At 44.2% G+C, this 288,358-nt stretch overlaps 2 protein-coding genes and 1 long non-coding RNA gene across 4 annotated transcripts; 2 read left to right on the top strand and 1 right to left on the bottom strand.

Moving 5' to 3' along the window:
- Positions 1-106,510: 106,510 nt before the first annotated feature.
- Positions 106,511-122,145, bottom strand: LOC139598953 (uncharacterized). The gene is made up of 3 exons (XR_011682091.1): positions 121,761-122,145; positions 119,713-119,913; positions 106,511-106,615 (listed from the first exon to the last, which is right to left on the bottom strand). It is a non-coding gene; the product is annotated as an uncharacterized lncRNA (long non-coding RNA).
- Positions 110,533-118,715, top strand: LOC139598938 (uncharacterized). Its single transcript, XM_071445868.1, has 3 exons — positions 110,533-110,749; positions 111,692-114,748; positions 118,179-118,715. The coding sequence occupies exons 1-2, from the start codon at positions 110,533-110,535 to the stop codon at positions 113,773-113,775; spliced, it is 2,301 nt and encodes a 766-aa protein (XP_071301969.1). The 3' UTR covers positions 113,776-114,748; positions 118,179-118,715.
- Positions 122,146-122,247: 102 nt separating the features above from the next.
- On the top strand, positions 122,248-229,216 carry LOC139598952 (spindlin-Z-like). 2 transcript variants are annotated; one of them, XM_071445880.1, is made up of 7 exons: positions 122,248-122,582; positions 185,536-185,675; positions 187,707-187,932; positions 209,724-209,772; positions 222,745-222,998; positions 224,007-224,240; positions 225,500-229,216. In XM_071445880.1, exons 3-7 carry the CDS (start codon positions 187,881-187,883, stop codon positions 225,697-225,699), a joined length of 789 nt encoding a protein of 262 aa, XP_071301981.1. In that variant the 5' UTR covers positions 122,248-122,582; positions 185,536-185,675; positions 187,707-187,880; the 3' UTR covers positions 225,700-229,216. The 2 variants fall into 2 exon arrangements, with proteins under 2 accessions (XP_071301981.1, XP_071301980.1); XM_071445879.1 differs by lacking the exon at positions 185,536-185,675.
- Positions 229,217-288,358: the final 59,142 nt, after the last annotated feature.

The following is a 288,358-nucleotide window of genomic DNA, read 5'->3' as shown; positions in this document are numbered from 1 at the left end:
CTCCCAGTATGAGGGGTCAAACCCTGGAATGAGCTGTCCAAAGACAGAATTGATTTTTTGGAGATTTAAAAAATTTGGCTGGACGACACTTTTAGCAACCTCATCTAACTTTGAGGTTAGCCCTGCTTTGGGCAGGTAATTTGTCTCATGACCTCCTGTCGTGGTTGGACACTGGCCAAACACCAGGTACCCTGCCACAGCTGGGCAGAGGAGAGAGAAAAATTTAATGTCGTCTTCATGAGCTGAGATAAGCACTGGGAGAAAACACTCCAAGGGCAAAATAGGCTCAACTTAGAAGTACAAAGTAAATTTATTACTAACAAAATTCGTGGCCCCCCTGCCACCAAAAACCAGGCCATGCAAAACCAACACACCTCCAGAGGTCGCTTCTAACCTACCTTTTTTCTGTGATCCTGGTAAAGAAATCACAGTTCTGTAATGTCTTTGTTCTTTTTCAGGGCTGAAGAGTCTTCATTGTGAAGCCAAATTTGAGTTTTCTTAAATAACTATTGACAAATGCAGATATAAACATACGAGACAAAAATACTATTTTCTTATAAATCAAGAAATATCAGGGAAAGTTCACTGAATCTTTTTCTATTAAAAGACAAAGTGATAATTTCAAAAAGGAGTAAAGAGGTGGGTGTTTTGACTTAACCCCTTCTCCCTTTGGATCAGATTATAGGGTTTAACACTGCTCCTATTCCAGCATGGATTTATCCACAAGCCATAGTCCTTTTCAGGGGTGTACTTATACTGGGTGTGAATTCATTCATGGGCCGCAGTTCCTTTGAGATGTACCTACTCTGGTGTGTATTTATTCACAGGTCACAGTCCCTTCAACTAGTTAACAGTGGCATCCATGCCCAGCTAGCCCAGTCAGTAGAGCATGAGACTGAATCTCAGGGTCATGAGTTAGAGCCCCATGTTGAGCACCAAAGCTGTCTGTGCTTCCACCTCTGAGACAATTGATTCCAGGTATATTGGACATCCCTCCATGTGAAAACAAACCATGGCCTGTACTCTGCTGACAAAGACATCCAGAAAAACGGATTGGCAATATCATTTGTTGTAGTAAACTCCATAGATTTAGGAAAAGCACCATGGAGGATATGAACAATAGGAATGCTGAAACAGCAAAAGAAAATTCCTGTTTTCCTGTCCTCCACCCCTTAACCTACTTCTGTAACCCTATAAGGCAATGTCATGTTAACCCCTTACCCATTGGTCAAGCTTGGATCCTTTCCAACCCTATAAAAGAAGCATACTGTACCCCATTAGGGGAGAAAAAAGAAGAGCAGAGACCCTTCATGGACCTCCCCAAATAAAGCCATCTCCGTGGAACAGCCTGCGCCTTCTCCTTCTCTCTCTCCGTCTGCTGCAGCCTCCAGCCCAGGGCACCACTACCTAGCAAGCAAAGCTGAAATCCTAAGAGCTTGCAATCACTATAGAGCTGATAATCACCATGCTTGCTAGATGGTAGCCCTGCGGCCTTGGCATGAGCGAGCTAGCCTCGGGCACCCGGTCCCTACCCAGGGACTGAGCTCCTGAGCCCTAGTGCTCTGCTTTATAATAACGCCAAATAAGAGGCTTTATTAAAGTGGCGTCCCAATGACAACGGACTCCCCCAGAGGCGATATCTGTCTGTTGAGCAACGAAGCCCCCCCGGGGTTTTCTGTGATTGCCTGTTCAGGAAGCCGCTCCTTCTGTGAAGGGACTTTTTGTTTTAGAAAATCCTTTCCCCAGGAGGGTCAGTTCGACACTCAAAACTTACATCTGAATGAGAGAAAGTTCCGAGAAGAACTGACATCAGCAGACCCCTTCCACAGATCTTGGACCCCAGGAACTGTAAGTATTAGCTAATATTGCACGCATAACTTCGGGGCTCCAAAACTTTTTTTTTTCTGGTTTTTTTCTTTTTTTTTCACGTTTTTTCTGCTGGAAGGGCTAACCATTAACATGGGTACAATTTTTAGTACATTAAAACTAAGTAAAACCGAGAGAGAGATATATTTAACTATTTTAGAAATCTTATCTGCTAACAACTTCTCCTTTTCTAAAGGCAAGCTCTCAAAAACTAACCTTAAAAAATTTGTAACTTGGATTATTTTGCAATATCCTGATACTGATAAGAAAGCAGTCATTGAAAATTCGTTTTGGGATATGATCGGGAACACAATATATATCTCCCAAACAAACCAGGATTTCTCTGTAACTAACTATTTGCCTTTATTCCATATAATAACTAAAACCGCTGAAAGATTTAACAGAGAAAAGATTTTGCAGTCGGCAACAGACACTTCCTCTTCAAATACTAAAAAGATTGATAAGAACTCAGAGGAAGGTCATTTGCATATCTCACACCACCCCTTTGGTCCTAAAGTCCCTCTCGCCTCCATTACTCCTAAAGCAGAGGTTACGCTGCCCACCGCGGTTCCCCCTCCCACATCCTCCACCCCTGCGGGACCTGCGCTGCCCAACTCCATGAATCCTATCTTATCTATAATTCCACACATCCCCCCTACCCCCAGCTCGGCTTCCTCCTTGCTTCCGGTCCCGGGGGTCCCTTTTCCTGCCTCTGCCGCCCCCTCCACCCCTGCGTCGGCTCTGCCCCCCTCCGCTGCGTACCCCCCCACCCCCACGCTGTTGTCCCCCACTATCCCTCCCGTCGCCGTGCCCCCCGCCCCCGCTCCCCTCGCCCCGGCTCCGACCGGCCCGGCCCCTCCCGAGGGGTCCCCGAGCCTCACCCCCGCCGCTCCGGAGCCCGTGTCCATCCCCGCCCCCTCCCCCTGCTCCCTGCCTGCCACAGCAGGGGGACCTCACACACGCGCAGTGCCACCAACCCACCCCGTAACCGCGGCACCCCAGACTGGTACCACTGCCTGCCTCCCCTCACTACCCCCATGCCCGCACCCCCACCCCGCCCAGCCCCCCTGCCCCCATCACGCATCCTCCCAACCTCCCACCCACCCTCAATGCCACCCGAACGGAATTCCAGAGACTTCCCACGGTGCTACCCCCCCCACCCAGTCCTGTGCGTGCTGTGCTGCCATCCCAGCTCCAGTGGTGCCTCCCCCTAGCCAGGTCATGCCATGTCTCCCCCTCCAGCCACTGAAACCTTTGAAAAACGCTTCTAAACGAAAAAAGCGTAAGTCACGGATAGCAACCCCGGCCCAGTCCTCCTCAGAGGACCAAAGCTCTTGCAGTGAATCTGATTCTGATACGATCCACATGGATCCATGGGCTCTTATTAAAATAGAAGCGACAAAGGCTGGAGATTGGGAGCTGGCACAGAAAATTAATGCTTTCCCAGTAGAATATAAGCAAGGACGGAATGGTGGCGAATCCACTATAAAGACGTGGAAAGCTAACTCCAATAAGGAACTAGTGCAATTAAGAAATATAGCCAAAGAACATGGGCGAAGCTCACATATTTTTAGAAGTTTCTTAGAAGCAATGTTCTCAGCACGTTTTACTTCCCCACGATGTAAAAAATATTTCACACTGCCTGCTGTCCCCAGCAGAATATTTGTTATGGGACAGGCATTGGAAAAGACATTTAAAAACATTATCAGATTCATATTCTGCAGATGCTAATAAGACAAATTTTACGGTAGTCCAACTAGCTGGTGAAGGTGACTTACAGAAACCAGCAGACCAATTGAAAACCTTGAATAAAGAGGCACTGCAGGACATCGCTCTCGCAGCAAAAACCTCTTTACTTCTCGTGCATGATGAGTCAATGCCAACAATGCATTTTTCTACTATTAAACAAGGGACAGAGGAAAGTTTTATCAAATTTGTGGACAGATTTAGAGATGCTCTGGAGAAACAGATAGAGAGCACAGAGGCAAAGAAGGAACTCTTATGTAAACTTGCCTTGTGTAACTCTAATGAAAAATGCAAAGCCATTTTGAGGTCTCTACCCATGGATACAGACCCCACCATAGAGCAGATGCTGGAATGCTGTACACGTCACATGTCCACGGAAAATACAGTGGCCCAAGCAGTTGCCAAAGGTATTGCTGAAGGAGTTTCTGGTGCATATGCAGTAATAGCTTCTAAAGACCAAGCTAAATGCTATCACTGTGGGGTTCTTGGACATTATATAAAGGACTGCCCAGAGAGATCACACCCCCGATACCACCGTAACAATTACCAAAGACCCCAGAATCAGCAGCGCTACCAGCAGCGTCCGGGAAACTCCTTGCGCAGCCCGGTCGAGCCCCGGGCGCTGACAACAAATCAAAGGCCACCCAGACCCGACCCCGCACCATCCCAGGACGTTCCGGACCACAAGAAGAGGATCCAACCCACGGGGCAACCCAGATGGGAACCCACCATCAACTGGTAACTGCTTTGTCCATTGACTTTAATAATTAGAATGTTCACCGTGTTCCCACAGGCAAATATGGGCCAAAAGGTGGTCCTTTGCACATTTTAATTATAGGAGACTCTCTTAATAGCCCAAAGGAGATCTTCATTGTTCCAGAAGTGCTGACAGTGCAGCCAGGACAAGAGATTCTCGTCCAGGTATACTGCATGGACTCACCATTTTTCTTTCAAAGGGAACCCCAATAGCACAAGCCTTTTTACTCCCAAAGGATCACAGGGAACAGATTCCTCTCAACCCTACAGCTATGTGGGCACAAGTCGTGGGACCATCCAAGCCTACCATCGAGTGTGGCCTCACCTGCAAAGGCGAGAAGACCCACCTACCAGGGATGCTGGACACTGGTGCTGATGTGACCATCATCGCCCGCTCAGAATGGCCAGCACACTGGGATCTACAACCTGTTGCAGGCATGATTTCAGGGATTGGCGGAGCTACAGTGTCCATGAGAAGCAAGAAAAACATGCTCGTGGAAGGGCCTGAAGGCAAGCTGGCAACCATTCGTCCATTTGTGGTAAGGGCCCCCATCACCCTTTGGGGCAGAGACGTTCTATCCCAGTGGGGAGCTTCCCTATGTATTCCCACTCAGGATTTCTAATTGGGGCCACTGAGCTAAGCGCGCTGCCAGAAACACCTCGTCTCACCTGGAAAAGTCACAAGCCACTCTGGATTGAACAGTGGCCCCTTAATAAAGCCAAACTGCGCGCCCTAAACACCCTCGTGGAAGAACAGCTCGCAAAAGGCCACATAGTGGAGTCCAACAGCCCTTGGAACTCTCCAGTCTTCGTTCTACCAAAGCCTGGGACAAACAGGTGGAGGCTTCTCCACGACCTTCGTAGAATCAATGAGGTCATCGACAACATGGGCCCTCTCCAGCCTGGCCTGCCCTCCCCATCAATGCTGCCTAGAGACTGGACACTTGCTATCATAGACATTAAGGACTGTTTCTTCAGCATTCCTCTGCACCCTGAGGACGCTCCACGGTTTGCTTTTTCCGTTCCCTCTCTTAACAAGGAGGCCCCGCTCAAAAGATATCATTGGCGTTATCTTCCTCAAGGACTAAAAATCTCGCCGACTATTTGCCAGTGGTACGTGGCTCACATCCTGTCTCCCGTTCGGAAATCATTCCCCGATGCTATCATCCATCACTAAATGGATGACATCCTGGTGTGTGCTTCAGACAAAGCTTACTTGGACAATACAGTTAAAAAGACTATTGAAACCATAGAAGAGGCAGGAATGGAGATTCGTGAGGACAAAATCCAGTACACCAAGCCATGGACTTACCTGGGAGTCCAGATCTGGGAAAGAACCATTGTACCTCAGCAGCTCACCATAAATGACGACCCAAAAACCCTCAGGGACTTACACAGCCTTTGTGGATCCATCAACTGGGTACGTCCACTGCTAGGAATTACAACAGAGGACCTTGCTCCCTTGTTCAACCTTCTTCGCGGACCTAAGGACCTGGACTCTCCCTGCACTCTCACAGAAGAAGCCAGAGGTGCCATCACCAAAGTCCAGGAAGCCCTGTCTTCATTCAAAGCCCATCGCTTCGAGCCCAGCCTGCCTTTCCAGTTCATCATCCTGGGAAAAGCACCTCGATTCCATGGACTGATTTTCCAATGGGACTCTCAGCTTCAAGACCCTTTGTTGATACTGGAATGGGTCTTTACAAATAGCCAGCCTACAAAGACACTTACCACCTACCAGGAGGTCATAGCGCATTTAATATTTATTAACTTTATTAACTTGTGGCATACTATGTTGCTGCCTTTGACTCCCCTTCATAATGGAATTCTAGCATGTTCACTATCGCAGCACTTAATAACTGCATGACTTTGTTAAGACCACAATACTATAGTTTTAGACTTTTCCCTCTGTCAGACTTCCATGCTGGCCATATGGGACTATCAGAGGCTGCATGAGTCTTACTGATTACTCCCTGGCTCTTCAGTTGAGGAACCAACTTATGGATGGTAACCAGGGGAACTTAGTGACTCTAGTGTATCGTCCATCATAATGAAAGCATTTGGCACCTGCTGTTCTTCAACACACAGCAAACCCACCACAGAGGGATCCACTGAGAAACTGGATAAGGTAGACAGCTGTTTAGTCTTCTCTGCATCCACAGAAGCTACACCAAAACTCTATCAGTACCCTTTTGGATTCTGAAAATAACCTCCTGTGACGGAGTCTGCCAAGGACACACAGGGCCTCTGGGTCAGTCACAATAGGATGCTTCTGCCACTTCTTCCTTGTCAGACTCATGGCAGCCTCCAACACAAACAACTGCTGGGATCTCCTGTTGCTCCAGAAATTCAGATGGGTTCTGCACCACTTGTACCCTGATGGCATTAGAGTACACTCTGCACCGGTGTCCACCTGAGCTTTATACTCTCATGGGTCTGATTTGCCAGGCCATTGAATCCACATAGTCTTGTGTCATGGTTTAACCCCAGCTGGCAACTAAGTACCACACAGCTGCTCACTCACTCTGTACCCACACAGCTCTCCATTACTCAGTGGGGAGGTTTCTTGGAGATGGTTTGTATTCCATAGTCATTCTTGTGCCCGAAATTGTCATTGCCCCCCCCCCCCCCCCCAGGTCAGGGGATATTGCAATGGGTAAAGGGCAGCCCGGGATGCTGCAGGGGGTTGGGGTTGGGGCTGGGGGGGGGCAGCCCTTTCCTTCCAGTGGGGGTGATTGACACTGCAGCTAGAGTGCCCCTGTGGCCATGGGGGAGCCATGGCAGCCCCTTTGCCTCACCAAGAGCCAACAGTGCCCCCTGTATCCACGGAGGAGTCACTGCACCCCCTCTGCCTTGACACAAGCCAACAGTGCCTCCTGCCGGCTGTTTTCCTACCTACACCAAAAAGGGAAAGTGCTTGACAGGAAGGAAGAAGGCTGTATTGGGTTTTTCTGTTTTTTTATTGCTGTTATTGTTGATTGCTTGTGCTTACATATATATATATATTATTTTCTAGTAAAGAACTGTTATTAATTTTCCTATGTCTGTGCCTGAAAGCCCTGTAATTTCAAAGTTATAATAATTTGGAGGGAGAGGGGTCATCTTTTCCATTCCAGGAAGGTTCCCACCTTCCTTGGCAGACACTTGTCCTTTTAAATTGGGACAGGAGGACTAATCCAAGAAAAAGTAAACTCTGTGGGTTGAGATAAGAACAGTTTAATAACTGAAACAAAACAAAATATAATCATAATGAAAAAGAGAGAGAGGGAGAAATGAAACTCAAGAGAAGGAAATTATGCACAGTTCAATTGCTCATTACCTGCTGACCTATGCCCAGCCAGTCCCCAAGCAGCCAGTGGTTGCTCCCTGGGGCAGTTGATTCCAAGTGTACTGGACACTCCTCCAAGTGAAAGTGAACTGTGGCCTGCACTCTGCTGCCAAAGGCATTGAGAAAAATACATTAGCAATATTATTTGTGGCATACTACTTGGCTGTCTTTGACTCCAGTTCATATTGTAATTCTAGCATGTCTGGTACAGCATCACTCAGTGGCGGTGTCACTTCATTCAGGCCATGATAATCTACTGTTAGTCTCTGTTATCCATTAGATTTACACACTGGCCATATGGAGCTATTAAAGGATGAGTGGATCCTGCTGATCACTCCTTGGCTCTGCAGTTGACAGATTAGTTTATGGAGGGAATCACGGACTCTTGGTTCGATATTGCTGCCAGTGCACTGTTGTGGTAGCGATTGGTATGTGTTCTTCAACTTTCAGCAACCCCACAACAGAAGGGTCCTCTGAGACACCAGGCAAGGTAGACAGCTGCCTAATTTCCTAAATCTCCAAGGCAGCTATGCCAAAAGCCCACTGGTACCTCCAGTATTCTGCCTCTGGCCCAGTCCCAATAGGGTCCCTTTGTCACTTGTTCCCAGTCAGGCTGATTTCAGCCTCTAATATAGACAACTTTTGGGATCCCCCTGTGACTCCAGAAACACAAATGAGTTTAATCCCTAAAATCATAGAATCATTAATGTCGAAAGAAACCTTTAGGACCATCAAGTCCAACTGTCCACCCAGCACTACCGTTTTGCGGAGATAAACAAAACTCCACAACATTTGTGAAAGTTGTAAAGCTGGTATGTTTATTACGGTGCTGGAAGCATGTGGGAATCATTCCCCTAAAATGACATGTGTACCTCTCTGAACTCCAGATCTCCTTTTATCTCCCTCTCAAATACATATGCATCCAATTTCACAATAGGTTCATACATATTCATTACACTGATTTTGAGTGACACTTGCCACTAATTCTTCAGAAAGAACTCCTGGGTCAGGTTGCCCTGCTCTGTCTGCCCCCCTCCTCCCCCTTATCTCTTGTCCTTGGGCTGAAGCAGTCCTTCCAAGCACAGGCCCTTCGAGAGAACAGGCAGTCAGACTAAATAGCAAGCTACAGACTTAACTCAAAGATGTACATTTCACCTAAATCAAAATGGATTTCTACCCTAGAAAATTTCTACTCTGTCCTACTACGACTGTAGCCCTTAAACCACGAAACCACATCACCCAGCTCCAGATCCAGACACCTTTTAAACACCTCCAGGGATGGTGACTACACCACCTCCATGGGCAACCTATTCCAATGCCTGACCACACTAACAATGAAAAGGTTTTTTCTAATATCTAATCTCAATCTCCCCTGTCTCAGTTTAAGGCCATTTCTTCTTGTCCTCTCACTGCAGGCATGGTAGAAGAGACCAGCCCCCACCTCACTACAACCTCCTTTCAGGCAGTTATAGAGAGCGATGAGGTCCCTCCCAAATGTCCTTTTCTCGAGACTAAATAAACCCAGCTCTCTCAGTTGTTCCACATAAGGGCTTGATGCCATTAGAGTACACTGTGCACTGGTATCTATTAAAGCCTTATTGTCTTTTGGGTCCAGTGTGCCAGGCCATCAAATTCTCACAGTCCACTAAACCCGGTTGTCCTTCTCTTCCACCTGGCTGGAGGCAGGGCCCCTCTAATATTGGTCATAGGAATTTCCACTTCTTATAGAAATTGATTGGAATTTCTTTTCCATAGGATCAGGAGTAAAATCAGTCTTTCCACTCTGCCTGAGAAACTGCCCACTGTAGAGTGGAGCAGCAACTTTCCTGGAAGAACCCCCATTTGTGAATGTTTTTACCTGCAATTCATGTACCCATGCCTCTAGGGTTGAGGTAGGTTTTCCATCCCACTTCCTCATGTCCTCTCTGTGGTCTCACAGGTAAAATCACAGGGTACCCCATGGTGTATATCTTCTATATAATCTCTTGAGCAAAAGAACATCTACTATTAATAGCTGAGGTGCAGGTCCATATGTTGCCAGAATGACTTTTGCTTTGATATATTCTCTATATTCTTTACACATATATTCTAGCTCTATTGTTGTATAGTTATATAGTTCCTAGCTAGTCCCAGTACTTTTCCCTACCCTGATAGGTAGAAAGAGAAAACCCATTCCAGAGGCTCCAAGCCCCAGGGGATACAAGGCACCTATCTTATATTGGTTCTTCCTGGGAACCAAGGTTGAAGCCATCTCTTCAAGACATATTTTCATAAACAAAGTTTAGTTCCTATCTGAGGCGTGAAGATTTAGAAAAGGGTTGAACCGGGGAGGAATTACCTCACCACTTGTGCTCCTAAATGGTAATTTTTGTCAATTATGCTAATTTGCTAAATTGTAAAACTATTCACCCAATATGGGGTGGGGGTGGGAATTTAGGCATTTAGGCATTTTCCATATCTGCCCCTTGGAGGCTTCCAATAAAGACCAGCCTTAAATTACCTCCTATAGTAGTATTATCTTGAAAGTGTGTTGTTTTATTTCTAAGTTCTTTAAGGCCTCACATACAGCTGGGGAGTGGGACCTATCCTCTTTTTGCTGCTGGGACTCTTGGAACAGTTTTTTACACCTTTCAGGCAGGTTTTCCACAGCTGAGATGAAGGAGGAAGAGATAAGTGCTTTTGTATTTATGGAGCTGGTGAACCACTGCATCCACTGCAGATGTTTTCCCAACCTCATAAGAGTTCCTCTCCAGACCCTTCACTATCCTCATGGGCCTCCTTTGGATGCTCTCTAATAGCTTAATGTCTTTCTTATATTGTGGCACCCAAAACTGCACACAGGACTCAAGGTGAGGCCTCACCAGTGCAGAGTAGAGCAGGATAACCACCTCTTTTGACTGGCTGGCAATGCTATGCCTGATGCACCCCAGGACACTGTTGGCTCTCCTGGCTGCCAGGGCACACTGCTGACTCATATTCAGCTTGCCATTGACCAAGACCTCCAGGTTCCTTTCTGCAGCACTGCTCTCCAGCTGTTTGTTCCCTAGTCTATATACACAACCTGAGTTGCCCTGTCCTAGGTGCAGAACCCAGCACTTGCCCTTGTTCAACTACATACGGTTGGTGAGTGCCCATCTCTCTAATTTGTTGAGGTGCCTCTACAGGGCATCACTGCCCTCAAGGGAATCGACAGCCCCTCCTAATTTTGTGTCACCTGCAAACTTACTTAGTATTGGTTGCGGTTAGTGTTTGTTACCCCAGTTTTCAGTTTCGTAATCTGGGTTCTCTGATAGTGGTTCCTTGAATACCCTCCCTATGTTCCAAGTTGGTTTCTCCCTAAGTTGTATCCACCCCTGATGTAAACCATTCCCCTTTTCCCTGAGCTACAATGCCAGAGCTGGCTACAATTTTCACACTGACATTGTACCCAACCTGAGTGTCTCGTTCCAGGGTGCTTTAAGCAGGGTATGTGATCAGGAATAAATCTGGGATATGTCTCAGCAGAGAGGGCTAATGTTTGTTCTTTCTGCATGTCACAGGCAAAAGCGAAAACCCTAGGCTCATCTATGGACCCGGTGTTTGTTAATTTGTATATACCCGATCCCCCTGATTGGGGAGGTAGCAAACCACCGCCCCTGAGTTTGGAAAACTTCTGGCCTTTGGGAATACATAGGAATCGATAAAGCCCGCGGGGAGCTCCTTCCCAGTCTGGATTGATGTGTGGTTGCTCATGGTTTACTTGTCATATTGAGCTTGTGGGTTCCATTTTAAAGTCATTTTAAGTCCTTCTGTGGAAGTGATGATCCTCTAGTCACAGGGTTCTCTTACTGGTCCTTTTATCCTGTTAGCATGAGTCCATCCTTGTTCTGCTGTTAGTACAGCTGATTCGGTGGTTAGCAGCACCTGAAAGGGACCTTCCCAGTCAGGAGTTAAAGGTTGGTCTTTCCATGATTTAACCATTACCTAGTCCCCAGGATTAACACTATGAATTTTGAAATCTAGGGTAGCAGTCTGAGGGATTCTTCCCTTTTCCTGGAGTTCCTCTAAAGTTTGTGCTATGGACAGGACATATTTCTTGACACTGTCCTCCCCTTCTTCCTAAGTGGCCATACTATTAGGTGAAGTCAAAAAGGGTAGACCAAACATTTCATATGGTGAAACTTTTAAATCGCATCTAGGCTGTGTTCTAATTCTTAGCAAGGCTAGGGGTAGGCACTTGATCCATGACAATTGGGTTTCAATCATAAGCTTTCTTAGAGTTCTCTTGAGAGTTTGATTCATCCTTTCAACCTGCCCCGAACTCTGTGGATGCCATGGAGTGTGCAATTCCCACTTTATACCCAAAGCTTGGACTACTTGCTGTAGTATTTTCGAGGTAAAATGTGTCCCCCTATCTGAGTCAATGTGATTTGCTATTCCATACTGAGGAATTATTAGTTCTAGAAGAGTTTTGCATACCACATTGGCAGTAGCTTTAACTACTGGCACCGCCTCTACCCAATGAGTTAAATGATCTACTATCACCAACAAAAATTTCCACCATTGCACATGGGGGAGTTCAGTGAAATCTACTTGAATGCTTTGGAAAGGTCATAAGGCTAATTCTCACCTGTCGGGTTCGGCTGTCTGTCTCTGCCCCGACACGGGTAGAGTGGTTCTTGGGTGGCACGCGATTCAAAGGACGAGTCTGGACTCTTCAGCTTTTCGGTCTTCAGATTGTTTATTATTTCTTATCTACAAAATTTTCTGTCTGCCCAACAGAGGTCTTATCTGCAAGAAGTCACAGGCACTCTCTGACCACCCACGGGGTGGTCATGTCTTTTTATACTAAAATCTACGTACACAATATTTACCTTTATTTCCCAATACTTTTCACCCATGTTAGCAAGTGTACCTTCACCATAAACCAATCCCCAAGTGCCAACATCATCACGGGAGATGGAGGACAAGAAGAAGAAAGAAGAAGGAAGAGACACGCCCTGATCCCTCCATCTTGTCTCCATAACCCCCCTGTACCAAAAACCTTAAAGTCTATATTTCACCCTCTAAATGTGTCCCTCTTACACCCTTCACTCTAAAGTAATTCTCATGTCCTCAAACTCTTGTTACTTCTGTGGATGGGTCAAAATCAAGCCACCAAGCACTCTTGGCAACATTCCAGGATTTTCGAGACCCCCCCCCCCCCCAAGGGTTCTCCTGGCATCTCTGGACATCGGGAACGATGTGCTGAGATTCCACACTCGCCCTCCTTGTTGGGCTTTCCTCATGACTTTTTTCTTTACCTTCTGGCATATCGCACATTTCTCAGTTGTTTGGCTATTCCATAAATTCCTATGCAGCCCCAGTTTCTCAAGAACTGATCACTCAACGCTTGGGTACCCCAGTGAGTTTTACCATGCATGCTTTCTGATATTTTCCTGGCCAATGGTTTATTTAAATTCTGCCTCCAATCAGATAACACCCACTTCCCTTCACTGTTCTTTTTTGCTCCTATTCTAAGGAGATCCTATTCTTTGGTTTAACTGAATACTGGTACATTCTGAATTTCTCCAGTAGGGGTCGGTATCATCATCACTTCCCCAGACTCAGCTGCATTTTTAGCTTCTAAGTTTGCTGAGTTATTCCCTCTTATTTCTGAGGTGGTCCCTTTCTGATGTCCCCGAATATGCACAACAGCAATTGCGTCTGGCAACTGTAAGGCTTCTAAAACATCTGAGATGAGTCTTTCATGAATTAGTTATTTCCCTTTTGAATTTAACAGTCCTCTTTCTTCACAGATTTTCTCAAACGTATGCACCACCCTGAAGGCATACTTGGAGTCAGTATATACAGTCTCCCTCCCTTGTGTCAAAATCTCAAGGGCTTGTTTCAAGGTTTACAGTTCACATGCTTGAGCTGACCAACTGGGGGGTAGCCTTCTCTTTTCTATGGTCATTAATCCTTCAGCTACTGTAGAGTATCCTGATGGTCGCTTCCCCTGAATCACCCTCGAGGATCCATCGATGTATAATTGTTTCCCCCGCTGCAGGGGTTGGTCTGTCAAATCCTCTCTCACTTTAGTTTGGTCGTTTATAACTTCTAAGTAATCATGCACTAGTTCTTCTACTGGTTCCCCATACAAAAACTGGGCAGGATCGAGGTGCTTATCTGTAATTAGTTCTAGGTCATCTTTATCTATCAAAATTGCTTCATATTTTAGCATTCGAGAATCAGTGAACCACTTTTCAGCTTTCTGGTTCAGAATATTTCTAACTGCATGTGGGATGTGCACTTTTAATTTCCCCCAGAAGTCAATTTTCTACTTTCTTCTACTAATAGGACAGTGTAGGCTACTGTCTGGATACAGGTTGGCCACCCTCTGCTAACAGGGTCTAACAACTTTGACAGATAAACCACTGGTCTCTTGGACCCCCCACATTCTTTGGCTAGGACTCCATGGGCTACCCCATTTTCCACATCTACAAATAGGTAAAAAGGCTTATCTAATGCAGGAAGACTTCAAGCAGGGGCCCTAATTAACTTCTGTTTTAAACTTTCAAATCTCTGCTCATCTCCTTTTTCCCATGTAATCTCTTCCTTTACCAGTTTTTCATACAGGAATTTAACAGCATGAGTGTATTCTTCAATCCATATTCTACAATATCCTAACAACCCCAATAATTTTCTGATTTCCTTTTTAGTTTTTGGTTGGGGGAGTGAGGTTATTCTTGCAATCCTTTCAGGATTTAATCACCGGCTCTCCTGGCTTATTATATGCCCTAAGCATTTACTTCACTCTCTATAAATTGGAACTTTTCTTTTGATACCCAAAGCCCCTGGTTCCCTAAAAAGTTTAGTAATGATATGGTGGATTCTTGGACCTTTTCTTCATCCTCCCCTGAGATAAGTAAGTCATCAACATATTGGATAACTTTTACCTCTGGTGTTATGTGGAAACATTGCAGTATTTCTAAGGCTTGTACAAATAAATTAGGGGATTCAGTAAATCCTTGGGGCAATCTAGTCCATCTGAATTTTTTCTTTGTCCCGGTATGGGGATCTTCCTATTTGAAAGTAAATATATCTCTGCTTTCCTCTGCGAGGGGACAGGACTAAAAGGCATCTTTGAGATACACTACACTGAACTATTGGTGTGATGGAGGAATTCTGCTTAACAGTGTATAGGGATTTGGTGCTACTGGATATCAATCTATAGTTCTTTTGTTTACTTCTCTCAGGTCTTGGATGAGCCTGTATGTTCCGTTTGATTTTTTTACTGGTAATATGGGGGTATTTTGGGGACACATGCAAGGCTCTAAAGTTCCATCTTTGATTAATTCGTGAATTACAGTTTTCAACCCTTTTCTCCCTTCAAGAGAGAGTGGATATTGCCGTACCCGAATTAGGCAGTCTTTTTTGGTTATTTCAATTACTATAGGGGTTATGTTTAAATTACCCCTATTTCCAGGTTTGGCTCAAACTGCTTCTTCAATTTGCTTTTCATACTCCTCTTTTAACCTGAGGAGTTTAACTACCATTTTATCCCCCTCTGGAAGGATCCCAATGCCTAACTGTAGTTGCAACTCCCTTCCTAGCAGATTACATCCTGCCCCTGGTACAAATAAAACATCTCCCTATCTTGTTGGTTCCTTCAAATACCAGATGTTTTATGTCTGACACTCTAAATCCTTCCCCTTTTGCCTCTACTACTTGAATTGTATCTTGGCTTTTCTCAAACCCTGTTGGGATTTTACACACACATGTCCTCTCTGCCCCTGTATCTACTAAGAACTCAAATTCCTCCTCCTGGGGGCCTACTTTTAAAGTTATCAAGGGCTCCTGTTGGTATTTTGCCCCCAGAAGATAGAACCCCTGACCCCCCTATTTGTCCATTTCTTGAACCTCCTTGAAAACTTTCAGATCCTTTTCTCTCTGTGGGCAGTTTTGTCTTAAGTGTCCAATTTTCTTGCAAAAATGGCAGATTGGGCCCCAATTATTAAATTCCCCTTCTTCCCTTGTAGGGCATCTCTCCCAGGGAGCTCCGTTCCCCTTAATTTCCTCCCAGCCCCCCTGCTGTGGCCTGACTGGGGCCTCACCTCCCTATAGGAGTGACTGTTTGCTCGGTGATTTCTTTCAGCAATAGCAGCTTCCATTACCTTAGCCTTTGCCTTTGCTTTTTCTTAATCTCTTTCTACATATACCTTTTGGGCTTGTTTTAGCAGGTCATTCAACCCTCTGTCTTGCCAATCCTCTAATCTTTCTAGCTTCTTTCTCATATCAGGCCAGGCATGGGTGACAAAGGTCACTTTTAACAGTGTTTGTCTAGCCTCCGAATGAGTATCCATTCCTGAGTACTGCCTCATATTCCTTTTTAACATCTCCAGCCATTCAGTTGGGGTTTCATCCTTTTTTTGTTGCTCTGCAAACACTTTGTGGGAGTTCTGATTACGGGGAGCTGCTTCCCTAATTCCCCTGATAATCAATGCTCTGTACTCTTCCATGTTCTGCCTTCCCCTGGGGTCATTATGGTCCCACATTGGGTGCTGTAGTGGCATTTTATCCTCCCCAGGGGGTCCATTTACATGTGCCCTCTCCCATATTTGCATACCAGCAGCTCAAATCATCTTTCTTCAAACATAAACAGAAAGTTTATTACAGATTGCATTTCTTCACAAGTATAAATATTAGGCCCTAAAAGCTAGTCTACTTGTTCTGCTAACCCAATAGGGTCTTCAAGTGGACCTCTCAATTCCTTTTTCAATGCTCTTACTTCGGAGGAATTGAGTGGGACAGTGACAAACCCAATTCCCCCTTGTGCCCCTCCCAATGGAACTTACCAGAGGGAGTATAGTGATGCTGCTTGATCTTCCCTTTTTAATTCCTCCTGCTGAGCAGCCCTTCCCTGGGTATTCTGACTAGGTCCTTCAGGGGGCTGAGGGGGTGCATTAGGTGCTGGTGGATATGGGGGGGAGGGAGACAGTCTAAGGGGTCCCACTTTTTGTCTTCTATTTTAAACACCTTCAATTCTCCCAGAGTGTTTACCTTCCCCCAGCAAGCAGCATAATCCTTTACTTCTTGGCTGACTGCTTTCTTGTCATTTACGTATTTAAGGTTTGGCATATTTCCCTTTCAAAAGACCCATGTAGGGGCCAGAATAAATTGTTTGATCTTATCTCTTCTTTAGTCTACTCAATCATACAATAATGTATCATTTTTATCTTATTTTTATTCTTTGTGTCAGGGTTCTGCTCCCACTGTGCCAACGTTATACTAAGGGGACTGTGGGGAGGTATATCCATTGGTGCTTTCTTTTTGCTTGCTTTGTGTCCCATTCTTATACATTTGTCCCAGCACCTCTTGCATCACCCTGGTGGCCTTTCTTCTTTCTTAGCTTCCAAGCAAATCTAACTACACACTTGTTACAAGTTTTTTCCCAATTTTTCTCAGATATAGTCTAAATCCTGGGAACTAAATACCATCTTCCACACATTACTTTAATGATCTCTGCCTGTTGTGACTCAGCTTCTGCTTCCCTCCAGGCTTCTCCTATCCTTGGGCTACCTACTTCTTCATGTCCTACAGAAATTAAAAAATTTATTGCTTTAAATCTGGTTCTCAATTCTACCCTACAGCACTCCCGACATCAGGCACTCCTGCGAGACACAGTACAATACCACCTCTTATGACAGGTTTTACACTCACACAAGACCCAAGGCTCACACCCAGGTCCACAACTCAAACACAAAATTGCACTCATACAAGCGATACAAAAATTTTATTTTAAAACAATAGAAGCACTCTGCCTTTCTCCAGCCAGTCACACAAAACGAGGGACATACATATACATCTCACACACATTTACACCATAATAAAGTATTCTTCCTGTTGAGTTAGGTTCTGATATTCCTGTACCAATGCTTAGTAGTTACACAATGCCCTTTTCCTAAAAATCGCCTTAAACCCTTTTAAGAGTCCCCTAACTTAAAACTTTTTCCAGCTACTGGAATACTTATAAAAACCCCAACACATAAGCAAACCTCAAAGGTCCTGCTACAAGGTTCTTAAAAGCCCCGTTGTCAAGCAGACCTAACCAGTTTCTCAGATCTCTCAGGGAGTGTTTCTCTACTTAGCAGCTAAACACCCCTGATCAGCCAAACCAGTCATGCCTCAAGGATATACTGGGGGCTAGGCCCTGCCCCTCATTTTTGCAGGCTCTATGTCAACCTTTTAACCATCCTAATCCTCAGTATAACCAATATTCCTATAGGCCGTCAGACATGGGTCGAGTGCAGAACTACATCGGAATTAGGATTTCTGCAGTCGCAATTACAGGCAATTCCTCTCCTCTTCAATCCCTTAATCCCCATTTTAACCCCAAAGTGGCTAAAGTTTCCCTTATTCTGGGTTCTCACTCAGCCTCCGGCATTTGCTTTGTCTTGTCACCGGCCGGGCCCCTCGCAGGGAGATGGAAACGAGGTTAGAAAGACTCCGCACTCACATTGCAGATCGGGGGCTGCCCCGTCCGCATCTCACGCACATGCAAACACACTCCCAGATTTTTCGCAACCCCCTTTTACAATATACTCACCCATCTAGGTTCTTTGTTGGGAAAAATGCATATTATATGATTGGCTCTTTGCAAACATTAAAATGAATACTATATGTGTTATGTTGGAAAGTTATGCTGTAATAATCTTTTTTAAGTAGTGTTGTATTAATCTTTTTAAGTAGTGTGGTAAATATAGTTTTTAGGCTATAACGTAATATTGAAATAGAAACTATGTGATGTAAGATACTTTTTGTAACTAGCTCACGGAATGGATAAGATAATAAAGAAATTCTTTGCATAGAGATAACAGCAACAAGACGCCAAAATATTAAGAGAAGAAATATTGCCTCCTTATTGGGAAAAAACAGACTTCTCCCAGACTTTGAGGAGCCAAAAACATTGATTTACAAGATGAGGGGGGGAAGTTGACAATAAACAGAAAAATTCCTAGTTTGAAAGGAATGTTTGAATCATGTATGTGATATATGAATATACAATAGACTATTGCTTTTAAGGGTTAATCCTTTGTTAGCAAAGTGTGCTTTTGTGGCAGAGCAAATTATTTGCTTTTTATTGTCTTTTATTGTCCTACCTTTGCTTGTCCAAATTCTTATTGCCCTAATTTGTATTAGTATTTTTAGTACTATTTTATTACTATTAAACTTCTAAAATTTAAACACGAGTGGCGTTTCTCATGAATGGTGCTGTGACTTGGATATAATACCTCGCTGCTGAAGCCTCAGAGGATTCCGAGTGAGGAAGGCGTGCCCTGCCAAGTTTGGCAGCCTCACTCTGTTTTTTCTGGTGTGATTGGCAGACGCAGGTTCCTACCTGGTGGACAAGAAGAGAAAATAAAACAAAGAAAAAGGGAAAAGGCTCCCTAAAACCACAGTAATTGGCCCCCTAAGACTAAGTGTACACGAAGATCTGGAAAGGAAAAAGAATTGTAAGTACTTTTTCGGAGGGGCAGGTATGGGGGGGATGAATGTGTGTGTGACTGAGAGGCGGGCTGGTTATTCCAGACCTGCCAAGTGTGTGAGGGGTCTCCCACACTGCGTTTCTGTCTTTTCACGAGAAAAATGGCCAGTAAAGAGACAAAGCGAGAGAGAAAAGGAGTGAGAGAATCCCCCCGGAGAAACTGGGACTGGGTCTCAGGGAAGAGGTGGGACCCCTTGGAGAGAGGGAGCCGAGGGTTTTCCTGGCACAATCAACTGGGAAAGGGAGATAAAGAAAAAAAAAAAAGTGGAGGAGGCCCCTAAAATTCTGCTGGGTTGAGGGATAAAAATGCCCAAGAGCATCCAGGATTAAACCTGCTGGGTTGAGGGATTAATATGCCCAAGAGCATCCAGGGTTAAGCAAAATTCTGCCAGATTGAGGATATGCCCAAGAGCATCCAGGACTGGCTAATAACATCTGAGATTGTAACAAGTAATTTGAAAGTAAAAGGTACCTTCTGGCTGTCTTGTTGTCTTTGAGAGTGAGTGAGAAATAAAAAGTGAGTAAATGTAGATGAATGAAAGTATATGTAATGTAGATTGTTTATTTTAAGCTTCAGTCCTTGGAGGGAGGTGTATTGTATTGAATTGTATTGTAAGTAAAAGGGGGTTTTTTTGCGTGTGTAGTGGGAAGAAGGTGGTATTCAGTTTGCTAGAGAAAGTGGGAAACAAAGGCAGGGGACAAATAGATAAGATCTTGAAAAATGGGACAGAAAACCAGTAAGTTGGGTACAGGAAAGAAAAAAGGGAGTAAAAGGGTACCAGCAGAGATACCCCAAGATAGCCCTTTGGGAGTTATGTTAGCTAACAGGGATACAAATCCTTGTACAAGGAGAAAGGACAAGGTAAAGATGATCCAATTTCGTATGATAGAATGGGCAAAAAAGGAAATAAGTTCTGACCACATTTATTGGCCTAGATACAGCTCTTTTGAAGTTTGGATTTGTCAGGCTCTGAATTTATTTGTAAATTCAAAAGGACCGTTGAATCCAGAAGAAAGAGAATATGCCGCATACTGGACGGGAGATGGTAGGAGAATAAAAATCTTTAAAATATCAGAAGCCCCAGAGACAAAGCAAGAAAAGAAAAAAGGGGAAAAAAAGGGCTGGGAACAAGAGGAAAAAAAGAAAGAAAAAGATTGGGATCCTTTGCAAGTGTTGCCTCCTCCGTTCTTGCTTGCACCCCCGCCATTCTCAGATGAGCCACTACCCTGGTCCCTGTCCTGGCTCCGGTCTTGCCATTCGTCCTTGCACCGCCGGTCCCCATCCCCATCCCGGCTCCAGTCTCGCAGCTCGATTCGGCCCCTGTGCCAGCTCCGGCACGGCCAGTGAATTTGTCTGCCCCGGTCCCAGTTGCCTGGCCTGCAGTAGCTCCGCTGGCCGTGACAAGGGTCCCTCCTGCTGCGTGGTCTGTGGTCGCTGCGCCAGCCATGCCGGGGTTCCCATTTGTTCCAGCTGTCACATCCCCAACCACTTCTCCTGTGGGTGTCCCCACTGCCCCATCCCCAGCTGCTTTGCCCATGCCAACTGCACTGGGCACCACCACTGCTGCCGCCCTCACCCAGCCTTTTTTGTCTATGTCCGTAGCTTCCCACCCAGCCGCCATGTGTGGGCCATCCACGCTCCGGTTTGGTTCCCACCGGAAGACCCCCCTCCTTTGGCAGTTCCGGCAGCAGACCCCGCCTATGGCCTCCCCTTGGAGGACCAAGTCTCAGTGCAAATCCCTCCCCTCACCCCCCTTCCTCCAACACTTCCATCCATCCCTGCTCTGGGCACCGTTCCCTGGGTAACAACAGCTCCTGCTGTTCAGGAAAACTTTCTCCCTGAAGAAGATGCTCCTTATCGAAACACAAGAAGCTCAGTTAAAAGACAGCCCTCCCCTGATCTTTCCACAAAACATGGGAGAAAGGTCATAGAGGATAAAGAACAAAAAGAGTGGGATGAAGAGATTGGTTTATTCCCACTAAGAGAGGTTCCAATAGGAGGGGGTGGAGCGGGGTTTGTAATGCCCCTTTAACTTCTTCTGAAGTCAGAATCTTTAAAAAGGAAATAAAAGGAATTTTGGAAGATCCCATAGGCACAGCTGAGCAATTAGACTAATTCTTGGGTCCAAACATTTATACTTGGGAAGAGATGCAAACTATAATGAAAATACTTTTTTCTCAGGAAGAAAGGCAAATGATCAGGGCAGTTGGAATAAAAATTTGGCAAAGGGAAAACCAGAAGGGCCCCCCAGGAGATCAGAAAATGCCAACAGCACCTCCTGATTGGAGTCAAAATTATGAGGAGGGGAGGAAACACATGAATGATTATCATAATTTGATAATCAAGGGAATAAAAGAGGCAGCACCCCGAGGGCAAAATGCTAAAAAGGCTTTTGAGAGACAGCAGGGGAAAGAAGAAACCCCAACTGAATGGTTAGACAGACTTAGGAGAAATATGAAACAATATTCCAGAATAGACCCTGAGACTATTGTGGGACAAACTATGTTAAGAATTAATTTTGTCACTAATGCCTGGCCAGATATTAGAAAAAAAACCTAGAAAAAATTGAGAATTGGCATAATAGATTGTTAGATGATTTATTAAAGGAGGCTCAAAAGATTTATGTCTGGAGAGATGAAGAAAAAGCTAAACTGAAAGCAAAAATTATGGTAACCACTATGCGAGAAAGTAATTTCCAGAGGAATATAAAACACCCAGGCACCACTCCTAGACATGAAGGTCGTAGAGATAGGGGAAAGGAAAATTACAGAACCCCAGTACAAACCAAATCTCAGGAGCATTCTAGAAATGTCTGGTTTTACTATGGGGTCGAAGGATATTATAGAAGAAATTGCCCTAATCAAATAAAAGATCTGAAAATCTTCTGAGAGATGGGGACAGAGGAGGAATAGGGAAGTCATAGGCTCTATTTTCTCGGGGACAAATACCATATGGAGCCTGTGATAACTTTAAAAGTGGGTCCCCAAGAAGAAGAATTAGAATTTGTTGTAGACACAGGGGCAGAAAGAACCTGCCAGTAAATATTCCAAAAGGTTATAGTGTAAGCAAAGACACTGTAAAAGTAACAGGAGCAAAAGGAGAGAGTTTCACAGATCCTGTCATTAAAGATGTGGTAATTGAGGGAGAAACTAGAATTTGGATGGGGGATGTCTTATTAGTCCCTGGGGCAGGTAGCAACTTATTAAGAAGAGACTTAGAGGTGAAACTTGGAATAGGGGGTATACCAGAAGAAGGGAAAATGACAGCTAGAGTTTTAAAACTTGGCCAAGAGGATGAGGAAAAAATTAACAAGGAAGTTTGGGCTGGGGAAGGAAATCGGGGAGGATTAGATATTGATCCCATAAGGGTCACAATTGAGAGGGAAGATTGTCCCATATGTGTACGTCAGTATCCTATATCATTAGAAGGATGGGAAGGTTTGAAACCAGTAATAGAAGGACTGACAAAGGATCAGACATTAGAACCTTGTATGTCTCCTTATTGTGACTGTGGTCACAAGGGTTTTCAGGATGAAGAAGAGACGAGAATGTTGACTCTATGATCAGAAGGCTTGATTTATTATTTTATGATATATGTTACATTAAGACTATACTAAAAAGCAATAGAAAGGAAAAGGTTTCTTCAGAAGCTTGCTAAGCTAAGAATAGAAAAGAATGAAAAACAAAGATCTGTGTCTCAGACAGAGAGCAAGAGCCAGCTCTGCCATGAGTGGTCAGTAAATCTAAACATTCACAGGAGACCAATCACAGGTCTACTTGTTGCATTCTACAGCAGCAGATAACCATTGTTTACTTTTGGTTGCTGAAACTGCAGCTTCTCACAAGAAAAATCCTAAGAAAGGATTTTTCATGAAAGATGTCTGCGACACCTTATAATACTCCTATTCTCCCAGTAAAGAAGCCCGATGGGAACTATAGATCAGTACAAGATTTACAGGAGGTTAACAAAAGAACTCGGACCGGCTACCCAGTGGTACCAAATCCTTACAGTCTTCTAAGTAAGGTGCCACCCCAGCATCAGTGGTTTAGTGTAGTGGATCTTAAAGATGCTTTTTGGGCTTGTCCACTAGCCAAGGAGAGCCAAAATATCTTTGCATTTGAATAGGAGGATCCAAAAACTGGGAGAAAGCAGCAACTAAGATGGACAAAGTTACCACAGGGGTTTACTGAATCACCAAACTTATTTGGGCAAGCTTTAGAAACAATACTGCAAGCTTTCCCCACTCCTCCTGGAATACAAATTATCTAATATGTGGATGATCTTTTATTATCTGGGGAGGCTGAAGTTGAGGTTAGAGAGGCTACTATAAAACTTTTGAATTTTCTCGGGAAAAAAGGATTAAGGGTATCAAAAGGGAAACTGCATTTTTTAGAACCAGAGGTAAAATATCTTGGACACAATAATTAAGGGTAGCCGGAAGCTCAACCCCGAGAGAATTGCAGGAATTTTATCTCTTCCCTCACCCTTTTCAAAGAGGGAAATCAGAAAACTACTCGGATTATTGGGATATTGAAGATTATGGATAGACAGGTACACACAGGCAGTAAAATTTTTGTATGGAAAATTGACAGAGGGAGATGATATAAAGTGGACCAAGGAAAATGATGTTAAATTACAAGAGTTGAAGTTAAAACTGGCCTCAGTACCAGCTTTAAGCTTACCCTCGTTAGAAAAACCCTTTCATCTGTATGTAAATGTGGAAAATGGGGTAGCTCATGGAGTTCTGGTTCAGGAGTGGGGAGGCGTAAGAAGACCAGTAGCTTACTTATCAAAGATGTTGGATCCAGTGAGCCACAGCTGGCCAGTATGTGTTCAAGCTATAGCAGCTACTGCAATCCTGGCAAAAGAAAGTTGTAAGCTTACTTTTGGAAGTAAACCAATTGTGTGTACACCTCCATGCAGTTTGAAATGTGCTAAAACAGAAGGTTGAAAAATGGTTGACAGACTCTAGAATGTTAAAATATGAAGCAATCCTGATAGACAGTGATGACTTGACACTAGAAGTAAGCAGAAGTTTAAATCCAGCTCAATTCTTATATGGAGAACCAGTAAGTAACCTAATATAAGCCTAATATATAATTGTTTAGAAATTATCCAATACCAAACTAAAGTTCAGGAAGATCTTGAAGAACAAGCCCTTTCAGAAGAGGAAACAATCTATGTGGATGGTTCCTCCAGATGTCTACAAGGAAAAAGAATGTCAGGGTATGCAGTAGTTGATGGAAAAAACATGCAAACTATTGAAAAAAGAAAATTACCTTCAAACTGGTAAGCTCAAACTTGTGAATTATATGCTCTAAAAAGAGCACTGGAATATTTAGCACACAAGAAAGGGACTATATATACTGATTCAAGGTATGCCTTTGGAGTAGTACATACCTTTGGAAAAATTTGGGAAGAAAGGGGATTACTTAATTCAAGAGGAAAGGAATTAATACATGAGGGACTCATTTCAGAGGTTTTAGAGGCATTAAAATTACCTGAAGAGATAGCTATAGTACATATTAAGAGACACCAAAAGGGACTGACCCTGGAAATAAGAGGAAATAATTTGGCAGATCAAGAAGCTAAAGATGCAGCAGAAAATGGGGCAGAAAGGGTTATGTTAATTTTAACCCTAAATAAGGAAAAATTGGAAATTCCAAAGTTTAGTGAAGCCAAGAAAAAAGAATTAAGCAAGAAAGGAGGAGAGCAAGATGAACCTAGGAAATGGAAACTTCCTGATGGAAGACAATTACTTAATAAACCACTTACTAGGGAATATTAGAAGACATGCATCAGAAACCCACTGGGGTACCCAGGCTTTGTTTGATCATTTTTTAAGGAACTATGGGTGTATTGGGATTTTTGGATTAGCAAAGCAAGTAACTGAAAGATGTATAATTTGCCAAAAGATAAATAAAAAGGTGATGTGAAAAACAACATTAGGAGGTCGTGAGTTAGCTCTTTGACCATTTCAAAGTATCCAAGTAGATTTTACTGAACTTCCTCAAGTACAAAGATGGAAGTATTTATTAGCAATGACAGACCATCTAACTCATTGAGTGGAAGAAGTTCCCACTGTCAAGGCCACAGCCAATGTGGTATGCAAAACCCTTTTGGAACAGATTATTCCCTAGATATGGAATGGTTAATAGGATAGACTCGGACAGAGGAACGCATTTTACGTCAAAAGGGTTACAACAAATAAGCCTTGGAGATAAAATGGGAGTTACACACCCCATGGCATCCACAGAGTTCGGGCCAGGTAGAGAGGATGAACCAGACTTTAAAGAGAACTTTGATTAATTAATAGTTGAAACCCGAATGTCATGAGTACAATGCCTACCTTTAGCCTTACTGAGGACACGAACATAACCCAGGTCAGACATGGTAGTGTCACCTTATGAGATGATGTTTGGGTTACCTTTTCTGACCACCCAACATGAAAATGCTACCTATGAAGTAGGGGAAATGAGTGTTAAAGGATATGAAAACACCATTGGAAAAACTCTTGAAAACTTGTGGTTAAAAGGGATATTCCCTCAAACCACACCTTTAGACTTTAAAATCCATAATATTCATCCAGGGGAGTGGGTGCTAGTAAAAACCTGGAAAGAACAATCTTTAACTCCACAACGGGAAGGTCTTTTTCAGGTATTGCTGATGACCGAGGCTGCGATCCTGACCAGTGAACGAGGGTGGATCCATGCCAGCAGAATCAAAGGACCAGTAGAAGAACCTAAGGAGTGGATGATAACATCTGAACTGGCTGATACCAAATTGACTCTTAAATGGGGACTGGGTGGTAATGAACTGGGAAGACCCAAATGAGCTAAGAAATGAACAAAGAATCACACCTAACTGGGAAATAAGACCGAGCTTATATCAGTGGTTTCAAGTACCTCCTAGACAAGTTCTGAGATGCCTCTGATACCCTCCTTGGGGAGGAATACTTCCACTCCAAACAAAAGGATCAGAAATGTTTCAGACAGAGAGCTCTTGTATTCTGGCCTTAGCCTGTGATTTATACAAGGAGGAGGAGGAGTTACAACTTCCATCAGCGCCATATCAAATATCCTGTTTGATTCACCCAAATACCAGGCATGCTAGCTGGGTTAAATGTAAATGTTTAAATTGAGGGAAAAATTGGTATTGTAGTTCACACAATCAACACCCTCGTTGTAGGAAGTGTCTAGTGCCAAATCTATCCTCTATCCAGGTAGAACTCAAAACAACTGAAATAATACCTTTGTTTTGTGGATGGGAATTATTGGTGCCTGTTGGATGGGAGATACCTGAGGAACAGTGGGAAACCACAGTTAAGGGGTGTCAAAAACTATTTGCTTGGAAATTATCTAAGAGAAAGTGACGAGGAAATAGAGGGCAAGACCAGATTGGCCTCTGTATTCGCCACCAAGATCATATACACCTGCTGTGGGTTGCAACCCCACAGGCATGGGAGGTGGGTGTATAAGCCATACTGGACCTCTGTTATTCCTTTTTCTGTCACTCATTTGTTGTCTTTTTCCTTTTGGGTTACCAACAAAGTCATGACACAGGTGTTATCAAAAGCTGTACATGGAAAGAAACCGAGGATTCTTTTTTATTACTCTCATTTGTGTCAACAGTCACTGTGATAACCCATCCAAATTAAGCAATTGCACTCACAATGGGAAAAAAAATACTGGATTGTGGAGAACTTAGGAACAAGCGGCAACAGGATGGGAAGTCAATGCCCAAAAGGGGAGAGATGGATTTGTTTCACATACGCTATTGGGAATAAAGCACAAGATTTGGAAAAAGAGCAATTGATAAACAAAAAGGCTAAGCCAGTACAATCACCTAAACCTGTGCCAATTTCACTTGACGATTTGTATATGAAACTTGAACAGCAATTAGAAAGAGAAATAGATATCTTAAGAATGGGTAAAAATCAGTTTGTGGAATTGGGGGAAAGAATAAGTAGGGAACTTAACCAACTGTTGGGTTTGGGTTTGCGGAGGGGCTTTGATGTCAGAAGAATGGCCATGGAAAGGCAGCAGCTTAGGCCCAATTGAGCTCCTTAAGTGGAACCAAACAAGTATAAGTAGAGAAAACTGACCAGAAGGGTGGATTTTAAGTTCAATAGTGATAGGGGAAGAACGTCTCTGGTGCACTGGGGAAAAAGTTTCGTCATTAAGTAGGAAAAACTCCCTGTAAAAGATATAAGGCTAGTAAAGGGACTTCTATATGGTGGATCACAGAGGAACCAACCCTGTACTGGACCCAGGAAAAAACAAAAAAGGAAATTTTAAGTATAATAATAAAATTAGACTTTTTCAATGTAATGATACAGGCAAGAATCCTTACTTTCGCATCCCAGAAATCTCCAAATTTTGTGAGAGCATAGATCAACAAAAAAATTATTACTGGAAAGCTCCAGATGACTTATTTTGGATATGTAGAAAAAGAGCACACCCAAAACTCCCCTCTCGGTGGAAAGGGAGCTGTACTCTGGGAATCATACAGCCAGGATTTTTTCTTTTACCTGGACCTGATGGAGATCAATTAGGGATACCAGTTTATGAGGACCTAAAGAGAAATAAAAGAGATTTAGATTGGAGGATTCCAAAAATGGGGAGATGAGGAATGGCCCCTTGAACGCATATTGGAAACATATGGGCCAGCTACCAGGGCACAAGATGGGAGTTGGGGATATCAGACCCCAATTTATATGCTAAATCATATTATAAGACTCCAAGCTGATGTAGAGATAATAACAAACAGAACTGGTCAGGCAATGGAATTAACATCAAGGCAACAAACCCAAACAAGAGCGGCCGTGTATCAGAATAGGTTGGCTTTAGACTATCTATTAGCTGAAGAATGGGGTGTCTGTGGGAAAGTCTGTACATCAGATTGTTGTTTAAAAATAGATGACAATGGGGATGCTGTCCTGGATATAGTCAATGATATCAGAAAAATTGCCCATGTGCCTGTTCAAAGGTGGGAATCAATGCTAAATACTAGCTGGTGGGATAATGTATTGGGAATAGAATGGTGGAAGAAGTTAGGCTTCTTCCTTTTATGTGCTATAGCTGGTCTAATATTTCTTCCTTATTTGATCCCCTGTTTCATTCAGCTCATCACCAGTGTAGTCCAAGGCATGCAAGTAGTGACAATGCCCATGGTGCAAAAGTTGACTACATCTAGAATGGCACAAAGGATTATGGTGTTAAAGAAACAAAATAATATAGAAGACCCTTTCAAAGATGCAAGATTGATTTTTGAATAAAATGAGCGAATAATGAAGGCTAGAAAACAAGGAAATATTGCTCAAGCCAAATGATTTATAAAAAGAAAGAGGCAAGATTGTGAAAAATGCATATTATATGATCAGCTCTTCACAAACATTAAACTGAATACTATATGTGTTATGTTGGAAAGTTATGCTGTATTAATATTTTTTAAGTAGTGCTGTATTAATCTTTTTAAGTAGTGAGGTAAATATAGGTTTTAGGTGCTCTAGGGTGATGTTATGATGCTTGTATCCCCAATCGTCTGTTCTGTTTATGCTGGATATTATATTCTGTGCCTTCAAGACCGGCTCTGAGAGCAAAGGCGGGGAGAAGAAGAAGAAGCATGGAGTTTTGTTATCAGTTGCACTCTCCCCCACAGTCTGCTGGAACACAGAGCTCCACTGTTATTGTCTGAGCACGGACAGGGCAGAACACAGCACTCCGTTGTTTTTTAGTTAGTTTAGCTAGCTGAGGAAGTCCAAGTTTTCCCTGGACTGTTTTTCTTTCCTTTTTTTTTTTTTTTTTTGGAAACTTTTGAACCTGCTCTGGACTGGGACCCAGGAAAACACCAAGGGCTTGCACTTTGTGGCCATCGGGGCCTACTCTGGGCAGTGGCCTTTCCCAGCCCCAGAGGGACTGATAACAGAGCGACCACCCACAGGAGAGACTTTCTGAATTTGTCATTTCTTCAGAGAGGCGAAAGAGTTTTGTCATCCAGTATTGTTCATTTTTTGTGCTAGGGAGTGCTTTGCCTGATAAATAAACAGGTTTTTTCCACTTGTCTCTGAGGAAATTTTTCCGAACCAGTTGGAGGGAGGGGCCGTGTGAAGTGGCTTTCTGGGGAGGCCCCTTTTGGAAGTTTTCTCCCAAATTTGCCCTAAACTAGGACATTAGGCTATAACATAATAATAAAATAGAAACTATGTGATGTAAGATACTTTTTGTAACTAGCTCAAGGAATGGATAAGATAATCAAGAAATTCTTCACATAGAGATAATAGCAAGAAGACACCAAAATCCCAAAAGTATTATTGCCTCCTTATTGGGAAAAACCAGACTTCGAGGAGCCAAAACACTGATTTAAAAGATGAGGGGGGAAGTTGACAATAAACAGAAAAATTCCTAGTTTGAAAGGAATGTTTGAATCATGCATATATGAATATACAATAGGCTATTGCTTTTAAAGGTTAATCCTTTGTTAGCAAAGCATGCTTATGTGGCAGAACAAAAGCACCCAGATGTCCATAATTCTTTGCTTTTTATTGTCTTTTATTGTCCTGACTTTTTCCAAATTCTTATTGCCCTAATTTGTATTACTATTTTTAGTACTATTTTATTACTATTAAACTTCTAAAATTTTGACACAAGTGAATGGCGTTTTTCACATTTGTGCACTGGTTTATTAGTTGCCATGGTTTCTTAGGGAGTTTTTGCTCCCCTTTCTCTTTTTGTCCTTTTTATCCTACCAACCTAGAGTTAACCTGTGCTCTCTTGTGGCAGCAGGAAAAGCTTGGGCGGGCCGTTGTAATTTTAAGCGAGACGCCTCACGCCCAGGACCCCTGGAGCCATGGAGGCTTGAGGTATATATGGGTTGAACCTCCAAATTGTGAAGAACAGAATTCACCACTTAGAGATTAAAAAAAAAAAAAATTAAAAAAAAAAATATATATATATATGTTGCAGTGTGATGTAATAGCCTGTTTCAGTCATCCCGGTTCTTTCCCCAGGTGTGCCAATACCCTCTCCCTTCCCCTCCCTTGCCCCCTTGCTGAGAGCTGTCCGTCAATCTTGGCATTCCAGCAAGGGTGTAGTGTGATTGGCAAAGTTCAAAAGATGCCTCTCAGCCCTGGGGACATTGGGCCCTCCAGGTGTCATTTGTCCCCTGAGACTTCCCCCCCCCTTACCTTGTTGGTGGGACCTCTACCCCTTCCCTCCCCCTCTCCCTGGGGTTAAAAGACACTGCAACCACGTGGTTCGTGGTTCTGTTGGAGCTGCTGCTGGATTCAGAGGCCTGTGTGCCTGGAATAAAGTTCTGGATCGAAACCCTCCGGCAGAACCGGACTCCTTTCCTTCACCTCACCTAAAGCCTTTCCGCCAGAGGTAAACCTGAGTTCCTGCATGCCTGGACTTGTCCGAAGCGCCCAGCTGCATCATCCAGCCAGCCAAAGGTGTCTCTGAGGTGAAATCACCTCAGCTGCTGCCTCTGGTCAAGCAGCAAGAGCCAGACGAGCCCAGGCACGTTCCATCCGGCAATATTGGTATTTAATTCATATATATATATATATATATATATATAATATAAAAAAAAGGACAATATTTCCTGCACTGGTGTGCTCCTGGCCAACAACCAAAGAACACACCAGTGTACACAGACAATATGTTACCTTTATACTGTTACATGCTGAGATACATGCACATTCATGTGTTTCATGCATTATTCAAATGTTCTTGCAAACTCTTTGATGCTTTGGGAACTCCTTTGTTTGACCTCACACTCCAGCTTATCTGCATGACATCCTGTGTGTCAGGTCAATATATTTTATTTCTTCTTGTGTCTCCATCCTGCTGTTTCACATCCTCTGATAAGGATTTAGTATATCCTCCTTAAATTTAACATGGTATTCTCTAATTGTCCTCCAGGGCTTTGGTTTGTGTCATGGTTATCCTATCACTTGGACAGGTGGGTCAGTGGATGACCTTACACTGTTTTTAGGTACACAAAAGCCTTTTCTTTTTTTTTATGTCTTATGTTTTGCTAAGGTCTATAACACAGTACATTCATCACACTATTATTTCCATAAGTGACACATAGATATTATATTCATTACAGTACTATTTCTATGAGCAACACAGCGCATACTCAAGCTGATAGATTATATTGTTGCCGTCATATTTTCTGAAAAATCTCTTTACCCAGGATTTTCTCCTGGGAAGCTGAGAAGCCTTAGAGAAAAAGGGAAACAGTAATTATCTCATTTGCTTCTCCTGTGTTGTGCTCACATGTGGAATGTGTTTGGAGATTGTTTATCCAGCTGGTGATTGTTTCATTGGTTTCATGTGAATTGTTTTGACTTATTGGCCAATCACTGCCAAGCTGTGTTGGGGCTCTGGAAGGAGTAATGAGTTTTCATTATTATCTTTTTAGCCTTCTGTAAGTATCCTTTCTGTATTCTTTAGTATAGTTTAGTTTAGTATGCTTTAATATAATACAATATCATAAAATAATAAATTAGCCTTCTAAGAACATGGATTCAGATTCATCATTCCTTCCTGCCATGGGGCACCCCGCAAATACAATATTATATTGTATTAACAAGCAGCTAAAAAGAGTTATAATTGATACTATTTCTAAATACTTATAATCACTAACAACGTGCATAGGCTAATACATAAATGCAAAAACCAATATTATCTAGACATTTTTCACACTGCCAAGTGTGTACGCCCTGCTCTACATCCTGTGATAATCCTGGTGTTCCCAGACTGAACAATAGCTAAACAGTTTAAAATAAACAACTTCTGACCTCAGCTTATCAGTCTGGAGCTTGTTGTGCCCCCTTTATTTCGCTTGGCCAGAGGGAGCTGGTGAAATGAGGGATGGGAACAATGGTTCTGCCCAGAAAATAAAAACTTTAATAACAAAAATAACAAATGTGGAAACCACAAAGTACATAAGTACATCAGGCAAGATCCAAAGACCCGTTGGCATGGCAAACGCAGCCAGGTATAGGGGTATCTGAGGGCAAAGGTCCAGTCATGAATGCAAACTCAGAACATGACCTTATTTGTACCGCCCCCCGCCTTCAGTCTCTCTGTCTCTCTGGACCTAGCTTACAGCTACAGGACCCATTTCTGAGCAGGAAAAAAACAGATGATGGGGATACTGGAGCATTCAGTCACCCCAGGACACAGGCCTAACTTACTTAGATATCCTAGGTAATTAAACATCTAAGAAAGCAGGATTTCTCCCAAATTTGCTATAGCGTATGTGCACAGAGATAAAGACTTAGTGCAAGCAAGGTACCTGTGAAAAATTTCCCTTTAAGGTAAGTAAAATACTCTGTATGCCTTTGTATCTCCCCAACAGGTGAAGGGTTGGGCCTTGAGGAGTGAGAGTATCAGCCCAGGATTTGTTGTCATTTCGTGATCCTCTGAGTACAGCAAACTTGAGTTTGCTGGCTCTGAGAGGCATCCCACTCAGAAGGAGGTTGCTGGTTGCAGCCCCCTGCAGTCCAGAAGAGCTAAAAGGGCGTCATTTTGGACCGCTGTTTATAGGGTTGCAAAAGAGTGAGCTTTAGTCATAACAATGTTTCATCCTGGCCACAGTTTGGGTCAGCACTTTCTTTGAAAGTGTGAGAACAGGGATATTATGCCATTCAGGCAAGAAAAAGAGTTTCCAAGGCTGTTCATAAAGAAAACAGGACATCAGCAGTTCCTGGGAGCAGGCAGTTTCTGATAAGCTCAAGAAGAGCTCAGCCCAGGTGCTGAGGCATTTCTCAGATCACAGAGAGCCCTGGGAAAGATGATGGGGGGGGGGGGGGGGGGGGGGCAGGGCGAGGAAATGCACCACAACAGGTGGGCACCTGGAGTCCAGAGTCCAGCCAAGGTTAACCAACTGTTGTCCCTAAAACAAGATTCTTTTTGATTTGCAGAAAAAAACTCCACAACTTGTAAAAGTTGTAAAGCCGGTATGATTTATTTCAGTGCTGGACGCATGCTCCCCAAGGACATGCACACCCCCGAAAATTCCCAAGTCTATTTTATCCCCTAATCTGTTGCATATGCATAAAAGACATATGCATATGTATTAGACTGTCTTATCAATTTTATGAACCTGCTATGAGCAGTTCTTCAGTCACGTAGTTTTAATGTGGTGTTTGTAACCCAGATTCAGTTTTTCAGTCTGCTTCAGCCCCAAGGATGGCGGAGGAGTGGGGAGGTGGGGGGGGGCCTCTTCTTATCTCTCTTCAGCTTGGATGCATGCATTCCTTTCTAAGTAGGCTTGAAACTCCTTTATTCTCTCTGCAGGCTTTTTTGTGAGCACACAAATTAACAGACTAAACAAGCAGACTCCAGCTAAATCCAAAATTGGTTTCTACCCTGAGTTAAGTTTCCAACCCCCTGTCTCACTTTTACCCAGTGTGCAAGAGACAACAAACACACTGATTTGAGACATTTGATTTTATTACCATTCTGCAAAATAGGGTGCGAGGCATCTAACACAACTGGCATGCCCTCTAGGAAACAAGCAGTCTTTTATACAAAAAGGTAGCAAAGAAAGAATGATACAGAAAGAGGTGATTGGTCAGTCATGCTTATATAAAAAGATTCTTAATGCACATGTGGAGGTCTTGGACCAGTTCATGGTTTCTTCTAATTCATTAACTGTCTAAAAAGTAAAAAAACCTTTTTTTAACTGTAAGAGGGCAGTTTAGACTAGATATTAGGAAGAAATTCTTTACTGTGAGGGTGGTGAGGCACTAGAACAGGTTGCCCAGAGAAGCTGTGCATGCCCCATCATTGGGAAGTGTTCAAGGTGAGAAAAATCTCAATCACTTGTTTTAAAATTTAAAAAAGTTTAATCGTAATAAAATGGTTATAAAAATAGTAATACAAATTAGAGCAATAAGAATTTGGACAGCCAGAGTTAGGACAATAAAGGACAATAAAAGCAAAGAATTACGGACATTCGGATGCTTTCCTCTTGAAACCATGGCTCGATAACAAAGGATTAACTCTTAAAAGCAATGTTTTGTGGAGATAAACAAAACTCCACAACTTTTGTGAAAGTTGTAAAGCCGGTATGTTTATTACAGTGCTGGATGCAGGTGGGAATCGTTCTCCTAAAATGACATGCGTACTTCTGAGAAATCCAGGTCCTTTTTTATCCCCCTCTCAAATACATATCCATACAATTTCACAATAGGTTCATACATACTCATTTTTTCGAATTTCGCGTGATATTTGCCACTAGTTCTTCTTAATTAGAAAGAATTCCTAGGTCAGGTTGACCTGCTCTCACAGCAGTCTCTATCTCTCTCTATCACCTTCCGTCTCCCCCCTCTTATCTCTGTCCTTCACTGAAGCACTTTCTCTGAGCTTAGGCTTTTGCAGACTACACAGCAAGCTACATTCTTAAAGATGCAAATTCCACCTAAATCAAAATGGATTTCTACCCTGGAAAATTTCTACTCTGCCTCATTCCCCCTTTCCTAAAAGGAAGAAGTAAATTCTTCATGCAAATTCTTATGACAATAAGCGTACTTTAGTGCTTTACTATGTACGTTTGATAAGGAGGTTAACACAGCTACTCCCTGTAGTATTCTCTAATTCTAAATTAGCAATATAATGGATAACCTTAAAGTTATTCTTACTAATATTAACAAAACTACAATGGGGTGACATACCTTATTAAAGATTCCATTTGCAGTTGGTGACTACTCAAAGATCACATCTTACCAGTGATGATCTGCATTTTGTTTTATTCTTTGCAGAATTCTGGTTATTTCTTTTGTATCATGTTGGACAGTAATTAGGGTTTTCTCTCTGCTTTCTTGGGTTTGTTCTTCAAGATCTTCAGTAGGTCTTGGTGCTTAATTAATTGTTTTACCGATGTAAGGTCCATCCCAATAGGAGTAGGTGATAGTCTGTGATACATTGTGTAACTGATTTTAATCAACTGGTGGGATGTCACTGGGGCTAAGTACGAAAAATCACACCCGATAATTTTAATAAAATTACAAATACAAAAATTAGAATGATTTCTGCTAGACAAAATAACATCGTTGTTATCAATTTTTACAGCAGCACAAGCAGTTCTCAAGCACACACAACCTTGACCAGTATATACGAGCACAGTTTTCTGATCAGTGACTGGATGAATTTCGAAGTGGCAAATACTCTGTTCAGTGTCTAGACACACATCTTGGGCATATAATAGTATTGCTTTCACAAATGAATCTTAGTTGTTCTTTAGTAATGCAGGATTCTATGTTTACTGTTTGCCACTTTTCATTCACTTTTCGTGCTCACACTCTATGTTCTGAAGGGTAGAGCACTGTTTTTTCATGATTTAATCTTAGTGCAATGATGGGATGGATAACGTAAACAGTGGCATTACGTATGGTAAGCACAAAGGCAGTGCCCACATTAGAAGCAGGATCATAGGTGAAATTTACCATAGTCCACTAGGATTGAAACTTCTTTTCAAAATCAATTGCATTATTCTAGACAACTTTCTGAATTTCAGCTGGAAAATTACCTTCACCCCTTTCCCATATGATCAGAGCTGCTGTTGCTTGCATCTATAACTGTGCTTGTATACAACTGAAAGCTAAAGACACATTATCTTGAACTGTACTAAGCACTTTTTTTATTAAATTGTGGTCTTGGTCCCTGGCCTTTTCTCACTTTGGCAGCACTTTTGAAATCTGCCCCTGGCTAGTTCTTAATGCTAATAGAGATGACTGTAAAGGCTGCTTCAATTTTGCTAGGCTACCTGCTGCAGTCACTAGCTTATTCATCAGTATTTCTGAATCAATTCTATTTAAAACTCTCAATCTTTTCTTTAATATCTCAGATCTTTTTTTATACTGCTCTTGAGGTATACCTATTTTTGTAACTATGTTGTCTAGCTCTCAAAGGATGTTCTTAGGAAAGAGGAGCAGGCTGGTTGGATTTTTGAGATGTTAATTTGCATTAGGAACTCATCGCATTTCCACAGTTCTCGTTCCTGCCACTCCTGCTCTTTATATACTTGATCTTCATGAATTACTACAGTGGATAGGTTTAGATCTTTTATCTCAGAAAGTTCTCCCATGGATCTAGTATACTGATTAAAAGCCTGTGACCAAGGCCATTCAGCATTGCTTTGAATAGAGGTATTCTCTAATTCTAAGACTCTAGTTATAATTATATACAAAACAATTCTGTAAATGAAATTACAAACTACTCCTGGCCGCAATATACTCATTTTGCTTGAGTAAGTTTTAGTCTCAGTTCATTGCCTCTTGGTGTCACTCTCCAAGGGGCTTCTGGGGCCTTCTTCACTCAAGAGTGATGGATCCAGGCATTTTGCTCTTTGATCTTGATTGCGGTGAAGGTGGTGAGAAGCACTTGCAGTGGTCCCTCTCACTGGTTCTAAAGTCTTTTCTGCAAGAGGCTTAACATATACATAATCTTCAGACTGTATATTATGTACTGGTCTTTCTTGCTCTTTGCTCCTTTCCAGCCACGTGTTTCTCAATTTCTCTGAGCTGTTTGCTTAAAGCCACCATGTAGGTGGCCAGTGTTACCTCCCCAATGTGGGTGGACATTGCCTTTTCTATTTTATATGGTCTTCAAAAAAGCATTTCAAAATGACTCAGCTTTTCTTTAGCCCGAGGTTTAGTTCGAATTTGCAATAGTGCCAGTGGAAGAGCTTGGGGCCAGGGTAGATTAACTTCCTGCTCAAGTCTTACAATCTGCTGCTTAATCAAATGATTCATTTTCTCTACCTGGCTGCTTGATTGGGGGTGGTATGGAGTGTGAAGTTCCCAATCTATGCTCAGGTGGCTACTAATTTGTTGCACTATTTTGGAAATGAAATGTGATCCTCTATTTGAGGATATTGTGGCTGGAACTCCGAAGCATGGTATTATTTCTCGTAATAATACTCTGGTCACCTCTCAAGCTTTGACAGTTCTGGTGGGGAATGCTTCTGGCCACCCTGAAAATGTATCTGTCAATACAAATAAATACAGATACCCCCCTTTCCTTGGGAGTTCTGAAAAGTCAATTTGCCACTGCTGTCCAGGCCCATGGCCTCTCCCAATCTGACCGAGTTTCGGCCTGGGGGTATTTTTGGGGTTAGTCTGGAGGCAAGGATCTCACTGTCGGTTTACCTGAGTAATAGTGGCATATAAATTCTTAGCAATGATTCTTTCAATCAGATATGTGTTCTAGAAAGCCTGTGGAAACTACTACTTCAAAGTCAACACTTCATTTCGATGCACTCTGTATCACTGGCAGCCTTGGTCATTCTGGGAAAGGAGCTACACTTTATAAAAGTTTTTAAGTAGTTAGGCCCCAGTGTATTTTCTAGTACTCCTCCTTCACTAGTGATAGTTGCTTGGAGAAGTAAGCAACTGCCCTCTGGTATGGACCCAAGTCTTGAGCGAGTATTCCCAGGGCAATTCCCTGTCTTTCATGGGAAAATAGAAAGAATGGTTTACTTACATCTGGAAGTCTCAAAGCTGGAGCTGACATGAGGGCACTCTTTAGCTGGCGAAAGGCCCGTGTGGCTTCTTTTGTCTACTGGAGATCTCTGTTTCCATTGGCAATAAGAGCATAGAGGGGTCTGACGAGCAGTCCATAATTATAAACCTACAGCTGGCACCACCCTGTCATGCTTAAGAAGGTTCAGAGTTCCTTTATTGTCTGGGATTTCAGGGTTTGGCATATGGCTTCTTTGCGAGCCTGCCCTAAAGTCCCTTGTCCAGCACTCACCTCGTACCCTAGGTAGATTACTTTCTGTTTCACTACCTGTGCCTTTTTCTTTGATACTCTGTATTCTTGGAGTCTTAGGAAATTTGAAAGGCTTACCGTCCAAGCCACACATGCTTCCCTCCTCCAAGTGGTTACTAGAAGATCATCCACGTACTGCAATAGCCTTCCTTCTTCCTGTGGAGCATCCCAGGACTCTGGGTCTTTGCAAGTTGTTCCCCAAACAGAGTGGGGGAATTTTGAAGCCTTGAGGCACATGGACAATGTGAGCTGGGTTTTGCACCACTTTTAGGACTTTCCATTTGAATGCAGAAATTTTTTGTCTGGCTTCGTGGATAGGGAGGCAAAAGAAGGCATCTCTCAGGTCTAAAACAGTAAACCAGGTTAGCTCAGGTGTTAAACAAGTTAGTAAAGTATATGGATTTGCTACCACGGGGTATAAATTCTTTGTTATCTTATTGACAGCACTCAATCTAGTACTATCAATTATTCACCTGATTTCTTCCCTATCTTCTTTTTGAGGGGCTACTGCTTAATTCTCACTGGTTGTGTACCTTCCTTAAGCTTGATTACTATGGGGGGGGGGCATTTTTCACCCTCCTTGGTACAGCAGAGGCCCATACCCCCAAAAATACTTATTTACTTATTCTACTATCTCTTTCCTAATGTCTTTCTTAATTTCAATGGCTGTTAATGTTAAGCCTAACATCTTTATATCATTTGCCTCCAGAGTAACCTCCCCATTTGAGAATGTTTAGCGAATTGGGCATATACAAAAGCTTCTAAGTACACATGTTACTTTAAAAGTTTACAAAAGTATGCCTTCTCAGACTGGCCAGTTGTTCTCCACACTACAATATAAACATTCTCCACAGGTACTAAAGCTTTATTTAAAACTGAATATATGGCCCCTGTATCAACTAAAATTCCACCCTTTTTTTTTCTTCTGGTCTCACTGCCTCTCGCAGAGGGGTCTGTTACCTCCTAGTTCTGGATGAAATCAGACTGCTAGGAGGGGGATGGGTGAGAATGGGTATACCTTCAGAGCCTGAGTCCTCTTCCCTTTTGGGGAGGTCTTCCTTATCCTTCTTTTCTTACTTTAGGAGGAGCCTTTAACAAATCATATGTACTCATTTTGCGAATTGTAATCGCTTTGCGTTTCAGCATGATAATCTTTGTCTGATTTCATACATTGGTATCTTATGCTGCATGCTGAACAACACGTTTGATTTGCCTTCTCTTTGCTTTGTTTTTTTTTTTTTTCTCAAGAGCTACACCAGTAGGTCAGAGGGAGCTCTGAACCCACAGTTACTCTGCCATTCTGGGTGATTTTTTAAAGCAAAAAACACATCAGCATACGGGACCTTATCCCATTTACCTTCCCATTTTAAAACAGCATTAACTGCAATAAGGTATTATAAATCTTTTTATTTTCTGAGCCGCCCCTACTGGCAGCCTTCTCCCAGTGAACCCCTCCCAAAAAGGGCTAGTTCAGGAACCTCTTTACTCTGATTAGTTCTCATTATCTCCTTCTCTTTATACTATCTTGTTTCCACCCAAGCCTCGCAGTGTCTTTTCTCAGTTTTTCATCACACACAGACCTCCAGGTGGCAGGTATCAGATGTGATTCTCTACACATAAGCTTTAGGATCTCAGGTTCTGAATTGGCTTGATCAGGAACCTTTAATTTACACTTAAGACACAGAACAGTAATACTAGCGCCTCTCACAAACTCTGCATTGCACATAAGGTGACAGCCTCTCAATGCACTAAAAACTCCCAGGAATTGCCTGCAGGCTATTCCGTTTATCACTTCGGGGTTTATCACTTAACCTCTATGGCGGGTTGTTCTCAGTCCAAACTTACTATATTACCCACTGAAGTTCCATAAACTCATTCATCTCTTCTATCTAAACTCTGTTTTACAAAATGTCAGTCTTTTCTAGTTCTCTTCTTGCACAATCTAATTAAAGCATTGTTTCTACTGACACTCACTTTACTGCCTTGCAAAAGGCTGTGCTTGTTACAGCAAAAACTCTGATATGCCCACAAACACAGACACACACACACACCCCTTATCTCAAATTGACTAGAGCCAGGGCTTGAATTGCTGTGGGGAATTCTTGGAATTCCTTTAATTTGCTTTACCACAGTTAAACATAAATCACCATACCATAGTTCTTCTGTGTAAAATGCTACACTTGTTAACAAAATCCTAAAATCTCCACAAACACCACTATACAATCTGAGAATTAAATTACTACAATGCGGGGGAAGAACCACACAAACTCACTGGGAAAGGGCATATCTCTCAAAGTGCCCACTTTTCTCAACACAACACAGCATACAATAATTCAGCATTTACCCACATCAGCTTTCTCTGGACACAATCAAAATAACAGCACACAGTAAAATTCCAGAGATCAAGTCCAAACTACCAGGGCAAAGGAACTCCCTGAGCTCGTACTCACGGTTAAAATGTGCCAAATCTACACAAATCACCACCTTTAAACACAATAAATATCCTCACTGATGTTTCTCCAGTTGTTCTACTTCTCTGCAGGGCACTCCCTGCCCCCACAGCCTGCCTCAGCCAGCACCTCAAGCCTCACCCAGCCACTTCAAACACGGGTAGAACTCACCCCCCGCATCATGGATGAACTCACTTGTTTGCTCTCTCTTTCATATGCCACACACTCGCAAGATTACAAACACATTAACATTAACCATACAATGATACAGTGTCCGGACACCACACACACACACGCACACACACACATACAGGTTCACTCGACCCACCCCCAGGGTTGCTAGCGGTCCGCTTTATCAGACAGTGAACCCCTGTCTCTAGTCCAGCCACTCTACTGACTGCAAGCACAGGCTGAGCACTCAGACCTTTCTGAGTGACTTATTCAGCCGTCCTATCTCTCTTTTTCCCTGGGGGCCCCTCAATACATACCATATCCTCCGCACACCAGCAGGTCCTTGTCTGTCTCCACAGGAGGCAAGCCGAGAGGAGCGGAGCTCCTCCAGGAAAATCCCGGGGCACGCCTTGCAGGTCCGTCTATTCTCTCCTGCCCCTGCGGGGACAGAGACGGTCCCATCTGGGGTGCCAGAATGTTTTGCGGAGATGAACAAAACTCCACAACTTTTGTGAAATTTGTAAAACCGGTATGTTTATTACAGCGCTGGATGCAGGTGGGAATCGTTCTCCTAAAATGAAATGCGTACTTCTGGGAAATTCAGGTCCTTTTTTATCCCCCTCTCAAATACATATCCATACAATTTCACAATAGGTTCATACATATTCATTTTTACGAATTTCACGTGATATTTGCCACTAGTTCTTCTTTATTGGAAAGAATTCCTAGGTCAGGTTGACCTGCTCCCACAGCAGTCTCTCTATCTCTCACTTTCTGTCTCCCCCTCTTATCTCTGTCCTTCACTGAAGCAGTTTCTCTGAGCTTAGGCTTTTGCAGCCAGACTACACAGCAAGATACATTCTTAAAGATGTAAATTCCACCTAAATCAAAATGGATTTCTACCCTGGAAAATTTCTACTCTGCCTCAGCAATAGCCTGTTATGTCTCAGTCTCTCTGCAGTCCTCTCAAGCCCCTGGGCCAGTCCCGAGTCGGCAGAGACTGGGGGGTGCAGCCCCAACACGGCCGACAGCGGGGAGACACTCTCTGTGCCCCGAGGGTGCTGAGGGCACTCAGGCTGGTTGCCTTTGCTGCAGCAGAGACGGCAGAGACATCGGTAGAAGAGAAGGGGCCGACTCCCAGCAGGGGTGAATCCAAGGTTTTATTAAGGAGTCCCGAAGGAGCTCCTGCACCTCAGGGGGTCTCCTGCCAAGAGCCCCGGGGGATGTCCGGAGGTCACATTTAAAGGGAGGAGGAAACCAAAAGTAGATAACATTGTACCATCCAATAGGTATCTCTGGGGGATGGGTGCTGGGGGAATAGACATACAAAACAGCATATGGGGCAGGGTTTGGGGGGCTGACCCCTAGCCTCTGGCTAATCACTCGATGACTTGGACCGAAACTTCTGGATGGGGGGATGGGATGCTGAGTGATTGACAGAGAGCCAGGGTGGGGGTTTTGGGGATGATCTCATCCTGGGAAAGGGATTACACAGGTAAAGGGAGGGGGGGGGTACAGTCTGGGATAAACCATTTGGGAAAAATATGGGGATACAAAACAAACTACTTCAAAGTATTACAAAATATAAAAACACACTACAACATCTCCCTCTTTTCGTTTAAATAAAAAAAGGAAGAGGCACCTAAACATTAAATTTCAGCTCGGAGTGATATCAAGCATCAGCAAACCAAGGCTGTTTTGTAAATTCTGCAGAGGTTTCTGTCTCTTCCTCAGAGGAGGTAGGAACAGTCACCTGATTGATCTCTAAAGGGGAAATAGCTTTCGATATCAGTTTGGTCACAATGCTCTTGATGATCCCAAAACTGATCAAAATAACAAGAAGAACAAGCAAAACTAAAAATACAGATTTCAATATGGATCTGACCCAGCCCGAGAGTCCCCATCCTTGAAAAAGTCCATCCATCCAGTCCGCTGTTTCTTGCTTGATGTCTTGGACCATTTGTTGCATCTTTCCGATGATTTTGTGGACATTTTCAGCCTTGGATGACAGATTCAGGCAACAGAGACCTTCAAACTCCTCACAACGATGATTATGTAGCAAGAGAAGAAAATCAATTGCAGCCCAATTTTGTAGGGTGGCTTGACTTGTTGTTTCATCGTCTGCCAGGAGGTCTGAAAGTGCAGCTGATGTAATATTGGCCTGTTTAGCAACCCAACACTCTAGATGTGATAATTCACCTAGAGCTTTAGCTGCAGACACCCATGGCAAAAACACGGTGATCGCAACCCCTTTTGGTTTGGACCAATGTACAATTTCAGAATCGCAATTTGGGTCCAGATTCCTTAAATCTCTCTTTTTGCGGGCCGAATCGCGGGTGCTGGTTTTGGTTCGCCAATCCATGATTTGGGTTTTGTTGGGTGTAAACAGGCTCAGCTTTCCAATGGTGCATGGACCTCCGATTAGACGAGAGGGGATGCCTGCCCATGCCCTGTCACCGCAAATGAGGAAAAACCCCTTAGGAAGGGCACGGGGCTTATTATCGGGGTAGAAGGCATTCCTACTTGGGAAATTTTCTTACACCAAATTTTTGCTGTATAATTCACTTTAAACTGTTTGACTTCATGGTACAAATCTACTTGATCTTTTGGTGTAAACGTAAACTGAACACAATAGAATGCCTTGGCAGAACCAAGGAGTTCAAATTCTTGGGGTTCTTTTTCTGCTACTGCTTGTCTATCAATTAATTTTGCCCAAGGGGATAACGGATTATATACTGGAAGAAGGGGAGCAGCTAACGTTGGCGGAAATTCATCATCTTTAGATGGGATCCCCACAAGGCAAGTGGACATCGGGTCAGACACAGAAGAGGCTGACAAACAAATGTGGTCTTGGTTGAGGACTCTGGCGAGGGTGGTCCACACATTTGCCTGAGGCTGAGAAACGATCCACATCTGACTTGGATGGACGGCTGTCAACAGAAGCAACGGAAGGATAGGGCTCATTCTGATGACACCAGGGCTGAGTTCAGATCAAAGGAAAACACTAAAACTGAAAATAAAAAATGTTAGGGATAAGGTCCAGGTAACAACAATCTAACTTTAAAGAGTCTGACGGCGCTTCCTCCTCCAGCAGGCACTGGCTACCTGTGTTGCAGCTTTGTCCTTTGACACCTTAGGAATGTACGGTCTCACCCACCTGGAGGGGATCCATCTCAAGCCTGAGGGAGTGGATACGCACGCATATCCCCTACCCCAGACTACGAGCTCATGGGGCCCCTCTATTTTCCAAGTTTCCGGGTCCTTTATGAGGACTGGTGGACGGACTTTTAGTTTGTGCTGACTGTTCTCGTTAAAATGTCTTATAATAGGTGGGTTAAGGTTTTCATAGGTACAGTTCAAAAAATTCAGTGTGAACAGCGCTTTGGACAGCTGGATTTGAGGGGTCTCCGTTTTCATAACTTCACGTTGTCGGTGAAGAACCTTTTTTAGGTTCTGATGGGCTCTCTCCACCACAGCTTGGCCTGTCAGGGAATAGGGGATGCCTGTTTTGTGTTCTATTCCCCATTGCTGCAGGAAGCTCCGAAGGTCTTTGGACTTGTACGCTGGGCCATTGTCTGTTTTGATGAACTTAGGGATTCCTAATGTGGAAAAGGCTTGCATGAAATGCTTCTTTACCTCACTGGCTTTCTCCCTTGTGTGGGCAGAAGCATAGATGGCACCAGAAAAGGTATCCACGGAGACGTGGACATATTTAAATTTGCCAAGTGATGGGATGTGGGTTACATCTGTCTGCCACACTTCGCAGCTCTGCAAGCCCCTAGGGTTTGCTCCTGCACTTAAGGTAGGTAGTGACTGATTTTGACAAGAAGGGCACGTGGCTACGATGGCTTGGGCTTGTTTGTGCTTCAGGTGGAATTGCCGAACTAAGGCAGGTGCATTCTGATGAAAAAATTGATGACTGATCTTTGCTTGTTGGAATACATCTGGGAGCGGGGCCATCTTGGCTGTTGCTGCAAGGGCATCAGCTCTCCGGTTACCTTCTGCAATGAACCCCGGCAGGTCTGTGTGTGACCTAACATGCATCACATAAAAGGGTTGTTCTCGGCAAGAGATAATTCTTACTAACTTAGAAAGTAATTCATATAAAGGAATGTTGGAAACTTCTTGCAACACAGCATTCTCTGCCCTAGACACTACACCTGCAACATAAGCTGAATCAGTAACTACATTTAAAGGCTCGGGAAACTTCTCAAAAGCTCTGACTACAGCAGCCAACTCAGCAATTTGGGGTGATCCTTCCACCTTGGCAATATCTGCTTCCCACTGTTGAGTTTGGGGATCTTTCCAAGTTACCACTGACTTGTGAGACGCACCAGACGCGTCAGTAAAGACTGTCAGTGCTTTTAGAGGTGTCCTGCTCTGAATACTTGTCAGTGATAATGAAAACTGAACATCTGAATTGAAAATTTTGTGGGCCGGTCGGTGGATCAAAATTTGGCCTGTGTAGCTATCTAGCGCTAATTGCAAGGCTTCATTCTCTTGATAAAATTGCTCTAGCATTGCTTGAGACAGATGGCCTGATTTCAGGTTTAAGGAAATGTAAATGCAGTCAAAGTCACACCCTGCCAATTCTCTGATCCGAATCCTTGCTTTCCGGATCAGTTCTGCCATCAGCTCCTGTGGCATTGTCATCCTTTTTGACCTGTTGTGACTGAGAAAGACCCACTCTATAATTAAGAGGGGATCTTTCTTGACCTGGTCACCTTTCCTTGCCTGGACAGTTTCCCACTGAAAAATCATCCCATGGAGGTGTGGCAACTTGCCTAAAATGATAAATTTGAAGGGGAGACCCTGCTGGCACCTGTGGGCCTGTCTAGTAGACATTATTTCCTGAACTTTCTCCAGTGCGGTTCTCGCTTCCTGGGTGAGGGTCCTAGGAGCACTAAGGTCATCTCCCCCTTTCAACAAATTGAAAAGGGGGGCTAGGTCTTCGGTGGAAATTCCTAGCCAAGGTCTCACCCAATTTAAGGATCCACAAAGTTGATGGAGATCCGCTAAGGTTTTGATATCATGTTTGATAGTTAATTTTTGCGGCACAATGGTCCGCTTTCCAATTTCAAGGCCCAGGTACTTCCAAGGTGGCATCTTTTGAATCTTTTCTTCTTGGAGCTCGAACCCTGCAGCAACCAATGCATTGATTGTCAGGTCAAGTGTGTGAGTAAGCATGTCGTCAGTTGGGGCACACACCAGGATGTCATCCATGTAGTGCAGGATGATGGAATCTCCTGCAGCTTCACGGACTGGAGACAACAAGGAAGAAACATAACTCTGGCAAATCACAGGACTCACTTTGAGACCCTGTGGTAAAACTGTCCAGTGGTATCTCTTCATTGGGGCCTCCAGGTTAATGGTGGGAACCGAAAAGGCAAAACGCGGAGCATCGTCAGGATGTAGGGGAATTTGAAAAAAACAATCTTTGATGTCAATTACAGCTAAAGACCAGTTTTGTGGAAGCATGCTTGGTGAGGGCATCCCTGGTTGTAGAGAGCCCATGTCCTCAATAACGTTGTTGATTTGACGGAGGTCATGGAGAAGCCGCCACTTGTCTTTGTTTGGTTTTTTAATGACAAAGACAGGCGAATTCCATGGCGACGAGGTCTCCACAATGTGACCTTTCTTTAACTGCTCTTGTACAAGCTCTTCAAGCGCCTTTAATTTGGTTTTATTGAGCGGCCACTGAACTACCCGTATTGGAGTATCAGTTTTCCAAATCAATTTTTGGGCATGGCGCACTTCAGCGACCGCTCCCCGAAAAACCTGCGGGTTTTCGGGGATGTCAATTGTGGTTCCCCATTGAACCATTAAATCTCTGCCCCAGAGGGGCTCTGTGTAGTCTAAAACAAACGGGCGAATGGAAGCTACTTTGCCATTAGGTCCTTCAATTTGAACAACGTTTTTTGACTGTCTTGCCAATTGAATGCCCCCTACACCTTGCACTTGTCCTGCTACGTTTTGCAATTCCCAGTGTGATGGCCACTCTTTAGATGGAATGATCGTAACATCTGCTCCGGTATCTAAAAGTCCTTGTATAGATTTGTACTCACCACTGCGGTGCAACCCACATGATAGCTTGGGTTTTTCTTTTCCCAATACCTGAGTCCAGCAGACATTGGGATGGAGTTTACCTCTGAGGGTGTCTGCTTGCTCCTGGTCCCATGGAGGCTCAGGCACTGGGATGGCTTGGGCTATTATTTGGCCCTTGGGCAAATACACGGGTGGGTGAGTACAATGGAGCCAAATGACAAATTGTTTCGGGTCTGATGATATGAGACCCGGGGGAATACTAATTTCTTGGGGTGTGTGTTTTGTGTCCCCAAGGACGACATACTTACTGTGACGTTTCTGGCAAAGCTGTGTCCAAGTACCTGGCTGTTCAGGGTTAACAGATATGAAATGCCAGTTAGTGTCCTTGAGATGGAGAGGCTCTGTCAACGCCAACCTGTAAGGGTTGTGGGGAGAATCGGTAGTTAGAATTGGTCTGGGATTGTCCCAATCAAATGAATGTTCTGTTTTGTTCAAAGCCAGTGCCTCGCTTGGCACAAATACATCTTTTACACTAGATTTCTTTTCCCTCCCCTGTACTTGAATTGAGCCCACCCTATTTTTGTCATAGCGCTGGGGAAAGGAGCGCTCTTTACTCAGTTTTTTGAGAGGTGGTCCTTTGGGGAATTCTGGTTTTTACGCTTATTGTATTTAAAATCTAAAAACTGCTTTTTCAGAGGGCAGTCAGGCATCCAATGCCCTAACTTCCCACAAAGATGACAAGGTCTATTAGAGTTGGAGATTCTCTCTTGTGGCATCGTGACGTGCTGAAGCTGGCTGGTGAATGGTGGATCAGGGGCGTCCACTGCAGCAATCCTTCTCTGTGGTTTTGGTCTCTCGTCCTGGTCAGCAAGGGTGATGGTAACTTTCTTCTCACACACTTCAAGCATTGCCTGCAGCGTAGGCGTTGGATCAAGAGGCAGGCTCAGGATGGCAGCTTTACACTTCTCATTGGCATTTTCTTTAGCAATCTCGGTGAGGATTTCCATCCTGGCTCCTTCGTTCTGAACTTGCAATTCAACAGCTTTTCTCAACCTTTCCACAAAACTCAAAAAGGACTCAGATGGAGATTGTGTTATTTTCAAATAATTCTCAATCGGAACAGCCGGACGGAGCCCAAAGAAAGCTTTCTCAACTGCTCTAGCACATTCTCTGAAAGCCCTTGTGGGAATGCCCTCTGCCTGACTTGCTCCATCCTCCCAACCTCCTTGTCCACAGAGATGGTCGAGAGATATCGTGTTACCATAAACATCACGAACAGTAGCTTCATCAGCCCACAGAGCTGGTAAAATTGCTCTCAATCCTTTTTTCCATGCTTCATCCCACAAGAGATATTCAGATGAGGATAACAGGCAGGAAAAAAGGTGTTTGATATCAGCAGGGGTTAAAATATTAGCGAATAATGTAGCTTTAAGGAGTCCTCTAAAATATTCACTTGACCTCCCAAAATCTTTTTGGGCTTTGGCCAGTTCTTTGACAGAATCAACAGAAAGGGGGCTATAATTAGGCTGGAACCCCCCGTTTAAATCTGAGATATATGACACAGGGGCTGCAGAAAGGAGCAGTGATGTTTCCGGCTTCTGGCTGCCGAGCTCAGCATCTCTGGTTACACTGACTTGGGAGCCGGAGGGCGGGCAAAGCTCTGAGGGGGCGGGGGGGGCCGCGGCGGGCGGGCAGAGCTCTGAGGGGACGGAGGGGGGCGGGGCCGGAGCAGGAGGGGGGGCCGGGGCGGGAGGAGGGGGCGGGGGGAGGGTGCAGGGAGGGCGGGTTTCGGGGGCGGGGTGTTCCGAGCAGAATGGGTTGTTGGGAGAGCGAAAAGGATTGTGGGAAGAAGAAGGAACAGGCACGGCCATGTGGCATCCTCCATTATGGTCCGGGGAAATTACCTGATGCGGATCGGGGGTACAAAGGCGGGCACTAAGGTTGTGGGACAGGGTATTACAACTTGGGGAAGCAGGGGAAGGGGTAGGGTCCCGGGGAGTTTGTCTAGAACTGTCCGGGTTGGAGACAGGGAGCTTCTGAGGGGAGCTAGGGAGTGTAACTTTCTTCAGAATGTCTTGTGCCGGGGCTGGGGGTGAGGAAAGAGGGTTGGGAGAGGGAGAACCTAACTTGGAGGGGGGTGGATCGGGTTTCTGGGAAACCGAGGTGTTGAAACTGTTCCCAGATGGCTGTTCCTGCATCTTTGAATTAGATTTTACAACATTTCTTATCTGCAGGGCTAAAAAAGCAAATTTTGTCAGAGAGGTGTCTCCTGATTTCCCTGCTTTCAATAACTCATTACCAATTTTGTCCCAAAAAGCCAAATCACTAATATTTTCAGTTGATACATCGGGAAAATGAAGAAAAAGCCATCTAACAAATTGTTTAACATCTGTTTTTGAAAATCGGATTTTTTCACTCTTAAGAATGTTCAAAAGATGATAGTAGACACTTTTGTGAGATACAGAAAGCCTAGCACCCATTTTGGCTATGATTTTAAATTTTGTATCTCAAATTTCACCAACCCAGGTGGGGGGGGGAGGAAAAAAAGCCTGCGGCTGGCAGCCTGCCAAAGATAGAGAGAAAAAAACCTCGGCCCTCCGTGGCGGGCCTGAAAACAAAAGGCAGGGAAACACCCCCCTCCCAAAGAGGGGAGAAACAAGAGAAAGGTAAAACTTACCAATCCAGCTGTAGGACAGGGAAACGGAAGATCCTGGGATGGTGCCTCTACCTGAAACTGACTTTTGAGGGTACTTCAAAAGCTACCAGTTTCCTCCACAGGAGAGCAATTCACTAAAACGGAGTGTGTTCTTCTGAGGTAGCTTGCCGGCCAGAGGCTTTATGAACAGCCTGAAAGAATGTCCGAGCCATGTCTGTGAGCTCTGGGGGTGGTCTCAGAGCCGCACGTTGGTGGCCAAGCTGTCTCAGTCTCTCTGCAGTCCTCTCAAGCCCCTGGGCCAGTCCCGAGTCGGCAGAGACTGGGGGGTGCAGCCCCAACATGGCCGACAGCGGGGAGACACTCTCTGTGCCCCGAGGGTGCTGAGGGCACTCAGGCTGGTTGCCTTTGCTGCAGCAGAGACGGCAGAGACATCGGTAGAAGAGAAGGGGCCGACTCCCAGCAGGGGTGAATCCAAGGTTTTATTAAGGAGTCCCGAAGGAGCTCCTGCACCTCAGGGGGCTTCCTGCCGAGAGCCCCGGGGGATGTCCGGAGGTCACATTTAAAGGGAGGAGGAAACCAAAAGTAGATAACATTGTACCATCCAATAGGTATCTCTGGGGGATGGGTGCTGGGGGAATAGACATACAAAACAGCATATGGGGCAGGGTTTGGGGGGCTGACCCCTAGCCTCTGGCTAATCACTCGATGACTTGGACCGAAACTTCTGGATGGGGGGATGGGATGCTGAGTGATTGACAGAGAGCCAGGGTGGGGGTTTTGGGGATGATCTCATCCCGGGAAAGGGATAACACAAGTAAAGGGAGGGGGGGGTACAGTCTGGGATAAACCATTTGGGAAAAATATGGGGATACAAAACAAACTACTTCAAAGTATTACAAAATATAAAAACACACTACAACACTGTTACATATTCATATATCTCATACATGATTCAAAAATTCTTTTCAAACAAAGGCTGTTTTCTGGTTATTGTCAACTTCCCCCCCTCATCTTCTAAATCAGTCATCTCGGTCCCCACCAAGTCTGGTCCTTCCCAATAAGGAGGCAATAATTCTTTTCTTGAGGATTTTGGTGTCTTGTTGCTGTTATCTCTGTGCAAAGAATTTCTTGAGCTAGTTAGAAAAAGTATCCTACATCGCATAGTTTCTAGTTTAATATTATGTTATAGCCTAAAACTATATTTAACACACTGCCCACTTAACAGAAGACAACTGCCATACAAATGGCAAATAGAATACATCTTGCCTTGCAATCTGGGACAATATGTCTTCAGAAGAAAAACATGTTTTCGAACTTATGTCTAAACTTTTAGAGAAGCATGGCAAATCAGGTGCTTCTCATTCTCCTAAGCTGATTTTACGCTGGGTGGAATCACACGTTAAAGGGTTAAACGCCAGCACGGCTTTCACAGCAGAACTATGGTATGAAATAGGAGTGAGGCTCTGGGATTGGGCGAGGAGAGGTGATAAGATTGTGGCTGTTCTTTTACCTCTCTGGAGAGCTATTTTAGAAACTCTTAAAGCTCAGGAGGGTGCCAGGAAAGAATCACTTCCCACTGCCCCCTCAGGAACAGGCAAGGACTCTGCAGAAAAGCTTTTAACATCTCCCATGCCCCCCTTCTGCAAAAGCACAAGTTTCTAACATGCCGATATGAGCCCCTGAAATCCAATTTACTGCCTCTAATGGGGATTCAGAATTTGAGGACTATACCTTTGATCCTTGACCTCTTGAGAATTAGCTTGATTTATATCTCCCTAATCCACATAACAATTAGCAGTGGCTCTGGCAGCAGGCACGGCTGTGACAAAGAAGTTACTCATCATGAAGCTTGTGATATTATTCTTTTAATGTTAGCAATAGAGAATGCAAGCAGTGACTGTCAAAAGGTTCTTAGGCCACTTAAAAATCCCACAATTATAGGAATGGTTGAAGCTTGTAATTGTACCAGAACGGTTGAACACAAGTTTGAAACTATGGCTGCTGCTTTTGCTGCATTTAAGGTGGCCCCTTCTCCTGCGGGAAAGACTTGTGGAAAACCAGGCCACCTTAAAAGAGACTGCCATGCTTCAAAAGGAGCAAAGCCAAAAAACTGCTTGGACTTTGTCTGAGATGCTGCAAAGGACAGCACTACGCTAACCAGTGTTGCTAAAAATATGATATTGATGGCAAACCAATCTCGGGAAACTTGAATCAGAGCACAGCATGGCGATGAGGTCAGACACAAATTCTTCAGCTGAACTCTGCAGCAGGAGTACTGCTGCCTTACAGCCAGCCACCAGCCGCAGTGCTGGGGTGGACCTGGCAACTGGCTGTGCAGTAACTATTTCAGATTCCTCTGTCCATCTGATACCCATGGGGATAAATGGACCTTTAGGGGAGGGGCAGAGTTCATTGCTTTTGGGGTGTTCAGCCACCTTAATGGGATTGTTTGTGCTCCCCAGGAGTAACATATGCAGACTTCTTAGGAGAAATCAAAATAATGGTCTGGACTCCCTTCCCCCCATGTACTGTACCCCAGGGTTCTAAAATTGCTCAGTTAATATTTTTTACAATGCCAATATCTACTAACGCAGAGCAAAAACAGAGGGGGAGGAGGGTTTTGGGTCTACTGGAGAACCTCAAATTTTCTGGACTCAGCAGCTAACTGTTCAGTGTCCCAGTTGCAAATGCAAACTGTCATGGCAAGGGCAGCATGTCACACTCACAGGCATTATTGATAGAGGAGCTGATGTCACAGTAATTTCACAAGCCAAGTGGCCCCCCAGATGGCCACTTACTGCAGTTTCCCAAAGCACTCACTGGTATTGGGGGAAGCAGTACTAGCTTTCAAAGCAAGGATTTTATCCACATTGCAGGTCCTGAAGGACACACTGCTACTATTAAGCCTTTTGTTTTACAAATTCCCATGATATTATGGAGCTGTGACATGCTCTCACAGATAGGAGTGACAATTGGGACCAATTTTTCATAGGGGTCACTGATTTGCACACTACCCTGAAACTGACCTGGAAAACTAATGAACTGGTATGCATAGATCAGTGTCCCCTGCAAGCTGAAAAAATGTGCAGCTTACAAGTATTAGTAAGACTAAGCAAAGTTAAATTTAAGTCTTATTCAATTTAAGTTCTGTTATTTTAAGTTCTGTTAAGTGCTAGTAAGGTCAATTCAGTTTCAGTAATGTTAACTTTAAGTTCTCTTAGGTGTACTTTCTGTTATATTTAGGTGACATTAAGTTTCAGTGAAATAAATTTTAAGTTCTGTTAAAATATGCTTGTTTCAATTATAAAATGCAATTATGTTGTTATAGAGATGAGTCGTGAAGTTTGCATGAAGCTGACTTCTGTTAAAATCTGCTCATTTACAAGATACAGTTATTTTATTATTGTCATGGTTTGACACTGGTGCAATGCCAGTGCCCCCATGAAAATACATTCTCCCTGGTGTCTGCTGAGGGATGTGACCAGGAATAGAGCAAAGCAGGCTCCAACTTAGGAATAAAGAAGAGAAAACTTTATTAACCTACAACTATATGTAAAAAGAAACACACAGAAAGAATGAAAACCTTCCAAAAACATTTCCTCCTCCCCCCCACCAAATTTCCAATACATCCATCCCTCAGATCACCAACTCTCAGTCCATCACCACCCTTTAGATAATCAGTTCTCAGTTCATCAAGGAGTGAGGAGTCCCTTTTGTACCATAGGCTTCCCCTGGAAACACAGTTGAGACCTCTTGTGTTTCCGTGTCACACGTGGCACTGCCCGGAGATCATTTGCCATCTTGACATCTTCCTTCCATGCCCAGTGCTCTCACCACTGCGCATGGACCAGAGCTGCTTCTAGGGTCTTCCTTTTAAGGGTGCTTTGTCCAGGTCCAAAAAAGAGCACAGTCTCTCACTTTCGGGACACCTGTCCCCATGAAATTTCACCCCCTAGGGCCGAGGGGTCTCGAGAACAGAGATCTTCTCCTCCACTGAAGATTGAGGGCACTAACCACCCTCCTCACCCGTTTTCTCTGTTCGCTCTGTTCATGCACTCCTTCACATAACATCACTGCACTGTCTTGGCTCCAAGTCATTGCCTTCCCCTAAATGCAGTCTCTGTGTCACAGGAAAAAAAATGGTTCTGTCCATGGCTATACAAGAAAAGTCCAGCCAAAGGCCACTCCATCACCTCCGCCCACCTAAGATTCTTCTCCACTTCTCTCGTGGCCCATTTCCTCTTATCTCATCTCTATCTCTCTTCTCATTCAGCTCCAGGAGGATCAGCATTTGTAAGGTTTCCATCATCCAAGAAAAGGGTTAAAAATCTCCATCTCTGCCTGTCCAGGACTCCCATGGCTGCCCTGCCGGACACCTTCTCGGCCGCAACCCCCCTTCTCCTTCTCAGCCGGCCTGATATCAAATTTCAAGGTGGCACATATCAAATTTCAAGGTGGCACAGGCACAGGCACCGTCTTTTCCTCTCTCTCTCTCTCCTGGGGGGGGGGGGGGGGGGGGGGCTGGCTGCCCGATGACTCTCCAATGTTCCTCCGCCCTTCCATCCTGCAAGGGCCTCTTCACCTCCCCTCTCTGTCCAAGGCCCCGGCCTACCTCACCTGGCCGCATGGCTTCCCCTCCCCCGCCCAGCTGCAGCAGCTGGGCAGGGGAGAGGTCTGAACCTCTGAACCTTTCCCTGACCAGAACCAAGAGAAAGTTTTCCTGGGAGTTCTCTGCTTTTAACCCCCTGTGTTCTCAGAGGCGTATCCATGTCCTCAGTGGCCACACCAGGTGCCAATATTCAAATCTGAGCACCTATTGGTTTGACCACAGCATCCCAAAAAACTCACTTCCTCTCAAACCACGAAAATTATAGAGATAAGATAAAACCAACTAACAGGATTATAATGAAACACTGGTAAACACCTATTTAAAGATATAAGAAGATACAGTTTGTTAGATCCTTGATTCCATCAGGGATTCTATGCATGTAAATACTTTGCACTGGTTAATTAACATAATTATTTAAAACAACTTCTGCTGCTTTATCTTCCATAGGTAGCACAGAAGAATGACTTACAATTCCAAATTATGGCTGAGCTTTGTAGCTTGTCATGGTTTGACGCTGGCGCAATGTGGAGAGCTTTGTGGATAATTGGCTAGCTGAGAAAGGCCACTTTGATATGATACCGTTGGATAAGTTTCAAGGAGACAAGCTGGGGATTAAGTAGTCAGTGTCCAATCACTGACAAGGGTCATGGTGACCTTGCTGCAACATGAAGATGGGGGAGAGAATCTTTTGCCAGAAAAATGAAGATAGCCTTGGTAGAATAGCCACAGGAATGTAAACGTAGAAACAAAATAATCATTAGAGCATAGAAGTAGGTGTGGTTGATTCATGTGTGTTTTAACCAATAATGAGCTCAGCTTTGTAATATGTATAAGCTTCATTAACACCAATATAAATATGTGTGAGCGATCAATAAACTTTGGGATTTGCTGTTCATTCATATTGAGTGCTGTTCTTCCTCCGCCGACCCGACAAATGGTGACCCGAGACGTGATAGCCGGTAGCCATGGTGGATCGGTGTAAGGAGTTCGGGTCCTACTGCAGCAAGGACGGCGAAAGTACTGCTGAAAAAGGGAAGGTGCCGCGCCCTGGGTGAACTCATCGGAGACCCCAGCCGATACGTGCTGCCGAGACCTTGAAGGGCTGCAAAAAGCGCTCTGTTATTTTTAAAATGGATAAACAAAGGCAAGCAGCATATGATTTATTTCCTTGCTTTTTACAAAAGCGTCAGATTAAGGGTATAGATTTGCAGAAAGAGCTTCCTGGGTTGTTAGCTTATGGGTATGAACAGGGACTTTTTCAAAATCCTCACACAGTACATGAGTTAACAGAGTGGCGCAAATTTGGGGATAAGTTATGGCAGGCAGTCATAGATGATGATAAAACTGCAAAAAAGTTGGGAAAGTTGTGGCGAGTTGTGCATGAGGAGTTGTTGCAATATCAGGCAGAGGAAAAGGCTTCTCAGCAAGCTAGTGTGGCGCATGAAAAGAACAAGAGTTATGGGGACTGGTTTAATTGCCCGTTACCCCCTGCCACGTCCACAGTCAATCTGCCACCAACATCGGCTCCTGCTTCAGGCAGCAGCCCCTCCCCCCCCCCCACGTGTGCTGTAACAGCACCCTCCGCACCGCCTGTGTCAAACCCTACATCTCCTCCTCCTAGTAATGTGCCCATCCCTCGGTCAGAAAATGACCTAGCGGGGGCCATTGCACCGGAGCGAAGGAAGGCATGGGCAGCGGTAGCAAAAGAAATCATGGATACGGGGGATGAGGAGGCTATAAAAGCTGCTATGGATGTTGCCTGTCCGGTGATTTATTCTCCTGTGGCAGGGGGAGGGTTTCAAGCAACAATAACTGCTTTGGATTGGAAGTTGCTATCACAGTTACGGTTTACAGTTAGTCAATTTGGGGTAACCGGTGAGCCCACAAAACAAATGCTGGATTATATCTGGGGGACTCAGGTTTTGCTGCCGGCTGATTGCAGAGGAATAGCGAAGCTTATCTTCACTCAGCATCAGCAGCTTTTGTTTAACGCACACTGGCAATCACTCTGTCAAGAATGTGTGGCAGTAATGCAGCAGCCAGGTGACCCGTTACACGGAATTACCTTAGATGAGTTAATGGGTCTCGGGCCTTTTCTTCGGATGGAGGCACAAGCGTTAATTGGTCCTGATAAGTGTCGGGAGGCTATGTGTCTGGTACGGTTGGCTATAGACAGGATAAAAGAACTGGGAGGAATTCCTTCTTACATGGGAATAAAGCAAGGTAGAGATGAGTCGTTTGGAGCTTTTATAGATAAGGTGGCCAACGCTATTGAACGGGCAGGAGTCCCTGAGTTCATGAAAGGCACCTTGCTAAAGCAATGTGCTCTCCAGAACAGTAATCAGGCTACTAAGAATGTGTTAAATACCCTGGGAGCTAATTGGTCTATAGAGGAAGCTTTAGAACGATTGGCAAATGTGCCCGTAGGCACTCAAGCAATGTTAGTAGATGCTATTAAGGAGTTAGGAGCAGGATTACAAAAACAGGCAGAAACATCACAAAGTCAGGTGTTAGCCGCACTCGCCCCGCTCCAGGCAGCGACAATAAATACTCCACGGGCTCCATCTGCTGGCCGATTCAAATGCTACCGGTGTGGAGGTATAGGGCACACGCAACAGGCTTGTCCAGCAGTCAGCGTCTTGTGCCAAAATTGTCGCATGGATACCCACAACACCGGAGCCTGCAAGCGCCGTCCGGGAAACGGGAGAGCCAGCATGTCCACCAGCCGCCGCGCTCAGACACAAGTAGCAGCTGTCACCGCTTCAGCTCAGCTTCCCTTCAGCCAGCCACCACTGGGAGCCTCGGATTGGATGTGGCAGCCGCAACAACAGTAACCCTGATGACCACCCAACCGGAAAAAGTTCAAACTGGAATAAAGGGACCACTCATTATTGATAGATTACCTATGGGAGCTTTACTTTTGGGTCGTTCCTCAGCTACCATGATGGGATTATTTGTTTTACCTGGAGTAATAGACACTGATTTTATGGGGGAAATTTGTGTTATGGTGCATACTCTTTTTCCACCTATGCAAATCGAAAAAGGACAAAGAATAGCTCAATTGATTCCTTTGGAACAGTTGGCTAAAACTTTACCCCCTCGTCAAACACAGTCGAGAGGAGAGCGTGGATTTGGTTCCACTGGAGGACTTACTCTTTTAACAATGTACCTGAATGAGTGACCAAAGCGCACTGTAATACTGGATTATCAGGGTGAAGGGCAAACCTTGGAAGGACTTTTGGATACTGGCGCAGACTCCAGCATTGTTAGTCCGGACTTTTGGCCCCACAACTGGCCATTACAGTCAACCACAGTGCCACTTACTGGAGTTGGAGGTCTAACACTTGCAAAAAAATCACCCATGCTATCTGTGACTATTGATGGCAAAACTGTGTGGAGTGTTTTCTCAATTGTACCTTTGCCTCCTACTGTACAGTGCCTCATTGGTCGGGACATTTTGGCTCAAATAGGGGTGGTACTGACAAATGAGCACCCTTTAGGCTAATGGCCATTGCATGGACTTTCCCAATCCCATTAACCTGGACCACGGACGTTCCAGTATGGGTTAAGCAGTGGCCATTAAAAAGGGAGAGTCTGGAACAAGTTCACATACTGGTACGTGAACAATATAAACAAGGACATTTACAGTTGTCAACAAGCCCATGGAATACCCCTATCTTTGTTGTCAAAAAGAAGTCAGGGAAGTATCGCTTGATACATGATTTGCGGGCTGTAAACAAACAAATGGAGCCTATGGGAGCCTTACAACCAGGATTACCTAACCCGGCTATGTTGCCAAGGGACTGGCCACTTTTGATTATTGATCTGAAGGACTGCTTTTTTACTATTGCTTTACACCCTCGAGACACTCGGAGATTTGCATTTACTCTGCCAGCCCTAAACAGGGAAGAGCCGGACAAAAGATTTGAATGGGTTTCTCTTCCCCAGGGCATGCGCAACAGCACCACCTTGTGTCAACTGTATGTTGACAATGCTTTACAACCCTTACGGCGTGCCTGGCCTGAAACAATCATCTATCATTATATGGATGATATTTTGTTTGTGTAGCCACAACTTTTTACAGGTCAACAAATTCAAGCAATATATGATGCCTTGAAGCTTTATGGACTGACTGTAGCTCCTGAGAAAATTCAATTATCTGCACCTTGGAAATATCTGGGGTGGATACTTACTGATCAAATTGTTACCCCTCAGAAATTGCAATTAAACATTAAATTACATACGTTGCATGATGTTCAAAAGTTACTTGGTGACCTGCAATGGCTGCGCCCGATTGTTGGTATCCCTAATGAACTGTTAGATGAACTTCGACCTTTGCTAAAGGGAACTGATCCGGCACAGCCTGTTCATGTAACCTCTGAACAGGTTGAGACACTGCAACAGATACTGGACTGTGTCACACAAGGCAGCGTTCGGAGACGCGATCCTGATCTTCCCATACAGCTGACAGTTTGGTGTGGACCTAAGTTTTTACTGGGTGCGCTTACTCAGCAAAACAGAAAAACGGGGGAGATATGGGCCTTGGAATGGATATCTCCTCCATTTCAACAGCATAAAACCCTTCTTCAAAAAATTGAAATTTTGGCTAACTTGCTCAAAAAGGGTCGTGAACGGGCATTACAGATTACAGGAAAGGAACCTGATCAGATACAGATACCAATGAAGAAGGATACATTGACCTGGTACCTAACAAACAGTATGGAATTACAAGAGGCTCTATTGGGAGCCAGTAGTGTGATTGCCACTGATGATATTCTCAATGTACCGTTGAATTGGGTAGGGCAGTGGGTTTGGATTCAATGCCCAAAAAGATCACAGAAGCCCCTGTTGGATGCTATAACAGTTTATACGGATGCAGGAAGAAAATCCAAAACTGCTGCAGTAACCTGGCAGGAAGAGGGACAATGGCACCATCAAATACTCCAGGCTTCCGAGTTGGATACTTTACAAACGATGGAGTTATTGGCTGTTGTATGGGCTATGATGCATTTCTCTGGACCTCTCAACATTGTAACAGATTCTTTGTATGTTGCAGGAGTGTGTGAACGAATAGAGGATGCCTCTATAAAAGAGGTTCAAAACAGGAGGTTGCATGAGCTGTTCATACAGTTGCAGAGAGCAATTAAGCTAAGAAAGCATTCTTTTTGTGTTATCCATATCAGAAGTCACAAATGGGATATTGGTCTGGGAGAGGGTAACATGCGAGCAGATAAGCTAGTCTCAATCACACAAGCAACTCCAATTCCCAAGCAAACTATAGCCAGAGAGGCACACTCCACGTCCACCAAAATGCAAAAGGCCTCCATAGAGAATTTCAGATATCTATGGAGGAGGCACGGGCAATAGTCAAAGCCTGTCCTATATGTAGTCATCATAATGGAGGCTGTGGACTAGGTCTGGGAGTTAACCCAAGAGGGCTGAGCACAAATGAGACCTGGCAAATGGATGTCACACATGTTGCTGAGTTTGGGAGGTTGAAGTACGTGCATGTTACCATAGACACTTATAGTCATTTTATATGGGCCACAGCACAAACTGGTGAGAAAGCAGGGCAGGTAGAGAGACATCTCAGCAGTTGTTTTGCAGTAATGGGAGTGCCACAGCGCATCAAGACAGATAATGGGCCTGCTTACTGTAGCAAAAGAATAAAGCAATTCATGCAAATGTGGGGGATAGAACACATGACAGGCATCCCCAATTCTCCTACAGGGCAAGCGATCGTAGAGAGAGCAAATGGTACCTTGAAAAGATATCTGAGTAAATACACAGATATCAGAGAGCCACAAGAAAGATTGCTGAAGTGTTTATTTGTTTTGAACCACTTGTGTGTTTTCGGGGGAAATAAAGTTCCTGCTGTGATTTGTCATTATGTACAGGAAAAGGATGGTGTGAAGCAAGATGTATGGGTAAGATACAGGGATCCTAAGACAGGACAATGGCAAGGTCCTGCTAAGGTGTTATATTGGGGTCGCGGGTATCTTTGTGTTTCTACCCCTACAGGATCTCTGTGGGTACCTGCTAAGTGGACCCGAGCAGCTGTGTTAGATGGAACACCTCATTCAACTGAGCGAAGAGGATCGTCTGCGAGTGGAGACGAGGCTGTTGGTCATCCTTCGACCGATACTTCTTGAACTGAAAGGACAGTGTAGTTTTGCCATCGATCAAGCAGTTGATCGGTGCAAATCTGTTGATAATATATTAAGCTTGCATTTAGTGCTTTCTGATTTTGAATTTGAAGGGCCTAAGAATTTAGCTTGTATTAGCTGTCAAGATAGACATTATGCTGTTTGGATACTGCTGTTTTGTGGAGGTTGTCAAGAAACTAAGTGGGTACATCAATCCCAATTACCTGAATTGTGGTGTAGGAGCTGTGGTTTCTATTGGCAATTAGACTCCTGGCAGAGAGAACTTAAATCATTTACAGGGCTACCTGGCCGCCAAGGGTTACAGTTGTACGAATCACCAGAACAGAAAATCCTAGCATGGTTTAGGTGGGAAATTCAGCATTTAATTAAACGTGCTTTAGGGCAATCTAAGTCACACGTTTTACAATCTAAGTGTGGTAGGGGTGTTCCCCTGTCACAGTCAAGTGTGATAGGTCCTATTTCAGAAGATCAGGATCCCAACCAAGTGTGGAGGGATTGTTTGAGGGACCTAAAGAAGCTAAATCTGGGAAAAAAGAGATATTCTTAAAGGTTTGTGACAAGCATGTTTGTTTCTGAAATGTCTGGATGGTTCAAAGTAATGCCTGGAAAGATCAGGGTGATGTGGAGACTTTATGCTATTATTTTATTAATTTTTGCTCTTTTTGTGAACAGTGCAGACCATCAAGCATGGGCCCCACTTCAACCCAAGACTAACATATGGGTCACCCTGGGAAAGTTAACTAAACAGGAGGCTATTTGCCTGTCTTTGTTGTTGTGGTGTGTTTTATGTTTGTTCAGTTTTCCCCCCATTGTTCTCTCAGAAGGTCCTGCCCTGTTACCAGTTTGTGTCAATCCCCAAACCCCTCCCCAGTTGTCTTGGTTACCAAATGTATCTTTCTTGTTCCCCACCCCTGGCAGCCTGCCTGTCACTCGACACCCCTGCCTCTTTTTCTAGAGAGTTCGGGCCACGGTGTCGAGTGATTGGGTTAGGGGCCAGGGTCCCTCCCGCAACTGTGTTTGATGGGTTCTCCGATCATGCCAATCCTTAATGTATCCCTCTCTGATTTGCTATCTTTCACCCCTCCCACCCTCTGTAAAACCGAGGCTTTCCCTGCCTCGGGGCCCTCAGCTCCTTCTACCTGAACCTGCACGTTTCCCTACCAATAAAACCGCCCCCCCGAAGAAACTGAGGGTCGCCTCTTCATTTCATCCTGCGACTTCGGAGCTCTCTACTGCGGCCACACGTCCGCAAGGCTTGATATCGCCTTAGGCACAAGGCCCTGACTCCGGGTTGGGGAAGTGCCTTACTGGCTGGAGGTTGGCTGGACACTTATCTAGCCTGGGCGTTTCACTTTTCACCGGCCACCGCTCCACTTTGTCTTCTCCTGGCAATCCATTTACAACCTGTTTGGTTGGATTACCGGCAGATCCCTGGCTGTGCCCTTCACATGTACCAACTTGTAAGGTCAGCAATGCTAGGATGAGTGTGGATAATTGGGATCAAAGGGTTTCTCACTTTCCTATAGCACCGCAGGAACCCCAAGAGTTGGAGCTGTTAGGGTCAGTGATGGCAGATGCATGTATTCATTTTAACTATAGAAGCCAGCTGTCAGTCAAAAACCATTCTAATGTTGTAACTTCCAGCATGGCTGTCTACCGTAATGCATCGGCCTGGTGCAATTATACAACAAAGAGAGTGTCAGTCTCATCAAATGACCCTATTCAATCGCCAGCAGGATACTTCCTGATATGCGGAGACCGTGCTTGGGCCGGTATCCCATCAATGCTGCACGGGGGACCATGTACACTTGGACGGCTATCTCTACTTACACCCAACATGTCCATGATACTTAACATGAGCCGCCGCCATCGTAGAAGCAAACGAATGGCTCATGCATTTGCAGCAGACTGCCGGGATGATGTAAAGTTTTGGTCCCCAGTGGCCATAGTTGCAGCATCTTTCTTAACTCCAGGGTTATCAGCAGCAGGTGCTCATGCTATTTTAAATAGGTTAGGGTGTTGGCTTGCTAAACAAACAAATGCAACTTCTTTGGCAATTTCTAGTCTTTTGCTTGATGTTGATTCTATTCACCATGCGACACTTCAAAATAGAGCTGCAATTGATTTTCTCTTACTTGCACAAGGCCATGGTTGTGAAGAATTTGAGGGCACGTGTTGCATGAATCTTTCTGATCATGCACAGTCTGTTCACTCACAGCTCTCTGAGTTGCGGAGGTTAACTGGGAACTTACAGGTAGAATCAGGCCTTGGTATTGATGGATGGCTCAAATCTTTAAGCTTAGGATCATGGTTACGCTCTATTGTTAAGGTTGGCATTATAGTAGCCATTGTAGCTTTGTTGTTAGTATTCATTTTACCGTGTTTTTGTATATGCTTACAGAATATGGTGCAAAAGATGATATCTACCACATTCAATCAGACCATGCTTGTTCAACAGAAAAATGGGGGAAATGTGGAGAGCTTTGTGGATAATTGGCTAGCTGAGAAAGGCCACTTTGATATGATACCGTTGGATAAGTTTCAAGGAGACAAGCTGGGGATTAAGTAGTCAGTGTCCAATCACTGACAAGGGTCATGGTGACCTTGCTGCAACATGAAGATGGGGGATGTGGGATCTCAGCACATCGTTCCCGATGTCCAGAGATGCCAGGAGAACCCTTGGGGGGTCTCGAAAATCCTGGAATGTTGCCAAGAGTGTTTGGTGGCTTGATTTTGATCCATCCACAGAAGTAACAAGAGTTTGAGGACAAGAGAATCACTTTAGAGTAAAAGGTGTAAAAGGGACTCATTTAGAGGGTGAAATATAAACTTTAAGGTTTTTGGTACAGGGGGGTTATGGAGACAAGATGGAGGGATCAGGGCGTGTCTTGTCCTTCTTCTTTCTTCTTCTTGTCCTCCATCTCCTGTGATGATGTTGGCACTTGGGGATTGGTTTCTGGTGAAGGTGCACTTGCTAACATGGGTGAAAAGCATTGGGAAATAAAGGTAAATATTGTGTACGTAGATTTTAGTATAAAAAGACATGACCGCCCCGTGGGTGGTCAGAGAGTGCCTGTGACTGCTTGCAGATCAGACCTCTGTTGGGCAGACAGAAAATTTTGTAGATAAGAAATAATAAACAACCTGAAGATCGAAAAGCTGAAGAGTCCAGACTCGTCCTTTGAATCGCGTGCCACCCAAGAACCACTCTACCCGTGTCGGGGCAGAGACAGACAGCCGAACCCGACAGGGGGAGAGAATCTTTTGCCAGAAAAATGAAGATAGCCTTGGTAGAATAGCCACAGGAATGTAAACGTAGAAACAAAATAATCATTAGAGCATAGAAGTAGGTGTGGTTGATTCATGTGTGTTTTAACCAATAATGAGCTCAGCTTTGTAATATGTATAAGCTTCATTAACACCAATATAAATATGTGTGAGCGATCAATAAACTTTGGGATTTGCTGTTCATTCATATTGAGTGCTGTTCTTCCTCCGCCGACCCGACAGCGCAATGCCACTGCACCCATGAAAATATATTTTCCTCAAATAAGTGCTGTGAGATGTGACCAGAAACAGAGCAGAGCAGGTTCAAGCTTAGAAATAAAGAAAAAAATTTATTAACTTACAACTATAATAAAAGGAACACACAGAATTCAAAATTAAAACCTTTCAAAACATTCCTCCTCCCCCCACCCCATTTCTACCAAAACACAGTGAGACAAAACCTTGGATTCTCAATCAAGTTACCACCCCTCAGATAATCAATTCTCATTTCATCAAGGGAGAGAGGAGCCTCTCTTGAACCACAGTCTTCCCCAGGAAACAGTTGGAAACTCTTGTGTTTCCATGTGACACATGGCATCACTGGGAGAAAATCTGCCATCATGACATCTTCCTCCCATGTACAGTGCTCTCACCACCATTCATAGACCAAAACTGCGTATAGGGTTCCCTTTTAAGGATGCTTTGCCAAGTACCAAAGAACAACCATCTCTCATCTGGGAACAACAGTCCCCCCCCCATTTTCACTTCCCCTGGGGCCGAGGGTCTCGAGAACAGAGATCTTCTTCTCTGAAGACAGAGGGCACCACCACACCCTCCTCATCTTTCTCTGTTCACTTCACTTCACTCCTGTACTGGCAGTCACTGCAGTAGGTCACTATCTTGGCTCAAGGCATTGCCTCCCCCTAAATGCAGTCTCTGTGTTACAGGAAAAATTGGTTCAGTCTATGGCTATACAAGAAAAGTCCAGCCAAAGGCCACTCCATCATCTTCTCCCACCTAGGATTCTTCCCCATCTTCTTCTGACATCCTTCACTTGCTCAGACCTTCACTACACTTGACCATTTCCTTCTATTTCATGTCTGTCTTCTCGTTCAAATCAAGGAGGATTAATGTTCTGCAAAGTTTTCATTGTCCAAGAAAAGGGTTAAAATCTCAGGCTCTGCTTGCCCAGGACTCCCACAGTGGCCAGGCACCTTCTCATTGCACCCCCTCTATAGGATTCAACGTGACCCCTGTGGCAGGGATAAATGACGAGGAGGACTCCATTGATATCAGAAGGCTAATTAATTACTTTATTATACTATATTATTCTATACTATATTACATTACATCTAAACTGAATCTGCCAAGCACTCAACTGCACCGCATCTTGTGACTGTCTGCTGACCGACAGTCTGGACACGCGCTTGGCCCTGATAGGCCAAGGAAATAAAACACCATCACTGTTGGTAAACAATCTCCATTTTGCTTTCTACTTTGGCACAACACAGGAGCAGAGGAGCAGCAAATGAGATAAGAATTGTTTTAAAAATTCTTTTCACTGCTTGTCTCACTGCTTCTCTCAGGTTCAGAGAATGTGAATCCCACACCCCCCCTTCTCCTTCTTGGCAGTGCTGCCAGCACATGATATCAAATTTCAAGGTGGCACAGGCACAGGCTCTCTCTCTCCCTCCCCCTCTCTACCGGGGATGGGGGGGGCGGGGGCCTGCCTGATGCCACTCTTTGTTCCTCCACCCCTCCGTCTTGTAGGGGCTCCGGCCTACCTCAACCCAGACCAGGTAGTTTCCCCTCCCCCACCAAACCCACGGCTGGGCAGGGGAGGTATGACCTTGTGACAGTGCTCACAGGGGTTCATGGATGAGGCAAGAGACGAGAATGTTGACTCCATGTTCAGAAGACTTGATTTATTATTTTATGATTATATATATTACATTATAACTACTAAAAAGAAATAGAAGGAAAGGTTTTGTCTCTCAGAAGGCTAGCTAAGAATAGAATAGAAAAGAATGATAACAAAGGCAGCTGGCTCGGACAGAGAGTCCAAGCTATCTGGTCTGTGGTTGGCCATTAATTGTAAACATTCAAAATGGCCCAATCACAGACACACCTGATGCATTCCACAGCAGCAGATAACCACTGTTTACATTTTGTTTCTGAGGCCTCAGCTTCTCAGAAGAGAGAAAATCCTAAGAAAAGATTTTCACAAAAAGATGTCTGCAACATGTCACCTTTTTTTATTTAGTTAAATTAAAAAGAAAAGTGTTTGTAATTTTCTCTGCTGGGCTCATGCAGAGGAAAGAACAAACACTTGACAGGTTATCTTTTGCCAATCAAAACCTCAATCAAGTGCTGGTGTGGAATGTAGAACATAAAATTCTATCATATCACTAAAATAATCCTACAATATAAGAAAATGCAAAAACAATGCAAAGAAGATTCAAGTCCAAACAGCTGAGTTTCAGGAAAAGTCTATGGACTGAAGATCTTCCTCTTTGACATATCCGAAAGTCCCTTTTGATCCTGAAACAGGCTTGCTACAGAAAAATCCATCAATAGTTATCAAAAGTCCATTGACAGTCATCTGACAATTTCAAACAATTTTGAGAAAACTTCTGGAATGTCTTGGCCACAGCCCTTTATTGAACAACTTGGGCTGAAGGTAATTTTTGGCCCTTCAATGAACCCAACAGCTGGCCAGGCAGTGGCCCTGGCCCAAGCAACCAAGCCAAACGGCCCAGGCCCAGCCCGCCAGGCGGGCTCTGCATTGTCACAGCCCAGCACCACACTGCGAATGCAACGGCAGAACAAGTGACCAAATGCTTCCTCCCCCCAAAACCACCAACACATGCCGGCAGTGAGGGAATAGAAGCTGTCCTGAGAACCTTCATCTTGGGTCTGGGGATGTTTTTTCCTCACAGCAGACAAGCGATGATCGTTTCCCGCTGTGCCCTCTGCCTCTGCAATGCAAATGCAAAAGGTGTTCCTCCCATCTGCCTCCCGGTACCACCCCCACTGGGCTGGGGACCAAAGGCAGAACGTTCAGGACCCACCTCCCCCTCGCCGCTGGGGCGGGAGAGGGGCGGCAGAGAGATTCGCACCCCCCAAGGGGATACAACTGACCAAACATCCCCCAACCCGCCAAGAACGCTGAGCTTGAAAGCAGGCAGCCGGGCTCCACCCGCACTCAGCTGTCGGGCCATGCCTCCTCCACGGAAGGAGAGGAGGCTGCTGGAGCCGCTGCCGCGAGGGCAAACAGCCCGGGACGGTCCGAGCTCGAACATGCCGCTGATTCCAGGGCAGCCTCTGACGCAGACACGGAGGACGGAGTCCCCGAAGGCGGCAGAACTTCCGGGGTGGGCAGCGGGGGCAGCAGGGGTGCACGGGAAAACGCCGCCGTTGTGTCGCTCAGCTCCGGGAGAAGCAGTGCAGGCGCGAGCTCTGCCCCTGCGGGAGGGGCTGGCGGGGACAGCACGGGGTCGCCAGCATCTTCTGCCCCTGGCTCTGGGGTCGGCCACGGAAGCGCAGTCGCAGAATGCGGCGAAGTCCGCGCGGAAGGCAGCGGGGGGGGTGGCGGCGGCGGCACCAGGTCGCTGTTCTCAGCTGCAAGTGCATCGCCTAGCAACACAAGCGCAGCCGCGGGAAGTGGCGGGAGCGGCGCTGGGTCGCTGTTGCCTAGCAACACCGGCGTAGCCACAGGAAACAGTGTTTCTGAGATCGTAGGCACGGGCACAGAACCTGGCAGAGCCGCGGGCGGGGCTGCGCAGAGAGGCAGCCGCGGGGAGGGTTGGATTGCCCCCGCTGGCTCGGGAGGCGGCCCCGCGGGCCCGGGAGGCGGGACCTTGGGCACCGATGCCACCCCCAGGTCTGAGCGGGGCAGGGTCCAAGAGGCCAGCCGGGGCGGGGCCTGCAGGGCTGCCAGGAGGGGTGCCGCCCACTCAAAATCCCCCAGAGAGCAACGGGGGGGGGGGGGGGGGGGGAAATAAAGCGGGTCCGTCTGAGCATGCTCCGAAAACGCAGGAAAAAAAACTTCTTTGGCTGCAGGCAAAATCTCCCCCCCACTGCGATTCAGGGGGGCAATCAGCAATACACTGAAAGGAAGCGGCTCCCTGTTTCAAAACCCAGAAGAGCGCCCTAAATGATGGGTAAATCCAGGGGTACCCCAATGCACGGTCTCAAACGGCTTGGAAAATGGATTCCATGCATTCCCATACGAACATATCAAGGGCATAGAGCACATTCGTAAAAAACCCAAAGATCTTTGCCCATCGAAAAAACTCATAGAAATGTCTCTCCACCATAGAAATTCTGTCCTCTTCACCCCATTTTTGCCAGAGGGCAATATGTTTCTCCTCTGAGGGGGAGAAAGGAACCTCTACCTCGGTGGCCAGCCCCCACCACTTTTGCAGCCATAATCTGCAAAGGCCAGCATCTTCAGGAAGGGAAAAGCTAACAGTACCTTGTGACAGTGTCCAGCACTCTCTGGCCAGCTGCTTGGTGCTGCTGAGCTTTCCGGACATCTTCCTGGAGGCTTTTCAAAAGGTTTTCTTTGTAGTCAGCCTTGGCTGTGAACTCTGTCCAAATCAGGATCTTCAGTTCTTTAGCTCCTGGCTAGAATCCACTTCTGTGGTCACTTGTGAGGTGACCATCAGCGCCACACACTCGGGGTTTACCCAAATGTAGCAATGCTCCTCTGGGGGTCTCACCAAGTGATGATTTCCTCTTCAGTCACTCGGGGTCACCAACTGTGAGTGTTCACAGGGGTTCTTGGATGAGGCAAGAGACGAGAATGTTGACTCCATGTTCAGAAGACTTGATTTATTATTTTATGATTATATATATTACATTATAACTGTACTAAAAAGAAATAGAAGGAAAGGTTTTGTCTCTCAGAAGGCTAGCTAAGAATAGAATAGAAAAGAATGATAACAAAGGCAGCTGGCTCGGACAGAGAGTCCAAGCTATCTGGTCTGTGGTTGGCCATTAATTGTAAACATTCAAAATGACCTGATGCATTCCACAGCAGCAGATAACCACTGTTTACATTTTGTTTCTGAGGCCTCAGCTTCTCAGAAGAGAGAAAATCCTTAGAAAAGATTTTCACAAAAAGATGTCTGCGACATGACCTCTTTCACCGACAGGAACCAAGAGAGTGTTCCCCTGGGAGTTCTCTGCTTTTAAACCCCCTGTGTTCTCAGAGGTGTATCCATGTCTCCAGTGGCCACATCAGGTGCCAGTATTTAAATCTGACCACTGATTGGTTTGACTACAACTTCCCAATAAACTCACTTCCGTGTCAACCCAGGACAAAGCTATTTTGTGCTTACTTTTTTACTTTTATTTGCTTTAATGCTATATATGCATAAATATCTAGAAAAATATTATCTTGACTTCTTAAGACAGTTACTGCTGATGTATTTATTTCATAACGCAAATTCACTGACCTTTTATAACAGGCATTATCCATAAGATATTATTTAAGGTTACACATATGCATTACTTTAGATATTTGCGGTTTGTTCATGGTACCATTGATTATTTAGCTAAAGATTAATTACAAAGCCAGCTGCTTTACAAACTTTAGTATATCTTTGTGTAGCTATCTGCAAGACGTATCATTTTAAGAAACTTTCCTAAATGTTATTACTAACAGACCTGTCTATAAAATATGTTAGGGAGACCCTTCCAATTAAAGCCTGGGCTCTGGCCAAGCCCAAGCCCACTTCAAGGGCAAAACAGGCTTAACTTAGAAGTACAAATTAAATTTATTACTAACAAAATCATAGGAGGATAATGAGAAGCAAAAGAAGCCCTTAAAACACCTTTTCCCCCTATCCCCTCCCTCCTTCCCACAGGGAGTGCAGGGAGACAGGGCATGGGGGTTTTGGTCAGTTCATCACCGAGATTTTCTTCCACTGCTCTGGGAAAGGAGTCCTTCCCCTGTGAGACTGTGGAGTTCCTCCCATGGGACACAGCTCTCCATGAATTTCCCCAGTGTGGGTCCACTCTCATGAGCAGCAGCCCTATCACAACTGCTGCAACGTGAGTCCCTCCCAAGGGCAGACAGTCGTCCCAAAACTGCTGTGACATGGGTCACTCTTCCATGGGATGCAGTCCTCCAAAGACAGGCTGCTTTAGCCTGGAAGCAAGGGCCCTCTCTCTCCACTGTACCTCCCACTGGATCACAGCCTCCCCCAGGTATTTACCCACTCCGTCATGGGCACCTCCCCCATGGGCTGCAGGTGGATCTCTGCATCCTCCACAGACCCATGGGCTTCAGGGGGACAACTTGCTTCACCATGGTCTTCACCACAGCTTGCAGAGAAATCTTAGCTCTGATGTCTGAAGCACCTACTCCCTCTCCTTCTCCACTGATCTTGGTGTCTCCATGTTGTTTTCCTTCACATGTTCTCACCTCCTCCTCTTCTCTGACTAGGAGCAAGACCCGTGACTTTGGTTTGATTTTCTTCTTAAATATGTCATCACAGAGGCATTACCAACCTCTTTTATTGGCCCAGTTTTGGCCAGCAGCATGTCCATCTTCAAAGCTGTCAGAGATTGGCTCTGCTGGACATGGTAGAAGCTTCTAGGAGCTTTTCACAGGAGCCATTTTTGTGCCCCCCCTGCTACCAGAAGCCAGGGTGTGGAAAACCAATACAGAAGGCACTAAAACTTTCCCATATTGACCAAATCTTGAGGATTAAAATCTTGACCTAAATGTTACATATTTTAGAGCAAATCCACCAACTCTCTAGTATTAATTGTCCAATTTTGAAAACCTTTTTTACTGAGTTAAATTCATCTAGCCTAAAAAACTGGAGGCTGAACTCATCCAATCTCTTAAATCTCAGTTAGTTTTAAGATTTTGCTCGAATTGAAGTACTGACTCTTTCTTTTAAATATATTTGTCAATCTTTTTTCCAATTCTAAATAAGGTTGATTTGTTACAAGCCTGTTCCTAGAAATTAAATATGTTTTCCAGAAGTCACTGGTAGCAGAAGGAAGTAGTATCTGATACAGCTTACTTTTAATTTAGTTGTAATTGGAGCATTTATCTTAGAAGATTTGCTTTATTCACTACTTCCAGTAGTGTGCATGAATTCACTTAAAGAAGGCAAATTTTCCTGAAATAGTTACACAGTTGACTAGTAGATCATTGTAGGTCTCTTCTGTCAGGAAAGTTAATCCACAAACACCAGAGGTTTATGCCCAAAAAGGGGACAGAGGAGCCCTGTAACTTTATTCAAATAAAGGGAGAGGTCAATGGCATTTCCCATGGGGACTCTCAAACTGTTAGAGGATGCAGCCTCCTTTTATCCTAATTTCCCAGCCACATTTCCCTCTCTCCTTCCCCCTTGGCTGAGGTACTTGAGAGGTACAGACTTTCTGAATCAACTAATACATCCCCTTTCTAATGTGTACTCCCCCCCTTTTTATTTTTCCTTGTGTCACTGTTCTTTTTCTCTAAATCTAGAGATTTAGCACAGTCTTGAGTGGGTAACAGTCTGTGTCAATTAGTGGAATTCCTATGGAATTTATGGTTCCCCCCATTGCTTCATTCACCTTTCTGTATCTGGCCTTATCTACCATCAGGCCCACAGTTTGTTTGTAAAGACACCTCCTTCTCATTCCATTCAATCCCTCCTTATTTTTTCAATAATTTTCTTTGAAAACCCTTATTATCGATGCCTTAACTTTCTGTTCTTGGGTCCTTTTTGGTTTTGAAATTATTTGCAGCAACATCATTTTCTGTCCTTTTGTAGCTGATTCTGGATCAGTAAGCATAGCTACTGTTTGCACCCCCTTGATCACATGTTGAATAAGTTGCACTAAGCAAGGGATCAAAGTCTATCTTTGACACCTCTATCTTTGCAGCCTGATCTACCTGCTTGTTATTTTGGTGCTCCTCATTAGCCCTACTCTTGGGGACATGGGCATCTACATGGTGGACTTTCACATATAGCTTCTCTACCCGGGCAGCAACGTCTTTCTGTTCTTCAGTAGCCCATACTGGTTTTCCCCTACACTGCTAATTAGCCTTTTTCCACTTTTCCAGCTATCCCCACAAAGCATTGGCTACCATCCATGAATCAATGCAGAGGTAGAGCTTTGGCCACTTCTATCATTCAGCAATGTCCAGGGCCAGTTGAATCACTTTCAGTTCAGTGAGTTGGCTTGATCCACTTTCCCCTTCAGTAGCTTCTGTGACCTGTTGTGTTAGGCTTCATACAGCTGCTTTCCACTTTCATTTCATCCCTACAATGCGACAAAAACCATCAGTAAAAAGAGCGTAGCGTGTTTCTTCTGCTGGCAGCTGGTTGTATGGTGGAGCTTCTTCAGCATATGTCACTCTTGTTCCTCTTCATCTGTGAGACCAAAGTTTTCACCTTCAGACCAATTTATAATTATCTCTAAAATCCAAGGGCGATTCAGTTTTCCAATACGGGCGTGCTGTGCAATGAGGGCAATCCACTTGCTCCATGTGGCATTGGTGGTGTGGTGGGTAAAGGGAACCTTTCCTTTGAATATCTACCCCATCACTGGTAGCCAGGGCACCAGGAGGAGTTGTGCTTTAGTGCCAATTACCTCTGAGGTAGCTTGGGCTCCTTTATAAGTTGCTAAGATTTATTTTTCTGTTTGAATGTAGTTGGCTTCAGACCGTCTGTAGCTTTGACTCCAGAATCCTAGTGATCAGCCTGGAGTTTCACCAGGCACTTTCTGATAAAGGCTCCAGCACAGCCCATGGCTCCCAGTTGTGGAGTAGAGCACGTTCTTCACATCTGATCTTGTTCTGAGTGGGCCAAGGGTAGCTGCATGAGCGATCTCCTGCTTAATCTGGGCAAAGGCTTTCTGCTGTTCAGGGCCCCATTGGAAAGTGCACTTCTTGCGGGTGACCAAATAGAGAGGGCTCACAATCTGGCTGTACTCAGGAATATACATGTTCCAAAAGCTTATGGCACATAGGAAAGCTTGTGTTTCCTTCTTGTTGGTTGGTGGAGACATTGCTGTGATCTTATTCATGACATCAGTGGGAATCTGATGCCGTCCATCTTGCTGCTTTACTTCCAGGAATTTGATCTCTCAAGCAGGTCCCTTAAGTTTGCTCTTGATGGTGAAACCAGATTTCAGGAGAATCTGGATTATTTTCTCTCCTTTCTCAAACACTTCTGCTGCTGTGTTTCCCCACACAATGATATCATCGATGTACTGCAGATGTTCTGGAGCCTCACCATTTTCTAGTGCAGCCTGGATCAGTCCATGGTCGATGGTAGGACTGTTGGTTCCAGGTGTACTGCATGCCCTTCCAAGTGAAGCGAAATTGAGGCCTGCATTCTGCTATCAAAGGAATGGAGAAAAATGCATTGGCAATGTCAATAGTGGCATGCTGCTTCGCTACCTTGGACTCCAGCTCGTACTGGAGCTCCAACATGTCCGGCACAGCAGCACTCAATGGTTGAGTCACTTCATTTAAGGCATGATAGTCCACAGTCAATTTCCATTCTCCTTCAGATTTGTGCACAGCCCAAATGGGACTGTTGAGGAGTGTGTGGGTTTTCCTGACCACCCCGTGGCTTTCCAACTCACGGATCATCTTGTGATTGGGAATCACAGCATCTTGAGTTGTTCTGTACTATCTGTGGTGCACTGTCAAAGTGGCAATTGGTACTTTTTGCTCTTTCCCTTTCAGAAGGCCTACTGCAGATGGGTTTTCTAATAGTCTAGGCAAGGTGTTCAATTGCTTAATGCTTAATGCCCTCTGTCTCTATAGCAGCTATCCCAAATGCCCACCTGAGTCCTTTTGGGTCTTTGAAATACCCACTTCGGAGGAAGTCTATGCCCAAAATGCATGGGGCCTCTGGACCAGTCACAATAGGGTGTTTCTTCCACTCATTTCCAGTCAGGCTCACATCAGCTTTCACTAAGGTGAAATCCTGTGATCCTCCTGTCACACCAGCAATAGAAACAGATTCTGCCCCTACAAGTCTCAATGGGATTAGTGTGCACTGAGCACCAGTGTTGACTAAGGCCTCATATTTTTGTGGTTCTGATGTTCCAGACCAACGAATCCACACAGCCCAAAAAACACGGTTTTCCCTAGCCTCTACCTGGCTAGAGGCAGGGCTCCTCTAAGCCTGGTTATCCTTCCTTCCCGGGGTGTACGTCGTAGAGTTTCCTTCAGTGGGATCAGAAATGTCATCACCACCATACCTGGAAGTTCGGCTTTGGGCAACTGGTGCTTCTTCCTTTTTGGTGGAACTTCCTCTCTGAGTCCTGCTCTCCTTTAATTTACACACCCTTTGCGCCAGAGCAGCAGTGGGTCTTCCATCCCATCTCATGCTTCTCCCACAATCACACAGGAAGAACTGTGACAGTGTTCACAGGGGTCTTAGGATGAGAGAAGAGACGAGGATCTGATTCCATGTTTCAGAAAGCTTGATTTATTATTTTATGATATATATTATATTAAAACTAAAAAAATAGAAGAAAGGACTTCATCAGAAGGCTGGCTAAGAATAGAAAAAGAAGGAATGAATAACAAAGGCTTGTGGCTCGGACTCTCTCTCCGAGCTAGCTGACTGTGATTGGCCATTAATTAGAAACAACCACATGAGACCAATCACACATGCACCTGTTGCATTCCACAGCAGCAGATAATCATTGTTTACATTTTGTTCCTGAGGCCTCTCAGCTTCTCAGGAGAAAAAATCCTAAGGAAAGGATTTTTCAGAAAATATCATGGCTACAAAGAACCACAGCTCACCTTGTGGGGTGTACATTCTCTCCCTGTCTGGGGAATGTCTGTGTTTGGTTCCAGAACCTTTGATCTGTACTGCCAAGATTTGGAGAAGGTCATCCATAATGTCTTCTTTGAGTTTCTTGTGATTCTCCTCTATCTTATCTTCTAATTTTTGCAGATGTGTTTCCACAGCTGCAATTCTTGCATGTGTTGGGCCATGCACGGTATCTGCATATGCTCAGAGCTTCTTCGCCATATCAAGCATGGCCTCATTTCTTTCATCCCACTTCATCATTGCTAAAGCAGAAGCGTATTCTTGTGGCCCAAGTAGTACAATTTTCACCACATTACGGGTGTACATGCTACCAAGTCTGGATTCTTAGGCATTGCTGGGTCTTCTGAGAAAACAATCTGCCACCACCATTTCTCTCAAGCGTTGAATCCCTTGTTCTATGGTCTTCCACTGGGTTTGCTGCATGTAGAGAACCTCTGCACACAGATATCTTTGTCCCACACTTCCCAAGATCTGTGCTCAGAGACTGTGTGGGTCAGCCCCCCCTTACCATTCCCTGCTCAATGACCAGATCATGTGACAGGGATTCCAAATGCCTCACTTCAGTACCGTCCAGAATTGTAGCTTCGCCTGCAGCGTCCCAAAGACAAACTAACCAACTAATTTTAGATTCATCAGGTCGTTGGGTGTAATCCTTCCTTAGGCCACAAAGGTCCTTCAGGGAAAAGGACTCAATAGTGACTTCTGATTTTGAAACAGTTGCTGGAGCTGGCTTTGAGGGTCCTTCCCCTGGATCATCATCGTCCACTGGCCGATTGGTTTTGGTTTTGTGCTTCTTTCCCACGGTAACGACTGCCAGTGGCTTAGGCTCACTGTCTGGTTTAGCTGCTGGCTTAGGTTTACAGTCTGGTTTAGCTGCAACTTGAATGAGTGGGGTATCTGCTGCAACAGGGATACATGTCCTGGGGTGACTTTATGATGCTGGTATCCCCATTGTCTTTTTGCTCAGAAATGGGTCCTGTAGTTTTAAGCTAGGCCCAGAGAGACAGAGAGGGCAAAGAGGGGGGAGAAGTAGTGCGCAGATTGTCTGCAGAAGCTTCACTTTACTCCCCTGGAATTCCTGTCTCGTGGACTGTGCTGCCTAGCCCCGACAGAATGAGAGAGATACGGCTCTCAGTGCTTTTGGAGTTCTCGGCTTTTGCAGAGAGAGAGACGGAGTTTTTCTTTGCTTTTATTCACTGGTTTTCCTCATTAGCTACAAGAAAGGTTTTCCCTGGACTGTGCCTTCTTCTTCTGAGACTGTTCAGCTACTCTCCAGTCCAGGACATCAGGAGAATCACCATGGGGCCCCCAAGCTGCATGCCGGGCCTGGCATGCTGGGCCTGAGCCCCAGAGCAACTGAAAGACTGAGCCACGCCCACAGAAAGACTTTCTGAATTTGCCATCTCTTCAGAACAGCGAGAGGTTTTATTGTTTAATATTATTAATTTTCCATGCTTGTCAATACTTTGCTTGTTAAATAAACAGGTTTTTTCCACTTCTCTCCAAGGAGACTTTTCTCCCGAATCGGTGAGGGGACAGGCTGCTGAATTTTGCCCTATAGGGAAACATCCCTTTGGAGGTTTCCTCCTAAAATTTGTCCCAAACCAGGACAATGGTAAAAAGATGAGAGTTGCTACAGCACATAAGAGGGAAAAAAGTATTTGTTTAACCCATAGTCTGCCAGGTAACCACTAAAACATGTACCATTCCCATCCTTTCCACATTTAGACTGGTATATGAGCTAACTTTCTTATTCCCTTTTTATTTGTTTCACTACTTTTCCATTGTCACCTATTTGTCAACAGCACTTTGAGTAATTTAATTTTCTACACACTCCCCCTTCTTCTGCTAATAGATAATCTAATACCATCCAATGCTGAAATTTTGCATTGCTCATCTGAGTGGATTGGTCAGCAAGAAGGTCAAAGAGCTGTAGCTGTGTTCCAGATTGCAAGGGAAGATGTATTCTATCACCACCTGTATGGCAGTTGTCTTTTGTCAAGTGGGCAGTTTTCCTTATCTCTTCCACAGTCACTCCTCCCTTGGGAGGGGATATCTGCTGATAACAGGCTATTGAATGTCACTGCATGATGGATAAGAACTATAGCATCCCATTGTGACATGCTCCACCCAGAAGGAGGAGCCAAGCATTGCTACCCAGATATAATCTGGAGATTCTGGAATACCAGCACAGCTTTTCCACTGGATTTCCCAGAGGAACAGCAGCTGCCTCTTCTTCCACTGGATTGTCAGAGGAAGACTACACCCTTTTTCTACAGGATCCCTGCTCCAGCAGAACCACACCTGATACTTCAGGAGGACTGCAGCCACATTTCCAATTAGACTGCTACCAACACCCTGACCAACAGGGTGTCAGGTTGTGTTCTGACTCTGTCAGTGTTGTTCTAGTGTACTGCATTGTTTATGTTATCCTTTTATTTTCTTCCCTATTAAAGAACTGTTATTCCCTGCTCCCATATTTTTTGCCTGAGAGCCCCTTAATTTAAAATTCATACTAATTTGGAGGGGTGGGGAGGGTTTACATTCTCCATTTCAGGGGAGGCTCCTGCCTTCCTTAGCAGACACCTGTCTTTCCAAACTGAGACAAGCTGCCTGGCTGGTTATTATTTCAAAGACAGCTTGTAACCTAATTATCCAATATAAATGTGTTGGGAAGGATGAAAGTTTGACAAGAAAGTCTCACAGATATGTATGTTTGGCAGAAAGATTTTTGAATGTAGAACCTGAGAATGAAATGGAGATGGAAGCAAGTTTTGATATAGAAGAAAAGAATTGCTGAGCCAGTCTTAGTAGATAACTAAGAAGGCAAAGGGTATGTTAGTTAGAAGGGGTTTTTATGACTTAGAGCAAAGGATAAACCCACCTCACACAAGATGTTTTTACCAAGCAGAAAGATAGCATAGGCAAACAAGTCTGCTGATGTTGCAAGTAGAAAAAAGGTCTCAGAAATTTCCACTGCAAGAAAACTGAAAAACAACTCTCTTAAACTGTAACATACTAACTTTTAGTGATTGGAGAATAGTAACATGAATATGGTAATTATAGTAGTATGATAGGCTATAGGTAAAAAATATGGTATAGATTGGTTCTTCTGTATTAAGATGCTCAACAAAGAAAAGTATATAATGCATTTTAACCAAAGCTAAAGGGTCTCCAGGCTTGCCTGCAGCTGGAGCTGACAGCTGTAGGCACAGGCTCTGTCGCCCACGACCCTGGACTGCTGTAACGTCTTGGATGCAATAAACTGAATTTTGAAGAGCTGCCTGAAGTCTCACATCCCTCATTATGGCTCTTACATAAATGGGTTCTCTGGAACTTGATATTAAATCATTTGGATTCCAGGTGGGTGGTCCATAATGTATGATTTGCTTAGGTGGCCATTTTTCTGTTCCCCACTTTTGGGTGCTCCCTCCAGCCGAGGATGCATCAACTGACCTCTTTTCTCTAATTAGATAATCATATACATTGATTCCTAACGGATTTCCCTGAACTTGTGGTAGCAAAGAAGAACAATGGTTTAATATACCCTACATAACATATTCCTGACCAGTTTGGAGGTAACCTGCGATAGGCATGTTGGCCACCCATGCATGGCCTGTTGTCAGATCCTCCTGGCCTTCTGCTGACCCAACAATTGCTAAGGTTAAAGGTTTTTGCTACTTCTCCTAGGACTAAAAAAACAATTCTCCCACCTCTGGCCCAAACCTAACTGACAATATAAAGGTAAGATTATTATGAAAAACATTCTAATGGTGTAACCTGATTTCCTAATCTAATTCTCATGTTGTCTTCCGCACCACCTGTGGCGAGTGAAGGTGCAGAAACAACTAAACATAAAGAAAACAATGACAGAGAGGATTAGCCCCCAATGACTGGAGATCCAAAAGGAGAGATGCCCATACAGGCTATTTCAGCAGACAGTCTGTGGGTAGGCACATGGGGCTTCCCCCGTTGTCGACACACTGGTTACTGCTCTGGTCCACTACTGCAGAGTGTCAGTCGTGACCTCCCATCCTTCTCCAGCTGAGATGTCCAAGTTTCTGGGGCCTTAGAGACCTTGACCAGAGTGTGATGGGTCCACCATTGTTCAGCTGTCTTGATGGCTATTTCTGTGGTCAGTAACACTTGGAAAGGTCCATGCCACTTTGCCACTAGTGGTGCCTTTTTTTGCCCCTTAACTAGGACCCAATCTCCTGGTTGGATGTTATGAACAGCAAAGTCTAAAGGCAGGGTCTGTGCCAACTGAGCTTCCTGCCAAAGAGGTTTCACAAGAGAGAGTATCCTGGCCACATATTGTTTTAAATACCCATCACTTATTTCCACTGCCCTACTAGGTTGAGAATTCTAAGGGTAAGGAATTCCAAACATCAATTCAAAGGGAGATAACTGAATATCTCCTCTGGGTCTGGCCCTTATTCTTGCCAAAGCCAATGGCAAAAGCCATACCCATGGCATCTTAGTTTCTATCACAAGCTTCAAAAGGTGTTTCTTTATTTCTCCATTCATTCTTTCAACTCAGCCTGAGCTCTGGGGGTGCCAGGGGGTATGGAGGTTCCATTGTATTCCTAAAGCAGTCATAACCCCTTGAAGAATTTTTCCTGTAAAATGAGTTCCCCTATCTGAGTCTATTGCTTCCACAATCCCATATCTTGGAATTATTTGTTCCAAAAACACTTTAATAATTGATCCTCTAGTTGCTGAAACAGTTGGAAATGCTTCTGGCCATCCTGTTAACTGACATACTATTATCAGAAGATATCTAAACCTTGCCACTTGGGGCATTTTGGTAAAATCCACCTCGCATCTTTGGAAGGTACCTACAGCCCAAGGCCTCCCTCCCCTGGCAGTTTTCTTTGTAGCCCTGTTACTGGTTTTAGCACAAATCAAACAACTGTCAATAGCTTGCTTTGCTAAAATAAAAAGACCCACAGTAACATACATTTTGAGGAAGGCTTCTGCCAGTCCTTGAGAGCCCTAATGGCTCCCTTCATGGAGTTGTTTTAATACCTGTAAGGCCAGAGCTTTTGGTATCCACTGCATACCATCCCTTGTAAACCAATTATCCCCTCTGTCTTTCTGTCTTAGTTTAGGGCAAATTTGGGAGAAAACTTCTAAAGGGGTTCTTCTAGAAAGTAGATTTAATCAGCTCCTCTCTTAATTGGTTTGGAAAAATATTTCCTTGGAGAAATGTGGAGGCCTTTGAGCCTATTAGGGGAACTTCTAGGATATTGCCCTGGAAGAATTTACTGCAGGTTAAAAGGATACCTCAATGGTTAGGGTGAGACAAAAGGGGCTTCTCCCATGGTGCTCTGCAGTGTTATGTTAATCTGCCCTTTCCCCATACGTCATTGCCATTTGCCCTGACCTTGTACTGCCCTTGTGCCCACAGATGATTGGCCCCTGACTCCATACATAACCCAGGACCCTGCACTGTTTGTCTTTGTCCCTGGACTCCATCAGTGTGACTCTATAATAAACCTCGCTGGAACTCTATACAGAGACCCTTTCAGTCTTTCTTTGCTGACCTATCTGTGGTGTGAGTGTGGATTGAGTGACTGTACTTGCCTGAGAGGCTTTCTTAGAAGAGACTTTTGGGAAGTAGCAGCAAAACACCATCAATTTTACCACACTGCTAAAGAGAAAAGTGGAAAAAATTTGTTATTTGTTTATTTAATAGGCAAAGCATTTACCAGCACAAAAAAAAAAAAAAAAAAGAACAATATTAAACAATAAAACATTTTGCTGATCCAAAAGAGATGACAAACTCAGAAAGTCCCTTTCGTGAGCTGTAGTTTGGCTCACTAAGTCTGTTATCAGTCCCTCTGGCAGTGGAAACACTGTGGCCCAGGCCAGGCCCCGGTGGGCTATAGGTGTGAGCTGCCAGTGCTCTTCTGGGTGTTCAGTCTAGAGCAGGTTTAAACAGTTCTAAGAGAAAAGAAAAACTACAGTCTAGGGAACTTTTCTGCCTCAGCTAGCTGAAAACTAACTAAAAGCAAAGGAGAGCTCTGTCCCACTGTCTGTCTGTGCTGCAGACAACACAGTTGAAATGTGGACGAGTGAGTGCAGTTTCTGAAACCAAACTCTACATTTCTTGTCTCCCCCCTACACTCTCAAAACTAGTTTTAATTGAGCAAAACATATTTCTGGGCTAAACAGATGAATGGGGACACAAGCATCATAAAGTCACCCTAGGACATTCCACCCCTTATATCTATATCATTAGCTTACTACCATAACTAATATATATTCTAACTCTACTAATACATATATTATACATATATATATATAGTGTGTGTATATGTATATATATAGAAAATGGCAGTACCATTCAGCAAATAGTGATATTTACACATGGTTCTCACTCAACAATCAGATCTTTCTGTGGTACATATTGTGTTCTTTCATCTTTTTGCATTATTCACCATGTGTAATTTAATCTCTGAGCAAAGATAACCCTATGGACGGGTTTGTCTGTATTCAAGGTAGAATTGATCTAAATTGTCTTCCTTAACAAATTTCTGACATGTATTATTGGGACTTTGTTTACTGTATGTAGGGGCTTAGATTGGGTAGGACCTGCTTGGTTGGTGGAACTTTGGGTGTTAACTAACCAGGTGGCCTTTGCTAGATGTTGCTCTTAATTTTTGAAAGATCCCCTACCCAATGCTTTCAAGGTGATTCTTAATAGTCTATTGTACTTTTCTACTTTGCTTGTAGTTGGTGCATGATAGGGTGTCGCTATAGAGTCCCACATGGCGCAAAGCACTAGGGCTCCATCAGAAGGCTGTTTAGACTTATTTATTGAAGCAACATGTTGCTTTTATAGTTTTACAAGATGTTTACATTTGCTTAACGAACACATATGTGACAGTGGTCACGGGGGTCTTATGTTGAAGGAAGAGACGAGGACTTGACTCCATATTTCAGAAGGCTTCATTTATTATTTTATGATATATATTACATTAAAACTATACTAAAAGAATAGAAGAAAAGGTTTCATCTCAGAAGGCTAGCTAAGCTAAGAATAGAAAAGAATGAATAACAAAGGTTTGTGGCTCGGACAGAGAGAGAGCCAGCTGAGCCATGATTGGCCATTAATTACAAACAAGCACATGAGACCAATCACAGATGCACCTGTTGCATTCCACAGTGGCAGATAACCATTATTTACATTTTGTCCCTGAGGCCTCACAGCTTCTCAGGAAGAAAAAAATCCCAAGAAAAGGATTTTCATAAAAAGATGTCTGCGACACACATACTCTGCCCATTGGTCATAAAGAAGAAAAAATGCTTTCAATAGGTGAAAGGAGCCACACCACTGTGTAAGCAAACCAAAGTCCAGATCTTTAGCTTACACTTTTTTCTTTCTCTTTCTTCACGTTGTCATAGTGATAGCCTTGGTAAATTCCTTGAGCGAGATATGAGGCTTTCCTAATCTTCAAGAAGCCTTCGCTGGCTCACAAGAACAGCACAGAAATGTCTTTCCCACAGTAGGGGATATGGCACGCCCACTCAATGCTATGTTCTTTAGCTTAGATGTTGATAAGGCTGTTCTTGAAATGAATTTTATTGTCTGGCTCAGTCCTCTCAGGGGTACCATGCCTCTAAAGGACTTGCTTTTCAAGACTTGAGATGGTGTTATGGGCTGTAGCGTGAGGCATAGGGTAGGTCTCCAGCCGTCCAGTGGTGGCTTCTACTATTGTGAGCACATAGCACTTACTTTGGCATGTCTGGGACAGTGTGATATAGTCAATCTGCTAGGCTTCCCTATATTAATATTTGGACTACCGTCCAGCATACCATAGGGGCTTTACTGGCTTGGTTTGCTTGATAATAGTAAACATCTCCCAATCATGGATAACTTGAGAAATATTGTCTATGATTAAATATACTCCTTGGTTTTGTGCCTACTTATAGGTAGCATTTCTACTCTGATGACTTGAGGCATTATGGGCCTATCAAGCTAGGAACAACTTTCCTTTGTGTTGCTAATCTAAGCCTATTTTTGACACTTCTATCTTTGTAGCTTGATCTACTTGCTGATTGTTTTGGTGCTCCTCATTAGATCTACTCTTGCAGACATGGGCATCTACATGGCAGACTTTTATAGGCAGTTTTTTTACCTTGGTAGCGATGGTTTTTACTCTTCAGCAGCTCAAATTGTTTTTCTTCTATGCTGCTAATTAGCTTTTTTCTACTTCTCCAGCCATCCCCACAGAGCATTGGCTACTACCTTTGAATCAGTGTAGAGATAGAGCTATAGCAACTTCTCTCTTTTAGCAATGTCTAGGGCTAGGTTGAATGGCTTTGAGTTCAGTGAGATGGCTTGATCGATCTTCTCTTTCAGTAGCTTTTGTGACTTGTCATGTTGGGCTCTATATGGTTGTTTTCTACTTTTGTTTTATTATTACAATGCGGCAAGAACTATCAGTAAAAAGACAAGAACTATTAGTAAAAAGAGCGTAACGTGTTTCTTCTGTTGGTAGCTGGTTGTATGATGGAGCTTCTTTAGTACATGTTACTTCTTGTTCTTTTTTGTTAGCAAGACTAAAGTTTTTACTTTTAGGCTAATTTGTAATTATCTCTAAAATCTTAGGGCGATTCACTTTTCTAATATGGGCACGCTGTGTGATGAGGGCAATTAATTTGCTCTATGTGGCTGTCATGGTTTTGACATGGGAGGAATTTAGGGAAGTGATGTAAAAATTTTTGTGTAACTAACAGTCTGTTGAACCACTGAGAAGCTAGACACACCTCTGTGAAAGACACATGTTAAAGATGAAAGAAACCCAGCAACTTCTTCTTTCTTTCCCGGCCAGCAAGAAGGTAACAACCCCGGGCCCGCTGGGTCCTGTCCTGGCCAGGCCCGGGAAGCCTGCCGGGCCCTGTCCCAGGCTGGGCCGGGCAGGCTCTGCCACAGGGGGGACCGGGCCCCTCTCCGGAGGCTCTGGGGGTCTCTGAACCCCATTGCGGCCGGGCTGGGCCCCAGCAGTTTCTGGGCGGGAAGGGGGGGAGACTGCAGAGCCCTGGTTGGAGCAGGGCTGGCTGCAGCTGGTAAGATCTTACCATCAAGTCCCCTCCCCCCAGCGTGGCTGAGACCAGAGGCAGCCCTGTCGCCATGCAGAGTGGCCCTGCGGCTGGAATTGAATGCAAAGAAAACAAAAAACCAACCATGAAGCTGATCCTTACACAGCCCTAGCCGCAGCTCCAGGCACAAGTTACCGGCGCGGGTCAGGCGACCATTTGAAGGACCCAGGTAACATTAACTCTTTCAGTACTTCAATCCTCCCTTGAGTAAGAGAAAAGAACAAGATACAAACATGTAAAGGAACAACATGAAAACATCATGATCAGTGAGAAAGAAGTTAAATCCCACATGGGAAGGATGAGGAGATACCTTGATTTTAGAGCTGAAATCCTCTTATAAATTATGGAGAAAAGACTCTTTTCCCTATAACACATGAAACTATGGGGAGATGAAGAGTTCAATTGATATCGAGCAAAGGCCTCCATGCTAAAGTAAACAGATATTAAAGTAGCTGTAATCCCATGAGAAGTTTGAACAGAAAGAGAGTAGTCCTGTGCCCCTAGAAGAAGATCTCTGTTCACAGAAATGAAGATGATTTTAGAAATGGATAATGAGAACTTTTACCTTTGACCAACTCATCTTTAAACCAATACACCATAAGTTAACATAACCCATAAACAAACTATGGGAAGGCTTGTAGAAAATAGGAGGGGCTTCACAATAGCAGATTTTCCCTGTGCCGCTGCTATTCGTAACCAAATTGAGAACCACAAGAGAACTGTTTTTTCTCCTCTGGAGAAGTCTCCATAGCATTAACAAGAGAGACTTCTCTCCCTAAGTGAACTGAAGAAAGACTATTTTAAAAGTGATAAACTAACTGGAAATTTTAGGTTTTGTTTCTTTACATTATCAGTAGAAAATAAAAGGTTGTGGGGAGAGAAGTGTTAGGAAAGGTTTGTCTTGATTCTTACAACTTTTTTTTCTTTTAGTTACTGTTAATAAAATTTTCTTTATACACTTTTAAAGTTTTGAGCCTACTTTACCTTTCTCCTAATCCTATCTCACAACAGGAAGTGAGTACATTGGTGATTGGCCAACACCAAAACATACCACAATCTTTGGTACATTAAGTCGAGAAATATTAAAATTGGAAAAACCTTAAATTAGCAAACCAAAACCACTATACAAAATTTTTGTTTCTACCCTGTTTCAAACTTAAACCAGCACAGTGACATTGGTGGCATGGTGGGTAGAGGGAATATTTGCTTTGAACATCCACCCTAGCACTGGTAGTCAGGGTGCCAGGAGGAGTTGTGTTTTAGTGTCTATTACTTTTGAGGTGGCTTGGACTTCTTTATAGGCTGCTATTTTTTTTTTTTTTGGTTGGAGTGTAGATAGCCTCAGACTTTCTGTAGCTTTGACTTTAAAATCTTAGTGGTCTGTTGTTGAGGGTTTCTTGAAGGACAATGGACATATGTCGCTGTCGAGGCGGTCACGACATAAAGCAGAGACCACAAGCAGTCTCAGTTGGCAACTCTTTATTATTGAACATGGTTGACTTTTATACACTTTCCAATTGTTTATGCTTCTTCTACCATTACTATTGGCCACAATAAGTCAACATAATACTATTGGTGAGAAGTTATAGTGACTTCAACTAACTTTCTAAAAATGCTTCGTCCAGCTGCAAGGTTCTCTTATCTTTCTTCTCTTGGTCTCCTTGGTTACAGCCTTGGAGAGAGCTCCTTATCAGCTTCTTCTTACTTCTCAGCTTCTTCTCGCTCCTTTAGCTAACAGGCCTGCTGTTAGCCCCTCCCACAATTCCCCCTTTTTGTTTTTGAACTGTAAATACAGCTGCTATGGATTTTTGCAGGGCCCTTTGCAAAAATCCTAGCAGAGAGGGGACACACAAAACCACAATCACAACCATCAACAAAATTCCCATTCTTAATACAATTGTTACTGTCCTTCATCCATCTTTAAGTACTGATATATGGTCTTAGCCAGTGTCATCCTCACCTTCTGCTTCAGCTGTGGAACCATCCATCCTGTCCTTTCCTGCACGTTCTAGGTAAGGTTTAACACAGCGAGCAGGGACCCATCGAGGACCATTATCTGTCAAAACGCAAGCATAACCCCTCCCCCAGGTTATTAGTTCCACTGGGCCAGACCACATACCAGTAATTAAATCCTTGACCCATACCTTAACATTTCTACGGAAATCTGGTTGCTTAGAATTCAAAGAAGAAAAGTGTTAAAAGATTGGAGATAACTGTGAGTCAGGTAGGGGACACAAAAGTTTAACACATAAACAACTTTATCTAATCTCACTTGAGGTGAGTCCTGTTGCATTCCCCCTTTTTGTTTTTGAACTTGACGTTTAAGAAGTCCATGAGGTCTTTCAATAATTTCTTGGCCCATGGGGACATGTGGAATGCCTGTTGAATGCTCAATGCCCCAAGCACGAAAGAATGCTTGCATTTTCTGCGAAGCATATGCTGGGCCGTTATCTGTTTTTACGTGACATGGAACACCTAGGGTAGAAAAAGCATGATAAAAATTACTAATAGCATCACGAGTTTTTTCTCCTGGGAATGCTGAAGCAACCATTGCATGAGAAAAAGTATCAATTGTAACATGAACATACTTAAAGTGACCAAATTCTGGCATTTTAGTAACATCAGTTTGCCATTCTTCTAACGCAGAAAGACCCCTAGGGTTGGTACCATAATACTGAGTGACATGAGTCATGTGACAGTCAGGACAAGAAGAAAGGATTGATTTTGCTTCACCAGAAGACAATTTGAATTGCTGCTGTAAAGCTTGAGCACTCTGATGAAAAAATTGATGAGATAAAATTGCCTGCTGCAACACATTCGGTACAGTTTTGATTGCAGCAGCAGCTACTAAAGAATCTACATAGGCATTGCCTTCAACAAAAAATCCTGGTAATGATGTATGGCTGTGAATGTGCATGATGAAGTAAGGATATTTTCGAGCGCCAGTAACTGTCCATAACTTCACTGACATGTTAAACAATGGCTTCTCTTGAATATTATATAACACTGCTTGATCTAAATGCTTAACCAAATTGGCAACATAAAGGGAATCGGTAACTATATTTACAAAACCAGGAAACAAAGTAAAAGCCAAAAGAACAGCAGAAAGTTCAACCAATTGAGGAGATCCCTGCTGAGTCATTGTCTCATATTCCCAGTGATCATCCTTTCTCCAAGCCACAGCTGCTTTTCCGGTTTTCCCGGATCCATCTGTAAGAACCGTTATACCTTCCACTGGAACAGGAGAACAAATTTCTTTCCCTTCAAAAGGAATCTCTTTAGTCAGTGTTAGAACAGGATGAGAAGGCAAATGGTATGTGATTTGGCCTGTAAAACAAGATAAGGCAGATTGAAATTCATGATTATTTTGAAAGCACCATTCAAAATACCACTGTTGTACAGGTATCACAATGGTCACAGGGTCGTGTCCCAAAATCTCATGACAACGCCTGCGGCCCTTGATGATAATATCTGCAAAAATCTCATAAAGTCCTGGAGCTGTTTTCCGAGATCTGAAAGATAAAAATATCCATTCCAGAATATGCAGTTGACCTTCCCAATTATCATTCCATTGACACAGTATCCCACATGGTAATTCATGGTCCTTCAAAATAAACAATTGAACACCAACAGAGATATCTATCCTGTTAACAATTCTGTGTGCTAGGGCTAATTCAACTTCTTCTAGGGTCTTTTTTGCTGCTGAGGTCAATTGCCTCCTATCAGTAGAGGAGGTGATGCCTGACAGCAAATCAAACAATGGCTGCATCTGATGATTAGTTATACCTAAATATGATCAAATCCAACCTATCAAACCAACCAATTTCTGTACATCAGTAGCAGTTTTAACATCAATGTCTAACTTTACAGGTTGAGGCATAACTTGAGTGTTGGTCACCAACATACCTAGATATTTCCAAGGCATGTGTTCCTGCACTTTCTCTGGAGCAATGATCAGGCCAAAAGCCTTCAAATTTGTCACAGCACATTGTTTAAGAGCTGATAACTGTTGTTTGTTGTCAGATGCCAACAAGATATCATCCATGTAATGATAACAGTAACCATTTTTAAATTGCTCCCACACTTTTGACAAGGCCTGTGCCACAAACCATTGACAAATAGTCGGTGAATTTTTCATGCCTTGGGGAAGTACCTTCCATTGATATCTTTTATTTGGTTCAGCATGATTTATAGAAGGCACAGTGAAAGCGAATTTTTCTTTGTCCTGCTCAGCCAATGGAATAGTGAAGAAACAATCTTTCAGATCAATGACAACTATTTGCCATTCCTGTGGAATCATTGTAGGTGGAGGAAGGCCTGGTTGTAAAGCTCCCATTGTTGCCATTACAGCATTTATCTGCCGTAAATCATGTAAAAGTCTCCATTTTCCCGATTTCTTTTTTATTACAAAAACAGGGGTATTCCAGGGACTGAATGATTCCTCAATATGTCCTGCTTGCAATTGTTCTGTGACTAATTCTTGCAGGGCAGTAAGCTTTTCAGTAGTAAGGGGCCACTGGCGAACCCAGACAGGCTTATCTGTCAACCATGTCAGGGCCACAACTGTATGTTCATTGCCCTGCATCACAGTGGCCCCCGTTAAAAATTCGTAGTAATTTTGGCACCCCATTGAGATAAGCAATCTCGTCCCCACAAACTCTGAGGAGCATCGGCAACATAGGGTCTGATGTTAGCTTGTTGGCCATCAGGATGTTTCACATTAATTACAATGGCTGACAGGCCACCTGTTGTAGCACCACCCAACCCCAGGAATCCAAAACTTGCACAAGTGAGAGGCCACGATTGAGGCCAGCAAAGTCGCGAGAGTATTGTGACATCTGCTCCAGTGTCAATCAAACCTGTTACTGATATAGTTCCTGGATGACATCCACTGGCAGTGAGGATGCATGTCTTTTCTGGATGGCTCTCCGTTACTTTCTCAGTCCAGAACACTTGAGGTACTCCTGTCGATCCAAAACTTCCTTTGCCACTACTTCGGTCCACTGTGTTTGGAACAGAACTCACAAAAGGTACAATTTGAGCAATGCAAGTTACTTTCTGAATAGTGACAGGAGGGTCATCAATGGATACCATGGCATGAATCTGTCCTAAATAATCAGCATTAATAAGCCCTAGATGCACATGAATACCTCTAAGTGTAGTACTTGATCTCCCTATCAAAAACTCATTCAATCACCATCCTATTGGACCATAGGCATCGAGGGGCACTTTACATATTTCTTTTGTCAAAATGGTTACTGTGCCAGCGGTGGGTATATCAATCCCTGCGGACCTGCTTGTTGCCCCTGAGTATTGTTCACAAATGGGTAGCTTTGCAGTGCTGGGAAGGCCCACATTTGCTGTTGTGGTGGTTGTTGTCGGGGTATTTGTTTCCCCACGCGCGCCTTCGTGCTCCTCTTTGGGTTTCCCGGTGATAGCTGACCATTTGCATGATATTTACTCCTGCATTGTTTAGCATAGTGCCCAGGTTTAGCACAGCGATTGCATACAACATCGCTGCTTGCACTTGGCTTAAATGTTGTTTTCCGGACAGTACACTGTGACCTTACGTGCCCTTGTTGTCCACAATTATAGCATTTTGCTGAAGGTCTTAGCACTGCAGCAAGAGCTGCCATTTTATGCTCTACTGAACCAACTTTCGAGCAAGCAGTAACCATTTCAGACAAGGTGGGTTCCCCAGGTAAAGTGTCAATAATCTTTCTGCAGTCTGGGTTTGCATTTTCTTTAGCCAATTGTATACACAATTTGTCTCGCAAAGTTTCATCATCTACCTGTTTCTCAATAGCTGCAGCAAGTTTTTCTGCAAATTGCAAAAATGGTTCTCTCATCCCTTGCTGTATAGTGACATATTTCTGTCTTGGAGCTGCCATTTCCATTGTTTTAGTTAAGGCACTCATGCCAATTTGCTGAGCTTGCGCCAAAATCGAAGGATACCACCTTGCCTGTAAATCTGGATTGGCAAAAGGCCCAGTACCCAGTAGGGCATCAACACCCACAGCAGGACGAGGGTGGTGTTGAGGCAACTGCATATTTGTTAAAGCGGTGCGCTCAGCCACTCTCCTCCAAGTGTTTGAACTACACTGTATTGCACTGGCTGGAATAGAATTGTAGCGAGATGCATGATGTCATAAGGTGCAAGCAGATCTGCATTAATTACACGTATTAATTGCATTACCTCTGAGGAATTAATACCATACTGAGCCACTTTCGATTGGAGATCTTGCACAACCCTCTAGGCAAAGACATGATGACTGTCACCCTGCCCTGTTCCAGGAGCTGCTTTAAAAACTGGAAAAGCCATAGGGTTATCACAAGCAACATTTGCATTGGCACTGTTCTCCTGAGGTACTCTTGGAGCACCTAACCTTTCTATGATGTCCCAATTCTTTTCTTCAACTGCTTTGCTCCTAACATAATTCCCAAAACTCCTGAGGGTGTCGAGGAAGCACAGTTACTTGACATGGAGGCAAAGTCCATGGGGCAGCAAGGCTAGAGCTCTTAGGAGGTAAAGGGACCAGAGCTCCTTGCCCCAACTCAAGTGTTACTGCAGGCGACTCATCACTTGATTTGCTGTTGCTGTCACTGTCAGATAACGGAGGATACAACCTTGCAGGTTGTTCAAGCCGCTCAGAGGGGAGCAGGGGGGCAGACGGCTGGACTAGAGTGGAGGGAAGCGGGGGGCCAGATGGCTGGGTTTGTCTCTCTGATAAAGACATTTCAGCTAACTGGCGTAGTGGTGTAGTATATACAGGCACCATTGCGAGCTGCTGTGCAGGTGTGAGATAAAGAGGTTTAAGGGTCTGATAAGAGGATGCTATGGAAGGTTGCCCAGAAGTTTTGGCAGGTTGCCAGGTAACTTACATGGCACCCAGACTTTCTTCCCCATCAGAGGCCCCCTCTGCCTCATCCTCCCCATCAGGTTCTGTTATCAGCCCCAATTCTTCATCCACATCCCGCTCTGCTTGTTCTCGCTCTGTTTTCCATTCCTTTAATGCCTCAAAGAGCGATTCCCAAGTAACTGCTAGATTGACAACTGTTTTATCTCCCGCTCGGATGACTTCCCACAGTCTGTCCCTGACTTTTTTCCATGCCTTAACACTAAATGCTGTGTCGGGATCAGTGCCAAAATCCTGTGATTTAGCCCACAGCAGTATATTTCGAAGTGCATAGTCTGATGTTTTAATCCCCTTATTTCTTAACAAAACTTTCCATGTAGTCAGAACATTTTCTTCCTCTTTAGATAAATTATGTCCCATTATTACTAGTTGGTGGCTCACCTACTTCCAGGTGTCTTGATAGGAGGAAATCAGGTCCAGACCTCCCTGCGACTTCCACCTGCCACTCTCAGCTGCACCAACGCCGCCTCCCCCACTACATCCCAGTGGGTCACGGTTGCCAGTTGCTAGGACCCCATATGGGCCCCCACCGACTATGTTCTTATCACGTCGGCAATCACCAGATGTCGCTGTCGAGGCGGTCACAACACAAAGCAGAGACCACAAGCAGTCTCAGTTGGCAACTCTTTATTATTGAACATGGTTGACTTTTATACACTTTCCAATTGTTTATGCTTCTTCTACCTTTACTATTGGCCACAATAAGTCAACATAATACTATTGGTGAGAAGTTATAGTGACTTCAACTAACTTTCTAAAAATGCTTCGTCCAGCTGCAAGGTTCTCTTATCTTTCTTCTCTTGGTCTCCTTGGTTACAGCCTTGGAGAGAGCTCCTTATCAGCTTCTTCTTACTTCTCAGCTTCTTCTCGCTCCTTTAGCTAACAGGCCTGCTGTTAGCCCGTTCCACAGACATATGCACAATCCAGCCCTCACAGAAATTGAGTAGAAGGTCACAATGCCCTTGATGACACAAAAGAGGAAGAGCACACTCAGCAGTAGACAACTCCAGGATGTAAGGCAGGATGTAAAGGCGGAACGAGAAACCACAGCGAGATGCATGAAGAAGAAAAACTAACTAATCAACTGAAAGCTTAATACGCATGCACAGAAGGGCTTAACCAATCATGTATTAGCTTGAGGTGTGTCAACAGTAGAATGCAGTATAAATCTAGCTTACTTTTTGCAATAAATCAGCTTCACTTGATCACATTGATCATGGCGTGATGTCCCATTCTTGATCCTCTGCAGTCTATGGATACTGACAGCCTGGTCAGAGAGAGAAACAGATAAACTTTCCCAGGAATTGTTCTGGGGAGTTTTGAGAAGGCTGAGAGAAGGAATTAAAACAATCTTGCAGCTGGTGTTTTGAACAGGTGTTTTCTCATAAGATGTTTACCAAAGGGTGTTTCCTTAATTAGCCAATCATGTGAAGGGTGTTGATTAAGAACCAATCAGGTTCTGGGTGAACGATGTTGGTTATAAATATTGTGAGATTGTAATAAAGGAGCCTTTTGCCTCTGAAAATGTATGGAGTCAAGTGTCGCCTTTCTTCCCGTTCCTGACTCAATGGTGACAGTGGTCGGCTTCAAGTCTTCCTAGGCACCTGCCAAAGGCTTTAGGACAGACCATGGCTCCCAGCTGTAGAGTAGAGCACGATCTTTATATTTGGTTTTGTCTTGATTGGGCTAAGGGCTATCGTATGAGTCATCTCCTGCTTGATTTGGGTAAAGGCTTGTTGTTCAGGGCTCTATTGGAAAGTGTTCTTTTTGTGGGTGACTGTGGATGTGACAGCCTGGCCAGAGAGCAAAAAAACTAGATAAGTTTTCCCAGAATCGGCTTGTGAGACTTTACGGAGTTGCAGAGAAACAATGATAGCTTGTTATTATAAACAACCTGCAGGTGGTGTTTTCCTACTCTCTGTTTTCCTGGTTTTCTCAAAGATTGTTTATAAGAAAGGTGTTTTTGTTAATTAGCCAATCAGGTGAAATGTATTGATTACTTGACCAATCTGGTTTGTCTCTATCGGAACAGTGTATAAAAGAGAGATTTTCGAAGTAAAGCAGGATGCTGTGCAAACCAGCCTTCTGGTGAGTCTGTGTCATTTCTTACTCAACAGCGACAGGTGAGTAGGTAGAGATGGCTTACAATTTGGCTGTACTTAAGAATATACATTCTCAAAAAGCCGATGGTGCTTAGGAAAGCTTGTGTTTCTTTTTTGTTGGTTGGTGGAGACATTGTTATGATCTTGTTGATGACATTGGTGGGAATCTGACACTGTCAGTCTTGCCACTTTACTCCCAGGAATTGGTTTTCTCAATAGGTTACTTAATTTTGTTCTTCTTGATGGCAAAATCTGCTTCTTGGAGAATTTGGATGATTTTCTCTCTTTTCTTAAACACTTCTGTTGTCATGTTCTCCTACACAATCATGTCATCAATGTATTGTAGATGTTTTTGAGCTTCACTCTTTTTTAGTGTAGCCTGAATCAGTCTATGGCAGATGGTGGGACTGTGCTTCTACTTTTGGGGCAATTGGTTTTAGGTGTACTGCATTCCTCTCTATGTTAAGGCAAACTGAGGCTTGCATTCTGTTGCTAAAGAATGGAGAAAAATGCATCGGCAATGTTAATAGTGGCATACCACTTTGCTGCCTTGGATTCTAGCTTGTATTGGAGTTCTAGCATGTTTGGCACAGCAGCGCTCAGTGGTGGAGTCATTTCATTCAAGGCACAATAGTCTATAGTCAATCTCTATTCTCCTTCAGATTTGCGCATAGGCTAAATGGGGCTGTTGAAAGGTGAGTGGGTTTTGTTGACTACCCTTTGGCTCTCTAGCTCATGGATCATTTTGTGGATGGGGATTATGGCATTTCGAGTTCTTCTGTACTGTTGGCAGTGCATTGTTGAGGTGGCAATTGGTATTCGTTGGTCTTCTACCTTTAGGAGTCTTATTGTAGATGGGTTTTCTGATAGTCTAGGCAAGGTGTTTAATTTCTTGATGCCTTCTGTCTCTATAGCTGCTATCTTAAATGCCCACTTGAGTCCCTTTGGGTCTTTGAAATATCTACTTTGGAGGAAGTCTATGCCCAAAATGCATGGGGCCTCTGGGCCAGTCACAATAGGGTGTTTCTTCCACTCATTTCTAGTCAGGCTCACATCAGCTTCTACCTAAGTAAAATCTTTGTGATCTCCTTGTCACGCCAGCAATAGAAACAGATTCTGCCCCCACATGTCTCAATGGGATTAATGTGCACTGCGCACTAGTGTTGACTAAAGCTTCATATTTTTGGGGTTCTGATTTGCTAGGTTAACGAATCTACATAGTATAAAAAACACAGTTTTCCCTAGCTTCTATTTGGTTAGAGGCAGGGATCCTCTAAGCTTGGTTATCTTTTTTTCCCTGGACATATGTCTTGGAGGTTCCTTCAAGGGGATCGGACGTGTTGTCATCTGTTGTAGTGTGTTTTTATACTTTGTCATACTTTGTAATAGTTTTGTTTTTGTATCCCTATATGTTTCCCAAATGGTTTATCCCAGATTGTACCCCCCTCCCTTTACCTGTGTATTCCCTTTCCCTTGCTGAGATCATCCCCAAATCACCACCCTGGCTCTCTGTCAATCACTCAGCATCCCATCCCCTCCATCTAGAAGCTTTGGTCCAGGATGTCGAGTGATTAGCCAGAGGCTAGGGGTCAGTCCCCTAAGCCTTGCCCCATGCGCTGTCCTAAATGTCTATCCCCCAGTATCCATCCCTTAGGGTCACTTATTGGTTAGTAAAATGTTACATACTTTTGGTTTCTACCTCCCTTTAAATGTAACCTTGGCACATCTCCCGGGGCTCTCAGCAGGAGGCCCCCTGAGGTGTAGGGGCTCCTTCGGGACTCCTAGAATAAAACCTTGGATTGACCCCTGCTAAGAGTCGGCCCTGTATCATCTACTAATGTCTCTAGTGTCTCCTGCTGCAAAGGCGACTAGCCTAGCTGCCCTCAGTACCCTCGGGGTGCGAGAGAGTGTCTCCCCGCTGTCGGCTGTGTCGGGGCTGCCCCCCCGCTGTCTGCAGACTCGGGGCTGGCCGGGGTTCCTGAGAGGCTCCCAGAGAGACAAAGACAACTTGACTGCCCTCTGAAAAAGCAGTTTTTAGATTTTAAATACAATAAGCTTAAAGATCAGAATTCCCCAAAAGAGAACCTTCCAAAAAACTAAATAAAGAGGGCTCCTTTTTTCAGCACTATGACAAAAATAGGGTGGATCTGATTCTGGCATAGGGGGGACAAAAAAACAAGTTTAGGAGATGTGCAGATACTGGCATTGGACAAGACAGAACATTCATTTAACTGTGACAATCCCAGACCAATTCTCCCCATAACTCTTACAGATTGGCATTGACAGAGCCTCTCCATCTCAAGGACACTAACTGGCATTTCATAACTGTTAAACCTGAACAGCCAGGTACTTGGACACAGCTTTGCCAGAAACATCATAGTAAGTATGTCGTCCTTGGGGACACAAAACACACACCCCAGGAAATTAACATTCCTCCAGGTCTCATATCATCAGACCCGAAGCAGTTTGTCATTTGGCTCCACTGTACTCACCCACCCGTGTACCTGCCCAAAGGCCAAATAATAGCACAAGCCATCCCAGTGCCTGAGCCTCCATGGGACCAGGAGCAGGCAGAAACCCTCAGAAATGAACTCCATCCCAATGTCTGCTGGACTCAGGTACTGGGAAGAGAAAAACCCAAGATATCATGTGGGTTGCACCGAGGTGGGGAGTACAAATCTATGCAAGGACTTCTAGATACTGGACCAGATGTTACGATCATTCCATCCAAGGAGTGGCCGTCACATTGGGAATTCCAAACCGTGGCAGGACATGTGCAAGGTGTAGGGGGCATCCAATTAGCAAGACAATCAAAAATCGTCATCCAAATTGAGGGACTGAATGGCAAAGTGGCTTCTGTATGCCCATTTGTTTTAGACTACACAGAGCCCCTCTGGGGCAGAGATTTGATGGTTCAGTGGGGAACCACAATTGACATCCCAGAAACCCCACAGGTTTTTCGGGCGGCGGCCACTGAAGAGCACTCTATCCAAAAACTGGTTTGGAAAACTGATACTCCAGTGTGGGTAGAACAGTGGCCACTCAAGAAAGGAAAATTAAAGGCACTTGAAGAGCTCGTAGAGGAGCAGTTAAAAAAAGGTCACATCATGGAGACCACGTCACCGTGGAACTCTCCTGTCTTTTTCATAAAAAAACCCAACAAAGACAAGTGGCAGCTCCTCCATGACCTCCGTCAAATCAACAACGTTATTGAGGACATGGGCTCTCTACAACCAGGGATGCCCTCACCGACCATGCTTCCACATAATTGTTTTTTAGCTGTGATTAACATCAAAGACTGTTTTTTTCAAATTCCCCTGCATCCTGACGATGCCCTGCGTTTTGCCTTTTCGGTTCCCACCATTAACCGAGAAGCCCCAATGAAGAGATACCACTGGAAAGTACTCCCACAAGGTCTCAAAGTGAGTCCTGTGATTTGCCAGAGGTATGTCTCTTCCTTGCTGTCCCCAGTCCGTGAAGCTGCAGGAGATTCCATCATCCTGCACTACATGGATGACATCCTGGTGTGTGCCCCAACCGATGACATGCTTACTCACACACTTGACCTGACAATCAATGCATTGGTTGCTGCAGGGTTCGAGCTCCAGGAAGAAAAGATTCAAAAGATGCCACCTTGGAAGTACCTGGGTCACGAAATAAGAAAGCGGACCGTTGTGCCGCAAAAATTAGCTATCAAAAACAACATCAAAACCTTAGCAGATCTCCATCAACTGTGTGGGTCTTTAAACTGGGCAAGACCTTGGCTAGGCATTTCCACTGAGGATCTAGCCCCCCTTTTCAATTTGTTGAAAGGGGGAGATGACCTTAATTCTCCTAGGACCCTCACCCAGGAAGCAAGAACTGCACTGGAGAAAGTTCAGGAGACAATGTCTGCCAGGCAGGCCCACAGGTGCCAGCAGGGCCTGCCCTTCAAGTTCATCATCTTGGGTAAGTTGCCACACCTCCATGGGGTGATCTTCCAGTGGGAAACTGCCCAGGCAGGGAAAGATGACCAGGACAAGAAGGACCCACTCTTAATCATAGAATGTGTCTTCCTCAGTCACAACAGGTCCAAAAGGATGACAAGGCTACAGGAGCTGATGGCAGAACTGATCCGGAAAGCAAGGATTTGGATCAGGGAATTGGTAGGGTGTGACTTTGACTGCATCCACATCTCCTTAAATTTAAATCAGGCCAAATATTTCAAGCAATGTTAGAACAATTGCTTCAAGAGAATGAGAGAATGAAGCCCTGCAATTTGCACTAGACAGCTACACGGGCCAAATTTTGATCCAGCGACTGGCCCACAAAATTTTTAATTTGGACGTTCAGTTTTCTTTATCATTGACAAGTATTCAGAGCAGTGACTTGGAAAGATCCTCTAACTCAGCAGTGGGAGGCAGATATTGCCAAGGTGGAAGGATCACCCCAAATTGCTGAGTTGGTCACTGTCGTCAGAGCCTTTGAGAGCTTCTCCAAGCCTTTTAATTTAGTTACTGATTCAGCTTACATAGCAGGTGTAGTGTCCAGGGCAGAGAATGTGGTATTGCAAGAAGTTTCCAACATTCCTTTATATGAATTGCTTTCAAAATTAGTAAAAATAATTTCCCACCGGGAACAACCCTTCTATGTGATGCATGTCAGGTCACACACAGACCTGCCAGGGTTCATTGCAGAAGGTAATCGTAGGGCTGATGCCCTTGCAGCACCAGCTGAGATGGTCCCGCTCCCAGATGTATTCCAACAAGCAAAGATCAGTCACCAGCTTTTCCATCAAAATGGACCCGGCTTGGTTTGGCAATTCCACCTGACATGCGAACAAGCTCAGGTCATCATAGCCACATGCCCTTCTTGACAACACCATTCACTACCCTCTCTAAGTACAGGGGCAAACCCTAGGGCTTTGCAGAGCTGCGAGGTGTGGCAGACAGATGTAACCCACATCTTGTCATTTGGCAAATTTAAAGATGTCCATGTCTCAATGGATACTTTCTCTGGTGCAATCTATGCTTCCGCCCACACAGGAGAGAAGGTCTCTGATGTAAAAAAACATCTCATGCAAGCCTTCTCCACATTGGGAATCCCTAAGGTCATCAAAGCAGACAATGGCCCAGCATACAAGTCCAAAGAGTTTCGGAGCTTCCTGCAGCAATGGGGAATAGAACATAAGACAGGCATCCCCTATTCCCCGACAGGCCAAGCCATGATGGAGAGGGCCCACCAGAGCCTAAAAAAGGTCCTTCACCAACAACAAGAGGCTATTAAGGTGGAGTCCCCTCAAGTCCAGCTGTCCAAAGCATTGTTCATGCTGAATTTTTTAAATTGCACGTATGAAAACCTTAACCCACCCATCATGAGGCACTTCAAAGAGAACAGTCAGCACAATCTGAAAGTCTGGCTACCCTTCCTCATAAAAGACCCTGAGACTTGGAAAATGGAGGGGCCCTATGAGCTAGTGGCCTGGGGTAGGGGATATGCGTGCGTATCTGCTCCCTCAGGCTTGAGATGGATCCCCTCCAAGTAGGTAAGACCATACATTCCAAAAGTGTCAAAAGATAAACCCACGGCACAAGTAGCTGATGTCTGCTGGAGGAGGAAGCGTCGTCAGACTCTTTAAAGTTAAGTTGCTATTACCTGAACCTTATTCCTAACATTTTTTATCTTCAGTTTTTTCAGTGTTTCCCCTTGATCTGAACTCAGACCCCATACCATCAGAATGAGCCCCATCCTTCTGCTGCTCCTGTTGTCAGCCATCCATCCAAGTCAGATATGAATCATTTCTCAGCCTCAGGCAAACGTATGGACCACTCTTGCCAGAGTTCTCAACAAGATCACATTTGCCTGTCTGCCTCCTCTGTGTCTGACCCAATGTCTACTTGCCTTGTGGGGATCCCATCTAAATCTAGTGAATTTCCAGCAACATTAGCAACCCCCATTTTTCCAGTATATAATCTGTTATCCCCTTGGTCAAAATTAGTTTACAGACAGACAGTAACAGAAAAGGAACCCCAAGAATTTGAGCTCCTTGGTTCTTCAAAGGCGTTCTATTGTGTTCAGTTTATGTTTAAACCGAAAGACCAGATAAATTTGTATCAGGAAGTCCAACAGTTTAAAGAAAACTACACAGCAAAAAATTGGTGTAAGAAAATTTCCCATGTGGAGATGTCGTCCACCCCCGAAAATAAGCCCCATGCCCTCTCTAAAGGGTTTTTCCTCATTTGTGGCGATAGAGCGTGGGCAGGCATCCCCTCTCATCTAATCGGAGGTCCATGCACCATTGGAAAGCTGAGCCTGTTTACACCCAACAAGACCCAAATCATGGATTGGCGAACAAAAACCAGTGCCCACAATTTGGCCCGCAAAAAGAGAGACTTAAGGAATTTAGACCCAAATTGCGATTCTGAAATTGTACATTGGTCCAAACCAAAAGGGGTTGCAATCACTGCGTTTTTGCCATGGGTGTCTGCAGCCAAGGCTCTAGGTGAATTGTCACAGCTAGAGTGTTGGGTTGATAAACAGGCCAATATTACATCATTTGCACTTTCTGACCTCCTGGCAGACGACGAAACAACAAGGGAAGCCACCCTACAAAATCACGCTGTAATTGATTTTCTTCTCCTACTACATAATCATCAGTGTGAGGAGTTTGAGGATCTCTGTTGCCTGAATCTGCCATCCAAAGCGGAAGACGTCCACAAAATCATTGGAAAGATGCAACAGATGGTCCAGGACATCAGTCAAGAAACAGCAGACTGGATGGACGGACTTTTCCAAGGATGGGGACGCTCGGGCTGGGTCAGATCCATACTAAAGTCTGTATTTTTAGTTTTGCTTGTTCTTTTTGTTATTTTGATCAGTTTTGGGATTATCAAGAGCATCGTGGCCAAATTAATATCGAAAGCTACTTCTCATTTAGAGATCAATCAGGTGACTGTTCCCACCGCTCCCGAGGAGGAAACAGGAACCTCTGCAGGGTTCATAAAACAGCCTTGGTTTGCCGATGCTTGAGATCAGCCCAAGCTGAGTTTTGATGTTTTTATACTTAGGTGCCTCTCCCTTTTTATTTAAACAAAAAGAGGGAGTCATCATCATCATACTTGGCAGTTTGGCTATGGACTATTGGAGCTGCCTCTTTTTTGGTGGAACTTATCTGAGTCTTGTTGTCTTTTAATTCAAGCACTTGTGCTAGAGCAGTAGTATATTTTTTATCGCATCTCTTCATGTTTTCTGTATAATTATGTAGGAAGAACCATAGCTTAGTTTGAGGGGTGGACATTTTCTCCCTATTTGGGGGACATCTGTGTTTGGTACCAGAACTTCTGATTTGTATTGCTGAGATTTGGAGAAGGTCTTCTTTAATCTCTTCTCTGAGTTTTTCGTGAGTTTCTTTTATCTTGCTTTCTAATTTCTGTAGACATGTTTACAGAATTGCGATTTTTGTATGTGTTGGGCCATGCACGGTATCTGCATAAGCTCAGAGCTTCTTGGCCATATCAAGCACGGTCTCTGTCTTGTCATCTTGCTTTATTATTGCTAAAAAAAGCATATTTTTGTGGCTTAAGTCATATAAGTCTTCGCTACATCATGGATGTACATGGTACCAAATCTGGATTCCTAGCGTTTATGTTATCTGAGAAGACAACCTCTGCCACTGCCATTTTTCTCAAGCATTGAATATTTTGTTCTATGGTCTTCTATTGGGTTTGCTGCATATAGAGATCATCTTCACACAGATATATTTGTGCCACACATCCCAGGACCCATGCCCAGAGACTGTGAGGGTTAGCCCCACTCATCATTCTTTGGTCGATAACTGGATCATGTGACAGGGATCCTAAATGCCTTGCTTCAGTATGTCCTGGTTTAGGGCAAATTTGGTAGAGAATCTCCAAAGGGGGGGGCCCCGCCAGTAAGCAAACCCACACGGCCCCTCCCCCCAACCGGTTTGGGAAGAATTCCTCGGAGAGAAGTGGAAAGAACCTGTTTATTTAATAGGCACAGCACCCCCCAGCACACAGAATGAACAATAACAGATGACACCACTCTGAAAAAAGATGACAAATTCAGAAAGTCTCTCTTGGGAGTGGTCGCTCTGTTATCAGTCCCTCCGGTGCTGGGGCAGCTGCTGCAGGCCACAAGGTGCAAACTCTCGGTGTTCCCAGGTCCCAGTCCAGAGAAGGTTCAAGTTCTTTCTAAAAAGAAAAGGAGAAACAGTCCAGGAAGAAATTTGGACTGTTTAGCTAAACTAGCTAATGAGCAGAAGCAAGAGCAAGCAGAAGTGAAGCAGAAGCAAGAGCGAGAGAGCAAAGTGAAAAGAAAAAGGAAAAAGCAAAAGCAGCACAAGCTGCGGCCCTGTCTCTGTGTCCCACCAGGCTGATAAGAAAACCAAAACAAAACTTTCACTCTTCAGAGCCAGTCTTAAAGGTACAGAACATATTATCCAGCATAAACAGAACACATGAATGGGGATACAAGCATCATAACGTCACCCTAGGACATTCCACCCCTTATCCCCATATTATCAACGTACTACCACACATCATGCATTTATTCACACAAAATTTCCATCTGTTCCCCCAAAATTTACAAGCAATACCCATCATGCCCTCATCACATCCCCACACTGGACCACTGAATCCAGGCCCTGTACTAGAGAGCTGCAGGATTCCCCCCTTTCACTTTACTAAATCAAAGCTCCATCTATCACTTGCTCAGGCCTTGGACACTTGCACATTTCCTTCTCCATCTTCCACTTGCCCAGACCTTCAACACTTACACATTTCCTTCTGTCTCATGTCTGTATAGTTTAATGTACAGACAATGGCAGTAACATCCAATGAACAGTGATATTGCATCTCATTCTCACCCCACAATCAGATCTCCCTGAGGTACACATCGTGTTGTTCCATCTCTTTGCATTATCCACCATCTGCAACCTGGTCCCTGAGCAATGACAACCCCACGAAGGGGTTTGTCTGTACTCAAGGCAGAATTGACCCACACAGTCTTCCCTAACAAACCTCTGACACCTACCACTGGGACTTTATCTCCATCTATTACATTCAGGGACTCAGACTGGGCAGGACCTGCTCGGTTGGTGGAACCTCGGGTGTTAACTAACCAGGTGGCCTTTGCTAAATGCTGCTCCCAATTTTTGAAAGATCCCCCACCCAAAGCTTTCAACTGGGTTTTCAGTAGTCCATTGTACCTCTCCACTTTTCCTGCAGCTGGTGCATGGTAGGGGATACGGTACACCCACTCAATGCCATGTTCCCTAGCCCAGGTGTTGATAAGGCTGTTCTAGAAATGAGTCCCATTGTCTGACTCAATCCTCTCAGGGGTACCATGCCTCCAAAGGACCTGCTTTTCAAGGCCCAGGATGGTGTTACGGACAGTACCATGAGACACAGGGTAGGTTTCCAACCATGCAGTGGTGGCTTCCACCATGGTCAGCACGTAGCACTTGCCCTGGAGTGTCTGGGGCAGTGTGATGTAGTCAATCTGCCAGGCCTCCCCATACCTGTACTTGGACCACCACCCACCGTACCACAGGGGCTTCACTCGCTTGGCCTGCTTGATGGCAGCACACGTCTCACAGTCATGGATAACCTGTGAAATACTGTCCATGGTTAAATCCACCCCTCGGTCTCTTAACCACTTATAGGTGGCATCTCTGCCCTGATGGCCTGAGGCATCATGGGCCCATCGAGCTAGGAATAACTCTCCCTTGTGTTCCCCATCTAGGTCTATCTTTGACACCCCTATCTTTCCTGCCTGGTCTACCTGCTCATTGTTTTGGTGCTCCTCATTGGCTCTATTCTTGGGGACATGGGCATCTACATGGCAGACCTTCACAGGTAGCCTCCCTACCCTGGTAGCCATATCTTTCCACTCATCAGCAGCCCAAATTTGTTTTCCTCTACGCTGCCAGTAAGCCTCTTTCCACCTCTCCAGCCATCCCCAAAGAGCATTTGCTACCATCCATGAATCAGTGTAGAGGTAGAGCTTTGGCCACTTCTCTCTTTCTGCAATGTCCAGGGCCAGTCGAACGGCTTTGAGTTCTGCAAGTTGACTTGATCCACCTTCTCCTTCGGTAGCTTGTGCGACCTGTCCTGTGGGGCTCCATATGGCTGCTTTCCACTTCTGGTTCATCCCTACGATGTGACAGGAACCATCAGTGAAAAGAGCGTAGCATGTTTCCTCTGGTGGCAGTTGGTTACATGGAGGAGCCTCTTCAGCCCGTGTCATTGGTTCTTGTTCTTCATCTGTGACACCAAAATTCTCACCTTCAGGCCAATTTGTAATTACCTCCAAAATCCCAGGGTGATTCAGTTTACCTATACGGGCGCGCTGAGTGATAAGAGCAATCCACTTGCTCCATGTGGCACTGGTGGCATGGTGAGTGGAAGGAACCTTGCCTTTGAACATCCACCCCAGCACCGGTAGTCGGGGTGCCAGGAGGAGTTGCGCTTCTGTACCAATCACCTCTGAGGCGGCTTGGACTCCTTCATAGGCAGCCAAGATTTCCTTCTCTGTGGGAGTGTAGTTGGCTTCAGAGCCTCTGTAGCTTCGACTCCAAAATCCCAGTGGTCGACCCCGAGTCTCCCCAGGCACCCTCTGCCAAAGGCTCCAGGACAAGCCATGGTTCCTGGCTGCAGAGTAGAGCATGTTCTTCATATCTGGTCCCGTCCTGACCGGGCCAAGAGCTACTGCATGAGCAATCTCCTGCTTGATCTGGACAAAGGCTTGTTGCTGCTCAGGGCCCCAGTGGAAAGTGTTCTTCTTGCGGGTGACCAGGTAAAGAGGGCTCACGATTTGACTGTACTCAGGAATGTGCATCCTCCAAAAGCCTATGGCACCTAGGAAAGCTTGTGTCTCTTTCTTATTGGTGGGTGGAGACATTGCTGTGATCTTGTTGATGACGTCTGTAGGAATCTGACGCTGTCCATCTTGCCACTTCACTCCCAGGAACTGAATCTCACGAGCTGGTCCCTTTACTTTGCTCTTTTTAATGGCGAAACCAGCTCCCAGGAGGATTTGGATGATTTTCTTTCCTTTCTCAAACACTTCCGCAGCTGTGTTCCCCCACACAATGATGTCATCAATATATTGCAGATGTTCTGGAGCCTCACCCTTTTCTAGTGCAGTCTGGATCAGTCCATGGCAGATGGTAGGACTGTGCTTCCACCCCTGGGGCAGTTGGTTCCAGGTATACTGCACTCCCCTCCATGTGAAAGCAAACTGAGGCCTGCATTCTGCTGCCAGAGGAATGGAGAAAAATGCATTGGCAATGTCTATAGTGGCATACCACCTCGCTGCCTTGGACTCAAGCTCGTACTGGAGCTCTAATATGTCTGGCACGGCAGCACTCAGTGGTGGAGTCACTTAATTCAATGCATGGTAGTCCACAGTCAATCTCCATTCTCCCTCAGATTTTCGCACAGGCCAAATGGGGCTGTTGAAGGGTGAGTGGGTCTTGCTGACCACCCCTTGGCTCTCCAGCTCTCGGATCATCTTATGGATGGGGATAACAGCATCTCGAGTGGTTCTATACTGTCGTCGATGCACTATGGAAGTGGCAATTGGCACCCGTTGCTGTGCTCCCGTCAGGCGTCCTACTGCAGATGGATTCTGGGACAGCCCAGGCAAGGTGTTCAATTGCTGGATGCCCTCTGTCTCTACAGCAGCTATCCCAAATGCCCACTTGAGTCCTTTTGGGTCTTTGAAATACCCACTTCGAAGGTAGTCTATGCCCAAAATACATGGGGCCTCTGGGCCAGTCACAATAGGATGTTTCTTCCACTCATTCCCAGTCAGGCTCACATCAGCTTCCACCAAAGTGAAATCCTGGGATCCCCCTGTCACACCAGCAATAGAAACAGACTCTGTCCCCACATGTCTCAATAGAATTAATGTACATTGAGCACCAGTATCAACCAAAGCTTTATACTCTTGTGGTTCCGATGTGCCAGGCCAACGAATCCACACAGACCAGAAAACACGATTTTCCCTAGCCTCTACCTGGCTAGAGTCAGGGCCCCTCTAAGCCTGGTTATCCTTCTTTCCCTGGGCATATGTCTTGGATGCTCCTTCAAGGGGATCAGACATGGCATCATCAGCATCATACCTGGCAGTTCGGCTACGGGCTACTGGAACTGCTTTCTTTCTGGTGGCTTCCTTCAATTCATGCACCCGTCATACAAGAACAGCAGTAGGCTTTCCATCCCACCTCCTCATGTTTTCTCCACAATCACGCAGGAAGAACCACAGCTCAGTTCGTGGGGTGTACCTTCTCTCGCCGTCTGGGAAATGTCTGCCTTGGATACCAGAACCTCTGATCTGTACTGCCGAGATTTGGAGAAGGTCTTCTTTAATCTCCTCTCTGAGCTTCTTATGATTCTCCTCTATCTTATCCTCTAAGTTCTGCAGACGTGTTTCTACCGCTGCGATTTGGGCATGTGCTGGGCCATGCACAGCATCTGCATATGCTCGGAGCTTCCTTGCCATATCAAGCATGGTCTCATCCCTCTCAGCCCTCTTCATTATGGCTAAGGCAGAAGCATATTCATGTGGCCCAAGTCGCACAAGTTTTCACCACATCACAGACGTGCATGGCACCACGTCTGGGTTCCTAGTTGTTACATCATCTGAGAAGATAATCTCTGCCACTGCCATTTCTCTCAAGCGTTGAATCCCTTGCTCTATGGTCTTCCACTGTGTTTGTTGCATATAAAGATCATCTGCACACAGGTATCTTTGTGCAACACTTTCCAAGACCCGTGCCCAGAGGCTCTGAGGGTTTGCCCCCCTCATAATTCCTTGGTCGATGACAGGATCATGTGACAGGGATCCCAAATGCCTCGCTTCAGTGCCATCCAGAATTGTAGCCTCGCCTGCAGCATCCCAGAGACGGACTAACCAACTAATTATGGATTCATCAGGTCGTCAGGTGTAATCCTTCCGTAGGCCACGAAGGTCCTTCAGGGAAAAGGACTCAATATTTGCATCTGATCTTGCACCCGCTGCTTTGACTCCTGATTTTATGTCAGGAGGCATTGAGGTTCCTTCTGCTGCATCATCATCATCATCATCATCCACTGGTCGATTGGTCTTGTCCGTGCATTTCCCACTTCTAGTACTGGTAGCAACAGCCATTGGTTTAGCTGCTGGCTTAGGCTCACTATCTGGTTTGGCTGCTGGTTTCGAGCCTGGGGTGTTGGCTGCAGCCTGAGTGACTGGGATAGCTGATTTATCTCCCTGCCCCCCTGCCTCTGTCTGCTGTCGTACAGTCTCCAACAGAGTGCGATAAGCATATGCCAGGGCCCAGCTCACTGCAATGACCTTTCTCTCCTTAGGCTTGTGCTGGTGCTTCTCTTTGAGATATTTCCCCACCTCAACTGGGTTCTGTATTTGTTCATGTGGAAAGTCCCAGACTATAGGGTCAGAGAATTCCTTCAGGATTTGGCCCATATCCTCCCATTTCCCACACCACTCAGGATGTTCCACGCCTGAGTCTACTCCTGAGTCAGGGGTCTCATCAGCCCATCTAGAAATCTCAGCCCTCATTCTATAGAAGCAGCAGACTGTATAGAGGAAGGTTACCAGATTGAATACCAGAAAGATGGTTTCTTTAACATTCAGGGGAAATTGAACATTCTTCAATAGGGATGCAACCGATTCAGAGGAGAAGAAGGAAAGCAAAGGCTGAAAAGCCTCATTCCCGGCTGCTCCTCCTCTAACAAACTGGATGCATAACCATAGCCACAAACCATTAATACCTGGAGCAGACCCCAGCATGTTTATAAACTTCTTACAAATCATTGCCATCAAGCCCAGCAGGATAGCTATTCTGGTCACTGCCCCTCTGCTGTAAAAACTATGTATTAGGGACAATACTAGAACTATTTCTGGATAAGAAAATAAACCTAGGGACCACAGAGGTATTAAGATCTCAAAAAACCCTAGGGACCAGAAACACATGCAAGCCTTGACCCCAATAGACATTATGAATTCAAAAAACATGGCTATTAACTGCTTTAAACAAACAGAGAGTAATGGCAACCAAAATGCACTCAAAACAGGGTTTTTCCACTCTCTCTCTCTTGCCCTAGCGTTGCGCACCAAGATTTTGTCCTGGTTTAGGGCAAATTTGGAGGACAATCTCCAAAGGGGGGGGGGGGGGGGGGGGGAGGGGAGGGGCAGAAAGTCTCTCTCGGGAGTGTTCGCTCTGTTCTCAGTCCCTCCAGCACTGGGGCAGCTGCTGCAGGCCACAAGGTGCAAACTCTCGGTGTTCCCAGGTCCCAGTCCGGAGCAGGTTCAAGTTCTTTCTAAAAAGAAAAGGAGAAACAGTCCAGGAAGAAATTTGGACTGTTTAGCTAAACTAGCTAATGAGCAGAAGCAAGAGCAAGCAGAAGCGACACAGAAGTAAAAGCGAGAGAGCAAAGCGAAAAGGAAAAGCAAAAGCAGCACAAGCTGCTGCCCTGTCTCTGTGTCCCGCCAGGCTGATAAGAAAACCCAAACAAAACTTTCATTCTTCAGAGCCAGTCTTAAAGGCACAGAACATAATATCCAGCATAAACAGAACACATGAATGGGATACAAGCATCATAATGTCACCCTAGGACACAGTACCATGCAGAATTGTAGCCTTACCTGCAGCATCCTAAAGACGGACTAATCAACTATAGATTCATCAGGTCGTCGAGTGTAATTTTTTCTTAGGCTTCAAAGGTCTTTTAGGGAAAAGGACTCAGTAGTGACTTCCAATTTTGTGTCAGTAATTGGTTTTGAGGGTCCTTCCCCTGGATCATTGTCGTCTATATGGTGATCGATTTTGGTTGTGTGTTTTCCTCCTCTCGTGGTAGGAGCAATAGCCATTGGTTGAAGCTCACTGTCTGGTTTAGCTACAACCTGAGTAGCTGGGGTGTTGGCTGCAGCCTGAGTGACTGGGGTAGCTGCTGATTTATTTCCCTGCCCCTGTGCTTCTATTTGCTGCCCTACGGTATCTAGCAGCACGCAATAGGCATATACTAGGGCTTAGCTTATTGCAATGATCTTTTTTTCCTTAGGGTCATCATGGCACTTCTCTTTCAAGTATTTCCACACCTCAGATGGGTTCTCAATTTGTTCACATGGAAAATCCCAGGCTATGGGGTCAGAAAATTCTTTTAGGGTTTGGTTCATATCCTCCCATTCTCCACACTACTCAGCATTTTCCACACTTGGGTTTACTTTTGGGTCAGAGGTCTCATCAGCTCCTCTGGACATCTCAGCCCTCATTCTAGAGAAGCTGCAGACCGTATAGAGGAAGCTTGCTAGATTAAATACTAGGAAGGTCATCTCTTTAACATTTAGGGGAAATTGAACAGTCTCAAAAAGTGACATAACAGATTTAAAGGAGAAGAAGGAAAGTAAAGGCTGAAAAGCCTCATCCTCTGCTCTTCCTCTAACAAATTTGGCACAGTTACTAATAAATCCCCAAAACATGTTATTGGAACTAGGACGTAGGGTAGGATGAAGAAACTATAAACTATACATATCTTGAATAGACTCTAGTACATTTGTAAACTCCCTATAAATCATTATCACTGAGCTCAGCACAATAGCCATTCTAATGTGTGCCCCTCTGCTGTAAAACCCATGTGTTAGGGATAATATTGGGGTTATTTATGGATAAGAAAATAAGCCTAGGGACCAGAAAGGTATTAAAACCTCAAAAAAAAGCTTAGGGACCAGAAACACATGAAGGCCTCTACCCAGAGAGACATTATGAATTCAGGTAACATGGCTATTGACTGCTTTATCTCAATTCAGAGTAAGTACAACTAAAATGTAATCAGTATAGCTTTTTCTGTTTTCTTGAGCCACGTGTAGGGTGCCAAAAAATGTATTTGTCCTGGTTTAGGGCAAATTTGGGAGAAAACCTCTAAAGGGGTTCCTCTAAAAAGCAGATTTAAGCACCCCCTCCCTCAACTGCTTTGGGAAAATATTTCCTTGGAGAAAAGTGGAAAAAACTGTTTCTTTAATAGGCTGTCCTAGGGTGACATTATGATGCTTGTATTCCCATTCATGTGTTCTGTTAATGTTGGATATTATGTTCTGTACCTTTAAGACTGGCTCTGAAGAGGGAAAGTTTTGTTTTGGTTTCTTATCAGCCTGGCGGGACACAGAGACTGCAGCTTTTGCTTTTTTGCTGCTTTTGCTTTTCGCTTTGCTCTCTCTCACTCTCGCTTGCTTTGCTTCTGCTTGCTTTTGCTCTTTAGCTAGTTTAGCTAAACTGTCCAAATTTCTTCTTGGACTGTTTCTCCTTTCCTTTTTCTGACCATTTCGAACCTGCTCTGGACTGGGACCTGGGAAACACCGAGAGTTTGCACCTTGTGGCCTGCAGCAGCTGCCCCAGCGCCGGAGGGACTGAGAACAGAGTGACCATCCCCCCAAGAGAGACTTTCTGAATTTGTCATCTATTTTCAGAGCAGTGTCATCCGGTATTGTTCATTTTGTGTGCTGGGGGGTGCTGTGCCTATTAAATAAACAGGTTCTCTCCACTTCTCTCCAAGGAATCCTTCCCGAACCAGTTGGGGGAAGCGGCCGTGTGGGTTTGCTTACTGGAGGGGCACTAATTTGGAGATTCTCCTCCAAATTTGCCCTAAACCAGGACAAAATCTTGGTGCGCAACGCTAGGGCAAGAGAGAGAGAGTGGAAAAACCCTGTTTTGAGTGCATTTTGGTTGCCATTACTCTCTGTTTGTTTAAAGCAGTTAATAGCCATGTTTTTTGAATTCATAATGTCTATTGGGGTCAAGGCTTGCATGTGTTTCTGGTCCCTAGGGTTTTTTGAGATCTTAATACCTCTGTGGTCCCTAGGTTTATTTTCTTATCCAGAAATAGTTCTAGTATTGTCCCTAATACATAGTTTTTACAGCAGAGGGGCAGTGACCAGAATAGCTATCCTGCTGGGCTTGATGGCAATGATTTGTAAGAAGTTTATAAACATGCTGGGGTCTGCTCCAGGTATTAATGGTTTGTGGCTATGGTTATGCATCCAGTTTGTTAGAGGAGGAGCAGCCGGGAATGAGGCTTTTCAGCCTTTGCTTTCCTTCTTCTCCTCTGAATCGGTTGCATCCCTATTGAAGAATGTTCAATTTCCCCTGAATGTTAAAGAAACCATCTTTCTGGTATTCAATCTGGTAACCTTCCTCTATACAGTCTGCTGCTTCTATAGAATGAGGGCTGAGATTTCTAGATGGGCTGATGAGACCCCTGACTCAGGAGTAGACTCAGGCGTGGAACATCCTGAGTGGTGTGGGAAATGGGAGGATATGGGCCAAATCCTGAAGGAATTCTCTGACCCCATAGTCTGGGACTTTCCACATGAACAAATACAGAACCCAGTTGAGGTGGGGAAATATCTCAAAGAGAAGCACCAGCACAAGCCTAAGGAGAGAAAGGTCATTGCAGTGAGCTGGGCCCTGGCATATGCTTATCGCACTCTGTTGGAGACTGTACGACAGCAGACAGAGGCAGGGGGGCAGGGAGATAAATCAGCTATCCCAGTCACTCAGGCTGCAGCCAACACCCCAGGCTCGAAACCAGCAGCCAAACCAGATAGTGAGCCTAAGCCAGCAGCTAAACCAATGGCTGTTGCTACCAGTACTAGAAGTGGGAAATGCACGGACAAGACCAATCGACCAGTGGATGATGATGATGATGATGATGCAGCAGAAGGAACCTCAATGCCTCCTGACATAAAATCAGGAGTCAAAGCAGCGGGTGCAAGATCAGATGCAAATATTGAGTCCTTTTCCCTGAAGGACCTTCGTGGCCTACGGAAGGATTACACCTGACGACCTGATGAATCCATAATTAGTTGGTTAGTCCGTCTCTGGGATGCTGCAGGCGAGGCTACAATTCTGGATGGCACTGAAGCGAGGCATTTGGGATCCCTGTCACATGATCCTGTCATCGACCAAGGAATTATGAGGGGGGCAAACCCTCAGAGCCTCTGGGCACGGGTCTTGGAAAGTGTTGCACAAAGATACCTGTGTGCAGATGATCTTTATATGCAACAAACACAGTGGAAGACCATAGAGCAAGGGATTCAACGCTTGAGAGAAATGGCAGTGGCAGAGATTATCTTCTCAGATGATGTAACAACTAGGAACCCAGACGTGGTGCCATGCACGTCTGTGATGTGGTGAAAACTTGTGCGACTTGGGCCACATGAATATGCTTCTGCCTTAGCCATAATGAAGAGGGCTGAGAGGGATGAGACCATGCGTGATATGGCAAGGAAGCTCCGAGCATATGCAGATGCTGTGCATGGCCCAACACATGCCCAAATCGCAGCGGTAGAAACACGTCTGCAGAACTTAGAGGATAAGATAGAGGAGAATCATAAGAAGCTCAGAGAGGAGATTAAAGAAGACCTTCTCCAAATCTCGGCAGTACAGATCAGAGGTTCTGGTATCCAAGGCAGACATTTCCCAGACGGCGAGAGAAGGTACACCCCACGAACTGAGCTGTGGTTCTTCCTGCGTGATTGTGGAGAAAACATGAGGAGGTGGGATGGAAAGCCTACTGCTGTTCTTGTATGACGGGTGCATGAATTGAAGGAAGCCACCAGAAAGAAAGCAGTTCCAGTAGCCCGTAGCCGAACTGCCAGGTATGATGCTGATGATGCCATGTCTGATCCCCTTGAAGGAGCATCCAAGACATATGCCCAGGGAAAGAAGGATAACCAGGCTTAGAGGGGCCCTGACTCTAGCCAGGTAGAGGCTAGGGAAAATCGTGTTTTCTGGTCTGTGTGGATTCGTTGGCCTGGCACATCGGAACCACAAGAGTATAAAGCTTTGGTTGATACTGGTGCTCAATGTACATTAATTCTATTGAGACATGTGGGGACAGAGTCTGTTTCTATTGCTGGTGTGACAGGGGGATCCCAGGATTTCACTTTGGTGGAAGCTGATGTGAGCCTGACTGGGAATGAGTGGAAGAAACATCCTATTGTGACTGGCCCAGAGGCCCCATGTATTTTGGGCATAGACTACCTTCGAAGTGGGTATTTCAAAGACCCAAAAGGACTCAAGTGGGCATTTGGGATAGCTGCTGTAGAGACAGAGGGCATCCAGCAATTGAACACCTTGCCTGGGCTGTCCCAGAATCCATCTGCAGTAGGACGCCTGACGGGAGCACAGCAACGGGTGCCAATTGCCACTTCCATAGTGCATCGACGACAGTATAGAACCACTCGAGATGCTGTTATCCCCATCCATAAGATGATCCGAGAGCTGGAGAGCCAAGGGGTGGTCAGCAAGACCCACTCACCCTTCAACAGCCCCATTTGGCCTGTGCGAAAATCTGAGGGAGAATGGAGATTGACTGTGGACTACCATGCATTGAATTAAGTGACTCCACCACTGAGTGCTGCCGTGCCAGACATATTAGAGCTCCAGTACGAGCTTGAGTCCAAGGCAGCGAGGTGGTATGCCACTATAGACATTGCCAATGCATTTTTCTCCATTCCTCTGGCAGCAGAATGCAGGCCTCAGTTTGCTTTCACATGGAGGGGAGTGCAGTATACCTGGAACCAACTGCCCCAGGGGTGGAAGCACAGTCCTACCATCTGCCATGGACTGATCCAGACTGCACTAGAAAAGGGTGAGGCTCCAGAACATCTGCAATATATTGATGACATCATTGTGTGGGGGAACACAGCTGCGGAAGTGTTTGAGAAAGGAAAGAAAATCATCCAAATCCTCCTGGGAGCTGGTTTCGCCATTAAAAAGAGCAAAGTAAAGGGACCAGCTCGTGAGATTCAGTTCCTGGGAGTGAAGTGGCAAGATGGACAGCGTCAGATTCCTACAGACGTCATCAACAAGATCACAGCAATGTCTCCACCCACCAATAAGAAAGAGACACAAGCTTTCCTAGGTGCCATAGGCTTTTGGAGGATGCACATTCCTGAGTACAGTCAAATCGTGAGCCCTCTTTACCTGGTCACCCGCAAGAAGAACACTTTCCACTGGGGCCCTGAGCAGCAACAAGCCTTTGTCCAGATCAAGCAGGAGATTGCTCATGCAGTAGCTCTTGGCCCGGTCAGGACGGGACCAGATATGAAGAACATGCTCTACTCTGCAGCCAGGAACCATGGCTTGTCCTGGAGCCTTTGGCAGAGGGTGCCTGGGGAGACTCGGGGTCGACCACTGGGATTTTGGAGTCGAAGCTACAGAGGCTCTGAAGCCAACTACACTCCCACAGAGAAGGAAATCTTGGCTGCCTATGAAGGAGTCCAAGCCGCCTCAGAGGTGATTGGTACAGAAGCGCAACTCCTCCTGGCACCCCGACTACCGGTGCTGGGGTGGATGTTCAAAGGCAAGGTTCCTTCCACTCACCATGCCACCAGTGCCACATGGAGCAAGTGGATTGCTCTTATCACTCAGCGCGCCCGTATAGGTAAACTGAATCACCCTGGGATTTTGGAGGTAATTACAAATTGGCCTGAAGGTGAGAATTTTGGTGTCACAGATGAAGAACAAGAACCAATGACACGGGCTGAAGAGGCTCCTCCATGTAACCAACTGCCACCAGAGGAAACATGCTACGCTCTTTTCACTGATGGTTCCTGTCACATCGTAGGGATGAACCAGAAGTGGAAAGCAGCCATATGGAGCCCCACAGGACAGGTCGCACAAGCTACCGAAGGAGAAGGTGGATCAAGTCAACTTGCAGAACTCAAAGCCGTTCGACTGGCCCTGGACATTGCAGAAAGAGAGAAGTGGCCAAAGCTCTACCTCTACACTGATTCATGGATGGTAGCAAATGCTCTTTGGGGATGGCTGGAGAGGTGGAAAGAGGCTTACTGGCAGCGTAGAGGAAAACAAATTTGGGCTGCTGATGAGTGGAAAGATATGGCTACCAGGGTAGGGAGGCTACCTGTGAAGGTCTGCCATGTAGATGCCCATGTCCCCAAGAATAGAGCCAATGAGGAGCACCAAAACAATGAGCAGGTAGACCAGGCAGGAAAGATAGGGGTGTCAAAGATAGACCTAGATGGGGAACACAAGGGAGAGTTATTCCTAGCTCGATGGGCCCATGATGCCTCAGGCCATCAGGGCAGAGATGCCACCTATAAGTGGTTAAGAGACCGAGGGGTGGATTTAACCATGGACAGTATTTCACAGGTTATCCATGACTGTGAGACGTGTGCTGCCATCAAGCAGGCCAAGCGAGTGAAGCCCCTGTGGTACGGTGGGTGGTGGTCCAAGTACAGGTATGGGGAGGCCTGGCAGATTGACTACATCACACTGCCCCAGACACTCCAGGGCAAGTGCTACGTGCTGACCATGGTGGAAGCCACCACTGCATGGTTGGAAACCTACCCTGTGTCTCATGGTACTGTCCGTAACACCATCCTGGGCCTTGAAAAGCAGGTCCTTTGGAGGCATGGTACCCCTGAGAGGATTGAGTCAGACAATGGGACTCATTTCTAGAACAGCCTTATCAACACCTGGGCTAGGGAACATGGCATTGAGTGGGTGTACCGTATCCCCTACCATGCACCAGCTGCAGGAAAAGTGGAGAGGTACAATGGACTACTGAAAACCCAGTTGAAAGCTTTGGGTGGGGGATCTTTCAAAAATTGGGAGCAGCATTTAGCAAAGGCCACCTGGTTAGTTAACACCCGAGGTTCCACCAACCGAGCAGGTCCTGCCCAGTCTGAGTCCCTGAATGTAATAGATGGAGATAAAGTCCCAGTGGTAGGTGTCAGAGGTTTGTTAGGGAAGACTGTGTGGGTCAATTCTGCCTTGAGTACAGACAAACCCCTTCGTGGGGTTGTCATTGCTCAGGGACCAGGTTGCAGATGGTGGATAATGCAAAGAGATGGAACAACACGATGTGTACCTCAGGGAGATCTGATTGTGGGGTGAGAATGAGATGCAATATCACTGTTCATTGGATGTTACTGCCATTGTCTGTACATTATGATGATATGGGGATAAGGGGTGGAATGTCCTAGGGTGACATTATGATGCTTGTATTCCCATTCATGTGTTCTGTTAATGTTGGATATTATGTTCTGTACCTTTAAGACTGGCTCTGAAGAGGGAAAGTTTTGTTTTGGTTTCTTATCAGCCTGGCGGGACACAGAGACTGCAGCTTTTGCTTTTTTGCTGCTTTTGCTTTTCGCTTTGCTCTCTCTCACTCTCGCTTGCTTTGCTTCTGCTTGCTTTTGCTCTTTAGCTAGTTTAGCTAAACTGTCCAAATTTCTTCTTGGACTGTTTCTCCTTTCCTTTTTCTGACCATTTCGAACCTGCTCTGGACTGGGACCTGGGAAACACCGAGAGTTTGCACCTTGTGGCCTGCAGCAGCTGCCCCAGCGCCGGAGGGACTGAGAACAGAGTGACCACCCCCCCAAGAGAGACTTTCTGAATTTGTCATCTATTTTCAGAGCAGTGTCATCCGGTATTGTTCATTTTGTGTGCTGGGGGGTGCTGTGCCTATTAAATAAACAGGTTCTTTCCACTTCTCTCCAAGGAATCCTTCCCGAACCAGTTGGGGGGAGGGGCCGTGTGGGTTTGCTTACTGGAGGGGCCCTAATTTGGAAATTCTGCTCCAAATTTGCCCTAAACCAGGACATAGGCAAAGCATTTACCAGCTCAAAAAAAAAAAAAAAAGAACAATATTAAACAATAAAACATTTTGCTGATCCAAAAGAGATGACAAACTCAGAAAGTCCCTTTTGTGGGCTGTAGTTCAGCTCACTAAGTCTCTTATCAGTCCCTCTGGCAGTGGAAATGCCACGGCCCAGGCCAGGCCCTGGTGGGCTATAGGTGTGAGCTGCCAGTGCTCTTCTGGGTGTTCAGTCTAGAGCAGGTTTAAACAGTTCTAAGAGAAAAATAAAACCCACAGTCTAGGGAACTTCTCTGCCTCAGCTAGCTGAAAACTAACTAAAAGCAAAGGAGAGCTGTGTCCCGTCGTCCGTCTGTGCTGCAGACAACACAGTCCATGAGCCAGAATGTGGAGGAGTGAGTGCAATTTTTGAAAACTGTGCTTCTTCTCTCTCCCCCTTTGCTCTCAGAACTAGTCTTAAAGTTGCAAAACTTATTTCTGGGCTAAACAGATGAATGGGGATACAAGCATCATAAAGTCACCCTAGGACACCCTCTTTACTCTGCCTCACTCTTTTTAATTATCTCAACCTCCTCTGATGGAAAAGAGTTTCTCTGGCAAGGATGGAGTTACTAGGAGCAAAGCGAGGATCTTAAGAGATTTCTGGCAATAATGAAGCTTTCCAAGCTTCTTCAGCAGCCAGTCAGTTACCTATTGCCTCTTCTGACCACCCTGCCTGGTGTCCCCTAACATGTATTATTGCTACCCCTTTTGGTAAATTCACCACTTCCAATAGGTGAGAAATTAGGCTCTCATTAGCTAACGATTTTCCTCTGCAGGTTAATAAACCTCTTTCTTCCCATAATTTCCCAAATGCATGTATCACTCCATATGCATATTCAGAATCAGTAAAAATATTCACTATCTTGTCCCAATATAATTCACAGGCCCTTACAAGTATATACAGCTCCACTGTCTGAGCTGACCATGTGGGTGGAAATCTACCTCCTTCCTTTAATTCCTTTCCATTAATGATAGTGTATCCTGTAAATCACTTCCCTTCTACCACCCTTGAAGACCCATCCATAAACACATTTTCTCCCTCAGGCCAGGAAGTGTCTCGTAAATCTTCCCTAGCCCGGGTCTGGAGATCTATCACTTGAATGCAGTCATGGGTTTCTTCCTGGCCCCCTCTTCATGGCCGTTCACAGAGGCTGGGTTAAACCCTTCCCCACTTTTCAATTCCAAGTCCTCCTGTTCCATTAAACAAGATTCATGCTGTAATAAGCGAGCACTGGTCATCTCCTTAGAGGCTCTTTGAGTTAACAAAGCTTTAACTTGATGGGAAACTTGAATAATCAGATATCCTCCTACTGTCAGTTTTTGGGACTCAGTTATCATCAAGGCTGTGGTTGCACAGTTCTGCAGACAGTGAGGCCAGCCTCTGGACGCTGGGTCTAAGAGCTTAGAAAAATAAGCAACAGGCTGCTGTGTTCCCCTCATGCTCTTGTACGAAAATTCCTTTAGCATGGCCTTGTTTAACATCCACATATAATTCAAATTCCTTTTCTGAGTCTGGAAGAGCTAAGACTGGGGCATTAACCAATTTGTCTTTTAATTTTCTAAAGCTTTTCTCTCCTTCTGGTGTCCATGCCACAACATTAGGACTCTCTTGGGTTGAAAAGTCCTATAAAGGTCTGGTTAAACAGAAAAATTCTCAATCCATGTTCTGCAGTACCCTACTAACTTTAAAAACTGCCATAACTTCTTTGTCTGGGGTAATGGTACTTGTAAAATCCCTTATATTCTGTCTGGCTCAATACACCGCAACCCTCCAGTCAAAATGTGTCCCAAATATTAAACCTTTTTCTCTACCAACTGCTCCTTCTTTTCAGACACTCTAAGTTGCTTTTTAGCAAGAAAATTAAGCAGCTTCACAGTAGCCTCTTCAACCACCTTTTCCTGTTCCCCTGATAAAAGCAAATAATCCACGTACTGCAACAACCTGTCTCCTGAGGGTGGAGTAAACTCTCTTAATATTTTTTGCAGGGCTTGCCCAAACAGAACCGGTGACTCTGTAAATCCCTGCGGGGAGACTGTCCATGTCAATTGTTGTTTTACCATCTTCTCTCCTTCCTCCTGCTCCCACTCAGAGGCAAAATACTGTTGACTGTCCTCAGTAATTGAATACCCCGAGAAAGCATCCTTCAAATCCAGTACTGAATAATACTGATGTGAAGAAGGGATCTGATTCAGGATGGTATAGGGATCCAGAACTGTGCGATGCCTTGGTTTGACAATTTCATTTATTATTCTTAGATCCTGCACCATTCTGTAGGTTCCATCCTGTTTCTTAACCAGCAGGATAGGAGCGTTATAAGGAGACATCCATGACTCCAAAAGACCTGCCTTTAGCAGGGACTCAATGACAGGCTGTAACCCCTTCTTTCCTTCCCTTGAAATAGGATATTGCTTTTTAGACACCACTTGTCCTGGTTGCTTCAAAGTAATTTGGAGAGGCTCTATATCAAATCTTCCGTATTTCCCTGGGGCCACTCACATTTCTGGGTTTATTTCAGCATAAACCTTCTCAGACATTTTACATAACGTTACCAGTGTTAGGCTCTGTATCATTTTTCACAATACTAATTTGCATTCCCACTTTAGCCATCAAATCCCTTCCCAGTAAATTACAATCACAATTAGGAACAAACAGGAATTCATGCATTTCAAACCTGACTCCCACATCTATTAATAGGGGTTGAACAAAATGCATACATTCATCCATCCCACTCACCCCTTGAATAATCATTTTGACAATTTTCCCCTCTTAGGGATAAAATTCAAGGTGGATTGAGAGGCCCCTGTGTCTACCAGGAAACACAGCTCCTCTCAATCTGGACCCACCTTAAAAGTTAGCAAGGGCTCCAGTGTGGTGGGTTCCTGGTATAATGGGAGCCCCTGACACCCCTAACAATCTGTCTCCATTATCCTCTGGACTTCCTCCTCCTGAGGATCCAATTGTTTCTGCAGGCATTCTTGCTTCCAGTGTCCCTCTGCCCTGCAGATAGTACACTGATTTCTCCCCAAATGATGCCTGAGTTGGCTCTCCCCTGCTGAGGAGGGAATGCTTCTGCCACTTCCTTGTGGCCAACCCTGTCCCTTCTATCCTGGGGGACCCCTTGGGTTCTGCGTCTTATGCCTCTGGGGCTGTAAAAACTCTGCTATATCACCTTTGCCTTTGCTTTTTCCTCATCCCTTCTTATATACACTTGTGTTCCAGATTGCGAGGCAAGATGTATTCCATTACCATCTGTATGGCAGTTGTCTTTTGTCAAGTGGGCAGTTTTCCTTATCTCTGAGTGATCACAATCACTCCTCCCTCTGGAGGAGACATCTGCTGATAACAGGCTATTGAATGTCACTGCATGATGGATAAGAACTATAGCATCCCATCGTGACATGCTCCACCCAGAAGGAGGAGCCAAGCATTGCTACCCAGATATAATCTGGAGATTCTGGAATACCAGCACAGCTTTTCCACTGGATTTCCCAGAGGAACAGCAGCTGCCTCTTCTTCCACTGGATTGTCAGAGGAAGACTACACCCTTTTTTCTACAGGATCCCTGCTCCAGCAGAACCACACCTGACACTCCAGGAGGACTGCAGCCACATTTCCAATTAGACTGCTACCAACACCCTGACCAACAGGGTGTCAGGTTGTCTTCTGACTCTGTCAATATTGTTTTAGTTTACTGCATTATTTATTTTATCCTTTTATTTTCTTCCCTATTAAAGAACTGTTATTTCCTGCTCCCATAATTTTTGTTGCCTGAGAGCCCCTTAATTTAAAATTTATAGGAATTCGGAGGGGGAGGGTTCATTTTCTCCATTTCAGGGGAGGCTCCTGCCTTCCTTAGCAGGCACCTGTCTTTCCAAACCAAGACAACTTGCTGTATCTTTCTAACCAGTTCATCCAGGGACTTATTCTGTTCTTCCTCTAGTCCCCCCACTACTGCCTGTGGGTACTCATTTTCCCACAGCTCAAACCCACTCATTTTTCCAGTGAACCAAACAAAATCCTTAAAAGAAAATCCTTATCCTTCCACATATAATCTGCATTTCCCAGATAGGTCTTCCTCCTCCTCGTGCTCACTCTCTTGATCAAACACTGCATACCAGAGCCAGTCCCTGTCCTGTTGCAGTGTCCAAATGGCTCCTCTCCCCCAGTGCTCCTAGTGGGCACAGCTGGCAGCACCATGAGCAGCCAGGGTGTCCCGCAGCCTCATGGGGGCCGGCAGCCACTGCCACCCCTGCCCAGGGGTGGCGGGGTCAGGCACTGCCTGGTGCTGAGCCCCTGCTGCCCCACAGCCCCCACAGGCCCCCAACCCCTTCTCCCAGTCCCGCACTTCCACATCCGGTCTTGCTGCTCCGTGCCTCAACCATATCTCTCTACATTCCCCTTCAACTAATCTTTTCTCAACATATCAACACTATTTGTCCATCTCCTGTTGTCAAGACTCCTTCTCGACTCCCCTTATTGCTCCCCCCGGGCATGGTTTGTAAAGACCCTTTCTCAACTTTTCCTTATTGCCCCCTTTGGGCATCCATGTCTTTACTTCTGGAAGAATGTGTAAACCAACTCCACATTCTTCCAAGGGATTCTTCAGAGATATTTTGGGATCATCATCCCTTTTGCTGGGGCCCCTTCCCAGCTTTACATTTGCTAGCTCCATGGGTGCCCTCTCAGGTTTACCTGTGCTACCCTCCATGGGTGCCCTCCCAGGTTGACTCCCCGAAGATCCCATTTTACTCACCGGTGAGATTATCAGTGGTCCTTCTCTGTGGACTCTTCACGGACCCCCCTGGTCTGACACTCATCTGTTTCCTGGACAGTTTTGGGAACCCAATCAATCGCCTGGTGCCCGTCACCATCAAGGGGAGCTGATCACTGAAACTGGGTGAGGCACACCTTCAGCTCCACTCACTGCCTGCTGCCCCTGGATGATGGAAATATCCTGGACAAGATCCCGCAAATTGTCAGGAATATTAATCCACAAACACCAGAGGTTTATGTCCAAAAAGGGGACAGAGGAGCCCTGTAACTTTATTCAAATAAAAGGAGAGGTCAATGGCATTTCCCATGGGGACTCTCAAACTGTTAGAGGACGCAGCCTCCTTTTATCCTAATTTCTCGGCTGCATTTCCCTCTCTCCTTCCCCACTGGCTGAAGTACTTGAGAAGTACAGACTTTCCCAATCAACTAATACATCTCCTTTCTAATGTGTACTCCCCCCCTTTTTATTTTTCCTTGTGTCACTGTTCTTTTTCTCTAAATCTAGAGATTTAGCACAGTCTTGAGTGGGTAACAGTCTGTGTCAATTAGTGGAATTCCTATGGAATTTATGGTTCCCCCCATTGCCTCATTCACCTCTCTGTATCTAGCCTTATCTACCATCAGGCCCACAGTTTGTTTGTAAAAACACCTCCTCCTCATTCCTTTCACTTCCAACTGGAACTATTCTATTTATTTAATTTATATTACCAGAATTTGAAACTTATTTATGTTTTATTCAAGTTGCTAAAAGATAGGTTGGTTCCTGCTGGCATATTAAATTTAATCAGTTGTAACCATGTCAGAAAGGAAACACATTGGAAGGAGGCTTCTGTTTCTGTTGACTTTAAATAATTCCTGTGATAACTCTACAGTAGCTTGCTTAAAAAAGATAAATTAGACAGGTAGCCAGATAGTTATCTCAAACAGATAATTGCTTATTTAAAGTTACATTAAAGCAAAAGTAGTATTTGCATTTAAAGATATTAAGATCAGATCCAAGACATCATTCCTCCTTCAAATTCAGATCAAGCAAACATCTAGCCACTTAATTTCTGAGGGTTCTTGATTCTACCATCAAATCAAAAGGGCTGAGGGGTTTTTTTCATCAGTTAAGGCTGTTTCTCTTTAGTTTGGAAGGATATCAAGAAAGCAAAATTTTCTGGGACCAGAGGAAACCTGGTTCTCACACAAAGCTACTCAATAGCATTCAAAGCTTCTGTAAGAGTTCAGCCATTTTATTTCTAACCAAACTAGGTGGCACCTCAAAGCATCCAAAAAGACTAGGAAGTTTATGTACAGCTGTGACCGGTACCTCCTGCTCCTGATCTTTGGTAATATGGTTAGCATAACTAATGCCATTTTATAAGGTAAATGGCCATTCTCTGTGACTGAGTTGGTCATGTATCGGTCCCTTTTTGCCTCCTCAAGGTCTTGAAGGTCCTTCACACTATGCAGACTTTTCCCCTTCCCTATTGGCCTCCAGATTTTTGGGCACCATGCTGACTTCTCCCCACCTTACTGGCTTTGAAGGTCTCAAGGTACATGGTCAAATCATCATTTTCATTTCTAGTAGGCATGATATAAATTATTGAGACCACACAGTCAGTAGGTGCTAAGAACATTATTAGTGTATAATTGCTGAATCATTATCTGGAGACCCAAGATCCCTACTAAGGGCAAGTGATCAACGAAATTAACTTCTGCAAGAACAGAGGCTTCTTATCTGAAGGATCCATATCCAAGAGAAACATGAATTGTTGATGCCTAAAAAATTTGCAAAAGTTAATGATGGAAACATCTGGATTAACAGACAAATCACAAGGATGCTGACAGAAAATTATACTGCACTCCTACAAAATATATGCTTGTAACATTTGTTGCTATGCTGTACCACGTTTATGATTAGACAATTAGAAATCTGCATTAGTAGGTGGATTATTCATATCATACCCTTGTAGTATAAGGTATAAATCCCCTAAAAATACCTTGTTTGGCTGAGACATCTCATGCACTTGAATAAATACATACCTTTGTAATTCTATACTTTGCATCCTAGCCTCTCTCCTCAGTCGTCACAGGCCAAATTTGTAACACAGGATATCCATAGCTGATTTTTCTTTCTTATGATGGCTTACACATTTTCTTTCCTATGATGGTGAGAGGGCAGTGTGCAGCCACTGGCTCCCAAGGCCTGTTTAAGGAAGCGGTACCGCTGACATAAAGCCCTGTGGCCACTTTACGAGGCAGCACTAGATCCACCGTGGTGGGTGGGCGGATGGGAGGGGAAAGACGGACATTCACTGCCCCAGGGTCTAGTGGTCTGAGTTTGGAGAAGGGCTAACAGACAGCCAACTGGGGACAAGCCCACACCACTCTCCGCTACGACGCCACTCTCCTCGACGGAGCGCCGAGAGACGGCAGTGGAGGAAAAGGAGCGCCTGCGCGGTACGGAGTAGCGGTGGATTAGGCGGAGGATTGCTTCCTGCGCTCCTGTCGCAGTTCGGAATTTCCAGTGCGCCTGCGTGTTGGTGGAGGGGAAGAGGGCGGTGTCCGGTCCCGTGTTTTGAATGTTTCGATGCGGCTAGCTCACTATTTGGCAGGAAAGTGAGGAGGCCTCCATCCTGGTGGTAGAGTTCGTGTACGGAGAGGAGGATCCGAATGTAGCAGAGGCGAATTGGAGGCAGCAGTGGTGACTGCGGAGTGGGACAAACGAAACAAGGGGAGCAGTTCCCCATACTGCTGCCGCAGAGAATCTGGGTGGCCTAGTGAGACAGGAGGACTGCTGCGGCTGCAGTGCTAACACTTCTAGACTATCCTCCTGGCACTCCCAGGCGCCCATCCCCCCAGCAGGTGAGTAGTGAATGCGAGGGAAGGGGGAAGGGAAAGGAAAGCACAACCTAGGACCGGGTAGAACCGGAGGGAGTCGCTGTGGAACGAGCTCGGAGCCGCGGTTCGTAGCTTTCCCTCCCCTCCTCCTTCCCTGCGGCTGACGTTATTTTTATACTTGCGGTGTTCCGTCTCTTAACCGTTTCTTCTTCACTATCTGCCTCAGCAGCCCGCCTAAAAGCCGCGGGAGGCGGGCGAGAGTGGGGGTCTTCAGACTCTCTTCCCACGTATTGCCCCGACTCCTTGGCAACTACCACTCTTTTGGGCTTTGGGGGACTGCTGCTCTCATTTGGCATGGCCCCTCCCGGTATCTACCCCGCCCACATCGCGTCCGTTGCTGGAGAGAAGAGGTCACAGCTGCACATTCCCCCTTCCTCTCTGTGGATCTATTGTACTGTGGGCTGGGGCCCGCTAAGGGGCTCCCAGCAGATAAGCCTCTCTGTCGATAGTGCACGTTGAGGGAGACAGGTATGTCTCTGACCTGTCATCTATTGGCTCCCCTCGTGAAAAAATGTGGTGAAGGGGATGTGAGGGTGGTGGCCGGGCTCGGCCGAGCCTCAGTAGCCAAAGGCTGGAGTTGTGAAAGTTGCTAACGCGTCGGGCTGGCAGCACTGGAGTTGCACACGCCACCGCTGCTGTCCGGGACACCCAGAGTGTGTGGACGTATGCTCGCGCTTTGCTCGCGCTTTTCTGGGTTCCTTTGTCTGCTGCTGTCGCCGCTTTCCCCTCCTCCCTCGATTCCCTCTCTCTCCTCCCTCCTCTCCTTTCTTTCCCCCTCCCTTCTTTCCCCTCTCTTCCAGACTCAAAACGCTGCTGCAGCTGCAGGTTTGTAAATACTGGACTAACACACACAACATGGCTGACGTTCGCCCTGTTCCTTCAACGGGCTCTCCTCTTTCTCCCTCTGTCTCCACTGCTTAGCCTTTTCTCCATTTAGTCTTTTGTTTCTTCTCATCCATCTCCCATTAAAAAAAAAAAAAAAAGAATTCACCCTCCTTATTGCGCCCATGGCGGGATTTCAAGGGTAAGGATTGTCACTTTGGAGTCTTTCTCCTTTCGTTTTGCCGTTTACAACAAAATCCAAACCTAAAATTAGAGGGGGTTTGGGAACCTAGCAAGGCCTGGAGGGAGGGCGAGAATTGGCTGAGCCCTGCTGAGAGAGGCTCGGTTGGAATGCGCGTATCTCTTTGGGGGGAGGGGGCTGATGCACTAAAGTGCTGGCAGAGATGAAATACTGTATTATGCTTGCAAAAATGATCTAGTAATTTCTTTCATTTTGGGATATAGCTCAGTATAAGGTATTAACTTGGCACAGTCTTATTAAAAAAAAAACCTGAGCTACTTATGTTAGAATAGGCATTGTGTAGTGAAAAAACATAGCATAGGTTTTCTTGGCTTTCTCTGTATCTCCTTGTCAATATCTTAAATAGCTCACAGATCACAGGATATGAAACTGAAATTAACACTTGCCAGGTCTCTTTGTGTTGCTAGTTTTCTGTCACAGAATTATTTGCCCTTGTGATGACAACAGTATAAACAGAAGCGTGTTGGTTTTGTTCTTAATAGGAGCATTTTTTCTTAAAAAGGTAAAAGGCATGGCATTGTGAACTGAAGTGTGATACTGAACTACACAACAGCATATTTCTGACTTTTAACACAAGACAAATGTTCAGTTCAGCACCTACCAGCCTCATTTATTCAGAGTACTCTCTTCTGACTTCAAAGAAAATAACATATTTTATTGGGTGGTTGGGATTTTTTAATGACATAAAGCTAAAATAACATTTTAATTTCTTGGGCATATGTAAAATGATCTGCTGGGGAACAGCATATCTAGGTTGTAAGGATGAGTACTCAAGGTGCAAAGGATGTGATGCTTTCTATTGCTTTCTAAATATGTGTTACTGTAACTCATAGTCAATGTTTAATTTTCAAAGATTATATTTAAAAACACAGTCTTTATTCAAAGTATGAACACATTGATAGCCATGGCTTCTATCAGAGCAGTGCCCTAAAGTAATGTCCTAACTTTTTGTTTTTGTTATTTTGCTTTAGAAGCTTCTACTAGAGGAGCACTGGTATAGCATAATCATATTTCTTATTGAGTTAGAAGTAGTTACTGCATTTTAATGCTAGAATTAAGTATCATATAGTAAAACATTCTTTAATTTCTCTCCTGCTTTTTCCCTCCCCATTAACAAGTGTTGATTAACTGGAGAAGACTATAAATTATAGGATCGAGTTTACCACAATGTAAAACTTGAGTGGAGTAATCCAAATTGCATTTTGAAATATGTATTCAAGTCATGGCTCCCAAGCCAACTGTAATATTTCTAGATGGAAAAATCTGAGCAAAAGTCTGTAACTTGATATGTTGGTGAATTTGTGCAGCACTCAGTTACTCTAACTATCATTAACTAATCAAAATATTAGTTAACTAATTTTTATTTTATCTATGAACAGTGTAAAATGGGCCTGGCAATGCTAAAGTAATTTTCAAGTAATGATGAAATTATTTATTTGAATAATATACAGTACTTATTAATTTTTTTTATGTGACAGTGGTTGGATTTAACTTTCTCTTTTAATCTAAAATGTGAATTTGGTGATGACATGCAGAAATGTAGGAGGTGAATTTATTTGACTATTTGAGAGGTTGAGGAGAATGTTTTCCTATTCTTTGACCATGTTGTAGCTGACAGTCCCCTTGTATTAACAGTGCCAGCTACTTTAATTGAAGTGCTTTGGATTCAGTCCCTGCAGTTCCATTTTCTGGGAGTGATCAGTGGTGTGATAACCTGGTTAGTCTTAATGTTCCTTTCTGGAGGTTTTGGCTTGTTTGATTTTGTGTCAGAGTTCTGGGGAGCCTATCTGTTTGGTCAAGTTTAAGATTGCTTGTATCTGCAGGTTTGGAAATGCTTTAGGATAAACGTGCACTAATAAAATATATTGTTAATGTTTAAGGTCACTGGTTGATCTCTCATCCTTCTGTTTTCAGAGTCTTCCTAGTGGTTCAGAGGTAGTCCTGAATACCAAGTTCCCTATGTAACTGTGTCTAGCCTATTAAGATGATAATTCCCTCTGAATGTGTACCTCAAAGGCTTTTTAATTCTATCCACTGTATTGCTTGGTGGGTTTTTTGTTTCCCCACATTACTATTAGGTCAGAACAAGTAATGAATATAGACAACATGGGTAACTATTCTGTTTTAAGATTACTATAATGACTAGGTTGTAAAGTATAACCTCACTTAGCAAACTGATGTCTACCACTGGTGCTGCTTCTTAAGGTGATATTGATTTGCCCAGATGTTGCCAGTCACTTCTAAAATGAAGAAGTAAGCTTGACATTTTCAGAAGTGTTCACTTGATGCCTTGGAGTAGCTATCTAGAACAGAGGCTAGACAAAGTTAAAAAAATGAAGTAGGTATTTATCAAAGGCCTTCAATAGATACACCTTGGGCAGTGCAAAAGCCTTGCAGAGACTACACCCAAGATGGGGTTTACTGTTGTTAGATATATACTGTTGTTAAATGCATACTGCTAGTGGATATTTAGTATTGAGACTCGACAAGGCAGAGGCCTTGTCAAGCCTCTAAAGGGGGAAATGATGCCTTAAGTCTTAGCTTTTATATTTTTCAGATCCTGTACTACATTAGTGTATAACTCTGAACTCCATATAGAGTGTTAGTAAGCTCTCTTCACATTTTGGTCAGACAAAACAATCCTTCCAGGCCTGAGAACAAAGGACACTATCTGCCTCAGGCCCTGAAAAGTATAAAAAAAAGTGAATGGGGGGAAGCAAACCGGGGGAATAGGACTTCATTACCTGAAGCTATAATTGGACAACTAACCTCTGATATGCAGATAGACCAAACTTACATCTGTCTGAGAAACTCGTAACCATCGTCCATCTTGGATGTAGTCTCTGCGAGGCTTTTGCACTGCCCAAGGTGTATCTACTGAAGGCCTTTAATAAATACCTACTTTATTCTTTTAACTCTGTCTAGCCTCTGTTCTAGGTAGCCATTCCAACAGTAAATATCTAACAAGAGTAAATATCTACTTGATCTAAAGCATACTAAGCTGTGTTTATGCTTATTTCTGAAAAAAAGCCTTCACCTATCTACACCTTAAGTTGACTCCCTGTCCTGGTTTAGGGCAAATTTGTGAGAAAAACCTCCAAATTGGATGCCTCTAGAAAGCGAATCCAAGTGACCCCTCCCTCAACTGGTTTGGGAAAAAAGATTTCCTTGGCGAAAAGAGGAAAAAAACTTGTTTATTTAACTGGCAAAGCATTCACCAGCACAAAAAAAAAAAAAAAAATGAACACTATTAAACAATAAAACCTCTTGCCAATCTAAAGAGATGACAAACTCAGAGAGTCCCCTTCATGTGTTGTAGCTTGGCTCACTCAGTCTCTTATCAGTCCTTCCTGTGCCGGAAATGCCGTGGACCAGGCCTGGCCCGGTGGGCCACAGGCATGAGCTCTTGGTGCTCTTCTGGGTGTTCAGTCCAGAGCAGGTTTAAACAGTTTCAAGAAAAATAAAAACCACAGTCTAGGGAACTTCTCTGCCTCAGCTAGCTGAAAACTAACTAAAAGCAAAGGAGAGCTCTCTCTTGCTGTCTGTGCTGTAGACAACACATTCCAGGAGAAGGATGCAGGGGAGCAAGTGCAGTTTCTGATAACAAACTTTGCGCTTCTTCTCTCCCCGCCTTTGCTCTTGGAAACAGTCTTAAAGGTGCAAAACTTATTTCTGGGCTAAACAGACAAATGGGGATACAAGCATCATAAAGTCACCCCAGGACACCCCCTTTCAAAAATATCAATTATGTTTTTTTTTTTCTGAACCTGTATTAATCACATTTAAGTGTAAAAATGAACTTTACTAGATAATGACTTCTTACTCCAAGAAGCACAACTGAAAGACATATCAAATATCAGATTTCTAGTCTGATATGTGTTAAGATCAAATAATAATTTTCACAACAGTTTCCTAGTTTAGAATGTATTTTCTTTATTAAAAATTCTTCCCTAATATGTTCAAAAAAGGTAACTGCACTGTATAATTTCAAGCTTACTGTTGAGATTTTTAAATCTGAAATTTTCCAGCAGCACAGAAGAAAGCATGTTCTAGATTACTTCTCTTGTGACATTTTTTTAATTGGGTATAATTGGCCAGGTTGGGGTATGGGGGGAGATCAGAGTATGGCTTCAATGAGTGACCTCTGTGGGAGAAATTTGTGGACTGCCCTGTACTGGTTAGAGTTGGTTCTAGACAGCTCATCAGGAACCCCATTGCAGGTCATAGATGAGCCAATCAGTAAACTTTGTGGTGCCTCTGTGAAAATAAAGCAAGGAAGGGTGGTAAATGCTGAAAAAAAAAAAGGAAGAAAAGAAATAACAGCAGCAGAGAAGAAAGAGGAGACACAAGACCATGCTGGAAAAGGAAGAGAGCAGGAGCTCAAGTGGTAGTCTGAGCAGGAGCTGAGAGGCCTGACTCTAAAGGGACTGCTACCAGTACAGGAACCACCACACACTGACCCAAATTTCCTGAGCTGCCTCTTGCCCCATCAAAGAGACTTTTTTGTGTGGTGATGGGGTTGGAGACAGAACAGAGGGGAGATTTTGCAGAGGCAAGGGATGATGAAGTGGATTGAAAGCTGTCTGAATGGCTGGACCCAGAGAGTGGTGATCAGTAGCAAAGTCTAGTTGGAGGCCAGTAGCTAGTAGTGTAGCCCAGGGGTCAGTACTGGATCCAGTCCTTTTCAGCATCTTCATTAATGGTCAGGATGGATGGGGCAGAGTGTACCCTCAGCAAGGGAGGGAGTGACATACCAAAGGGTTGTGCTGCCACTCAGAGGGACCTGGGCAGGCTGGAGAAATGGGCTGACAAAAACCTCATGAAAATCACCAAAGGGAGGTGTCAAGTTCTGCCCCTGAGGAACAACTTCATGTACCAGTACATGCAGGGAGCCACCTATCTGAAAAGCAGCTTTGCAGAAAAGGACCTGGAGATCCTGGTGAGCACCAGGTTGAACATGAGTCAGCAATGTGCCCTTGTGGCAAAAAAGCCTGATGTTATGCTTGGCTGCATTAGGCAAAGTATTGCCAGCAGGTCAAGGGAGGTGATCCTTCCCTTATATTAAGTACTGGTGAGGTCACACACAGTATACTCCTGGAAAAGCTTGCAGCCCCACGGCTTGGACAGGAGCACTCTTTGCTGGGTTAAGAACTGGCTGGATGGCTGGGCCCAGAGAGTGATGGTGAATGGTGCTGCACCAGTTGGCGGCAAGTCACCAGTGGTGTCCCTCAGGGGTCTGTGCTGGGGCCAGTTCTGTTCAATATTTTTATTGACGACATGGATAAGGGTATTGAATCTTTCATTAGTAAATTTGAAGACGACACTAAGCTGGTAGCATGTGTCGATCTGTTGGGAGGTAGGAGGGTTCTGCAGAGTGACCTGGAACGGTTGGATGGATGGGTGGAATTCAATAAGATGAAGTTTAATAGGTCCAAGTGCTGAGTCCTGCATTTTGGCCACAATAACCCCCTGCAATGCTGTAGGCTGGAAATGGTGTGGCTGGACAGTGCCCAGGTGGAAAGGGACCTTGGGGGTACTCATCGACAGCTGACTGAACATGAGCCAGCAGTGTGCTCTGGTGGCCAAGAAGGCCAATGGCATCTTGGCCTGTATCAGGAATAGTGTGGCCAGCAGGACCAGGGAGGTCATTCTTCCCCTGTACTCGGCACTGGTGAGGCTGCACCTTGAGTACTGTGTCCAGTTCTGGGCCCCTCAGTTTAGGAAGGATGTTGAGACGCTTGAGCATGTCCAGAGGAGGGCAATGAGGTTGGTGAGCGGCTTGGAACACAAGCCCTATAAGGAATGACTGAGGGAGCTGGGTTTGTTTAGCTTGGAGAAAAGGAGACTCAGAGGTGACCTTATCACTCTCTACAACTTCCTGAAAGGTGGTTGTAGTCAGGTGGGGGTTGGTCTCTTTCTCCAGGCAGCAACTGACAGAATGAGAGGACACAGTCTTAAGCTGTGCCAAGGGAAATTTAGGTTGGATATTAGGAAAAAGTTTTTGACAGAATAAGGGATAAAGTTCTGGAATGGTCTGCCCGTGGAGGTGGTGGAGTCACCATCCCTGGATGTGTTTAAAAAAAGATTGGATGTGTCACTTGGTGCCATGGTCTAGTTGAGGTGTTAGGGCATGGGTTGGACTCGATGATCTTGAAGGTCTCTTCCAACCTAGTGATTGTGTGTGTGACTACCATGTCCAGTTCTGGGCTCCAGAGTACAGGAGAAATATGGACATACTGGACTGAGCCCAGTGAAGGGCAACTAAGATGATTAAGGGACTAGAACATCTCATATCTGAAGAAAGACAGAGAGCTGGGAATGTTTAGCCTGAAGAAAAGAAGGCTCAGGTAGAATCCTACTATCTATAAATACCTGAAGAGAAGCTGTAATGAAGATGGAGCCAGACTCTTTCCAGTGGTACACAGGGACAGGACCAGAGGGAATAGGCACACAGTGAAACATAGGAGATTTCATCTGAGCATTAGAAAACACTTCTTTACTGTGAGGGTGTCTGAGCACTGGGACAGTGTTGGGGAAGATGAATCAGGAAAGCCTTATAAATATGAATGCGTGGCAAAAGATTTTGAGAATATAGAAACTAGAAGTGAGATTGAAATGAAAGCATGCTTTGAGATACCTTAGTTACTGAACAACTGGAAAGCAATGGTGTGGCTGGCTGAAGGCAATCCCCTTTTGATGAAACAATACCCTCTGCTTGCAGACAGGTCCAAGGGTCAGAGCAGACCCTACTAGCTTAGCAGAAGGGGTCCAAAGAGTAGTTTTAAGGGTTTAAAATGTAACACAGTATGGTAATGTAATGATTCTTATAGGCTGTATGTAAATGCTATAGGGTTTGTATATTGTACTGGATTAGTTAGTGAGAATTAGAATATTCAACACAGAAGAAGATTTATTGTATTGTAACAGGAACTTCACTCTCTTACGCTCTTACTCTCTTACCCTCTCATCCTCTCTCTCTCTCTCTCTCTCTCTCTCTCATCCTCTTTACCACTCTCTTCTCTCGGGCCTGCTCTGAGCTGTGGCTGGCAGCTCCAAGCAGGGCCCCTGCACCCACGCCCTTTGCAATAAACCGCAAGTTCCACGACCTGGCTTCAGAGATCTCTTGTCTCCATCCGTCCCGACTGTCCTACCCCCTGACGCTCCTACAGGACAGGTTGCCCAGAGAGATGGTGGAGTCCTTGTCCTTGGAAATATTCTAAATCTGTCTGGACATGGTACTAGACAACTGGCTCTAGGTGGCCCTGCTTGAGCAGGGGGGTTGAACCAGATCACCTCCAGATGTCCCTTCCAACATCAACCATTCTGTTATTTTGTGATTTCTGAGGGAGAATGAGCATGGCTTTTTGTTTGTTTCAGTAACAGAACTGGTAATTAGAAGTTTTTAATTGACAACAAATTAAATTGTTCAAAATTCCCCAAAAATCAGTAAACTTTTTTGCTCATAACACATTCATGTTAAGTTTTCCTGTTATCCTTTTTCAAATACTGTGTCAAACATAACTAAAATTCAGCACAGTTCTTAGGTCTCTGGTATGCTTAGATAATGGCCATCATCATACCAATGAACATTTTTTTTTTAGTTCTTCTGTATATCATTGTCATCGTTGAGTCAGAAACAGAAATTAAGGCAACACAACTCCATGCATTTTCAGAAGGCATAAAAACTCCTTTATTACAAAACTTCACATTTTTATAAGCAACATCGTTTACCCAGAACCTGATTGGTTCTTAATAACACTTGTCACCCAATTGGTTAATTAGGAACAACACCATCTTTCCATAAACATCACGTGGAACACATGTTCACAAACACCAGCTGCAGAGACTTAAGAATTGTTTCTCATTCTTTTCTCTGAGCTTCTCACAGCTTTCCCTGAACGATGCCTGGGAAACTATCTGTTTCTCTCTGAGAACGTCCACATATCTGTAACTTATCTGGTCTTCAATTTGAATTGTAAAATGTTTGGAGAGTAAACTGTCTTTAAATTTTCTAGAAATTGTACAAATAATGAAAATAAGGCTTAGAAAATGTAGGTTGTCTAACACATCTTGTACTCAAAAGACAGCTACATCTGTATGATTTGGGATGGTTATTTGTCTATCCTGTTCCTTAATCTCCTGTATATTGGGCAGTCATAAGATCTCTATCTTAATGTTGAAAGAAGACACAAGGTTTCATTAATGGTTGATTTGCCATCAGTGGAGTGGCAGTTATAGGATATCTGATCTGTCAAAATATCCACTGACAGGAGTGTCTTCAAAAAACAGCTTAAGAGAAAATTCTGTCTCTTGCGTGGTACAAATACTTTTAAAAAATCTGACTCTTAAATGCTTTTGGAGTTTGAGAATACACAGGTGTTTGATGTATTTGGAAATTGGAAATCAGAAATCATTAAGTACTTATTGCTTGACATTTTGTGAGTAGCGGGACCATTCACAAAAGCTGCCCTCAGGTCCCATAGGGTCATCTCTGCTAAGGAAAAGGCTTTTTCTAGAAGGGACTCAAGATAGAAATCTCTCTTGGTCCATTGACTGCTGAGGGCACCTCAGGTGACTACTGGCTTATTTTTATTGCTAGTATTTGTGAATGAAATCTCTTTTGATCTTCTATGTGTGTCCTCTGTCCCCCATTTTATAAGTATAAACATACTTTATTGTTAGGTGTCAACCATAAGACAGAGCAAGCAACCTCTCTTCTGGTTTATGTGCTGTCCTAATGACACTGAAATCGGCCAGAATAAATTAACACAATTTGAAGCATTAGAAAGCAGGCATTCTTTATGTAGAAAACACAGAGGATCTCTCCTTATTCTGTGTGTTCAATGAGACTTTACAACAAGGTATTTATCCATCATCATCATACATATTCATTACAGCATATCTCCTATCTGATACATAAACATCACTTCCTTAGAACTAATTTGCATGCATCTGCCTCCTACTGGAAGTCCTTTTATGGTCCTGGAGGGTCATCAAAAGGGGTCTCTGGTGGTTGTATTCACTGAATGCTTTGATATTAAAGGTGACCTTTCCTTGAACTTTTTCTTTGGGCATGTGCTGTTGCTTCTTGTTACGTAACTTGCAAAAAAACTTACTGTAGGCCTCTTTACCCATTTCTCCACTGGTTCCAGCTATGTTTATCATCCTGTGTGCATACCTTTACATCCTTTTATCTTTTTTTGCCAGTTAGTCATTAAGCTCTGTTCAGCAACTTCAGGGAAACTGAAAATTTCTATTCTCTATGTTATTTATCACTAACAATTCACTTGTTTAAAGTTGGGGGGAGGGAGGGATTGACTGACTCCTACCCTCAGTTATAGCAGTGTTGGCTTGTATAGAGAGGATGATGAGGCAAATTTAATTCATATGACTAGAGATGTAGCTGTCAATGTTGGATTAAAAGTATATTTTAAAATGGTAATGACTTGGGACAGGATTCTTTGCTGTGAATGAACATCCTAGTTGTCAGTCATGCTGAGGCCTCTAACCACAATTCTGGGAGACTATGTTTGGGTGAGGGTAGAGCAAGTTTAAATATGAAGCAAGGATGTGGTGGGAAAAAATAGGAAGAACAGGAGCAAGTTTTGTGGGTCAAAACAAAACCAGGGAGATCACTTGCCAATTAACTGCCATGAGCAAAACAGACTTGGGGAATTTAATCACCAGAGGAGTGAGGTTTTGAAAAAGCTTAATTATTGCCAAGTAATTCATATATATATATATATATATATATATAATTCAAATATTGGGAAACAGAATCAAAACAAACATTAAAAGACTTATGGAGAACACACTTAGGAAAACACTTTTCCTTCCCTTTTTCCTGGCCTCTGCTTTACTCCAAACTCTTCCCCTTGCCCCTTATGTCTGCAGGTTGCACTCAGCCCCTTCAGTGATGCAGTGTGTGTATGTCTAAGTTGTTATGGTCAGCATATAGCAGCTTCTCTGCTGCTCATTCCTTGTCACTTTTTCTGTTCTGGCATGGGTTCTCTGCAGACTGCAGTTCCTTCAGGAATGTTTGCTCTCCTATGAAGCTCTTTCTGTTCTGACCTTGGTGTTTCCTCTGTTGTTTTTCACTTATTTTTGTTCCCTTCTCCCATTTTTAAATGTTTCCACAGAGGTGCTGCCAGCTTTGATGTTTGGTTTAGCTTTGGCCTGTGATGGATTTGTTGCTGAGCAGGCTGGAACCAGCTGTGGCAGGTGCAGGGTAGTCCTTAACTTCTTGCCACATACACCCAATGAACTATGAAAGGCAGAGGGAGGTGTCTGTTCTTGTGTGTGCTCTATTTATCCATAGGATAGACTTCCAGAAAACCTTACCTGTATATAAGGGGAGGGATACCCTGCTTTCTGAGATCCTAACTTTTTCCCTTTCTGTGAGTTTTTTTGTTTGTTATTGCCAATATATATATTTATGCAAAATCTCAGGAAATCCAGGACATAATTAAGTGTTTATGTTGTTGAATCAAGTTCAGGTCAGACATAAGGCTTTCTGCAAAATTTTTTCAAGCTAAGAGGAGGAGGATCTGTCTCTTGTCCCTGCCAAAAGTTCTCACTCTAAAGTCCTATCTTGGTGAATGTACTTTTCCATTTCTTTTCCATTTGTGCCACATGTGCAATGAATAAAATAATTTAGAAGCAAGATTTTTTAATAAAAATTATTATCAAAGTAAGAAATTAATACACATTTTTTGTAGAACAAACAAGGTATACTAGGGGGAAAAAAGATTCCAAGATGGTCTTCATTCTTAGAGTCTTGGCTTCCTTCTTGCCATATTTTTTCACCTCCCTACTAATACAGGACAAGAAGAACTAAATGTTTGAGGCATATATTTTGCTTGTCTGTAGAGGCAATTCCTCAAAGTCTATTCACAGATAGTCCTTCCAGTTATATAATCTTTTGAAGTACAATAACATAGTAACATTACCTTCTTTCTCTGCTGAATTCTCACATCTGTAAATTATTCTAGGTGTTGGTAAGTGCTACCAAATACTGGTCCAGTTCATAAGGGGAGTGTTGTTTTCCCAGGATGCTAGGTTTTTTGTGTTCTGAAAAAACATTCTAGCAAGAGGGGATAAGCATAGAATACAGTGTGAATTCTTGAGCTACAGGTTGGTTTTGACAGCTCAGTTAAAAGGAATTTAAACCAGTTTTGCTAATTTCTGAAGAAAAACTGTTCATATACTTACAAACTTATGCAGGTGTTCTCTGAAAGTATATTTTTTCATAGCCCAATATACAACTTTTCACCAAATAACTTTAAATGTTTATTCTTCCTCTTAAATACTTCCTTAAGATCTTCTGGTTATCATTTATTTTCATGGGTATGCAAATATGCATTAGTTTCAGAGCCAGTTCTTTGTGCATTTTTTCCTCCACTTCTTAAAACACCAGCAGTATCATGATCACTGTTCTCTGTTTTTTCCTCCCTTTCTGGGAAGGGTTGTCAGTTTTGCAACTTTATTTCCCCACATTCCTTTATTTTTTCTTTTTTAATTATGCAGGATGTTACTTGTTTTCCATGAAAAATCTGAAAGACCTGTATATAAATAGAAAATAACATACAGTGCTATGATGCGGAGGAGTAATCTTTTGTGTGTGTGTGTAAAAACCAAACTCACAACACACCAGTAAAGTAGTTTAAGTTCTCATTTGCCCTTGTTGATGATTTCAGTGTTAATTACAATATTTAAATTATCAGTATTACAGGGCTATGATTTCTTTTCTATAGCTGTGCTACTCTTCTACAAGCAACACTTCACTTTAAAGAACTATTTTTCACTGACCTTTCAAATTTATAAATATATAGAATATTTAGCAGGGCTACTCTCAAGGAGTTTTTCTCCCAGTCAGTGCTCACATCTGGGATTGTCCTGACCCAGATGCAACACCTTGCACTTGGATTTGTTGAACTTCATGAGGTTCTCATGGGCCTAATTCTCAGGTTTGACCAGGTCTCTCTGGCTGGCATCCCTTCCTTCTCTCGTGTCAGCTGCACTGTTCAGTTTGGTGTTATCTGCAAACTTGCTGAGGGTGCACTCGATCCCACTATGTCATTGATAAAGATATTAAAGAGCATAGGTCCCAAGACAGAGCCCTGAGGGACACCACTCATCACTGGCCTCCACCTGAACATAGAGCCATTGACCACAAGTCTCTGGCTGTGTCCATCCAGAGGATTCCTTATCCGCTGAATAGTCCATACATCAAATCCATGTCTCTCCAATTTGGAGATAATGATGTCATGTGGGACCATATCAATCCAAACTGAAATAAAACTATCTATGCGGAGGTGGGGATGGAGGGGGAAGGGAGGAGAAGGAGAGACAAAAGGATAGAAAGGGTAACAATAAAGAGGAATAGGGCCTAAAGGCCCAACAGCATTTAACAGCACTTTAACAGTATTTAACTTAAACTATAACTTAACTTAAACAATTTAGCAAAGGATTCATATAGGATTTAGTATACCACAACAGTAATTTACTTAGAGGCCTAACTTAGAAATCTAAAGTACTTAAGAATCTAGGAGAGCAGCATTTCTCCCACATTTGATATAGCATATGCGCACCTGCATGAACACATAAAGAGTCTGCACAATGTACCTGTGAAAAATTCCCCTCAAAGGTAGTGAAATACTCACTTCAGATGCCTTTGCATCTTCGCAATTGGTGAAGGGTTGAGCCTTGAGGAATGGGGGTATCAGCCCAGGATCTGTTGTCATTTGATAGTCCTCAAGTATAGCAAATTTGAGAGTTTGCTGGCTCTGAGAGGCTCCACTCAGAGGGAGGTTGCTGGTTGCAGCTGCCGTGGTCCAGGAGAGCTCAAAAGACCTCAGTTTGGACTGCTGTTTATAGGCTCGCAGGAGAGTGGGCTTTGGTCATAACAGTGTTTCATCCTGGCCACACTTCAGGTCGGAAACTATCTTTGAAAGTGTGAGAACAAAAATATCATTCCACTTGACTTGTTATTCAGGCAAAAAAATTTTCCAAGGCTGTTCATTAAAAAAAGAGCAGGAGCTCATAAGCCAGCACTAGTTCCTGGAAGCAGTGTTTCTGATAAACTCAAGAGGAGCTGAGCCCAGGTGCTGTTCATCAAGCCCAAGGCCTAACAAACATTTCTGAGATCATAGTGCAGCCTGGGGGAGGTGAGGGATGCACCACAACGAGTAAGGACAAAACACTTGCATTCTACTACTTGAAGTTCACTTGCATCTACCTATGGTGAGTTGACCTTGACTGGCTGCCAGGTACCTACTAAGCCATTCTGTTACTCCCCCTTGTCAACAGGATGGGGAGAAAGTAAGATGAAAAACTCATGGGGTGAGATAAAGGCATTTTATTGAAGAAAAGCAAAGGCTATGCATAGGAGCAAAAAGTTTTATTTTCTACTTTCTATCAGCAGACAATGTCCAGCGACTTCCTAGGAAGTCCTCTCTAATTTGATATCCTTCTATTATAAGGTCATCCACCTAGTGGATGAAGGGAAGGTGGTGGATGTAGGTTTTCTTGGATTTTAGTAAGGCTTTTGATACTGTCCCTCACAGCATCCTTTTGGACAAGTTGTCCGACTGTGAGATGAGCAGGTTCATGGTGCGCTGGGTGAAGAACTGGCTGAAGGGCAGAGCCCAAAGGGTTGTAGTTAGTGGGGCTACATCAGGCTAGTGACTGTTCACTAGCAGTGTTCCTCAGGACTCAATTCTAGGGCCAGTTCTGTTCAATATTTTGATCAGTGATCTGGAGGCAGGAGTTGAATGCACCATCAGCAAGTCTGCAGAGGATACCAAACTGGGAGGTGCTGCTGACTCTCTTGAGGGCCAAGAGGCCTTGCAGAGGTATATATTTAGATTGGAGCATTAGGCGGTCATTAATGGCATGAAAATTAGCAAGAACAAATGCTGGATTCTGCACAAGGGACAAGTATAAATTGGGAGAGGAGTGGCTGGAGAACATGCTTGCTGGAAAGGATTTGAGGGTGCTAATTGACAACAGGCTCAACATAACTCAGTAGTGTTCCCTGGCAGCCAAGAGGGCAAAATGTGTTCCAGGGTACATCAAACACAGCATAACCAGCTGGTCAAAAGAGGTGATTATCCTTCTGTATTTAGCATTGGTACAGCCTCACCTTGAGTATTGTGTGTAGTTCTGGGCCCCACAAAATGCTGGAGTCAGCAGAACTGCCACCCTGGACTTCTGGAGGGCAGACTTTTGCCTGTTTAGGAGACTGGTTGAGAGAGTTCCTTGGGAGGCAGTCCTGAAGGGCAAAGGATTCTAGGAAGGCTGGATGGGTTTTAAGAAAGAAATCTTAAAGGAGCAGTACCAGGCCATTTCCATGCTGAAAGAAAAGCCAGCACAGAAGACAACTGGTGTGGCAGAACAGAGCTTTAGCTCAAACTCAGGGAGAAAAAAAGAGTTTATCAGCTCTGGAAAAAGGGGCAGGCAGCTCAGGACTACAAGGATGTCATGAGCTCATGCAGGAATAAAATTAGAAGGGCCAAAAAGCCCAGCTAGAAATTAATCTGGCCACTGCTGTAAAAGACAACAAAAAGTGTTTCTACAAATACATCAGCAACAAAAGCGGGGAGAAGAAGAATTTCCATCCTTTTTTGGATGAGGGGGGAAACATAATAAGAAAGGATGAGGAAAAGGCTGAGGTACTGAATGTCTTCTTTGCCTCAATCTTTAGTACGACCAGTTGTCCTCAGGGTACCCAGCCTCCTGAGCTGGAAGACAGAGATGGGGAGCAGAATAAAGCCCCCATAATCCAGGAGGGAATGGTCAGTGACCTGCAGTGCCACTTAGACCTCCACAAGTCGATGGGGGTAGATGAGATTCACTCAAGGGTACTGAGGGAGCTGGCTGAAGTGCTTACCAAGCCACTTTCAATCATTTACCAGCAGCCCTGGTCAACCAGGGAGGTCCCAGGTGACTGGAAATTAGCAAATGTGACACCTATCTATAAGAAGGGTCAAAAGGGGGATCTGGGGAACAACAGGCCTGTCAGCCTGACCTCTGTGCCGGGGAAGGGCATGGAGCAGATCATCTTGAATACCATCATGTGATACATACAGGACAACCAGGGGATCAGGGCCAGCCAGCATGGGTTTATGAAAGGCAGGACCTGCTTGACAAACCTGATCTCCTTCTATGACAAAGTCACCTGCTTAGTAGATGACAGAAAAGCTGTAGATATTGTCCACCTAGACTTCACTAAAGCCTTTGCCACCATTTCCCACAGCATTTTCCTGGAGAAATTGGCTTCCCATGGCTTGGACAGGTGAACTCTTCGCTGGGTAAAAATCTGGCTGGATGGCCAGGCCCAGAGAGTGGTGGTGAATGGAGTTACAACCAGCTGGCAGTCAGTCATGAGTGGTGTTCCCCAGGGCTCAGTATTGGGGACAGTGCTATTTAACTTCTTAATTGATGACCTGGTGTCATTGTTTAGGGCATCAAGGCTGGTAAAGGGTATGGAGGACAAGTCCTCACAAGTCTTATGAGGAGTGGCTGAGGAAGCTGGGGTTGTTTAGCCTGAAGAAGAGGAGGCTCAGGGGAGACCCTATCACTCTCTACAACTACCTGAAAGGTGGTTTTAGCGGTTTTAGCCAGGTGAGGGTCGGTCTCTTCTCCCAGGTAACTAGCAATTGGACAAGAGAACAAAGTCTTAAGCTGTGCTAGGGGATGTTTAGGTTCAACATTAGGAAGAAATTCTTCACAGAAAGGGTGATGCAGCATTGGAATGGGCTGCCCAGGGAGATGGTGGAGTCACCGTCCCTGGATATGTTTAAGAAAAGACTGGATGCAGCACTTAGTGCCATGGTCTAGTTGACATGGTGGTGTTAGGTCATAGGTTGGACTTGATGATCTCAAAGGTCTTTTGCAACCTAATTGATTCTGTTTTACCTCATCTAGCAGCCAAGCCCCATGCAGCTGCTTGCTCACTCTCCCGCCAGCAGGATCAGGGAGACAATTGGACATTACAAGCTAGAAAACTCATGGGTTGAGATAAAGACAGTTTAATAGGGAAAGCAAAAGCCACACACACAAGCAAAGCAAAACAAGTAATTAATTCACTGCCATCCCATAGAACATGCCTGTGAAACGTGGGAGCACAAGGATTCCACCCCTTATTCCATACCATTTACATTATGCTCAGGTCTGTTTCGAATGGAGAAGGGAGAGTTTAGACAAATCCCTGCCTTTTCAGGTTTCTGGCAGTAGGCAGTGGCTTTATTGAGGCGGCCAGCACCCCAAAACCCACTCTCGCTCCCGCGTTCTTAGTAATGACTGATCAAGCCTATTACAACATGAATTATTTATTTGAATAGGCCAAGGAAACAGACATAAGGCTTAAACAGATTACTTACTACACAGGATAACACAAAAGAGCTACTAGTAGATAAAAAATACAGTGCACAATAATAATAAAGGTACTTTATGTTACAGCTAATGAAAAAATAGTATAGATTAGGAGTCAGTCACTTACCAACAAATGATAGCAGTGTGCAGAGAATCTCCTAATTTCTCTCAATCCCAGGGAAGTAACTCAATGTCTTAACATCGAGAACCCTCCACACACTCAGAGAGTGTATAAGAGATTTCTGATTTCATGAAAATGATGGTGGTCTTTTATAGTTGTAAAAATGCTAGTGTTCTGCAGTAACTAATTTTAGGTTTTCCTTTCTCACCATTCAAGACAGGATGTGTATTGCTGGCTAAGGAAGTTCTCAGCCAAGATAATTCATCACATGACAAATCATTCTGGCCTAACCTAGCCATATGTTACAGGGAAATAAGCTTTTGCTGTATCCGAGGTGAAAGGTCCTGCCACATGGTCCCACCCTATCTAATACAACCTCATTACCCAACACCCCCCTTCCCGTTCTTTGATATAATATACAGATATTGTTTCCTTAGTCTATGGACCACCCCTGCAAAATGTCCATAAAATGTCCACAAAATGTCTGTTGAATTCATCTTGTTCATGACTTTGGGCTTCATCTGTTCTGGTGGTCACTTGGGACAGGAGAGGTGGTGTGCTGCTTGGAGTTACTGGGCACCAAAGCCAGCTCAGGTCAGGTCACTGCTGCACCTGCACTGCTTCTTGTAAGGCTTCTCCTCCATTTGTTTGGGTGGTTCCTGCTGCAGTAATTCCTGTAAGATGCAACTCAAATCGTGTCTTACAACAATTTAGAGGCATATCATCTTGGTTTGAAAGACAGGTGTCTGCTAAGGAAGGCAGGAGCCTCCCTTGGAATGCAAAAAAATATCACCCCCGCCCCTCCAAATTATTATAATTTTCAAATTAGGGGCTATTAAATATTAAACCCCGATGGTTTCCGAGTGTGGGGGTGCCTGGCTTCTTCTGGCCTCGCTGCTGGACCAAAGGCTGCAGCTGTGGTGTTTTCACTGCAGAGATACCTTTGCCCGGCTAGGTGCTGCAGCTGGGCACTCGGAACAAATCCAGGCAAAGTAGGAACTCAGTTTACCTTTGGTGGAAAAGGTTCAAGCAGCAGTGAAGAGAAAAGGAGCGGGTTCTGTCATAGAGTCTTTAATCCAGAGTTTTATTTCAGCATGGTAGACCTCTGAATGTGGTAACAGCTCCCAGACAGACACCCCGGCCGCATGGTCTCGTGTCCTTTTAAGACCCAGGGACAGGTGAGGGCCAACCAGGTGTGAGCAGGGGAAGGGTCCCGGGATACAGACACTTGGACAAGCCAATGAGCCCAGACCTGAGGAGCATCTGCCAACCACACGATGCCCTGCTGGAATGTTAAGATTGATGGACAGCTCTTAGGCAGGAGGGCAAAAGGGGGAGGGGGAAAGGTTGGCGCACCTGAGGGGGTTGGGATAGGTGAGACAGGAAACCACTGCAACATCTCCCCCTAGTTTTGTTTAAAAAGAAGAGGACTGGGTTTGTGGTGCAGAATGCTTGCCAAACCATGGTTGGTAAATTGGTTCCTCCTCTACAGGAGGTTCAGTGCTTTCCACTGAAGGTTCTATGTCGTTCATTGAAGCACTAAGGGCCTCTAAATGGTAAACTTCAGGAGGGGGAGATGAGCTTGAAATCAACTTGAGAACCATGCATTTGACTAGTCCAAAAACAATGCTAACAACTAAAACAACGATAACTAATACAAACAATACTAAAATTACAGTTGTCAGAATAGATCCCACCCAGCCCGAGAGTCCCCAGCCTTTGAACAGTCCACTCAGCCAGTCGTCAGTTTCTCTCTTGATGTCCGAGGTCTTTTGCCAAGGTAGTCCATATGTGCTTTGGGCTGAGGGACTATCCAGGAGATCGCTGGTGGGAAGATCACAAGTAGGACGAGGAGCAGGCTTGGTCTCATGGCATCTTGAGGCTACACACGAACCATGGGATCTAAACTGGTACAAGGAACTTAAGACAAACATATTACAAACTATTCCAGAAAGGAGGCTTAAATGGAATTTCCTCCAGAGAACACATGCGGCGTTTCCTTCTCCAGGCAGCATTGGCAACCTGGGGCGCTTCTGTAGATTTCTCTGAGACCTTGGGAACATAGGGCCTTACCCATTTGGAAGGAACCCACTTTAACCCAGAGGGGGTGGACACACAGGCGTATCCACGTCCCCAAGTAACCAATTTGTAAGGTCCCACCGTCTTCCTAGTCTCAGGGTCCTTTACTAAAACTGGAGGCTTTTCTTTCATCAACCTATGACTGCTCCCCCCAAAGTGGCGTAGGATGGGCGGGTTCAGGCTGTCAAAGGAAAAATTCAGAAAATTTATTGTGAACGCCCTGGACAACCAGATGTGGGGGGGTTCCACCTTCAGAACCTGTTGTTGCTGGTCCAGGACTCTTTTGATGTCACGGTGAGTCCTTTCTACAATGGCTTGACCTGTAGGAGAGTAGGGGATGCCAGTTTTGTGCTCTACTCCCCATTGCTGCAGGAAGCTCCCGAACTCCTTGGATTTATAGGCAGGCCCATTATCAGTTTTTAACTCCTTGGGGATGCCCATGAAAGAAAAAGCCTGTAAGAGGTGCTTAATGGCATGATTAGATGACTCTCCTGTGTGGGCAGAGGCATAGACCGCTCCAGAAAAGGTATCTACACTAACATGAACGTATTTCTGCCGTCCAAATGACTGTATGTGTGTTACATCTGTTTGCCATAGTTCACAACTGTTCAACCCCCTAGAGTTTGCTCCCGTACTCACTGTAGGGAGTGCATGTTGTTGTCAATTTGGGCATGTGTCCACAATCGCTTTGGCCTGTTCTCGAGTGATGTGAAACTGACGAACTAGGCCAGGTGCATTTTGGTGGAAAAGCTGGTGGCTGATTTTTGCCTGTTCAAAAACATTTGGGAGAGTGGCCATCACTGCAGGTGCAGCAAGAGCATCTGCCCTTCTGTTGCCTTCAGCGATAAACCCTGGCAAGTCGGTGTGTGACCTGACGTGCATCACATAGAATGGTTGCTCTCGGTGAGTGACTAACTTTACAAGTTTTGAGAGCAATTCGAAAAGTGCGATGTTAGACACTTCTTGCAGTATTGCTTGATCTGCCCTGGACACTACTCCTGCCACATATGCAGAATCCGTAATCAGATTGAATGGTTCTGAGAACCTTTCAAAAGCCCTAACAACTGCAGCCAATTCAGCAACTTGAGGTGAACCTTCCACCTCAGCAATGTCCGTCTCCCACTGTTGGGTTTGAGGATCCTTCCAAGTCATAACAGTCTTGTGGGACCTCCTGGACGCATCTGTAAAGACAGTCAGAGCGTTTTTTAAAGGTCTCCTACTCTGAGCACTTCTCAATTTCAGAATAAATTGAACATCTTGTTCGAACATTTTGTGGGCAGGCCGGTGGACAGAAATTTGTCCTGAGTAGGAATCCAGAGCAAACTGCAACACTTCATTTTCTCGAAACAATTGTTCTAATATTTGCATAGTATTTTGACCCAATTTTAACTCAATTGGAATGTGAATGCACTCAAAGTCACATCCTGCTAACTCCCTGATCCGGGTCCTTGCTTTCCGGATCAGTTCTGCTACCAGCTCCTGAGGCTTTGTCATTCTCTTGGACCTTTTGTGACTGAGGAAAACCCATTCTATGATCAAGAGAGGGTCCCTCTGGTCCTGGCCCTTTTTAGGTGTTTCCTTTACCTTAGGAGTTTGGTTTTCCTCCCACTGGAAAATGATTCCATGGAGGTGTGGCGACTTACCTAAGATGATAAATTTGAATGGCAGGTCAGGCCGGCATCGGTGGGCCTGTCTTGTGGACATTGCAATCTGAACCTTTTCTAGAGCTTTCTGTGCCTCTGGGGTAATAGACCTAGGAGCACCTGGGTCCTCTCCCCCTTTCAATAAATTGAAAAGAGGGGCAAGGTCTTCATTAGTCAGACCGAGCCATGGCCTTGCCCAATTCAAAGACCCACACAACTTGTGGACATCCGCAAGGGTCTTGATCCTTGGATTGATTTCTAGTTTTTGAGGAACAATGGTCCTATTTCCAATTTCTAGGCCCAAATATTTCCAAGGTGGCATCTTTTGAATTTTCTTTTCCTGGAGCTCAAACCCTGCAACAATCAATGCATGGATCGTTAGGTCAAGCACATGTGTGAGTAGATCATCATTGGGGGCACACACAAGGATATCATCCATATAATGATAGATGATGGCCTTTTCTGCAGCTGCATGCACTGGGGAAAGCAGGGAAGAGACATACCACTGGCAGATCGCTGGCGAGACCTTAAGGCCCTGAGGGAGAACTGTCCAATGGTACCTTTTCATAGGGGCTTCCATGTTGATGGTGGGGACCGAGAATGCGAAACGTGGTGCATCGTCAGGGTGGAGGGGAATATTGAAAAAACAATCTTTTATATCACTAACAGCTAATTTCCAGTCCTGGGGAAGCATTGTTGGGGATGGCATACCAGGTTGGGGAGAGCCCATATCTTCAATGACATTATTCATTTGTCGGAGGTCGTGGAGGAGCCGCCATCTCTTTTTGTCAGCTTTCTTAATGACAAACACTGGAGAGTTCCACGGGGACGTGGTCTCCACAATGTGACCCTTTTTCAGCTGCTCTTCCACTAGCTCCTCAAGCGCCTTTATTTTTTGTTTCCTGAGCGGCCACTGTTTCACCTCAACTGGTTTGTCTGTTTTCCACTTCAGTTTTTGGGTGGGGCACTGTTGTTCAATGACCACTGTACAAAAATGCTGTGGGGAGTCTGGAATATCAATTGTGACACCCCAATGGGCCATTAAATCTCTCCCTAACAAAGGTTCCGAATAATCTAACACAAATGGACGGATATTTGCCAACTGTCCGTTTGGTCCCTCTATTTGGATGATGCTTTTGGATTGTCTTGCCAATTGCAGGCCTCCTACACCTTGAACCTGACCAACAACATTTTGCAAAGGCCAATGTGCTGGCCAGTCTTGTACTGGGATCACTGTGCAGTCTGCACCCGTGTCTACAAGCATCTCAATGCATTTTGACTCCCCACCCCCACTGACATTACACCATAATTTGGGTTTATCTCTTCCAAAACCTTGGGCCCGGGCGACTGTGGGCCCTTGTTTTTTGGTGCCTTCAGGCAAAAACAGGACAGGGATAGCTTGTGCAACAATTTGTCCTTTGGGAAGAAACAGGGGTGGGTGGAAACAGTGCAGCCCAAGAACGAATTGCTCAGGATCTGATGCTGTCATTCCTGGAGCAATTTCAATCTCATGGTGTGTGTTTGGTGTCCGCAATGACGACGTACAGTGAATACAGTGCCAAGTACCCTTCTGTTCTGGGTTGACAGAGACAAAATGCCAGTCTGTATCTTTGAGATGGAGTGATTCTGTCAGCTGCAACCTGAAAGGCTCATTGACAGAAGACGTGGTTAACATAGGTTCACCTAAATCATAACAAAGGTTTTTTTTTTGCATTTTCAACAGTGGACCAGCAGACGTGGTCTTTGAAGCATCTGCTTCACTTACAGAAATAGTAATATTACCGCGTGCTTGGTTTGTTTTGGTTCCCTTATTCCCTTGGCCTGCTCTTTTTGTGTTTGCACGCCTGGCAGGCCGGCGCTCCCCTTTCAGTTTTTTTCTTGTTGTTGACCCCCTGGGAGTGCTTGTAATTTTCCTCCTGTGCCATTTCTAAATTCATCAAATTGCTTTTTCAGGGGGCACTGGTTACTCCAATGCCCAAGGTTATTGCAAAGCAGGCATGGCTTTGTGGGGTCAACCATTGCTGGTCGTCGCTGCTGCCCAGGGTACTGCTGTGCTGAGGGAATGGGGGCAGGGCTGGCAACGGCGACACGCTGAGGTGGTCTTGGCAGCAGCCTTGGTCTGGTGTCTTCAGCCACACTCATCAGAGGCACTTTCCTGTTACAAACTAGAAGCATATCTTTTAGTGTGGGGGGGGGTTCAAGAGGAAAGCTCAAAATTGCGGCTCGACACTGTTCATTTGCATTTGTAAATGCCATTTCCTCTAAAACCTCTTCCCTTGCATTCTCTTTTTTAACTTGTATTTCAGTGGCTCTAGTTAACCTTTCTACAAATTTCAAAAAAGGCTCGGATGGTAGCTGCTTGATCTTACTGTAGGGCTCAAAAGGCCCCTCAGGTTGGAGGGAAAAGAATGCTTTTTCAGCTGCTTCTTTTACCTTCTCGAGTGTTTGTACGGGTATTACAGTTGCTTGGATTGAGGGGGAAGACCACTGACCATCACCGAAGAGATGCTCAATGGTAATTGGCATGCCATTGGCATCTTTCGCTGTGTTTGGATCAGCATGCAAGCCTGGGAGAGCCTCTTTTAGCAGTTGTTTCCATGCTAATTCCCATAATTTGAATTCTGTAGAGGTCATGAGGCATGAGAAAAGCTGTTTTAAATCATGCGGGACCACTACATTTTTACTCAGTTCAGAATTTAAAAGGACACGGAAATATGGACTGTGTGGACCATACTCCTTGTGGGATTTACAGATCTCCTTAATCAATTGTTGTCCAAAAGAACTCCAATTAGCAGTTTGGGCTGCTCCCCCTTGGGCTGCAGGCTGATACCAAACAGGGGCAAATGACAAAGTGGGACCCTGTATTGGGTCTGCAGCTTCCTGCCCTGTATCCCTTGCATTGGAAGCAACGGGATCACAGAAGCAGGTTTGGGGACATGCAGTGGGTGTGCCCCCACCGAGGGAACCCGGGGAGGGGGCGGGGACGCAATGGGAACAGGGGGCGGAGACAGGGGGAAGGCAAGGGGCGGGGATACCGTGGGAACAGGGGGCGTAGACACCTGGTGACATCACCTCGGCAGACGCCACCTGGGTGGAGTAGAGGGGCGGAGCTGAGGGTACAGCAGGTAGGGGATGGGGAGGGAAGGTGTCACGAGGAACAGGAGGAGAGGGGGATGGGGAAGGAATTTTGGGATGCTTAAGGGAATCTTGGGAAGAAGGTGACCAGGTCTGGGAGGGTGCCACGTGGCATCCTCCATCTTGGGTACCCCCTAGGCACTGGGGGCCATTTTGGGGATCACTGCTCTCTGAAAAGCTAACACGTGCTCTGGGATTTAGAGCGGGGGAAACAGGGTTTTGGGCAGTTTTCCACGAGACCTGGCCAGGGCCTTGTGGACAAGGGGACTCAGGCATTTTAACCTGCACTGGGAGTCGACTTCCCAGCGCATGAGCAGGATTTTCTCTCTTTAAAATACCAAGTTTTGGGGTAAGAGTTTTAGGGCTGGAAGGGGGGGACACAGGGAGAGCAGAGGTACATGGCTTAACATTTGGCTTTTTCTCCAATTCCCTTTGTTTGAGTAAAGCAGTCCGAATTTGTAAGCTCCAGAACACAAATTTAGCTGAGGATGTATTCCCAGACTGTCCCAAGGTTATCAATTCATGCCCTACTTTATCCCAAAATTGAATATTGTGGACTTCCTCAGGAGAAGTTTGTGGGAAGTGTAGAAAAAGCCACCTTATAAACTGTTTCAATTTTCCTTTAGAGAACTTTACATTTGCATTAACTAAAATTCCAATAATATGATAATACACTCCTTTTTGTGCTGTGCTTAATTTCGAGCCCATGTTAGATGTAAATGGCACAGAACAAGTCCCGCCGACCGAATACAAAGCCAAAATCAGCTACCGATTTAAAAAAAAAAACAAAAAAAAAACAAAACAAAAAAAAAAACCACGGATAAAAGGCGATAACAGAGGAAAGCTTTCACAATGCAGCTGTATACACTGCTTTTAAAACTGCCGCGGCAGCAGCAGCAGGGAGTCGGGACCCGCCCCGGCCGCGTGGAGACAGACAAAGCCTCCCCCGCCCGGGAACGCAGCCCACCCGCGCGCCATGTGGCGAGCCGAAACCGGGGCCGCCCCGCGCCGCGTGGAGACAGACAAAGCCTCCCAGTGGGAAACGAGGGCAGACCCGGGTCCTGGCGAGACACGCACTGGCTGTGGGCTTCCCGACAGCAGAGCAGCAAAAGAAGCCCAGCCGGCAAGCTCAGTCACAGTGCTGAAGCAAAAGAGAAAACAAACAAAAAAAGCAGGCAAAACATATAGCACGATCCCTGGTCAGAGATACCGGCCGCTTGTGTCCAGTCGAACAGCCTGTGCTGAAAAGGAAGGAGCTGCCCCTCTCCCAACTCTCCCCGGAAACTCTGGCCGGGCTCTCATCGCGATACTCCCGGAGCCAGGGAGGATGGCGGGGGGCGGCGGGGGGGGGGGGGGGGGGCAGTCCCCGGAAACAATACAAAACAAAACAGAACAAAACCCCCAAAAGTGATATGGGATAATAAACCATCCCCAAGACATATCCGCTGCAGTCTCTACCCTGGTCCTTTTGGGACAGGTTATAGGGTTTGACATTGCAGTGATCTCCTCCCCTTGTCCCCAGCCTGGCTGCAACAAGGGGTTCCTGTGATAGTCCACCATTAGTATAGTCTCATCCCAGTCCTTCATGGACTGCAGGGGAACAGCTACTTTACCATGATCTGCACCATGGGCTGCAAGGGAATCTTTGTTTCCCTTGCTCCAGTGTGGGGTCCCACCCATGGGAGACAGTCCTCCTTGAACTTCTTCAATGTGGGGCCTTCCCATGGGCTGCAGTTCTTGATTAACTTCTCCAGCATCTATCCCCTGTGATATCACAAGTCCTGCCAGCAAACCTGCTCCAGCACAGGCTTCTCAGCAGGTCTCATCCTCTTTCAGGCATCCACCTGCTACAGTGTGGGCTTCTCCACAGGCTGCTGGTAGATCTCTGCTCCATCATGGACTCATCACGTGTCATAGTCCCTTCAACTCAAGTTCATGCTGGAGTTCCAACCTGTCTGGTACAGCAGCACAGAAAACAGCAGCACTGCCCTGGCCATCTGCCAGCCCAAGCACATCGCCATGGCTGTTATCAAAATGTTCCCAGGCACAACTCAGTAAGATGATAAAAAGTACAGCACTACAGCAAGCAGCAAAAGCAAAAAACAACCACTAATGAGCACAAGATTGTAATATACAATTTAAAAAAATGAGTCCCAATGCAAGTTCAGGAGCCTGCTCATTACTACCTAAACAGCACTAAGATATAAATTCAATCTAGCACAACTCCATCAAATATGTTGTAATCTTGAACCCTTTGAGCTCCACATTGGTTGCCAAAAAGGACTGTTGTGGTTTGACCCCAGCCAGCAAGTACCATGCAGCTGATCACTCACTCCCCCACCAGTGAGACTGGGGTGAGAATCAGAAGTGTAAAAGCTGGAGAACTCATGAGTTGAGATTAAGACAGTTTAATTGGGAAATCAAAGCCATGCATACAAGCAAAGCAAAACAAGGAATTCATTCACTGCCTCCCATGGACAGGCACATGTTCAGCCATCTCCAGGAGAGCAGGGCCCCATCACACATAGTGGTTATTTGGGAAGACAAATGCCATCACTCCAAACACACACCCTCCCCCCCCCCCCCAACCCCTTCCCCCTTCTTCCTTTCACTTTATATACTGAGCATGATGTCATATGGTCTGAAATATCCCTTTGGTCAGTTTGGGTCACCTGTCCTAACTGTGTCTCTTCCCAGCATCCCATGCACCCCCAACTTCCTTGCTAACATGGCAGTATGAAAAGCAGGAAAGGCCTTGGCTCTGTGTAAGCTCTGCTCAGCAATAGCAAAACCATGTCTATATTATCAACCCTGTGTTCAGCAGAAACCCAAAACACAGCCCCATACCAGCCACTGGGAAGAAAATGAACTCTACCCCAGCCAAAACCAGCACATTTGGATGAGGGTATCAAGTGCACCCTAAGCAAGTTCTCAGATGATGCAAAGTTGGGCAGGAGCATTGATTTGCTGGAGGGTAGGAAGGCTCTGCAGAGGGATCTGGACGGGCTGGCTGAGGCCAATTGTATGAGGTTCAATAAGGTGAAGTGCTGAGTCCTACACTTGGGTCATAACAGGCCCATACAATTCTACAGGCTAGTGGAAGAGTGACTGGAAAGCTGCCTGGCAGAAAAGGATGTGGGAGTGTTGGTTGACAGCTGGCTAAATGGTAGCCAGTATGGGCCCAGGTGGGCAAGAAGGCCAATGGCATCAGCAATAGTGTGGCCAGCAGGACCAGGGAAGTGATTGTTCCCCTGTAGTCAGCACTGGTGAGGCTGCACCTCGAGTATAGTGTTCAGTTCTGGGCTCCTCACTTCAAAGAGATCACTGAGGGGCAGAAGCATGTCCAGAGAAGGGCAACAAAGCTGGTGAAGTGTCTGGTGCACAAGTCTTATGAGGAGTGACTGAGGGAACTGAGGTTGTTTAGCCTGGAGAAAAGGAGGCTCAGGGAATACCTAATTGCTCTCTACAAGTATCTGAAAGGATGTTGTAGCGAGGTAGGTGTTGGTCTCTTCTCAGGTAACAGGTGTGTCTTGGTTTGAAAGACAGGTGTCTGCCAAGGAAGGTGAGAACCTCCCTTGGAATGGAAAATATGACCCCCTTCCCTCCAAATTATTATGACTTTGAAATTACAGGGCTTTCAAGCACAGATATGGAAAAAGGAATAACAGTTCTTTACTAGAATATATATATATATATAAATATATATACATTTATATAAAAAACAAGGCAGATGAACAACTACAATGGCAGCAATAACAAACAAATACAGAAACCCAGTAATGGCATTCTCTTGGCTGTCAAGCACTTTCCCCTTTGGTGTAGTTATGGTCACAGCTGGCAGGGGTGCGGTTGGCTCCCAGCCAGGCAAGACAGGTGCAATGATATCCCCATGGCTGCAGGGGGCGCTGTGGCACGAGCTCAGCTACCTCTCTCTACATGTGTAATGGCGGCTCAGCCAGCAGGAGAGAAAGGGCTTCCTTTGCAAACTCATGGGGGGACAGCTGGTCTCAGTGCCACTCGGGAAGCTGAATGGATTATAGCAGGAAACCTTGGAGCAGCAGGCTGGAACAGCAGAGGCGGGTGCATCCAGAGCGACAAAGTGTAGCAAAGACTCCGGGGCCATGCCAGAAGCCGCAGGGTGTTCAGGTGTCGGGTTAAAGTGTAGCAAGAAGCCCTGACAAAGCGGCAGGAAACAGCAGGGCTGGGTGGGGAATCGCTCACCAGAGATGGCTCGTTCTGGGGTCGGGCCGTGCAGAGGGAGCGGCCCCGGTGGGGGAGAGTGGGCTTCCAGCGCAACACGCACTGGCTCTGGGCTCACAAGCAAGCAGAGGAGCAGAAAAGTAAATCAGCAAGCCCCAGTCACGGTGCCAAAGGAAAAGAAATATAAAGAAACAGGCAAAAACCACAAGGCAACAGGATATCCAGTCAGAGGCACTGCACCACATGGCCACATGAGATGATCGTCCCACAGGAAAAGGGAGCAACAGCTCCCTGCCCTCACCCCTTGCAGGATCCTGGGTTGGCTTCCAACCATCAGGATACTCCCAGAGCCGGGGGCGGGGTGTGTGGGGGTGTGACCATTCCGGACACAAAACCAAAACCAAGCAAAAAAAGGAGTATTGTGAGAAACAATGCTCACTTTAAAAATTTTAAAGGTTTATTAAGACCTTATCAAAATACAACAGAACACAATAAGGAAAAATACAGTGCCCAGAGCAAAGGATTCAATCACCATATGCTCATCTACAAAATGGATGCTCTGCCTTTTATACCTCTAGCCCCTCCCAAAGTCTTGTCAGTTGACTCCTTTGCTGTCCAGTGGTGGAGATCACTTTCTTACATCTTGATTGAAGGTCAGGTGTTGTCATAGTAACAAGTTGACCCTCTCAAATGTCCCGACTACTCAGTCTATCCCATGATAACAATGCAAGGGGGAGGAGAAACAACTATACATCTACAAAACTTCTCTTAACATATACATAATATTCACCCCTTAATTGTGAGAGTCAACCATCGCATTACTCATCTATAACAGATATGCTATAAAAACCATCCCCAAGACAAAGTGACAGGACAAGAGGAAATGGCCCAAAGTTGTGCCAGGAGAGGTTCAGATTGGATATTAGGAAATATTTCTCCACAGAAAGGGTTTTCATGAATTGGAACAGGCTGCCTAGGGAAGTGGTTCCACCACCATCCCTGGAAGTGTTCAAAAATGTGTGGACATGGTACTTGGGGACATGGTTTAGCGGTGGATATGGTAGTGGTGCTAGGTTGGCAGTTGGATTTGATGATCTCAGAGGTCTTTTCCTATCACTGCCAGGAGCCCCCGATGCAGGAAATAATGTGCTCTGACTCTATGATTCAGAAGGCTGAACAATTGCTTAATTAAGCTATACTATATTACACTAATACTATACTAAATTACATACTAAAAATATACTATACTAATTGGCCAAGGAAACAAAACAATCTTCACCAGTGTCCAATTAACAAATCACTTTGGGTTAACAATCTCCATAACACATTCCACATGTGCAAAACAACAGGAGCAGTGAATAGAGATAAGAATTGTTTTCTCTTCTTCTCTCTGAGCTTCTCACTGCCTTCTTCAGGAAAAATCCTGGGAGAGAGAATTAAGTCTCTCTGTTCAGAGAATGTAAATACCACATTTTCCAACCTTAATGGTTCTGTGATTTAAAGTGTCTTAAGGTCCTTGAATGCATCCAGAGGAGGGAAAGAAAGCTGGCGAGGGAGCTGGAAGGCGTTTCCTATGAGGAACAGCTAAGGACACTGGGTTTGTCTAGATTACAGAATATGGTGAGTTAGAGGGGACCCACAAGGATCACTGAGTATAACTCAGCTCTGTACAGGACAGCCCCAGGATTCACACTATGTGCCTGAAAATGTACAAACACTTTATTGAACTCTGTCAGGCTTGCTGCTATGACCACTTCCCTGGGGAGCCTGTTCCAGTGCCCAACTATAATAAAGCCTCTATTCTGGCCTTATTATCAAGCAGTGCAAGATAGCCCAGGAGCCCAGTCCTCAGGGAGATAGGGTGCCCGAAAGCTAGGCTAGCTCTAGGCTGATCGCCGTGGGCTACCCTATAGCAAGCTTGGTGATTATCAGCTCTTTATTGATTGCAAGCTCTCTTAGGATCTCGGCTCTTGCTTGCTAGGTAGGGTGCCCTTGGCTGAGGCTGCAGCAGACGGTGAGAGAGGAGAAGGAGAGGTCCTGGCGTTCCACAGCGATGTTTATTGGGGGAGTCTGTGAAGGGTCCCAGCGACAGCTCTTCTTCTGTCGAATAGGCTAAAGTAGGCCCCTTTTATAGGGTTAAGGGGAATCCAAACTTGACCAATAGTAAGGTTTAGGTAATACAGCCTATAAGGTTACAGAGATAAGCTTTGGGGTGGGGGTCAGAGAGACAGGATCTTATTTTGCTGTCTCAGCAGTTCCTATTGTTCAATTCTCCATGGGGCCTTACCCAGCCCCATGGGGTCTACTACAACTCCACTTTCTGTTTTTAGAAAAAAGGCATTCGCTATAGTTCTTTTGAAACAGTGAACAAGGCACGAGAACATAGCTAACACAATAACAACTACAAGGAAAATCAACAACATTCCCTTAACCAAAGATGCAGCCCATCCTGTTAATCCCCATTGCCCAAAAAGTTCATTGACCCAGTCTGGGATTCTCTCTACTTTCAAGTCCTTCACGGGATCTTTCAGTTTCTGGATGTTTGCATGGATGGATTCCGAGCGTGAAGAGAGGTTGAAGCAGCACATCCCTTCGAAGTCTTCACAGCCGTGTCCATGGGCAAGCAGCAGGAAGTCGATTGCTGCTCGATTTTGGAGTGAAGCCTGTCTTGTGGTTTCTTCTTCCTTTAAGAGATCACTCAGGGCTGCAGATGTAGCGTTAGCTTGTTTACTGAGCCAGCACCCAAGGTGATTGATTTCACCGAGGGCTTTAGCTGCAGCTACCCAGGGTAAGAACAGGGAGACAGCAATCTTTTTTGGTTTGTTCCAATCATATAATTTAGGATCACAATTTTCATCAAATTCAGTGTAGGACCTTTTTTGGCATTTTGATTCGCTTTCTTTTTTTCCAATTATGTAACAGGGTGATGTTTGGAGTAAGGGTAGAAAGTTTTCCAAGGGTACGGGGACCTCCCTGGAGTCAGGAGGGGATCCCAGCCCATACTCTGTCACCACAGATGAGAAACATTCCCTTGGGTAATACTTTGGGGTGGAGAGAGGGCACAGAAATCACACGAGCCATGTAATTGCACCAATCGTGAGAGTTATAGGCTTTGTTAATTGGTGATATCTCTTTTCGATATGTCTGTTTGTTCTGGTCAATTTCTGGCCAATTGTTCTTTGGACGTCTAAAGTAAAATTTGACACAATATGTGGCCTTGGAGAACCCCAACAGTTCTAATTCTTGGAGTTCTTCTTGAGCATCGGGCAGAATTTTTGTCCACTCGTCCCAAGTATCAGCCACATTGGGTCTCTTAACTGTGGTGCGGAGAAGCTCTGAGTTATAGACAGGCCAGTCATCTGCTACAAAGGGAATTCCTACTAGGCATGTGGAAAGTGGGTTATCAATGCTTCCCATGGACAAGCACATGTTGTCCTGTTTTAGTGTTTTTGCTAAGGTTACCCAAACATTATGGCTGGGCTGTGGGCTAATCCAGCCGAAGGCACGCGGTACGGTGAAGAACATCCAGGCAGCAGTGAGGACAGCACCAACGGAGATATTTTTCATCTTTGGGCAGGAATAGGGCTTCTGATAGGGAATATAAGCAGAATTTGTTATCTTTATGATGAGAGGGTTTTCTGCCTTGTTCTTTTATCTGTTCCCCTCCTCCCCCCCTTTTTCTTTTAATTTCTAAGCTACACTAAGGGAGGAGGAGTGGGTAGAAGGTTAAGGGGTTTTAAAAGGTTAGGAAGAGGGAATAATAGGGATTTTTGAAATACAAAAAAAAAAAGGTGTAACAACACATAATTCAGAGAACACTTTTGTGTTAAGGCTATCTATGGCTTGATGCAGCAGAATATTATTTAGCTTTCAATTTTGTCTGCTGTCTCGTGATGGGGCGGTCTGTTCTTGTGTTTGTGGGTATTCGGCGACGTCTTCATCTCCAGGCCGAGCTGGTTTGGTTTTGAGGTGGTCTTGTGTTTGCCTCAGGAGAGTTCTTGTCCCCGTTTGCAGGAGTAGTGTTTGCAGTGCCTAGGTATGGTTTTATGTTTTTTCCTGGGTACCACCTTGGACCAGATGGTAGTAGCACGCACGCATATCCTCTACCCCAGGTAATCAACTGGTAAGGCCCAGAAATTTGGTGTGTTTCAGGGTCCTTCATGAGCACCGGTGGTTTCTCAGTGAGCTTTGCTTGGGTGGTATTTGCAAAGTGGCAAAGTATTGGGAGGTCAGGCTCTGATGCTGTACAGTTCAGGAAGTTGATGACGTAGAGAGCCTTGCAAAGTCTTTCCACTGGAGATGTGAGTCTCGTGTCTCTGTTCTGTTGATCGAGGACTCTTTTGAGGGTTTGATGTGTCCTTTCCATGATGGATTGTCCTGTGGGGTTTAAAGGTATGCCTGTCTTATGTGCTATGCCCCATTCATTGAAGAACTCCTTTAACTTGCGGGAGGTATAGGCAGGTCCATGATCTGTTTTAATCTCCTTTGGTACTCCCAGGGCGGCAAAAGCGAGGAGAAAGTGTTTTATTCTGTGCATGGTATTTTCTCATGGATGTGATGATGCAAATACTGTTCCCAAAAATGTGTCGACCTATACATGCACGTATTTTGACCTTCCAAAAGGTGCAAAGTGAGTTACATCTGTCTGCCACAGCTGGCAGCTATTCAGACCTCGGGGATTGACTCCCGTCTCCATAGATGGTATCTGATAGTTCTGACAGTTCGGACATGTAGCAACAATAGCCTTTGCCTGATCTTTTGAGAGCTTGAACATTCTCATAAGGGCAGGTATATTTTGATGAAAAAACGCGTGTGACAACTTTGCCTGGGCAAAGGTGTTAGGAACATTAGCAGTTTCTGCTGCCATTGCTAATGCATCCGCTTTTCTGTTGCCTTCTGCAACAAAACCTGGGAGGTCTGTGTGTGACCTCACATGCATTATATGGTAAGGTTGCTTTCTGTGGGAGATCAGGTGTATTAATTTAGAGAGCAGTTGGTACAACTTTGGATTAGAGACCTCTTTGAGAAGAGCATGTTCTGCTCTCATAGCTATCCCAGAAACATAAGGTGAATCTGTGACCAGATTGAAAGGTTCGTTTTTAAATGTTTCAAAGGCTCTGACAACAGCTGCTAATTCTGCGATCTGTGGAGATCCCTCCACTATTTGTATGTCAGAGTGCCAATCTTGTGTTTGGGGGTCTTTCCATATAATCACCGACTTGTGGGAAGACCCTGAACCATCTGTAAAGATGGTTAGAGCTTTGAGAGGTTTTCTACTTTGGATTCGTTTTGGAATCAAATGAAAGGTTATATCAGGGTTAAAAAGTTTGTGTTGTGGGATCTTAACTGAAGTTTGGCCCGTATAGCTATCTAGGGCAAACTGGAGGCTTTCATTGGTCTGGAGCAAATCCTCAAAGTCTGTGAGGTTTATTGGCAAGTACATGCATGCGAACTCACATCCTGAAAGAGAGCAGAGGCGAGTTCTAGCCTTTTTTTATTAAATGTGCCATGACCTCCTGGTAGGTGGTGTCTTTGTAGGCTGGCAGTTTGTAAAAATCCATTCCAGTATCAACAAAGGGTCTTGAAGCTGGGAGTCCCATTGGAAAATCAGTCCATGGAATCAAGGTGCTTCTCCCAGGATGATGAACTGTAAAGGCAGGCTGGGCTCGAAGCGATGGGTTTTGCGTGAAGACAGGGCTTCCTGGACTTTGGTGATGGCACCTCTGGCTTCTTCTGTGAGAGTGCAGGGAGAGTCCAAGTCTTTAGGCCCACGAAGAAGATTGAACAAGGGAGCAAGGTCCTCTGTTGTAATTCCTAGCAGTGGACGTACCCAGTTGATGGATCCGCACAGGCTGTGTAAGTCCCTGAGGGTTTTTGGGTCGTCATTTATGGTGAGCTGCTGGGATACAATGGTCCTTTCCCAGATCTGGACTTCAAGGTAAGTCCATGGCTTGGTGTACTGGATTTTGCCCTCACGAATCTCCATTCCTGCCTTTTCTATGGTTTCAATAGTCTTTTTAACTGTTTTGTCCAAGTAAGCTTTATCTGAAGCACACACCAGGATATCATCCATATAGTGGTGGATGATAGCATCTGGAAATAATTTCCGAACAGGAGACAGGATGTGGGCCACATACCACTGGCCAATAGTGGGACTGTTTTTGAGACCTTGAGGAAGTTAACACCAATGATATCTTTTGAGAGGAACCTCTTCGTTAAGAGAGGGAACGGAGAAAGCAAACCATGGAGCATCCTCAGCGTGTAGAGGAATGCTGAAGAAACAGTCCTTAATGTCTATAATAGCAAGTGTCCAGTCTCTAGGCAGCATCGATGGGGAGGGCAGGCCAGGCTGGAGGGGGCCCATGTCCTTGATGACCTCGTTGATTCTGCAAAGGTCGTGGAGGAGCCTCCACCTGTTTGTCCCAGGCTTTGGTAAAACGAAGACTGGAGAGTTCCAAGGGCTGTCAGACTCTACTACGTGGCCTTTTTTGAGCTGTTCTTCCACAAGGGTGTTTAGGGCGCGCAGCTTGGCTTTAGAGAGGGGCCACTGTTCAATCCAGATTGGCTTGTGGTGTTTCCAGGTGAGACGAGGTGTATCTTGCAGTGCACGTGCCTCAGTGGCCCCAATTAGAAATCCTGAGTGGGGATACATAGGGAAGCTCCCCACTGGGATAGAACGTCTCTGCCCCAAAGGGTGATGGGGGCCCTTACCACAAATGGACGAATGGTTGCCAGCTTGCCTTCAGGCCCTTCGATGAGGATGTTGTTCTTGCTTCTCATGGATACTGTAGCTCCACCAATCCCTGAAATCATGCCTGCAACCGGTTGTAGATCCCAGTGTGCTGGCCATTCTGAGCGGGCGATGATGGTCACATCAGCACTGGTGTCCAGCATCCCTGGTAGGTGGGTCTTCTCGCCTTTGCAGGTGAGGCCGCACTCGATGGTAGGCTTGGATGGTCCCATGACTTGTGCCCACATAGCTGTAGGGTTGAGAGGAATCTGTTCCCTGTGATCCTTTGGGAGTAAAAAGGCTTGTGCTATTGGAGTTCCCTTTGAAAGAAAAAATGGTAAGTCCATGCAGTATACCTGGACAAGAATCTCTTGTCCCGGCTGTACTTTTAGCACTTCTGGAACAACCAAGATCTCCTTTGGGCTATTAAGAGAGTCACCTATAATTAAAATGTCCGAAGGACCACCTTTTGGCCCATATTTGCCTGTGGGAACACGATGAACATTCTAATTATTAAAGTCAATGGACAAAGCAGTTACCAGTTGATGGCAGGTTCCCATCTGTATCGCCCCGTGTGTTGGATCCTCTTCTTGTGGTCTGGAACGTCCTGGGCTGGTGCGTGGTTGGGTCTGGGTGGCCTTTGATTTGTTGTCACAGCCCGGGGCTCCACTGGGCTGCGCAAGGCGTTTCCCAGACGCTGCTGGTAGTGCTGCTGATTCTGGGGTCTTTGATAGGTATTACGGTAGTATCGGGGAGGTGACCTTTCTGGGCAATCCTTTATGTAATGTCCAAGATCCCCACAGTGATAGCATTTAGCTTGGTCTTTAGAAGCTATGACTGCATATGCACCAGAAACTCCTTCAGCAATACCCTTAGCAACTGCTTGGGCCACTGTATTTTCCGTGGACATGTGACGTGTACAGCATTCCAGCATTTGCTCTATGGTGGGGTCTGTATCCACGGGTAGAGACCTCAAAATGGCTTTGCATTTTTCATTTGAGTTACTCAAGGCAAGCTTACATAAGAGTTCCTTCTTTGCCTCTGTGCTCTCTATCTGTTTCTCCAGAGCATCTCTAAGTCTGTCCACAAATTTGATAAAACTTTCCTCTATCCCTTGTTTAATAGTAGAAAAATGCATTGTTGGCATTGACTCATCATGCATGAGAAGTAAAGAGGTTTTTGCTGCAAGTGCAACGTCTTGCAGTGCCTCTTTATTCAAAGTATCCAATTGGTCCGCTGGTTTCTGTAAGTCACCTTCCCCAGCTAGTTGAGCTACTGTGAAATTTGTCTTATTAGCATCTGCAGAATATGAATCTGATAATGTTTTTAATTGTTTTTTCCAATGCCTGTCCCATAACATATATTCTGCTGGGGACAGGAGGCAGTGTGAAATATTTTTTCTATTGTGGGGAAGTAAGACATGTGCTGAGAACATGGCTTTTAAGAAATTTCTAAAAATATGTGAGCCTCTGCCATGTTCTTTGGCTATATTTCTTAATTGCACGAGCTCCTTATTTGAGTTTGGCTTCCATGTCTTTATAGCAGATTCCCCACCATTTCTTCCCTGTTTATACTCTACAGGGAAAGCATTAATTTTTTGTGCCAGTTCCCAATCACCAGCCTTAGTTGCCTCTATCTTAATAAGAGCCCATGGATCAGTATACATCGTATCAGAGTCAGAGTCACTGCAAGTGCTCTGGTCCTCTGAGGAGGACTGAGCGGGGTTGCAATCCGTGTCCTATGCTTTTTGCGGCGTTTAGAAGCGGCGTTTTTCAAGGGTTTTGGTGGCTCTGGGGGGACACATGGCATAACCTGGCCAGGGGGAGGCGCCATTGGAGCTGGGATGGCAGCACAGCATGCACAGGACTGGGTGGGGGGGGTAGCACCTTTGGGGGTCTCTGGGATTCCGTTCGGGTGGCATTGAGGGTGGGTGGGGGGTTGGGGGGATGGGTGGTGGGGGCAGGGGGGTTGGGAGGACTGGGGGTGTGGGCATGGGGGGAGTGGGGGTGAGGAGGCAGTGGTACCGGTCTGGGGTGCCGCGGGTACGGGGTGGTGCGCTGGGACTGTGAATGTGTGGGTACCCCCTGCTGTGGCAGGCAGGGTGCGGGGGGGGGGGGGGAGCGGGGGTACACACGGGCACGGCAGGGGGGCTACGGGGGTCGGGGGACCAATGGCGGAGGTCTGGCCGCTCGGAGGGGGGGGTGGGGGACACCGCGACGCGGGGAGACTGAGTCACCGTGGGGGTGGGAGGAGCGGGAGGGGGGGTTTTAGGGTCCACGGCGGGGGTGGACAGAGCTGGCGTGGGGGTGGGGGGGCGGGAGGGGGGGGCGGGATGGCTCGTGGCAGGGGGGAGGGTGGGAGGAGCAGGAAGAGGGGGGCCCGGGACCGGAGGCGAGGGGATGTCTGCAGTTGTAGATAAGTCAGGATTCGGGGGGTTGGGCGGCGCATATCCCGCAGGCGAGGGGGAGGTGGGTTTAGGAGCTAGGGTGGAAGGCATCGCTTCTGCCTTGGGAGAGGCAGAGGCGAGGAGAGTTTTAGGATCCTGCGGATGCGAGGCATGCGAGCTACATTCCTGCGGATCTTTATCAGTGTAATTAGCATTTGAAGAGGAAGTGTCTGTTGCTAGGGTTTTTTCTCTGTTAAATTTTTCAATGGTTTTAGTTATTATCTGGAATAAAGGCAAATACTTAGTTACAGAAAAGTCCTGGTTAATTTGTGAGTTATATATTTTGTTTCCAATTTTGTCCCAAAACAAATTTTCAGTGATAGTTTCTTTATCAGTTTTAGGGTATTGCAAAAGAATCCATCTTATAAATTTTTAAGGTTATTTTTAGAGAGCTTGCCATTGGAAAAGTTGTTAGCAGATAAGATTTCTAAGATAATTCAGTATAATTCTCTCTCGATTCGGGTTAGTTTTAAAGTACTAAAAATTGAACCCATGTTACTTTAGCCCTTCCAGCAGAAAAAACGAGAAAAAAAAAAAAAAAAAGAAAAAAAAAAAACGAAAAAGGGAGTTTAGGACCCAGAAAAAATGGCCGCAGTAATACTTACACTTCTTCAGCTGAGTTGGGGTCTAAAATCTGTTGGAAGGCGTCTGCTTCCCGTCAGTTCTCCTTGCTGAGTTGGGGTCTAAAATCTGTTGGAAGGCGTCTGCTTCCCGTCAGTTCTCCTTGGAACTTTGTCGTTCAGATGTAAATTTTGAGTGTGGAACTGACACCTCCCGGGGAGAGGTTCTTCTAAAACGCAGTGGCCTCTTCGCAGGAGGAGCGGCGTCTGGACGGCGGTACTGTAACCTCCAGGGGGGGTCCGCTGCTCAATCGATGAGTTTCGCCTCCAATGGGGGGGGGGTCCACGTCGTCGAGTCGGGCGCCACGTATAATAAAGCCTCTATTCTGGCCTTATTGTCAAGCAGTGCAAGATAGCCCGGGAGCCCAGTCCTCAGGGAGATAGGGTGCCCGAAAGCTAGGCTAGCTCGAGGCTGATCGCCGCGGGCTACTCTCTAGCAAGCTTGGTGATTATCAGCTCTTTATTGATTGCAAGCTCTCTTAGGATCTCGGCTCTTGCTTGCTAGGTAGGGTGCCCTTGGCTGAGGCTGCAGCAGACGGTGAGAGAGGAGAAGGAGAGGTCCTGGCGTTCCACAGCGATGTTTATTGGGGGAGTCTGTGAAGGGTCCCAGCGACAGCTCTTCTTCTGTCGAATGGGCTAAAGTAGGCCCCTTTTATAGGGTTAAGGGGAATCCAAACTTGACCAATAGTAAGGTTTAGGTAATATAGCCTATAGGGTTACAGAGATAAGCTTTGGGGCGGGGGTCAGAGAGACAGGATCTTATTTTGCTGTCTCAGCAGTTCCTATTGTTCAATTCTCCATGGGGCCTTACCCAGCCCCATGTGGTCTACTACACCCAACCACCCTTTGGGTAAAGAACCTTTTTCTGATATCTAACCTAAACCTCCCCTGACACAACTTCAGGCCATTCCCTTGGGTCCTGTCACTGGTCACCTGTAGTGGGTTGACCTTGGCTAGATGCCAGGTGCCCACCAAGCTGCTCTATCACTCCCCTTCCCAGTGGGACAGGGGAGAGAAAAAAAAGATGGAAAACAACTAGTAGGTTGAAAAAAGGCAGTTTACTAAAGCAAGAAAAAAAGGAAAGTTTGCACATGCATAAGCAAATGAGAGAAAATTTAATCTGTACTTCCCATCAGCAAGTGATATTCAGCCATTTCCCAGGAAGCAGGGCTTCAGCACACATAGCGGTTGCTCCAGATGGCAAACACTCTAAAAAAACAAATGCCCCCCATTTCTCTTCCCTCCCTTAGCTTTTATATCTGAGCTGATGTCATATGGTATCGAATTTTGCTTTGGTTAATTTGGGTCATCTGGCCTGGTTGTGTCCCCTCCCAGAATCTTGCCCACTCCCAGCCTACTGATGGGGAGTGGAATGGTGAGAGGCAGTGCTGATGCTGTGCCAGCACTGCTCAGCAGTAACCAAAACACTGGTGTGTTATCAACACCTTTCTAGCTACCAATGCAAAGCACAGCACTATGACGGCTGCTGAGGGAAAGTGAACTCCAGCTCAGCCAGATCCAATACATCACCACAGAGAAGAGATCAGTGTTTGCCCCTCCTCTTCCCCTCATAAGGAAGTGGTAGACTGCAATGAGGTCTCCCCTCAGTCTCTTCTTCTCTAGGCTGAACACACCAAGTTACCTCAGCTGCTCCTCATATGGCTTCACCTCAAGGCCCTTCAGCATCTTTGTTGCCCTCCTTTCTTATATTGTGGTGCCCAAAACTGCACACAGTACTCATCTGAGTTTAAGACAATTTACAGGGTGGGCACTCCAAAATGAGTTACCTCCCCTTTTAGTTTTAACCACTCCCCTTTCACCATTAAGGAGGGATGAATTTGAGAAGATCTAAGTGGAAAAAAGTTTACTAAAAGGATGAAACAGCAACAGGCAAAATAACAGTAATAATCACTAGATACAAAGGTGTTGAGTCCTGTCGACTACTTGGAAACAAAGAAAACAAAATGGCGGAGAAGTCCCCCCCACCATGGTACCATCCTTAACAAACACGTAGTCCAAGGGACAAAAGCAACATGGCAGATAAGCCCCTCCCCTAAAATGGAAGCTTCAGTAAAAGACTGTGTTGTCCAAGGGACGAAGGCAAAACGGCAGAGAAGCCCCCTTCTCCTGATCGCATGGTTGAGAGAAAGAATAAAGAGAAAAAACCCCACAGCAAATGAACCTCTGTGATTATAAAACTCCCTCTTCCCCTAAACAACAACCAACAGGGAACAAGGACAAAACAAAAAGAAACCTGGAGTCTAAAATCATTTAAGTGTCCCCCAAGCCATTTGCTTCATGCCAGCCAACAGTGTCTCTCCTGACAGTGTCAGGTCTGTCAACAATGGTGGCTGGAATTCAGGCAACTGCTGGAACTTGGGAATTGGGGTATAGGCAAACCTGTGGTGTCAATTGCTCTGCTTCTTTTTCAGCCAGCTGGACCCAGTTTGTGTTGGCATGTTTGTGTGTTAGGGTGGGGAAAGAAACGGTCTTCCCAGGCACTGAAACCAGCACCTCCTGGCTCTGACAGTTCCAGCTTCAGAGATGGTGATTGCCTCTGGCAACCACAACCAAAAAGGAGTTGCCAACTATTCTAAGGATACAGGAAAAATGAAAGAGAGCCTCTGCCTACTGGTGGGAATGAAAGAGAGTCTCTGCCTGAGTGTCTTGTCTCTGAAAGGCACCCCGGCACCCCCTGCCTCCGCAATTCTGTTTCTGGCCCTCAGGTCTTAAAAGGACAGTAACAATCTTGGGCAAATGGCATAGCACAAATATGGAATATAATACACATTTTTTGGGTTACCTAGGACAGTACTCAAGGTGAGGCTGCACCAGTGCAGAGTAGAGCAGGACAATCACCTCCCTTGACTGGCTGGTGATGCTGTGCCTGATGCACCCCAGGACACAGTTGGCCCTCCTGGCTGCCAGGGCACTGCTGACTCATATTCAACTTGCCTTCAACCAGGACCCCGAGGTCCTTTTCCGGGGCACTGCTTTCCAGCATCTCATTCCTCAGTCTGTATGTACATCTAGGGTTGCCTTTTCCCAGGTGCAAAATCTGGCACTTTCCCTTGTTGAACTTCATATGGTTGGTGATTGCCCAGTCCTCTAATTTGTTGAGGTCTCTCTGCAGGGCCTCTATGCCTTCGAGGAAGTCAACAGACTCTCCCAGTTCTGTATCGTCTGTGAACTTGCTTAGTATCCCTTCCAGTCCTTCATCCAAGTCATTTATGAAGATGTTGAAGAGCACAGGGCCTAAGATGGAGCCCTGCAGAACCCCACTAGTGACAGGTCACCAGTCTGATGTCACCCCATTCACTATAACCTTTTGCACCTGACCTGTGAGCCAGTTATTCACCCACCGCATGATGTGTTTGTCTAGAAGGATCTGTGAGAGACTATTGAAAGATTTATTGAAATCGAAAAAGATGTCATCAACTGGCTTTCCTAGATCAACTAGGTGGGTTGCAATGTTGTAGAAGGAAATCAGGTTTGACAAGCAGGACTTTCCAACTCATGCAGCTGTGCTGGCTGTGACTGATGACTGTGTTGTCCTTCAGGTGTTTTCAATACCCTCCAGAAGAATCTTTTCCATTATTTTACTGTGCAGTGAAGTGAGACTGACAGGTCGGTAGTTTCTCTTTTTGAATATCAGGACAACATTCAGCAGCTTCCAGTCATCTGGGACCTCTCCAGATTCCCAAGACTGTTCAAAAATCATTGAGAGGGGTTTGGTGATGACATCAGCCACATCTTTGAGGATTCCCATCAGGCCCCATTGATTTCTAGGGATTGGAGAAAAGGAGACTGAGGGAGTGCTCTCATTGCCCTCTACAGCTTTCTGATGAGGGGAAGTGGAGAGGAAGATGCTAATCTCTTCTCTGGTAGCCAGTGATAGGACGCATGAGAATATCTCAAAGTTGCATCAGGGGAGGTTCAGGCTTGATATAAGGAAAGATTTCTTTACTGAGAGGGTGGTCAAACCCTGGAACCAGGTTTCTTAGAGGGATGGCTGATCCTCCGAGCCTGTCAATGTTTAAGGCTTTTGGACAATGCCCTTAATACTGTGCTTGAAGTTTTGGTCTGCAGTTGGAGACCATATAGTTGGACTAAATGATTGTTATAGTTTCCTTTTCAGTTGGAAATATTCTATCCTAAGTAGGGCCCCAGTATGTCTAGTGGGGTCTTTGGAGACAAATGCCTTAATATTGTTACATGCCTGTGTAAGGCCCCAAAAACCTCACTCAATGAGACACTTAGAAGAGTTTACAGTTTTTTATGTACTCTGAGTTAGAGGCACAGGAGAAATACCAACAAGATATTCTCAAGAGGTCAAAAACAACAAAAAAACTTTACTGGCAACTTTAGAAAATCAGAGAACTTTGGCAAAAGGTTTAGAGCAGCATTCAGTCAACGTAAAACATTTCACAAAGCATTAACTTAGCCTGTCTAATTTAAAGTTACTCAAAATGTTACTCAGAACTCTGAAGGAATTAGAAGAAAAAGACAGAAAAAATATAGAAGAGAACAAATATAGCTACCACTCCTAGTTCCAGCAGTGTTTAGCTGATAGAAATTCCAGTAGGAGGTAGGGTTAAGACGTGCTTGCCGCATGTCCTGGGTGAAATACCCTTTGGCTTTCCTGGGTCCTTCCCCCAGGTGGGACTTCTGGTCATGTGACCACTTAAGAGCTGGATTAGGAGCTCCAGAGGTGGGGTGTGGAGCATTGCCTTTGGTGTCCCAATGATTGGCAGCCACTGCAGGGCTGGGATACAGGCCCAGGATGGGTGAGGTGTACAAGGCATTGCATTGCCTCCCCAAAGGCAAGGCCCAACCTGCCCCTTTCCCTCACACCCCCACCCCTCTGAAATGCTTCAAGCCAGCAATCTCCTCCAGTCTCTCACAGCCCCCACACCCCCTTTTATTCAGCTTTTATTGCTGAGCATGATGTCATATGGTATAAAATATCCCTTTGGTCAGTTTTGGTTGGCTATCCTGACCCTTAGGGTTGGTGGGTGAGGGGGTTAAGAAAGAGCCTTGATGCTGTGCAAGCACTGGTCAACAGTAGCCAAAACATTGGTGAGCTACAAATACAAAGCACAGCACTGAGGGCTGCTATGGGGAAAGTTAACTCCATCCCAGCTGGACCCAACACAATCTCCACCCTTTTTTTTTCATACCATTTGCATCATGCTTAGGTCCTACATAATTTCCTACATTTACACATCTTCTTATTATCCCCTTATATCTATTTCACAAAATCACAAAATGGATAAGGTTGGAAAGAACCACAGTAGGGTCATGTCACGATCCGTCCTTACAAACGGGGCTCATGATGGTTCGTGGGGGTGATCTCAGGGTGCAAAAAACCGACACGGCACAGGGGATTTGCAGTAATAATCAAAACAAATGCACCTTTATTGAATGACCACAGCAAAATGTGATAGAGGGATTAAGGGAGAGAAAAAGATAGAGAAAGAGAGAGAAAAGAGAGAGAGAGGGGGCATATAGCTACCAAACGTAGAGACAAAGTCCTTTGGTCCAGTCCAGTCGAGGATCCTCCTGTTATGTCGGGGAGATCTCAAAATCTCTAGCTAACTCAGAGGTTTTTAATATGATAATTCTATTGAAAATTGTGAGGAGGGGGGGGGTTAACAGATACAATAAGGAATAGATGTAACAGGTAGTCCATGTTCTCAGCAGTAAATGAGAGCCATTGTTTTCTTGGTCCAGTGGTCACAACCTGCAGGCAAACATCTCGGTTTGGTCAGCTTGCCTCCCCCTACACACCTCCCCCGGGTTAGGGGTTTCAGTCCCAGTCCTTGGAAGGAGGAGAGGGGCCTTTTCACATAGCGGTTTCATGTCTCAGTCCTTGATGGAGAGGCTTCTTACATCTCAGTCTGTCACAGTGGTTGTAAAACAGGTGAGGGTCTTCTGTGGGAGACCACCTGAACTCAGGAGAAGTCCAGCCAGGCCGAGAGGTGGGACAGCTTCCAAGGCTATTGTTGCAAAAAGGGCACAGTGCCCCTTCTCATTGGGCTCAGTGTAGCATACAGCAAACAACACCTGTGAAAGCAATAACTTAGCACTGTGCTCTTGGGTCTCAGGGCCTTTGGCATGTGTAACTTTCTCCTTCAGAGCCAGAGATTTTAGACAGGGGGGTCTTCTCTTCAGTGGTTCCCCAATGACGATCGTGAGGCAGATGAGGGAAAATGTGGACAGACTCTCACAGGTCATCTGCCCCAACCTCCCTGCTCAAGCAAGTTCTTCTCATTCTGGAAGTAATTCTCATTCTGGAAATCCCCTCTTAATGATATTTTCAATTTATGCTATATGCTTAATCCATCTTTCTACCCAACACACAAATTTATACATTCCCATTAACTACTGTTTCTTAAGAGATAGGTAGATATCATTTTCCCTATTCACGAGCTTCTATCATTCCCCCAGATGTTCATAAGAACTGACTATGACTTGGGCCTCATCTGTCAAGGTGGTCTCTTAGGACAGGAAAAGCAGCATGTTTGATTGGTGGGTGCAAACACCAGCTTGGTTTGAGTCATCATTGCACTCACCCAGTTCCTTGTGAAGCTCACTCTTGGTTGGTTGAAGTAGTCCCTGATATGTTACTTCCTACAACATACAACTTGCATCACAGATTATTATCCCCCAAGGTTAAATCTCCTTGAGGCACACACTGGATCTTCCCATGCTTCTGCATTACCCACCAATTACACCCAGATCCATGAATGGGTTTGCCTTTTTTCCAAGGAAGAAGTCCACATTGCCTTCCCCAGCTAATTCCCTTCTTCCTCAAATTCTGCTAAATTTAGAACCCAGTGCCCAATGCTCTCAGTATAGTGTTTAACGATCCATTATATTTCTCAGTCTTTTTGGAGGCTTGTAGATGATAGGGCATGTGATACAAGCACTCAGTGCCATGTTCCTTAGCCCAGGAGTTTATGAGGCTATTTCAGAAATGAGTTCCACTGTCCAACAGTTCTCTCTGGGGTATCTCAGAATCCTAGAATGGTTTCAGTTGGAAGAGACCTTAAAAACCATCTAGTTGCAACCTCACTGCCATGGACAGGGACAACTTCCACTAGACCAGGTTGCTCAGAGCCCCATCCAACCTGGCCTTGAACACCTTCAGGAATGGGGCATCCACAACCTCTCTGGGCAACCTGTGCCAGTGCCTCACCACCCTCTGAGTAAAGAATTTCTTCTAAATATCTAATCTAAACTTGCTGTCTTTTAGTTTAAAATCATTGCCCCTTGTCCTGTCACTATCTGCCCATATAAAAGTCCCTCTATTTTTTATACTTTGTAATACTTTGTAATAGTTTTGTTTTTGTATTCCAGTATTTTTCCCAAATGGTTTACCCCAGATTGTACCCCCTCCCTTTACCTGTGTAATCCCTTTCCTTTGCTGAGATCATCCCCAAATCCCCACCCTGGCTCTCTGTCAATCACTCAGCATCCCATCCCCTCCATCTAGAAGTTTCGGTCCAGGACGTCAAGTGATTAGCCAGAGACTAGGGAAAACCCCCCAAGTGTTACCCCATACACTGTCCTAAATGTCTATCCCCCAGTATCCATCCCTTAGGGTCACTTACTGGTTAGTAAAATGTTATCTACTCTAGGTTTACACCTCCCTTTAAATGTAACCTTGGCACCTCTCCCGGGGCTCTCAGCAGGAGGCCCCCTAAGGTGGTAGAGGCTGCTCGGAGCTCCTAGAATAAACCTTGGATTAACCTCTGCTAAGAGTCGACCCCTTCAGGTATTTCCCCACCTCAGCTGGGTTCTGAATTTGTTCATGTGGAAAGTCCCAGACTATAGGGTCAGAAAATTCCTTCAGGATTTGGCCCATATCCTCCCATTTCCCACACCACTAATGATTTCCCACTCCTGGGTCTACTCCTGGGTCAGGGGTCTCATCAGCCCCTCTAGAAATCACAGCCCTCATTCTAGAGAAGCAGCAGACTGTATAGAGGAAGGTTACCAGATTAAATACCAGAAAGATGGTCTCTAACATTCAGGGGAAACTGAACATTCTCCAATAGGGATGTAACAGATTCAGAGGAGAAGAAGGAAAGCAAAGGCTGAAAAGCCTCATTCCCGGCTGCTCCTCCTGTAACAAACTGGATGCATAACCATAGCCACGAACCATTCATACCTGGAGCAGACCTCAGCATGTTTATAAACTTTTCACAAACCATTACCACCAAGCCCAGCAGGATAGCTATTCTGGTCACTGCCCCTCTGCTGTAAAAACTATGTATTAGGGACAATACTAGAGGTATTTCTGGATAAGAAAATAAACCTAGGGACCGTAGAGGTAATAAGATCTCAAAAAAACCTAGGGACTAGAAATGCATACAAGCCTTCACCCCAAGAAACATTATGAATTCAAAAAACATGGCTATTAACTGCTCTATACGAACACAGAGTAATGGCAACCAAAATGCACTCAAAAGAGGGTTTTTTCCACTCTCTCGAGCCACGCGTTGAGCACCAAATTTTGTCCTGGTTTAGGGCAAATTTGGTAGAGAACCTCCAAAGGGGGCCCCTCTAGAAAGCAAACCCACATGGCTCCTCCCCCCAACCGGTTCGGGAAGGATTCCTCAGAGAGAAGTGGAAATAACCTGTTTATTTAACAGGCACAGCACCCCCCAGCACACAAAATGAACAATACTGGATGACACCACTCTTTCACCACTCTGAAAAAGATGACAAATTCAGAAAGTCTCTCCTGGGGGTGGTCGCTCTGTTATCAGTCCCTCCGGTGCTGGGGATAGCTGCTGCAAGCCATAAGGTGCAAACACTCGGTGTTTCCTAGGTCCCAATCCGGAGCAGGTTCGAGTGGTTCCAAGAAAAGGGAAAGAAAAACAGTCCAGGGAAAATTCAGACTGCCTAGCTAAACTAACTAACAAGCAGAAGCAAAAGCAAGAGCAAAGCAGGAGCAAGAGCAAAGTGAAAGCAAGCACAAAAAAACTAAAAGCAAAAGCAGCACTATGTATTGCCCCATCTCTTTGTCCTGACAACTGTAGGGGAGTGACCAGGCTGATAACAAACCAAAACAAAACTTCGCTCTTCAGAGCCAGTCTTGAAGGCACAGAACATAATATCCAGCATAAACAGAACAGACAACTGGGGATACGAGCATCATAATGTCACCCTAGGACAGTTTTAAAAATTGCAACCATGTAGCCTTTTTCCCCCTGAAACCTGGAGGGAATTTCAGAAAGCTAATTTAGCATGAGACTAAATTTAAAACCTCTAATGAAAATTATCTCTTTTGTTCCCTCCCCCTCATCCCTTTCCGAATATGGTGTGTGTTGCTGTAGTGGACCCCCAGCTGGGTAATAATTAGTATTGACTCTGATTCTCAGAAAGCTGATTAATCTCTTTATTATTATATTATTATTAAGAAACCCATTGTTTTATAGACAGTTATTATACAGCTGGACCTAATTGGTCCTCTAATTAAAATACCATCACCATTAGTTAATTAAGAATCTACCCTTTTGTAAACAAATCTCCATAACACATTCCACATGTTCACAGTAACAGGTGCAGCAAGCTAAGAATTATTTATCATCGTTTTCTCTAATCTTCTCATAGCCTTTTCCAGAAAGGCCTGGGAAAGTTTTGTGTTGCTTTCTGTGGTCTGAGAGCTGCTGCTGCTGCTGCAGGTATGTATGTGTAGTTTCCCACTGCCATCTCTATTACCTTCATTTTTCTGTACTGTTTTCATCACTTCAGTTTTGTGTTCATGCTTTTAATTTTTGCCTCTGTGTTGGTAAACAGGTTTTTTATTAATTTTGGCAGAATCTTTTGCCTATAGCTGATTGTAAGCATCAGTTGACGTATTGATAGTTTGTCCGGTTTAGTGAACATGTAGTGTTGTCAATGTTATTTATTTTATAATTAGCCTGCATGTCTTCAGGTTCAGTGTTTTAAGTCTGGAATAGCTGGTATGGTTTCTTCAGTAGTGGGTTATAGGACTTTCTTAGTATTTGGTTTTTTTCCCTTTCTTTCTCTTAAGAATTGTAGGGAGATATAGAGAAGCATTCAATTAAATGGAATGAAGAAGACTAACCAGATGTTCCAATAGTATTTCCAGATTATTCAAAGCCCAGTACAGTGGGAGAAGCCATAATTTGTGAACTATTGAACTAGACCAGCCAAGACGATCATCCTTTTTGCAGGCACTTCTAACTATTCATCAGAGAAAGATTAAGCAATTTGAAAAGCTCTGGACAGACACCATCTAATTTCTACACCACAATACTGGTGTGAATGTTATATCATCAATGGTTATGTTCCTAATATATTTTTTCTACATTTTATACAAAAAGCAAAGGATGAAAAATAAATAAAATATTACGAAAGCACACCATTCTTTTGATGAAAGTGAAGTTACTCATCCCTTTTTTGCTTTTGTTTTGTTTTTAGCAAATCCACAAATGGAAAAATTAGCTGGCTCTGATTAGTTTGTTCGCTTGGGGAGGGGAAGAAATTAGCCTGGGTTTTTTTTGTACATCTACATTTCTAGTGCACCTACATTTCTAGTACATCTACATTTTGAGAGGGGGAGGGGAAAGCAGGGGAGCAAGAGAGAGCACCATGTGGTTTGGAGAGTCTCGGCAGGGGCACTGAATTGGGGAGTACCATTCTTAAACTATGACAACCAAGCACTGAGCCTGGTGTCACTGGCAGCATTTTGGGTTCTTTAATCATGGGTTGGTCTACACCATGCCAGGACTTTTGGCAACAGACAACATACGCCTGTGTCCTTGTTTCAGCTAGAGTTATTTTCTTCTCAGTAGCTGTTACAGTGCTGTGTTTTGGATCCATAATGAGAGTGATGTTGATACAATGATGTTTTGTGGTTTTGCTAAGTCATGTTTCTCCTAAGCCAAGGACTTTTTCCTTGTCTTGTGCTCTGCCAGTGAGGAGGTTTGCAAAAAAATTTTGAGGGAGCATAGCTGGGACAAGTGATCCAAACTGACCAAAGGGATATTCCACATGATAGAACATCATGCCCAGTATATAAACTGGGGGAAGGTAGCTGGAAGAGGAGCCAATCTGGGTTTGGGAAGGAGGGGTCTGGCATTGGTCAGCAGGTGGTGAGCAATTGCATGATACATCACTTGTTTTTCCCCTTTTTATTATCATTATTATTTACCATTATTATTGCATTTTTCCTTATTTCCAATTATTAAACTGTTCGTATCTCAACAACAAGTTTTACTTAGATTTTCCTCCCCATTCCACCCGGTGGGGGGACTGGGGGATGGGGAGAAAGAGAGGGGCATTGAGCAAGTGGCTTCATGGTTTTTTAGCTCCAGCTGGCCTTAAAACCATGACAACCTGTCTCAAATGGGGAATAGGATCTTTGTGCAGCAATTAGTAGGGCTCATTAAAAGAGCTTTAAACTAGATTTGATGGGGGAAAGGTACGAAACCAGGCTCCCTTGAGAAAAGCCTGGTGGCTACACTTCAATATTTAAGGGACAGTGTGTCAGCAAGTTCCTTTGGACTACTCCACTATGTGCTGAGTACACTAGAACACATTTTAAATGCCCTGGCCCTAATGAGTGCAATGCCCTAGCCATCTCAGTGGAGGTAGGGGATGGCGACCTATGCATCAGCAAAGACACTAGGGTTATTGATGTGGTAGAAACCACAGAGGCACCCGAGAATGGTCACATAGGAATTAGGACATCTCCCCCTAAAAAGGGTGGGATCAATAGCCCAACTGAAGTGCATCTGCACCAATGCACACAGCATGGCCAAAAAACAGAAGGAGCTAGAAGCCATTGTGCGTCAGGAAAACTATGACAATAAACATGGTGGGATGACTCCCACAACTGGAGTACTGCAATGGATGGCTAAAAACTCTTCAGAAGGGATGGTTAAGGAAGGAGAGGGAACAGGGTAGCCCTGTATATTAGGGAGTGTTTTGATTATCTAGAGCCTGATAACAGTGATAAAAGGGTTGAGTGTTTATGAGTAAGAATCAGGGACAAGGCCAACAAGACAGATATCCTGGTGGGAGTCAGTTATAGAGCACCCATCCAGAGTGAAGAGACAGACAAAATATTCTATGAGTAGCTTGAAGAAGTCTTGTGCTCACTGGCCCTTGTTCTCATGGGGGACTTCAACCTACCAGATGTCTGCTGGAAATACAACAGAGCAGACAGGAAATGGTCTAGGAGGTTTTGGGAGTGTGTTAAAGGTAAATTCCTGACACAGTTCATGACTGAGCCAACTAGGGAAGGTATTGGGATCCAATTAGTGAGAGATGCCTCTGCCTGAATTAAGGTGCAAACAAGATCATATGCCGAAGTCAATAGTACAGATTTAATTTAACAGTAAATGGGAGGTAGAAAGATAGAAAGAAATAGAAATGGGGGGGAAGGAGAGAGAGAGAGAGGGGTCAACCAGAAGACAGTCACTACCATTAATCCAGCCGTGTCCCATTGGTCCTTCTTCACCCTGGGCTCCTTGGTGGTGGGGGTCCCAGAGTTGTTGTTCTGGGGGTTTCACCTTTATACAGTCCAAGTTCCGAGTATCCACAGGGTAGTCACAAGTGCCGTTCCCATAACTTGGGGTGATAATGTGTATGAACAGTTGCTTCCTTTCCCACAGCAATTTGCCACATTGGGAATTTTTGTCGAGATGTGTAAACCAGGATATGCTAACCAGATCTCGCCTCTACCAGGCTTGGAATTAGTGCCTTCCTGTTGAAAATTCCTCCCTTCTGTGCTTATCTCAGGTTCCTGCTGTGGTGGCTTATCTTATGGCAAGTTCCTTCTGTGGCCTTGACAGTGTTTGAGGCAGGCAACTGTGCTCTTTAAGTCCTTACATAAGGTTCTCGATCTGTTGTTTGTGAACAAAGAAAGACTTGTGGGTGATGTGATGGTTGGAGGCAGTCTTATGATAGTTTTCAATTCTCAGAGATGTAAGGAGTTGTGTCAGCAGTACTGCTATCCCAGAATTCAATGGCCAGTTTAGGAGACTGTTTGAGAAAGTCCTTTGGGAGGCAGTCCTGAAGAGCAAAGGAGTCCAAGAAGGCTGGATGTGCTAGAAGAAAGAAATCTTAAAGGGGCAGAAGCAGGCCATCCCCATGTGCTGAAAGATGAGCTTGTACGGAAGATGACCGGCCAAGCTAAACAGAGAGCTTTATCTGGAAGTCAGAGAGAAAAAAAGAGTTTATCACCTCTGGGAACAGGGGCAGTCAATTCAGGAGGACTAATGGATGTTGGGAGGTTGTGCAGGGAGAAAATTAGAAGGGCCTAAGCCCAACTAGAGCTTAATCTGAATACTGCTATAAAAGACTATCAAATCTGTTTCTATAAATACACTAGCAACAAAAGGAGGGCTAAGGAGAATCTTCATCCTTTATTGGATGTGAAGGGAAACAGTGACAAAAGATGAGGAAAAGGTTGAAGTACTTAATGCTGCTTTCTCCTTTATCTTGAATAAGACCAACTGTTCTCAGGCTACCCAGCCCATTGACCTGGAAGACAGAGACAGGGAGCAGAGTAGGGCCCCCATAATCCAAGGGGAAATGGTTAGAGACCTGCTACACTACTTAGATGTGCACTAGTCTATGGGACAGGATGGGTGCAAGGGTACTGAGGGAGCTGGCCAAAGTGCTCACCAAACCACTTCCAAACATTTATCAAGAGTCCTGGCTAACCAGGGAGGTCACAGTTGGCTGAAGGTTAACAAACATGATGCCTATGTTGAAGAAGGGCTAGAAGGAGGATCCAAGGATCTATAGGCATGTCAGCCTGACCTTGGTGCTGAGGAATGTTATGGAACAGATGATCTTGAGTGCCATTATGTGACATGTACAGGCCACCAGTTGATCAGGTTCTGTCAGTTTGGGTTTATGAAAGGCAGGTCCTACTTGACTGACCTTATCTCCTTCTATGACAAGGTTACCCACTTAGTGGACAAGGGAAAGGCTGTGGATGTTTGTTACATATAGGTAAAAACCTTATAAAAGAAAGGCTTTGTAAAATCATGGCTTAGGCCTGCTACTTTGGCTAAGTACAGCTGGCAGCTAGCCTGATAAGTTCCCATGATAAAACTGTCAGCTTTCATGAGAATGGAATCCTGTAACAGTGAAAAGCTAGTTATTCTCATGAGAAAGAATTCTGAGACTGTGACTGTTAACTGCACCTGTGAAAACTATCCTGAATTGTTGAAGAGAAGAATGCAAACAAAGACTGTAGTCAGCAGGTAGGCACCTCTGGTGAACTGTCCAATCAAATGGGGTAACAAATAGTTACCGACCATTTGGAATTGAGCATGAAATTTTGTAAAACACTATAAATTTGGGATGTGGAAATAAACTGGAGCTTCTCTCTCACTGCTTGAACAAGAGTGTATGTCTCATTTCTATCTCTAATGTGAGGGCATAGCAATAGATGTTGTCTACCTGAACTTCAATAAAGCCTTTGACACCATTTCCCACAGCATTGTTCTGGAGAAACTGTTCACGGCTTGGACAGGTGTCCTCTTCACTGGGTAGAAAAGCATCTGAATATCCGGGCCCAGAGAGAGATGGTGAATGGCATTAAATCCAGTTGGCTTCTGGTTGCAAGTGGGGTTCCCCAGGGCTCAGTATTGAGACGGATTTTATTTAATTTGTCTATTGATGAGCTAGATGATGGGATCAAGTGCATCCTCAGTAAGTTTGCAGGTGACAGCAAGTTGGACGGGAGTGTTGATGTACTTGAGGGTAGGAAAGCTCTACAGGAGTAATCTGGACAGACTGAATCAATGGGCAAGGCCATTTGTATGAGGTTCAATAAGGTAAAGTGCCAGGTCCTGCACTTGGGTCACAACAACCCCATGCAACTCTACAGGCTGGAGGAAGAGTGTCTGGAAAGCTTCCTGGCAGAAAAGGATGTGAGAGTGTTGGTTGACAGCTGGCTGAATATAAGCCAGTGTATGCCCAGGTAGGCAAGAAGGCTAACAACCTCCTGGCTTGAATCAGAAATAGTGTGGCCTGCAGGACTAGGGAAGTAATTGTCCCTTTCTACTCAGCACTGGTGATACTTCACCTCCAATACTATGTGCAGTTTTGGGCCCCTAAGTACAAGAAAGACATTGAGATACTAGGATATGTCCAAAGAAGGGCAACGAGGCTGGTGAAGTGTCTAGGGCACACGTCTTATGAAGTGGCTGAGGGAATGAAGGTTGTTTATTCTGAAAGAACAGGGGGCTGAGGGGATCTTAAAGGACCTGAAAGGAGGTTGTAGCAAGGTGGGTGTCAGTCTCTTTTCCGAGGTAAGAAGTGATATGATGGAAGTAAATGGCGTCAAGTTTTGCCAGGAGAGGTTTAGATTGGATATTAGAAAAAATTTCTTCACAGAAAGGGTTATAAAGCATTGGAACAGGCTGCCCAGGGAAGTGGTTGAGGCACTACCCCTGGAGGCATTGAAAAGACATGTAGATGTGGTACTTAGGGATGTAGTTTAGTGGTTGCCTTGGCAGTGTTATGTTTGCACTTGGACTCAATGATCTTAAAGGTCTTTTATAACCCAAGTGATTCTATGGTTGCAGCAATAAAGCTTTTACTTTCAAGATACTAGGAGATTTAGGAAAGGCCAGTAAAATATCTACCTGTATTGACTGGTTTTGGTGGATGGTAGGTGCTGAATAAATAGGAAGATGCTGTGAGTCAATTTTTCACAATATTATCAGGAAGGAAAACTTTTTTTATTATCTTGTACTATATATAAAATAAATAGCAATGTATCTCTTGGGTTGATCTAAAAAGGAATATATTTGCTTTGTTTCTTTGGTCAGCTACCCTTATTCATATCAGAAACATTGTTTACTTTAACATTTACGGAAGCTGTAATATAAAAACAAGCAAATTATGGGTACACAGAGAGGTAGTTTTCATTAGAAAGATTAGTTTCTTCTGCCTAGAAGACTAATCTACAGCTGAACTTCTTGCATGGTCTACTAGGGAGTTCTGATAATCCACACTTGGCATGTCCTTGGATTAGTTTTCATTGAAATCCCATTAGTGATTTGAAAGATAAAATATAAGTATGCTTACAAAATTTGAAAGCATTTTAGGCTGCATACTTTTTCAAAAATAATTGGAAAGTACAGAAATATAATAAATAGAAAACACAATGTGACAACTATAATGAGCTTATCCTTCTGTCAAGAAAACCATTTAAAGTAGATGTTAATTTTGAGGACTCTTCCAGGCATACTTATTTATGATGCTATTTAATTATACATATTACAGAGAGGGGGAATGCACTTTGCATCTTTCTCTGAAGCCTTCAGCATACAGAATAGTTCAGGAATAATTGGAAAACCTGTAGACTGACAATATGGACATTTTATGCAAGCTGTTGCTTTCTTTTTTGTTTGAGTTGGTAACCTTTTCCCCAGAAATGTTAGTAAAATAAAATGCTGGAAAAAAATCAAATATGCTTGAGAGTTTAGTTAAAGCATAGTTTTGCATAACCATTTAAAATAATGATTTGGGATTGTATGGATAATGTTGTTTACTGCTGAGTATCATCTCCTTCTGTTATTCTCCAAAAGAAGCTAGAATAACATTTTTCCTAAAATGTATTAAGAGAATTGAACAGTGTGATAAATTGTTCTTGCTTCTTCTGAGGGCTATGATTAGCATACTTCATTAGGGGATTGGACCATCTACATTGTAGCAGAATTAAGTGTTAAGGCTCCCAGTGGAAGAAATAAAATTCACCAACTTGTCAGTGGAGTTCTAACTTAATTGCTGATGTCCTGGGAAATTAAGGTAATAGAAAGGAGAGGTTTCTTTTCTACCAAATCTTGTTCACCTTTTTTTATGTCACTGCAGGAGAGACATGTACTGAGTTAGTCCATAACTTTATAAACACAGGAAAAACCCATCCCTGTAATACTTCTCACAGAAACAACATTGCATTAAATCCCAGTGTTATCTTTTCCTCCTTAAAAATTATACTGGATTAGTAGGAGAACTCAGACAGTATTTGCATTGGTCATGGAACTCGAATTAAGTTCATCAGATGGACAGATCTTACATGTGATAGAAACTAGGAGTTTTAGTTCTTGGATATGAATCCACAAGGTGTTAAAACAGATGATCTAGGGGCCTTTTCAACTTTGACAATAATAGGAGGAAAAGTTAACTTGTTTTAGAAGACAGGCAAGATTCAACCTTATGTCTGACTACTTAAGGAGGTGCAACTCTCATGTCCAAAGCTGAATTACAATAATTTTTAATTTTTCCAAAAAGAAAAAAGCAATGCGTTGTTAGTGATGCTAGCTGCTTGTGTTGCTTCTAAAGGCCTTCTAGAAATAGATATGCTTGTAAAGAAATCAGAGAATAGTTTTTAAATGCTTAGGTCCTATAAAAAACAACAGCATGAGAGGCAGATGTTTAGTTTCTGGAAAATCTGTCCAGATGTTCAGTGTATTCTTTGCAGCTGGAACATTCTGCTTCTAGAAGGGTACTGACAATACCTGAAGCATTTTTAATACCAGTAGTTCTTGTTGTTGCAAGTTGCCCTCTATGTAGAGGAAAAAAGACGTGTCTCAAATTTGAAGAAGAGTACTATTGGAAATGAGAAAATACTAAAGGAACAAATTCTCATCTGAAAACTTCAGCTGCAGAGAACAGGGAAGAGAGTAATGTGTAGTTAGTAGCCATATGCTTACATATATGCTGTTTCAACTTGTTTCAGCTAAGCAATAAGTAGCAAGCAGATCTGAAAGGATATTATATGGCTGCCTACCCATAGAATGGAAATGGGATCTATCTTCCTCCCTTTCTTATTCAAAAATCAATGTGTACTTGGAATAAGAATGGATTTCCTTTCTAGCTGTCTATAACTGACAGTCTAATTTACTAGCTTTAAATATAAAATAGGAAAACCTGTTTGTTTGTGTTTTCTATGAATACTGGTGATTCTATTCATTCTGTATACCTTGAAATTCTCAATTGTTTAATGTATATAAAAGCTTATGTGTCATATTTGTTACGGATATTTTTACTTGCTTTCAGCTGTACTAGATAAAGTTCTTGGTGATTATAAAATGTGTTTCACCTTTTAGATTCATATGGTAAAATGCCCACCTGAATTACTGGTATAGTTCTTTCTCTTTCGCTGTAAACAGTTGTGTATGCATGGAGGATACATCTGCTCTAGCACCCGGAAGACCTCCTCCCCCTCCTTCTTCACTGACTTTGGTCTCTGCAGGGCTGTTTCTCATATATTCTCACTCCTCTCTTTCAGCTTCTGCTGTGCAGCAATTTTTCCCCTTCTGTCAGACATATGAGCAGCTTCTGGTATCTTCTCACAAAAACCACCCCGCAGCACCCCCTCTCCCAAAACCCAATAAAACAGTTTGCTGTTTATTCTCTGTGTTTTCACTAGTGACCCACTGATTGAAGTCTTTGATACTTGTAAATGCAGTGCTGTTCATAGTCATCCCTTGGAATTAGATGTCATATGCTACTTATGGAGGCTGCCACTCCTTTAAAGACAAAATCCCACATTCATGTTGGGTATGGAATTTCTGCTGTATTCTTAAGGCTAACAAAATATTAAGCCAGTCAGATGGAGATTGGGTGTCATGGCCATAATTTGTAGGCTACTAGAATATCTGGAAGAATCCTTTGGTTGCAGTAGGATTTATAAGTGCATGAAAAAGTTCCTTCATTGCATACTTCCAAGAAGTAGAGGTTCAATTCTAGATATGAAAAAAATAGTTCTTGATACATGGGAAAAAATTACCCCCTTCAGTGCTTAATTTCCAAACAGCTGAACTTGGGTAGTCAATTTCAGTGATATGGCACTAGTGTTCTGGAGATGTTAAACCTTTGGGAAGTCTCACATTTTATGGTTGTTTTCATATGTGGATTTTATTTTTTTTAAGATACCATGTATACTTATACATATATATGTATGTGAATGTTTGAGACAAAGATTACCCTTCGTTGTAGGATGCATAGAGTTAGCTTCAAAATTGATCTCTCTCCCAGTAATACAAAGCTTTTGAAGATGCAAGTCCTAGTGAAATATCTCCAAACTCTGGGTCCTTGAACTGGATATAGTGTGATATTCTTATAATTTAGACCATTTGTCCAGGATCTCAGTGTCAAATGTAATAACTCTGTATTTGGGGTTTTTCCTTTAGAATCATAGAATCATTAAGGTTGGAAAAGACCTCTAAGACCACAAGTCCAGCCTTCAACCTAGCACTAGCACCATGTTCTCCACTAAACCATGTTCTCAAATGCCATATCCACATGGTTTTTTGAACACTTTCAGGGATGGTGACTCAAACACTTCCCTGGGCAGCCTATTCCAATGCTTGACAACTCTTTCAGTGAAAAGATTTTTTTCTCATATCTAATCTAAACTTCCCCTGGTGCAACTTGAGGCTGTTTCCTCTTGTCTTGTCACTTGTTACCTGGGAGAAGAGACCAACACCCACCTCATACCACCACCTTTCAGGTAGTTGTAGAGAGCAATAAGGTTTCCCCTGAGCTTCCTTTTCTCCAGGCTAAACAACAGAATCACAGAATATGCTAACTTGGAAGGGAACCACAAGGCTCATCGAGTCCAATACCTGGCCCTGTACAGGACCATCCCCAATAGTCAAACCATGTGCCCAAGAGTATTGTCCAAAAGCTTCTTGAAATCTGGCTGGCTTGGTACTGTGGCCACTTCCCTGGGGAGCCTTTTCCAGTGTTCAACCACCCTCTGGGTGAAGAAACTTTTTCTAATATATGACCTAAACCTCCCCTGACACAACTTGAGGCCATTCCCCTGTGTCTTGTGACTGGTCACCAGAGAGAAGAGATCAGTGTCTGCCCCTCCTCTTCCCTTCATGAGGAAGTTGTAGACTGCAATAAAGTCTCCTCTCAGTCTCCTCTTCTCCAGGCTGAACAGACCAAGTGATCTCAGCTGCTCCTCTTATGGCTTCCCCTCAAGACCAAGATGTGCTCCAGACACTTCACCAGCTTTGTTACCCTTCTCTGGACGTGCTTCAGCACCTCAATGATCTTTTTGAAGTGAGGGGCCCAGAACTGAACGCAGTAGTTGGGGTGTGGCCCCACCAGTGCCAACTACAAGGGGACAATCACTTCCATAGTCCTGCTGGCCTCTCTATTTTCAATACAAGTCAGGATGTCATTTGCCTTCTTGTCCACCTTGGCACACTGCTGGGTCATGTTCAGCCAGCTGTCAACCAACACTTCCACATCCTTTTCTGCTGGGCATCTTTCCAGACATTCTTCCCCAAACTTGCAGCACTGCATGGGGTTGTCATGACCCAAGTGCAGGACTCAGCACTTCAACTTATTGAACTCCATGTGGTCAGCCTCAGCTCATCAATCTAGCCAATTGTTATGAACAAGAGTGTTTGAGATTGCTTTAAAAATCACTGTCAAGTGAATGAGCAAAAGCCAGATCCCTCTCCAGCAAATCAACACTCTTGCCCAACTTTGTGTCTTCTGTGAACTTGCTTAGGGTGCACTTGATCCCCTCACCCAGGTCCTCAGTGAACATGTTAAACAGAACTGTCCCCAATACTGAGCCCTGGGGAACACCACTCATGACTGACTGCCAGCTGGTTGTAACTCCATTCACCACCACTCTCTGGGCCTGGCCATCCAGCCAGATTTTTACCCAGCGAAGAGTTCACCTGTCCAAGCCATGGGAAGCCAATTTCTCCAGGAAAATGCTGTGGGAAATGGTGGCAAAGGCTTTAGTGAAGTCTAGGTGGACAATATCTACAGCTTTTCTGTCATCTACTAAGCAGGTGACTTTGTCATAGAAGGAGATCAGGTTTGTCAAGCAGGTCCTGCCTTTCATAAACCCATGCTGGCTGGCCCTGATCCCCTGGTTGTCCTGTATGTATCACATGATGGTATTCAAGATGATCTGCTCCATGCCCTTCCCCGGCACAGAGGTCAGGCTGACAGGCCTGTTGTTCCCCAGATCCCCCTTTTGACCCTTCTTATAGATAGGTGTCACATTTGCTAATTTCCAGTCACCCGGTTTTATTACGGTGGGGTTTTCGGGGTCTCTCTAACCCCAGCTGCCGTAGGTGTCTAGATAGCGTAGTCCTGGTAATCACAACCTGTCCAGGTCCCTCAGGCAGGCTCTCAGCTGCAGGCAATCTTAGCAAGCAGCTCAGCTCTTAAGTGAGATCAGCTCTTTGGTGAATTCGGCTCTTTAGTGATTTCAGCTCTTTGCTTGCTAAGTGCTTCGGCAGATGCAGGGAGAGAGAGAAGTGCCGTATGAGGTTCCACTGAGGTGTCTTTATTGGCAGCTTCTGTGAAGGGTCACAGTGACAGCTCTTCTGCAGAACTGGGCAGAAGTAGGTGTTTATATAGGGTATAGGAGTTTTGAGAAACAGTCCAATAGTTAGGGTCGAGGCGAATATGACCTGTCGTCTTACAGAGAGATAACGAGGGTCCAGAGGTGGAAGAGGGGCTTTTTTGGTCCAGTCATCATGACTAGGAATTTCTTATCTTAGGCAACTGACCGCCAGGGAGGCCTTGCAGGCCCTGTGGCTGCTACAACCCAGAACCTCCCTGGTTGACCAGGGCTGCTGGTAAATGATTGAAAGTGGCTTGGTAAGCACTTCAGCCAGCTCCCTCAGTACCCTTGAGTGAATCTCATCTACCCCCATCGACTTGTGGAGGTCTAAGTGGCACTGCAGGTCACTGACCATTCCCTCCTGGATTATGGGGGCTTTATTCTGCTCCCCATCTCTGTCTTCCAGCTCAGGAGGCTGGGTACCCTGAGGACAACTGGTCGTACTAAAGATTGAGGCAAAGAAGACATTCAGTACTTCAGCCTTTTCCTCATCCTTTCTTATTATGTTTCCCCCCTCATCCAAAAAAGGATGGAAATTCTTCTTCTCCCCGCTTTTGTTGCTGATGTATTTGTAGAAACACTTTTTGTTGTCTTTTACAGCAGTGGCCAGAGACAAAGCTCTCTGTTCTGCCATGCTAGTTGTCTTCTGTGCTGGTTCATCTTTCAGCATGGGGACAGCCTGCTCCTGCTCCTTTAAGATTTCCTTCTTAAAGCACATCCAGCCTTCCTGGACTATTTTGCCCTTAAGGACTGCCTCCCAAGCGACTCTCTCAACAAGTCTCCTAAATAGGCCAAAGTCTGCCCTCCAGAAGTCTAAGGTGGCAGTTATGTTGACATCTCTCCTTATTTCTTTAATAATTGAAAACTATAATTTCTTGATTGCTTTGCCCAAGATGGCCTCTGATTTTCACTCTGAGCAGTCCTTCTGTATTTACAAACAGCAGGTCCAGCAGGGCACCTTCCCTGGTTGTCTCATTTACCAGCTGTGTCAGGAAGTTCTCTTCCATTCACTCCAGAAACCTCCTGGACTGTTTCCTCTCTGCTCTGTTGTATTTCCAGAAGACATCTGGTAGGTTGAAGTCTCCCATGAGAATAAGGTCCAACAATCACAAGATTTCCCCCAGCTGCTTACAGATTATTTCATCTGCCTCTTCATCCTACTTGGGTGATCTATAACACTCTCACCAGGACATCTGCCTTCTTAGCCTTCTCCCTGATTCTTACTGTAGTGGATTGACTCTGGCTGGATGCCAGACACCCACCAAAGCTGCTCTATCACTCCCCTCTGTAACCAGACAGGAGACACAAAATATAAAAAAAGGATTCATGGGTTGAGAGAATGTCTGGGGGAGATCACTCACCAAATACTGTCATGGGCAAAACACTCAAATTTGAGGTATTAATTTAATTTATTACTCATAAAATCAGAGTAGAACAATGAGAAGTAAAATAAGATCTTAAAAACACCTTCCCCACATCCCTCCCTGCTTCCCAAGCTCTACCTCCTCCCCCCAAGCAGCACAGGGAGACAGGGAATGAGGATTATACTCAGTTCATCACAAGTTGTTTCTGCTGCTGCTCAGGGAGAGGAGTCCTTCTCTTGTTCCAATGTGGGGTCTCTCCCACAGGAAACAGTTCTCTATGAACTTCTCCTGCGTGAGTCCATCCCACGAGCAACAGTCCTCCCCAAATTGCTGCAATGTGGGTCACTCTTCCCATGGAATGCAGTCATTCAGGCACAGCTTCTTCAGTGTGGATCCCCCACAGGGTCACAAGTCCTACCAGGAAACCTGCACCTGCATGGGCTCCTCCCTCCATGGGACTGCAAGTCTCTGCCAGGAGCTACCAAAACCTGGCCATAAAACCCCAGTACACTTACTGATAAACACTCGATTCTATAATACCATCATGTGAGAGACTGAAATGATAACGGCTAATTACTCAATCGGCCATTTGCAAAAGCAGCAGAGTGCTTTGCTGAGAGCAGGTTTGTACCCCCCAACCGAAGGTGAGGAGGAGAGTTTTTGGGTATGTGGTGGCAAAGCCTCTGCTCTGCAAAAAACAGCCCAGGTGCAGAGGGGGTGCACATTTACCACCAGAGGATGACCACTACAAACTGACCTTTGTTTAGATAAACTTGTTGAGCCCTGCAATTGTGTACTGGATAACCTGTGACTATTGTTAACAAGCTGGGTTTTAAGCCAGATAAGGGAAAAGGCCCATAAGAAGCAGATCCTGTGTGGTGGGATAATGCTTTTTATCATGTCAATGTCCTCCCTCTCGATAAGGCTCAGGTGGAAAACTCATATATATACACCAGTCATTCAGTGTCCCTCTAATCCACCCCAAGGGATCTATTAACAAGAACAAGGTCATAACACATTATCAAGCTCCAAAGAATCAAAACACTCCCTAACATACAGGGCTAGCCCACTGCCTCTCCTTCCTTGCCTATCCCTTCTGAAGAGTTTATAGCCATCCTTTGCATCAGTCCAGTCGTGCAAATCATCCCACCATGTTTCTGTGGTGGCAACTGTCATAGTTTTCCTGATGTGCAATAGTTTCCAGTTCCCCCTGTTTGTTGCCCATGCTGTGTGCATTGGTGTAAACTCACTTTAGTTGGGCTAATAACCCTATTGCCTTTTTGTGGGGAGAAGCTCTTATTCATGTGACCATTCTCAGGTACTTCTGGGATTTTTAACACATCATTAACCCTTGCATCCTTACTTTTGCATGGATCTCCATCCCCTACCTCCACTGATATGGCAGACTGAAGGACCTTGGTAGCACACTGTCCCTCAAACATTTGCATGGTACCCCCAGGCTTATCTCTGTTGAGCCTGGTTTTGTCCACATCCCCTTCAAATGTAGTTTAAAGCTGTCTCACTGAGCCCTGCTAACTCCTGAGCTAAAATCTTTTTTTTTCCCCCTTTGAGATGGATGGACCCCATCTGTTGCCAGCAGGCTCGGTGTCATGTAAACTGACCCATGATCAAAACCCAACCCCCAAAATTCTAATGGTAACACCAGTCTCAAAGCCAGGTGTTCATCTGCATGATTTTCCTGTTTATCGCCCCATCATTCCCTGCAGGGAACTGGCAGGACAGAAGAGAACACAACTTGTGCTCCAGATCCTTCGACCAGTTGTCCCAAGGTCCTGAGGTCCCTCTTGGTTGTCTGCAGCCTTCTTGCTGGTACTTTGTCACTGCCCACCTGAAAAAGCAGTAACAGGTAATAGTGGGACGTACCATGCTGGGAAGTATCTTGGTGATGTCCCTTACCCAGGCCCCAGGAAGGCAGCATACTTCCCTATGGGTTGGGTCCAGTCAGCATATTGGGCCCTTTGTTCCTTTTAAAAGAGTCATCAATGACTACCACTTTACTACTACAACCCTTCTTTTTTTTTTTAAGTGAGGAGGTCATGATGCAGTAGGCAGGCTGCCCTGCCCTAGGCAACCCCTCCAGCCTGGATGGACTTTCATCCACATTCTCATTTCCCTGGTCCTCAGATTCCAGGGGTCATAACTATTGTATAAGGGCATCTGGGAAGGTGAAGTAGCTCAGGAGGGGATTTGCCTGCCATCCTGAGTAGAAACCCATTTCTACACCCCTCCATCTCCACAGTCCCCTCCTTCTTCCTGGTGGGGAGAGGGTAGGATATCTATTGCTACTTGTGAAGTAGATGGTGGGTCATCTGTCTAAGGCATGGTAGAGTCCCACTCCACTGGTCAATCTCCTCAGAGTCCCTAATACTTCTTAGCCTTTCTACTTCTCTCAGCTCTGCCACTGGGCTGAGCAGATTGTTGACCTGATTGCACCTCACATAGCTGTTTTCTCTGTTGCCCTGTGTTCTGGTTTAGGGCAAATTTGGGAGAAAACCTCCAAAAGGGCCACCCCACAAAGCAAACCCACATGGCCCCTCCCCCCCAACCGGTTCGGGAAGAATTTACTCAGAGAGAAGTGGAAAAAACCTGTTTATTTATCAGGCAAAGCACTCCCCAACACAAAAAATGAAAAATACCAGATGACAAAACTCATTCATTGCTCTAAAGAGATGACAAATTCAGAAAGTCTCTCCTGTGGGTGGTCGCTCTGTTATCAGTCCCTCCGGCACTGGGAAAGGCTGCTGCCCAGAGTAGGCCTTGGTAGGCTACAAAGTGCAAGCTCTCAGTGTTTCCCTGGGTCCCAGTCCAGAGCAGGTTCGAATGGTTCCAAAAAAAAAAAAAGGGAAAGAAAAACAGTCCAGGGAACTTCTCTGCCTCAGCTAGCTAAACTAACTAAAAAACGATGGAGCGCGGTGTTCTGCCTCATCCATGCCCAGACACCACAGTGGAGGACTGAGAGCAGGCTGATAACAAAACTCTGTGCTTCTTCTTCTCCCTGCCTTCACTCTCAGAGCCAGTCTTGAAGGCACAGAATGTAATATCCAGCATAAACAGAACACCCGGTTGGGGATACAAGTATCATAACATCACCCTAGGATACCCTCTAGGAGCAGCGCCCGACTCTGGCACTCCTTGCAGCCTAAGACCTGGATGGCTGTGTGTTTTTGTGAACACTCCATTTGGGTTGCCGCATCCTTTCTGGTGTGCATAGAGGAAACAGATTCTGTCTAAGTCGAAACCATATCTGTGCTCCCTTGGCAAGGGTGATGGCCATCAACTCAGCTAACTACTCCAGCTGCAGAGCCTCAGTGCTCTCCCTGCACACCCTTCCTCGTGGTCTGCCATGCAAACTTCTGCACCATGCCACGCATTGTTTGTGGGGTTTTTTTCCACAGAAGGTGGAAAAATCCCACTTGGCTTTTTTTTTTTTTTTTGTTCAAGTCTATTGACAGATGGGTGCTGTAATGCAGACAAGAATGTTTACCTTCCATGCCTTGCATCTCTCACAGTAACCATCTGTGTAAGCATAAAGGTGGTACAGACTAAGCTGAAAACTATTATAGAAACTTTCAGAGGAAATATGGAGTTTTGTCCCTGAAATACAATAATTTTTTTAAAACAGGAATAGCTGCTTTGTAACTTGGGGGGGGGGGGTGAGAATCCTATGCTTTCATGCTCTCTCTACTGGTGTTTTCATTATAATTTTCAAATGTAGTATGGGAGTTCTGAAAATTAGTTCATAGTATGGAATGCATCCAGTATAACAGAATATGAAGAGACTTCTCATTGAACATGAAAGAAAAAATATTCTGTTTCACTTCATTGTTTATTTTAACCAAATCTCAAATCAGGCTATCTTTTCTGATTTGTTTTTCAGAGTGATATAACTGAAAGTGCTTCTCCTATATTTGAGGAAGAACGAATTGATGATTGGATGGTATATTAATAAGTAGCTGTTGTATTACGAGAATAAAAAGATATCTGGGGAGTTGGGAAGAACTGGATTTTGACCCTAGTCTAGCAGCTCTGCTGCTCACTTAAACACAGATGAATGAAGACCCCATTTGGAAAATCACCAGGTCAGCGGTCCAGAGCTGATGCAGGTGAGGTGTTACTGAATTTGAGTATTGTTGTTTTTTAGTGGGTAAAAAAGTGTCCTTACAGAGTTTTCTTATGTACTCATGGCTTTATGAAACTGTTACTTTTTGGTTTTGATTGGGACGGTTGATGGTTGTTGGGGTTTTTTTTAAGATAAGAATTATTGGAATTGTGGGATTGAAAGGATATACATAAATTTAAGCTGTACAGAATTACATTTATGAAGTTGTACTGGTTTTGGCTAGGATTGAGTTAAATAACTTTGCAGTAACTGGCCTGGTGCTATGTTTTGGATTTGTGCTGAAAAGTGTTGATAACACTGATGTTACTGCTGAATGGTGCTTATACAGTGTCAAGGCCTTCTCTCTTTCTCATGTTGCAAGAGAAAGACAAACATAGGTGGTGATGGAATTATTTGCTGGATGTTTCCTAATTTTAGGTGTAGATTAGGAAAGTGTACCAGGTAGTCATTATTAGGAGACTTCAAAACCAACCTTAGTTTAAGACAATTTTATGGGGTGCAGACTTTGAAATGTTATCTCCCCTTAGTTTTAACCACTTCCCTTTCAACAATAAGAAGAGACAAATATGAAGAGATAAGTGAAAAAATAACCGTTTACTAAAAAAAAAAACAGCAATAAACAAGAAAACAGCAATAACCACTAGATACAAAGGTGCTGAGTTACATGGCGCTCTCCCCGAGAAAAAAGAAAACAATATGGCTACCACCTGGACAGCCTAGTGGCCCAGAGGACAAAGACAAGATGGTGGAGAAGCTCCCATTTGCCAAGGTGGCAGCCACCATGGCAGCCCATGTGGCCCAGAGGACAAAGACAAAATGGCAGAGAAGCCCTCTTCTCCAGACCGTGCAGCCATGAGAGAGAACAAAGGAAAACAAAACAGCAACCAAGCCTCTGCAGTTCCAGAACTCCCCCCCACCCCCAAACAACAAAAGGAGCAGGGAAAAAGAAAACCTGGAATAACCTATTTTTGTCTAAAAGGCTCCAATGCTGCTGAAACACTGGAAGAAACTTCCTGACATTTGCAGACTCAACCCCCACTCAGTAGCTTGAAACTCATGTAGAGTGACTCCAATGCTGCTGAAATGCTGATTCCTGTGAGGCAGCAGGAGGCAGGGATTCTCTTGCTCTTTTCTTGCTGAAAGACCTTGCAATATGATATAAATTAAAATTATAGTGAGTTTGTTGTATTTTATTAAAATAATTTTTTAAAAAAATAACTGGGAGAAAAAAGCTATCAAAAGCACAACTAGGTTAAGTGACAAGAAGCTGGAATTAGAAAACCAAATCAGGTGTTATGACTTAGAAGTGGTGGCTTCTTTGAAAAAGCTAGTTTTCCTCTGTCCTGCCTGTCTGCCTACAAAGGTGCAAGGAGCACAGTTGCCTGTCTCACTGTCAAGGTGTCCTGGTTCCAGCCAGGACAGAATTAATTTTTTTCAGTAGCCAGGAGGGAGCATGACTGGAGTACGGAGGTTATTCTATATCATCTCATGTCATTGCTGGGACAATGGGGAGAAGGGGCTCCTTCCAGAAGAGAAAATATGGCAGAGGGAGCCTTCTGGTATTGTCTGTTATCGTGGAGTTTTTCCATGTGAATCATTTCTTTTCTTGTACATTCTGTTATTAATATTGTTGCTGTTACTGTTCATTTTCTTATCTTATTGTTGTTTCCAGTAAATTGTTCTTATCTCAACCCGTGATCTTTGCTTTTTGTGCCTCTAGCTCTCCTCTCCAGCCATCCACAGTGGGGAGGAGGAGGTGAAAACAGGGGAGCAAGAGAGAACAGTGTGTGGTTTGGAGAGTTGGTGGGGGCACTGAATTGGGAAGTACCATTCCTAAACCATGGCACAAGGTCACAGAAGGAACTTGCCATAAGATAAGCCACCACAGTGGGAACTTGACTTAAGCACAAAAGGGAGGAATTTGCAACAGGAAGGCACTAATTCCAGGCCTGGTGAGGCAAGATCTGGTTAGCACATCCTGGTTAATGCATCCAGACAATAATTCCCACTGTGGAAAAGAGAGCAACTGCTCATACACATATCACCCCAAGTTATGGGAACAGCATCTGTGACCACTCTGTGATACTTGGAACTTGGACTGTATAAAGATGGTACCCTCAGAAGAACGATTCTGGGACCCCCACCACTGAGAAGCCCAGAGTGAAGAAGGACCAATGGCATGCTGCTGTATTCGTGGGTGGTGACTGTCTTCTGCTTGATTTCTCTCTCTCTCTCTCTCTCTCTCTCCACCCTTTACTCTTTTCTATTTCTTTCTATCTCTCTACCTCACATTTATTGTAAAATGAAATCCGTATTGCATATGGTCTCATTTGCTATTTGGTCAGAAGCATCTCTCACTAATCAGATCTTACCAAAACAAAAGGCCTTTATTTGCTGTAAAGTAGGTTTAAAAGAGGAGAAAAATATATTTGACTGAAGTATCCAGGTTTTTGAAGTTTACCTCAACTGGGAAACAGAATTAATATTTCCATCTTGAGAAATAAAGGATAACACCCAAAATGGAGAAACAAAGGAAAGCCAAACTTGTTTCTTATTTTTTCACAACAGTAGAGCATGTGTCTAGAGTCTCAGTAATTTTGTTAAAATATAGAGCAGACTCCCAGGATATAGTTTCAGTAGATCAGTCAGCTCCTTAGTGCTTGGCCTTGTGTTTGTGCTTCTAATTAGAGCATGTTTCTCCTCAATATAGGTGAATCCTGATTTTTTTTTATTAACATAATCCAGTTGAATTGTCTGTGAGGTAAATTGTGATTACTCTGGTGTCCTGGTTATTGGTATTGTCTTTGCTGTTCATTTTTCTTATTTCATTGCAGTTTACAGTAAATTGTTCTTATCTCAAGCCGTAATCTTTACCATTTTGTGCCTCCCATTCTCTTCTCCATCCCACCATGTGGGGAGGGGGGAGGAAAGTGAGCCAGTGGCACATGGTCTGGGGTGTTTTCAGTGGGAACACTAAATTGGGGAATACCATTCCTAAACCATGACACCTTGTGTTTACATTTATATTTCAACTTTTTGAGCCTAGTGATCACTTGTTTTATGCTGTACAAATGTAATGCATCGTCCTTTACAGTCCTTCCTAGCTGTTACCAGTACTGTCCTTGGGAATTATTAAGAGATTCCACTCCCAGATTCTACTACTTTAAGATGCAATGAAATCTTTTGTGAGAGTCAGGAATTCATTTGACCGCTCTTCTCCTGGTCTGGTTTCCCAAACTCTTAGAGTTGACTTTGAGCAGGCAATATTAGGTGTAAATAAACACATCTCTGAAATTTTCAGGTCATTCAAAGTAATTCTGAAAGACATCAAATCAAGATTAATTCTCATGTGATTGCATGGTGTTTCCACAGCAGATACTGAAATATAATTTTTAAATGTCCAGCTTTTGCTGCCTGCCATAAAGACAGGATATTCTGAGAAATAAGCAGCTGTGGTTTGTTTTGAAGAGTCCATCTAATTTTAATAGATTGAATGGAGAGTACCATCTGATATGATGACAATTAAAAACATTGCTAGTAGCTTTCTCCCATCCCTCTTCCTTTTCTTTCCTCCTACCTGCTCCAGTTGAAATGTGTGTACTTTCTCTACAGTCCACACCCTCAAAGAATGTTTATTTTATTTCTGTGTTGTCTTACCCTTTTTCTTTCTCTGTAAGGTAGAAGCATTCAGAAACATGGCTCCTAGTTTTGCTATTGAATTTAACAGTATTTTAAGGATACATTAGGTAGAATTAATCCAGGCTCAAAAAGCAAAGGCCAGCTGGCAATTAAATGCTTAAGTCTTTTGTTCTTGACTTTTTATTATTGAAAATATTTAGGTTTTTAGTCATGAGAGATTGAGCCATATATATTTTCTTCTTCCTCAGATCTATCCAAGTTTGACTGTTTGCTGCTTATTATAAAGAAGCATAAAACTAATCACTTTGTGTATTTGTTTTTTGGGTTTTTTCCTTTCTGATCTTCAGTATTAACTTCTGGTTTTATATTCATGGCAAATTATATCAACACTGTTTATTTTGAATGATGTCTAAAACATGGAATTTCATGGAATGTGCAAGTTGAAACAGTAGCACTTGTCATTCCATAGTCAGGACAAGGTAAAGGATACGAACTTAAATCCATTCAATGACATTCATGGTATATAGAATCAGATAACTATCCATTATTGTTTTCTAATTACTGTTAACATCTTTGAAGTCACATTATTGCTTGAGACCAAACCAAGCTTGACCCCAAAATACTTGACACACTAATTTTTCACTTGAAATATTTATCTGAATGTATTGCTGTACTGGGCTTGCATGGCAAGGTTTTGGTAGCAGGGAGCTACAGGAGTGGCTTCTGTGAGATGCTGCTGGAAGCTTCACCTTATGTCTGGCAGAGCCAATGCCAGGTGGCTCCAAGACAGACCCACTACTGGCCAATGTTGAGCCAATCAGCAATGGTAGCAATGCATCTGGAGTAACACATTTAAGAAGGGAAAAAAAGTTATTGCACAGAAGTAATTGTGGCCAGAGAAGAGAGGAGAATATGGGAGAGGAACAACTCTGCAGACACCAAGGTCAGCGCAGAAGGAGGGGAAGGACGTGCTCCAGGTGCCAGAGCTGAGATTCTTCTGCATCCTATGGTGAAGACCATAGTGATGTCAGACTGTCCCCCTGCAGCCCATGGAGGCCCCAGGGGGTGCAGAGATCCACCTGCAGCCCATGGAGGAGACCCACTGCCAGAAAGAAGGCTGTGAACCTGTGGGAAGCCCATGCTGGAGCAGCCTGTTCCTGAAGGACTGCACCCCATGGAAGGGACCCATGCTGGAGCAGTTCATGAAGAACTGCAACCTGTGGGAGGGACTCATGTTGAAGAAGTTTGTGGAGGACTGGCTCCTGTGGGAGGGACCCTACAGTGAAGAAGGGGAAGGACTCCACTCCCTGAGGGGGAAGCAGCAGAAATGACACGTGATGAACTGACCCTCACCCCCAATCCCTGTCTCCCTGAACCGCTGGAGGGAAGGAGGTAGAGAATCAGGAATAAAGTTAAGCCTGGGAAGGAGGGAGGAGTGGAGGGAAAATGTTTTTAATATTTGGTTTTACTTATTATCTTTCTCTGATTTGATTGGTAATAAATGCAATTAATATCCCCAAGTTGAGTCTTTTTTGCCTGTGATGGCAATCGGTGAATGATCTCTCCCTGTCCTTATCTCAATTTACGAACCTTTCATTGTATTTTCTCCCCTCTGTCCAACTGAGGAGGGAAGTGAGAAAGTGGCTTTGGTTGGCACCTGACATTCAACCAAGGTGAAGCCACCACAATTGCCCTTGAAATTGTTGGCAAGTTTTTAAATGTCTTCCTTTGTATTGGACACTTGACAGTGAGTGACTAATGCCAATTATGCTTCTGTCAGAAGCCATTTAGGTGATACTAGACATTTCAGGATGATTTGTCTAAACAAAGTTTCTGCTTTGCTTGTTATGTTTGGCGTTCTCTGTTAAAGGTGACTATCAACATCATCAGCTAATCATGCCTGATGCATTTGGTGGCCTTTGATGACAGGATTAAAGAGGTGGTGGATGAGGGAAGAGCAGCTGACATCACCTACCTGGACTTGTGCAAAGCATTTGACATCCTGGTCTCTAAACTGGAGAGATGTGGTTTTGATGGGTGGAGCAGTCAGTAGATAAGGAATTGGCTGGATGGTCACTTTCAGACTTGTGGTCAACAGCTCAATGTCCAAGTGGAGATTAATGACAAGTGCTGTTCTTCAGGGGTCAGTATTGGGACCGGCACTGTTTTTTACCATCTTTTTCAGTGACATGGACAGTGGGATCGAGTCCACCCTCAGCAAGTTTGCCAACAACATCAAGCTGTGTGCTGTGGTCAACATGCTGGAGTGAAGGGATGCCATCCAGAGGGATCTTGACAGGTTTGAGAGGTGGATCTCTGCGAACCTCATGAAGTTCAACAAAGTCACGTGCAAGGTCCTGAACCTGGGTTGGGGCAATCCCAAGCACAAATACTTGCTTGATGGAAAATGGATTGAGAGCAGCCCTGAGGAGAAGGACATGGAGATGTTAATGGATAAGGAGCTTGACATGAGACATCAATGTGTGCTTCCAGCCCAGAAAGCCAATTGTATCCTAGGCTGCATCAAAAGAAGTGTAGCCAGTAAGTTGAGGGAGGTGATTATCCCTCTCTACTCCATTCTGGTGAGACCCTACCTGGAGTACTACTTTCAGATCTTGGACCCTGAACATAAAAAGGACATGGATCAACAAGAGCGAGTCCAGAGGAGGGCCACAAAGGTGATCAGAGGGATGGAACATCTCTCCTAGGACAACAGGCTGAGAGAGTTGGAGTTGTTCAACATGGAGAAGAGAAGGCTTCGGGGAGACCTTATAGCAGCCTTCCAGTACCTAAAGGGGGCCTACAGGCAAGCCAGAGAGGGACTTTTCACAAGAGCATGGAGTGATAGGACAAAGGGGAATGGCTTGAAACTGAAAGGAGGTCGGTTTAGATTGGATATTAGAAAGAAATTCTTTACTTTGAGGGTGGTGAGACACCAGAGCAGGTTGCCCAGAGAAGTTGTGGATGCCCCACCCCTGGAAGTGTTCAAGGCCAGGTTGGATCTGAAGGTGTCTCTGCTCATGGCAGGGGGGTTGGAACTAGATGATCTGAAAGGTCCCTTCCAACCCAAATCATTCTATGATTTTAATATATATGTTAAACATTAATGTATTAAAATATTTTTATTTGCTCTCAAATATTTTGTCATTAAGACATAGTAATAATTACAATATCATGTATTTACTAATAAATATTTTTGTAAAGAAACTGTACAAGCTATTTGGAATTTTAAAAGTCTTCTGCACAGTTGATTTGTTGCCTTAGTGTAAGATAAGGTTTATGTCTACCTTAGGCTGTGAGAGTTTATTTCTCCCTTTAATACCTGGGGGAAAAAAGTAAAATATACAGAAGGAAAGAAATCCTAAAACATCAGAAGTTTAGTATTCCTATTCCTGCAGGAAAAACAAAACCAGAAAGGCATTTCTATTGTGAATTTGTTCTAATGAGCTTTACCACTTGTCATGGTTTGACACTGGCCAAACACCAGGCACTCACGATAGCCACTCACGTGCCCTCCCCTGCTACAGCTGGGCAGAGGAAAGGAAAAAAAAATTAATGAAGGCTTCATGAGTTGAAATGAGGACCAGGAGAAAACACTCCAAGGGCAAAACAGGTTCAACTTAGAAGTACAAAGTGAATTTATAACTAACATTGTCAGGGGAGGATAATGAGAAGTAAAATAAGCCCTTAAAAACACCTTTTTCCCCCAACCCCTCCCTCCTTCCCACCAACAGTGCAGGGAGACAGGGCATGGGGTTTTTGGTCAGTTCGTCACCCGAGATCTTCCACTGCTCATGGACAGAAGTTGCTCCCCTGCTACGCTGTGGGGTCCCTCCCACGGGGGACAGTTCTCCATGAGCTTCTCCAACGTGGTTTCAATCTCTCGAGCAGTAGTCCTCCCAAAACTGCTGCAATGTGAATTCCCTCCCATTGGCAGACAGTCCTTCCAAAACTGCTGCGGCATGGGTCACTCTTGCTTGGGGTGCAGTCCTCCAAGGACAGGCTGCTCCAGCCTGGAATCAGGGGCTTATCCCTCTGTATTTAGCATTGGTGCAGCCTCACCTTGAGTATTGTGTGCACTTCTTGGCCCCTGCCCTAGGGTGATGTTATGATGCTTGTATCCCCAACCGGGTGTTCTGTTTATGCTGGATATTATATTCTGTGCCTTCAAGACTGGCTCTGAGAGTGAAGGCGGGGAGAAGAAGAAGCACAGAGTTTTGTTATCAGCCTGCTCTCAGTCCTCCACTGTGGTGTCTGGGCATGGATGAGGCAGAACACCGCGCTCCATCGTTTTTTAGTTAGTTTAGCTAGCTGAGGCAGAGAAGTTCCCTGGACTGTTTTTCTTTCCCTTTTTTTTTTTTTTTTGGAACCATTCGAACCTGCTCTGGACTGGGACCCAGGGAAACACTGAGAGCTTGCACTTTGTAGCCTACCAGGGCCTACTCTGGGCAGCAGCCTTTCCCAGTGCCGGAGGGACTGATAACAGAGCGACCACCCACAGGAGAGACTTTCTGAATTTGTCATCTCTTTAGAGCAATGAATGAGTTTTGTCATCTGGTATTTTTCATTTTTTGTGTTGGGGAGTGCTTTGCCTGATAAATAAACACTTTTTTTCCACTTCTCTCTGAGTAAATTCTTCCCGAACTGGTTGGGGGGGAGGGGCCATGTGGGTTTGCTTTGTGGGGTGGCCCTTTTGGAGGTTTTCTCCCAAATTTGCCCTAAAGCAGGACATCCCCCCAATTAAAAAAAGATGTGAAAGTTCTTTAATTGCCCCAAGAAGAGGGCAACAATTCTGTTGACAGGACCGGAAGGAACGTCCTTTGAGGAATGGCAAAGGACTTTGGTCTTATCTAGCTTGGAAGAAAAAAGGCTAAACTGTGATCTCATTGCTCTCTACAGCTTCCTGAGTAGGGGAACTGGAAAGGGAAGTGCTGAGCTCTTCTCCCTGGCATCCAGTGACAGTACATGTGGGAATGGTTCAAAGCTGCATCAGGGGAGGTTTAGACTTGACCTTAGGAAACATTTCTTTACCGAGAGGGTGGTCAAACTCTGGAACAGGCTTCCTAGAGAGGCAGTCAATGCCCCAAGCCTGTCAATGTTTAAGAGGCATTTGGACATTGTTTTTGTGGCCTTCCTCTGGGCTCACTCTAACAGATCCATGTCTTTCTTGTGCTCAAGTTCTTCATGTACCTTGTTACCATCTCTTCTTGTAAGTGGGCTATATTCACATTCTTCATCTAAGTGTTGTAACTTTTTATTAAACTGGCCACTACCTTAAGCTACCAACACAAGAAACTGAGCAGTACTGTTTGCTCAGTTGGTTTTTCTCTAGAGCTAGGTATATGAACAAGCAAGTTCTTGAAATCTGTCAGGACCCGTCAAGCTCATTTTTATTTGACAGCAAAATGGGGTAGTCTACTGTCAAACTCTCAGTTCAATGTTGTAAATATTTGTTAGTTTGGTACATGTCATTTCATTCATGGAGACCATGTATGCATAGTCAATAAATTTTGCACGTAAGTGAATTTGAGAGAAAAAAAGACATCTGGCTGTAGAACTTGAGTTTTATCAAAAATAAGAGGTGCCTAAGGTGAACAGTTACTGAACAGGGCAAACACTCATTCTGAGTACAGTGCATAGCTTCTCCTTTGCATTTTTTGCAGCTTCTGTAATAGATCTTCCTTCTGTGTATCTTTAAGGCTACTTTTGTTTTGGAAGGCTAAATGTGTTGCACTGTATAGTAAGATTCAAAGTCTCTGAGCAGAGGACAGAAAACAAGTTTTGTGTTGAACCATCCTGCTAAATATGTGGGTATGCTTTTTATAGTGTTTTAACTACTTGAACTGATTTAGTTAAATCTTACTTTTTCTCATTGATCAGTAATGGAAAACATGAAATCTGTGTGTTTGCGGTTTTTTACTTTGTGAGAACAGATTTTTTTTTAATAAGTATGTTTTTAAACTTGTTTCCTCATATAATTAAGAGGTGACTAATGACAGGGTGAAAATGCTTGTTCAGTTGGTGCAGTCAAGTCTCAAAAATCTTTTGGGCTTATATTCATATTTTTGAGATATCTTTTAATTTCTAGCTGTTAGTTCTTATAAACATGTTCAAGGGAAGTTCTATTTCTTTGGTCTTTATTGCAAATAGCATCTTTACTGTAGCTATTTGCATGGAGGGCCTAATTTTTGAAAACTTCAAATTCCAGCTCTTGTTAAAACTGGAGATGCATATTTTCATGGATTCAGTGCAAGCTTGAGTGTTGGAAACAAAATGTATGTAGTCTTATTTTAATTCTGCCACTTCTGTCACGTGATAGATGTCCTTTTATTTCTCCATAGGAAAATCCAAATATTAAAATATTTATGAAAACTGTTAAGGTTAATTGCACTTTCAGTGCTTAACTCTTGTGTGACACTATTGCTATTATGAAAATTAATTTTCTGAATACATATGCCAAAGCTATGCTTGGAACATGCACATAATGTTTAAGAATTTGTTTGGATCTGTAGAGAAACCTCAATTAAGAATTTCTCTGTAGGTGTGAATTTAAATGTCCATAGATTAAATTCTGAACATTTCTACAGATATATGAGGGGTTTTTTAATTGATAACATGCATGTGTCCAACACTCTCTGACTGTGTCCTTTTAGATATTCCATGTGTATAGGGTTTAATGCTTTAATGCCAATGTTAGTTTTTTGAAGTGTGGTGGGTTGACCTTGGCTGGATGCCAGGTACTCACCAAAGCTGCTCTGCCACTCTCTTCTGTAACTGGACATGAGAAAGAAAATATAGTGAAAGGCTCATGGGTTAAGGATCAGGAGAGATCACTCACTGATTACCATAATGGGCAAAACAGACTCAACTTAAGGATGTTAATTGAATTTATTGCAAAAAAAATCAGAGCAGGATAGTGAGAAGTAAAATAAATCTTAAAAACACCTTCGCCCCATCCCTCCTGTCAGGTTCGGCTGTCTGTCTCTGCCCCGACACAGGTAGAGTGGTTCTTGGGTGGCACGCGTTTCAAAGGACGAGTCTGGACTCTTCAGCTTTTCGGTCTTCAGATTGTTTATTATTTCTTATCTACAAAATTTTCTGTCTGCCCAACAGAGGTCTGATCTGCAAGCAGTCACAGGCACTCTCTGACCACCCACGGGGCGGTCATGTCTTTTTATACTAAAATCTACGTACATAATATTTACCTTTATTTCCCAATGCTTTTCACCCATGTTAGCAAGTGCACCTTCACCATAAACCAATCCCCAAGTGCCAACATCATCACAGGAGATGGAGGACAAGAAGAAGAAAGAAGAAGGACGAGACACGCCCTGATCCCACCATCTTGTCTCCATAACCCCCCTGTACCAAAAACCTTAAAGTCTATATTTCATCCTCTAAATGTGTCCCTTTTACACTTTTCACTCTAAAGTGATTCTCATGTCCTCAAACTCTTGTTACTTCTGTGGATGGATCAAAATCAAGCCACCAAACACTCTTGGCAACATTCCAGGATTTTCGAGACCCCCAAGGGTTCTCCTGGCATCTCTGGACATCGGGAACGATGTGCTGAGATCCCACATCTCCCCCTTCTGTTTGCACCAAGAAGACTTCTTTGGCAACTTGACTCATGACACGTCTCACACACAAAAAGATGCATGGGACGATGAGCATGAGGACTAAGAGTATTATTAAAATATAAAATCCCATTTTTAAAAACCCTCTCCATAAGGGAGAAAGATCAAAAAATCCCGCCACATCATCAATCAATGACCCAGTGATTTCGCCTAGTTTCTTTATACGGTCTTTTATATTTTGAATACTTTCATGAATTGATCTTGAATGATCCGAGAGATTCATGCAGCACATTCCCTCAAACTCTTCACATCCATGTCCATGAGCAAGCAATAGATAATCGATTGCTGCCCTATTTTGAAGAGTTGCCTCTCTCACACTGCTTATGTCTTTTAACATATCACTCAAAGCGAGAGAGACTGATTGAGCATGCTTGCTCAACCAACAACCCATGTGGTCCAGTTGAGTCAAGGCCACCCCCGATGCTGTCTGAGGTGAGAAAATTGCTGCTGCAATTCTCCTTGCCTTGTCCCAGGTGTATACTTCATCATCACAGTCTGCACTGTAATGTTGCAAGGACCTTTTCTCTTTGTGTTTTTGCTCTCTCAATACTTTCAAATCTGGTGACAACACTGAAATCCTCCCAATGCTGCATGGACCTCCCTTGGCATTTGCAGGAATGCCGTGCCAAATTCTGTCCCCACAAATTAAAAACAACCCACGTGGCAATTGCACTGGGACCTGGATTGATCCTTTGGCTGTCGTCACAGTGTGATTGCACCAAGCTGATGCGTTTCTATAATATTTATGATTTGGTGTGACATCAATGCTTTTGTTTGTCCTTGACACATTCGAAATTTCGAATTTCATGCATAGTTCCATTGTTGTGGACCCGAAAATTTCCAATTCCTGCGGTTCGGTAGAAGCCACAGGTAAAAGATGTGTCCAAGCACACCATTCATTCACAGGATCTTTGATGACCTGCGAAATCTCCATTGGAGGATGCCCTGGAATTGGCCATTCGTCCACTGGCAACCCAACCATGCATGCTGTGAATGGTTTCCCTGGTTTCGAATGTGTCAGGCAGATACTTTCTAAATTTGCTGCCTGGGCTAACGTTTCCCAAACATTTTGTTTTGGCTGACTGACAGGTAGATTTGCTCCATTGCTTAAAGCAACAGATGAAAGCATGAGCATCATGAAGCTCACGACTTCATCCTTATGAAAAATCATTGTCATGCTTCCACTCAAAGCCACAAAGGAAAAACCCCCAAAGTTTTTATTCTTTTCGTCCCTCTTCTGAGTCATTGCTCACAACTTGAGTTTCTTCCTCTGTCCGCGTGCTCGTTTCTCTGCTTCCGGGATCTGTGCTCTCCTGCTCCCTTGTCCGAAATGGCTTCACGTGCCGCGCTGACACCCACTTCAGCCCTCGCCCTGTGGAAACGCAAGCGAAACCCTTGCCCCAAGTGATTAGTTTGAAAGGACCCTCTATTTGTCCTGTCTCTGGGTTTCTGATCAAAACCAAAGGATTCTCCCTTAGTTTTTCCTGAGAGCTGTTTGAAAAATGCCTCATGATTGGTGGATTGGGTTCAGAAGACGAGCTGTTAAGAAAATTCAACACATACAATGCTTTGTTTAACTTCATGTGTGGTGTCGCCTCTGGCTCCCCCCTTTTCTGCCTGTCCAAAAGGGATTTCAGGGTGTGATGTGTTCTTTCAATGATTGCCTGACCTGTGGGTGAATGTGGAATGCCAAATGTGTGTCTGACACCCCATCTTTTCAGGAATCTGTCAAGCACCCTGCCTGTATATGTTGGACCATTATCTGTTTTTATTTCTTGAGGTACACCTAATGATGCAAACGCTTGTAGGAAATGTCGACAAGCATGTTCTGCTGTTTCCCCTACATGTGCTGAAGCAAAGACTGCCCCGAGAATGTATCTACTGATACATGAACATTTTTGAGTCTCCCAAATGATGGATATTTTGTGACATCTGTTTGCCACAGCTGAAGACTTTGCAGTCCTTGTGGATTGACTGCTCCTGTTGAAGCAGGTGGTTGCACGAGTTGACAATCTGGACAAGCACTAATGATTTCCCTCGCCTGAGTTTTTGTGAGACTAAAGGATTCCATCAGCGCCTGCGCATTCTGATGAAAAAATGCATGACTCAGTCGTGCTTGCTCAAAAATGTCCGGAAGTGTTTGTGAAATGGGCATTGTCAATCTGTCTGCCTGAGCATTCCCTTCCGCTAGAAATCCTGGAAGTGTTGTGTGCGCTCTGATATGAGTGATGAAGTATTCTTCTTCCCTGCTTTCTAGCACTGCTTTCATGCTCACTAGATAGGAATATAAGACTTCGTTGCTGACTTCTTTCAAGAGCGAACCTTCCAATCGTTTGACCACACCTGCAACATATGCAGAGTCCGTGACCAAATTGAGCGGTTGTTGGAACAACTGAAATGCTCGGACAACAGCTGCCAATTCCACAATTTGTGGAGAGCCTTGAACCGTCTTCACGTTTGATTCCCATTCCCCTGTCGTTGAGTTCATCCACGTGATCACTGACTTGTGTGTCTTTCCTGAGCCATCAGTGAACACTGTGATCCCGTCCAGAGGTTCTTCACTTATTTTTGGCTTTGCTCTGTAGCATATTTGTGACTGCAACATTCTATGTTGTGGAAAGTTGATGGTGCAAGCTCCTGGAAAAGCTAACAATGCAATTAACAAATCTTTTGATTTCTGCATCGCCCAATCAAAATAATCTTTCTTCAAAGGCAGATAAATCTTTGAAAATTCTCGTCCCACCATTGTCAGCAATCTTGTTCTCCCCTTTATGATGATCTGTGCTGCCATCTCCAAATCTGTCAGAATTGTCTTTGAAGGCCTATACGGTAAGAAAATCCACTCTATGATTATCAAAGGATCTCTCTGAGATGCATCCCATTGGAAGATTAAACCATGGAATTGTGCTTTCTTTCCCAACACTGCTAACTGGAAAGGCAACGATTCAACGAATCGATATGCCTGGCTCTTCTGAATGGCATCTGTAACTTTTTCCAACTCCTTCTTTGCTTCCTTTGTGAGCGTCCTGGGAGATCGAATGTCTGCATCTCCTCTCAAGAGATCAAGCAACGCTGGAATGTCGCTGTTTGTGATTCCTAAAATCGACCTCATCCAGTTGATTTCCCCTAGAAGTTGTTGTAAATCATGTAGATTGTTGACTCTTGTGCTGATTTCCATCTTTTGAGGCCTTATTGTTCTCTCTGAGATTTTCCACCCTAGATATTTCCAAGGCGCGACCTCCTGAATCTTTGAAACACTGATTTCCAGACCTGCCTTTTGCACTTCTGCAATCACACAGTCACCAGCCTTTTGCAGCTCTTGTTGTGTCGATGCCGCAATGAGCAAATCATCCATATAATGAATGATTCTCACCTTTGGGAATTTCTTCCGGGCTGGTGACAAAGCTCGTGCCACGTACCATTGGCAGATTGTCGGCGAGTTTTTCAGGCCCTGAGGAAGAACGACCCAATGGTACCGCTGCAGAGGCGTTTCCTTGTTGATACTTGGAACTGAAAAGGCAAGCCTTGGAGCATCATCCGGATGAAGTGGAATGCTGAAGAAACAGTCCTTGAGGTCAATGACCACAAGCGGCCAATCTCTGGGAATCATCGAAACAGATGGAAGACCCAGCTGAAGCGGTCCCATGTCTTCGAGGACTTCATTGATCTTCCTGAGATCGTGCAACAGCCTCCATTTGCCTGACAGCTTCTTTTTGATGACGAACACTGGAGAATTCCAAGGGCTGTTTGTTGGCTTGATGTGTCCCTTCTGCAACTGTTCTTGGACCAGGGTTTTCAACGCACTCAACTTTTTCCGCTCCAGGGGCCACTGATCCACCCAGACTGGATCATCTGTTTTCCAAGTCAACTTCAATGTGGAGAGTTCCGCAGTGACCCCTACTAAAAATCCACCTCGATCTTCGTGCCCCATTGTGCCAAGAGATCTCGTCCCCAAACTGTGATTGGCTTCTGCACAACGAAAGGACAAATGATCGCCGTCTTGTTTCCTGGTCCCGTGACAACGATGGCATTCTCACTCTGCAGACACAGAGAAACTCCCCCTATGCCTTAGAGAGATCCCAAGGGCGCAATCAAGCTCCAGTTGCGAGGCCAAAAGATATAGGATATTACTGTGACATCTGCCCCTGTGTCAAGCATGCCTCTGACCTCTATTGTTCTGTCTCCACAAGTTAATTGGCATGTGAGCGTGGGTCGATCTCGACCTATGTGCTTTACCCATGTGGTATGTATTTCGACATGTTCCCTCAAAGGAAGCCCTTCTTCATCGAAGATTGACATGACTTCAATGGCGTGTGGTGGCAGAGCAAAAGCTCTCGCGATCTGAGTGTTTTCCGCCACGGTCAATGGTGGAGGAAGTGCTTTTGCTAGAACTGTCAGTTCCGTATTTTTGTCTGCGGAAACAACTGATGGATAAACAATAAGTCCAAGGATTCTGCTCCTGTCCTGTCCTATTATTAAGAAATCTTGTTTTTTGTATGAATCTCCGCGGATCCCTGTTGGAACCTCCGCATGACTTTCATCCAGAAAGCAAATTAATTTGGAAGTTGCCAGTGTGCACTGTGCTCCTGGTGGAAGGAGTTCTGGGTCGCTTGAGAATCGACTGAGGAGTTTGCTGAGGGCGTCTGCTTGACGATCCCCGATGATTGTCCTGTTGGTTGTTGTGTCACCGCCATCACTTGTGTCGACGCGCGCTGACGGTTTGTGGGCGCGCTCCTTTTCCCGTTTCCCGGAAGTGGTAAAGGATTCCCTTCCACGTCTGTCTGGGAAAAACATTCCTTCACAGAGTGTCTTCCTCTTCCACACCGCGCACAAAGTGGCTTTGCAGGTTTTTGTGTCTGCACTTGTGCATGTGCATGTGGACAATTCTTTTTCAAGTGTCCAAACGCCCCACATTTGTAGCATTGTCCTCCTGATGGATTGTTCTTCTTCTGGATGGTTGCAAGAACTTTATTTATGTTTTCATTCTGTTGTTGGAGTACCTTTTCCAGCATCTTTTCAACTTTGTCCTGATCTTCTGACTGTCTCTCCGGGTTTCTTCTTATCTGTTCTCCCCATTCTCCTCTCAGCTCATCCCTCACGATCGATGCGACGTGCTGAGGTGTTCCCACTCTGCTGCATGCCTCCACCATCTCTGCCAAGGATGGCTGTCCTGGCATTGCGCTGATGACCTGTTGACAATCCGGGTTGGCATTGCCGAAAGCTAAACTTTCCATGAGAGGTTGCTTCGCCTCGTCAATCGTCACCTGTCGATCCACAGCTTGCGAGAGTCGATCTATGAAAGATGAGAATGGTTCTGTGGGACCTTGCCTGACGCATGAGAATGGGACGTCCGGAACTCCCGCCGGAGCAATCTGCAAGATCGCTTTGCGTGCTGCTTCTTTGATGTCATTCAGCACTCGTCGTGGAAGCCGTGCTGCTTGCTCCACTGGATTGTCATCTGGAGGATCTCCTGCTAACTGTGCTTCTGTGAGGTTTGCGTTTGGCCCACCTTGATAGCTGGCTCTCAACTCTGTGAGATATCTTCTCCATCTTCTGTCCCAGATAAGACTTTGTGTGTCAGTGAGAATCATCGACACAAGACATCGAATGTCGAATGGCGTGAAATCATATGTATTGAATGTCCCCTTCAGGAGCTGTTTGAAGAACTGCGAATTCAGACCATTGTTTTGAATGGCCTTTGATAAGTCTTTGATCACTTCGTGACCCAACCTTTCCCACCTTGGATTTTGACCTTGTGCATCATATGTCACTGGCATTATTATGTCTCCTGACCCTCTGATCAAACCCTTTTCTTTTGATAATTCATTTCTAATTTCCTTCCAGTCTATTGATTCTATTGGTTGTTCTTCTTCATCCTCTGGAAACTCCATTGGCCATTGCCTGCACAATGGAATCGTGGAGGCTCTTGGTGATCCTTCGCTCCATGTCCTTTGACTTGAGGTCCTCAGTCTTGCTCCTAAATCTGGAAAAGAAACTTGAGGCTCTCTTGAACGTGTTCTTTTTGCTGCATCAAAAGACTGCAGAAGATTCCTTGCTGCTTCCGCTGCTGAAAGCATCCATGCTGGAATTCCCTCTCTTGCTGTAATGTGTATCATTTCTTCTCCTTGAGGCTGTGTTTCATCTGAACTGTCTTCAACTTCATATAATCCTGAAGTTGATGGAATATTATCCTTTTGTCGTGTTGTTGTTGTTGTTTTCATTTTCTTTGATGTAGCTTTCTTTTTATAAATTGTTGGAAAAAATTGTTGCATTGTTGCAGTTTGGCCAGCAGGTGATGTGGTGGCGCTGTCCAGCAGGTCCGACATGTCCTGCAATGTGGTCGTCCCTCCACGAGGTGGCGCTGTCGCCTGCCTGGAGGACCTTGATGACGACACGAACTCGATCGGTTCCTGTTCAGCAGACTGCAACGCTTGCAATTGTGTTTGAGACCGAGTTTGCATGGCTGTTAACTGAGATGGCATTGAGGGTTGAATACTTGAACGTTTCTTTTGAGTGGAAGGGGTTTGAACCATAGGGTTTGAGACTAAAGGCATCGAGACCGGAGAGGGGGTGGAGCCCCGGGATGTCGAACCCCGAGCGTGGCCCCTCCTTTTCGCCCCAGACGTCACAGAGGATCGGACCCGCCCCCGTCCTCGCTCCGCCGGCACTCCCTGCGCATGCGTGCCTTCGGGGACGCCCCCTGCCTCCCCTGTACTGACATCACTGTCTCCGTCCCGCTCCACCTCCGAAGTCTCCTCCCTATTGTCTGTTCCTGTCCCTTTCTCCTCCTCCTCTGAAGCTGTATCCACACCCCTCGCCGAAGCGCGCAGCCCCCCCCCCCCCCCCCCCCCCCCCCCCGCGGGTGTCCCCTTTTGCGCCGCAATTCGAGCCGATTTCCGGGTCCAGATTTCCGGGTCTGACGTCACCACCGCGCGTCTCCTGCGTCCCCCCACGGTAGCTCGCTCGAGCTCTGCAGCTGCTCCGCCCTTGCTGCCCGTGTCTGCCGCGTCGGTTCGAGAGCACTCCCCGGCCGTCCCCCGAGCCTTGCTCGACACGCGCACTTTTGGCACCGCGCCAGATGAGGCTGCCGCCGCTTTCGGCGTTGTGCTCGCAAAAGCCGCACCAGAACCCGTGTCTCCAATTGCCTCCACGCCCCCCCCGCTGGCTGCCGCGAGAGAGCGCATCCCCCCCTCCCCGCTTGTTCCCTTTGAACCCCCCTCCCCGACTCCGCCACTTTTTCCACCTCCTCTCCCTCTGATTCCTGCGAATCGGGATGGTACACTCCTGAAGAGTGACCTGTCTCCTCGATATCGCTGGGAGAAAACCTCATTTCATCAGGGAGTGGAATGGTATCATCTGTGTCTGAGTCAGAGTCTGAAGCCCCTGCACTCTCTGGGGTCTCAGGAAGCTTTAGGGTTCCCTTGGGTCTTCGGGATGGTGGGACTGAAGGCAATGACATTTCTCCTTGTCCCCTTTTCTCGGGCACCTTTTCCCCCGGGCCAATTGAGATCAGAGCCAATCTCTGCTTTGAGCCTTGCTCTGCTCCCTCTGCCCCTGTGGGACTCGCAACAAGTTGTTGCCTGGCCGACCCCCTAAATTGAGTCGAGGTCGCCTCTAACATAATTCTTGCTGAGGACAGCAATTTTAAGGCTGTCTTATCCTCATTGATGGCTAGAAAATATAGGTGTCTGTTAACTTCTTGCCAAAAGCCTACTTCAAATAACAACCGTGTTTCTGAGTACGGGTAATTACACCGCACCCACAACAATAATTCTCTGAGCTTTTTCTTTGGGATCCCCTTAGTGTGTGTGTCTGCCACGCCCTGTAGGTCGGACAGAATCTCTATTTGTTCCTGGGAAAGTGTACCCCCCATGTTCTTAATTCTTGACCTTCTCACCGAATTTCTGTCGTCAGAGCAGTCCGAAGGCTCCTGGTCTCTGGCCTGCAGGTCACAGGAGATGGATTCGGAGGCGCCTTTCCGATTCCGATCCGGGCTGTCCTGCTACGAACTTTCTTCGGCCGAAGTGGAGTGCGATGTTCTCTGTGGCTGCTGCGTCTTCAGATTCTCCTGGCTGCTTTCTGGCTGAATTCCCGAGGAGTTATCAGTGCTCTCCTGGGAATGAGTCCAACTCGGGAGCTGCCCACTCGGTGCTTCAAGGCTGACCCTGTGCAAGAGGTGCACACCAGAGCTCACCGTGGCTCAGCGAAGGCTGCCGGATGCTGCTGGATCGCCGGTCGCTGCCGAGCAGCCCCCCGGATGCCCACCGGGTGCTCACCCAGGGACGCCAAATGTCGGGTTCAGCTGTCTGTCTCTGCCCCGACACGGATAGAGTGGTTCTTGGGTGGCACGCGTTTCAAAGGACGAGTCTGGACTCTTCAGCTTTTCGGTCTTCAGATTGTTTATTATTTCTTATCTACAAAATTTTCTGTCTGCCCAACAGAGGTCTGATCTGCAAGCAGTCACAGGCACTCTCTGACCACCCACGGGGCGGTCATGTCTTTTTATACTAAAATCTACGTACATAATATTTACCTTTATTTCCCAATGCTTTTCACCCATGTTAGCAAGTGCACCTTCACCATAAACCAATCCCCAAGTGCCAACATCATCACAGGAGATGGAGGACAAGAAGAAGAAAGAAGAAGGACGAGACACGCCCTGATCCCACCATCTTGTCTCCATAACCCCCCTGTACCAAAACCCTTAAAGTCTATATTTCACCCTCTAAACGTGTCCCTTTTACACTTTTCACTCTAAAGTGATTCTCATGTCCTCAAACTCTTGTTACTTCTGTGGATGGATCAAAATCAAGCCACCAAACACTCTTGGCAACATTCCAGGATTTTCGAGACCCCCCCAAGGGTTCTCCTGGCATCTCTGGACATTGGGAACGATGTGCTGAGATCCCACACCCTCCCTCCTTCCTCAGCTCTACCTCCTCCCTGCCAGAGGTGCAGAGAGACAGGGAAGGGGGGTTACAGTCAGTTCATCACAGGTTGCTTCTGCCGTTGCTCAGGCGGAAGAGTCCTTTACCTGTGCCAGCATGTGGTCCTGCCCATGGGAGACAATTCTGCACAAACTTCTCCAATGGTAGTGCTTCCCATGGACTGCAGTTCTTCATTAACTGCTCCATCATGGGTCCCTTCCATGGGGTGCAATCATCTGGGGACAGACTACTCCAGCATGGGTCCCCCATGGGGTCACAAGTCCTACCAGGAAACCTGCTCCAGCATGGGCTCCTCTCTCCATGCATCTGCAGGTCCCTGCCAGGACCCTACTCCATCACAGGTTTCGTACAAATTCACAGCCTTCTTTCAGGCATTTGCCTACTCTGGCGTGGGACTCCTCCATGGGCTGCAGCAGGACAGCCTGCTTCACCATGGTCTGCACTATGGGCTGCAGGGAAATCTCAGCTCCAGCCCCTGGAGCACCTCCTGCCCCTCCTTCTGCACTGACCTGGGTGTCTGCAGAACTGTTCATCTCACATATTCTCATTCCTCTCTTCTCTGGCTGCAATTACAACTGCACAATTTTTTTTTTTTTTTTTTTTTTTTTTTTTTTTTTTTTACTTCTTAAATATGTAATCACAGAGGCGTTACTACCATTTCTGATTGGCTCAGCCTTAGCCAGCAACAAATCGATCCTGGAGCCAGCTGGCATCGGCTCTGTCAGACATGAGGGAAGCTTCTAGCAGCTTCTCATGAATGCCACCCCTGTAGTTCCCCCTGCTGCAAAAACCGGGCCATGCAAACCCAATACATGAATTTCTTTATTTCACATTACATGGAACTTTGATTTAGCAGAATGATACAGAAATTTACTTAAATAACAGTGCAAGTACAAGTTACATTTAGCAGAGTATAGCAGTTGCAATGTACAGTTGTATCACAATACAAATGTGTTTGCCATTATTGGTCTCCATCACAATGCTGGGCATCCCCAGTTGTTGGGAAGAAATATTTGGGTTGAAACCGACTCAAGCCTATTGCTCTACTCAACGTTCTGTCTGTTTGTTGGACCATTTTTATACTATATATGCTATACTTAGTTTTTATACTTGGTTTTGTCTCTATACTAAGTTTTTATAATGATTTTGGCTGAGCCATGTATACACCCACCCATTCTGGCCTCACTAATGCAGGAATATATGTATTTGATGATATTATCAACTCAAGGGCAGATACACAGCCATTTTAATTCCTTAACTGTTGTAGCCATTTATCTATAACAAAGGCTACCTTCAGTCTCCTTTGTGTTAAGTTCAGCTTTTTGTAACAGTTGTCATCAGTAACTCCCTAATTCTTCACTTAACTTCATGAGTACGTAGTCCTTGCCTATCTCCTCAGCCTTCTTCCATTGTAGAAACTCATTGATAAATCCCATCATGATGTGTTTAAGCTTTTTTACTTGAAAAGGAGAACTTTTCTATAAGATACCTTTTTGACATTGTGTATAAACAGATTTTATTGTTCAGTAATTCCATCATTTATATTGTAGGTCATGCGGGAGTCTCTGCAAGCATGATGAAGAAAAGAACTTCCCACAAGTAAGTTCCTAATACTTCCTCAAGTGTAGTTCTCAATAACTGGCAGTACCATTCTAGAAATGTATCTGTATTGTTCCAGTCATTTTGAAAAAAATGCGGAGCAGTATTCAAATGGTGTATGTGTGTAGAATCAGACTTTATTCTTTTGGGAGGACAATGGGAAAGAATGCACCATTGGTACAGTTCTAAACATCATTTTGAATGTTATTCTGAGAGAAATTATTCTATCAATAAAGTTCTGTAACTTATAATTCAGAAACAAGAGATTGCAAGCCAGAAATTGGGCATATGTACTCTAGGATTCATTGCAGCTTTAGTTTTTGAAAAGGTTTTTTTACCTTTTTAAAAAAATAATCAATGTACTGTAGTATGGCTACTATTTGTGTGAAGGTTACTTGCTTATCCTATACATTTATCATATTTATTATTCACTGTACTAGAATTTGAGATAGTAGCTAAATGTTGCTATGAGTAAATGTGAAAAGATATAGGTAGTAGCTTAGACAAAAATTACCTTCATTTCAAACAGCTAGATGTATCTGGCTGCATCTCTGGTGGGTGAACTCTAAAATAAGCTAGAGAAAGGTGAAATTTATTAAAATGCTATTAGTTATATTTTGAGTATGAAGTCCTATAATGCTGATATACAACAGGCATAAATCCAAAACAATTTGTCTGGCAGAAATATCTTCCATGATTAACATTTGAATTAGTATTAACGATTTCCCAAATGCAACACCTGATGTAAAACTACTCTCAATTCCTTCCACCAACTCTTCATTATTCAGTCTTGTCTATCTCCTTACAAGGCAGAGATAAACATTTATTTGTCTAGAGACAGGTAGAGTTAAAATTTAATTTCTTTTGTTCTTTTTCAACCGCTCAGAGAAAGGAGTGTATGATGGGAAGACTATCAGAGGTGGGTTGCCTTTTGTACTTGAGGGTGGCTAGATTTGTCTTTATTGTTATTTTGATATACACTTATTTAAATACCTAAATAGGTTGTATATTTTTTAGCATAAAGGCTTTTATGGGGCATATTAAGTCATGATCCTAAGTCACGTGGTTTTGAGGCATTTAACTTAAGCGCCCAGCTGAGTTTTATATTGATTTAGCCTAGTTTAATTGTTTAAGAATTGTTTGGTGAAGGTTTTATTTTGTACCAAACCAAGATGACTTTGTGTGCTGCTCAATGACTTCTCCGCAAATGACACACTAGTATAGAGTTGTTTTTATTTGATATTCATTGCTTATATTTTTGAAATGAACAGTAAGTAGCACTGTAGACATGTTTAAACAAGTGAGATATGAATCACTGTTTAAAAATGTATGCTGATACTACTATGAGCCGTTACAGCAGACCATTAATTAATAATGCATACTTTGTCATTGATTTAGTTATGATGACTTTTACATTCCTCATTAAAAGAAAAAGAGGAACAAGTTACTGGCACTTGAAGTCGTAAGTTCATAGGGGAGGGAAGAGCCACCAGGACAGAACAGGACCTAGTCCAGTAACTGAGGAAGAGATAAAATGAGCTGTGTGGATTAGTTTTCTAAATTCTTCTTAACTAAAATGTTAGTTAACCATTGACCCTTTTGGAAGGGGGTCCCATGGTCAGCTACAAAAGGGCAGTTCTTCTGAATGTTCTGTCAGTGTCAATGGGTAGTGATGATTTTTGCGAATAAAAAGTTGACTTTGTTTGTGTCAGATCAGTCAGTAGTCTCTTGGTTCTTATCTTTTCCACCCTCGGTGCATAAGGAAATAGTGTAAGTATAACATCTTACCAGTTTCTCATAGTTGGCGGTTCAAGGACTTTGTGGTGAAGATTCTATCTGCCCCTTAACTATCACTGTACTTATCCCTTGTGAATTTCTGATCGCAGTTTAAACTAACTTCTTGTGGTGGTTTATACTTGACTATGAGCCAAACTCCCACCCACCTGCTTACTCCCCTTCCTCAGTGAGGCAGGGGGAGAAAATAGAATGAGAATGTTCATGGGTCAAGATAGAGACAGGAAGATTGCTTACTGTTACCAATTGAATGGGAGCTTCAGACAAGCCCTGCCTTTGCCTCAGATTTTTGGCAGCAGCCTAAATTTAGGTGGCCTGCAACTAAAATAGCTCTGGCCTGCAAGTTCTAAGAATGGCAGATCAGGTCTATTATAAAATAAGTTATTTATTGAATAAGCAGGAGATAACAGACAAAAGGCCTTAAACAAAGTTACTTATTACACAGTATAAAACAAAAAGAACTACTAGTAGATTACATAAAACAGTGCACGACATTAAGGTACCTATATTAAAGCAAGCAAAGAAATAGTATTGATTAGGAGTCAATGTAAATTATCACTGAAATGACAATAGTGTACACAGGTTCCCTTCCCTCAACTCCTGGGAGAGTAACCAAAAAGCAGGTGTCCCAACTTTGGGGACAAAGCCCCACACATTTCCAAGGAACATGCAGAAGATTTCTGCTTTGTGAAAGTTTTGTGCAGCTTTTATACTTTGTAAAGTGAAGTGCCTGTCAGTCAGAAATTCCAGCTTATCTTTCCACATCTTGCTTCCACAGCAAGATGTTTATTGTCAGCTGAAAGCCTTAGTGCCATGTCGCCGAAATATCTCACTACAAGACAAGCTGTCTTGATTATTTCACCAAAGCTCATGTGAAGATCATGTGAGGGGCAGGATGCCTTGAGTTATTTCACCAGCTAACAAGCAACAGATAAGGTCTTGTGGTGGGGGAGATGCCCTGCTACACTTACCAGGCACTATCACAGGCAAAACAGGCTTGACTTGTGGAAAATTAATTTATTGCAAATTTAAGTAGGTGGTAAGAAACAGGAAGACAAACATTAAAACAACACCTTTCTTTCCTCCTTTCCCATGTTTAAATTAATTCCTTCACTCCAGACTCACCACCATCCCCAGGGTGCAGGGGAAATGAGGGAGGAGAGTTTACAGTCCGTACATAATGGTTGCTTTCTGCCACTCCTTTCTTCTTGTACTTAATTTCTTCCTACTCTGGCATAGGTTCTCTACAGGTCACAGTTCCTGTCAGGAAAGTGATTCAGCATGGTCTCTTGTGGGGGAGACAGTCCTGTCAGTTAAACTCTGCTCTGCCATGGGTTCTCTGTGGGTTCTCCATGGGCCTCAGTTCCTTCATTAAATACCTAACTGCTCCAGCATGGATCCTTTTCTTCGCCTCCTTCTCTGCCTGTCCAGTGGTGGATTTTTTGCTCTTTGCTAAATATGTTTTCACAAAGGCACCATAAACTTTGCTGACGGTCTCTACTTTAGCTGTAAGTGGGACCATTGCCAAGCTAGCTGGAACCAGCTGTGTCTGGCACAGGGTAGCCTGACTTCCTCTCCTAGAGGCTACTTCTGCAGGTGTTGTCATGTCTGTATGTATATGTGTGTCCATTACCAAAACCTTGCCACGTAAGCCCAATACACCTGTAATCCTAAGAAAATTAATTTCACAACTGAATGATGGCTTTTGAAGGAGGACAGAAATTATTTTACAACTTCTGTCTTTAGTAATGTGCCTCACAGTCTGAATATTAAGGAAAAAGAGTTTATAACAATTCTCTGATCATATTATCCCCCATTAGTGACAGACTGTAATAGTATCAAAATAGTATCAAAATTCTAATTCAGGCCCTATTTTTAATAATTTTTCTACATGGTTCCATGAAATATAGAAATTGTACTGACCATTGCTACTCTTCTTCATTTGTACTCTTTTCTAAATTTCTTTGAATTTTCCATGATCTGGTTCTGCTAATAAAACCCTTTCTCGTTACAAGACTTCACTTATCAGTTTAGGGTCTTCAAGATAAATACTTAGTCACTGAGATGAGCAGCTCTGGTGCCAGCACAATCCATAGCATAGGGGGGATTCCTGAACCTGGGGGAGCCACAAGAGCCGCCAGGAGCCCACACTTGTGCTACAGCTGCTGATAAGACCTGGGTGGGGCCAGGAAGAATGGTGGTCAACCCCCCCACCTCCATATGAAAGAAGCCCCTATGGAGTGCTAGTGACACAACAGGGCTGTTTGCAGGGAAGGGCGTGCAAAAAAGGCACTGTAGCTCTGCCAACATAACCAGGAAGTAATGGTATCCAGCTGGCAGAAGGCTATGAACACTCTAAACTCTGCACCCACAATGAATGACACAGTTATTCAGACAGAGCTCTGGTGGGAAGATGCTGCTACCCAAGTGTGGGGCTGCAGGGCATATCCTACTCTTATGCCAGTACTGGACAGCAGCAGTGAGCACAACTGGGGGAGGTCCACTCAGGTAGAGGAACTACGCCGCTTAGCAACAAAGCTCCAGGACGTGATGAGTAGGTTGTTAAGGAGTATCAGGGAGAGTGAAAGAGAGACTACTGGAATTGCCCCCTACCTTCCCTGCAGCAGGGCTGTCAGGCAGACAGGACATATGATATAGAATATTTCCTATCCTGTCTTTGCTTGGCAGAATGTGGTGACTTAAGCGATAGGGGACAATGGTGACAAGTTCCTGCTTGGTGTTATCGGCAATGAAGAGAGACGGGGACTCTGTGAAATGGTCAAAGAATCCAAATTTATTGTGAACTACAACTGCTTATATACTTATTCTAGGAAGACTAGTAATGTTTTAAAACAATGATTGAGTTAATCATCGCATAAACAAACTTATACATTTTAAACATCTCTTGCTTGCAGAAGTTGATTCAATCTTCTTCCCTGTCCCAGTCTGATCCAATTTTCTTGCAATCTTCAAAGCTCTGTTTGTTCTTGCCAAGGCATCCTGTTATCAAATCTCTTATGCTAATCAAGTCCAAAGTCCATCATCTGTCTCGTGTGTCCCAATAGGTGTAGCAGAAGTAAGGAGGGGAGTCAGCAGAACTGCCACCTTGGACTTGTGGAGGGCACACTTCAGCCTGTTTAGGGGCCTGGTTGAAAGAGTCCCTTGAGAGGCAGTCCTGAAGGACAAAGGAGTCCAGGAAGGCTGAACGTTCTTCAAGAAGAAAATCTTAAAGGCTCAGGCCATCCCAGTGTGCTGAAAGATAAGCTGACAGGGAAGAAGACCAGCCTGGCTGAACAGAGAGATTTAGCTGGAATTCAGGGAAAAAAGGAGAGTTTATGACCATTGGAAGAAAGGGCAGTCAATTCAGGAGGACTACAAGGATGTTGAGAGGTTGTGCAGGGAGAAAATCGGAAGGGCCAAAGCCCAACTAGAACTTAATCTGACTACTGCTGTAAAAGACAATAAAAACTGTTTCTAAAAATACATTAGCAACAAAAGGGGGGCTAAGGAGAATTTCCATCCTTTTTTGGATGAGGGCGGAAACATAATGACAAAAGATGAGGAAAAAGACTAAGGTAATGAAGGTCTTCTTTGCCTCAGTCTTTAATAGCAAAACCAGTTGTCTTCAGGGTACCCAGCCCACTGACCTGTAAGACAGGCAGGGAGCAGAATGAGGCCCCCATAATCAAAGGGGAAATAGTCAGCAACCTGCTACACCTCTTAGACACACACTAGTCTATGGAGCAGGACAGGATCCATCCAAGGGTACTGAGGGAGCTGGTGAAAGTTCTCATTAAGCCACTTTCAATAATTTGCCATCAGTCCCAGTTAACTGGGGAGGTCTCAGTTGATTGGAAGTTTGCAAATAGAATGTACATCTACAAGAAGGGCTGGAAGGAGGATCCAGGGAACTACAGAACCATCAGCCTGACCTTGATCCTTGGGAATGCTATGGAACAGATTATCTTGAATGCCATCATGCAGCACATACAAGACAACCATTTGATCACATCCATTCAGCTTGAATTTATGAAAGGCAGGTCCTGTTTCACTGACCTTATCTCCTTCTATGACAAGGTTACCCTCTTAGTAGACAAGGGAAAGGCTGTGGATGTTGTCTACCTGAACTTCAGTATACTGACGACGATTGATAAAGAGACAGGGTCTCCATGGTTTGCAGACGTGAAGCTGTTTATTGATACACACAGCTGAGTTTATATACCTTTTCAGCTGTAACTAAAAATAGCACAACTATAACATTTATGTAACTAGGTAACATTGCTTAATTAAAAGCCTTGAACACACTAGTGCAGGTATGTGCAACCTTAAATAATTTCTGCTTACCAAGCACATTGTACCAAGCACACTGTTAACTTTTGCATTCCTTCTTCAGGGTTCTGCTTTCTGTTGCCAAGGCTTGCAGCCGACTAATGCTAACATATCCACTTCTGTCATGAGCTGAACAGTGCTTCCAGCTTGGCTTTCTAGCTGTATTTCTAGCTCTATTTCTATTGTATTTTTATATGTTTAGCAAATTACCATAAATTACAAAAATCCCCAATTAGAGACGTGGTGAGGTAATGCTCCCCCCATTCAACCCTCTTTGAATTCCCCCTCTTTCAAATAGTAACTAAACTTTGTTTATAAAAATGTATCTCAGAGAGGTAGTTTCAACCTTGACTTCCCACAGAATCTAACCTTGGACCCCCAGCTTGGAGGCACTGGGGAATTTATTTTGTCCTTCTGTCTAATAGAGTAGGTAAAATGCTAGCTACAAATACTATGATAGGCTACAGAGCTACAAATATACATGTAAAGAATATAGAAAATATATAAAAGAAAAAAAAGCAAAAACCAATTCGACATCATCCACAGGGCTCAGTCCTCTTTAATATCTTTATCAATGACCTGGATGAGGGGATCAAGTGTATCCTCACCGAGTTTACAGGTGTCACCAAGTTGGCTGGGAGTGTTGATCTGCTGATCTGCTGATGGTAGAAAGACTCTATGTTAGATCATGGGGGGGGGGGGGGGGTGAGAGGCTCAGGAGACCACTCACCCCAATGTTCGTGTGATGTTCGTGTGGCACAGAGAGCTTTTATTTTCCAACCACTCCTTTATATATGGCATTTGAAAGACCCAGTCTGGATGTTCTCATTGGTTTGAACTCCACACCCCTTCAGGTCCTGGCCAGTGAGGTGGCTGTAGCATTTAGAGATATTTGGTTTGCCCACATCCTTTTCAATCACTGTAACAACTCTACAGTGGGATTTGGACAGATTGGATGAATGGGTCAAGGCCAGTTGTTTGAGGTTCAACAAGGCCAAGTGCTGGGTTCTGCACTTAGGTCCCAACAAACTCCATGCAACACTACAGGTTAGGGGAAGAGTGTCTGAAAAGATGCCTGGCAGAAAAGGATGTGGGAGGGTTGGTTGACAGTCAGCTGAACATTAGCCAGCGTGTGCCCAGGTGGCCAAGAAGACCAATGGCATCCTAGCTTGTATCATCAATAGTGTTGCCAGCAAGACTAGGGAAGTGATTGTCCCCTTGTACTCTGCACTGGTGAGGCTGCACCTAGAGTACTGTCTTCAGTTTTGGGCACCTCACTGCAAAAAACACATTGAGGTGTTGGAGTGTATCCAGGGAAGGGCAAAAAAGCTGGGGAAGTGTCTAGAGCACAAGTCTTATGGGGAGCAGCTGAGGGAACTGGGGCTGTTTAACCTGGAGAAAAGGAGGCTCAGAGAGACCTCATAGCTCTCTACAGCTACCTGAAAAGAGGTTGTAGTGATGTGGGTATTGATTGGTCTTTTCTCCAAAATAACAAGCAATAGTTGAGCCAGGGGAGGTGTAAATGGATATTAGGAAAAATATCTTCAGTTAAAGGGTTTTCAAGCATTGGAACAGAATGTCCAGGGAAGTGTTGAAGTCAGCATCCTTGGAGGTATTGAAAAGATGTGTAACGTGTTGCTTAGGGACATGGTTTAGTGGTGGACTTGGCAGTGTTAGGTTTGCAGGTGAACTCAATGATCTTAAAGGTCTTTTCCAACCTAAATGATTCTATAATTTCTTTGAAATAAGAGGATCTGAAACTTAGTGGAATTGAAGGGCCTTTTACAATGAGTGCATAACTGAAGCATCAGGAATTGTTTTCAGGACTTGACGTTATTTGCTTTTCCTGGCTCTGTGTGTTTTATGTATGTGTGACTGTAACATGGAGGGGTGGGTCAGAGACAGACATGACACACACCCAAGGTCCATGTGGCAAGAGAGAGAGCTTTATTCTTTGAACCCAGCCTTATATAGGGGGTTTGAAACGTCCCAGTCTATAATGTTCATTGGTCTGCTCTTAACACAGTTTCCTGACCAGTGAGATGTCTGCAGCTTAAGATGGAACGTGATTGCTTGAGGTCTCTGTCTGTAACCAAATTAATTGCTCAGCTACAGACTAGCTGTGACATATGACGACTTAAATTTTGAATGTCTAAGGCTTTGAAATGTTATTCCAGTCTTTAGGAACAAAACTTTGTGAAATTTTAAGGATAATTCTAATAAAACAGAAGGGAAACATTTTGGATTTTCTCATTATACCATCTCAAAATTTACATACTTATGTGTTGCTGTGCTTATCACAGAAACAACATACTATTGATATAAAAAGACGTTTGAGAAAGTTGACTATTATCTTATATGGAAGTATACTGGTCACGGTTATTACACACCCATTTTTGAAAAGGGTGGTGCAAAGTTCCTGGGGAACTACTGACCAGTCAGTCTTACCTCTATGCCTGGTAAGATCATGGAACATATCTGCCTGGAAGACATATTCAAACATATGGAAAACAGGGAGGTGATTAGAGACAACCAACGTGGCTTCAGCAAGGGCAAGTCATGCCTGACTAATGCAGTGGCCTTCTATGATGGAGTGACTGCATCAGTGGACAAGGGAAGGGTAACTGATGTTATCTGCTGTGGACTTATTCCTTCCTCTAAATTGGAGAGACATGGGTTTGATAGGTGGACTGTTACATGGATAAGGAATTGGCTAATAGATGCATTCAAAGTCAACAGCTCAGTGTCCAAGTAGATATCAATAATGAGTGGTGTCCCTTAAGGGTCCATACTGGGACCAGTAGTGTTCATTATGTTTATCAACAACATAGTGCTGTTGACACACCTGAAGGATGGGATGCTATCCAGAAGGACCTAGACAGGCTCAAGAAAGGGGCTCATGGGAATCTCACGAGGTTTAACATGACCAAGTACAAGGTGCTATACCTGGGTCAGGGCAAACCCCAATATCAATACAGGCTGGGGGATGAACAGATTGAGAGCAGCCCTGAAGAGAAGGACTTGGGAGTGCTGGTGGATGAGAGGCTGGACATGAGCTGGCCACGTGCACTGGCAGCCCAGAAAGCCAATCGTATCCTGAGCTGCATCAAAAGAAGTGCGGCCAGTAGGTCAAGGGAGGTGATTCTGCCCCTCTACTCAGCTCTTGTGAGCCTCCATCTGCAGTGTTGCATCCAGCTCTGGGATCCCGAGCCCAGGAAAGAGACTGACCTGTTGGAGCAAGTCTAGACAAGGCCAAAAAGATGATTAGAGGAATGGAGCACCTCTTCTACAAGGAAAGTCTGGGAGAATTGGGATTATTCAGCTTGGAGAAGAGAAGGCTTTTGGGTGACCTAATTGCAGCCTTCCAGTACCTGAAGGGAACTTGCAGGTAAGATGGGACAAGATTATTTACAAGAGCATGTAGTGACATGACAAGGGGGAATGGGTTAAATTGAGAGTAGGTTTAGATTAGATATTAGGAATAAATTCTTTACTGGGAGTGTGGTGAGGAACTGGAACAGTTTGCCCAGAGAAGTTGTAGATGCCCCATCCCTGGAGGTGTTCAAGGCCAGGTTGGATGGGGCTATGTACAACATAGTCTAGTTGAAGGTGTCATTGCCTGTGGCAGGGGGATTGGAAGTAGATGATCTTCAAGGTCCCCTTCCAACCCAAACAATTCTATGATTCTCTGATAGACAGTGGGATTGAGTGCACCTGCAGCAAGCTTACAGATGATACCAAGATGAGCAGAGCAGTTGATTCACTTGTGGGAAGGGATGCCATCCAGAGGGACCTTAAAAGGCTCAGTCCATGTGAGCCTCATAAAGTTCAACAAGGCCAAGTACAAGGTGCTGCACCTGGGTCAGGGCAATCCCCAGTATCAATACAGACTGGGGGATGAATGGATTGAGAGCAGCCCTGCAGAGAAGGATTTGGGGGTACTGGTGTATGAAAAATTGAATATGAGATGGCAATGTGTGCTTGCGGCCCAGAAAGCCAATTGTATCCTGGGCTGAATCAAGGAAGTGTGGCCAGCACGACAGGAGAGGTGATTCTAGCCCTCTGGTCTAATGAGACCCCACCTGGAGTATTGCATGCAGCTCTGAGGTCCTCAGTACAAGAAAGATGTGGACCTGTTGGAGTGGGTCCAGAGGAGGGCCATGAAAATGAAATCAGAGGACTGGAACACCTCTCCTATGATGACAGGCTGAGAGAGTTGGGGTTGTTCAGCCTGAAGAAGACTCTGGGGAGACCTTATTGCTGCTTTTCAATATATAAAAGGGGCTTATGAAAAGACAAAGAAACTTTTTACCAGGGTCTGTATTGACAGAACTAAGGGCAATGGTTTTAAACTGAAAGAGGGTAGGTTTAGATTTGACATAAGGAAGAAATTTCCTATGATGAGGGTTGTGAGGCACTGGAACAGATTGCCCAGAGAAACTGTGGATTCCCCATCACTGAAAAGTGTTCATGGTCAGTTTGGATGGGTCTTTGAGCAACCTGATTTAATGAAAGATGTCCATAGCAGGGGGTAGAAGAATTGGATGTAAATGATTTTTAAAAGCTGATCATTCTATGATTGTTGTTTGTAGTCAGTTAGAAATCTGTTTTCTTTCTTATGACATGTTCAGTAGCAAGCAAAAATGCCAATTCTTTGGCAATTTATTTGTTTGAAAATCGTTATTTCCTGCTATAACAAATAGTGATACAAATAACAATGAGTGGCTGTGCAGTAGTACCAGCCTTCAAACAAAGGAAAACTTGAACTGCAAGTATACCTAGCTGCTCCTTGATTTGTAATTGCATTTATGACACTTTTTGCTCTCTCCAAGGTGTTTTAAAAGGTAGTGACCAAATTGAACTGTATTGTGTAGCTTTTTTTTGTCATATTTTTTTAAGTGACTGAAGTTTTCCACTTAATTGTGCAAATTTAAATGTTATGATTTATAAGCAGAAAGTGAAATTAACTGTGTGGTTAAACATGAACAGTATTATTTTACCTTTTTCAACTTTAACTTTTTAGCTTCAGTAACAGTTGGTTTTATTCTGTGAGGATGCCTTAAAATGGAATAATGGAATCACAATTCATTAAAATTCAATAGATTAATTTAATGCAAAATAAAGTAATTTTCATTGTGCCCAAGAACCAGATCTCTCATCTCATTTATTCAGAATAAAACTTTTCAGAGACTATTATATTTTTTTTTTAAAGTAAGACTTGAGCAAGAATGAGTATTTGAACGTATGTTCAAGTTTCTGTGGAAAATTAGAACCAACTCTGCAGAGGAGTTCCTCTTAACTGGAAGAGATTAGCATTTCTATAATACTAACTTCGACAAGATAAATTGTGAATGCAGATTGATCTCCTTAATCAGGTTAAATCATCACAGAAGTTAAATTAGACAAAAGATACTGTGGAACTCTGCTAAGACTTTCATGAAGAATGAAAGTCTTGAGGTGGGACAAGCTATTGAAGGAATTATACATCTTGTTTTTAATGGAGTTATGATTACATCTTCAGCATTACTAATTTTATATACTGTTTTTATTGGTTTTTAAGATTTATTATGAGACTTCATTGATAAGATTGCTATTTTTGTCTTTTGGATCTCTTGCATACATGGGTTGTTCTTTGAGCTTTCATTGTTCCTAGAGACATTTTTCTTTGGTCACTGTCACTAATCTAAGGATGGATGTTGTTTTCTGCAACTGATTTTTCTTTTTTTAGATGTTGCTTTTAAGCATGCTTCTAATGTGTATATTGCCATTTAAATGAAGACTACTATAACTGGTAATTAATAAAAACGTTTATTTTGGAATTAGCTAACATTTGTGAGAATTTTAATCAGGCAACCCACTAAGTATCATTCTAAGAATGAATATGCATATTGTAACATGCTAAAATAAAGATGATTATATACATTTATCACCAATGTAATGTTGTAATGTTCATGTTTCTTCATATGTTGTATTCACAAATGTCAAGCTACTGTTTGGGTTTATTTAACTCAATAGAATAAAACTTGTGTAACACTGTTTTAGTGGGTTGAAACTGTCAAATAGCTTACATGACTGTTTATCAGAGCAACTGCCATTCACCAGAAGGAATCTTCCTATGCAAGTTAGATTACAAAAATGAGGAAGGGTAAAAAGTATATTTAATCTATTATCTGCTTAGAGAGTATCACTTCTCTTGCAGTGACCTTTGCATATAATTTTTCTTGTGTTGTACTAAAAAGGAATGTTAGAAAATGTTGTTGCTACCATGTGCCTTTAAAAATACTTGAAGTCAAAGATACCTGTAAGTGCAGAGGGAAGTGAAATTTCCTTCAGATGACAAGTTAGGGAAAACAAATGCTCTGAAGAATTTTAATCAACCACCACTAATGTTTCCACTGGATTCTTCCTATTGGTGTGAGGGAATTATGTTTACCGTTCTGCGGAGAGCAACAAGGTAGCAAAAGTATATACTATTAGGTGACATTGCTCTTTCAGAGCTGATTTAGGGTTTTAACAATCAAGTTTTACTTTTGATTTTCTGTGTAGCAATGCCTAAAATAGTTCTTTTGGCTTAAGCAAACTAGTTTTAGGAACTACTATTATGAAAGCAACCTTATACAAAATAGTGAAAGTATTCCACTACTTTTCAGTGTGGGTTTTTTCTTTTACCAGAGCAATGTAGTATTCTTTATAACCTAATTTGAATAAGGTGCACTAAGCTGTATAAATTAATGTATCTTATATTTATATATAAGTATAATATATTGCCTTCTTAAAGCATGCAGCTCTTGTCCAGAGTAGAATTTTGAGTATGTACTTGTTTAATGTTATGTTTGTATCTGTGTACAGAAAGCATAGAAACAATGTTGGACCAAGCAAACCTATTTCTCAGCCACGAAGAAACATTGTAGGCTGCAGAATACAGCATGGCTGGAGAGAAGGGAGCGGACCTGTAACACAATGGAAAGGCACAGTTCTTGATCAAGTTCCTGTAAATCCCTCCCTCTATCTTATAAAGTACGATGGATTTGATTGTGTGTATGGACTAGAACTGCACAAAGATGAAAGAGTTTCAGCACTTGAAGTCCTTCCAGACAGAGTTGGTAAGAGGTTTTTTCCTATATGTATATATGTTGTCAGAACATTTAAATTTTATTAAATTACTTTTCAGTATATGGCAGATAATCTAAATGCTCTGTTCAATTTTTATTTTTTTAGTTCACAAAGTTTTGATGATAACAGAAAGATTAGTGCTGTCTCTTGTCTTTAAATTGTATGTAGAAAGTTCCACAGGTTTTCTTTTTGAGAGTCTTATCCCTAATGAGCTTATGTACATGTAGCATCGATATTTCTATTAAAATTTAAACTCTGAGCCAGCTAAGAAATATCCTGGCTATGCTGTCTTGCATGTGTTTGACATTAATTATGTGTTTGGTTGGGGTTTTTTTTAATGTGCTTTCAATAGGTATTAATACAAGTGGAGGGGAAAAAAGCATTTTCTAAGTGAAATAACTTAGTAACTAGTAACTTAACTAGTAACAAGGCTTTATTGTTTTTTATAATTAGCACAGAATTGTTAAACTGCAGGTGTTTCCAAACTGTAAAGTTCAAAGTTTGACTAATAAGGTGGGTTTTTTTTAATGGAATCAACTCTTGGGTTTCCTGACTGCAAAGAAATCAGTAGCAGTCTCTAGAATGGGGTTAGGGGGAACCAAACCTAACACCTTCATTAATAACTTCATACAGCTGCTCTGTGATTTAGCCTCTCTTCCTCCCCTCCTCCTCCCCTTCAGTATAAATATTTAAAATACAGGTGCTAGTCCTTGCTGTGGCTTATATTGGTCTCCCTTTACCTTGCAGTATGATAGCTTGATTGGGGGGGAGTGCAATGATGGAAAATGTCAATAAAGAGTGTTAACATGTTAAAATAATTATTTGAGTTCTGCTGTTCTTTGATCTTCAGCTCTCTGAAATGGGCATTATTTGTTTTTTATGTGAATTGACTAACTTTCAAATTAATTTATTAATGAATCTGGATAAAGATTATGTTTTGTAAAGATTTATTTCTGTACTTTTTGAATGGACATACTTATGAACTGCTACCATTTCAGCTTCATCTCGAATTAGTGATGCCCATCTGGCAGACACAATGATTGGCAAAGCTGTGGAGCATATGTTTGAGACAGAGGATGGCTCAAAAGATGAATGGAGGGGGATGGTCTTGGCTCGAGCTCCTATTATGAACACATGGTTTTATATTACCTACGAGAAAGATCCTGTGTTGTATATGTACCAACTCTTAGATGACTATAAAGAAGGTGACCTTCGCATTATGCCTGATTCCAGTAAGTAGACTGGTTACTTTTTTATTCTGAAAAGTGTCATCTCTCTGTATTATTATACAGCTTATGGGTTATGTATGGAAAAGAGAGTTGACAAAGTATCTTTTTAAGTATCAAAACTAGCAAAGGTTACAACACAACTGAAAAAATATGTGTATTCAACAATTTCTGAAATATTTTCCTTGAGTCAGTGGTGAAATATGCAATAAATACTGGAAAATCCTTTTCCATTATAATTCCTAATTTTGATAAAGATATGCATGCTGTTATGAAGAGATTACACTTAGAGTTTTTTTTACATGGACAAACTAGAATCTTTCCATTGTTATTTTCTTATAGAAGTGTCACAAATCAAGGAGTTATATTTTTGAAGCAGTTGTTATAAAAATAATGTCTTGGGGCTAACTAAAATAGGTTAATTTATTTTGGGTAAGCATCATCAGTTTGGAAAGTTTTTGAATAGTTTCTTGGAGGAAAGAAGCACTAATATTTTCAAAACTCATTTTCTCTCATATGTTTAAACATATAAACAGGAAAAATATTTCAATAGGTTAGGAGGAATATTTTTTCTTTCTTTTTTAAAGAAGGTTATTGGCTTTTTTCCTAGAAATATTTTTTGCAGAATCAGTGTTGTTCAAGGGATTTTAGCTAATAAAAAAAAAAAGAAAAAAATTTGTCAATAATTTGGGTCCTTTACAGACAATGTGAATTGTGTATTTAAAGATACTTCTGGGTAGATTTTGCTTGAAAAGCAAATAATAAGATTAAACTTCACAACAGTATCCATTCTAGTGTAAAATTGAAAGCTCCTTTTTACAGCATTATTGATTAAGGAGGTCACACTTAGCTTGGAAGATGTTTTTTTTTTGCAATGACATATTTGCATTGACATTTTAGATAGTGAGTTCTAGTACACCTGCCTTTCTGTTAAAAATACTCAGTGCCTTGTTCTGCTGGGGGCTCAAATTCAATTATCTACAAACATTTTTTGTAATTGGTGTGTAAACTTTCATGTCAAAAGATTTACTTTTCTAACCAATTGAAGTGCTAATTTTTAATTCATAAAAGTGAACAGTATTACTTAAAAAATAAAATCTGTGACTACTCTAGAAGCATGGCAATAGGCGCTTGTCTAAACTACTTTAGACATATTTTGCATTTTGAACTTGTGACTTTCTTAACTTATAAAGAAGTCTGCAGTTTTGTATATCGCAAAAAATCCATAAATGTCTACCAAAGTACGATGTATTTTCATATTACAGATGATTCGCCTCCTGCAGAACGAGAACCAGGTGAAGTTGTAGACAGCCTGGTAGGCAAACAAGTGGAATATGCCAAAGAAGATGGCTCAAAACGGACTGGCATGGTCATTCATCAAGTTGAAGCCAAACCATCTGTCTATTTCATCAAGTTTGATGATGATTTCCATATTTATGTCTATGATTTGGTGAAGACATCCTAGACATCATCATGAACTTCTGCCAAATTTGTGGAACTATTAAATGTAAAATTTGTAGACACAGACTTGACTGTTTTTCAGTTGAATGAAAATTTAGATGTCCCTGCGAACCCACAATCTCTGCCAGCAACTGTTTTGTTCTGAATAATACAAATTTATGTGAATATGACACATCTTGTGTAAGACAGCTCCTTTTCTTGAAGGAAATCAATATATTTGGGTGGTAGGGAGTTAAAAGCTAAGAACAGTTGCAAATTCAAGCTGTGTGAAGTCAATCTAGTATTGTAATCTAAATTTTTTCTTAGATTAACTTTTTCTTCAACCTTGCATCACCTGTTCAACTGCCACATGCAAGTGTAGTTTGCTATTTTTCATATGTCTTCTTTTGCAACATTAAATTTCATTTCTTGGCTACTGGCAGTCCTTGTTTTCTGGGTTGAGACAGAGGTGACTTTTCTGAAAGGTTTAAACAGTTTGTGCAGCAGTAAGGAGTGTCTAACCCACGTAACATCAATTTACTGTGTTTCTATTCTGTTTCAAATTAAGTTATTAAATACTTGTGTGTTTTTTACTAGTCACAGGGCAGTAGGATATCAAGTGTTTGACTTATGCACCTTTCAGTGAAAAGGCTTTAATCTATAAAAATATATTTAATCTGTATATCCAGCTAATTAGAAAATGAAGGTTAAGGGCCTGTGTTTACAAGTTTTAGGAACCAGTAAAATACACACAACAAAGCTGCCATTAATCCTAAATGTTGTGTTCTGTTTTGTTATTCACATTTTGTAGCAGAATACAAGTGCTTGGTGCCACAAGTTTAACAGTATATAATGCTACTTAAGCAGACTTTGGACTACACATCAGCAATCAGTAGTCTCTCATTTAATATCAGAACCTAGCAACCTGGATGTTTGTGTGTGAACTTAGAAAGCTAGTATTAGTTAATCTTTTACACAGTAAATACAAGTTATGTGGGAGGGGGGTCCTTTTACACTGAGGACCTTCTTTAGAGAAGGAGAAGCATTTGTTGCCTTCTCCTCAGTCTGCTGTATTCCTTTGTTTTGTGCTGGGGTTTGCTATTGTTTTTAACCATTTTGGATCAAGAAGGTATAATTTCAGTGTATTCTATTTTTGGCTTTTCCACGTAAGGAGTGTCCAGACAAATCTACAGTTTAAACCTGTTGTTGCCTTTTGTGGTGTACTTGCTTTGAGGTATGCCATTAACATAAATTTCATTCTGTGAACACTAGAGTTATGCATGCCAGTGGTGTACTATCTAATGGGAGCTATAGGCTGTTTCAGTGGTTCAGTCATCTGCATTAGATTGTGGATGCAAATAACAGCCCACAACAGCAGAATCCTTTCACAGTTTTAATCTTGCAAGATAGTTGTAAATCAAGGTTAGGGTATTTGGGTTTTTAAGAATAACAACTTTTAAAAGCATCATAATTGTAATGAGGATCAGCACAGCAACAAAATTTTCATGTTGAAACAGAACTCTACAGGCTTCAAACCACTGCTTCACAGAAATACAGTATGTGAAGAATGTGAATACAGTCAACGCTATTGATGGAAAGAAGGAATACGTAGATATCCAACCTGATGATGTTAGTGGAAGGATGCAGGAGAGATACTGCTAATCAGAGATCAGGGGTCTGACCTCTATTGTGAACATTCTTAATAGCAAAGACTCAGTGGCTTAAATCCTTTTCTGTCTTTTTTTTTTTTTTTTTTGCCTGATTTCATGCTTTAGCCTTAAGGCTTGTGCCTCATTATGCTGTTAAATGGTAATACTGTATAAATATGGTATCAATTCTTTGTCCCTTGCTACTATATTGCATTATGTCCTGTATTTCACCATGGGCAACCAAAGGCAGGCTATTGTCTTTCAGTTCAAAACTTCTCAATCCGGTCTTTAAGCACCAAGTATCTGAGTCAGTAAATTTTCATTGTGTTTTGAACAAAATGAACAGATTTGCAACACAGTGCTTTCATCCTGCAGATCTGTTATGTGCTTCCTATTGACTCTTAAGAGTCCTGCATGTAAATCTCAAAGCTGAGCCTGGCTCCATGAGCCCAAGTTGATATTTGTGGCACAAGAATGAGTGTATTGATTACACACAAAATACACTAATAACATAGTACAATGAATTTTGGGCTTTACATCTAAGGATGTAACAACAAGGTTTGTTTTGAAATATTTGAGGTTTAGCTCTACTGGAACATTTTTAGCATTTGGATTGCATTTGTGGGGTTTTATGTAAGCCACTCTAATACACCACATATTTTGCTAATTAGAATATAATCTATACAGTATATACTGTCAAATTTTATAGTTGTTTTTAGATGTCCCCATTGTCTGTTGCATGGGATTTTTCTTTTCATCTTTTTTTTCTTAAGATTTGTGTGGAGGGGTGGTTTTGGTTTTGTGGTTGGTTTTTTTAATAGCTTAAACCACCATTTTGAGACTTGAGACTTATTCCACTCCCTGCCCCATCTGTTTTGGGCTTACTTAAGGCTCATGTTTCAGATCTGCATGCAGTGCTTGCATTACCCTAGTAACTACATGTTGGTCCCTTGTTCTAGGGGTTCAACATTACTTTCCAAATTTATCATAGGTCTTGTGATGACACAAGCCATGGATCTTGGTATAAAAATTATTAGCCTCATTTACCTGCTGTAGTATTGTTGTATATTGTGTGTGCATGATGTCGAGCTGCCATGGAAAACTTTTAAAAAGGAAAAAAAACCCACCTTAAATGCAGACCATCCTTTTTTGCATGCTTAGAAGGTTAGAACATTCAATGTAACAAATGGAAGTTGCATGTTATAATGTTTAGGTTTGGGGTTTGTTCTGTTTTTATTTTGTGTTCAGTTTTTTGTGAATTTCCTTATTGTGCTGTTTGAATGGTTGTTAATAGGATTAAATGCACTGGTGAGGCAAACATAGTTCCAACGAAAGGTAATTTTCCAGTTGTATGTCATACAGCATTTGAAGGGACCATGTATTCTGTTCAAGGATAAATAAAATCATAATTGATAATTACAACAATGAATTTTTTTTCTTTTGAATGCCAAACCCTAAACTAAGTGGGACTACATAAAGACTGAAATACTTTGGGGAAAATCCTATTTATTACAATAGGTATCCATCTTCTTAAAATTAATTCTTTAAAATTGAGGATTTATCTTCAAATAGAATAAATTACAGTTGCTTCAGGGAAAAATAATTAGGGTAAAAAACAGTTTCTGGTTCCTTGAAAATGTTGTGCATTTTGTATTTTATATCATTAGTGCAATTTGAATGGTTCTTGGTATGTTTATTGTTCAAAGGTCTTCGTGTTCACATTTTAAAATTAGGTAGTGACTTCATCTTTAAAGCTTGGTTTCATTATTTTTTATTTTCTTTGCATTTAGAAGTATGAACACTTTAAATCTGTTACTTAATTCTGTAAGTAATTTTTATAATTATGATGTAACTCTATCCTTAAAACATTTAAAATAAATCCTTTATGTGCAACTCATGACTTTAAATTTTATTCTCATGAGCAAAATGTAGTGATGTGACTTCAGACTGCAAAGAAGCAGTTTCTTCAGTATTTTAATTTTAAAAGGTTTAGTATTTTAGAGTTGGGCCATATGTGCTGGTATAATACTTTCCCCTTATGAAATAAGTTTGCTTGCTAAGTCAATTTTTTTCCCGCATGTAAGTATGAATGTCATTAAGATGGAATTTCACTGAGGTAAAGCATAATGCTTAAATTGTATTTCACCAAAAAAGGAAAATTCCTCCTCAGGGGTTTAAGCAAGTCTGTGAGGAAGCATCTTATTTCCAAAACACACTAGCTTACACTGTAATCAGTAGTTAAGAAGCAGGGAACAGTAGAAGTGTTTGTCAGTGTTTAGCTCATAGATTTGACTGCTTTGAATTAATGGGCTTAACTAGAATTGGAATTTTATTTTGCTCACTAAATTAAAAAAAAAAAGTAGAATTTATCCAAAACTAGACATGATGAGCAGTGAAGAGAATAATAGCACAGTGCTGTGAATTTCCTTGAAGCACATAAAGTATTTCATACTAATCAGTGAACACTTAATTATTTTATGTTGTTTAAGGTAAATTACAAAGCTTTATTTTGAATACTGAAATTTGATTATAGGGGGGAAAAATCTTATAGGAATAGCCCAAAATATATTTTTGACACCAAGTTGCCGACACCTCTGGACAGTGGGAAAGAGTGCACCCTCAGCAAGTGCATAGATGATGCAAAACTGGCAGGAATGGCTGATACACCAGAGGGTTGCGCTGCCATCAAGAGGTACCTTGACAGGCTGGAGAAATGGACTGACAGGAACCTCATGAATTTCAACAAGGGAAAGTGCTAAGTCCCACACCTGGGAAAAAACAACTGCATGCGCCAGTACATGATGGGGGCTCACCAACTAGAAAGCAGCTCTGCAGCAAAGGACTGTATGTTTGTAGTGTCCTAGTGGAGACTAAGCTAAACATGAACCAGCAATGTGTCCTTGTGGCAAATAAGGCTAACAGCACCCTGTGCTGCATTGGGCTGTCGTTGCCAGAAAGTCAAGGAAGGTGATCCTTCCCCTTTACTGAGCACTGGTGAGGCTGCATCTAAAGTACTACGTTCAGTTCTGGGCCCTCCAGTACAAGAGTCATGGATATTATGGAGAGAGACCAGTGAAGAGTCACAAAGATGATTAAAGGATTGGAGCACCTCTCTTATGAGAAAAGGCTGTCACCTGGCTTTATGGGGACAGACAGGTTGTTTTGGAAATCCTTGGCAGAATCATGATGAAACTAAGTTGTAGTTGCAATTAAAGTTGTTTTTTTTTTACCGGACTTTTATGATCAGCATAGAATGGTATCATCAGAGTAGAACAGGTGTTTTAATAAGCAGAATCAGTGTAGCACAATTTTATAAGTAGCATAGCACAGAATTTCAAGGCATAGCTTAGCTTATGCCTTCTAATCACCTGGATCCTCTGCATGTCAGGTCAAATCTTTAACACGTGACTTTCCATATCAATATAACAATCATAATCTAGGCTTGAAAGATGTAAAAGAATTTGAGTCACTAAATCCTCAGTAGGAGCAGATTATGTTGGAGGCATCCCTGACCACTGGAGGATCACAAGTTCTGCTGTCCAACTGCTGTTTCAGTCCAAGTCCCACTTAAGATTTAACTGCTTGATTTTATAGGCAGTGCTATGTGTGCTGCTAAGCTTCCCTGTTGTGTATCAGGGTCACAACCACCTGACTAGCCAGGTGCCTGGGACCTTCAAGGCCAGTAAGGAGGAGAGTAGTTAGCCTGGCACCCAGGAACCTGGAGACTGATAGGAAAGGGGAGAAGTCTGCCTAGCGCACAAGACCTTCAAGGCCTGATGAGGGAAAATGGGACTGATATATGCCCAGTTGAGTCACAGAGAATGGCCTAATTTGCCTAATGGCATTAGTTATGTTAACCATATTACCAGGGGTCAGGTGTAGATGGTCACACTGAGAGAGCTGGGAGTGTTTAGCCTGGAGAAGACTCAGATTCTCATCAATGCATACAAATACCTGATGGGAAGGAATGAAGAAGAGGGAAACATGCTCTTTTAGTAGCGCCTAGTGACAGGTCGAGAGCCAGTGGGCATAAGCTAAATCATAGGAGTTTCCATCTCAACATCAGAAAACTAATTTTTTTTACTGTGAAGGTGACTGAATGCTGCAACATTTTGCCCAGAGATGTTGTGGAGTCTCCCTTCTTGAAGAACTGTCTGGACATGGTCCTGAGCAACTAGCTCCAGATGACCCTGCTGGGGATGGCAGGGGGAAGATGTGGACTAGGTTCCAGCCTCAACCATTCTATGATTTTAAGGATTGACAGCCTGGGAAAAGTTATCAAGCTTCTAAGCATTCTTTTCAGGCTTTACTCTTCCCATATTACTAGTTTACTGTTCTGAATTCCTCAGTTCCTCTTCCAGATTTGGAGTATAGCAGCATTATATGTGCAACAATGTAGCTGAGGTCCCACTGGTATCAATAAGCTGGTATATATGTAACACTTGACTATTCCACTTGGATATTAATTACTGCTTTCTGTTGCACATCCCTCTTAATCATTGTCACAATTTCCATAACTTCAGTTGAGCAAAAAATGTAAATGGCTTTCATACTCTGACAATTTAAATACCTATATATTTTGGTGCCTTTTTCTCCAAATAATCCTTAAATTTACTTGTGAAAGTCACTCCATTGAATACAAATCCTTTTTTTTAACATCTCCATGCTTTTTGGTGTTGCACTGTTACTCAGGTCTATACACCAGACTACCCTATTCAAAGCTGACTCTCATAATGAATACTGACATATATGCACCTCAGTTTGAGCAACCTTCTTTTTTTTTCTTTAGTGTGTTTCTGTCCTGGTTTGAAAGACAGGTGTCTTCTAAGGAAGGCAGGAGCCTTCCTTGGAATGGAATATGTAATCGCCTTCCCTCTGAAATACAATAATTTTGAAATTAAGGGGCTTAATTTGAAAATGAAGGGGCTTTCAGTCAAAGGTATGATGATAGGAATAACAGTTCTTTACTAGTTTGTATAACAAGGCAAACAATCAACAATACCTATGGCAGTTACAACAAATAGAACCAGAAACCCAGTATCAGCCTTCTCAGCTGCAGGCACTTTCCCCTTTAGTGTAGTGATGGTCACAGCCGGCAGGGGCACTGGTGGCTCCTGGTGGGCAGGGCAGGTGCAATGATTCCCCCGGGGCTGCAGGGGGTGCCTTGGAGTGAGCTCAGAGAGCACGTGGTAATGATGGCTTGACCAAGACGGGAAGGGATGGAAGAGAGGCTTGTTTCACAAACCCTTGGGGCAGTTGATCCACGTGCCCCAGCAGGACTCTTGGAAGCAGCAAGCTGAAACAGCAGGAATGAGCAAAAATCCTGGGGTGGTAGATGACATGTATCAGAAGCTCCATGACTGTAGGTGGAACCGTGGGACGTCTCAGCAGGCAGGAGGTGAGGGGCTACAGTGTAGAGAAAGCTCGGAGTAGTGCCGAAGAAGCGGCAAGGATGGGGCAGCGGCTGCCTGGCTCCAAGCACAGCAGGGAGAGGCAAGCTCAGGATCCCAGGCAACCGAGCAGATGGTGAAAAGTCCCTCTTTTAGGGAGGTATGTAGGTGTCCCAGTTCAGTTACTGTTCTCACGAGCAGAGGCTCACCCCACAGTAGAAGAAGCAGGACTGGGCTGGGCTCTGGAAGAACCAGCGAATTCACTCCCCCAGGCGGCAGTTCCAACCACCCTCTTCCGAAGCAGAGAGAGAGAGAGAAAGAGAGAGAGAAAGAGCAGCTGCCCCAGCTGGGTCCTTTACCAGTCCAGTTATCGAGGTATCTCTGCCCCTCAGATAAGAGAAGTGCAGCCAGATGCCCTCCTCCTCTGAGCTTGGCCACTTCTTTTGTTTTTCTTAAGTACACAGTCATTGCTCTTTCCTAGCAACTTATGGGACAAAAGTCCCTAAGTAAAAAGAAACAAAAGGAAAAAACCTAACCCCCAACAGTGTTCCACTTGGAGCTGACATTTGAGAGACATATTTTTGTTAAATTAAGATAAACACCACAAGTTAAAGCACACTTTATCCTACTTTAAATGCACATTCAAGTTAAATTAGTGGAAATTTACATAGCCACTCTGGGGAATGAAGAGATCTAATAACACTTGTGTGGAAGACAGCTCTGAAAGGGCATCTAAGCTTTTAAATATGTATAAGGAGATATATAAGATTGTTATGCATTTTACACAAAAAGTTTGGACTGATTTTTAATTCTGCAGAACTATCTACATGTGGTATATACTCACCTTTGAACTGAATTCTGAGATGTCTTCTTAAATTATCCTTATGAACATTTTGATCTACAAATGGAGTTGTGCTGGGAATGGTTTGTTGTGTTTGCCAAAGATTCTAATAAATTGGGTTTTTTGCAGTACTGACTTCTAGCCATTTTAAACTTAGAAAAGCAGGTATCTAACTTAAATGTTTATGAATTTAATGATTTAGAAAACAAAGTAACATTTTAAGCTATAACAACAAACAATGTTAATAGGAGAAACAGTACAAAAAATATATTATTCAGAGATCATTCTCAAAAGTACTGAGAAATAGGTCAACAGCAAGTTAAGCAAGTGCCCATTTTTGCTACATTACCCCACATTTCATTGGGAAAGGATGAAACTGTCTTTATGGGGTTCCTCACTAATCTCAGGTTTTGTACACTCATTCTACATTTACCACTGTAAGGCCCCCAAAAAACTTGCTTGATGAGACTCTTAAAAGGATTTATGCTTTTTCTTGTACTCTGAGTTAGACACAGAAGAAATATTGTCAAGATATTCTCAAGGGGTGAAAACAACAGAAAACTTTACTGGCAATTTCAAAAAATCAGAGAACTTTGGCAGAAGTTTAGAGCAGTGTTCAGTCAACATAAAACACTTCACAAAGCATTAAATTAGCCCATCCAACTTAGCAAACTCCAAGCCCATCCAATTTTAGTTACTCAAAACTCTGAGAAGAGGGAACTAGAAGAAGAAAGAATGAAAGAGAGAAAAGATATAGAAAATATATATAGAAAATGTTATAAATGGCAATATAGTTATTGGCTTTTGCTGTTATGTATTAGCTTTTGCAGATTAGTATTAATTGCAACAATTGTGATGTAGTACACTTTCTAATCACTTTTAATTGTTTTTGGATATAGTATAATTTGTCAGCTTTTGCAGCCAATGCTCTGGCCATGTGTAGTTTATATATATTAGTGTGATAAATATAGTTTAGGCTTTCACAAAATATTAAAATAGAGGCTATGTAATAACTTTTGCAGAATGTTTTTATCTTTGTAACTAGCTGACAATAGTGAGAAAACTCAGATAAGTCTGTGGAAAAAGCTAAAACTGTCTGTATGATTCAATAACATTGAAGGAACCACACAGATAACATCGAAAGAAAGGATGTGAAAAAGACTCCTGCCATTGACTGTGCAGCGATCAATAATTCCCCATCTGCCATTGTGAGGAAATGGCATACATGTTGTGAGGAAATGACATACACGACTCACAAAAATCAAATGTACACTATTGCTCAATGGGTCAAAGATCAAACACATCAAAAAGAATTCCCAGAACATGTAAAAGAACTCACAAGAATGTTTGAATATGTATAATCCTAATGAATATGCATTAACTAATGTAATGAAAAGTGTTATAAATTATCAGCCAGAAATCCAAATTAATAAATGCGAAAGATTTTATTTTCGCGACCAAAATACGGTCCTCAAAAAACCACAGCCAAAGAGACAGCGTCGAGCCCGGGATCAGCGCTGGGTGAACCTAGATCCGACCTCTATCGCACCGGATCTCCCTCTGTTCACGAATGCCATTTCCAGCAGGGCTGTTTTATACAGTTTTTTATGCCTGAGGCAGAGGTACCCCAATTTCTTTTGTAACCCCGCATATGTATGAAGGTTTCTTTCACTGTCCAGGGCTGGACAATTGCTGTTTCCTGAGTAGTGAAAGGCGTTGATCATGTCAGGGGAAGTGGCGTATTCAGATGTATGTTCCTTGGCGACTTCGGTTATCTTGATTGATGGTATCTATCAAGGGATGATCACCCTTGGGTGTTCCCTGATGGCTCTGGAGGAAGCCCATCTCCGCCCTGGCCACGTTCTTTTCTTAGTAAACAAAGCATTGTTCTCCTGCTGCCTTCAGGAGTTTTGTAATTCCGGAGTAGTTATCTGTCTCTGGGCTGCTTGTGTTCCTTGGATTTTACAATTTTTATTGTGTACATTCTCCCCTTAAGCATGAATTACTTTATAACATATATTACAATCCCTCCCCTTCTATATAAACACATTAATTCATGCTCCCACTACAACCCTTATATCTATTATCTACATTTTTACTAAATCTACCCTTCACCTCTTAGGGCTTCCTACAAAGAGAGGGGGAACTTTTCAGATTCTTTCTGTGTTCTGTTCTCCTTGTGGGACCCCTTGGTATAATTTGTAAATGTTTCCATCACCTTTGATTTGATTTTTGAATTTTGCTAGGACTTCAGCAGCCTTACTTTCCTGTTCTCCTTCCCCCAAGTTCATGATTTTAGATATTTTGTTATTTTCAGAAGCCAGCTCCAGGTCCATTGGCATGGCTGCTATTTGCATGCCCTGTACCACAGAGTGTATCAGCCTAATAAAGCAAGGTATTAGGCACGGTAGGAATATGACCCCAGCTACTGAACACATCACAAAGAATATTATCTTTTTCCACCAGGCCCCATCAAATGGTCAGTTCCACCAAGTTGCCTGCAAAATGGAATTCCATTTTTGGACTGGGACATGAGCCACCTTTTTGATCTCTGCTGATAAACCTCTGATGGTTTCTCCATAATCGTAAATCTCAATGCAGCACTCGGACTCATTGAATTTTCCGCACACTCCCCCTTCCTCGGCCAACAAATAGTCTAATGCTATTCTGTTTTGGTACACGAAAGCCCGCACTTGAGAGTGTTGCTGCCTTAACAACTCAAGGGCTACTGAGGTGTGGTTCGAGACTATTTCTACCACTGCCTGTAGCCTAATCAGTCTGTTCAGTAGGTAAATTGGGGTCCTATATCCCCAGCTCCTGTCTTGTGCCCATGTGGCTGGCCCATAATATTCTATTATCCTCTCGGCCGGCCATTCTTCCTCTCCCCATGTCTGACTGCCTCCCATGGCAGGGAATTTCTTTTTCAAACTTCTCTTCTCCCTGTTCAGAGTCTCATACAAGGGAGCCCCTAACAGGTCACTTTTTGATCGGGGGAGAGTGAAGAACACAGGTAGTATCATACCTAAAGTGCACGACCCTTTCTATTTTGGGGGTAACTCACTGTATGCTTTCTTCCCACAGATCCAGTAAATTCTGTCAGGGGCCTTCCACTTGATGTTTGTTCTGCCTGGTTCCTTCCAATATTCTCTTAATTCCTCCAAGGATTGGTAAGGGTTAACTCTGGAGCCTTTGACCCTACAAAGTCCAATCTTATCGTTCCATTCACAATTTGTCTCTCTTTTCTGACTCCAATATCCTGTAGGAGGCTCTGGTTGCCAGACTTTGCTCCTACTGCTTAAATGTGGATATACACAGGGTATACCAAACTACCTCAGTATATTCTTTTCCTTCCCTGCTGATACAAATTGTTCCAATCACCCTTTGGTCCAACACCCAACCCTCAGGTCTCTGTGTCATCCTGGAGACCTGGGTGTTATCCCATTTCAACAACTGCTCCGGGGTTAAACTCTCACCTTTCCAAGGCCACTTCTCGGCAGATTTCAGCCCCCTACAAATCCAACAATTCAACAGTCCCAGTTCCGTGGCAATTTCCTGGACAAGGTCAATGAATAAGTTTCGATCTGGGGCAGGTAGTCCCCAGTCAGTGTATTGTCTCTTGAGTTGCTCATATTGCTCACTCAGTTTTCAGCCATTCTTGCTCCACCCTCCTTTTCCTCAACTCTGACTCCTGTCTCTTCAAATCCTGAGCCATCTGCTTCATTTTGCTTTTGGGATCTATCCCTTCCTTGTTTTTCGAGAAGCAGAAAGCCCTGTCATATTGCAGACAGGCCCTGTCATCATTTGCTTCAAGGACAGGCTCGCTGTTCAGGGGGAGCTTATTTTCATATTTCAAATTCTTTCCAACCCAGTACATTTTCCTGTTCATTATACACATTTCAAGTTGGGTATTATCATAACACAATGGGTTAACTTGATAATACGCTACAAAAACCAATTCAGTTTTTCCTCTGACCCACACAGTTCGATTGCATTGGTTACAAACAGGGACCTATGTCTTTCCTGCATTCCTTTTTTGTCTTTTGTGATTGAACCCTTCTGACAGCCCACCCTTAACTGTCACCTTTTGACTGAAACATAATGTTTCTTCACCCAATCTGCATAATTTCAGTTGAGTGCCATTCATGATGCAATACCTGCCTTGCTCCATGATGCAATCTTTCAGGGCTTGGTATGCTGAGACTCCCTCTCCCTCTTGTCCCTCTTGGACAATCCGAGTGCATTGTCTGCACTCTTCAACAGGACTCTGTCCTCCTGTCTGAAATGGGATCTCAGTGTGCAAACCAGTTGTTCTGCACATGACTAGGCTCAGGCCCATTAGGATTCCCCATAGGCGTACTCCTCTGCCTTTGCCTGTGCCCCCTGGGGTGCCACCAGGAGCGAGGAAGACCATCTTCTTGGCAGCAAGAGTATTCTTTCAGGATCTCACTCTCGGACCGAGACGCATACCTCCTCTTAAAGGCGCCCCACCTTGATACCTTGACTGCATCTGAACTGCAAGGTACTCTGATTTCCGGCACTCGACCTCCAAGATCTCAGCCTTGGAATCCAGTTTCCCTCTTACAACATTCTGGAATATGTGATAACACTCTCGAGAATCAAATTCTATTATTCCTAGATCAGTGGTGAGAGTTAAAACGTGGTCAGTCAGTTCGAGTTCCTCCTCCAAACACCGAGTACACAACCCCTTCGGCCACTGTCCCCTTTGACAATGTATAACAAAGACCTCCAGACAGCACTTGCACTTGAAGTGCACGAACGGATTACATACACAATTTGACAGTATACAACTTATCCGCCCTTTGTCGGTCATTTATTTAGACAGCATAGTTTTATCTTTAAATCTCCAGGGGAAGAGGTGATCCTCCACTCAGGAGCCTCCTCCTGATGCTCGACCTTTTTCACCTGCAATGCCTGTGTCCAGCCTTTTTCTGCCGTCCGAATGGCCGTGTCTGTTGTCAGAAGGACAAGAAAGGGACCTTCCCAGTGAGGGGAGAGAGGAACTTCTTTCCACACTTTCACAAGCACTTTGTGTCCCAGTTGTATTTTGTGGATAGCAGGTGGAACGTGCCTGGGCTTGACCCTTGCTGCTGGGCCAAAGGTGGCAGCTGGGGTATTTCACCTCAGAGACACCTTTGGCTGGCTGGAAGTTGCAGTTAGACACTCGGAACAAGTCCAGGCATGGTAGAAACTCAGTTTACCTCTAGTGGAAAGGCTCCAGGCTAGGTGAAGAGGAAAAGGAGATGGATTCTGCAGAGGGTTTGATCCAGAGTTTTGTTCCAGAGTCACATATGTCTGAATCTTGTAACAGCTCCACAGAATCCTGATGGCATGGTCTCCATGTCTTTTAACCTCGGGGGCAGGGGGAGGGAAGGGACAGGTGAGCTACCAACCAGGTGGGAGGGGGGGAAGGCTCAGGGGACAATGACACTTGGACAAGCCAATGACCCCAGGGCTGAGGGGCATCTTTTGAACTTTTGCCAATCACACGACGCCCCTGCTGGAATGATAAGATTGACTGACAGCACTTAGCAAGGAGGCAAGGGGGAGGGGAAGGGAGACGGTATTGCCACACCTGGGAAACTACTGGGATAGCTGAAACAGGAAATGGCATCACACTGCAGCATCTCCCCCTAGTTTTGTTTAAAAAGAAGAGGACTGGGTTTGTGGTGCAGAGTGCTTGCCAAACCATGGTTGCTAAGTTGGTTCCTCCTCTACAGGAGGTTCAGTGCTTTCCACTGAGGCTTCCATGTCATTCATTGCAGCACTAAGGGCTTCTAAATGGTAAACTTCAGGAGGGGGAGATGAGCTTGAAATCAACTTGAGAACCATGCGTTTGATTATACCAAAAACAATGCTAACAACTACAATAACAATAACTAAAATAAACAGTATTAAAAACACAGTTTTCAGAATAGATCCCAACCAGCCCAAGAGTCCCCAGCCTTTGAACAGTCCACTCAGCCAGTCGTTAGTTTCTCTCTTGATGTCCAAGGTCTATTGCCAAGGTAGTCCATACGTGCTTTGGGCTGAGGGACTATCCAGGAGATCACTGGTGGGATGATCACGAGTAGGACGAGGAGCAGGCTTGGTCTCATGGCGTCTTGAGGCTACACACGAACCATGGGATCTAAACTGGTACAAGAAAACTTAAGACAAACATATTACAAACTATTCCAGATAGGAGGCTTAAATGGAATTTCCTCCAGAGAACGCGTGCAGTGTTTCCTTCTCCAGGCAGCATTAGCAACCTGGGGCGCTTCTGTAGATTTCTCTGAGACCTTGGGAACATAGGGCCTTACCCATTTGGAAGGAACCCACTTTAACCCAGAGGGGGTGGACACACAGGCGTATCCACGTCCCCAAGTAACCAATTTGTAAGGTCCCACCATCTTCCAAGTCTCAGGGTCCTTTACTAAAACCAGAGGTTTTTCTTTCATCAACCTATGACTGCTCCCCCCAAAGTGGCGTAGGATGGGCGGGTTCAGGCTGTCAAAGGAACAATTCAGAAAATTTATTGTGAACAGCGCCCTGGACAACTGGACGTGGGGAGGTTCCACCTTCAGAACCTGTTGTTGCTGGTCCAGGACTCTTTTGATGTCACGGTGAGTCCTTTCTACAATGGCTTGACCTGTAGGGGAGTAGGGGATGCCAGTTTTGTGCTCTACTCCCCATTGCTGCAGGAAGCTCCCGAACTCCTTGGATTTATAGGCAGGCCCATTGTCAGTTTTCAACTCCTTGGGGATGCCCATGAAAGAAAAAGCCTGTAAGAGGTGCTTAATGGCATGATTAGATGACTCTCCTGTGTGGGCAGAAGCATAGACGGCTCCAGAAAAGGTATCTACACTAACGTGAACGTATTTCTGCCATCCAAATGACTGTATGTGTGTTACATCTGTTTGCAATAGTTCACAACTGTTCAACCCCCTAGGGTTTGTTCCCGTACTCACTGTAGGGAGTGCATGTTGTTGGCAATTTGGGCATGTGTCCACAATCGCTTTGGCCTGTTCTCGAGTGATGTGAAACTGACGAACTAGGCCAGGTGCATTTTGGTGGAAAAGCTGGTGGCTGATTTTTGCCTCTTCAAAAACATTTGGGAGAGTGGCCATCACTGCAGGTGCAGCAAGAGCATCTGCCCTTCTGTTGCCTTCAGCGATAAACCCTGGCAAGTCGGTGTGTGACCTGACGTGCATCACATAGAATGGTTGCTCATGGTGGGTGCCGAACTTTACAAGTTTTGAAAACAATTCGAAAAGTGCGATGTTAGACACTTCTTGCAGTATTGCTTGATCTGCCCTGGACACTACTCCTGCCACATATGCAGAATCTGTAATAAGATTGAATGGTTCTGAGAACCTTTCAAAAGCCCTAACAACTGCAGCCAATTCAGCAACCTGAGGTGAACCTTCCACCTCAGCAATGTCCGTCTTCCATTGCTGGGTTTGAGGATCCTTCCAAGTCATAACAGACTTGTGGGACCTCCCGGATGCGTCTGTAAAGACAGAGCCTTTTTTAAAGGTCTCCTACTCTGAGCACTTCTCAATTTGAGAGTAAATTCAACATCTTGTTCGAACATTTTGTGGGCAGTCCGCTGGACAGAAATTTGTCCTGAGTAGGAATCCAGAGCAAACTGCAACACTTCATTTTCTCGAAACAATTGTTCCAATATTTGCGTAGAATTTTGACCCGATTTTAACTCAATTGGAATGTGAATGCACTTAAAGTCACATCCTGCTAACTCCCTGATCCAGGTCCTTGCTTTCTGGATCAGTTCTGCTACCAGCTCCTGAGGCTTTGTCATTCTCTTGGACCTTTTGTGACTGAGGAAAACCCATTCTATGATCAAGAGAGGGTCCCTCTGGTCCCTGCCCTTTTTAGGTGTTTCCTTTGCCTTAGGTGTTTGTTTTTCCTCCCATTGGAAAATGATTCCATGCAGGTGTGGCGACTTACCTAAGATGATAAATTTGAATGGCAGGTCAGGCCGACATCGGTTGGCCTGTCTTGTGGACATTGCAATCTGAACCTTTTCTAGAGCTTTCCGTGCCTCTGGGGTAATAGACCTAGGAGCACCTGGGTCCTCTCCCCCTTTCAATAAATTGAAAAGAGGGGCAATGTCTTTGTTAGTCAGACCGAGCCATGGCCTTACCCAATTTAAAGACCCACACAACTTGTGGACATCCGCAAGGGTCTTGATCTTTGGATTGATTTCTAGTTTTTGAGGAACAATGGTCCTATTTCCAATTTCTAAGCCCAAATATTTCCAAGGTGGCATCTTTTGAATTTTCTTTTCCTGGAGCTCAAACCCTGCAACAATCAATGCATGGATCGTTAGGTCAAGCACATGTGTGAATAAATCATCATTGGGGGCACACACAAGGATATCATCCATATAATGATAGATGATGGCTTTTTCTGTGGCTGCATGCACTGGGGAAAGCAGGGAAGAGACATACCACTGGCAGATCGCTGGCGAGAACTTAAGGCCCTGAGGAAGAACTGTCCAATGGTACCTTTTCATAGGGGCTTCCATGTTGATGGTGGGGACCGAGAATGCGAAACGTGGTGCATCGTCAGAATGTAGGGGAATATGGAAAAAACAATCTTTTATATCACTAACAGCTAATTTCCAGTCCTGGGGAAGCATTGTTGGGGATGGCATACCAGGTTGGGGAGAGCCCATATCTTCAATGACATTACTAATTTGTCGGAGATCGTGGACGAGCCGCCATCTCTTTTTGTCAGCTTTCTGGATGACAAACACCGGAGAGTTCCACGGGGACGTGGTCTCTACAATGTGACCCTTTTTCAGCTGCTCTTCCACTAGCTCCTCAAGCGCCTTTATTTTTTGTTTCCTGAGCGGCCACTGTTTCACCTCAACTGGTTTGTCTGTTTTCCACTTCAGTTTTTGGGTGGGGCGCTGTTGTGCAATGATGGCTGTACAAAAATGCTGTGGAGAGTCTGGAATATCAATTGTGACACCCCACTGGACCATTAAATCTCTCCCTAACAACGGTTCTGAATAATCTAACACAAATGGACAGATATTTGCCAATTGTCCATTTGGTCCCTCGATTTGGATGATGCTTTTGGATTGTCTTGCTAATTGCAGGCCTCCTACACCTTGAACGTGACCAGTAACGTTTTGCAAAGGCCAATGTGCTGGCCAGTCTTGTACTGGGATCACTGTGCAGTCTGCACCCGTGTCTACAAGCATCTCAATGCGTTTTGACTCCCCACCCCCACTGACATTACACCATAATTTGGGTTTGTCTTTCCCAATAACTTGGACCTGGGCAACTGTGGGCCCTTGTTTTTCGGTACTTTCAGGTAAACATGGCACAGGGATTGCTTGTGCAACAATTTGTCCCTTGGGAAGAAACATGGGTGGGTGGAAACAGTGCAGCCCAAGAACGAATTGCTCAGGATCTGATGTTGTCATTCCTGGAGCAATTTCGATCTCTTGTGGTGTGTGTTTGGTGTCCCCCAATGACGATGTACTTACAGCGAATTCAGTGCCAAGTACCCTTCTGTTCTGGATTGACAGAGACAAAATGCCAGCTGATGTCTTTCAGGTGCAGTGATTCTGTCAGTTGCAACCTGTAAGGCTCATTGATAGAAGATGTGGTTAACATAGGTTCACCTAAATCATAACAAAGGTCATTTTGTTTAACTTTCAACAGTGGACCAGCAGACATGTTCTTTGAAGCATCTGCTTCACTTACAGAAATAGTAATATTACCACGCACTTGGTTTGTTTTGCTTCCCTTATTCCCTTGGCCTGCTCTTTTTGTGTCTGCACGCCTGGCAGGCTGGCGCTCCCCTTTCAGTTTTTTGTTTTTGTTGACCCCCTGGGAGTGCTTGTAGTTCTCCTCCCGTGCCGTTTCTAAATTCCTCAAATGGCCTTTTCAGGGGGCACTGGCTACTCCAATGCCCACGGTTATCGCAAAGCAGGCAAGGCTTTGTGGGTCAACCATTGCTGGTCTTCGCTGCTGCCCAGGGTACTGCTGTGCTGAGGGAATGGGCGCAGGGCTGGCCACGGCAACTCACTGTGGTGGTCTTGGCAGCAGCTTTGGTCTGGTGTCTTCAGCAACACGCATCAGAGGCTCTTTCGTGTTACAGACTAGAAGCATATCTTTTAGTGTGGGGGGGGGTTCAAGAGGGAGACTCAAAATTGCCGCTCGACACTGTTCATTTGCATTTGTAAATGCCATTTCCTCTAAAACCTCTTCCCTTGCATTCTCTTTTTTAACTTGGATTTCAATGGCTCTAGTTAACCTTTCTACAAATTTCAAAAAAGGCTCTGATGGTAGTTGGTTGATCTTACTATAGGGCTCAAAAGGCCCCTCAGGTTGGAGGGAAAAGAATGCTTTTTCAGCTGCTTCTTTTACCTTTTCCAGTGCTTCTACAGGTATGACAGTAGCTTGGATTGAAGGTGCAGACCACTGGCCTACACCGATGAGATGCTCAATGGTAATTGGCATGCCATTGGTATCTTTCGCTGTGTTTGGATCAGCATGCAAACCTGGGAGAGCTTCTTTTAGCAGTTGTTTCCATGCTAATTCCCATAATTTGAATTCTGTAGAAGTAATGAGGCATGAGAAAAGCTGTTTTAAATCATGTGGGACTACTACAGTCCTACTCAGTTCAGAATTTAAAAGGCCACGGAAGTATGGACTGTGTGGGCCATATTCCTTGTGTGATTTACAGACTTCTTTAATCAATTGTCGTCCAAAAGAGCTCCAATTAGCAGTTTGGGCTGCCCCCCCTTGTGCTGCCAGCTGATACGTAACAGAAGCGAATGACAAAGTGGGACCCTGCATTGGGTCTGAGGTTCCCTGCCCTGTATCCTTTGAATCAGAAGCAATGGGATCACTAATACAGCTGTGAGGAAATGCAGTGGGTGTGCCCCCACCGTGGGAACCCAGGGAGGGGGCGGGGACGCAATGGGAACAGGGGCGGGGACAGGGAGCTGGCAAGGGGCGGGGATACTGTGGGAACAGGGGGCGGGGACAGGGGGAAGGCAGGGGGTGGGGATACCGTGGGAACAGGAGGCGGGGACAGGGGGAAGGCAGGGGGCGGCAACGCCCCGTGACATCACGTCAGCAGACGCCCCCTGGGAGGAGTAGAGGGGCGGAGCTGAGGGTACAGCAGGTAAGGGAGGGGGAGGGAAGGTGTCATGAGGAACAGGAGGGAAGAGGGATGGGGACGGAATTTTGGGGTGCTTAAGGGGATCTTGGGAAGAAGACGACCAGGTTTGGGATGGTGCCACGTGGCATCCTCCATCTTGTGTACCCCCTAGGGACTGGGGGCCATTTTGGGCATCACTGCTCTCTGAAAAGCTAACACATGCTCTGGGTTTCAGAGCAGGGGAAACAGGGTTTTGGGAAAGGTTCCATGCAGTCTGGCCAGGTCCTTGTGGACAAGGGAACTCAGGCATTTTAAAGAGCTCAGTGAGTCGACTTCCCAGAAAATGGGCAGAGTGTGCTCTCTTTAAAATACCAAGGTTTGGGGTAAGAGGTTTAGAGCTGGGAGAGGGAGAAACAGGGAGAGCAGAGGTACATGGCTTAACATTTGGCTTTTTCTCCAATTCCCTTTTTTTGATCAAAGCGGTCTGAATTTGTAAACTCCAGAACACAAATTTAGCTGAGGATGTATTCCCAGACTGTCCTAAGGTTATCAATTCATGCCCTACTTTATCCCAAAATTGAATATTGTGGACTTCCTCAGGAGAAGTTTGTGGGAAGTGTAGAAAAAGCCACCTTATAAACTGTTTCAATTTTCCTTTAGAGAACTTTACATTTGCACTGACTAAAATTGCAACAATATGATAATACACTCCTTTTTGTGCTGTGCTTAACTTCGAGCCCATTTTAGATGTAAATGGCACAGAACAAAATCCCGCCGACCGAATACAAAGCCAAGATCAGCTACCGATTTCTAAAAAGACCACGGTTAAAAAGCGATAAAAATCAGACGAAAGCCTTTACAATGCAGCTGTATATACTGCTTTTAAAAATGCCACGGCAGCAGCAGCAGGGAATCGGGACCCGCCCCGCCACGTGGAGAGACAGACAAAGCCTTCCCTCCCCGAGAATGCAGCCCCCCCCCCCCCCGCGCCACCTGTAGAGAGCAGCCCCCTGCACCACGTGTAGAGAGCAGCTCCCCGCCCCCCCACTGAGAGCCGAGCACGCTGCGCTGCCGAGCCGGGGGGAGGGGCAGGCAGAGCTGTCCCGCTCCTCTGAGCCGGCGCTGCCAATTCTAAAAACAGCAAAAACATGCCGCAGTGGGCTAAAGCTTAACAGGGTATCGCTTTCACTCCGCAGGGCTGTGCAGCCTAAATGCAAGAGCAAAACGGAACAGAACTCACGTCAGAGACTGTTTTTTGAACTTCTACCCCCCCAAGGAGCAGAAATACTCACCGAAATTGAAGCTGTTGCTGGCAAAGTCAGTTAGGCTGGTCTCTTCACTCGAATAGGACCCCACGGGCAGGAGGGGCTCCCCTATTCTCCCCTGGAAAATTCACTCACCAGAAAGGAGCTGCACTTTCCAGAGGCGCAGAGCGTGCCGCGATGCTTCTTGTGGGTTCAGTCCCAAAGTCTCTCTGGAGAGCTATGCAGCCAAAGCTCTACCAGTGGACGCTAAACTGCCTAAGTCTTTCTGAGGTTCTGAGATGACTTCTTGGGGCTGCAGATTTGATCAGCCTCCTGTTGGGCGCCAAAATTGGAATAAAATCCCAATATTACCAGTTGGAACGTGCCTGGGCTCATCTGACCCTTGCTGCTGGGCCAAAGGTGGCAGCTGGGGTATTTCACCTCAGAGACACCTTTGGCTGGCTGGAAGTTGCAGTTAGACACTCGGAACAAGTCCAGGCATGGTAGAAACTCAGTTTACCTCTAGTGGAAAGGCTCCAGGCTAGGTGAAGAGGAAAAGGAGATGGATTCTGCAGAGGGTTTGATCCAGAGTTTTGTTCCAGAGTCACATATGTCTGAATCTTGTAACAGCTCCACAGAATCCTGATGGCATGGTCTCCATGTCTTTTAACCTCGGGGGCAGGGGGAGGGAAGGGACAGGTGAGCTACCAACCAGGTGGGAGGGGGGGAAGGCTCAGGGGACAATGACACTTGGACAAGCCAATGACCCCAGGGCTGAGGGGCATCTTTTGAACTTTTGCCAATCACACGACGCCCCTGCTGGAATGATAAGATTGACTGACAGCACTTAGCAAGGAGGCAAGGGGGAGGGGAAGGGAGACGGTATTGCCACACCTGGGAAACTACTGGGATAGCTGAAACAGGAAATGGCATCACACTGCAACAGATAGCAAACCCCAGAGGAGCACTCTGGGATACTATCCCATGTTTCCTTAGTTCCTGTAAATTCCTATTTATCGCTATCAAGTAAGGTGTAATTTGACTATCCTCCAACCTGGGGTGTCCCACTGGCATTCCATGTTCATATGGCATTCCATATAACATTTCGAACGGTGAGAGCCCCGTCTCTGAGTGAGGCATAGTCCTGATATTAAGCAGGGCAAGGGGGATGCACTTCAGCCAGGACATCCGTGTTTCTAACATTAATTTTGATAATTGCGCTTTCAATGTCTGATTCATTTTCTCCACCTGTCCCGAACTCTGGGGATGCCACAGAGTGTGGTATTCCCACCAGATGCCTAGAGCCTCAGCCAATTGCTTAATAATCTTTGAAGTGAAGTGAGTTCCCTGGTCTGAATCTATGTAGTTCACTACCCCATATCGGGGTACAATTTCCTCCAAAAGTATCTTGGATACTGTTTTAGCTGTTGCCCTGGAGCTCAGAAAAGCTTCCACCCAATGGGTCAGTTTATCTACTATTACTAACAAGAATTTGTACCTTCCCACCTTGGGCAGTTCAGTAAAATCAACTTGAATTCTTTCAAACAGTTGGTACGCTATGGGTCTGCTCCCCAGGATTCCTTCCCGTGCCTTAGCTCTGTTAACTTTCTGGCAGATCAGGCATCCTTGTACCTCCTGCTTGGCCAATTCATAAATTCCTCTGCACCCAAAGAATTTCAAGAACTGTTCTGCAAGGGCCTGTGCCCCCCAGTGAGTTTGTTGGTGCAACCTCCTTAAAATTCTTCTGGTATAACCTTTTGATACTAATTCTCTCCCATCCGGTAATTTCCACTTACCTTCCTCCAATCTTCCCCCAATTTTCTCGTACCCTTCAATTTCTTTTTGGGAGGGCTGTGGAGGATATTCTGGAGCCTCGGTTCCTTCAACCTCCTGGGTACTTACCGTCAGTAACGCTGCGTTTTTGGCCTCTTTGTCTGCCAGGTTGTTTCCCCAGATTCGAAACTGCATTCCAGCCTGATGCCCTTTTACACGTACTACTGAAATTTCCTCTGGCTCCCTTATCACCTCCAAAATTTGCCTTATAAATTGTCCATGCACCAGTCCCCGTCCTCGAGTGTTGATCAGCCCTCTCTCTTCCCAGATCTTCCTGAATGTGTGGACCTCCCCAAAAGCATATTTGGAGTCTGTAAAAATTGTCCCCTTTTTCCCTTTCAGCCTTTTCAAAGCTCTCAAGACTGCGTACAGTTCATATGCTTGAGCCGACCATCCCACATTCAGAGGACCTGCTTCTATCACTTCTCCTGTCCTGCCATCCACGACTGCATATCCTGATTTCCTTTTGCCTTCTATCACTCTCACTGATCCATCCACAAACCATTTTTTCCCCCTCTTCTAACTCCTCCTCCTTCAAATCCGGTCTTATCTTGGTCTGCAGCTCCACCACTTCTGTGCAGTTATGTACAAACTTCTCTGAGACCTCTCCAAACAAAAATCGGGCCGGATTTTGTGCGGTCGTTGTTCGTAGCTCCAAGTCAGGCGAGTGAATCAAAATGGCTTCATACTTTAGCAACCTAGCGTCAGTGAGCCATTTGTCTGCCTTTTGCTGTAGTATACTCCGCACATTATGCAGCGTGTATACCACCAACGGAGCCCCAAAGGTTACCTTCTTAGATTCTTCCACCAACAATGCCACAGCTACAATTTCCTGCAAACACGTGGCCCAACCCCTGCTTACAGGGTCCAGAAGCTTAGATAAGTAACCTACTGGTTTCCTGGCCCCCGCCAAATCCTGCGTTAACATGTCATGGGTGGTATGACTGCTAACATCTATGAACAACTGGAATGGCCATTTCATGTCGGGGAGGCTCAGCCCTGGGGCTGCCACGAGTGCTTCTTTTACTTCCTTAAATTTCTCCTTGTCATTTTCTGTCCATTTCAATTTGTCACTGGTGAGCTTTTCATATAAAAACTTTACCTTCTCACTGTACCCTTCAATCCATTGCTGGCAATATCCCAAAAGCCCCAATAATTGTCTCACCTCTCTCTTTGTCCATGGAGGAGGCAGGGCAATGATCCCTGCCACCCTCTCAGGATCTAATTTCTTCTTACCTTTTGTTAACCAATGTCCCAAATATCTGACTTCAGGCTCTGTGAACTGCAGTTTCGACTTAGACACTTTTAATCCTTTGTCCCCTAAGAAATTCAAGAGCGCTATAGTGCTCATCCTTACATCCTCTTCCCTTGGACCAGCAATCAGTAAATTGTCCACATACTGTAATAATTTTGTTCCTTCTACTGGTACAAAGTGACTCAGCACTTGCTCGAGTGCTTGCCCAAACAAATTTGGCGAGTCCACAAACCCCTGAGGCAAAGATGTCCATCTGAATTGCTGTTTTCGGTTGGTTTTTGGGTCTTTTCATTGAAATGCAAAATAGTCTCTGCTGTCCTTAGCTAAAGGACAGGTCCAGAAGGCATCTTTCAGATCATTCACACTGTACCACATGTCCTCGGGAGAGACATTATTCAACAAAGTGTAAGGACTTGAAACCGTGGGGAACGATGTCTTAGTCCTTTGATTCACAGCCCTTAAATCTCACACTAACCTATAACTACCATCTGTTTTCTGCACTGCCAATATCAGGGTATTATGTCTGGACATGCACAGCTCCAACGTTCCTTTCTTCACTAATTCTTTGATCACTGGTTTCAGCCATGGGAACGGGGTATTGTTTGACCCTAATAGGGTCTTCTGGCCTCTCAATTTCGATGTGAATTGGTTCGATGTACAACCTCCCAGCCTCCCCTTGAGTGTACCAAACTTTTGGATCTATCCTCCCTTCATCCTCGGCAGTGAGTTGGTACAGCCTCACCTTGAGCTGGGAATTCTGCACCACTAGGCTGATTTCTAGTGTCACCATCAGATCCCTTCCCAGCAGATTGTATTCTGCTTCCTTGACCAGTAACATATTTCCAACGCAACGCTTATTTTCTGATTCTATTTCCACATTTTTAATGATTGGAACCTTAAAAGGTTCCCCTTTTGCCCCGATTACCATCATAGTATCATCGCTTATAGAGCATCCCAGTGGTAATCACTGTACAGTGGTTCGCTCGGCTCCAGAATCTACTAAAAACACTACCTCCTGCTTGTGCGGTCCCAATCTCAACTTTATCAATGGCTCCTTGGATCTCTCGGACCCCAAATTAAAAAGCCCCTGACACCTCTAGTCTTCCTGAAACATTTTTTCATCCTTGACTTTCTTTGGACAATTCCTTTGAATGTGGCCCTTCTGTTTGCAGTAAAAGCCCTCGATATCCTTTTTCTGGTTGTTTGAGTCATTACCTTGGGAAGAGTTCTGCTTCCTCTGTGGCGCTGACTTTGCCGAACCCAGGACCTGTTCCTGTTTCTGTGCTTCCCTTACTGCGGCCACTAGTACTTTTACCTGAATTTTCTGTTTTTCCTCATCCCTTCTCATGTAGACTTTCTGGGCCTCCCAAAGCAAATCCTGTAATTCTCTATCTTGCCATCCCTCTATCTTTTCTAGTTTCTTCCTGATATCTTCCCACGATTTTGCCACAAATTGAGTTTTCAACAGGACCGCCCCGATCGGGGACTCAGCATCTGTTTCCAAATACATTCGGAGGCTCTTTCTCAGCCTTTTCAGCCATTCGGTGGGCGTCTCATCCTTTCCCTGGCACTCCCCAAGTACTTTGCTCATGTTCTGGCCTTTTGGCACTGCCTCCCATATACCTTGTATTACCATGTTTCTGAGATTTATCATCCTCTGTCTGCCTTCTTCCGTCTGAGTGCTCCAAGACGGGTTCTGATCTGGCTATCTCTGGTCCCCTTGCTACCCTTGTGGGTTCCTATGTTCCCAATCTCTGATTGAAGCTTGTCTGATCATTTCCCTTTCCTTGTTGTTGAACAACGACCTTAATATTGGGTTAAAGTCATCATAAGTGTGAATGCTGGTTCCTAGGAACTCATCCAGCCTTTCTGCAACCCCCAACGGACTGTCCATCAATTTCCCCATCTCCTTTTTGAAAGCCCTGATGTCCCCGGTATTGATCGGCACACTCACGAAGCTGATAATTCCCAGAGCAGTCGGCACTTCCCGTAAAGGGAAGAGGTTGGGCTTTAATTCCTCATCCTCACTACTGTCTGTGGTCATTTTCCTCGTCCTTTGTCATGTTTGATGGGCTGGGGCAGAGCTGGTTCCTCCTTCGGGGAGGGCTTGCTTCTCTTCAGATTTAGGTGATGGCTGGGGCTGCTCCTGTGGGAGCGCAGGCGTCGAAGCCTGTTCTTGTGGGAGCGGAGGTGCTGAAGCCTGATCCTGTGGGAGCGAGGCTTCTGGAGGTGACACAGGCACCAGAGGTACCTGGGCTTGTGAGGGTCCTGCAACTGCCGGCACCAGGACTTGGTCTTGTGCGGGCTGGGGCGGAGGGACCAGGTAGGGAAGCGGAAGGTTATCCAGCAGCTCCCATTCCCCGCCCCGAGCTGCCGAGCGCCTGTGGGCTCTTATCGGGAATAATCCTGAACAAGAATTTCCCCACATTCCTGCATATTCTAATTCTTCCAAGTCTTGGGGGTACTGACCGGCCACATGGTTTCGAACGTGCCAAAAACAGGACAGACCACGTACCTCCCAATCTCTTTCCCTCCCCATTTCTCGAGGCAAAAATGGATCATTCTCTCCTTGGATTTTCCCTGCCTCCTAGGATTATCCTCCCAATGTTCTAACATCCATACCAATGGGCTATCCCTTGGGATTTCAGGTAGGATCTTTTCTGGGGCTTTCGAAGGCTTCTCCTGGGGTTTTCCCTGAGCCTTGCTCTTTCTCTGTCCCATCTTTTAAAACTACTTCTCCCAGCCTTTCTTACCTTGTGTTTGTTTCTGCTAGGATTCTCGAAGAGAATCCCAGGTCTCTACCCAGTACCGGTTTTTGACGTTTGCTGAAGAAAAAATTCTACCAGCTTACTTAGCCTCACGGAGAACCGTTCCGTGGGCTTTTAGGCTGGTAACAAGCTCTCTTACCTGAATTTCCGGACCAGAAGGTTTACCAGCTCCCAAACCCTTTGGGAATATCCCTTCCCTCCTGATCCAAACCCGTGATCGAACCTCTGAACTTCCCCCGAGTTTCAGGCTTCACATGTGTGATGAGCCAAGGCGTCCGCTTCCCCCGCGACCGACTACTTCCCTCGCGAGAGAGTGGAACTGCAATCTTGGGGTCCACACTCGCTTTGTGATAAAATCAGGTCTCATACACACACTCGATCACACCCCACTGAACCATGCATTACTTACAGTTCCTTTCCCCACGTGGATTCTTCATGCACGTAGACTTTTCCAAGTGAAAAGTACCGCGGCCCCGGAGATCCCTCTCTGGATCGCTCTGAGTTCCTGAGAGCTCTGGGCCCATTTTTATCCTCTCTTTGGCTGTGGTTCTGGCTTTGTTTCGGTATCTGATTGGTTCTGCTGGTTCCCAATCCTGTCAGGCCACTGAAATCAGTGTGGTGCTTCCTGACCGGAGAGGGGGTCCCCGGACCCCAAATTCAGATCACGTTGGAGTCACGTTCTTTTCTTAGTAAATGCAGCATTGTTCTCCTGCTGCTTCCAGGAGTTTTGTAATTCCAGAGTAGTTATCTGTTTCTGGGCTGCTCGTGGTCAGAGGCTCGTTGGATTTTTCAATTTTTATTGTATACATTCTCCCCTTAAGCATGAATTATTTTATAATATTTATTACAAAAAATATATAAGAAAATGGTTTTAAGCTAACGGTGTGCTTCTGGCAGTTTGCCAGGCATCCCAGTGCTGGATATTGTCCCTTTTATCCCTTATCAAACTTTCAAAAATTTTAAATAGTGAGCCTTGCTTCTCACAGAAAAGAGCAAATATAGCTACCACTCCTGGTTCCAGCAGTGTTCAGCTAATAGAAATTCCAGGGGGAGGCGGGGTCAAGACGTGCTCACCGCATGTCCCAGGTTAAATACCCTTTGGCTTTACTGGGCTCTTCCCCTGGGTGGTGCTTCCAGCCATCTGGCTACTCTGGGCTGGATTGGGGCTCCAGGGATGGGGGTGTAGAGCATTGCCTCCAGTGTGCAGGTGATGGGCCGCCACTGTGGGGCTTGGATACAGGCCCCAGGGGGTGGATGTGCCGAGCAGGGCATTGCCTCACCAGGACAAGGCCTGACCTGTCCCTTCCTTCACACACACAGCAAAATTATTTTGAGCCAGCGATCCTTTTAGTCTCTCACAGCTGCCATCAAAAAATATTTGCTCTGCCTCATGCAAATTTGTCTTGTTAGTGAGCCTCAGTTTATTGTCTAGTGGCATATTGAAAGAATAAAGCAAAAAGTGTGAATTATCATGCAGTTTTCTGAGAAACTGAGGTGGAAAAGCTAACTTGCTTGTGTCAGAATATCTGATGATAAGAAAACAATCATATATAGATACAATAACGACTGAACTGGGAACTAAGTATGAGAGTTTGTTCCAAGAGTGTGAAAAATGCGTATTTTATGATTGGCTTTTCGCAAATATTAAAATGAATATTATATATGTTGTGTTAGACAGTAATGCTGTATTAATTCTCTTAAGTAGTGTGTTAAATATAGTTGTAGGTTATAAAAAATGTTTAAATAGAAACTATGCTATGTAGGATACTTTTTTAAAGAAAGGACTCACAGCGAGATAGCAGCCACAGGACACCTAAATCTTTTAGAGAAAGAGAATTTATTGCTCTCTTATCAGAAGAAACTAACGTCTTCCTGCTTCAAAGGTGCCGTTAGGATTCAGAGGAAGACGTTGACAATGATCAGACAGAATCCTGTATTTGAATAGAATTTATGCATCATGTATGAGGTGTATGAATATGCAACAGGCTATTGTTTTTAAGGGTTAATCCTTTGTTAACGTGGGTCCTTTTTCGGGCTTGTGCTGCCCAGAAAAAGGTACCGGGACATCCGTAACTCTTTGTTTCTATTGTCTCATATTGCCCTAATTCAAATTGTCCAAATTATTATTACTCTAATTGTATTACTATTTTTATAACCATTTTATTACTATTAAACTTTTAAAATTTTAAAAACAAGTGATTGGCATTTCTCACAAAGAGAATGAAAAAAATGCTAACTACATAGTAAACATAGGCCTTTCTTTAGGCTTTACTGAAGAGAAAAATATTCTAAGATTAGTTAAACAAGGTTATACGGAAGTGAGTGCCTGCTCCTTTAAGGATATCTAGTCAAGGACCTTTTTCAATGAAAAAATGGGTAATAAGAAAAGGAGAAAGCCATAAACAAGACTATACCAAGGACAGAAACCTGATGACAAATAAGGGAGGCACTTCCAAGAAGACTTGTCACAGGTCAAGTGGAAGCTTCAGACAAGCCCTGCCTTAGCCTTTCATTTTGGCAACAGTTTACATTTAAGGAATCACTCTGGCGTGCAAGTTCTAATGATGGCAGATCAGGTCTATTTATAAAAATGAATTATTTATTAAATGAACAATAGATAACAGACAAAATATCTTAATCAGAATTACTATAAAGTATAAAACTAAAGAACTACCAGTAGATTACAGCATAGCATAAAACAGTGCACTATATCAAAGTACCTATATTAAAGCTAGCAAAAAAAATAGTATTGATTAGGAGTGTGTGAAAAATGCGTATTTTATGATTGGCTTTTCACAAATATTAAAATGAATATTATATGTGTTATGTTAGAAAGTTATACTATATTAATTTTCTCAAGTAGTGTGTTAAATATAGTTTTAGGTTATAAAGAATGTTAAAATAGAAACTATGCTATGTAAGATACTTTTTTAAAGAGAGGAATGAGGTACTCGCAGTGAGATAGCAGCCACAGGACACCTAAATCTTTCAGAGAAAAAGAATTCATTGCTCTCTTATCAGAAGAAACTAACTTCTTCCTGGCTCACTCAGCCCTGAAGACTCCGCTGTCAGGATTAAGAGGAAGAAATTGACACCAGACAGAATCCTGTGTTTGAATGGAATTTATGCATCATGTATGAGATGTATGAATATGCAACAGGCTATTGCTTTTAAGGGTTAATCCTCTGTTGACGTGTGTCCTTTTTCGGGCTTATTTTCCCAGAAAGAGGTACCCGGACTGTCCATAACTCTTTGTTTTTATTGTCTCATATTGTCCTAATCGATATTGTCCAAATTTTTATTACTCTAATTTTATTACTATTTTTATAACCATTTTATTACTATTAAATTTTTTAAATTTTAAAAACAAGTGATTGGCATTTTTCACAGAGTGGAATGCAACTTACCACTGAAATTACAATAATGTACACAGATTCCTTCACTTAACCCCTGGGGAGTAACCTTGAAGCAGGAGAAACTCCATACTTTTCAAAGAAAATGTATAGATTATTTCTTTGTGAAAATTTGTTATTGCTTTTATAGTTGAAAAGTGAGGTATCTGTCAGTCAGAAATACAGCTTATCTTGCCAGATCTCACTTCAACTCTGTTTGTTGGAAGATGCCAGACCAGTGTTAACCCCATGGCACCAAAATAACTAACTACAGGACAGCTTGTCCTGCTTCAGTTATCTAATCAGTTAACAAGCAGCAGATAAGCTCTTGTGGGGGGCAAGATGCCTTGCTACAAAGAACAACCTGGACTTTGCAACTGATAAGATTGAAAATCAGGGGATTCCAAACACCGGGGTGTGAGAGGGTGCAGGAATCTACAAACCCATGAAGCAACATGCAGGAGAAAGGGGGAACAAACAGGAACAAAGGTGGAGTAGACAGCAAGGAGTATAAAAGGAGCTGGTCCCATGTAGTGGGGCCTGTCAGCATGCTTGTCTGTCTGAGTACTACACCCGATCACCAGGGTCAGTTCTTTCTTCTTATACCTTCTTATAATATCTTTTCTTAAATATGCGAGTAATCTCACTATCTTGTGTGTATGTGGACTGAAAGGAGTCAGTGTCAGTTACTGGTGAAATGTGTGAATGTGTGTGTGTGTGTGTGTGTGTGTGTGTGTGTGTAATTTGGTGCCAGCAACTAGAGTTAGCCTGGAGATGTAGGTGCCCTGCAACCTGTGGTGTCAGCTACTGGACTGAGACTGGACTGAGTGAGTGTCATAGTATCAGTAATTGAGAGGCCATAGCTTTATGTGTCTGGGGTGCCAACTGCTTTGGCAACTGGTGCGAGTGAACTGGGTGCCAGCTACTGGAGTCAGACCATAGTGTAGACACTTCTGGCATGTGGTGCCAGCTACTAGAGTGAGTGAATGTCTCAGGGCTAGCTACTTAAATCTTCAGACACTGGAGTGGGAACCAGGGTATGTGTGTGTCCTAAAAGCCAGCTGCTATGAAGGATCAGCATGATGAATGAGGGGCTTAGCACCATCAGCTAGATCAGGACTACAGGTCAGAGACTCTGTGAGCTGTGTCTATCTTTCCTTAACCTGGTGTGTGGATATGTGCATCTGTAATTCCCAAGAAAGCTTCAAGGTATATTAGCCATGGAGTAGGGACCTGTGAAGCAGGTAAGAGGGCCTGGGATCTGGGTAGAGATATTAGATGGACAGAAAGAGCTGTGCCATGCTCAAGGCATCCACAAATGTGCATGTGTTTGTGAATCTAAAGAGCACTGTGTGTGCCTTCACTAGTAACCTATTCCTACCAGCCAAAGAGGAGAAATGACTGTTTGGTTTATGTGGGTCCTGTGTGTAGGTGCTGTTGAAGATAATGCCTTGTTTGTAACAGTCTGTGTAATCAGCGGTGTCAGTGTCCTCTCTGTGTGCATGTCTCTGGGATATTTGTTCATCTTTGCTACTGGTTGGACCTGCAAATGGGAAATGGTCCCTCAGCTTAGGCATGGACCCCAGGCAAACAAGGTTGGACTCCAGCGGCCGGGAAGAAGTCCTAGGCTGGAGCTGCTGGAGACAATGGTTGCACTCTTAACATTCCCTAACAAATTACTGTCCATGGAAGAAGATGACTAGTATTGTGGCTTCCATAGAATTAGTTTAGGACATGGTATGTATCATACTTAAAAAAGAATAAAATTATGTCAGCAAATGGCCAAAATTTACCCTCACGTGTGCTTCAATTTCAGAATTTTTACAGTTCAGAAGTAAAGTTAGTTACACTCTTAGAGGAAATCTGAAAGAGTGTGAAAAGGGAGATCTGAATGACCTAATATTTATAGAATATAGTAGTGTGTGGAAGGAAGAAAAAGTCATGATGAATGCTAAAAAAATGCACTGTAGCACTGTTACGAATGGATGTGGGGGATTAGATAAGTACTTGCCTTTTGCCCAGGCCTCTGGCAGTAGGCAGTAGCTGTATTGAGGTGGCCAGCACCCTAAAATCCACTCTTGTTTGCAAGTTCTTTAATAATGGCTGATTTGATATATTATAGAATGAATTATTTATTTAATAGACATAAAACTAACAGACATAAGACTTAAACTAATACTACACAGGAATAAAGACAAAAAAGAAACTACTAGTAGATATATACAACGTGAGGTTAAGGGTACCTATTAATGTTACAGCTAGCGAAGAAATAATATAACTTAGGATTCAATGTATCTTACCAACCAATTGTTGGTGGGGCACACATCAAGATCCTTTCTCTCAATTCCTGGGAAAGTAACCACAGAATTTGTGTCCAAACTCTGGGGAGAAGTCTCAAACGCTTCAGGGTGTGTGTGTAAGAGGCTTCTGCCTCTGTGATAACTCATGTGTCTTCTATAGTTTGTAAAACAGCGTCTCTTAGTCAAGAATATTTCTTTTATCTCTTCCCACATCTGGTCTCCAGACTAAGATGTTGATTCTTAGCTGATGCCTGAGCCCTTTTGGTGCCAGAGATGACCCCTTGCTGGGCCTTTCAGCCCAGGTTATCTCTTAATGCACCAACTATCTGTGGCAAAGAGGAGAGGGGGGTAGACGTCCTGCCACTAACCATCCCTGGAGTAACCTGTTTTCAGAGCTTAGAGTCTTGTAAAAAATTGCTTTGGAGAAGATTGTAAAGACATCCTACTGGGCACAGGTAGAAGGCTGTTTATGTACTTTAGGATCTTCAACCTGTAAATTGCATCTCATCTTTTCCAGTTGTCCTGGGGTACCCCAAAATGTTACTGTATTCCATATCTATCTGTGTCCAAAAATTGTTACTGTCTCTTTAGGGCCCAGTGGTGCAGCCAGAAACATTATTGCGAGGTCAGGAGGTTTGCTGAGGTCCCTGTAAAAGGTTTGAAGCACTGGAGCCAAGCTCTCTCTTCTCTCATGGTCTTTGCTCAATGGAGAGACTCTGCTTCGGTTTTTTTCCCCTTCCCTTTTGTTCTTCTCTTGCATCTTGGACTGTCTCAAGGCAAATTTCCCAGCAGCGCCGGGCCGGGGAAGAGGGGGCAGCCCTGCTCTGGTCTGAGTTGCCTTGTCTGCTATTTCCTGCCACAAGGAAGGCAAAGTCCTTCCATGAGCTCTAGCCCTTGAGAGAGTGCCATCTGCCTTTCTTGATAAAGATCCAGCAGACACAGAGGTGGGCGGGGGGGAGGGAGAGGAGGAGAGAGAGAGCAGATGCTATCTTCCCTTTGTCTTTCAAACCATGCTCAGCTGCGGAGTGCCATCTTGTGTGGAGAAGGGGTTATTCTGCCATTTCGGGTCTCTGTTCCTGTGGGGTTCATGAGATTTAGCGATTTTGTGTCTAGTGATTATTTACTGCTTTTTATATTTTTTTTTTTGCCTGTTGCTGTTTCACTTGTTAGTAAACTGGTATTTTTTTCACTTAAATCTACTCGTATTCATTCATTTTTGGTGGAAAGGGACTGGTTGAAACTAAGGGGAGGTAACTAATATTAGAGTGTCCACCTCTTTATATTGTTTTAAACCAAGACACCAGTGTTCTGGAATATGAAGAAAGAGACTTAAGTTCAGGTACTTTCTCTTTTGAATTGTTGACCACATTTTGGGATAAGATTACTCTTTCCTTTGAAGGGAAGAATAAAATAGCACTGGTGTTTTAGTCACAAATTGAAAGCACGGCACCCTACAAGTGAACGGAATGAGAGAGATTTGTCTTTACAAACAAACTGTGGGTCTGCTGGTAGATAAAGCTAGATATGGAGAGATGAAAGTGATGTCTTAATGTTATAGATACATATTATAATATTGGCTTTTCACAAATATTAAAATGGATTTTATATGTGTGATGTTAAAGTAACTTTGTTATAAAGATATAGTTTGTATTTCTACTGTTAATTAAGCTTAGACATAGTAGTGAAATAGCTATGGTTGTGTTAAAATGCCTGCTTGGATGAGATAACATCCAGTGAACATAGGATGAGGACACCTGCTACTGATTTGCTAAAAGAAAAAAAACTCCCCAACTTGTAAAAAGTTGTTAAGCCGGTATGTTTATTATAGCGCTTGACCATGTGAGGATCGTTCCCCCTAAAGAACATGCGCATCCCTGAGAACTCCCAATCCTTTTTTATCCCCCTTACTGGTACATATGCATAGAATTTCACAATGGGTTCATACATATTCATTTTACTGGTTTCATGTTACACTTGCAGCTAGTTTTTTTATCAGAAAATACAGAAAGAACTCTTGGGTCATCCTGCCCTGTCTCCTGCAGCCTCAGCTTTGGTTTTCATCTGTTTTAAAGTTCAAGGGGCCCCTCTTACCTCTTTTGCATTTTTTCGCTCGGCTGAGGCAGTTTTTTGAGCATAGGTTTTTTGTGAGAACAGGCAGTCTTGGGCACAGACTAAACAAATTAAAACAGCGTATCTCAGCTATGCTAGCAAGCTACAGACTTAATAATTCAAAACGGCACATTTCACCTAAATCCTTGTAAATTTCCACTCTGTTTCACTACAGATATGCTAATTATCAGTACTCACCATCTGAAGAAAGTAGGGACCAAGACCCAAACTGGAAGTGATAAGAAGAAGGAGCCAAAATCACAGCCAAGAAACACTCATGCTCTAAAAAGGCGGACCCAAGGAGGGGCCATGTAAAATAGGTCCTGGAATATGTAAACTTGTTTATGGATATGCATAAGTATCTATGAATATGCAACAGGCTGATGTAAGGGAAAAGGTATTTAAGGGGTGTCCCCGAAGATAACAGTGTGGTCTTGCCTAAGTGCCAAGATGCACCCGGCTGTAATAACCTTTGTTCTATGGTCCTTGTTTCCTATTGTCTTTTATTAAACTTTTTAAATTTTCACAGGAGAGTGAACGTGTTTTTCACAAATGGGTGCTCATCCCGGATGTAACACCTCGCTTCTGAGACCACCAGGAGATCCCAAGTGGGGAAGGCACGCCCTGCCAGGTTTAGGCAGCCTTGCTCTGTCTCTCATGTCATGATCGGTGGTTGCAGGTAGAACACCCGATTGTGAGAAATGGCTACTCTCTTTTCATAAATTTAGAAAGGTTTATTAAACCTTATCAAAAATACAACAGAAGGCTGAATAGAGAAAATATTACAGCACTGGGAGCAAAGGTTTTCCCCACCATGTGTTCACCCACACAATGGAGGTTTTGCCTCTTAACCTTTTTGCCCCTCCCAAAGTTCTGTCTATCGACTCCTTCTTCGCTGTCCAGTGGTGGAGTTTACTTCCTCAAATCCTGATTGGAGGTCAGATGTTGCCATAGTGACAAGCCAACCCTCCCAAATGTCTCAACCTCGGCTGTCCCTTGATAACAACACAAGGAGGTAAAACATAACTATAACTCTATAAAACTTCTCTTAACCTATATACATGATATTTATCTGTTAATTGTGAGAGTCAATCATCGCATTACTCATCTATCACACGGTGGACAAGAGGAGGCACATAAAGCAAAGAAAAGGGAAAAAACAAAAAGGCTCCCTAAAACTGCAGTAGCCCCATAAATTCTTGTGCATGAAGACTCGAAGAAGAAAAGAGGATTGGTAAAGTATTCTTTTGGGGGGGGCAAATACGGGGGAATGAATGTGTGTGTGAATGAGAGGCAGGCTGGTTATCCCAGACCTGCTACATGTGTGAGGAGTCCCTCATGCTGCGGTTCTGTTCTTTCACAAGAAAAATGGCCAGTGAAGAGACGAAGCGAGAGATAAAAGGAGTGAGGGAATCCCCCGGAGTAACTGGGACTGGGTCTCAGGGAAGGGGTTGGACCCCTTGGAGGAAGGGAGCTGAGGATTTTCCTGGTACAATCCACTGGGAAAGCGGGATAAAAAGTAGAAGGGGCCCCTCAGAATTCTGCTGGCTTGAGGGATAAATATGCCCAAGAGCATCCAGGGTTGAACAAAATTCTGCCGGATTGAGGATATGCCCAAGAGCATCTGGAATTGGACAACACAGCTGGATTGAGGGATTAATATGCCCAAGAACATCCAGGGTTGAACAACACAGCTGGATTTAGGGATACCCAAGAGCATCCAGCGTTGGCCAATAACATTTTGAGATTTTATAGCTCCCATGGGTGGATATTAACAAGTGTCTTGAGAACAAAGGTACTTTATTTTTGTGTGGTCCTGTTGTGAGTGCGAGTGAGTGAGACATATTAAAGAAATAAAAATGAGTGAATGTGAATGAATGAATGAATGAATGAATGAATGAATGTATATGTGATATGGATTGTTGATTTAAAGTTTAACTTTTTTGGAAGAAGGTGGATTGTATTTTTCTGTGCTGTGAAGAGGGGGAGGAGTTCAAGTTGTCAGGGGAATGGATTGGATGTCAGGGGAATGGATTTCTCATGGGGAAATGAGATGGGTAACCAAAGAATGGGGCTGGGACCCCCTGGAAATGTTGCCTCTCCCTGTCTCCAGTTTCTCTGCTCATGCCAGGAGCTCCAGTCTCCCTACCCATATCAGCTTCTCTGCCTGTGTCAGGAGTTTCAGCCCTCCCTACCTGTACTGACCATGATCACTCCTGTCCCCACTGTGACTCTAGACCTGCCTGCTCCTACCTCTGTTTCTTTGTTGATTCTGGCTTTCCTGCTGACTTCCGCTCCTAATTCTTTCCCTTTATTGGTTCCAACCTCACTATTGACCCCCACTCTTGTCTCTGCTCCCTCGGTGATTCCAGCTCCCGCTGTATCTGTGGGAGAGGTTCAAGAGGGAGGCAGAGCCCCGGTGTGGTCAGGGTCCTGGGAAGGGACTAGGGATGCCTGTTTTTGCTGCAGCAGGGGAGGGCACCCTCCCCTAGAGGGAGACTTGGAGGTGCTTCAGGGGAAGTGCCCTGTGAAGGAGTGAGAAGATCATGGGCTCTGTTTTATGGGGGATAAATGCTGTCTGAAGCCTTTGATAACTTGGGAAGCAGGTCCTCAAGAGGAAGTATTGGAATTTGTGGTTGATTCTGGGGCGGAGAGAACTTGTGTGGTGGAGATTGCAGGGAGATGTGATATGGGTGGTGACACAGTGGAGGTGGAAGGGGCAGAAGGAGAAAGGTTTAAAATCCCTGTCATTGAAGGTGGAGTAATTAGGAGAGAGACTGGCATGGGGATAGGAGATGTCTTGTTGGTTCCTGGGGCAGGCAACAGCTTGTTGGGGAGAAACTTGCAGATGCAACTGGAAATGGGGGTTGTACCAAAAGAAAAAAGGGCTTTGGACTTACTTTTAGAGATAAACTAGTTGTGTGTACATCTTGTGCAGTCCAAAGTGTGTTAAATCAGAGGAAAAAAAGAGAAAAAAAAGAGGAAAAAAATGAAAAAAAAAAAGAAGAAAAAGAGAGGTTGAAAAAGAAGAAGGGTGGTTAAGAGAATCGAAGATGATGGAATATGGAATAATGATAACTTGGTACTGGAGGAGGACAGGAGTTTGAATACAATTTCTGTATGAAGGGCAGGGAGGTGCCTTAACACATGGTTGTTTGGAGGTTGTTCAATGCTGAACTGGGGTTCAGGAAGATCTAGCAGAATAAGCCCTCTTAGAAGGGGAAAGAAAATATCTTGATGGTTTGTCCAGATGCCTACAAAAGAAAAAAGAATGATAAGTATCCAAGCAGCATGACTCTAATGGGGTAATAATTAGCATTGACTCCATGACTCCAGAAGGCTGATCAATTGCTTTATTGTACTATACTATACTATACTATACTATATTATTAAGAAAAACCCATTGCCCTTGCAGACAGTCCGATACAGTCAGACCTGATTGGTCAATTAAAATCCAAACACCATCACCAGTGGCCAATTAAGAAATCATCCTTTGGTAAACAAATCTCCATAACACCTTCCACATGTTCACAACAACAGGTGCAGCAAGTGAAGATAAGAATTGTTTATCATTCTTTTCTCTGATCTTCTCACAGCCTTCCCCAGGAAAATGCCTGGGAAAGTTGTGCCTGCTGCTCTGTGTGGATAGAGCTGCAGCCACAGATAAGAGCACCTGGGAACACCAGGTTAAAGGTTGTCAAGTTTAGGAGGTGTTTGGCTGCTCTCAAGCAAACAGAAGGGTCTCGGGGGGCTGCAGCAACTCCCAATGTCTGCCCACCAGGTGGAGACAGCAGAAGGCAAGGTTTGCGTGGGGCGCCGCTGGGAGTTGGGAGCTGGCTTGGTTGTGCCAAGATCCCGGAGGGTGTGGGGTTGCCAGACGCGCTCGCTGGCCCAGTGCCAGTGCTGGGTGCAGATCGCACAGGTTTGCCGCTGAAGAACAGCCTGGCTCAGTGGCGGAGCTGCCAGGGGCGGCTCTGTGTCGATATAGGACAAAAAATGAAATGACATGGCCACTGGAACCTCCAAGGTAAAAAAAAAAAAGGAAGTTTAATTTCTGACTCCAACATATATAGATTTTCAAAAGTGACCGTGGATTGGAGGATGACATTGCCACCTCTCCAACCACACTGGTAAAACCAACAGTCCATCAATTCTCTCCTCCTCCAGAAAGGAATGCAAACCAATCATTATTTACATGAAAAGTGTGTGAGAAACTCCATTACAAAAATGTAAACATCAGAAGGCTTAGAACTTTAGAAGAACAGGGTGACATCTCACCCTTTTTCCGTTGAAAAAAGAAAAATGAAAAATGTTCAGTGACCACTCATGGAGGAATCATCGGAGTGATCACTTGCGTCGTCTGCATCTGAGTCATCACGCAATGATTCACCCACTTGATGACTTTCAGTTTGGTCACGGTTTCCATTTTGCCTGTCAGCTGGATTCTGTCTCTGAAGTCGTAGGTCAGGACGAACACACTTTGAAGGTACCCAGCGTACCCCAGTATCTGTGGATATGCACGTATACCCACGCCCTGAAGCGATAAGGTCATAGGGACCTTCCCACTGTTTGGTGACTAAATTCTGCACCCGAACCTTCGCTCGAGGCTGATGTGCCTTGTCCTCAGCCTGCAAGGAAAGGTGATGATTCAAAATTACAGGATTATTTGAATTCTATAAGTTGATTCTGTAAGTAAGATGATTGATGGTATACAAAGCTTTTGCCCACCGACTTTGCGGGGTTTCACTGTGCATTCCCCGTTTTTGTTTTTGAAGAACCCGCTTCAGAGTACCATGAGCGCGTTCTACAATAGCTCGACCAGTTGGACAATGAAGGATACCAGACCTGTGTGACACACCCCACAACTGCAGGAACTGCTGCACCTTTTGCGATGTGTAAGCAGAACCATTGTCAGTATTCACAGCAGAAAGTATGCCCAGAACGGCAAAGGCCTGCCTCCAGTGGGCAAGGACATCACGGGCCTTTTCTCCAGTGTGAGCCAAAGCCCACATCTCAGAGGAGAACGTGTCCACAGTGATGTGCAAACTCGGCAATCTGGGTGACATCGGTCTGCCAAAGCTCCAAAGCCTTCAGGCCTCTGGGGTTTACCCCTGCTGGAAAAGGTGCAGCAAGAGCGTGACAGTCGTCACATGCCTCGACAATGTCACCAGCCTCAGTTGACGTAAAGTGAAACTGCTTCTGCAGGGTATGTGCATTCTGATGGAAAAACCCATGCGATGCCTTGGCCTGAGCGAGTGTGTCAGGCTGAGGTGCTACCCATGCGGGGTTAGCCAACTTGTCAGCCCTCGTGTTACCTTCCACTACAAATCCTGGCAAATTGGTGTGACTCCTTACATGCAGAACGTAGAACAGATGAACCTGGGCCTTGTTGTATTGTGTTCTTATATGTTTTAGTTGCATTAAGTTGTACTTTGGTTTATCCCAGTTCCCCCCCTGTTATAATGGTTCTGCCCCTGCTGCCTCCTCCCTTTTTGTTAATGTCAATCTCCCTACCTCCTCCCCCTGTTCCCCAAAAGTGGCTGAATCCTTCACTCGATGGCCCATCCCCTCCCTCTAGAAACTTCTACCAAGGGCCTCAAGTGATAGGTTCAGGCACTGGGCACCTCCCTCGGGTGGCCCTTATTGGTCCCCCTACCTGCCTGTTTCCCTGATCCCCAGACCCTCCTGTATCCCCATTGGCAGGCGGGCAAACCCCTCCCTGGTTTACTCCCCCCTTTATAACACCTTGCAGACCCCAAATCGGCTGTCTTCAGTTGGCTGGATCCCCTGGGTTAGGGCCCTCTTTTGAGCTCCAGAACAAACCTGGACTTTGCCCCCAACTGGAGTCCACTCTCCTTCTTCTACCTAGATGTGCTGCTGTCTCGTCCGAAAGGTGAAAGCCTTAGCCATTTTCCTGACCTCCCGATGAATGGGAGAGTGTCCCTCACTGCTCCCTATGCCAGAGCAAGCCGGGGTGACTCCAAGCACACACTCGGAGAGGCACTGCATCAGGGCCTGAATGGCACACCACAAGGTCTTCAGAAAATGAAACAAGGCAGGATTACAGACCTCCTTCAAAACTGAATGACCCAACCACTGTGCGATGTTGGCAACATAGGCATAATCCGTGACCAAATTGAAAGGTTCCTGGGAAAATTTCTCAAATACCATGACAGCAGCCCTCAATTCAACCAATTGGGCTGACCCATCCTCATGACCTTCCAGGACCTGCCACTCAGATCCATCCCTCCAAGTAATAATGGCCTTCCCTGTTTTCCCCAAACCGTCAGTGAAGACAGTGGGTCCTTGCACTGGTTCCTGACTATTTTTGGGCCGCAAAGAGATTTGTGTTAATTTCGCCACCTGCAGTAGCTTGTGGCTGGGCAGATGATAAGTGATCTGCCCCGAAAAGTTTTCCAGAGCACTTTGCAGGGACACACTGTTTGAAAAGCTCCACTCAAAATCCTCCCGCTGTACCGGGAGTATGATCTTTGCGGGATCCACACCCATCAATTGCAAACACCGTTACCAGCATTTGATTATCAAGAGAGCAATTAGCTCAAACAATGCGGCTGCCATCTTCTGCGGCTGATGGGGCAGGAAGACCCATTCCAAGATGTGCAAGGAATCAGACCATTTGTCACTCCATTGGCCAATGATGCCTGTGGGATGCGAATCTGGAGTGGTAATGAACATAGTCACATCAACGGAGGGATCAATGCGATAAACCGGGTAAGGAGAAACAGCTTGCTGAACCACCTCCAGCACCTGACATGCCTGAAGGGTCAATGTGTGAGGCGACTTTAGATCAGTCTCCTTTCAGCAAACCATACAGAGGAGACAGTTGTGCGTCGGTCAGTCCCAAGTACGGACGCAACCAAGTGACGACACCTACCAATTTCTGGGCATCATTCAGTGTCTTCACCGAATGCACAAATTGCACCTCCTGGTGTCAGATTGTCCGTTAAAGAATTTTGACCCCCAAATACTTCCAAGGAGGTTGTTGTTGAACCTTTTCTGGAGCCACCTGCAGCCCATGGGAATGCAAAGCATCGAACAACTGAGGCTGTATCCTCAGCAGCTCATCCTGGGTGGACACAGCCACCAAAATGTTGTCCATATAATGATAGAGACGGGCATCAGGAAGCTGCTTGCAAACTCCAGACAAGGCACAGGCCACATACCATTTGCATATGGCCGGAGAATTTCGCATGCCTTGGGGCAAAACCTTCCATTGATATCCTTGTGCAGGCTCAGCATTGTTAATTCTGGCACTGAGAAGACAAATTTTGTTTTGTCATCAGGATGCAAAGGAATTGTAAAAAAACAATTCTTCAAATCCAATATGAGGACCAGCCAGTCTTCAGGAAGCATGGCAGGCGACGGCATGCCTGCCTGCAATGTTCCCATGCTTTCCATCACAGCATTGACCTTTTGGAGGTCTTGTAACAACCTCAATTTCCCAGATTTTTTCTTGATGCAGAAGACAGGAGTGTTCCAGGGACTGGTAGAAGGCTCCAGATGACCCTGGTCCAACTGCTCCTGCACCAGGTTTCGAAGGGTGACTAATTTGTCTTGGGGGGGGCCACTGGTTTTCCCCAGATGGGTTTGTCCACCAGCCACCCTAAAGGAGGCGTAGGACACCCTGCGCCCTTCATCGCAGTGGCCCCCATCAAAAACCCGTCCCGATGCACACCCCCCACGTGGACAGAACATCCCTTCCCCAGAGATTAGCACAAGTTGAAATAACATGAGGCCAAGTCATGGCCGTCTGTCCCTCTGGGTTCGTGATCAACACGGGCTGCTGGCTCACATAGCATTGCGCCATCCCTCCCAATCCCGCAACAGGCGTCTCCACTGGATTCAGGGGCCACTCCGGGGGCCAGGCGGCAAGGGGCAAGGGAGAGAACTGTGATGTCCGCACCACTGTCAAGAAGCCCGCAGAGGCGGCTCTCCAGCGGCGTCGCACCAGGGATGGGCAGGGTACACAGCATCTCAAGATGTTCTTTGGTCAGGACAGCAGTCCAGTGAACTTGAGGTGGCCCAGTGGATCCAAAGCCGCCGTCTCCTTGCGACTGGTCAACTGTCCTGCAAACAGAAGACTTAAAGAGCACAAGTTGAGCAATCCGCGTCCCTTTCGGGATAGTGACGGGGGGGTGGGCGTGGAGAGCATGGCACAAATCTGTCCCGTGAAATCTGCATCAATGAGTCCCATGTGCACAATGATGCCCTGAAGGGTGGCACTAGATCTCCCCATAAGGAGAGCACTCATGCCCTCAGCCAAGGGACCAAAGGCATCCAGGGGAACCTTGTGTATTTTGCAAGAATCTAAGACAACTGTTGCTGCTGTGCAGATATCAACACCTGCTGAGCCGCGGGTGCTGGCTGCAAGCTGGCTAAGCATACCTCCATTGGCTCTGGGGCTTGGAGAGAAGCTTGTGTCTGGGCCCGTCTCTCCTTTGCGCTCTGCTTCCTATTTTCTGAGCCTGGCAAAGCCTGGCCATTCGCATGAACAGTCGCCTTACAGACATTTGCAGTATGGTTTGGCCTTCCACACCAACCACACCAAAACAAGGGAGTTGTGACCTTCTGTAGCATCTTTCTCTGTTTCTTGCTGGCCTCAGCATTCCCTTGCTGTCTCTGCCTGCCCTGCGGCACTGCCCAGACTGGCTGCACAACAGTAGCCACGGCAGCCATCCTATGTCCTGAGGTGCCTATCTTTGCACAGGCCTCCACTGTCTGGGAGCCAGAAGGATCACCAGGAAGACCCTCTGTGATTCTCCTACAATCGGCATTGCAGTTACTTCTCGCAAGGTTTGTAATCAAAAGCCTCCTTGCCTCAGGATCTGCCACCTGCTTCTCCACAGAGGCAGACAGCCTCCCGGCAAATTGTAGGAAAGACTCATCAGCCCCCTGGACAACAGTCGCAAACGACTGCTTTGGATCAGCCATTTCTATGGTCTGAACCAACGCTGCCATGCCTATTGTCTGGCACTGGTCAAGCACGAGGGGATCGAAGCCAACCTGCCCATTAGGACCAGCATAATTGCCTGTGCCCAACAGCACATCAGTGCCAATCACACGCCTGGGATCCTGCGGACCCAGCGTAGCATTCCTCTCCACTGCCCTGGCTGCCAACTGAATCCATTTAGACTCAGAAATGTCGTATTCTACAAGCTGAACAAGAATACAAGCCAGACTTCGGATGTCATAACATGTCAGTAAATCAGCAGCAAACACTCGAAGCAGCTGCATGATTTCAACTGATCCCAGGCCATATTTTCCCACCTTATCACAGAATTCCATCATAGCTTTCCACAGTATAGGTTGATAGGTGTTATGAGTAACACCCCTAAGCACAGGGAAAGCCTGGCAACCCCCTGGTAAGGAGGCAGCACCTGCCAAGTCCCGTCCTGTGGACCCCTCAGGGACAGAGGCAGATGCCTGACTGGGAGTCAGCTCAACACCACCCGATACCACATCCCCTGCAGCATCAGCAGGGCCAGAGAAGCCATCTCTGCAATCCAGGAGACGATGTGCGAAGACACAATCAACCATTTCCTCAACCTTAGCTTTGACTTCTTCCCAGAATCACCTGTGTTCCCTTGGATGCACAGTCACCTGACATGGGGGAGTGTCCACAAGGCCGTTGAGAACGGCCCACCGGCTTGAGGCCCACGGCACCAAAGGTGAACACCGCAGCGTCCTCACGCGCTGCAGCCCCGGTATCCGCGGGAGGCAGCGGCGGCGGAGCCGGACCATCCGCTGCCGGGGCCACTCCAGCCCCAGCAGAACCCATGCCTATCGGCAGCCCAGCTGTGCTGGCTGCTGCAGCACGGGCAAAGGATCCTGCGGCAGGCGCATGTCCCAGCTGGGCTCGCAAACCCAGTGCGGATCGGAGCTGGGCCATCGCTGGGCCACCCTTCCCCGGCATGGCGGGGAGGCAAAGAGACACACGGCTCACAGAGGCACGTCACCACCCCGCGCCCTGGCCACAGGGGCCGGCACGGGGGATGAGGGAGGGGCAGGAACCTCAGGCGGGCAGAAAGCCGCGCAGGGCCACTCTAGCCTGGGCCCATCCCCGCTCCGCGAGCACCACCACCCTCCGTGCCCGGCGGAGGCGGCGCAGGGAAGGGGTCGCCCAGAACTGCCCCCAGGAGTGTCCCACCCACCATGGTGGGGTCTGACAGAAAATCGATCAATGCCCCACCTCTGGCGGCTTCCACCGCCTGCATATGCCCAGCAGGCTGCACAGAAGCAGAGGCGGTTGGTGCTGCCCTCCCCGGGGTCGAGACCGGCGGTGAAGCGGGTGGCTCTGCTCCTGCTGCCCCCAGGGGGTACGATGTCGAAACGCCACAATGCAGACAGTGTTGTCACCCAATCAGACTCAAGCAGAGGAGGAGGCTGAGCCAGAGGCTCCCCGCAGCCCCCGAGTGCTGGGAAGGCACAAAGGGAGGGTGGTTCCCCCCCCACTGCCACCTCCATAGCGTGGGGAGGGACTAGGCTGGCATAGCCGACTCCACGGGACCCCCAGAAGCCCACGGGGCTCCGCCCATTTGCTAGCCGCGTGGAACCAGCTGGCCAGGAGCCCAATCCACCCCGGGGGAACAAAAGTTGCAATGCGAGATGGAAACGTCTCCCAGCGCAATGTCATGGCGGGGAGGGGAGGGCTCTGCTTCGCGCAGAAACCCAAAATCCCCCTCGGACTGACACATGGGCCTCGGAAAGGACTCCAGCGTCCTCCTCTACCTCCACGTCCATGTCCAAGTTGGAAGGGTCTCCCTGGGAACGCTGCACATCCACAGAAGCCTGAGAGCTGAAGGATTCAATCCCTGCAAAACCCTGTCAAACCTTTTCCATTGTATCAGCAATCGTACCACGTCTACACTATAATCAGCAGAGAGAGCCTCCATGAGGTGTTCTCCCAGGAGAGACCACGCCTCCCTGGAGAACACCTCCTCAGGGTCTGGAAAAAATCCTTGCTCTCTGGCCCACAGAAATAATCTTTCAAAACCGCTCTGGGAAATGGAAGCCCGTTTCTGCTCTATGAGACCCTTCCAGATCTCCAAGAACAGGGAGTCCTCCATAGAAACCACAGGGGTTGCCATTATCACAAGAGCTGCAAGCAAAGTGCCAAACTGCTCACAGTCACCACGCCACAGCAGGGAGGGGGGGGTAAAAACTATACAGCCTCACCCACGGCTGTCTTACACACGGCAGCCACCAGATGTTGCAATACGACATGAAATGAATGACACTCACACGCTGAGATATCCAAGGAAAAAAAGGCGCATTTATTTCCGGACCTCAGTATTTATAGAATTCCAAAAGTGACCATGGATTGGAGGATGAAATTGCCACCTCTCCAACCATACTGGTCAAACCAACAGTCCATCAATTTTCTCCTCCTCCAGAAAGGAATGCAAAACAATCATTATTTGCATGAAAAGTGCATGAGAAAGTCCATTACAAAAATGTAAACATCAGAAGGCTTAGAAGAACTTTAGAAGAACAGAGCGACAAGGGACCTGTGTGTGCTTGGTGGGTAATGCAGGAGAATGGGGAAATCCCATGCGTACCTCAAGGAAATTTAACCTTGGGGGAAAATAACCTGTGATTTGAATTGTGTATTCTAGGAAGTACTACAGAAGTAATCACCTGAACCAGTGAAGGATGAGTCTCATAAGAAGCCAGACAAGTGCATCAATGATCTAACCTGGGCTGGCTTGGGTATTGGTGCCCAGTAATAACTCAGCACAACATGCTGCATCAACTGTCCTGAGCTTAACAGATAGATGAAATGAACTCAATGAACAGTTGATGGACATTTTATTAATGTTTCAGGGGTGGCCTATAGACTAAGGAAATTATATCTGTCTATAAGTCAAAGGACAGGAAGGAGGGTGGTAGTTAATGAAGGTGTATTGGACAGTGTAAGACCTGGGCATGATGCTAATGGTATGGAATAAGTGATTGAGATTTTACTTTGCCTGGATGGGATGGTGTTAACTTTCTTCATAACTTGTGTCAGCAAAATTAATCCACAAACACCAGAGGTTTATATCCAAAGAGGAAACAGAGGAGTCCTGTAACTTTATTCGAATAGAGGGAAAGGTCATGGGCATTTCCCATGGGGTCTCTCAAACTGTTGGAGGATGCAGTCTTCTTTTTATCCTAATTTCCTGGCTGCTTTTCCCCCTCTTTTTTCCCCATTGCCTGAAGTACTTGAGATACAGACTTCCCAAAGTGCTTAATACCTAAGACCTCCTTCAAATGTATCCCCCCCCCCTTTTTCTTTTCCTTGGGTCAATCAGTGGAAATCCTATGGAATTTATGGTTCTTCTCATTGTTTCTTTTGATGCCTTAAGAAGGCTGACCTGGAAGAGAGACTAGACAGAGCTAAGAGAATAAAGTAGGTATTTATTAAAAGGCCTTAAAAGGATACACATTGGGCAGAACAAGAGCCTGGCCAGGGCTACACCCAAGACGGCCCCAAAATGGTCAAAAAATGGATGACCGGTCACAAGATCTCACACTTTTATACGTTTTGGTCCATTTGCATATTGGGGTTAATTGTTCAATTATAGCTTCAGGTTATGACGTTCCATCCTCCTTGTTTGCTCTCTTCAGTTTTCCATTGTTTATGCTTTTTTGGGCCTGAAGCTTATAATGGTTGCCCTTGGTCTCAAGCTGGAAAAGGATTGTTTTGTCTAACTACCCTTTGAAGAGAACTTACTGACACTTAATATGAAGCTCAGAGCTACATACCTAGGCAGCACAGAATCTGAGAAATATGAAAGCTAAAACTTAAGCGTTGTCCTAGATTGCAAGGCAATATGTATTCTATTTGCCATCTGTTAGAGGTGTGGCAGTTATCTTCTGTTAATTGGGCAGTTTTCTTTATCTCTTCCACAAACCAATCCTCCCTCTGGGGAGACATCTGCTGTTAATGGGCTATTGAATGTCACTGCATGACTGATAAAATTACAGCATCTCATTGTGAGATATTCCACCCAGAGGGAGGAGCCAAGTAATCCTAACTAGATATAATCTGAGTTTTTAAAACACCAGAACAGACTTTCCACTGGATTCCCAGAGCAACAGCTGCCTTTTCCACTAGATCTTCAGAAGAAGACTATACCCTTCTACAGGATCACTGCTCCAACAGAACCACATCTGCCAAACCAGGATGACTGCAGCCACCATTCCAGTTAGACTGCTACCAACACCCTGACCAACAGGGTGTCAGGTTGTATTCTGACTCTGTCAGGGTTGTTTTGCATTACTGCATTGTTTCTTTTATTTTTTTATTTTCTTGCCTAATAAAGAACTGTTATTCTTGCTCCCATATCTTTGCCTGAGAGGGCCCTTTAATTTCAAATTTATAACAATTCGGAAGGAGGGGGCTTACAGTTTCCAGTTCAGGGGAGGCTCCTGCCTTTCTTAACTAACACCTGTCTTTTCAAACCAAGACAAGTTTGAAAAACACTTTCGCTCTCCTGTGAAAATTTTAGAAGTTTAATAAAGGACACTAAGAGAAAAGAACCATAAAGCAAAGGTTATTAACCACACTGTTACCTTCGGGGATACCTCTTAAATAACTTTTCCCTTACATCAGCCTGTTGCATATTCATAGATACTTATGCATATCCATAAACAAGTTTACATATTCCAGGACCTATTTTACATGGCCCCTCCTTGGGTCCACCTTTTTAGAGCATGAGTGTTTCTTGGCTGTGGTTTTGGCTCCTTCTCCTTATCACTTCCAGTTTGGGCTTTGGTCCATACTTCAGATGGTGAGTGCTGATAGTTGGCATATCTGTAGCAGGTGTCCTCATCCTATGTTCACTGGATGTTATCTCATCCAAGCAGGCATTTTAACACAACCATAGCTATTTCACTACTATGTCTAAGCTTAATTAACAATAGAAATAAAAACTATATCTTTATAACAAAGTTATTTAACATCACACATATAAAATCCTTTTTAAAATTTGCAAAAAGCCAATATTATAATATGAATCTATAACAACCCTCACTCTTATTCTTTATAAATCATTTGGCTTGAGCAATATTTCTTGTCCACTTGCATTCTTTGCACTATGCTAGTAATTAATCAAGTAAAACCAGGGATTAAACAAGGAAGAAATATCAAAACAGTTGTAACACATAAAAGGAAGAAGCCTAATTTCTTCCACCATTCTATGCCCAATACATTACCCTACCAGCTAGTTTTTAACATTATTTCCAAATTTTGGACTGGTACCTGGGTTATTTTTCTGATATCTTTTGCTTTTTCCAGAATGACACCCCCAATGTAATCTATTTTCAACAATCTGATATATTAAACTTTCCACAAAACCCCCCTTCTTTAGCCAATAAATAGTCCAAAGCCAACCCATTATGATACACTACAGATTTTGCTTGGCTTTGCTGACTTGATATTGATTCCAGTGCCCAAGCAGCTTTGTTTGTTATCACCTCTATAACTGTTTGGAGTCTTATAATATGATTCAACATATAATTTGGGGTCAATACAGAGTTAGATTGCTGTGCTGGTTTTACTTTTTTGTTTACTAATTGTTTCTTTACTGAATCTTGGACTATATCCTTAAGATCAAATGTAAAACAAATCCTTCTCTCTCCTTTTGGACATTCAATTCCCCGTCTATTACCACTTTTCCCTAAGTTTCTTGCAATCCAATATTTTTCCCCATTTTGCCTACAGGTACTTAATTTGGATGGGTTATAACAGTGACTGTTGACATGGGTGTGTGTATAATAAACGAGGAACTTTGGTTTCTTTCCATGTGATGCTTTCTGTAGCATTTGTGACATGATTTTGCTGGTATCCCGAAAGGGAAAAGACAACAAATGAGTGACAGAAACAGGAATAACTGAGGTCTGGTATGGCTTATACTCCCACCTCCCCTGCCTATGGGGTTGCAACCCACAGCAGGTGCATTGGATCTTCTTGGTGGCGAATACAGAGGCCAATCTGGTCTTGCCCTCTATTTCCTTGTCACTTTCGCTTAGCTAATTTCTAGGCAAATATTTTTTGACATCCCTTAACTGTGGTTTCTCACCGTTCCTCAGGTATCCCCCATTCAACAGGCACTAATAATTCCCATCCACAAAATGAACGTATTACTTCAACACTTCTTGCAACAAAAACATTGATTTTGTGAACTACAATACCAATTATTCCCACAATTCAAACATTTACTTATAACCAGGCTTGCATGTCCAGTACTGGGATGAATCAAATAAAGTTTACAGTATGGTACTGATGGAAATGGTAATTCCCCCTCTCCCCTGTGCAATTCACAGGCTAAGGTCAGAATATAAGAACTCTGACCAAAACAGTCTTAATCCTTCTGTCTGAAGTATTGCTCCCCAAGGACATGTCGGAGGTGTCTCAGGGATTATTCAGGCAGTGCTTGAAACCAGTGATGTAAGCCTTGCCTTATTTCTTAATTAGGTGTTATTCTTTGTACATTCCTTGGATCATTTGGGTTTTCCCAAAGCATTATCATTCAGTCCCCATTTGAAAGTCAATTTGGTATCACTCGGTTTAGATGTGATAGTCCTTCTTCAGGTTCCTTCACAAGTCCTTTGATTCTGCTGGCATGAATCCACCCTCTTTCCCTGGTTCAGATTGCTGCCTCAGTAGTACCTGGAGAGGACTTCTTAATAGTGTTAGAAATTATCAAATCTGTAGCCAAATTTATAAAAATTTAACAGAGATTTATTAGATCGAATAACAAAAAAAAAATTAAGAATTTTGAAATCCCACCACAGCCAAGACAGCGTCAGCCCCGTGTGCAGCCGCTGGGTGACCTTGGGTTCCTGCTGACAGAGTGACAGCGTTCCCCCTAAGGTTCACCCTGAGTGCTCTTCGCAGCCAGCTTATATACAGTTTATTCTGCCTGAGGCAGAGATGACCACATATTTCTTTGTGTCTCCTTGCATGTAAAGTTGAATCCATACATGTGCAGAAACAGACAAAGACAGTGTCCAAGACCCGGACAAGTGTCTGAGTACCCAGGCAGATGTATTCACACGGAGTAGGTGATGCCAGCTCCTTGAGTACCGTAGATTTAATCAGTCCAGGTGCATGGTCTTGTGAGCTTCTGGAGACATTCCATTAATCATCTCCAGGAAGGTCCAGATGATATCTTCCAAATGCTGGTGCCAGAGGAAACCCCCTCTGATAGCTCCAGTCTGTCCTATTCAGATCTGGTATTGTCTCTGTGGTCACAATGTGCATAACTCCATTCACAGTCAGAGAGACTGCAAATGTAGCTCATGGCCCAGGGCTTCCCCATTCATACGGTAACAGGTTTGATATTATCTTAATGCCCGTCCTGGAATTGGTTATAATGTGAATAGACTGCTGTTCCTGGCCAGAGTGGTTACAAACATAGGTTTGATTTTCTCCTAATATTTTATACATACATATATCTATTTCTACAGCATGAATTATCTCGATCATATATAACAATAGCATAGTGATAAAAGAAAGACAATACTGCATTAACTTTTACCATTAGCTTTTTTTTTACAAAACTTTCTGGGTTTAGCTAAAATCTTTCTCCACAGCCACCTCTTCTTCTTGTATCCAGCTGTGCTAATAGCTGCAGAGGCAAATTCTTCTTTCTGTGAGCCACAATTAGTTAAACAAGAAAGGCCAGGCCAATTTTAACACGAGATGAATCACACCTATTGCTTTTTACTTTTGGGGCAACATTTAACTGTTTTAGACTTACAGACACATTCCTCGGAACAAAAGCCTCCTCTTTTTAACAGAAAAAAAAAAAAAAAAAAACCAAAAACCAACCCAGAAAAAAAATCCCCTTACTTAAAAAAAAATAAACCACTTTGTGAGGTTTGGAGAGCCAGCAATCTCTGCCTTGATCGTATCTTTATTGAAGCGACTCCAGCCAGGACAGATCCTGCCCTAGTGGGAGTGGGGGGAGAGAAACTTCCAGACAGCCACGGGCATGGGGACCCTGGGTGCATTGCTCGGGTCCCTTTATCACCCTCTCTCCCTTTCTCTTTTCTCTCTCTCTCTAATCTCCCTCTCCACCCACTTGCCGGGGCCGAGGCTGCCATCCTGGACTTGGGATGCTGGCAGGCTGGGGCCACCCCTGGCAGCTCCGCTACTGTGCCAGCTCTCTCGTGAGACCCCACTGCTCGTAGGAGAGTGGCTAAACCCTTTCTAGCCTTGATAACCCTTAGTTAACATATCTTCTTTTTCTTTTCAAGGAGGGTCCATTCTGTTAAACTTTCTCTGGAGCCCAGTTCAGCATTGAACAACTTCCTAACAACCATGTGTTAAGAAACTTGCCTGCCCTTCATGCAGAAACTACATTCAAACTCTTGTCCTCCTCTAGCACCAAGACATCATCACTCTACATTCCAACATCCCAGAGTCTGCTAACCACTCCTCCCCCTTCTTCAACTTCTCTTTCTTCTTTTCTTACTTTCTTTTCTTTTCCCTATCTTTTTCTTTTTTCTTTGATTCAACACACCTCAGACTGTACGGGGTGTACACACAACTAGTTTACTTCTAAAAGTAAGCTTACAACTTTATTTTACTAGGATTGAAGTAGCTGTTATAGCTTGAATACATACTGGCCAGCTGTGTCTTACTGGGTCCAACATCTTTGATAAATAAGCTACTAGTCTCTTCACTCCTCCCAACTCCTGAATTAAAAATTTAATGAGCTACTCCATTTTCTACATTTATGTACAAATGAAAAGGGTTTTACTAACAAGGGTAAGCTTAAAGCTGGTACTTAGGCCAGTTTTAGCTTCAACTCTTCTAATTTAACATCATTTTCCTTTGTTAATTTTCCATATAAAAATTTTATTGCTTGTGTGTATCCGTCAATCCATAATCTTCAATATCCTAATAATCTGCGTAGTTTTCTGATTTCCCTCTTTGATACCCTTAATCCTTTTTTTCCCTGAGAAAATTCAAAAGCTATATAGTAGCCTTTTTAATCTCAACTTCAGTTTTGCCGGATACTAAAAAAATAGTTTCTATTGGCCTTCTTTACTGTGAAAATAGGGGTATTATGAGAAGACATATAAAGTTCTAATGTCTCATCTTTTTTAAGTCTTTTTCTTACTGGCTTCAAACTTTCACATCCTTCTAAAGATATGGGGTACTGACGTACACGTATGGGACGATCCTCTCTCAATTGTGACCCTTATGGGGTCAATATTTAATCCTCCCCTATTTACTTTCTTAGTCTAAACTTCCTCGTTAATTTTTTTCCTCATCCTCTTGGCCAAGTTTTAAAACTCTAGCTGTCATTTTCCCTTCTTCTGGTATAACTCCTATTCCTAGTTTTACTTGTCTCTTCCTAATAAGTTGCTACCTGCCCCAGGGACTAATAATATCTAAATTCTAGTTTCTCCCTTAATTACTACATCTTTAATGACAGGAACTGTGAAACTCTCTCCTTTTGCTCCTGTTACTTTTACAGTGTCTTTGCTTACACTATAACCTTTTGGAATATTTAACAGGCAGGTTCTTTCTGCCCCTGTGTCTACCACAAATTCCGATTTTTCTTCTTGGGGACTTACTTTTTAAGTTATCACAGGCTCCATATGGTATCCGTCTTCTAAAATATAGAGCTTATGACTTCTCTATTCCTCTTCTGTGCCCATCTCTTGGAAGATTTTTTAGGTCTTTTACCTGATTAGTGCAATTTCTCTTATAATGTCCTGTCTAACTATTCAGTTGGAGTTTCTTCTTTCTCTCTCTTAAAAGCTGTCCCTTAAAAGCCTTTTTTTTTTTTTTTTTTGCATTTCGCCTTTGAGATGCTGCCTCATTTATTCCCTTAGTGTCGGAGGAAGGGGGGTGAGGGGAGTGCTCCAAGGTGCAGGCAGGGTCCGCTGCCGGAATCACCAGAGGGGGATCTTCCAGTGGACACCGAGCTGGAGCGTGGATAGCCTGCACATGGCTTAATGGCGGCTGATCCAGCAGCTCCCGGCACAGGCAGGGCACCCAGGGATGCGACGGCCGGGACAGACGGGACAACCCCCTCGGTGCTGTAGTATATGGTAGAGATAATTCATGCTATTAATTTATAGAATATTGTAAAATCCAAACTATGTCTTTTGACCATCCTGGCCGGGAGCAGTGTCTTATTCATATACATCTGGTTCCCGGACGCAGGTTAAGATAAACATCGAGGTTTTAACGTAAGAATAGAAGCTTCCAGGTCGATAATCGCTGGCTTCCCCGGGTCCGGGCCCACCTGAAAGTGATTATCGCCTCGCCAATTGCATCTGTCGAGATAACCCTGATACATGTGAATACATGGCTTCTCTGGAGTCGACTGACAACATCGAGATACCTGGACTGAACCTTTGTCCAGCTCTGCACATGTAAAGCCACGGCGATGCATGTGAAGAGACACAAAGAACATTTGGTCATCTCTGCCTCGGGCAGAATAAACTGTATAAAAACTCGCTGCGCGAGGCAGCATTTGTGAACTGTGGAGACTCTGACACTCAGAGGTCATATCTGTGTTCACCCGGCACCAATCCCGGGCTTGACGCTAACTCATTGGCTGTGGTGGTTTCGACGACCGAACTTCGGTCTTGCAGACAAATTAATAAATCTTTGCTAAATTTTCTTTTAAGTTTGGCTCACGATTTGATCATTTATAACAGTGCGGTTGGCACGGTGACCACGGACCACGCAGCAGTACGATGGAACCCCCCCCCCCCCCGGCATGGCCGGAGGAGCATATGCAGGCCAGGCGGCTGGGACCGGGGCAGACAAACTCACCGGTGGGGCTGGAGACGGGGATGGGGGTTGGGGGGGAGGTGTGCAGCCGCGAACAGGTGAGGGATTAAGCGAGAACAGAGAAGGCAATCTCTTGTTCCCAGCCCTTTTTTTCACCCTTTTTTCTTTTATTGCTTTGTCTTGGGGGTTTTTGATATTTTAAAGATTTTATTTTCTCATGATCTCCCACCCAGCATGCTGCATATTCTTTTTCTTCTGGATTAAATGGTTTTTTACAAATAAATCCAGCGCCTGACAAATTCAAACTTTTACTTGGATACTTTGAAATGAGCTAACTCAGAACCTCCTAATGTTGTTTTTCTCATCACCTTTTTTTATTTCTCTTTTGGCAAGTTATATATCTTTCAGTGACTTGTTTTGCTAATCTAAAAATCCCAATACCCATAGTTCCTTAAAAAAATGATCACTCAAAGCCTGGGTACCCCAGTGGGTTTTCTGATGCATGTCTTCTAATATTTTCCTAGTAAGCATTTTATTAAGTAATTGCCTTCCATCAAGAAGTTTCCATTTCCTAAATTCATCTTGCTTTCTTCCTATCTTGCTTAATTCCAATTTTTCCTCATTTAGAGTTAATATTAGCATAACTATTTCGGCCTTCTTTTCTGATACATCTTTAGCTTCTTGATCTGCCAAATTATTTCCCTGTATTTCTGGGGTCACTCCCTTTTGATGTCCCTTAATGTGTACTATAGCTATCTCTTCAGGTAATTTTAATGCCTCTAAAACCTCTAAAATGAGCCCCTCATGTACTAATCCTTTTCCTCTTGAATTAAATAATCCTCTTCATTTGCAAATTTTTTTTCCAAAGGTATATACTATTTCAAAGGCATACCTTGAATCAATATAGCTAGTTCCTTTCTTTTGTGCTAAATATTCCAGTGCTATTTTTAGAGCGTATAATTCAGAAGTTTGAGCTTACTAGTTTAAGGTAATTTCCCTTTTTCAATAGTTTGCATGTTTTTCCCATCAACTACTGCATACCCTGTATTTTCTCCTTTTGCAAGGAGTTCTATCTCTGTCAGCTAACATAACTCCCAAAGGGCTATTTTGGGGTATCTCTGCTAGTACACTTTTATTCCCCCATTTTTCTTTCCTGTATCCAACTTAATGGTTTTCTGTTCCATTTTTCAAGATCTTATCTATTCATCTCCTGCCTGTGTTTCTCACTTTTACTAGCAACCTGAATACCACTTTCTTTCAACTACACACACAAAAAAATAAAAAAACCCCTTTTTCTCACACTACTATTCAATACAATACACCTCCCTCCAAGGAGATATAGTAAAGCTTAAAGTACAAAATCTACATTACATATACTTTTTTTTTGTCTACATTCTCTCACTTTTATTTCTCATTCACTTCTACACATTCTTTCACATCCTCAGGCCTGTTCATTCATACCTCTCGACTTCTGCTTAGCCGAGGTTTTCGTCCTTGGTGCCTTACCCACATGGACTATGTAAGGTATTTTTCTTTTTCTGACACCCCAGAACCTTAAGTACTGATACCCCTAAGTTTCCTCACTGGCCTAGGTTCAGCACTCCTGTTAATTTCCCTTTTCTTTTATTGGACAGAGGAAGGAAACATTAGCAAACCTCTTAGACTCACATGAAGTGGACTCCTGTTGCCAAAGAATGACTGGTCCGTGTGAGTCCCCACTCTGACTCCTTCCACCTCCCCTGAGGTTTGGCTATCCCTTTTCCCTAGAGATAGAGTCAGGGGTTCGGACCTCCGCACCTTGCCTGAGCTGGGTTTTGGGAAGGGCCCTGAATCTGGTTGCTTCTGGTGCCAGTTCACCTGTGAGTCTGTCTGTGTGTCACTCACTCTCTTTAGCCATGGCCCTCTCCACAAGCCTGGGAGAACAATGGCCTGTTTGCAGGTCACATACACATTTTTCCACAGCCCCCCCCTTCCCACCTGCCCGGGAAGTTGAGGCTGATTTTGTGTGTGACTCACTCACACACAACAAGACAACAATAAGGTACCTTTTACTTTCAAATCACCTATTACAATTTTAGGTGTTACTCGTCAGTCCCAGTGCTCTTGGATATCCCTCGATCCAGCTGTGTTGTCCAACTCTAGATGCTATTGGGCATATCCTCAATCCGGCAGAATTTTGCTCAACCCTGGATGCTCTTGGAATGTTAGTCCCTCAACCCAGCAGGTTTTAATTCTGAATGCTCTTGAGCACTCTTATCCCTCAATCCAGCAGAATTTTTAGGGGCCCCTTCCACACTTTTTCTTTTATTTTTCCCAGTGGATTATGCCAGAAAAACCCTCGGCTTCCTCTCTCCAAGATGTCCCACCCCTTCCCTGAGACTCAGTCCCAGTTTCCCCAGGGGGGATTCTCTCACTTTTTTTTTTATCACTCACTTTGTCTCTTTACTGGCCGCTTTTCTTGCAAACAGATGGAAACTCAGCATGGGAGACCCCTCAATCACTTCGTAGGTCTGGGATAACCAGCCCGCCTCTCATTCACACACATTAATCCCCCCCCACCCTTATCCGCCCCATCCACACTTACCTATCCTTTGACCTTGGGACTTTGTTCTTCGTGTACACTTTAGTTTTAGGGAATCCTTTTCCGTTTCTTTGTTTTATTGCCTCCTTTTGTCCATCGATCGTAACCTGCATCTGTCGGTCACATTAGTAGAAACAGAGCAAGGCTGCCTAATCAGGCAGGGCATACCTTCCTCACCCGGACTCTCCTAAGGCACTGGCAGCAAGGTATTAGGAACCATCCTGTGCTACCATAATTATGTGAAAAACGCCAATCACTTGTTTTTAGAATTTTAAAAGTTTAATAGTAATAAAATGGTTATTGAAATAGTAATATAATTAGAGTAATAAAAATTTGGACAATATGGATTACGACAATATGAGACAATAAAAACAAAGAGTTATGGACAGTCCGGGTACCTCTTTCTGGGAAAATAAGCTCGAAAAAGGACACATGTTAACAGACGATTAACCCTTAAAAGCAACAGCCCGTTGCATATTCATATATCTCATACATGATGCATAAAATCCATTCAAACAAAGGATTTGGTCTGGTCATTGTCACCTTTTTCCTCTTAATCCTGACGTCGTCTTCAGGGTTGAGCGAGGCAGGAAGAAGTTAGTTTCTTCTGATAAGGGAGCAATAATTTTTTTTTCTCTGAAAGATTTAGGTGTCCTGTGGCTGCTATCTTGGTGCAAATACCTCATTCCTCTCTTTAAAAAAGTATCCCACATACATAGTGTCTATTTTAACTACAAAAGCTACATTTTAAATACAAAACTGCATTTACCATAGTATTAAAATTTTAATACAGCACTACTAATCAATACAACATAATACATATAGTAAATATCTGACTAGAGCCATATAATATGCACTTTTCACAAGTGGTGATCAGGAAAAGTCATCTAATGCATTGAAAAGGAGTACTCCTCCTCTAGAGAAAGATCAATGTGCTTTTTGCAAGAAAAAGCAACATGGAAGAATGAGTGTCTGATGTGGGCAAAAAGAACACACACCCCCAGCTCCTGAATTCGCTGTCAGTGGGGACTGGCAGGGACCGAAGGGCTCATCCCTCCCTGACCCTTTGGTTGTAGCTAAGCTGGGGAAAGTTGATGTTGAATTTCTGGTAGATATGGGGGCAACATATTCTGTGTAAATGCTTTAAAAGGGAAATTGAGTGAAGATACTCTAAATGTGATTGGTGCTACAGGGGTAAGTGAAATATGAAAAATGCGTATTTTATTATTGGCTTTTCACAAATATTAAAATGAATATTATATGTGTTATGTTAGAAAGTTAATAAAGCCTCTCAGATTTAGCCTTATTATAAAGCAGAGCAATAGGGCTCAGGAGCTCAGTCCCTGAATAGGGACCGGGTGCCCGAGGCTAGATTGCTCGTGCCAAGGCCGCGGGGCTACCATCTAGCAAGCATGGTGATTATCAGCTCTATAGTGATTTTCAAGCTCTTGGGATTTCAGCTTTGCTTGCTAGGTAGTGGTGCCCCGGGCTTGAGGCTGCAGCAGACAGAGAGAGAGAGGAGAAGGAGAAGGCACAGGCTGTTCCACAGAGATGGCTTTATTTGGGGAGGTCCGTGAAGGGTCTCTGCTCTTCTTCTTTCTCCCCTAATGGGGTACAGTATGCTTCTTTTATAGGGTTGGAAAGGATCCAAGCTTGACCAATGGGTAAGGGGTTAACATGACATTGCCTTATAGGGTTACAGAGATAGGTTAAGGGCGGAGGACAGGGAAACAAGAATTTTCTTTTGTTGTTAGAGCATTCCTATTGTTCATATTCTCCATGGTGCTTTTCCTAAATCTATGGGGTTTACTACAGAAAGTTATACTGTATTAATCTTTTTAAAGTAGTTTTAGGTTATAACATAATGTTAAAATAGAAACTATGCGATGTAAGATACTTTTTTTAGCTCAAGAAAGGGATGAGGTAATCAAGAAATTCTTCGCACCGAGATAACAGCAACAAGACACCAAAATCCCCAAGAGAAGAATTATTGCCTCCTTATCGGGAAGAACCAAAACCAGGGAACACCCTTTGTTTGAAAATAATTTATGCATCATGTGTGAGATATATGAATATACAACAGGCTATTGCTTTTAAGGGTTAATCCTTTGTTAGCATGTGTGCTTTTGGGGCTTAATTGCCCAGGAGGCACCCGGACTGTCTGCATGTCTTTGTTTTTATTGTCTTTTATTGTCCTAACTCTGATTGTCCAAATTCTTATTACTCTACTTTGTATTACTATTTTTATAATCATTTTATTACTACTAAACTTTAAAAATTTTAAAACAAGTGATTGGCGTTTTTCACATGAAACACGGCCTTTTTTCCAACCTTTAAAATTTAAGTTGAGAAAACATGGGGTGACTCACCAATTCCTCTATATGCCAAACTCCCCCAAACCATTGTTGGGTAGGCATGTACTGGAGAAATTGGAAGTGGAAATCAAGTTTTGCAAAGAAGGGGGAGTGCAAGTTTTAATTCCTGACACTAAATTTGTTGAAGCAGCTGCCATATTCATACAGGAGAATTATGGAGAAATTCCCAAAGAAGTTGAAGATGCTGTCATTCCAATAGTGTGGGCCAATGATTTTCCTGGGAGATCCAAAAGAGATGAGCCTGTATTACATTCAAATTAGGGGCTACACTGGTAAGGCAGAAACAATATCCTTTGACGTTAGAAGGCCGTAGGGGATTGGCACCTCTTAATTGAGAAGTTCCTTAAATTTGGATCACTAGCGGAATGTGAATCTAGATACAACGCACCCATCCTGCCGGTAAAGAAGGCTGATGGTAAGAGGCTGATGTTTTTAGGAAAATTAATCCACAAACATCAGAGGCTTATGTCCAAAAAGGAGACAGAGGAGTCCTTTTACTTTATTTGAATAAAGGGAGAGGCCATGGGGCATTCCCCTGGGGCCTCTCAAATTTTTGGAGGACACAGCCTCCTTTTTATCCTAATTTCCTGGCTGCATTTCCCTTCTCTGTTTCCCCATTGGCTGAGGTACTTGAGAGGTACAGACTTCCCGATACGCCTGATACCGAAGATTTCCCTCTAATGTATAACCTTCCCTTTTAATTTTTAATTGATATGGAATTTAGGGGGTTTTTCTTCCCCATTGTTTCTTTCATCTTTCAATGTCTAATTTCATTTATCAGCCAACCTAAAGTTTATTTGTAAAAGCAAATATCTTTTTCCATTCATCAGTCAGTGGAATCCTTCCCATTGTTTCTTTTATCTCCCAATGCTAGTTTTATCTATCAGCAGACCCACAGCTTCTTTGTAAAGACAAATCCCTTATTCCTCTCAATGGTAAGAGGTAATCCTGATTAGTGCAGGATTTAAGGGGACTTCTTAACAAAATGACAGAAGATATACACCCAGCGGTAGCAAACCCCTACAGTCTTATGACCACACTGACAGATGAATTAAGGTGATTCACTGTCTTAGACCTCAAGTATGCCTTTTTCTGTGTTCCTGTGTATAAAAAAAAACCCCAAGAACACTGCTTTTGTATGGAAGAATCCTGAGAGGGAGGAAAAGCCAACTTACCTGGACAGTCCAACCCCAGGGATTCAAAATCAGCCCAACAATATTCAAAAAACAGCTGGCAAAGGAATTGGAAGACTGGAGAAGAACCAGGAGTGGTTATTCTTCAGTAAGTAGATGGCATTCTAATTGCAGCTAAAATGCTTGATGACTGCATCCTGCTCACTGTAAGTCTGTTGAACTTTTTGAGACTAAGTAAGTATAGAGTCTCAAAAGAGAAGGCACAGGTTGCCAGGGAAAGAGTAGTTTACTCGGGTAGAAATCTTCTGTGGACATAGACAACTCAGCAGAGAATGGAAAGAAGATATCTGCCATCTCCCAGAGCCTCACACCGTGAGAGAGATGGTAACCTTCCTGGGAATGCTAGGTTGGTGTTACTTATGGATAGCAAAATATGGATTACTGGTAAAACCTCTGTATGGAGCACAAAAAGCAGCCAAAAAGGGAATTATTATGTGGACAGAGAGCACAAGGACTGCATTTAAATAGCTGAAATGTTCCTTGATGTCAGTCCCAGCTCTGGAGCTGCCTGACCTAACTAAGCCTTTTGAACTCTTTACATATGAGCAACTGAATGTTGCTCTGGAGGTATTGGTGCAGCACCTTGGAGACCAGAGAAGGGCTGTGGCCTACTTTCCCAAATGAGTGTGCTTGAGATCACTCAAAAAATCACTAGCAAGGGTATGAGGAAAAGTCAGATTTAGCATTAAACTAGAAAGTACAACAGATTCGTTGGCAAGATTCATTCTACTTACAAAGGACAACTAAGGCACAACAAGGGAAAGCAAGCAACAAAAAAACCAAACAAAATCCAGGCAATCCAAACAGAAATTAATTGAAACTACCTAGGTGTGTGTGTGTCTGTGTGTGTGTAAAGACAGTGTAAACAAGGATGAAAAGGAATGTGGCCTAAAGCTTAATAACACTTAACTGTAGGAATGTGCCTCCTGTTGATGGAGTGACCAAATTATCCTTTGTCTCCTTAAAAAGGAAAAAAGCCCAGAAGTTTCTCTCCTCAATTTGGTAAAAAGACTCCTCATAGGACCTTTGGGACTTCACCTCAGACCTAGGGCTACCCAATTGGACAGAGGCCATAAGGTCCCGCCTAGGTAATTCACTAGAAAGAGAAGAGAAGAGAACAAAGGAAATAATTGCTTTTGAGGGGTGTTTTAGCAGGAGCAAGAACCTCTTGTCCCTGGCTCAGTTTTTTTTCTGTAAGACCTTTGTTATTTTGCCTTTTATTAAAACTTTTCTGTTTCCAACACTACCTCAGAAGCCATTCGAGGTAGCTGAGCTGTCTTGAGTGTGGTAGGTTCTCCGAGAGCTCATAAGACCTGGTTTGAGGAGAAAGCTATCACTTAACAGTACCTTAACTTATACCTTAATTTATAACTTAACCGTAACAATCTAACAGAGAAATAACACTTTAGAGCATTTAGCCTAAATTATAACTATAACTTAACCTAACTTCCTGATTTGCTATAGCATATGCACAGAGTATACATACATGTTGGTGTAACAGGTGTTGGCGCAAGGAAGGAGTTAAAGAGCAAGAGCACCAGCCGCAGCGTATCTCTGGACAGTGTGTATCTCAGACAGAACTGGATGAATGAGTTTCTGTTACGTCAACATAGAACTGTATGCTCTTTCATGCTCCTTTATCATAGTTTTGGAGACAACAATAGAAGATGCCAAGAGGACAGATTTATTGTAGGACTGTGATTACGCCTGTAAGCTGAAACCAAAAAAAGGCTCGTAAGAGTAAAGATATATATACTGATGCTTCTGAATTGCTTTGGTTTAGGGTAAATTTGGGACAAAATTTTTAAAGGGGTTTTGTAGAAAGTAGATTTAATCGGTCCCTCCCCCAACTGGTTTGGGAAATTTTTTTTTTTTTTAGAAAAGTGGAAAAAAATTGTTTATTTAACAGGTAAAGTATTTATTAGCACAAAAAAAAATGAATAATACTAAATAACAAAACTTTTTACTGTCCTGAAGAGATGACAAATTTAGAAAGTTTTCTTTGTGGATTGTAGCTTGGCTTACTTAGACTCTTATTAGTCCCTCTGGTGTTGGAATGTAGCGTCTTGAGCCTGGTGGGCCACAGTTGTGAGTTCTTGGTGTTTTTCTGGGTTTTTTAGTTTAGAGTAGGTTTGAATAGTTTTAAGATAAAAAATTATTGTTTAGGGAACTTTCTTGCTTTAGCTAGCTAAAAACTAATTGAAAAGTAAAGGAGAGCTTTTTTTTTTTGCTGTCTACTGCAGACAACACGGTCTAGGAGAAGGATATGGAGGATTAAGTGCAGTTTTTGAGAATAAACTTTGTACTTTTTTTCTTTTTTTTTGCTCTTGGAATTAAAGGTGCAGACCTTAGTATAAAGAGAATAGATGATTGGGGATATAAGTATCACCTAGTTAATTTAGGATATTTCATTTCTTATTTTTATATTTTTAGCTTACTATTAAAACTAATATGTATTTTAACTTTATAAACATATTACATATAGAGTATATAGTTATGTATAGACAATATGATATTTAGTAAATAGTAATATTTATACATGGTTCTTATTTATTAATTAGATTTCTTTGAGGTATACATTGTGTTGTTCTATTTTTTGCATTATTTACTATGTGCAACTTGGTCTTTGAGCAAAGACAACTGTATGAATGGGTTTGTTTGTATTTGAGACAATTAATTTAAATTGTCTTTCTTAACTGTTGGGGGTTGGGTTTTCTTTTCTGTTCGTTCCTTCTGTTCATCACCTGTAGAATTTCTTCTCATTGAGTTGCTAATGGAAACTGATTCCTGGGTGCTTGAGACAAAGGGGGAACTCTTGTTTTTTTGGGAATTTGGGGTGGG

The sequence above is a fragment of the Agelaius tricolor genome, unplaced genomic scaffold, assembly GCF_023055355.1.
Source record: "Agelaius tricolor isolate 1412-34295 unplaced genomic scaffold, bAgeTri1.0.p SCAF_21, whole genome shotgun sequence".
Classification (NCBI taxonomy): domain Eukaryota; kingdom Metazoa; phylum Chordata; class Aves; order Passeriformes; family Icteridae; genus Agelaius; species Agelaius tricolor.
The sequence above is the reverse complement of the archived record's forward strand: the minus strand, read 5'-3'. Positions and strand labels throughout refer to the sequence as shown.

Coding starts and splice junctions, on each gene's coding strand:
- LOC139598952 (XM_071445879.1), top strand. CDS start 187,881: ATGAAGACCCCATTTGGAAAATCACCAGGTCAGCGGTCCAGAGCTGAT. Junction 187,933..209,723: donor GCGGTCCAGAGCTGATGCAG/GTGAGGTGTTAC, acceptor TTTATATTGTAG/GTCATGCGGGAGTCTCTGCA. Junction 209,773..222,744: donor AAGAAAAGAACTTCCCACAA/GTAAGTTCCTAA, acceptor ATCTGTGTACAG/AAAGCATAGAAACAATGTTG.
- LOC139598938 (XM_071445868.1), top strand. CDS start 110,533: ATGAAGAGGGCTGAGAGGGATGAGACCATGCGTGATATGGCAAGGAAG. Junction 110,750..111,691: donor AGTACAGATCAGAGGTTCTG/GTATCCAAGGCA, acceptor CATTGAATTAAG/TGACTCCACCACTGAGTGCT.